This window comes from Centruroides vittatus, unplaced genomic scaffold, assembly GCF_030686945.1.
Source record: "Centruroides vittatus isolate TY-2023 unplaced genomic scaffold, ASM3068694v2 contig_577, whole genome shotgun sequence".
Taxonomy (NCBI): domain Eukaryota; kingdom Metazoa; phylum Arthropoda; class Arachnida; order Scorpiones; family Buthidae; genus Centruroides; species Centruroides vittatus.
This window is the reverse complement of record NW_027122345.1, coordinates 1-236,475: the sequence shown is the minus strand read 5'-3', so window position 1 is coordinate 236,475 and position 236,475 is coordinate 1. Positions and strand designations below refer to the sequence as shown.

General features: G+C 28.4%; 2 protein-coding genes across 5 annotated transcripts; both read right to left on the bottom strand.

Moving 5' to 3' along the window:
* Positions 1–15,335: 15,335 nt before the first annotated feature.
* LOC136979073 (trichohyalin-like) lies at positions 15,336–207,527 on the bottom strand. Of its 3 annotated transcripts, XM_067274974.1 has the most exons (18): positions 206,370–207,525; positions 102,684–102,836; positions 95,782–95,878; positions 94,697–94,821; positions 88,596–88,676; positions 83,355–83,504; positions 74,145–74,312; positions 73,856–74,023; positions 63,700–68,178; positions 62,493–62,666; positions 49,288–49,520; positions 48,120–48,255; positions 41,685–41,816; positions 40,897–41,057; positions 32,879–33,026; positions 27,943–28,038; positions 26,851–26,907; positions 15,336–18,617 (listed from the first exon to the last, which is right to left on the bottom strand). In XM_067274974.1, the coding sequence occupies exons 1-17, from the start codon at positions 207,273–207,275 to the stop codon at positions 26,881–26,883; spliced, it is 7,434 nt and encodes a 2,477-aa protein (XP_067131075.1). In that variant the 5' UTR covers positions 207,276–207,525; the 3' UTR covers positions 15,336–18,617; positions 26,851–26,880. The 3 variants fall into 3 exon arrangements, with proteins under 3 accessions (XP_067131075.1, XP_067131076.1, XP_067131077.1); XM_067274975.1 differs by lacking the exons at positions 83,355–83,504; positions 88,596–88,676; XM_067274976.1 differs by lacking the exons at positions 15,336–18,617; positions 26,851–26,907; positions 27,943–28,038; ... (1 more) ...; positions 40,897–41,057; positions 41,685–41,816 and adding an exon at positions 41,871–42,203 and having other exon boundaries at positions 206,370–207,527.
* A 4,835-nt stretch (positions 207,528–212,362) lies between these two features.
* Prosalpha5 (proteasome alpha5 subunit) lies at positions 212,363–228,932 on the bottom strand (the record flags this gene model as incomplete). 2 transcript variants are annotated; one of them, XM_067274967.1, is given in 7 exon segments in its annotated part: positions 212,363–212,495; positions 214,971–215,073; positions 216,189–216,275; positions 220,382–220,484; positions 224,890–224,948; positions 228,674–228,781; positions 228,865–228,932. In XM_067274967.1, coding segments are annotated over 6 exon segments (509 nt in total), but the record flags the coding sequence as incomplete, so codon positions are not given.
* Between the last annotated feature and the right edge of the window lie 7,543 nt (positions 228,933–236,475).

Here is a 236,475-nt window from a genome sequence, read left to right as displayed (position 1 = left end):
GTTTGGTTTCCGTCTTTTGAGATTTAGCCCAATAACGCGTCTGTCCCGATTAAACAGAATCGACTGTATTTACAAAAGGCAATATAATATTGTATTGTCTTTTGTATAATGTACTAATGAGGATCGAAAGATCGAAATGCATATACGAGAAAAATAAAGAAAATAAACAATAATGGTTTTAAAGTATTTTTTAGTACCAATTTATTGTTTTTAACATTTCACCTCGGATGAACATCGGGAAAGCAAAAGAGATAAAACTTCAATAAAATCTTAGCTATCAAATTTTATATATTTTTAAATATAATTTTAATAATTAGCAACTTCTAATCAAAGAAAAAAATAAACAATGATAGCAATAATTAGAACGCAACAAAGATAAAGTTTATTTATAAAAATTTAATTGTCGTCGAAGATCTGGCGTTGAAAGCACTAAGAAATGCAAATGAATTCTGAAGATTGTTTTGAACTTTTTATCGACATATTTTATTTCGTTCTCGCTGTGTTATTCTATCAACGGGCAAATGACATAATTCCGATTATATTCAGAAAGAAATGGAAAGAAAGTAAGAGAGAGGAAAAAGGAATTTTAACAAAAGATTCTTTGACAAAAACGAACTCTGAAAACTCATGCGACAACCTCAACACTTCACGACATGGTCCTCACACTAATACAGAATGCCAGTCGAATGAAGTGTTGAAAGAGGAGGCGAATTCATTGGATGAGAAAACCTTCGGCTCTTTTGTACTAACTTTTAATAATAGACGACATTGGAAAAAATACAAAAGGATCTTCAAAAACAAAAAAGTAAATAAGAGAAAAAATGCAAAGTATGTATTTTCAACACCTGTCCATCTAACAATATCAATCTAAAAGTGTGAAGATCAGATGAAGTTTAAAAATATCAAAATTTATGCTATTTATAAATTAGAAGCACTGATAAAGTAAAAATTGAAGTATATAATTCTTTTTAACTTACTCGAGAGACTAAAAAATTAATTTTATAATTATTCAAGAGATTAGGTCAACCAAAATGGTTAATGTTACCTTAGGTGCCAAAATGGCGCCTCGTCTCTGATTCCAGCAAGGAAATTGGGACGCACGTTCTAGCCTAACCTATTCTAATAAATTACCATAATTATTAGCAACCAAATTATTAGAATAGGTAAGGTCAGGTTAGAACGTGCGTCCCAATGTTTCCTTGCTGGAATCAGAAACTAGCCGCCATCTTGGCACCGAAGGTAACATTAACCAATAAAATTTTAAATAGCTTTATCTTCCTTAAGAAGAAGTCTTGGTGTTCTTATTACTTACGGAAACATGAACAGATTTTTCAAATACAATATTTATTATTATTATTATTATTATTAGTTCTAATTGCAAATAAAGACGGCTGGATGGCCAAGACGGTTCAAACCCCTAGCCTACCTCTCTGGAAGATCTGGAATTGAACCCGGAATTCTTCGGAGCGTGGTCGGTTCTGAATATGTCGGGTTTTGTCCCTCACCATCCGGCTGCTCCCATTGTGGACCTGGCCGAACCCGCGACGAGAATGGTTAAAGTAACCTTGTAGTGTCCATAGGTTAGAAAGAGTAAAAGAAACATCACAAATATAATTGTACAACAAAAAAATATAGAGAACTCTTGGAATTATGTCATTATCAGCACTTGTAAATAATCGCGTGAATTTGAGAAGGGGGAACTCGACTTCGTTCGGAATTAACGTACTTAAAGAAAATAACGTTTATCTTGGGGATTTTGTTTAGTTTATAGAGACTACTTCACACGCGTAAACAATAAAAAAATTTAAAACGCAGCTTACCATTCGCAATCTGTCTTTGGAGAGGGAAGCCATTTATCACGTGACTTCTAAAAAAATCGGCTTGTAGCAATTTCGATGAAGTAACAACGAAGAACCGAAATTGCTACAAACCGATTTATTTATCAATAAATGCAGCTTAAACGATTTATCATGAGTAGAGTTACTGCCAGCAGGGAAAGTGGAAATTGTAGATCACGACACTATGTAAATAAGATAGGTCACACTTGTGACGTCGTTATGACGAAATAGAGGCAGCCGAAAATAGCATCGGCCTCCAAAATATAAAATGCATATTTAACCATTGTCTGTATTACAGTCCAAATTCTTTCTCTTCTGGGTATGCTGCTGTTAGAGTTAAAAACTGTCTTTGTTTTCATTTTTATAACACAATATCAATGGCTAAGAAGTGATATCTCGAGGTGAGAACTTCTAACTACTATATTATGTTAAAAAAATTGGAGTCAACAATATATTTTGTCATTGATGATACTCCCTTAAAGGCAGAAAAATAAATAAAATGTTTGTCTATTTTGAGAAAATTTAATTCTTATATGTTTTTTGTCTCTCCTGTAAACTTTCAAGTTTGCATACGAGGTATCAATTCTTAGCCATCGATATACATTTGGAAAGTCAAAAACAAAATCATAAAGCAACTTACATAAAGAGGTTACCACATGATCCTCACACATTTCATTAATAGTGTGTGTGAATAAATCTTGGTATGAACTTTTATTGAGCAAAGGGAGAAAATGCGGTTCTCAAACTTTAAAGAAAAATTCAACAACGAGTTGTTTACCTTTCCCGGTAACATTTAAAACTGTGTGGCGCCATCTGTTATATTTAATTAAAAATCTTCTTCTTATATTATTAATAATTATAAGATGACAAAAAGTTTGATTTCGAGGATGGAGATGAGTTTTATAAAAAACTGTAAATGCTGATAACGAGTAAATGGCCATTAAGTCCGACCCTACTCGAGATATGCCACACGACCCCCCCCTTATCTCCCTATCCCGCGACCTTTAACCACTAAAATTTAATAGCATCAATCCCCCTAATACACAAACCTCCATGCAAAATTTCAGAAATTTTCGACAAATTTCGGGTCTCAATGAGTTAACTTTTTTTTCACCGACAAGTTTTTTCAGGATGATGATAGTCTAGGAACGTGCATTGTTAAAATTATTTCTCCCAAGTGTTTCACCTGTATGCTAGCCTTGTAATGTTTGATTTTCATGGACAAGTAAAAATCTTGATCAAGGGTCTTCAAAATGGTTCATTTTTGATTGAATAAGAACGCAAAAATCGTCGTGAGAAGATCGAATAAAAACTCATTCAACCGTCCATCATCAACTGTCGTCTCAATTTTTGCAAAAGTTTGCATGTGGGCTTTATGCATGGTTCACTTCGAATTTACGGTTGAAAGCAAAAATTTTTGGTAGTTTTTGCTATCGATGTTCTAAAATCACCCAGCTTTTGTACGATGAGCAAGATCATGTAACTTATTGTATCCCTTGCTTCTTCAGTATCATTCTACTTCACCTATTGGTTCATCTGTTTCCAATAATTAATAAAATATTATTTATCTATGTGTTTATGGTAATCAATTGTACGATCTTGGCAGCAAGGAAATTAACCGATATTAAATATATAAGTTAATTTTCTTCCTGCTAAGAGATTTTCGTGGTGATTATTTATGGCCGTTTACTTTTCCGGCTGTTATGTTTACATAAAAAGGAAAAGTATTGGAATCGTGTCAAATTTCACCTTCCGAGTTAATGCAAATCTCCACGTTTTGAAAATTCCTAAAACCAAAAGTAAAAAAAAAGGCAAAAAATTCCGTGGATGTGTGTTGTGTGTATTTCGTTTGATATCTTTGAATGGGTTAATCGTTAAGAAACGAAATTTGGCACGGTAGCTCGTGTATCATGGGCATTTACACTATTAAATTTTTGTGGTTAAAGGACTAGGGAGTGCGGAAATAGAAGGGTTTCATGTGTCATATCTCGACAGGGGTCGGATTTAATAAAGATATTATTCTTTATCAGCATTTATAATTTTTTTTATGAAACTATTCACTATCCTCAAAATTAAGTTTCTAGCCATTTAATAATAATTAAAAATATAAAGATTTTTTGTAACAAAATCTCACAACAGATGGCGCCACACACAATTTTATTTATTATAATTAAAAATATAAAAGTTAGTTTTTAAGTAAAATCTCATTACAGCCGGGAAAGTTACGCAACATGTTGCTGAATTATTTTATGTAACAATTTAGTATGATTTAATATCTGAATTTGTTAATTTAAAAAAAGCAAACTTTAATTAAATTTAATTTTTTAAAACTAATTCATTCATCGAGATGCGAATCAACGATGTCAAAAATATGAATCAGGCACACTACGTCTAGCAGAACGATCTTTGACGAAAGGTTTCGCAAAACTTACTCATTAGTCAGTCAGGATTTTTTAACTTTAGTTTTCTAGAAAACATTTGAGAGACACTTTCTATCTTTTCTCAATAAAGGTTCGTAGAAGGGCTTATTCCCACAAACAGTATAATTGAAATCAACGCATAATCTAACGTGCAAATGTGGTACCTAGGCACTCCACCGAATAATTACCACCCGCTAGAAAAAATTTTCGGTTAATAGCAAATATTTTTTATTTTAATTTTGTTATCTGTAAAAGTAGTCTATGATAGAAATAGTAAATAATTTAAAAATAAAATGAAACCTTAGAGCTCACTTGGAGATTAAGAAAAGGGCAACTCAACGAAAAAGGAGGGCACGTGTCCCAATGTACGGACGCCCCTGATGAACAGTATACGGGCTTATTGTTTCAACAGACTCGAGTTTCATTGCGACCGCTGAAAGCTTTTCGCCTAGTTTTTCAACGAATGCTTCCACGGATAAGAAATTTTCAGCGTAACAACAAGCAATTTGATACGTGACTACCTGATTATTACAGGATGTTCTGGGAATGGTAAGCCAGTTATCTTTTTATATAGATGTACTGTACATTCACAAGACATTTAATGAAAGTCTTGTTTCATTTCCAAAATGAAATCGTTTGCCCAAAAAAATTCTGCTCTAATTACTTCACACGTAATAGGTTAACTTAGTAGGCAAGACAAGTGACATGTCTCAGATTCTGATGCATCAACCAGTATTTGAGCATGCACTTAGCATGGTGCTTGGTCTATTACAAGTAACCAAACTTTTTCATACAAAATGGCGGAGTTCCACACTGCTTAACAATTGTGGAATTTGTCTTTTCTAATTCGTAAACCCTTAACAGCATGCGTTTTCTGGCTCCTGTTAACAAACCAACAAGAATGTCGAGCAGGTACCAGTTTAGCAAATCCGTTATTTTATCTAAAATAATAAAGATTGGGTTGTTTCCTACTATTTCCTGTATTTTTGAAAGATGCTTCGTATTCAGGCTGCACATAGCTTTTCCTTCGTGCTTTTGTAGGGAATTTTGGAATTTACGTTGCTATGAGCAGTTCCTGAATCTATTAAAACTAAAAATTCATTCTTCTTTCTTGGATTGTTCTTTGCGGGATTTCATGATGCCAAAATAAAACTACATCCCTTCTTTTCGCCTTTTTTTCTTTCCCTGTTGGAAGTATATTTTGCATATTTTAATATGCTGCGTAACTCGTGAAGAGAAATGTTTTTCATCCAAATTTATGGTAACATCGCACAGTTCGCAATCGAAATACTATCGTTGGTCGTAATTCCTTCGTCTTTAAAATTATTTACTGACTCCTTCACAGTTTTGACTTTAGTATCTTTGTCATTTTTAAACCGGAAGCTGTCCTTCGTGAACAATAGAATCGTCCTTATTTTACATCAAAGGAAAAAATTTAAGTATCAAAATATAAAAACAAGTATTGACTAAAAATTTAATTTCAGACTTATAAACAGAAATAGAAAAATACGTAAAAAACTCTATTTAAGTGCAAAAAAGGGAAAAAACCATCAAAAAGTATTCAGACTACAGACTAACGACTACAGACTAAATACACCAGCAGGTTCTTTGTAAAGATTTATACAATTATTTGTATAAAAAACAATAAACATACGTTTATTTTAAGTACCACAAGTCACTAACAACACTCGTTTCTGGAGGGCGAAGTTTCCAAAAACATGTTTTACAAAAATTTTCTCAAATCTAATTCTGTTCGAATCCTTCTCCGCTCTTGGATACTGTCTTGTGAAAATGTTCAAGAACTGAACTTGAGTTTTTATCACTACAATAAAAAGATATGACAATTGTTCTTTTTAAAATAAACAAACGAAAAAAAATCCAGTAAAGAGTTGCATAAATTTCCCGGCGAAAAATATTTATGTTTAAGAAACACTAACAAGGAGAGGGTCAGACGTTCGGGTTTATGTTTCGAACTTGATGAGAATGTAGCCCTAAACACAAACAGATCCTTGACCAAATAATAGGATCCACTTCTCAAGCGTTTCCGAAAAACGAGCCTCTGAAAACTGAGTGTTTAGCTCATGTGTTCAGGGCCGATTTACATAAGGGCATTTGGGGCCTGTGCCCAGGGCCCCCACAAAACTAAAAAAAAAATTATGTTTAAACATAATTTTTTTTCTATTACCGCGACAGCCTAGTGTGGCCTAATCATGAGGGCAACAGGCAGAGAAAACCAAACCCGGGAAAAAACCTGGGAAAAAATTTCACATTTTTCAGATATTTTTCAGGTATTTTTCAGTTAAATTAAAATAATTAGTTTTACACAATAAAATATATGTATGTTTACAATAACCTTATTTTTAAATGAAATTTACAACTTCCTAGTTCAAATCTAATTGAAAGTACAGTATTTTGTGTAAATTTTCTAAATCATCAAATTTGCCTACTCTTAAAGGGGGGACCCCACCGAATTTGTGCCCAGGGCCCCTGGATTGGTAAATCCGGCCCTGCATGTGTTTGGAAGTTTCGCCTCTTCTAAAAAGGGCGGTATGGCCAAGTGGATAAGATTATAGGGACTGTACTTGAGCTGTTAGATGTAGGTTCGAATATTTACAATTTTAGTATATTTTCTTTTACGTGTAACATAATTATTTTATTATTTTACCGTATCATTAGTAATATTGCTATTATTATTCCTCACGTTTAAAGCTTATAAAACGAGAGATTAAAAATTGTGATGTCATTTTCTGTTAGCAAAAACAAAGTTTCTGTACATTTAGCTCTTACATCGTTAAATAAAATCTTTATTTCTTTATATTTATTTTCAAATATGTGGTATTATTTAATTTGAAGTGCAGCAAAAATGAACGCAGGAGGAAATACAGAATGATTAATTGCAGATAGAATTTGCGACGGCTTTAAATTTATCTTAAGGATACAAATGTATTGTGACAATTTATTCATTAAAATTTCACCTACTTTACTACTTGAAAAATAATTATAAAAGTCAAGACTCCTATAATTAAGCATTTCTTGGTAATAATAGGTTTTACTTTTAAAATAAGATAATCAAATATAGCTGGATTTTCCAAACGTGACCATTCATGTCATTATTCCACGATTTTATAGTACTAATCAGCAGAAACGACTGTCCATCTGAAAATAAATTAGAAAATACAAGTTTGTAGAAGAAGCTATGCAAAAACCCGAAAATTTTGCATTAGACTTAAATCTATGACGTTCTGTGAATATTTTGGACTACTTTATAAATTAAACGGCCATATAAATATTTCTTGATAGATAATAGCAGCGAATATAGTAAAATTATAGAAGAAAATTTTTCCAATTATTTTCTAGAAACAAAAAATAAAATAGGATTTACGTTTCCTTAAATTTACTTTAAATTTTTATCAGTTTTAAAAAATATACTAAAAGTCCCCCCAAAAATGGCTTACAAGTTAGAATCATAAAATTCTTTTTGTTTTTTAGAAAAATTTCGACGAATTATAAATACAAATTTTTATTTTAAAAATAATTTAAGCAATTTTCTTTAGTCCTTCTATTATAATAAAATAGGATAGACGTCGTCTAAATGAGTTTTGTTAAAAACTTTTGAACTGGATCTGATTTTTTGATAAAACGAATTAAAAAATTGAAAATTATTTTATCTGTTATTAATTTTAAATTAATTTTTCGTATGGAAAAGATTAAAGAATATAAATATTTAATATGAATAAAATATTAAAATAAATTTATCAAAAAATAAGATATAATTCGTTGATTTAATAAACTTTTTTTTTTGATAAATAAGTTAAATTATTATTCTTTGATAAGTTTTAAATTTTTATGATTTTCTTTACAAGATAAAGAAAACAAGTTAAATTGACTAAAAATGTTTTAAAATTAAATGAAAACTACATTTATTCCGTTTCTTATTAATATTTTTATTCTTTTTATTGATGTATTACTAAACCCTATTATCTTAGTAACTGTTAATGTCGATATGTAACCTTAATTTAAACTGATGCGTAAACTTTCTGCTTAAACAGATTTTTTCTGTCAAAAATTTTTAAAAATTATATATTTAAACGCATTATGTTAAACATTGACGATAAAACAAAATTACAATAAAAATCCCCATTTACACTTATGATTTTTATTGTTTGTTTAGTTAAGTTACGACAACGCAACACCTGTGCGATCTGCCTAGGGGGTTACCTTCCGTGAGGTCTTTTTAAGGGTAACTGGCTCCTATTCAGGCGGAGAAAACCCTGAAGACTCCATGTCTGGGAAGGTACGAACCCACGACCGAACTCGCAGTGTTCAGGGAACGGAACCGCTTGACCACTGGTGGGCCCTTATGAGTCTTATTACAATTTTATTGTTTATCGTCAATGTTAAACATTTTAACATAGTGTTTAAATATATAATCTTGAAAAAATTTTGACAGAAAAATCTCTTTAAACAAAAATTTTCATCTACATCTACACTTACCAGTATACCCCATAGGCCAATATAAGTAAAAATAACAGAAAATAAAATTTTTAAGACTTCTTTTTATTAATAAAAAAAACATTCTACGTATTTATTTTGTTCAAAAATTAAAAAAATGTTAAAAGGACTCCACACGAGCTCCTCGACGTCCTCAAACGTTTTATTGTAAGTCAATCTACTGTCATATACTTTAAAGTTTAAATTAGAGAGTAAATGGATATAAATTTCTTCCATTTTTAAACTATAATCTAATTAAATTAAACGAGTCATATTTTCTAGAATCTGATGACGTTCATCAGTTGTTAAATATTCACATTTTCTAGAAACTAATTTCCTTGTTTATATTTTCTTTCATACCGGTTTTGAAGTTTAATTAATCTTTTGGAAAATTTATCAGAACAAATAGCCGACGTCTCCAACAACTCTAAACTTGTATCTGGTTTAGATCATAACTTACTCCCGAGAGAATTATCTCGCTTCGCGGTTGCCTTGTCGTTTTTAATTTAACCTAATCTCTTCTGATTATTGCCATTAGAAGCACCTAATATATTTTAAAAGATTACGATGTCTTTTTTAGCTATGACCATTAAAAGAAGGTGAATATTTCTCACATTTTCACATTTCTTCAAGCTGATGACCTCGTGATGAACACCTAATAATTCAACAATTAGTCATGATTGGTTCCTTTTGTAACTTCTTTGGCAATTGCTAGTACGGTAGAAAACGTAATATTTTTTCTTATTATGGCTATTTATTTATATATGGCAACGCAAGTCGCGGGCGATTTGCCAAGGGGACGCCTCCCGGGAGGACTTTCTGTGGGAAGCTGGTCCCTATTTAGATGCTACAAACGTGAAGAAAACTCAGAAAATGCGAGGTGACACTCCCGTTGGCGAGGCGTGAACCCATGAACAACTACCAATGTTCAGTAGTTTTATCCACTCGGCTATTGATGGGTTTGGCTATTTGTTACTCCGAACTGAAGGGCAGTTATGCCACAAAGTTATGGGGAACAAACGTGCAATTTTCAAATATATACATTTAAACTATGATCGAAATCTTTTAAATATATTAAGGTAAAGGCACGAATAAGTGACACGTTAAGGAAAAAAATATTCTATCTGCTAATAACTTAAATGTTTATTTTGAGACAAAAACAATTTCAAGCGTAATAGCTACATAAACTTTTTGTAGTTAACTTATAATTATTTTTGAAAAAAATATATGTTAATTAAAAAAGAAAATTTTATTCTTGAATCAATGTCCTTGCACTACTAGTTGACACAGCCCATAACAAAAATCACTACAAGTCGATATATTATTGGGCTATCAATAGTCGACATTTAACCGTCAACATCAATTAATGTAGATAATTCATATTTAATCCCATCTCCAGTTACAATCATTTTTTTTGGCATTGGAAGTACGTTTAGTACTTGTGAATAGTAATTGTAATATCGGATTCTATTTGTTCAAAAACAGTCTTTTTGTCATCGCAGCAATTCGTTACATAGTTTCGAGATTGTCTTTTAGCATCTTTTGTACAATACACACACATTCGTAGAATTTTCCCATTATTTATGAGAATAAATAAATGGAATTGATTACCTGATGCGTAATGAAAGTTTTTGCAACTTATAAAGTATTTGAAAGATTTAGAGGAGGTCTTTTACGAAGAGAAAAGCTTGAATATTGGTTGTTAATTAGCGCAAACATTGTAGAGATAGGCCCGGCGACAATTAAGTTTGGTTCGCATTACTATGGACACCTTGGTGACAAGACTACCAGTGGACGAGTGAATAAAACCACTGAGCATTGGTAGTTGGTGGCGGGTTCACGTTTGCCCAACGGACTGGCGCGTGGAGCTTTCTGAGTTTTCTTCACGAGTTTCCCATAGAAAGTCCACCCGGAAGACATTCCCCCTTGGTAGATCGCCCATGCCTTCCTCTTTCGTATCCCATCAAATCCAAATCAATCCAATAGTCAAAGTTTTTCATTATTTATGTATTTTTGTATTACTAGATAATGATTTATTTCTTACATAAATATCTTGTGTAATATCATTTATGAAGTTAGCGTTTAAATTCGAGAAGATTTAAAGTTACATTTGCAAAAATATTTTAAACTACTTGAAAACGTAAATAGCGTCCACGAGGATGTTGGAATTAAATCGCGCTTCCGAGCACACTCCTTTTGTTTCGGGAGTGATTTTGTTATAATTTTAGCTGGAAACTTTATTTAGGACAAGACTAAACTTTCCATCACTCTGAATAATTAATTATTTCATCATAAAATAGCCTTAAAAATTTCGAAAATAAACCTTCAATGCAGGATATATCAGATTTGACAAGAAAAAACTTTGGTAATACTGTATTTTTTGTTAAAGTTATTCTTTTTAAATTTTGATTTGTTCCAGCTTTTATTTCTTGCATTGAAAATTTATGTAGTTTCTTATACTTTTCTACTTAAAATGAATAATTTTGTTTTCTCAATTTCTCGCTTATTTGCAGCATTCAAGAGAAAATGTCCTTAAATTGTTTAATATTTGCTACTCTCATTAATTATATCCTTTCTCATTTGTCTGCTTCCATCGTAGAATACGCAGATGACATTAGAACAATTAGTTGCAATCCTATTATTTTACATGTGGACGTTAATTTTATATTTTCTTTAGCATATAATTATTCCCATAATTTATAAATAAATCTTAATACATTTGTTATGAATTTTTCTTTTCAAACTTTGTCAATGCTTAGTTTTTACACAATTAGTTATAAATGAAAAGTTTAATTTGTTAAAGATATCAATGTCATTTTTGATTATAAATTAACTTTTAATGCTGAAATTACGGAGATTAGGTATTATGCGGATGCACTGCTGTCTCATCTTATTTATCCTCGTGCTTTATTTTTGTCATTTTTCAATTTTTGATCGACTTTTGTCCTGTCTGGCCATTAGCAACTTCTTATTTACTTGATAAAATAATTATCTTTATGAATAAAATTAACGTTTTATTCTAAAAATCCTCTCGTCTTCTCACATACAACATGCCGAAGTTGTAAGTGAACGTCTGTGTTTTCTGATTTTCTTATTTTTTAAAAGACAAAATACGATTAAAATAGTTATTTACACTACATGTTACGCGAATATCTTCAGTCGATATTCGAAAGCCCAGATTGACCTTCGAATCTTAATGAAAAAATTACCCTTAATTTATAGTTTTTTCCCAACATTAAATTATAATATTGATTTAAATACTGTATTTCACATACTCTTCTACTTTCGTGCAGTTTTCAAACTCGAAAACAGACTATCTGTATTTGCTTAAATTTAAATTTTTACCTAAACATAATTCATACTTTATAATATTTATTGTTAAATTGTTTACTATTTATATTTTTTATCCAAACAATTTGTTTATAATCATTCAATAGTGTCTGTTTTATCATCTAGATAAATAATGATCGTGTGTCGTCATGTCACCATCATATAAAATAAATAGCTTTCACGAAAAACTTTGTAACAACTTCAATAATCTATTTATATGAAGTTAAATTAAATTATGTTTTACGAATGTGGTTTGCTTCACTTTCATTTTTAGTCATTTAAAAGAAGCATTGACATTACTTAAAATTGATTGAGATGATGGGCTATGGCAACATAACACGTGTTCTATCTGCCAGGAGATGCCTACCAGGTGGATTTCGTGTGGGAAACTGCCCCTATTTACCTGTTAGATACGTGAAAAAAACGTAAAAATCTAATAACTCCGTGCGACTAGCCCATTGGTTACGGGCGAACTATCAGTATTCAGTGATTTTATCCACCTCGGCCATTATTAAGCATCAACACTTTCCGACATACATTAGTCTATTCTGGCAGTAACTGAAGTTACATGGCTTTAAACTATAATCATAAACAGATACAATCGAAACACAGACAAATCATAAGCCTGCCTAGCAATGAAGACTGGAAACACAAATACAATTAGGCAGGCTGACACAGCATACTAAAAAGAACATAATAGTAAACTTAATTTTTCTAAGTATTTCTGTAATCTCTCATTAATTCGTGCGCACAACACGAACAACACAATATTCACGTACAGGAACACATTGACATTCTCAAACAAAAACTAACAACTCCAATAATACAAAACTTTTACAATAAGCTAAAAATAAAATAAATTATTCAATTGAAACACTTGTTTATAGACAACTACATACCGAACCACGACACATCACAGCACAATGGCATACCAACAGAAAAAACAACTCACAGACTATTGGGTGTGCTTTTTGGTCGAATCTAGCCACATACAAATATGAAGTAAACTGCATCAAAGAAAAACTGACAAAACTGCATCAAACATCTGGCTGGCTTGGGGATCTCTTTGCAGAGACAGAAGGGTTGCCATTCCGTAGAAAACCAGATCATGAATACAAAAGAGAGCAGGAAGCCATTTTAAAAGACAACACTCATTGACGAGACTTTTAGAAAATGCTATAGCATGCACGAAACTATGCAACACATCATTTCAGGTTGCAAGCTTTTAATAAATTACAAACTGATTATTTACACCGACATAACCAAATAGTAAATATAATACATCAAAAGTTTGCATACAAACAATTACACACCCTGCAACCGTAATACAAACACACACCTATGTCCATAGAAAATAAGTCAAAATATACTATGACTGAATCATAATCACGGAAAAAACAATGCATCGCAACAGATCAGATGTCACATTCATTGAAAAACAAAACAAAGTCACATACATCATAAACATAACTGATAAGCTTGCTTATCCACTTGTATTAAAGCATCTTTACCAGGCAACATGCCCAATGATTTAAAGAAACACCATGCTGCTGAATTTATTTTTAAGTAAAATAAAAATTTCAATAAGAGCGTGCTTTAGCGTTTACTCTAACACCGACCAGAAGTAATTTTCTTGCCAATACGAATATAGAACATACACTCTATTATCTCACGAAGTGGATTTTTCCATATAATTAAGTAATTCCAAAACCATCGGATCTGAGAGTAAGTACTGTACAATCGTTATGAGATGTATCGTCAAAAGATATAATGTTATTGTTATTAAACCTAAGCTTGTACAGTACATATCTAAAATAACAATATACCCCGTATATTTACTGCTATTGGATCAGTAAAAAAACTGACGACCTTAACAAAATTCTTATACTTACAATATTGTTGGGGAGATGAATGGGTTCCGGATCTTTAGAGTTGGTGCCCATGTTTGATACCATCCTTCAGAAGCACTGCAATGACTAAAAATGACATTTATCATAATTAGTACTTGCACAAAAATCAAGCAAATTTACTTTGTCTCGGATAAAAGGGCCACTCGAAGAGACATTCTTTTGTGAATGATCTACAATTTAGATGCTTAAGATTATTTCCATTTTATCGATGGTTGATTTCTGATAATCTTCGTATTTTTTGCACCTTAGGAGGAAGATGATTCTTGATTTCTCTCTTTTCTTAATGTATCTTATGGTAAATTAATTACTACGAAAGCGAAAGCAACTATAGCTGCTGATTCTCCTTTGAATTCAGTGCTAGATCGTTTGCAATAAGCAAACGAATTAGCGCTTTTATCTTAGAGGCTGTCTATAAATGACGTCCGCATTGGGAGGGAGGGGGGGGGGTTTATGACAAATCGGACAAGGGGAAGGGAAGGGGTTGAGTTTCAGTGGACGTCCGTTATTTCATTAAATTTTATACACTTTATGAATTTCATTTCATTTATTTCAAAATTTCTTGTATGTTTCGTTTCTACTTATGGTATCTATAATTCATAAAGTGATAAAGGTTTTAAGAAGGGTTCAGTTTTGTCGGACGTCCAAAGAGGGGAGGGGGTTATGAAACTTGGACAAACTGGGACAAAAGGCGGAGGGAGAGTAAAAATTTCAAGAAAAATGCAGATGTAATTTATGGACAGTTCCTTAGAGGAATATCACTTTGGTTTTTTTGATATATTGTCATTAGTATGTTCTTTAGAGAACATTACTGATTTGTAAGAATAGAAGAAAAACTAACTAAAATCCACACAAAGCAAACCATTAAAAAAAATGCGTAAATGTACTGTACATATTACCAGATAATATCTACTAGCGCGGATAATAAAATTACAGTAAAAAGAATTTAATAGAAAAGCATGAAAAATCATTTGTGTATTTCTACGTTGTTTATTTTGTTAATCATTCCGCGAATAAGCAAATTTTAGCTTCGCGAAAAATGTTTGCAAATGCCGAATCGTGAACAGGCCTATGCCAAATGAGCAAATACTGAACTTAAAACATAAAAGTTTGTTTGTTGTTTGTATCGAGTAATGCAACTCACGGACGATCTGCCGAGGGAATGCCTCCCGAGAGAACTTTCTATGGGAAACTGAAAGAAATCTCGAAAACTCCACGTGGCCAGCCCATTGACGAGGCGCAAACCCATGATCAATACCTGTTGCTCAGTGGTTTTATTCACTCGGCCACTGATGGGCAACTATAAAAATAAATATAAAATACAAGATAATTGACAACTGGAGACAATATGCCAACAGACAATATTTATTCTTCTGATTTATGTTTCATACAACTCCTGAGGGCAGTCACAACAAATTGCTTGTGGAGTTAGCAAGCAATTTTGTTTTGATCAATATTTTCATTCTTAAATTACAAGACAACAAATGATGAAAAAACTCGTTGGAGAATCTCAACATTTTATTTTAGTATTTTTTTTTTAATTTTTTTTATTTTTCAAAATCTTTGGCTTTATATTCATGACTTATAGTTCTGTAACCATACGAATCATCTTAAAAATATACAGTTAAACATAAATAAAAATTATAATAAATAAATTATAATATTGCAGATATAGGTAACATCCCAGTACATAATATATGGCACAAGGAATTGTCGACTAGCTACAAAGTGAGCATTTAACACAATTTGAATAACAAGCATAAAAGTAAAATTTTAATCTCATATAAACTAACTAGATTTGTCCTTTCAAACGTGTATTAAAAGACAGCATACATGGATGACAAACATTCTCAAATTTTCTTGTAAATATGAATTGTGAAACAGTGGATATGGAAGTACCTTAGAATAATATCCATGCAAAGTGTACAACTTATATTCTTTTCAGTAATTAAAATGATTTTTTTCATTCATTTATTGAAATTTCTCATTTATTTCATTAGAACCCCAAATTTTTCAATGACTGGCCCTAATTATGATTTTTTCTGGACATTCATAAGATATTTTTATTATCCAATAAAATAATAAATAATCTCAAATAAAGCATTAAAATTTCTTTTGTTAAATGAAACTCAGTATTGCTCTACGAATGTTCTTTTAAAATTATTGTTATTTACTAATTTGAATTTATTTTTGGCCACATTGATGAATATACAGAATAAATGTGATATCTTATGACTAGTTTTGGAGAATTAATTGTGCATGTTTTCCATCTCAATTTCTAATTCTACAAATTACTGACACAATATCAGTATACACATTGAACACATTTTGAGATTGTGATATTCTGGCTTGACATTATAGCATTCCTTAGTGAGGAAGCCCAAAGAATTTTTATGATAATGGATGGGTGAGCCATTGCATTCTGTATATATGTTTTCCACAACAATCAATTCTAAAGTGTAGACAAATTGTTAAATTTCATCTATCAACACAATAAATATGCTATAACTTTGGCCAAAATTGAATTCTATGGCACAATATAAATTAAATAAAGATAACTAATACATAGATGACATGATAACTTTGGATTTCTGATCATAATTTTACTCATTTAACAATATGTCTTCAATTTTAATTACAGTATTTTACTGATCTTTTTCTTAAACCCATCCAAATATTGGAATAATTGCATAGATGCTTCTATAACAGTTTAATTCTAAATAATGAATTATCAAACACTTTACATATGAAACTATGTGACATGGATACTGTACATAAAATTAAAAACATCAGTTTCATTATAAGAAAATCTGGAATTAAACCTAAACTTTAATTAAATTTTTCAATTGTATAGCATTTATTATTATTATTGTTTAAATATTCTTATCTATCAAATTTTTGTTATTTTTGTTTTTTTTTTTGAAAATGTATCTGCTAATACAAAAGAAAAAATTTTAATATGAGTTATGAAGTTTTTAAACTTAACTACAGAATGAAATGATTCAATGAAAATTTTTTGTATACAGTTATTCTAAAACTACCAAATGATAATTTTAATATTTCTGTAAGTTTAGGCACAGAATGGTACTGTACCAGATTTGAGTCCCTGAAGAGATGCATATTTATATACAGTAGAACTTCAATTTAACATCTTAAATTTTATAATTATTTACTTAGTCTAGAATTTCAGTATTAAAAAGGAGAACATTTTCTTTCATAAAAAATCTTTTTAATAAAACAACCAATATTTATTTTTAGAGTAAAAAGAGTTTAATTTTTTAATAATTTTTGACATTTGTTTCACAAAATATCTGCAAAACAGATGTAAAAAATTGCTTAAAAGTTACATATTCTTCTTCATATAATTCCATATTATTAGATTATATTTCTGAAAGCATATTACATTAAATTGGGATTCTACTGTATATTTTACAATATATATGTATTTACATACATAATATAAATGTTATTAGATATGCATCACTGACTTGTAAAAGGGAAAAATGTGCCCAGATTTCTATTTCTCAAAATTTTAAAATTATATATTTAGTGCATTTTAAGTACTTAAATATTTTTTTTTTTCTTCCAAATTTTGAATGTTATTTCAAATTTTAAAATGTGAAAAATCTTAATAAATTTAGAAACAGATAGATTATAATATAAGTACATATATATATGTACATGTGTATATACATATAATAAGTAAATATACACATACACACTTAGATACATATATATATATATACTTTTTAGAGAAGGAAGAAACAGTTTCCTTTAGAGTATAATAGTATTCAAATCTAATTCATGCATTTTCAGCAAGTTTAAGATATTTGAACAATATTGACAGAACAACACCACACATTAGATGCTTGGATGGCAGTCAACAATTTTATATCACAAGAGTTATTCAATTATTTTAACTCTAACTCTTGGAAAAGTTTGGATTATTTTAATAGGAATGCACAAATAGGTTTCAAAAAGATGAATGCCATCACAGTGAAGCACCAATTGAAAATACATATTATCTCTTGATTCCTTCATAAACTCATCTGCAGCTTAATTGTACATAGTCAACATATTTCCATAAAATACCATCCTCAATATTGATGTTAATGTCACTTTCTTTCAAAGGCACATCTAGGATAATCCTTTCTTCACAGACAAGTTTTCATATATATTTTCACTTAAAAACTGTAATATTATATTCTTTTGTACAATGCTGCTATCTATCTTCCAATTCAGCTACTTTAGTATACATCCCATATACAAAGTTTTTAATAGATAATTTCTTCTATACAAATTGTTCCCTTCAATGCTTTGAGAATAAAATGCATTGGTATAAGTTTAGTTTGCAAGACATCAATTAAATATAATGTTGGAAAGATAGAAGTTCTTCTTAATTTTAAAAGAAAACAATAAAAAAAAAGAAAAGTTGCACAGTATAAACTACTTTGGCCAAAATTTAAACTGATGATGAAATAATTGAATTCCGTTTTATAAAAATCAATTTCTTACTTATCACTCTCCATTTTACAAATATGATCAGACTACAAGAGATGATGAAGCAAAGGGAAGAAGTTTTCCAAAAGATGGTTGAACAATGAAATGAGAGGAAATGTGTCCAACTGTGGCTGAAAAGAAAATTCACAAATTTATTTTACAAAATTCATAAATAAATAACATTTTATCAAACAATTAAAAATATTTATAATTGTAAAAATTTTAATTTATAGATATATTTAATAAAATAAATAAAAACTCAGAAAAAGATTTTATTTCTTTAAAATTATATATTTATCAAGTTTGAGCATTTATTTTATTCATTTATTTTTCAACTACAAACTAATTTTTAATTTTTATATATTTAAAAAATTTCCAGAAAAACAAACAACAATAATATACAGTAAAAATGCCATTATATGGCTTATAATTAATTTATTGTTATTTAATAAAATTCAATAAGTTCCTAGGTATTAGAAAGAAAATAAATTTAGATAACAGAAAGTATATCAATACTAATTGGTATGTTTTCAGGTAATATGTTGATTCTACTCATGATTCATATGAATAAATCATTATATATATTTTTAATATTCTCTTTTAAACTGTTAATTTTTCATTTTTCATCTAAATTTCATAAGATAATAAAATGACTTATTATTATTGACTAATAATGAACTGATGTAAGTTAATGTTTAAAATGTATGCAAAGAAACATTTATTAATGACGTACATTATTCATTTATAGTTTATTATTAATTGAATACATACGTATAAAAATATTTATATTTAAATTTCAAATTTTGCATTAGAATTTAAAATTATGTATTAATTTCTAAACACTAAAATAAAATCAGAAAAATTTTATTGATATCATTTAAAATGGCACTCTAAGTAGTATGAAACGTGTATAAACCAAGAAGATGAAACTCAAGACAAAAGTGCATTTGTTAACACCAAAACACCAAGTTTTGTCTTGAATGACACCTAATATGAAAATTGAGAAATATAAAGATTTATTAAAAATTCAAAGTAATTCATGGATAATTCATGAATTTTGACATTTAATATCTGAAATATGTCTATACTTCATAAATATTTGAGAATTTCAATGAAAATTAACATTTTATTAATTTTAAAGTTTTAATATAATAATAGTAACACAATAAAATTTTAAAAAATCTATACAAATGAACATCCTATCCTCTATACTCAAAAAATTTTTTATAAAACTTCTAAGAGTCACTTCTACTTTTGAAATCTCTCATTCATCAACACCTTCCAAAAATAATAATGCAATCAAACATCTCCTAAAAGAGTTAATATCAACAATTATACTTTTCTATTCAATATAAAAAACTGACAATAATTTTATGCATCTAAAATAGTTAAAATAAGCTAAAATTATAGTCAGTTTTTTGCAACAAATAGAAAAGAATCATAGTCAATATAAACTCAATTAATATATAATAAGCTCAGATTACATTTTTATTATTAAATTATTTTAATCACAAATATAAATGCTTGTGTTTTGAAATTCTGCATTTTAACTGTTGTGAAAAGAAAATGTTTGTTTGTTTTCTTTAATAAGCAATATTATGCTAAATAAATAACCTCCAATGGAGGTAATCTTCATTAGAGGTTATTTATTTAGTGTATGGTTACATATCTAGTTGTAAAAACAACACAAATCACAAATGTAAATCTAAGTCAAGAACATAGTTTAGAGCACTTTCAGTCACAATCAGAAAGTCACTCAGTTTTCCCAGATAGGATGTAGAATGCCCTTGCAGAACGAGGTCTGCAGGGCTAGACAAAAACAACAGACAAGTTGGCTTGACAGATATACTGGCTTTTCATTAATTCCCGTTGACACAATCACGATATGTACATAGAACATGAACTATTACAAAATTGACAAATTTACAATATCCAAGTAATAACAATATAATGCTTCACATGTTTTCGCACTTCTCTCTCCTTCCTCCTCTCCTTTTAGGAGGCTCACAGCACGTGATAAAAGGGAACAACGAAAAATGCATAACAAAAATACAAACTAATATACTCACGACACTCTTTCTACCATGTATAAACACTGGAAGAGAAAAACTAATATGTTCGGATAAATCTCCCACCAATCTTTCTTTTGAATATGTTATATCTCAACGTTAAAGTTCTTTGATTGGATGCAAATGGATTGCTGTCTCTTCGGCCGAATTTCCGTCCTTGGTTCTCTCCTTGATCTCATATATTTCACATGTGGCCAGAACACCGCAAGCAGGAATGAAAAGAAAAGGACCAACTACACATGGGTCATGACCTTTTAATCGTGCTAAGCAGATATCCTCCTCACGTGACCGCCACTGGCCAGTCCGGCTGCCAAAGGTGAACTGGGAAAAGGTGGTACCACGAACAAAAACAAAAGGGTCAAGGGGAAAACCAAAACAAAACAATAGTCATGAAACACTACAAGGATCTTATTGGACAATCTTCCAAAATATGATGTATAGTCTGTCTTTCAGCACCACAATCACACTGTGGGAATGCAACTTTTCCTCTTTTAAAAAAGATTGTTTCTGCATATCCCATGTTTTGTCTGAATTCTATTCAACACACTTCAAAAATTTCTGGATAATTCAAAACCAGGTGGTCGCTTTGTGATACAAGGGAGTTGTTGACTTTCCATTAAAGAGACATTAGCCCATAGCTTTTTCCAAGATTCAATAAGGTCGAAATCGCTGGAATTCAAGGACTTAGCTCTTAAGAGAGGGGAATATCTTGATTTAAGTCAATTTATGTTGAGGTCATCGATATCCTGATGAACTGGAAGTTGTGGATTGCACAATATTTTCCTATATTTGCTGAGCAGAGCGTCATCCCTTCGGAGTATAGACTGGGGATATAACTCAAAATAAGTAACTAATCAATAGGAGTAGATTTAATAGTACCTGTTATGATACATAGAGTATTATTTAATTGGGCATCTAGTTTTTTAATGTGAGTACTGTTCATCCATACCAGTGCACAGTATTCTGCTGCAGAGAAAACTAAGCCAAAAGCAGACATCTGTAAGGTAGACATTGAAGAGCCCATGTAGTTCCACATAACTTTTGGAGGATGTTGTTTCTGGTATTGACCTCGGCAGCAAGATTCATCAGATGTGTTTTAAGACAGAGTCCTGTCTAAAGTGACACCAAGATATTTCGGTTTCTTATTATGTTTCAGTAGATTATTTTCAAAATAAACCTTTAGTTCTTCATTTGCCAATTTGTTATTAAGGTGAAAGCATGTAGTTTCAGTTTTTGTCATACTCAATTGGAGTCTCCACTGGCAAAAATATTGTCCTAAGGTAGATAAATCCTCTGTCAAGATCTTCTCATTTATTGCAAGGTCTTTTCGTCTTGTGGCAATCACCCAATCATCTGCATATCCAAATTTCCTTGCATTTGTTTGAGGCAAGTCAGCCATGTAAAGACTAAAAAGTAGTGGTGCCAGGACAGATCCCTGAAGCAGGCCATTATTTAGTTTTCTTATCTTACTCCTCGAATTTCCCAGGATGACTTGAAAAGATCGGTTATTTAACATCTTATCAATTATTTTAACTATTTTTAAGCAGAATATCACTCGAAGCAATTTATAGATTAGGCCATGCCGCCAGACAGTGACTAAGTAATACAATTTTTGAAAACATTCTGGTAGAGCAGGCTGGTTTTCGACCAAATAGGAGCTGTACAGACCAGGTACTAGCCTTTACAACTTCCATTAGAAGTAATATAGCTTATTAAAGAAAAATTTTTTCTGCTGTTTAAAAATGTGTTATTTGAATTTTTAACTTTTTATAATGGTTTTAAAAAGTTTTTAACTCCTCATAAGTTGGTATCAAAAGACAAGAATTTCTTTAGTATATTACAATACAAACAATTTTAAGATATAAAAATATCCAACTCCATCGTTTTTTTAACCTTTTTTGATATATATATATAAAATACCTTATTCCATAACTTTTGGACTTGTTCCCATTCCACTAGAAGACAAAGAGGATGGTGAAGATCGTACATGACTGTTGAAAATGTTGAATGGATTGATGAAGACATTTCGAGGATATCTCCCTGAATGTGTTCATACAGAAACTGAAGTACCACCTCTTGGCATAGTTTCAATAAAAGAACTCTTAACTAGTGCATGGGAAAAAAAATTTTGAAGCATACTACTTGATATTTACATTGTAAATAAAACTTCTTAAACTGAATTCCACTTTTGATTGTTGTACTTCTTTTTAAAAAAGGAGGGGGTATGACTGTTGTGATATTATTTTAAAGGAGGACTTGAAAAATGTGACATATGACAAGGGAGGGAGAGAGGGTTAAAATTCACCAAAAATAGCTGACATCATTTATGAATGACCCCTATTAAGATTTATCAAATGATAACAAAAACAATTGTTTTGTTCATAATTATGTTTCTTTCACTTAGAAATACTTAAGAAGTTTCCAAAGATAAAATGTTAAACTCAATGTACAACAATCGTAGTCATGTAGGAGGATTTGAATTTAACATAAAAAGTATGCATACACACAATATCAAAAAACTATTAACAAAGTAGTATAATATCCTTGTACTTTCAGATTATATAACATCATCATCAGGGGAACTTTTCGCTAGTTGTAAGAACACAACTAATTTTCAAGAATAGTTTGTGAATTTAAAAATCAGATCATGTTCTTAGAACTAGTGAAGAGTTTCCTTGATGATGAAAGTAATAGTCTACAAGTACTTTGATATTATGCTAACATGTTAATTTTTTGAAATTTGTTTATAGATATATAGCAGATTTACATTATATTAACAGAACACAGATAGCAGGAGAAGAGAGAAAAAATAAGGAAAAAAATGAATAATTTCAAGCAGAAATTATAATGTTTATAATTTTAATTTTATTCAAAAGAAGGATAGTCAAAATTATTGATATAAGTTCTGTTGTGAATTTTGCACCAGTGTATTTAAAGGCTTTCCTGTTTTAGTATAGAGACTTTTAAAATGTTCAAATACTGAGTGTTTTTTCTGGATTTTAGAAAATTAGAGAAAATAATGTGTTGAAATAAAAAGGAATTTTGATATGGATTTCTCACATATCAAGTAATAAAATGGAAAAAACACTATATTTGCATAGTCCCATGCCAACTTCCTTTATAAAGGATTATTTTTTATATAGAAAGGATATTATGGTTCTTTTTAAAGTAATTTTGAGAAACTCTTTATTTTTATTTAACACTTATTTTTAAAAATCATATGCTAAACTTGTGGATTCACTCCATTACAGAAAGAAAGCTATTAAATAGTCATTGAAAGAAAATTTTTTTCTTTTAACGACTGTTTAATATATTTCTTTCTGTAATGGAGTAACTCCATGTGTTCAGCACATTACTTTTATTGGAAATACCATTTTCATTTCAGTAAACAATGCAGTTACAAATAATAAAAGCTATAAACAGCATGCTGTTTATTAAAGTAAATATAATAATTGATTTTATGTCATTAAAATATAAATTTCAAAATATTAAATCCATTTTGTCCTTAAAGATTTTGCATAATGCACTGATACACTGCTGATCAGTCAAGTTTCCTATTTGTCCTATTCTTGTTACAATACTATGTAAATTTATGGATCTTCCGAAAATATGTCAACACTATGTACAGTACATTAATGTCATGTAGGCCTAACGGTTGGCAGAGACAGCGATTTTGACTTTCACTCAGGCAATTCGGTTTTTCCAGAGGGGGTCAGTGTAGCAGGATGTATCACATTGGGATCCCCTCTGAGGAAGACCTGAATGTGAGCTACTAACCCTGCTCCAGATTGGACCGAATGATCCCCTTAAAAGCAAAGGGACAAAGACCCCCTGGACAATTTTTTGAGGTCTCTCGACCAAGTTGGAAGACAGCTTGAATTTCCTTGGAAGGTGTTGTGTGCTTGATTACATCTAGACTTGGACAGCAGCCATTTGATCATTAAGACCAGCATCTGAAGCTTCTGGATTCTACAGACATATCTGCTAAAGTGGCCCATCTCCAAGTAAAGGAAACTGTGCTGAAAGAAAAGCTGTAAGGTGACTTTTGAATGAACCCAGACATATTCTAACTAAAAAGGAAAAAAGGAAAGATTGTTTGATCAGGAACGGATTGAACAATCAACCCTTGTGTATGTCACTAGTAATATTTGCAACACTAGAGTAATGCAAATCAATTATCTATTATCATGAGTCTGACAAATTTATAGTACAAATATTTTCTGTATTTTGGTTTAATAAAGCATTAAAATAGGTACCTAATTATTATTTTTTTACCAACATATTACATATTTTAGTTTAGAATTTATTATTAGTTCGTTTAATTGGGGCAGCCGCTTAATTGGGCCAAAATCAATTAGTCCCAACATGTCCCAATTAAGCAGAATCTACTGTATTTTGATTCCCAGTTAAAAAATAAAAAGTTGTATTTACATTATAAAGATATTGTAAGGCATAATATATATTTAATGCTAATTTATTGATATAAATTAAAACTACATTAACATAATATTGAAAAAAAAACTCATACGAATAAAGTTTCAACTATGACTCATTTATTATACTGTCAATACTTGTACAAAGTGGTTACAATCTGCTTTGACATATAGCAGAGTGAGGTACTGAGCACATAAGATCAATATTGATTTATGTTATAAGTGCTCAATGCTATGTATTGTTACGTAACAGAAAAATATCAATGCTTAGAAATCTTTTCTCTAAAAATATTTTAAAATTAATTTATCAATATAATCTAAGTCAGTGTTTTTTAATCTTTCTAATAGTGGCAACCCCCAATTTAATAATTTTTTTCTTGCAGCACCCTTCTTTATCGGAGTTAATGCACTATTTATACTTTTCATAATACAGGATGGGGCATAATGGAGTCCCACATTTACAAGGTGAATTAAAAATAAATGGTAGAATAATATGGAAAAAACTTTTTATTTATTCAAAGTACATGTAAGAAAGTTTTTTTTGGTTAGGTTTTAAAAATGATGTTGTTAAATCTTTATAGTTGTGCCTCCTAGAGGTATTGTGTGGAGTAGTGACAAAGTCATCTGTCTGGCACAGAGAACAAGCAGAATTTTCGTTGTTAGGCTGTTGGAAACCCCTGAGAACTCCACAACAACCTCTTCACAGACTGAAAGTCACCATTTGGTGTGCTTTGTCCTGGGTAGGCATTGTGAAGCCTTTTTATTTTTTTGAAGAGGATAGCGTCACTGTTACTGTGACTTCAAACCGATACTGTGACATGCTAGAGAATTTTTTGTGCCCCAAAAGGAAAGAATACGATACAAGTGGCTTTTAGTTTCAACAGGATGGAGCCATAACCTATAAAAACTGTCATTCTTGCACCACTTTGACAGAGATGTTTCCCGGTCGACTAATCTCTTTATGAGAAGTTGTTGAATGGCCCCCTCGCTCCTGATTTGACTTTTTCTTAAGGGGTATCTTAAGGCAGAGAACCCTACAAGAACTCAAGATGCCATTCATGAGAAAATCGCCAAAATTCCTCCAGATATGCTGGTGAGAGTTGAAGAAAACTTCAAGGAATGGCTCCAAATGTGCATCGCCCGTGAAGGCCAATATTTGGATGACATCATTTTTAAAACCTAACCAAAAAAACTTTCTTACATGTACTTTGAATAAATAAAAAGTTTTTCCATATTATTGTACTGTGTTTTTTTAATTCACCTCATAAATGTGGGTCTCCATTATGTCTCACCCTGTATACATAAGCGATGTTATGGTGCTTCGCAGTACTGTTTCACAATACCCTGGTTGAAAGACAACTGGACTATATCTTGTGTGTTTTAATATATTTAAGTTTATAGAAGTCTTAATATATTTAACACTTTAGCTGTCATAACTCTACAAAAGTTGGATGGAGTGACATAACTACATTTCCTCAATATATGAGTACAAAAAGTTTTGGATATTGACTTCTATAAGTAATTTTAATTTCACACTTAATCTTTAGGATTGTTCTTATTCAAAATTTTGTATATAAAGAGAAAGTACAATTGTAAATTTACATCTCTTTATTTGCCAATTTTAATAGTCTTAACGAATGACAGCAAATTATATAATATCTTTAAGAAATTGTATGTTTATGTACTTCCATTATTTTACAACAGTTTTAATTTGGAATAATTAAATTTTATTTATAAATAGAAGCATTTAGTAATTTATTATTTTGAACTACTTAATATATATAATAATAATAATTATTATTATTAGAAAATTATTTTATGTTTTAAAATGCAAGAAATAAAATATATAGATTTTATATTACCTAATGAGATAACCCATTATCACAAATATATTAAGACCTCAGTCCATCTTCTGCATCCTAAAAATCAAACAAAATAATAATAAAATAAAATATTTGTAGTACTTAGTTAAAATAAATATACAATATGATAGCGATAATAACTAAATAAATATGAATAATATATTTCTATTATAAAATTATATTTGCATATAAAGTAATATTACATTTAAAATTTAATATTGTTTAGTCAAAATTGAGGAATAATCATATTGATAAAAAGTTATTAAAAAAAAAAAAAACTTATTACACACACACTAGATACATCAATAATTGATTCTAATTTCAAAATAAATTTACGATGACTAATTCAATATGAAAAAAAAAAAACTTAAACTTTTATTCAAAGCAAAATCCTAGTAATAATCTAAAATTATGAGTTTATGTTAAAACTTTATAAGTGATGTAATATTTAAAATGATGTCTTGATTTTCAATATCTCATTTCTTACAACATAATTAATGTATTTTACTTACTTTAAAACCTACTAATAAAATTTACTTTAAATATTGTATAAAATAGTTTAATGAAGTAATTATATTAAAACAAATTTTATTTTACTTTAATGAAATGTTTGTCATTTCATTTTAGTTATAATCTGTAATTATAACATTAATTACAGATTATGGTACTATTAATGAAAATCTCAAAATTGTGTAATTTTTTCCAATTTGTATTAATTATTATAAATACAAAGGTAAAAATTACACTATAATCATTTGTAAAATACTAATACTAATATTAATACTAAAACATAATGTTGATCTTTTCTTAAATAGCATTAAATTTTTATCTTTGATTCAGACTCAAAGAATCAATTTAAAAATGAGAAGAGCATGAAATCTTTTTTACTCTTAACTTACATAAATGTTTATATATTGAACAATAAAATTTTTATATTGCTTTTAACTTTTCATTATCTCTGTTTATCACTTTTTGATATCATCACAGATCAAAGGAAGTAATTAAAGAATATATTGCCTTAAAAATCTTAAGATAATACTCTTTATATAAAATTACTTAGAGATATTTGGAACAAAAAAATTTTCCATTTACCTGCTTTGCTTTATTAATATATGAATCTTCATGTTTTCCATTAGTTTCTGGTAATTTCTCACCCAATTCCAACAAAAGTTTCACCCTATTTTCATTCTAAAAATTATTTTCAAATTAATATTTGATTTTTTAATAACAATATATTTAAATACAATCAAATTTTGTGTGTTTTACTAATAATTAAATTTGTGTCCAAACCCTCAAAATTTAGACAGAAATTTTGGATTGTTTTTGAATTGCAAGGAAATAGAAAAAACTATAAAAATGCATAAAATAATTTCGTTTAAATTTACATGACAAAGGAACTCATTTAAAGAATGTCAATCCTAAGATCAACTATCTCCAGTTGATATTGTAACTTGGCATTGAATTAAATCTCACCCACTTCCTGAGTTGGGCTTGAATTACCTCTGGAAACAGATATGAGACCAAACAGAAAGCATGGCTGGGGAACTGAAAACAATCAGGATGGATGATCAAGGGACCAAGTAGACAAAATCCAGTGTGTGAAAAATACAAGATTCTTCTTCAAAGATCTGTTCTTTTGACACAGTTCTTTTTCAAGGATCTATTCTCCATTTCCTTTCAACAGGTTCTTTTCTAAGTGCATCACGTTTGATCATCCTCTACAGTCTCTTCTTTGAGACATATTGGTGAATGCTCAACTCCAACAATCTGAAGTCACATTGTCACAGATGCGTGGTGTCATACTGTAAATTGAAGTTCAGTGTTGGATATGGATATTCACCCTATCTGGAACTCCAGTGAGGCATTCATCTCTCTTTTTTCACTATCCTCTTCAACCAGCCATGTTACAAACTCTTTTTCCAGGTCCAATCCTTCCTATGGGAACTGAGTTTAAAATAATGACTGTTGTGTGAATTGGAGAAGGCCACAAAAAATCTAAAAATCCATTCCTTTAATAAAGTGATTTCCTGTAGAATCACTCTTCTTGTCTCTGTTACCAAACCACTCCACATATGTTACCAACAACTTGGCATCCTGAGCAGTCAGAATTCTCTAATTAAGAATGTGTTGGCCACATCTTCATGACACAACATTGGACCATGAACAAGGGTCTTCATAAATTTAAGATGTTTTAATTTAATTTAAAATATTTTTCCACTGAATTTTTTAATAAAATTCAATATTTTTATTCCAGTATTTCAAAAATCTGTGATGTTCAAAAGTAGAAGTGTTATAAAATTAATAATTCATTACACATGAAAGCATCACCCATTAATTACAGTTTAAGGGAATCACAAAAAGTATATCATTATAAACAATGGAGGATGAGAAGCCAAGGCATTGTCTACATGGCAGTATCAGTTAGAAAATATTTGCAGAACTTTTCAAGTCATTTCTTCAATGTCACAGGAGTCCATGAATTATTTTACACATAATTAAAGGGAAGGGGGGTTGTGTAAAGTGCACTATTTTATACAACAAAGAAAGATGTCAAAAGTGACTCAAAAACTGTACATACAACTAATGAATGGTCCTGAAATAGGATGGAATTAATTATATATAATTAATTCCATCCTATATATATACAGTATATATATATAGGATATATATCATTTAACATGTTTTATTAAAAAAATATATTTGATAGATATATATATATATATCAAATATATTTTTTAATAAAACATGTTAAATACAGTATTTGAAATAAATATGCAGAGAAAAGAACAAAGTAAAGAAATTAATTATTAATTGCTAGTTTCATAGTTAATTAAAGAACACATGATGTTACACTGCAAAGGACAACATAAATAAAAGACTAACATTGTATTTAAAAGTAAAGTTCTTTTTCAAGTGCAAACATTTTCTTTTTATGCTTCTGTTACTCTGTATGTAATTTAACTTCAGTTAAATATACAACATGTAATAACAATTGACTATTTCATTTCAAAGTAAAGATTAAACAGAGTTCTACAATTTATTAATTTATTCTTAATAGTTGTGTGTTTTAAAAGTATGGAAGTTAAATGGAAGATATAGAGATCATTTATTCAAAAAAGAATATAGACCTACTTATCATATTATGAAAGAATTAATCATAAACAAATAAAAAGGAAGAGGTGTGATGATTCGTGACGAGGTGTAACGGTTTCCGCGAACAGACCGACACAAAATAATAATCAAAACATGTTACTTTTAACAAAGGTACGATTTTATTCTCGCCAGAAAGAACAGAAGCAGGTTCTTTATGGATCCCAACTTTACAAAGAAAGGCTTTTTTTTTACAGTCTAAAAAGCGCGCTCAAAACGGAACCCGACAAATTATACGCGTGCAGATCTTAAAACTAAACTTATCCTACTTATAACTAAAGGGAGGAACAATATATACATGTAGATAAAATAGTCGAAGATTGAAATACTTGGTGGGATACCACTCTTGAGTCCTGTTTGATTATTTTATAGGCTTCCCGTGTCCTCGGTGAATCTCTCACTCCCCCGTCGTATCCTTTCCTTTTTTTCTGCTGCTCACTTATCCGCCTCGGTCGAGAGCTTCCTTTTCACACCTTCACTCTCCACAGTCCAGTCGAAAAGTGATTCACTTTTCATTCCTCGAGACCCACGGCGCCGTCCCTTCTATTGTTCTATACGTTGTCTCTTTCTTAGAAACGATAATCCCACCCAAAGAGTAAAAAGGAGTGGTGGGGAAAGTAAAGGAGGATAGATAATACAAAAGAAACAAAGGAATTGCTAACACTAACTTATATTACATATTAAAAACATGTAAAATACGCGAATAACATGGCCGACGGCCACAGAGAATTCATTCAATCAATATATTGTGGCCATTGGCCATGTTATTGTATATTTGTATATTTTATTTTAAATTAATATTAGTCTTCCTTCCTGTTTCTTTGTTCTAAATTCCTTCTAGAACAGGCCTGGCCATCCTGCAGCCCATCAAATTAAATTGTGTGGACCGCAAAGCGATATTATATATCTATTAAAACTTTTGTTGCCCGTTATGTGTATACCAAAACAATTAAATAAATGAAAATTTGCATGTGCCACTGTTATAATGCACAAGTGCGAGTATAAACTCTTGGTATAACAATAAAATCTTATTCATTTTGTATTTGTTTTACTTTTTTGAAAGCATGTTTGCCTAAATTGTTGCCCACCATAATGTTACGCGTGATCAAAGTGGCCAGCAAAACAATTTGGGTTGGCCAGGCCTGTTCTAGAACCTTCTTTCTTTTCTAACCCTTTTGCCCTTGGGTAAGATTACCAATTCCACAAAAATAAGTAGAACAAAAGAGGGAGTGAGGCCCTGGGGCCAAATGGACAGGAAAAGAGTCAGTGTGGGTGAGGATCCCGAAGAAGTAGGCAGAAAAAAGGCAGTGCTCCAGATCTCGAGAAGAATGATCAGAGGCTGCAAGGTGACGAGGGATCAAAGAGAACAGACTATGGTCAGAAAACTGTTAGGAAAACGACGAAGCCAGAGATAAACGAAAGGTCTACGATAAGAAAAAGGAGTTTAAAAGATTTTGTGTGATGAATTATATTTCCTCCAGTATTTACTAAGAAGTTCATTTGTTATAAGAAAAAGGATCACAAATCAAGGACAGATCTGAAGTGGTATCCTACGTAAGAACATGTCGAAATGAAAACCCCAGGTATTTCTATTCCTTTCCTTATCCTTTCCTATCCCTCCTATTTTCTCCATTTTCTGTAATTATAAGCTAGTTATAAGTTAGTTCAGCCCATGTTTGATTGTTGTGCATATGAAAATTAACCATTTGGAGGACAAGTATTTAACGCCTATGTACTGTACCTGTACATAAAATTCATAAAGTTGTAAAGTTGGGATCTGATGTAAAGAACCTGTTCAGAGAGAATTAAAATACTTTGTGCTATAAATAATATTAAGTGTTTTTGTTGTACCATTTCGCTTGTGGAATAAGTATCTCTCATTACGAACATCACAATATGAAGTAAATCAAAAATTAAAGAAAATTTAATAAAATGAATACTATCAAACAGAAATTACATTTAATAATGATTTTTAATGGTATTTATTTGTATTTAAATAATAGTTTTAGGCATTAGTTAATCTGTTTTAGATTTAAATACACTTAGAGAACAGATTAATTAAGAAAATACAATTCATTAATTTATAACTTAAATAATTAGTTTTATTTTACTTTATGTTAAAAATTATAAGAAACATTTTTAAAATTTAATATATTTGTATTTTTAAAAGAATATATTACTTAAAATACATATAGTTCAAATATTGATTACACTTTGCATATGGTTTGTATTGAATCAGCTCAAACACTCTCAGAAAATGTTTAGAAATGAAAGTTGTTAATTCATTCACATAATTATTTTTTAAGTTTACACTATTATTAAAGAATTAAAAGCACTCAAAAATGAGTTATAGTATTACCAAAATTAATAAAAGCATATTCCTAAACACAAAGTTATTGACTTATTTTATCTATTAATCATTTATTACTAACTATTATTTTCATTAAAGTCAATTGGAACCAGAAGGAAAAGAATTTTAATATATATATAAATTTAATTCAATTCAATTCAATAAAAGCTTTATTGTATTTAGGGAAGCACCTTGTTACAAGGGGCTAATCATTTGGCTAATCAAGGCAAAATCTTTGTCATTATAACAATCAAAGTAACATATAAGTAATTTACTCATATTAATCTCCATTATTTAATATTTAACAATAATTCTCAAAAAAATTATTAAATTTATACATTATAATATATAATATTATAATGTGTATTCACTCCATTTGAGGTGATCAAATACAATATATTATATAATAATTTAATTATATAAAGTATTAAACAAAATGATCAAAATATTATTATTAACATTTTAAAATTTGCTTAAAAATAAGAATAAAGTTTTTAAAATAATCTATAATATACTAATTGTTTTTACCTCTATCTTAATTTTTTCTAAAAGACATCTTCTTTCTGTTTTCAATCTATCTACTTCTTCAGCAGTTTGAGCATTTTTAATACCAGACATCTCTAATAATGCTAAATGAGCATCTTTTTCACTTACAGCAGCTGACAATGCTTCCTGTCTAAATATATTAAAATTTAGTTGTATCAATTTTAAAAAATGCTTATAAAAATTTATGGAAATTAAAAATTACAGAACTAATGAATTTTAATCTTTCCAGAAAATCTGCACAAAATTTTTTCTTGAACAAAACTTTATGGAAAAAAAATAATACCTAAAGTCTTATTTAAGTAAAGTATTTTACTATAAATCTATGCCAATAAGATCAATAATATAAATTTATCTTTATAAGGTTTATCTTTACTAGATTTTGATTACAAAATCTAGTGTATTGGATTTAAATCTCTATGTGAAACCAACAAAACAAAATTTGTTAATAGAGTGTAAGTTATCACATTGATATAAATACATGGAATGAAACATACGATGTAAATGCAGATGTGGACATTTTTAACATTTTAGTGAAAAAGCAAATAAACATTTTCCTAGATATCAATGCAAAGATCCAGAACAGGGCCAGCTCAATGGATGAGGTAAGGCAATTACCTAAAGTGACAAAATAAGGAAGGGGCAAAACAAGCAGTCAAAAATTTTTTCTCCTTTTTAACAAAAATGTTCAAAAAGAGAAAAAATAAATAAATACTAAAAATAATAAAGTATAATAGCTGAATACAATAAAGTCCTTTAAATTACTTAAATGTTTATAAGTAGTTCATATAAGAGTGCCAGAGCTAGAAGTGGTCTCTATTGGCAACTGTTCTGCCTCAGATACAAGCTACCATTAAGCCAGCATTGATCAGAATCCTTACAAATTAATTAATTAATCAATCATATTTACTCAAAAATAAAACCAAAACTAAGACTATGCAAACTGGCAATTTAACTAATTTACAGATAAAATTTAAATTCATAAATTAAGGTTTAAAAGCTATCCGCAAAATTGGAAGTTTGCAGAGGATGTCAATGTTTATGAGAAAAATCATCTATATTACCAAAATGCATTTCAAGTTTCACCCTTGATGAACTTCTCTTCAGTTTACAGATATAAAATTTCTGTAGACTAAAGAACTGTAGACTATACCCTTCTTAAGATATATAAAATTTTAGTAACACAATACTAAAAAACAAAAAAGTTAAATAAAAAAATAAGTGTTAGAATTCGTAGAGGTTATTAAAAGTAAAAATAAAATGAATAATCTTGAATTCAATCTTGACAAATAGTTGTATAAATATCTTACAATATTACTTTGATACAGATATGCCTCTAGTACAAGATAAAAATGAGAAATGAAAAAATTAAAAAAATACAATGTAGACATCAAAGATACTAGCAGCTAACAGAAGAGTTTAAGTTTCATTAGGTCCTAGATAACCTGGAGATATTGTTATGTCACCTAGCAATAGGAGATGTGCCAATAGGTTCTATTCCTAGGATCAGACTGACAAATCAAAATTAAAAGAAAACTAATAACAAATTGGACACTTCTTTTTTGGGAAGTTGAGCGAAAATTCATTCTCTCCTAATGCATATGCATTTCATAGAGTTATCAAAACATAATGTAATGACTCTTATCAAAGACAAAACTGAACTTTACTCAAATTACTCAAAGATCTGTCAACTGAAATTATTGTACTTTCTAAGGTAATTATGGACTAAACAGAGGCATCTTAGGCCTGTAAACATTCTATTGTAGTTATTGTCAAACAGTGTTTCTTGTCAAGAAAGTTTCAGTTTTTATACTTGTAAAAAAAATAAAATTTCATTAAAAAGTTAAATTAAAGACAAAATTTGAAACAGTATTTTCTAATATCCTTCATACTTTTAGGATCATTTTTGAATTGTTAACACCATAACAATCTATTGTAAATTACACAGTGTCATAAGAAGTAATGTAGAGAGAGAGAGAGAGAGAGAGAGAGAGAACTGCTGACAATTAACTTTTTAAACACGAAATCTGCCTTATTGGTGGATGGAAAAGTTGTTTGACAGGTTTTTCTATACAAATTCCCCTTGTAGCCTGAAGGGTAAAAACAATTTAGTCTTTAGGTAAGTGATTACAAAAAGTTTTCAGGACTTAAAAAGTTAATGATTACAATAATATTCTATGAAATTATCATAGGATAGGACACATTGTTGAATCCAGGAAAATTTAAAGAGAATATACATTGCAAAATTATGGCATAACAATGATAAAGATATATATACTGATATATTGTTAAGATTGGCAATTTTGCACCTGCACAACATGATCAATGAAATAAGAATGAAATGGATTGGACAAACAATGTTCTTCAGTGGCGTGCCGTCATTGGAAGCGATGGAAGCGCCGATTCCACCTTCCAATGACCTTCCCTTGTATTTTATAAAATATAAATTTTCATATTTTAACGTACTTTGCATTAATTAAAATTAATTTTTTATTATAACTGCATTATGTATCTTTTACAAATTTCTATACTACATGTGAAAAAAACAATAAGATTGCTATTGTATATTCAAATAATTCAGTGGCAGAAGGAATGTCGAAACCGGGTCAGTTTCCAATCAGCCAGATTATATAGGCATTGTCACATGCGGTTTACAGTGCACCAACGTCACGGTTTAGCTGGTAGAAGCAACACACGCGTAAAGCGTCCAATTTTATATCCCGGATCGGTTGTGGGCTGTTAGCCGCCTGCCTGCTAAATATTTGGCCGCCCTCGCCCGATTATGTGAATCACGAGTAGACTAGATCAACGGCGGGCAACCCCCAGGCACGCGGGCCAGCTACGGCTTGCGAAAAGTTTCTATCCGGCTCGCGAGATCTTTAATAGATTATTAAATTGGAAAGAATAACTAATTAATAGTTATTTTTCCAATTCTTTGTAATTTTCAAAAACGATAAGAGAAATAAATGTAGTAATTAACGTTTTATTTATTTATTTCATATTTGCAGACTAAAAAAATTATAAGTCACAAGAAGGTGTCAATTAACTACTACGGCCCGCGGAAATAACGTAAAATTTATTCTGGTCCGTGTTATAAAAAAGGTTGCCCACCCTAGACTAGATTTATGACTTAACCCAACCGATAGGAATTTACTGGCATGTTTTTATGATAGTTCTGTATAGTTGACAGTTTAAAAAAAATCCATTAAAATATTTGATATATTTATTCCGCGTTTATTCTGCTCTCCCATCTTATATTACTTACAGATTTCAATGTTAAACCGGTGATATTACGATTTAGTATGACGCATCTCTAGGGGGATGCAGAAAAAACGTGTACAATTTTAGCACAGTGTTAAAAAATTAACTGTTACTTTGGCAGCGTCGTTTACAACCAAATTTAATGAACGAGACGTACAATGGTACAAAAAAAGCTCTAGAATTTATTATCTTTAAATTTACGATTTATGTATCGGTTGTCATAAAAATTTCTTACCACTTCTTTCGCAAGACTACAAATATTCAGGTACAAAGTAACTGGTTTCAACTTATTTCTACTTAAGTAGTAGTTAAATAATTAAGCGATTAGGGAATTAGAAACACACATAAAACCCCGACGAAAGAGCCTAAATTTTACTTAAACAGAAGCTTAACTGAACCAGTCTCTTGCCGAGTACAGTGGGGTCTGATCTCTTCATAATATTAGATGTAATAAAGACAGAAATTTTTTTAGTTCAATGAGAGTGACCGAAAAGTTGTAAATTTTGAAAATTTCCGTGAACACTTGGTCCTAAAACCAATTAGTTAGAAAACGAATGACGGACAATCTGTTAAGTTTGACATATTTAGATTTTTACAGCTATGGTGAGAAACGTTTAAAATCTACAACAACCCTGTGGCGTTCTTTGATATATACTAGTGATGAAACAAAAGAGGCATTTGACATTGATCGGTATCAGCACCCTCGGGATTTGGCAGCCCGCGTGCATGCACCTACCAGGACCGTCTCTGATTCCATTCATTAGCCACTCGTAGGGAGCTATTTCACTAACTTGTAAGTGGATTGTTTTAAGATTTAAAAAGTAAAGAATATTTTGTTATTTTTATGTACGTTTCTTCACAAAGTTATATTTAATTATAAGTTTCTTTAAAAGTATATTCATACAATTGAAGAATTTTTTTTACTAAGCATGCATATTCATCACACATTTTGTTTTACTAAGTAAGTTTTTTTTATAATTTTAATTTTAGCCCTTATATCGTGGCTAGTGATTAAAAAAATTATTTTAAAAAGTTTTGGTTTAAGACCATATAATGAAAAAGAAAACATTACTAAAAGAGAAAGACCAATGTCTAAATCAAATATAAATACGTCAACAAAAAAATTTCGACATTTTGACGATAAAATTTATGACGAATGACAATTTTTTCGTAAAATTGAAGCAATTTGGATATCAAAATAAAATAGAATTTAACATTGGTAGACAATATAAAATAAATATTGAAAATTATAACGAGATAATTACGATTAATAAATATATCTAAATTAATAGATGTTATATGTTTTTTCTCAAAGCGAGAATTGGCATTTAGAGGGCGTAGGGAATTTATTGAATCTAATAACGGAGGTAATTATATTGAACTTTCATATTTATTAAGTACGTCAGGTAATCTATTAAAAATACATTTAAAGAAGTATACGGTTTTTACTGGCTTATCAAACGAACGAATACGAACGGGCCCTTACGCGCAATTAATTGATTGCCCCTGTAAGTCGGTTTCTTACAGAAACAGCTTCCCTATCATCAAATGTCACGGCACGCCACTGATGTTCTTATTATTTATGTTTATTAATACTAGTTTGGCTCATGTGTTTAATCAAATAAAGGAAAATTGTAACTAACAATATTATTATTTATTGTATGTTTACAATTTATACAGGTTGCTCTAGTTCTGCATGCATGTTTTGTATAAAATTTAATATTTGTTGTTGTTTTGTTATACAAGTACAGATTGTGATTAGATCCTTTTGTTGTCTGTTCCTTTATTTGTAATAACCAACATAAATAATATAATATATTTTTTTTCTCCTCTAATAATAAAGTATAATTGTTTACTATACATTTCTAGCAATGCTCATGAAAATAATTATGAATAGTTTCATTACTATAAATTCCTTAATGATATAAACAAATATGTTTATGAATAACATTAAGACCATATTTTCTGTTAAAATAAAATGCCTTTAATATTAAATGACATTATTTTTTCAATATTATATTTGAAATTTTTATCTAAGTCAATATATTTTGTACAAAGACACATATTCACACATACAACAAAATTAATAATATATACATATATTATTAATATAGATGGCAATTATAATAAAGTTCTGATTTCACAATGGTCTGAAATAAAAACCACTGGTCAGAATGACTTGACATTTTGTATGAATATCCATAAAACAGTGGAATTTTGTTTGGTGATGAAAAAGTTTAGTTCAAAATCTGTTGCCACTGGAAAACAATTTGTGCTTTATTATGGTGGAAAGCAATACTTTTGTATTGCTTTCCACCATAATAAAGCACAAATTGAATTTACAAGTGACATAATAAATGTTCAATATGCTTCACATTCTGATACAAGCTGAAATTGCAAAATAGGATGTTCAACAACAAATCTGAGTGTTTCGGTAGAGATGATGTGGATATGATGTATGATGCTGGCTTTCAGTTCTGCTAAATTTGTAATGTGTCCATTAAACACAACATTCTTTAGATGTCCCCAAAGCCAAAACTCATGAGTTCAGGTCTAATGAATGTATTGGCCATGTTACAGGAAAATAGCAGCTGATTATTCTGTCATTTCCAAAATGTCTGCAAAGTAGCTGTTTCACTGGTGTTTGTGATATTGCAAATATTTGTGATGTGTGCATGTCATGTATAAATAATTTGCATCTTTTGATACTGCAGTATGCACAGGTCCCTCTAGTGGCAAATTTTTAAACTTTACTTTCACCAAACAAAATTCCATTGCTTCACTAATATTCACACAAAATGTCAAGTCATTCTGACCACTGGTTCTTATTTCAAACAATTATGAAATCGGAACTTTAATTATAATCATTCTGTATATAGTATATACAGGGCCGGATTTACCAATCCAGGGGCCCTGAGCACAAATTCGGTGGGGGTCCCTCTTTAAGAGTAGGCAAATTTGATGATTTAGAAAGTTTACAAAAAATACTGTATTTTCAATTAGATTTGAACTAGGATGTTGTAAATTTCATTTAAAAATAAGGTTATTGTAAACATACATATATTTTATAGCGTAAAACTAATTATTTTAATTTAACTAAAAAATACCTATGTGAAATTTTTTTCCGGGTTTGGTTTTCTCTGCCTGTGGCCCTCATGATTAGGCCACACTAGGCTGTTGCAGTAATAGAAAAAAAATTATGTTTAAACATAATTTTTTTTTAGTTTTGTGGGGGCCCCAATTTGGGGGGCTCTGGACACAGGCCCCAAATGCCCTTATGTAAATCCAGCCCTGAGTATATATATAAACATATTTTGCAAATGATAGGAAGGACATTTCTATATCCTTATATTCTGTATCTATTTCTTCATGACATCTAATGCCTAGCTCTAGGCAAAATTACTTGTAATTTAATTATTAAATAGTAGCCATATTATAACCTGATATAATCTGGCAGATCATTTGGTCTGTATCCTTTTCCTATATCTGTCATTGACAGCAGAATACAAAGTCAGAATATATGAAGATAGCAAATATAAGCATCTTTTTATTCCTCTGTTGCCCAATCTTAGGCCAAATATTTTTGGTTGTAAAGTTGATAAAGTAATGAAGGTACTGAAATAATCCAAGAGTACTTTTCTGATTGAAAATCTGCTATTCATCAAAAAGTCATGTTTATTCTATCAGGAAAACTATAAAATACAGTAATTAACAGCAATATAATAACTTGCAGATTGCCTGAGAAAAAGATAATTGTATTATTGAACAATTAGACAGAAAATATTTTATCAGTTAGTATTATATTTATAAACTTCTTGTTGCTATCTTATGTAGCAAACAATAACAGATCTAGAAACTTTTTGCATTTAAATAAAATTCTATATATGTTTATCATTATTGTACAAAATTATTTTTCTGTTCTATTGTATATTCACTGAAATTACATATGAAAAATTCAAAGATAGATATAAAATATAACAGTGAAATGATAAATGTGAATAGTGTAATAGTGAAGTGAAGTGAAATGAAATGAAATTTTAAAAAATGCTCAAATATCCAAATAATTATTATTACAATAATACATAAACAAACATTACAAAACCCAACTGGATTACATTGGGTTACTTTTCTGAGATTATATTTAATTAATTACTAAATAATTTGTCACTAGAGGGAGGCGTAAGATGCCATCTCTTATTAAATTTAATAATTATAACTAAATTAATATTTATTAAATAATATAGAATATTTTGGAAGAAAAGAATGCGTCTGGAGTGGGACTCGAACCCCCAACTCCTGCTTACTGTGTGGATGCATTGCCAGTTATGCTACCCAAGCCTCCAGACCAATCTCCTCTTCCAGACATATTTAAATATGATGTAACCTTCCTTCATTACATCATATTTAAATATGACTGAAAGATGAGATCAGATTGGAGGCTCAGGTAGCATAACTGGCAATGTATCCACGGCAAGCGGGAGTTGGGGGTTCGAGTCCCACTCCAGACGCATTCTTTTCTTCCAAAATATTCTATATTATTTAATAAATATTAATTTAGTTATAATTATTAAATTTAATAAGAGATGGCACCTTACGCCTCCCTCTAGTGACAAATTATTTAGTAATTAATTAAATATAATCTCAGAAAAGTAACCCAATGTAATCCAGTGGTTGGGCTTTATTACAATTATGTTGAATATATATTACTATTTTCAATAAAGTAATTCAAATAACAAACATACTTCATTTCAAAGAGCTCTTCTAAATGGCTTTTTCTTTCTGCTACTAATTTCTTCAATTTACTATCTAACTCATTCAATTGTACTTTCATTGGTGGACAATTTGTACATCTTGCATTATGAGTATTTTGTAGGGCTCTCAGTTCTGCATGCAAACGAATAATCTATCATGTATAAAAGTAATTATTAAAAATCTTATTGTGTACTTACTTATTTACAACAAAATACATTTACGGTATATATTTATTGTATGACTTAGAAAAGCCTTAAAATAATGTAACAAAAATTAATTTAAATTGTAAACAAATAAATATTTTAAATAATTATTATAATAAAAAATATGAATAAAAATGAGATAACAATCTTATATAAAACTAATTTTAGCAACAAATTTTTAAGAAGAATAAATTAACTTATCTATATATTTTATGAGAAAAGTATTTTGAGTAAAGTAGGTAAACAGGATTCCAAGTAAATTATTAAAATATTATTTTTTAACATAAGTTTGTTAAAACTAAAGAAACTGATAAATTTCAAAATTGAAAACATTATATTGATGTATACAATCAAAAACAAGGCTTATAAACGTTTAATATATGGAAATTAAAGATGCAATTAATTGAATATTAAGTATTATCATAATGAATCCTAAAGTATAATAAATTAAATGATAAAACATTAAACAAGAGGAAAGAATTTTAAGCACTAAAGTCTTTTATAAAATAATTTAAATTGGCAAATTGAATGTAATACTGAATTAATTATTATTTAATCTAGAATTATAAACAAACCTTTTCTTCTGATGCTTTTATCATAATATCTTTTTGTGCCACAGCCACTTCTCTTTCTGCGGTAATGGTCACACTTTCTCTCAATGCTTCTTCCAATTCTTCGATTCTGTCTCTTTGCTGTTGCAATAATTCCTGATGAGAGGTGAAAAAGGGAGGAAGTATGGTGATGGGAAAGAGCATAGCACAGTGACAAACAAAATATAATAAACTAAAAATTATCTAGGATTTGATTATCCAAACATAAAATGAAAAAAAAAAGTATTTATTTAAAGCTTATAAAAGGCACACAGAATTGCGATATGAATATATTTTATTTCAGACTGCATTTCTTCATTCCAACATCTTAAAACTGCATCCTGGTAGATTGACGACATAACTGAAAGCCAAGCAGAACTGCTGCATCAAACTTAACTTTTCATAAAACATTCAACAATCAAAACTAAACAGTCATTAGTAAATATTTAATAAAAAAATAAAATTTCAAAAAAAACTTGAAAAGAAACCTGCAGGACCAGAGGGCTAAAAGGAAAAAGAGAAAATAGATTAGTAAAGAAATTAGAAGAAATGTTAGTTAAAGATTTAAGCATTCAAAATATACTTATTTAATTTAAATATTATCAGTTACAGATTAATTTTTTAAAGATAGTTTTATAAAAAATGTAGATTAGATAAGATAAGTTATATTAGATAAACAAAGATAGTTTTGTTTTTATTGTTTGTACACAGTGTGCCAAATAAGTAATGAGACAATTAGCAGTACATCCAAACTAAGAACTTTATTTTAATTTCGCAGTTACATGGATTCAAAATAATCCCCTTGCACCTCCACACAATGTTTACATCGATCATACAAGTTGTTGAAAGAATGCTGGAAGTCCTGATTGTGTACCTCCTTTAGGGCTGTTTCACACTATGACCGACTGGGCCGACCAGTCCGACTCCTAGTCGTATTGCCATGGCAACAGCAGTCGGTCGACAGACTGGTCGTTCCAGTCGGACAGATTTAAAAAGTTAAATATTTGTAGTCGCGTCGGAGCAGTCGGTGAGCTACAGCCAATGAGAGCTTCGAAGCTATAACCAATCAGAGTTTAGATTTATCCGAAGTTAGAAAATGGCGGAAGGTAAAATTTCTCGGAAGCTTTAATAAATGAAGTTAGAAAATATCCATGGCTTTATGATATTCGGCGAGCCGATTATAAAGGCGACATTGAAAAAAATAATTGGTTAGAGTAAAGTGAAAGGTATCCAGCTAAAAAAATAGTCTTAAACTTCATATTAACGAATAGACGTAGACATATCTAAATGTAATTTGATACGCTGAATCGATTGGTATTAAAAAAATATTACTTACGATCAACCGTTTAAAAGTTACGAACGATTTTTTATTTCCGTCTATTTGCTTCGTTTAAGAACAACTTTATTAAGAAATACGCAGGCACTCATCGATATTAACAAAACGAATTACTTTAATTCACCATAATACATTTCATTTACAAGAGAAAGCGACATTAAAAATGCTAAAATGGTGTCGTTAGCCCGCGAACACACGACAACCTTATAAAGACGGCCATGTTTTCTGTTTAAATTGAAAAAACTTACCACGATTGGCTAGTGTTCTGATCTGTAAGACGCGTTCCGATTGGTCCTTACGAGTCGGCCACCGACATAATCGTACTCAGTGTGAATTCTTTTACTACTAGTCGGCCCGATTATAGGCTCGGGCGAGTCGGACCGGTCGGCCCAGTCGGTCATAGTGTGAAACAGCCCTTAGTCTGTTGGTCACAGTATGTTCGATGTCCTCAAATGTCACTGAAATGTTCCCCATTTAAAACACATTTAATTTTTGGAAACAGAAAAAGTCTGCAGGTGCCAAATCAGGTGAATAGGGTGGGTGTTTGAGCGCACAGATCTGTTTTGATGCTAAAAATTGTTTCACGGGTAGTGTACAGAGAGCCGATGCATTGTCATGCAGATAAACCCAACTATTGCTTTGGAACAGATGCGTTCTGACACAACACATGCAAGCAAAGAGATGGTGTATGACTCCTAAGTAGTACTGTCCAGTCACTGTCAGTACTGATGTACACACAATAACGCGACTTGATCAGTATTAAGTAATACTGATGAAGTCGTGTTATTCATCTTCTAAGGATTCTCTTCTGTTCTTAAATGCAGAAAACCAGCGAAACACTTGTGCACAACTAAGACAATCATCCCCGTAAACAAGTAGCATGTCTTTGTAAAGTTCTGATGCTGTTTTTCCTAATTTACAGTAAAATTTTATCACAGCTCTTTGATCCATGATGCTACATTTGACTGTAGCTACTTGCACAACGTTACTTTCACGGCTGCTGTGCATGCATTGGCTGAGTCATCGATATGATCGAAGCGTCTGCGTGTTCAGCACAATCTAGCCAGTGAAATGGTAACCACATTTGGTGCATTTCTTGAAAGTATTCATGAAAACAAAAATCAGTTTCATTACTTATTTGGCACACTGTGTATGTGTTAATAACAGAGAAGTGGAAAACAAACAGCAGTATCCTTTTGGTGGGAGGTTTAAAACTGGTTTCTGATACAATTTTTGTTAGGCCATATCTTGAAAGCAAAGTGGGTTTTGAAAAACCTTTACAAAGGATTTTAAGCTTATTTTTGACCATAGAATCTATCCCTAAAATATCAGCATCATTTTTTGTATATCTTCTACAGTGAATCATGTTGTTAAATCATAGCTATGAATCATTCTCTCTCTCTCCCCTGAAATTTCTTTTTTCCTCTTTCCTTTTTTTCCCTCTCCTCTCTCATCTCTGACAACCTGAGATCAAGAGACAATCCTAAGGTGCTGGCATAGAATTGGTAATGAAAATTGTTAGGGGTCACAGTATCAAACTATACAAAGAGAAAATTCAAAAAGTTTTTGAGAGAAGAGATACTGGGAGTCTATGCAAGAAACTGAAAGTGTACAGTATGGTACATAGGAAAAGAAAGGACGTGTGGTGTCACAAACAACCAAACACCTTAAGTTGCTGAGAAAAATTTAATAAATAACAAACGTTTTCAGCCAAATCTGTTGGCCATCATCAGGTTAAACAAATTCGAATGCAAACACAAAATGGAACAAAAAATTTAAATACAAATAAATAAAATAACGGATAAAATATACATATAAGAAAGTAAAAATTAAATATAAATAACAAAAATATATAAAAAATATGTATAGGTTAAATAATAAACTACACGAAACTCTAATAAATGCAAGAAGTGCATTTATCAATAAATTATACGAAATTCTGACAAATACAAGATATGCAGTGATAACAAAATCAAGGCATTAAATTAAGAGCTATCAAACCTCTTAATTAAATATTTCCATGCCGAAGGCAACCCTTCGGCATCCCTGGCATTAATGCAGGCATTATGTAATCTGCTCTTAAATATTTCAATTTTTTCGGCGCAAAACGCTAAAGTCGGTGAGTGTACAGGTTTAATGATGTCTGCTTCACCCCACTTGACTACCGAGCCTTCAACCTGTGCCATCTGAGATAGAATTGTGGCGTTAGATCTTTTGCTGATGTTGTATTTGTGCTCCCTCAATCTGATCCCTAAGCTTCTATTAGTAACTCCAATGTAGTTTTTATTAATGCCTAGTTCTTGGTTTTCATAAGGAATTTTGTACACTCCAGCCATTCTTTCTTTATCAATACGGTCTTTGTCGTTCCTTAATAATTTGTACAAGTTGGGAGCCCTCTTGAAAATTAACTTGGTATTTTTGCGAGCTGAGATTTCCTTCATGATAGCTTCTTTCTTTCTGTCATACGTGAACTTTGTGAATTTGCGGAAATCCCTTCCTTGAGCTTTTGTTTTGTTATTCTTGTAGTTTTTGATTAGTGTGGTTATCATATCCGCCCTGTACCCTAGAGTTCTAGCGATATGCGATATCCTGTAGATTTCTTTTTGTCTATCAACCACACTACTGCAGTAGAGAAAAGCCCTGCGAACAAGGGCACGGAAAGCAGCCATTTTGTATTGGTAAGGATCATTCGAACGCGATGGAATGTACAAAGGGCTATGCGTTGGTTTTACGTACACTTTAGTAATCAAATGTCCTTCCTTGAATTCGATGTCAATGTCTAAAAAATGTATCCGTGAGGAACACGTCTGTTCAATCTTTAGCATGAGGCCGTCATCGTTGTTGTTGATTCTATTAATAAATTCCTCGATTTTCCGGTCATTTTTCCATATTACAAGGACATCGTCTACGTATCTTTTAAAATACATAATGTCATTCATGAAGCCACAAATAACACTCTTTTCTAACCTTCTCAATACAAGTTCACACAACAATCCTGACATAGGACTTCCCATTGGGACTCCCCTTTTTTGTTTGTATTGACGGCCATTAAAAGCGAAAAAAGATTCATAGCAGACAAGGTTAGCTAGCTCTATCAAATCATTACTGTAATTTGCCAAACCTGGGCTTTTGCTGTGCATGAAATCCAAAAGCGCTACCTTGCATGACTCAATTTTTATAGAGGGGTATAAGCTCTCGTAGTCCATTACGGTTCCAACCTCATTATCCATTAAAATTAGATCTTGTATCTCATTAACCACATCCCTAGGATCCTTTGCCACATATACGTTATTCTCGAGCTGAGAGGTGAGAAACCTATGTAATCTCTTTTCAAGAAAAAAGGTTGGTCCTCTGCATCTTTCAACTATGGGTCTTACTTCCTTGCCCTCTTTATGGGTTTTGGCAAACGCAAATAATCTCGGCATACCTGGCCTAGGATTCCGACAATTTTTGAGAAAAGGTAATAAATTAGTGATTTTAGCTTTTTCAAGTTTCTTAACTCTTCTGTCGACGCTATCGATAATCTTTTCGTCAACACGCTCGCATTCGGTTTTCTTAATATAATCATCCAAAGCGTCATTATACGTTTGCCTTTTCATGATGACTAATGTTTTGCTCTTGTCCGCTCTAGTAGTAACCAAATCGTTTTCTCTAAGCCAGCATTTAGTAAGTTTGATGTATTTACCGGCATCACATCCTTTCCTCCAAGCCATCCGGTCTTTAATGACAGTTTTCCATCGGAGGTATTCTTTTTCTAAAGGATCTAGCCCAGATATTCCTCTTTCTATTTCTTGAATTGACGCGTCCCAAGAGTTTGAACTTTCAGGGACATAGTTCGGTCCCCACTTTAGAAACTCCATGATCTTCATCGGGACTTCTACCTTGTCCCATAATACGAATGTCGAAGGATTATCCTTAGTTGCTCTTGATGCCTGTTTTTTAAGGATCCATTTCATTTTCTTAATGTACTTATTCGTTAAATTCACATGTACCGCATCCGTTAACTTAACTATTCCTCGGTTGATATTTACCAACATTTCAGGATCCTCATTGTATATAACATTTTCTAGATTGATGAGCTCATGCAGGACACCATATTTCTTATTCCTAGCAATTCTAATGGACTTACGAAGGCACATAAGACAAAACTTAAATTTCAATGAAGCACATTCCTTAGGGATGCTGATCCTATAAATCGACATCGGAAATACCCTGCTTTTCAAACATTCTTTCAAAAACGTAAATTTGCATTCTGCCTTGACAAGTTTTAACGCAATCTTCCTATATTTCTTGTAATAATCCACCGGTGCCGCCATTTTAACATTGAAGTGAACTCACTCAGCAAAATTAAATCACAAACAACCAAACACCTTAAGTTTGGTTGTTTGTGATTTAATTTTGCTGAGTGAGTTCACTTCGACGTGTGGTGTATTAAGACTATTGAACAAACTAATAAAAGAAAGAAACACAATCACACAAAAAAAAAAAAAAAAAAAATAGATGTCTTTAATTTCAATTCAGTTTTCTTTTCACAAGTTAATGTTACCCAAATTTAAGTATTATTACCCTGTTCCATCAAAATTAATAAATATAAGATAAAGGATAAGGGAGAAAGCATGATACCATATGATACAGATCTGCCAGCAAGTTGAAACAATTCTTTAATTGCCCATCTTTTATTCTGTCCATTCCTGTGATCCTTAATTTCCTTTTCCATATATTACATTAAGTGAGATTTATAAGTTAGGTTAAGTTAGAAGTTAAGATAGTTTTGAGAGCTATTGCCCATGGCACAGTTGTAGCATAAATATTGTTGAGAAACATATTAAAGTTTATGTTTTGTTTTCTGCTTTGGTATTGTACACTACAAAATTGTAGAAAAGAAAAAATTGATCCTGAAACATATTAAAGTTTTCTTTGTCTTTACCAAACATATGTTTAGTTACATTAACACTAACAAAAACATTTCCACAAAATATATATATATATATATGATGTGTGTGTGCATGTGCATGTGCATATGCATGCACATTAGATCTGTTTATTTTCTTTAATAAATAATATATCAATATTTTAATGCTTACTTGTTGTTTGGAAGCATCTTTACTCATTTCACCTTCTCTATGTCTTGCTTCCTCTAACATCTGAGCACTGCGAGTTTTTTCAGTCTGCTGATTTCTTTTCATACTGTTTAGTTTTGCTTCTTTTTCTTTCAAAGACCTATATATTTATTTATATATTTGAATTTAAAAAAAATAATTTTAATGAAACTTATTGAATTTAATTAAACTGTGAATGACAATGAAAAATATTTCATCATATTGTATACTTTTAAGTGATAATATCAAAACAACATATAATGGAAATGATATAAAGTTTTTAACTTGTAGTAACTGATCATTTAAATAGAGCAACCTATTATTCAAATGAATTTAATTTATTAATAAAGTCATTCATAACTAAAATTCATTAAACACTTTCATTTTTTAATTAAAAACTAAAATGCCAATAATTATAACATGCAACTAGATTCACTTCAAAGTGAATTTGGATTAGAATTAAATCTCAAATATTCTACACGAAAATTGTAGTTCAAATTCTGTCAAATTCTGTTTAATGATATTTTTTAAGTTCAAGAACTATTAAACTATAAATCTAAACAACTTTTAAATAATTGTTTGATTAGTAAGTCATTCAAATTTATAATAAACAAAATATTTAAATATTTCATTTGATTATTGCTTACTTCTTTTGTTTAATTCATACTTTTAATTAGAATCAAAGTTAATGCTGATAAGTTTTGTTTGTATAGAGGATAAATCAAATAGATTAAAATTTACCAGAAAATATTAAACCTTAAAACTGAGAAAATGATTAAAATCACATATGAAAAAAATTGTACAAACAATAAACAGGCTTAAATTTAGATGTCATAGGATTTTTTCTTTTTTATAATAGTTTCAATATTCCTTTATCCTCTATCTAAATTAACCTAATGTTAGTTTAGATCTTGAAGATTAAGGTAACCTTGAAAGAACTATGTAAAAGTAATTTTTATACCTTTTGAAACTAACTTTGTATGTTTGTAAGTAAAGGAGAAAAATGCTGAAACAATACAAATGCTAAAAACATTATATTCATTAAAATATACACATATAAGACAAGACAGTGATACCATTAATAGATTTTGAAAAGAACCATCAACGTTTTTGATTTTTATTAATTAAAGTAATATATATATAAAATACTTACTCTTGTAATTCTTTAATTTGATTATTTAAGGCAAACTTTTCTTCTTCACTTGTTGTCATAATCTGCAATAAACGTTCCAATTCAGCTTGTGATCGACTAGCATCTTCTTTTGCCTTAGCCACTTCTTTTTCACTATTCAATTTTGCTTTTTCAAGTTCTGCACATTTTTGTTGAAGATTTGTGATCTGTTGAGTTGTATCTCCCTTTGGAACAGATGTAACTTCACTTTGCAACTAGAAAGAAATAAATAATAAATATAAGCCTTCTAAAAAAAAACTGGCTTATCTAAAATAAAATCTAATTTATAATAAAATTATTGCAATTACTAGAGAACTAGAAAATAAAAAGCAATACAAACAAATAGATATACAGTTGAACCTATATATCTCTTTATCTCAAAACTTACCTTTTCTCCTGCATTTTCAGCCTAAATTTAATATATTTTCCATGATTATCTCAAATAATTTTCTCCCAAAACTTCTACATCTCAAATTATGGGCCAAAGTGTAATTACAAATTCAAAATGCAGTGACTATATTTTGATAGCATAATATACAGTTAAGAAACATCTCTTGCAATACAGTACTTAGTTGCAATTAATACTGCCTCTCTCTGGTTAAGAGTTTGGTTTTTTATCTTATTGGTCAAAGAAAGTCAGACATCAGGAACTATTGACAAACTATTTCTGTTAAGGTACATCAAAAATGTATTATTTATACCTAATATAGGTATGTATTGTACTTGCTATTGTATTAGTATCGTACCACCAATAAAACCTATTACTGTTTACTGTGTAGGAACCTCTATATCTTGAAATGTGTTTATCTTGAATTTTTTTCTCAACGTTCAAGTGTATATATTTATTTAATATATTTAGTATTTTAAAAATGTAAATATTATAAATATGATCTTGAATTGTTCAAATAAACTAATTTCTAATGTTTAGAGAAGAAAAACAAATATGTGTTAAAAATATTTTAAAACTAAAAAAAATTATAGTTTTTTTAAATACTGTATTTCTGCACATATAACAAATGTTCTTATATCCAAGTAATCCTCTTATAGATGGAGCAAAATTGGCAATATATTCCATAATGGATCTAAAAAACTCACTATTTTTAAAAACTGTTATAGTGTTGGAAGAATTTATTTTTAATTGAGATGAAGCATTAGTGATGTCTCTTCTATGTGGCTTATAGAATTGCATTTGTTCTCAAAATTTGATTGGGCAATTTTGATTAAACTGTGTCATTTTACATAATATGAGACAAGGAAATTAAAAATTAAAAATCAGAAATCCATTATTTCATTTTTGAGATACAAAATGACTAGAATGAATACATAAAATTTTTTAAAATTCTTTTTTATGTCAGCAGTGGCATCACTGTCATAGTAGTGACAAATGATCATTGTAGATGGCCATGAAACATTATTATTGACTTGATAATGCTTTGATTCAATTCTTAGTTCATGTTCAGACAGAAAACAAACTGTGTCTAGTAATGATTACCACAGAGATGCCACTGAATAACTACTGTATCAGTACATTTACATTTAATTTACATTCATAACTCTTACAAATTAAATTATAACTATTCCTTAGAACTATCTCCACAAAAACCAATAAGCAAAATACGAAAAGATATCGAAAAATCAGTGAAATCTTACTAGTTTGCCTAACCAAACCAAGAAATGTCTATGTCATCACTGGAACTTGAAAACCTTTTGTCAACCTCACTTGATCCTTAGCATCATCTCATTCAATTCTTCATTTCACCTCCTTATAGTGTGGTTGGAGTGACGTTATGACGTTACACGCATATGCCCACTCAACCCTATTTACATACTTAATTGTTAACATTTCATTCATTCTAGTAACCTGCCTTTTTAATTCATGTCATTGCCCTTACAAATATAATTTTATAATTTTTTATTGTGTTTCCAATGACAATTTGGAATGGGAGATCACTCTTAACTTCTTGTGGAAGTCTCCCCCCTGAGATGTTATTTCTGGGTTCGATGATGTCATAGGTCACCAGTAGTCATCATAGTAAGATCAGTTAGTTTTTGAATTTTTGCCTGGGTGAGGTGTGGTAGTCTAGTCTATCTTTAACAAAATAAAATGCCCAAAATAAATAGAATAATGAACTAAAAAAATAATCCCCAAACAAAATAGAATGGATTGGAATTGACTCCTTACCCCTTTCATTATGATGCTTAAACTTTGCTGCTTTTCCTATATGCCTTTAAACAATCTCTCATTTATCTGAAAAAACTATTGCCATACTTCATACAAAATATATTTTTAGTCCTTCATAAGCAGTAGAAGATTTCCCATCAGGCCCACTAGGCCTGGCCTAGAAGTACAAGAGTTTGGGTGTGCAAACATTCAAAATATTGATAAAATAATGAAAATATAATTTTATGTAAAAACAATTCATAAAGGAATTAATGTAAATTTAAAGCTTAAGTATGGACAAAATAAAACATATAAGTTGAATAGTATTAATATATGAATATATTTTGCATGAACAAACTGGAAATAGGTTACTAATGAGAGTTTTCAATAGCAGTGCCCTTTGCTCTTTCGATATTTAAAAATCTGTAAAAATACAATTATTACAGAAGTAAAATTATAAAATAGAATCAGTCAGTGCAAAAAGGGATGCCTGCATATTTGGGGGGTGCCTGCATATTGTAGGCCTAGGACACTATACTTCTAAATGCACTATTGTTCATAATTAAATTCTAGTATATCTGCAATTAGACAATAAGTTAAATTCAACTGATCTTTCATAAATTACAGATTTTTTCATAACTTCACTTTTTCAACACTGGAATGTAATCTATTACATACCTCAAAGCCTGTTACCAGTGTGCAATTAACATCAAAAATGAAAAATTAACTTCTACGAACGTTTTTGAAACCTCTGTAGTGCTACGCAACTATGTATTATTGTTATTATTATTATTATTAATTATTTTCTCGGTTTCCTTTTTGTATGTATCGGGTTTTCTTGGTTTGTACCGTGTCGCGTGGAATTTTCTTATGATGTCACCTTAGGATACGTGAGAAGCTTTCTGATTGGTCCAGAGTGGGACAATAAGTGAAGCGGACTTCCGGAGAGCGGGAAATATAAATTGAGGGACTCTCACGATTGAGGACACTTTTTGGCTGCTTTTGGATTCGTCGAGGAAGGTTGCCGAGGAAGGGTCAGCAAGGACGTCGGAGTTAGACCGGGAGAACAGGAGTCTAGAAAGGGCGACCACTTTCAGTCGGGAAGCACAATCCGTTTCCATCGTAGTGTAATTGAGAAGTATCAACGAGGGACGTACTTCTGGTGACGTAAATTACGTTCAGGTATCGGAAAGAACTATTAGTTTTGTGAATTAACGTAAAGAAAAGGAACGCTTGGAACTCGAGATCGTGTTGCATTTACTTAACATAATACCGTGATTCGTCGAAGGCTAATATATGCAATTATTGTATAGAAGGAAAATGTGTATGTATATATGTATATAGAGTATTGTAAATTTCGTTAGTTTTAAGTCGTGTATCGTGTAAACTTGAGGGTTAGGAAGCATCTCGCGGTTATTGTACTGTTAGAATAAATTACTGTTGTTTCGCCAAATTCGTGCACGTGTAATTGGTCATTACTTGAGTCCTTAACATACATCCTTATTACATCCGTGGACTTAGATCCATCGGATAATCAACATTGGCGTCCGCGACAGGATATTGATCGGGTTGTTTGTTGTAAAAGGACCGACCAAACGTGCATCTTGTATTAACCCCTCATCCTACTGCCGCTTATATCTGTAATTATAGCCATTGGAATTGTAAATTATATTATTGTAAAACCAAAAGGTTTCGGTAAACTATGGATGAACAAATTACCAGCGGATCTTCAGGGGCAGGGGAATTGGGCAATGTGCCTATTGTAACGGGATTTATGGGCATGATCCCATGTTTTTCGAACCTGCCCGGAGATATTTTAGATGTGAGTAGGTTTTTCCAAACCGTCGAGAACGTCGCGTCGTTGGCAAGCTGGGATGAGACTGTGAAGGTCACCGTAGTTCAAGCCCGCCTAAAAGGTGAGCCCTTGTCTTTATTTTTCGATTTAAGGGACCAGGGCGTCATGAGCTATGATGAAATAAGGAGGGCTCTTATAAAGTGCTTTGGTCGTAAAGAAAAAGAACAGGACCCGTTTGATCAGGTATTAAAGATCTCCCAGAGAAGAGGGGAGAGGGTTTGCGAATACGGGATTAGGATTAAGTCGTTGTTTTCACGAGCGGTGACGCGCAATTCTAATTTAGCGACGCTTCGCGACAATGCTGTTAAGGAATGCTTTATAAAAGGACTACTAGCGGAGATTAGGAGGCAGGTGATGCAGAGGCGGCCGGACACCTTGGATGAGGCGATAGTAAAGGCCGAAGAAGAAGAGGAAATCGAATCGGCCTGCAACAAACGAGGTGGGATAAGTGAGGTATGCGCAAATGTTGAGCATGAAAGGGGGTTGGAGAGAAGGGAAGTACAATTGGGTAAGCGTGTAGAGGAGTTGGAGACTCAAATAAGGAGTTTGACCGAGTCCATGGCATCTTTACTCGAGCACATGAAGGGGAACAATAACCGCGAGAGGTGGGGAAAAGAGCGCCGTTGTTACACGTGTGGTGAAATAGGCCATATTTCGAGAAAATGCAACAAGAGAAGAGGTTTAAACTAGTCAGAGGTCATTTGAAAGGTCAGGCGAATGACCGGTTAGTTAAATTAGAACTGACCAGAAAGATCCACTTGTCAGACCGGGGGTTACCGATTGTAAGAGGTGTAATCCTAGGACGTGAAATTGCTGGTCTAGTAGATACAGGTGCAGAAAGGACCGTAATTAAGAATGAATTGACTGAATATATCAGGCGTGAAAATAGGAATTGGGTGGTCCCAAACAATTCATGTATTAGTGGGATGTCGGGAGCACTCATAAACAGTGATGAGGCCGTAGCAATCGAGTGCTGTTTCCACGATGGGAAAAAGGTATGCACGACAACACCAAGTGTTGGGTTTCCTGAAAGGGCAGGTTACGAGATGATCATCGGGATGGACATTATTTGCCAGCACCCTGGGCTGTTGGTGGGGATCGAATCAGTGGTTAAGGCAGATAAGCAAGGTCGTGAAGGGAGATTTTGTATTAATATAAATAGTGAGGTAGGGGTGGCAGAGGTAGAAAGAGAGGTGTGGAGATTGGATCACCTAGATGAACCGGTTAAGAGGAAAATAATAAATATTTTGAGAAAGTATCCGGACGCTATTGCTAGCGAAATTGCCGAGTTATCTGGCACTAGCAGACATATGCACTCTGTTAGCCTGACGTCGGAACGTCCGGTCAACGTTAGACAGTACCGAATTCCGTACAGTTACTTACCTGGCCTTAAGAAGCAAGTTAGTGAGCTGATAAAAGCAGGTATATGTGAGGAGAGCTCATCGGAGTGGAACTCTCCTATACATGTTGTTCCTAAAAGCTCTGGTGAGATTCGTATCACTTTGGACCTGCGAAAAATTAATGATATAACAGAACCCCAAATATTCCCGATGGCTCGAATAGACGACATCTTATCCCAACTTAATGGGAACAGATATTTCTCGGTATTGGACTTAAAAGCAGGGTATTTCCAGATTCCTCTAGATCCCAAGGTAAGACACATATTTGCGTTCTCCACACCATGGGGAAAATACCAACTTTGTAGGATGCCTCAGGGTGGGAAGAATAGTGGGAGGTTTTTTCCAATACATTATGACGAAGATCTTAGCAAAATTTGTCGGAAATAGCTGCTTTGTGTTTCAAGATGATATTGTATTATTTTCACAAAGTTTGGAGGATCATCTTGAGCTTGTCGATCGAGTAATTAGTACATTAAGGGATGAGGGCCTAAAATTAAATCCGAGTAAATGCCAAATATTAGCAAAGGAGGTGAGATATTTAGGACATATTATTAATAGCGAGGGTGTGCGACCTGATCCCAACAATGTTGAGTCGATCAAGAAAGTGGAAACACCTCGTAGTGTAAAAGAGGTCCGCAGTTTTCTCGGTGTGGTTGGATTTTTTCGGAATTTTATCCCGTCGTTTTCCGATATCGCTGCTCCATTAACAGAACTCACCAAGAAAGGGAAGAGATTTTTATGGAGCCCAGAATGTCAGAGAGGTTTTGAAAAGTTAAAAGAGGCAATAGCAAGCCCACCAATTCTAGCTCACCCGGATTTTGATAGACCATTCTATTTGCACACTGACGCATCTGACAACGCGGCAGCTGCGGTGCTCGAACAACGGCACGAAAAGGGACTGGCTCCGATAGGCTATTTTAGTAGGAGATTTCAAGGGGCAGAAATCAATTATTCCACAATTGAGAAAGAATGTCTAGCAATTGTTTTAGCCTTAAGACACTTCAAATTTTTAATTCTAGGCCAAAAAACGATAATACTCTCTGACCATAAACCCCTTGTGTTCCTTAGCAACATTCAAAATGGGAGCAAGCGTCTGACTCGTTGGATAATGGAGATTATGGACTACCATATAGAAGTCCAACATGTGAAAGGCGTTGACAATAAAGTAGCGGACTTCCTTTCGAGGAACGTTAACGGGGTTCATCACTTCGATGTTGAATCTACAAGGGCTGTAATCCCTAATAGATACGAGATTGGTTTATCACAGGATCGCGATGAAACTTTTGGCCCCATAAAAAGGGATTTACTGAGAAGCCCCGGGAATAGAAATATTGGGAGCTATATGCACCAGTATGTAGTAATAAGCGAATGCCTGTATAGAAGAAGCCTCTTGAAGTCCCGTGACAAGTATGTTAGCCAATTATGCGTAGGGGAGGATCTTGCTAGGGAAGTGATTAAGGCTGTTCACGAAAACAATCTGTCGGGGCATTGGGGCGTGCGAAAAACTATAATTAACATTGAGAAACACTATTATATTCGGAATTTGAGGGAGAAGGTCGAAGGTGTCATTAAGACGTGTGAAAGGTGCCAGAGGCATAATGTACACAAAGGAAAGGCTCCTTTCCAAGAAAACGAGACGGCTGAGGCACCTTTCCAAAAGATTGCTGTGGATATAGTAGGACCTATCCGCACATCGAGCAGCGGTAACCGATTCATCCTTGTAATAGTAGATATTTTCACTCGTTTCGTCGAAGCACACCCTTTGAAGGACCAAACTGCATGGTCTGTGAGTAATACAATATTTAATGAAATCGTTTGTAGGTACGGTGCCCCAGAAGTAATTATTTCCGATAGAGGTACCAACTTTCTATCATCTTTATTCTCGGACTGTTGCAAGTGGTTAGGAATTAGGAGGAACATTACTACCGCTTATCGACCTTGTGCGAATGGCACGTGCGAACGGGTGAACAGATCGTTAGTCGAAATGATAACTAAATCCTCTGACGATGGGAGAGTCGAATGGGATGAAATGATACCTTCTGCATGTTTTGCCTATAACAATTCGCACCACACTGCCATAAATGAGTCACCTGCCTTCCTCTTGTATGGTGTTGATCCCCGTACCCCTAATATCGAATACCTGCCTGATGATATGTCTACCGATGAGCGTAGGGCATTCCTGGTCACGAAACTCCGTGCATTACGGGAAAATGCGAGTATCCATGCGCGAAATTACAACAAGAAAGGAAGGGATTATCGAAGCAAAGGGAGAACATTAGTAAGTTTTTCGGAAGGGCAGAGGGTTTGGGTGAGAAAGAAAGGTGTTAAAGGGAATAAGTTTTCTTATAATTATAAAGGACCCTTTCGGATCACCAAGGTGATAAACCCAACTACGTATCGTGTGGAGGGTTGCAATATGAAGGATCAGGAGACTGTCCATGTCGATCGCCTAAAACCTTGCTATGGCTATCCGATTTGTAATAAGAAAAAAAAGAGGGAGGATAGAGGAATTGTACTGGAGGATGATGATGAAGTCCTGGATGATCGGTTGGTGAGGAGACGTGGGGTGGTCACTAACACGCAAGGTGTTGACACAAGTGGTGTGCAGAAGTGCACTGACCTTGAGGTGCGTAAGAAACCTTATAACCTACGTGAACGCAAAATTGATTTCCGTAGTTTGCACTACGGGAAGTGAGTCGCTTGGGGGGGGAGATATGTAGTGCTACGCAACTATGTATTATTGTTATTATTATTATTATTAATTATTTTCTCGGTTTCCTTTTTGTATGTATCGGGTTTTCTTGGTTTGTACCGTGTCGCGTGGAATTTTCTTATGATGTCACCTTAGGATACGTGAGAAGCTTTCTGATTGGTCCAGAGTGGGACAATAAGTGAAGCGGACTTCCGGAGAGCGGGAAATATAAATTGAGGGACTCTCACGATTGAGGAGACTTTTTGGCTGCTTTTGGATTCGTCGAGGAAGGTTGCCGAGGAAGGGTCAGCAAGGACGTCGGAGTTAGACCGGGAGAACAGGAGTCTAGAAAGGGCGACCACTTTCAGTCGGGAAGCACAATCCGTTTCCATCGTAGTGTAATTGAGAAGTATCAACGAGGGACGTACTTCTGGTGACGTAAATTACGTTCAGGTATCGGAAAGAACTATTAGTTTTGTGAATTAACGTAAAGAAAAGGAACGCTTGGAACTCGAGATCGTGTTGCATTTACTTAACATAATACCGTGATTCGTCGAAGGCTAATATATGCAATTATTGTATAGAAGGAAAATGTGTATGTATATATGTATATAGAGTATTGTAAATTTCGTTAGTTTTAAGTCGTGTATCGTGTAAACTTGAGGGTTAGGAAGCATCTCGCGGTTATTGTACTGTTAGAATAAATTACTGTTGTTTCGCCAAATTCGTGCACGTGTAATTGGTCATTACTTGAGTCCTTAACATACATCCTTATTACATCCGTGGACTTAGATCCATCGGATAATCAACACCTCAATGGTTCTTCTTCAGGCAGTGACGAATTTCCGTTAGAATGTCGTTAAATACGAATATTATTCAAAATTCAAATACATGTTACCTGATGAAGTTTTACTAGGCATGAGCACTATATATGTAGCAATCGATGAAAATTTACAGCTCTTTGACCACTAGTGCTTGCCATGCTATGGACAGATTTAATTCCTCTTTGTGGTCGATGCAGGTGTTGCTGAGTTTGTAGATATATAAGGCTTCCAACCACTTTAGATGTTCAGTGTATGGTGTGATGAAGATGATTCTCACCTGGTTAAAATTCAGCTCTATCTCAGGATCACTGGCATAAATGGCCAGAGCTGTGGTGGTCATGGTGTGTTGTATGTCTGTGACGTGCTCTTTTATTCTAATCCCCCAAGGAGCGCTTCATAGAGCCAATGTAAATGAGCTCTCTATCACATCTGTGATCTTTTATTGTGATGTTGTAGATTCCTGGGAGTCTATCCCAGTTAAGAACATCCTTTCTATTGTGAAGGATGTCAAAAACAGTTGGACATCTATATGCGATGTGAATGCGTTGCTTTTTAGCTATCCATGCAAAGAGTGATTGGAGATATGGGATATAAGTGACGGGGATCCTTTCCTCCTCTTCAGGTTGGTCTTCATTGTGTGAGTGGACTTCTTGGGAGTGGACTTCAGTGCTTCTTGGGAGCGGTGGAACTTGGCGATTAATTTACGAGTAAGTTTGGGGTACCCATGGTCTGAGATGATGTGACGAGTATGTCTCAGTTCAACATGCAGAGCTTGCTGTGTGGATGAGTGAGTGTGCACTCTTCTAATTAATGCATTATAGGCTGCAATTTTGTATATGTAATGACATTCTACTGGAAATTCATTGCTGCCTGAAAAAGGACCATTGAAGGTTCGAAAACATTCATAGAAATTAATTTTTCATATTTTATGTTAATTGCACACTGGTAACTGGCTTTGAAGTATGTAATGGCGTTGTAATATATAAATTTTTTCATTATAAGTGATAAAAATGTACCTTTTATAACATTTTTTTGGTCATTTTCTAAGAAGGGCTTTTTCAGGCTTGTATAACTAATTTTTCATTTATATCTAAATATTTTTACAGAATTAGTCTCTAACTAAAATTTTACAAAAGTTCTTAATGGATTAAAAAAACCTCCATAGTATGCAACAAAAACTTTTTCTATACTTCCATACTTTTTAATTTCTAGAATGAAACAATTCTTTATATAGACCTGTATTTAAGGAACATGCAAACTTTTAACTGTAAAATTTCAAGTAGCTGTTTAATTAACTAAAAATTAATGTTCAGTTTAACTAAATTTTTACAATATTAGTCTCTGATGACTAATATAGTAATTAAAGTAAAAACTTAGCTGTAATTTTATGGATATCTTCAAGATAACAAACGAGAACGGCCTTCCAAATTCCATGCTCATATTTTTTATAAATATAATAGAAATTTTCTCTCCTATAAATAAACTGATGATAAATCTTAACTGATAAATCTTGATAAACTGATGATACTTTTCTGTAGAAGATTTATCATCAGTTTATTAATAGGAGAGAAAATTTCTATTATATTTACAAAAAATATGAGCATGGAATTTGGAAGACAGTTCTCGTTTGTTATCTGGAAGATATCCATAAAATTACAACTAAGTTTTTACTATAATTTTTTCAAATAAACTGATTTTAAAGATTTATTAAGTGAAACAGAATAGAAAGTGTTATTTCATATTATGTGATTGTTTTTAAATTATGTGTATCTCGTAGCCATATACAGGTATACCTCGTCTTACGTCGGTAATTGGTTCCAGGAGGTGACGTAAGTCGAAAAACGACGTAAGTCGAATTTACTTGTGTAGTTATGACGTAAGTCGTAGTTTTGATTTACGTCGTAACTAAAACGCCAATAATGAGCACTTAAAGACCGCTAAATAAGACGACAACACAGAAACACAGATGTTTTCATGGTTCGTTCCCTAGGATTTATGATGATTATATTAACATTTACTGTAAATGTACATATTTTAATATGATTTTATGTGCTTTCAACGCTTTTCTAGTGATATTACGACTTCAATGTTTAGGCAAACGGATTTAAAGTCAAATAAACTGACTTAAACTTGATTTTTATTTTTCCATATACTTTTTTGACAAACGACATATAATCGGGAACGACGTAACTCGAGAGCGACATAACTCGAGGTATACTTGTACTGAAATTTCAGCATGTGGCTACAAGACATATATTTGTGCTGTTGCAGATTTTTGGGCTATATACAATAATTTTTATTTTGTGTTGTAGGGGGGTTGGCAACCTGTTAGGAGAGGGGAATGGTATTTAAGGTGATGCAGATTGGCAACAGTACCTTTTTTTTTCTAATATGACAACATCGGCTGCACGCAACAGTGTTCCAGAATGCAAATTTTTCTAAATCAACGGTCAACTTCGACGGGATATTTAAATTTTGTAGAACAGAATTCCGTTACGCCTGAGGAAGAACCAACAAGGTTCGAAAAACGTTTGCGTTTTACAGAGAAAGAGGAGAGAAGCACACCGGTCAAAGGCACTACAGTTGTTGGTTTTAATTTACTTTTTTTTTTCTTGACTGGCTGGTGAGAGGAGGTTGCCAGAGTTAACAAAAAGTGTCTATGTTCTTTTTGTGTGTGTTATGGTGTTCAAAGTGACCGCGTGGGACGGTAGAAGTGATATCTACATGGAATTGTATTATCAGACTTAGAGTGAAAGAAATCTGTTTGCATCAGCTGGAATACTCTCTGGACAAGTGGGACTTTATGTTAAATTTAAGCAATTACTAGTAGTGGACATTTGTAGAGAGGTAGTTTCGAAAGAGACTGAAGTGTGAGTTAAAACAATGAACTTGTACTCAACTCATTGTACAGGTGAACCTGTCTGGTTCTCTAGGTGTCTATACATGTGTTCTAGTGGACAACTCTGTAAATTTTGTATATATATTCTTTTGTACATAAACTTATTGTTAAGCTGACCTTTTCTTTGTCCTCCTCACATGGTAATCATTCACCTGCACAGTGGTTGTAATACTGATTATTGTGCTTTCCACACATTCATTATATAATGAAATTCAGTATATCTCCAAAACTGGATTTGTATAAATACACCATGCACAAAACCAATACCAGCACTATGAAAAGAAAAATTTACAACGTTTTCATCTATATGAAATAGACATCATCAGGTACAAATGATATAGAACAAAATGGCTAACAAAAATTAAATGGTTTTATTCTATATCATTTGTACCTGATGTCTATTTCATATAAATGAAAACGTTAGTAAATTTTTTTTTTCATAGTGCTGGTATTGGTTTTGGTGCATGGTGTATGTAATGAAATTAGGGCAATCATTAAATCAAACACACAATTGTATTGAGTATTACACTTAAGTTAATTAGTTTAGTTTAATATCAATCTCACAGAAAATTCGATAATATAATCTATGTGGGGTTTAGATGAGCAACATTCCTAAACTGTTAAGACAATAAATTTACAAGGGTTGTGGGGAGACGAGGAGAATGAGGGAGAGGGATGAGTAAGGGGAAAGTAAGGGAAGATGACAGTTGGTGATGGCGTGAAAGGAAGAAAGGACAAAAAGACATTATGAAGGCAAGAACATTACCGTTCTATCAAGACGGTTACGAACACTGGAAGATTATTGTCATTTCTAGTTCTCTATTTCAATCTCTATTCCTACATCTATGTTATCACAGTAAACAAAATCTCAATTACACAGAAAACCCTGCAACCTTAAACTTGTTGCTGAATTCACTAAGGTCAATTGTTCAGTCTGTTACAATACATTTATATTAAATTTCCAACAACATACAGTATTATACAATTAAACATAAATAATATAAAAATAGAAATAGAAATTAAGAAAACACCAAATAATATAATATATTAAAGACAGACAAGATTAAAAAGTCTGGTAAGAAATACAACTTTTTTTTCCCTAGAAAAAGAAAAATTCAAATGAATAGAAAGACAATTTATGAAGTTACATTCTTTGTTTAATCATCTAATGAAATAGTAGTATAGTACTGGCTATCCAATAAACAATTACTTTTCTTATACATAATTTTTTCATAAATTATTTTTCTGCTCAATAATAAAAAAAAACTTTTATATAAATTTAACAATAAAAAATTATACTTCATAACAGTTTAATATTAATATTTAAAAATTTCAATAATAATATGAAATTATTACCTGTTTCAATTGATTTTCTAGTTTAGCTAATTTATCTTGTCTATGTTTTAATTTTTTCTCTAAATCTTTTACAACTTGTTCCTTTTCTGATAACTGTTTTCTTAATGTATCTAATTCAGCTGTATCTTGAGGTGCTTTGCCTTGCTGCTGACTTTGTAATTTTTGAATATCTGCCTAAGTATTAAAAATTTAAAGTAAAATGAGAAAATTTTCAACCTATTTTCTGAATATCTAAAATTAAATTAAAATATTTAAACTACAGAAGACTCCTATGTAATATTATATTCATATTAGGTGAGAGGAACTAAATAATAGATTTTTACTATGCTTTATATTTATTATTATTAACTGAAAATTTAATATAATTTTGTTATATAATGTGTAACTGTACCAAAAGATAACAAAAAACTAAATTTATAAATTTTAAGACTTCTATAATTTAAAAAATTTTTTTACAAATATTATATCTTATAGTAATTTAAAATATCTAAATAAATTATAATCTTCAATCAAACATGCAGTTTATTTATTGTAAATTTGAGCCGAGCTAGTATATGTTGTTTATTTGAAATTTTTTAAATAAAACTATCATCTCAACTATTTAAATGTATAAATTGAAATAAATAAAGTAATTTATTTTCAGATTTAAGTAAATAGGTAAATGCAGATAATTCAAACAGGAAATAACAAATGTCACTATTTGTAAAAATAATTATAAATAAGTTACCAAATAATTCAATAAGATGTTTTAAGTAAAATGCTACAAGTTTTATATGTACTGTACAATAATATAGATAATATAATATAATTAATAATATTCTATAAAAATATATAATTAACACTTTAAAATAATTAACATATTTTTATATTTTAAAATCATTTGATAACACGGACATTTATTTAAATCAAATTTAAAATACTTCATGCATTTTAAAAACATAAAAATTAAAATACAAAATATAATTTATAATAATACAAAATACATAAGAATAGAGCTGATTGAAAAAATCCAATCAAATGAAAATACATAAATTATAATCATTCAAAGTACACATCAAATTCATTTAAAACAAAATATATAAATAAGAATCTAATAATCAAATAATATAAAGGGATAACGTATAAAAAAATAAAATAATGACCAATTCAGAATGAGATAACTGAAGAAAAAAACTGAATCCATGGAGCATTTAGTTAGTTCACTGACCTCCCTTTTTTCCAATTCTTGAATTAACATTTCTAATTGTCCTTGGAATCTCTCTCTCTCTATAGAAAAATTCTTGGCTTCTTCCTGAGCCTTTTGTAATTGTTTCTTTACTTGCTGTGCTTCTTTAACCATTTTTTCAGTTTCTAGTTTCTGTTTTTCTAATTCTTTTTGCAATTTCTCAACTTCTTTTTCTAGTTTATCTTTTCCATTTTTATCAGCTGCTTTTGCCTTATGCTGTGCTTTTAATTGTTTATTTTGTTCTTTTACTTTTTGAACTTCTGCCTTTGATTCTTCTAAATGTCGTTGAAGGCTATTAAGTTCTTCCATGGATTTACTCAATTCAGTTCTTAGAACTTCATTTTCAACTTCGGTTTTTTGAAGTTGGTCTTCCATACTCTTTAGAACTTTATTCATTTGCTCTAATTCCTTTTGTGAACGATTTAATTCTTCTTGAGATGTTTCTTGAACTTCGTGTGTTTTTTTAATATTAGTATGCATATTTTCTAATTCTTCCTGATAAATCTGTAATTCTTGTTTTAGTTTATCTCTTTCTTCATTTGTTTTTGATAATTCTTTTTGGCTACTTTCTAATTGTTTCTTTAGCTTTTTAATTTCTCCATTTAATTTTTCTTGGCTAGACTTAGCAGATTTAGTATCCTCTTGACTCTTTGCAATATATGTTTCAGCATCTTCCAAATCTTGTTTCAGTTTTTCAACTTCCATATGTAAGCGACTATTATCAGATAGAGTTCTCTGTAATTCTGCTTCAGATTTACTCAGAAGCTGTTTGACTCTGTCAATTTCTCCTGTTATTCTTTGAACATCATCAGCTGCTTGTTGATTATTTGACTGAATATTATTTAATTGAGAATGAGCTTCTGCAAGTGAAGTTTGCAAATTAGTTACTTCTGCTAATAAAGTTCCTCTTTCCTCCTGTAATTTTTTCAATTCTGCTTGATTTGTTTCTAGTTTTTGTTTCAATTTTTCTAGTTCTTTAGTTGTTCGATCCATTTCTTTTTTATGTTTCTCTTCTACTTTAGCATGCTTCTTTGCTTTTGTTTGGAATGTTTCTAATTCTTTACCAAGAATATCTATTTCTTCTTTTTGTTGATTATTTAATTTATTAAGTTGTTGTAAATCATTTTTAGTAGATTCATATTTTTCTTTAAATGTTTCTAATTCAACATGCAATCTTTCTACTTCTGCAGCATGTTTACGTAACACTTCTATATCTTCTTGTTGCTGCATTTTGCTTTCGAGAATATTCTGTAATTCTAATTTGGTTGATTCATAATGCTCTTTCACACTTGTCAATTCTTTCTTCAATTTATCAGCCTCAGAACTTTTAACTTTTAAATTATCTAATTCAGACTGTTGTTGATGTTTTATTTCCAGTAAATTTTGAAAATCAATTTTAATAGATTGATATTCATTATTTAAATGTTCTAATTCCTTGTGTAATTTACTCACTTCTGATTTATGCTTTTCAACTTCAATTTTATATTTCCTTAAGTTTTCTATTTCAGATTCTTGCTTATCCCTTGTGTCAAGTACATGCTCTAAATCTGATTTAACTGAATTGTACTCTAGTGTTAAATCTGATAATTTTTTCCTGAGTTTTTCCATTTCATCCTTATGTTGCTTAACCTCTGTTTTATTATTCTTCAAACTTTCAATTTCTAATTGTTGCATTTGTTTTAGATCTAATAAACTTTGAAGTTCAGATTGAGTAGTATTATATTTCTCTGTTATACCATTCAATTCAGCTCGTAATTTTTGAATTTCTGATTTATGTTTTTCAACTTCAGTTTTACTTTCTTTTAAGTTTTCTATTTCAGACTGTTGTTGATGTTTAACATCCAGTAAATGTTGAAGATCTTCCTTGGTACTTTTATATTCTTCTGTAATTCTCTGAAGTTCAGCACGTAGTTTTTGTGTTTCTTCTTTATGTTTTTGTATTTCACTTTTGTTCTCTCTAAGAGATTCAAGTTCTGCTTGCTGCCTATGTTTAGATTCAAGTAAATGTTGCAGATCATCTCTGGTAGATTTATATTCTTCTTGAATATGTTTTAATTCATTACGAAGTTTTTCAACTTCATCTTTATGTTTTTTTAAGTCCTCAATCTCAAGTTGTTGTTTTTCTTTAATATCTAAAACATTTTGCAATTCTATCTTGGTGTTTTCATATTTATCTCTTATTTTTTCAATTTCAATATTTAATCTTTCAACTTCAGCTGCATGTCTTTTATGTTCTTCTTGCGTAATTCCTTTTTCAGAATATAGCTTATCTAATTCATTTTGTAAAGAAGCAATTTCAGAGGCCATTTTTTCTTTCAAACCTGTCAATCTTTCTATTTCTAATTGAGATTTATTATACTTATCTTGAATTTTTTCAATATCAATTTTAATCCTATCAATTTCAATTTGTGACTTTTCTTGAAGAGTTTGATATTTGCTTGCTTGAATCTGATATCTTTCCAATTCCGACTGCAGATTTTCTTTCTCAGTTTGAAACCTATCCTTTTCTACTTGTGTCCTGCGTAATTCTGATTGGGATTTATCTAACTTTTCATAAATTTTTTCAAGGTCTGAATGCATTCTAGTTAACTCTTCTTGATTTTTTTCTTCATTCGTACGTGTTTTTCCAATTTGTGCTTGGGTTCTATCCAATTCTATTGATAATCGATCTACTTCTGCTTGAAATCCTTCTCTCTCAGACTGTAGTTTTCTAAGCTCTATTTGAGTCTTCTCATGCCTACTTCTCAAAACTTCAAGTTCCATCTGACAGCGTTCTAACTCAGTTTTTAATTTTTCTTCTGATTCTTTACTTTTAGAAAGTTGTACACTAGTACGTGTATAAAGTTCTTGAATTCCTTCATAATTATCTATAGACTTCCTATGTTCTTCTTTTGTTTTATTTGTTATTAATTGAGATTTTTCTAACTCAACAGTAACACGATCAACTTCTGCTTGTGCTTGATCTAATTTCATTTGTAGCCTTGTAATTTCTGATTGTGATCTATCAATTTTTTCTAATAATTTTTCATGTTCTACCCGAGATAATTCTTTATCTTCTTGTGACTTTAATAACTGACTTTGCAGTTTTTCTTGTTTTTCTTTTAGTAATTTCAACTCTGTTTGAGAGGAATCTCTGTCAGCATGGAACTTATCTAATTGACTCTGTATTTTTTCCCATCTGTCCTTAATAACTTCAAACTCTGCTTGAGCATTTTCTTTTTCTTTTAGTGCTTTATTTAACTGTGCCTGTAGTAAATCAATTCGTTCTTGCATTTTTTCCATATCAGAATGAGAACTATCTTTTTCTTTTTGAATTCTATGAAGTTGTAATTGTATTCTATCATATTTCTCTTGAATTTTATCAACTTCATATTGGGTAGTATCTTTCTCTTTCTGTAATTTTAAAATCTGACTTTGTGCCTGACTAATTTGTGTTTGGAAACTTTCAACATCCCCTTGAGCTCTTTCTCGTTCTGACTGCATTCTTCGAATTTCAGCATTAGCTTTGTCTAGTTTTTCTTGTATTCTATCTGACTCAATCTGAGCATTGTCCAATGATGTTTGAGTTTTCTCCTGCAATGTTTGACTCTTGATTAGAGCTGTCTGAAGACGTTCCACTTCATTTTTAAGCTTTTCAGATTCGGAAATTGCTGAATCTCTCTCAGACTGTGCTCTTGCAGCTGCTGCCTGTACACGATCATATTCTTCTTGAAGACCTTCTTTCTCTGCTTGCGAATTTTCTAATTTTGCTTTCAGTCGATAAATTTCACCTTGAGATCTTTCAACTTTTTCCTGTAATTGTTCTAATTCTCCACGTGAACGATCTTGTTCTGCCTGATTCATGCGTAATTCAGCTTGTGCTCGTCTTAATTCTGACTGTACTCTTTCTAATCTTTCTTGAAGACGTTCTACTTCTTCAGATTGATACAAGTGGCTTTTACCTAAAGAGCTTTGAGACCTATCTAAATCAGATTTTAATCTATCAACTTGTTCTTTTAATCTTTCATTCTCTAAAGATAAACGAGAATTTTCACTTCTGTCCCTTTCCCATTCATTTTGTATTTTATACGTTTCACTTTGTAATTTTTCTAGCTCTGCTCTAACCTGACCTAATTCTGATTGAGAATTTTCTAATTTCACCTCCATTCGATCCTTCTCTCCTGCTGATTTTTCCAATCTCATCTGCAACTTTTCCATTTCACTTTCGAGGGCGTGCATCTTCATCTTGTATTCGGCAATTTCTCTTTCATGCAGATCTCTTTCTTCATTTCGTTCTTGTTCTGCACGATCTCTTTGATCTCTTAATTGGGATATCTGCTTCTCTTTGTCACTGATTGCCTCTTCCAAGCTGGAGAGCGCACCCTCGGAGGATGAGTGATGGGCTTGCATAGCACTCAAGCGAGCTCTTGCCATATCAACTTGATTGTCTTTTTCTTTCAATAAATCTTCCATATTTTCAATCTAAAATCAAAAAAGTTAATTTTAAATTATAATTTATGATAATAAAATTTTATGAAAAGTTTCTTACATTCAATATTTTTTACATTAATAAGCAATTAAAATTAATATTGCTTATTAATGTAAAAATATCATTGAATGTTAAAAGTACATAACCAAATAAGTTTAATATAATAAAAACTAAAGAGCATTAAGAATACATTTATGTTTTTTTTTAAATAAAAATTAATAATTATTAAATGATAAACTATGTGCATTATTAAAAAATGATTAAAACAAACAAGAAACAATCTTCCTTACTTCTTCCCAGCAATAATTTTTATTACAATGTTTTCAGCCTCATTTAGGGATCTGCTTCAGGCTTTAAACTACATCAAACAGAAAACTGAGTGTTCCAAACTGTAATGTTCTATTGTTTAAAATGGTGCTTTTTTTTACAAACAAACAAAAAATTAAACAGAATTCAAAACAAAAATAAAAATTTTACAAGGAAATAAATGAAATTAAGTAAAACATATGTTACAAAACATGACTAAAACAAATAATATTGTGCATTTGATTAATAAAGTATGCATACTTTATTACATCAAATGCTCACTAACACATTGAGCAAGGGCTGTAACAAATCTTTTTTTTTTATTAAATTATAATAGTGTTCTTTTAATCTTTGAGTTAATGATCTATTTGTAAAACCAATATATGTTAATCTTCTGTTAAATCTATTGTCCACCACAGGGCTCTGCTAATGTTTATACAGTCAAACCTGTTTTTATGCAGTCTTTTTTTGTGCGATTTTTTATTTGTGCGGTATAGTTGGCGACTAGTCTCGTGCAATTTGTCATGTCTCACGTTGACTTATTATACCTAAATAAACTTATTATAGCATAAATGCACTTATTATAGTAATATTATTGCATGAATATGCAAAAAATGAAATAATTTATTTTTTAAGTCAACAAAACACCACCTGGACAAAAATATGTAAAACAGACGATAGACGAGACGATGCAGTCAAGTGCTGACATCTGTTGTCAATAAATTCTATTTCGTACGGTTTTGAGTTATTTTCTATGTGAGACTTTTTTTATGCGGTCCCTATTGACCGCATAAAAAAAATATTTTTTAAATTGTGTTGCGAAAACTATTTTTTATAGCCACTCGTGAAGTTTCGTGCGATTTTTTTAATGCGTTTTTTTTATGCGGTCCCTATCCACCACATAAAAACAGGTTTGACTGTATTATCCTTGCTATTTGTCAGTAATCAGGATGTCACCATCGTGAGATGAGGCCAAAATTATAAGAAGGGTATATGATGACCAGAAGTTAAGAACTCTACAAATACTTGAAATTTTCTGTGCTAAAATCAAAAGGGAATTTATTACTAATAAAGAAAATGAGACATTGTCGACATTGTCCCTAGCCTGGCAGTTGCTAATTGACAACCCCCCTTTAGTCAGACAGTATCAACAGTTATACTTAAAGCAGCTGATTGAATAAGTATGCATACTTTATTACATCAAATGCACAATATTATTTGTTTTAGTCATGTTTGGTAGCATATCTGTTTTACTTAATTTCATTTATTTTCGTTTTTGAATTCTGTTTAATTTCTTGTCTGCTTTTTAATATTTAAAAATTAAGCATCATTTTAAACAAAGTCCAATCAACAAAACCTTTAATATCCAATAATGAAAAACTTAATGAATGTTAAAGGTTTTGTTTTTGTGTTTTATAGTTCATTCCAGTTATTGAGAAGAAGGAAATTTGATTAATTTAAATATTAGAACATTACAGTTTGGAACACTCAGTTTTCTGTTTGATGCAGTTTAAAGCCTGAAGTAGGTCTCTAAATAAGGCTGAAAACGTTTGTGTTGTAATAAAAATTATTACTGGAAAGAAGTGAGAAAGATAATATCTTGTTTGTTATAAGGATGTTCCAGCTTCTGAGGAATCTTTACTTAAAAGATTAGCGAGATCAAGGCCAAAGTTTTAAACACGAAAACGTCTATGTTGGACATTCAGTGCTTTCCTGTAAGCCTAGAAGTTTGACAATGGCGTTTGGAATGTCGAGCATGATTCCACTGACTTTCCAAACACTATTGTCAAACTTCTAGGCTTACAGGAAAGCGGCGCTGAATGCCTGACATACACGTTTTCGTGTTTAAAACTTTGGCCTCAACCTCGCTATTATTAATATATAAACTACTAAACACATATTAAACTTTTATTTTGTTTTTTATTTATTGCTATAGTATTTTGAAACATTAAATTTTTTACTTATATATTTGTGAAAATTAAATAGAGTAGAGTCCTGATTATCCAAGATAATGTGGACTAATGGTACTTGAGATGATCAAGAATTTAGATAACAACAAATGATTGGTAAATTATTAAATAAACTGCATTTGGCTGCATTAATAGCATGCAAGATACAGGAATCCCCACTAATAAGTACATTGTTAGTGCAAACTCCTTGTTAGGGTGAACTGATTTTTTGCTCCCTGGCTGGCATTAAGAAACTTTCTTGACACCCCCTTAATTTGAAATCCCTAGTAACTCATAGTGCAAAGTGAAAATTGCAATTACAGCATTCTATTGACCACAATAATATGAAGAATGGAAATAAAAAAATTCACCCAAAAACTTCTTTGGCTCCTTAACTCTCTGTAATGCTGCTTCACAGCCAAGCCTCTTAACACCTGATTTTTCAGTAAGATTGCCCAAGATTACATGCAAAGAGGACAGGGAAAGTGTGTGTCAAGAACTGAAACTGCAAGCATGAAATTGTTCACATATGTGCTAACTATTTGCATTTTAGGCAAAAGTTCATCTTTTCTACCTCTGTTTGCCCTGTAGTCCTTCCTCCATAAATATTTCAAGTGTTTTTAATAATTTCCATGACTGTTTTTCTTTTAATGTTCCTCAGTTTTAAATGAGAACTATACTTCCCATCATACTTAAAAACTACACTATCATCCAGTCAGTGGTATTGACAGGCAGGATGCATGATACTGTGGTGTCATGAAGTGATATGATAAAGGAATATGCTGAACAACAAACTGAGGAGATGGGGGTTGATTTCAAGGTGTCCAACAACTGGCTTTATTGCTTTCAGAATTGAAACATGATAGTTTTGCTAACAATCTATAGGGAAGAAAATGCACTTGACATGGAAAAAGCAAAAACATAGCTAGAACATTTCAAGTCCATTGCCAGAGAATATTCATCAAGCAGTTTCTTTAACTGTGATGAGACAAGACTTTTCTTTAACTGCAAGCCAAACAGAACTTGCCATTTCAAAGGGAAAAACTTGCCACGGAGAAAAGAAATCAAAACAGAGAGTGGCCATTTTGCTGACTTGCAATGCAGATGGAAGTGAAAAGTCAACGCTGCTTGTTTTTGGCAAGTATGATAAACTATGCTGTTTGAATCATGTTTCACACTTCCCCTGCAAGTACATAGCTAGTAAAAACAAGTGGATGACTGCTGTGATCTTTTGTGTGTGGTTGCTGTGCTAGAGAGGAAAATGTGTCAACTGAAGCTAAAGATCTTGGTTTTTCATGGTTGTTGCCCTCATCACGTAGATAAAAGACTGAATTTTGTCAAGGTTGTAGCTGTTGGATTGCAGCACTATTTTGAGTTTCAAGACTGCTAAATACAAGCAACTGGTACTAAAAAGGTGTGAAAAAAATTAAGAAGTGGACTATCTTGGATTGCATAAGTTATGTTGTGGTGGCATGAGATTTGGTAGCACTCCAAGTGATAGCAAAGTGCTTTAAAAAAGTGTTCCTGTTGAAGTGGAAGAAAAAATGCTGCTGAAGAGGAAATGTGCATTGAAGAATCTGAAGAAGCATTCTAAGAATGGAAAAAACTCTGCTCTTGTGAAAACACCTTTGAATAATTCTCCACTTATGTCTGCATTAATCAGTTTGTTGCAAAAAGTGATGATACTGCTGTGGAAGGAGGTGCCAGAGGAACCTGCAATGAATTTGGAAAAGAAGATTCCAATGAAGGAGAAAAGGTGGCTCTCCCTTCATGCTCTCAAGCCATGGCAGCAGTTGGAACACTCAATGCCATTTTTTCTGATGAGAACATGGATTATAATCTCACTAAGTCATTTAATTACATCTGTAATTATGTAAGTGGTAGTTATAAATGTGAGAAGAAACATACTACCATTGATAATTTCTTTACAAAACTGTAGGCCAAACAGAATAAGAATACCATAATGTAATTTTAATTGTTGACTTGGACTGTACATCAGACAATTTATTCTCAGATATTAAACAGAAAAGCCAATCAGTAAAAATGCTCTTAATTTTTATTCTGAATACTATAATATGAGTATAATTAATTTTCTTATTTCAGATCTACAATGGAAAAGGAATGGAGTTTTAAATGCAATACTCTTGTAATGAGAACTTTGTTAATGAAAACTCAGTTTTACTTGTTCTCCTTCTGATTTGCATTAATGGGGGATTCCTGTATATTGAACTCCATTTTTAGGTTAAACTTACTTATTAAACCTAATAACTTTTAAATTATACAATAATACCTTTTAATTTTATTTACAATTGTCATTTATTAAAGCAAATATAAATTTATAATTACAATTAAAATGTCTTTAATCCTTTATAAATTCATATTCTCATAAGAATTTGCTAAGTAAATTACTGTATTATGTTCTCTCATCTTTGTTGACAAAATACACCTGAATAACTCACTTCAGATAATGCAAAATCTCATTTAAACATGTCTTGATTAATTGGGATTCTACTGTATAACATATATCAATCCAAAAATTGACACTTAAAAAAGTAAAAAAAAATCATTCTAACTAAACTTGCATAATGCAAGTTTAATTAAAATTTAGAAATGATTTACTAAAAACTTAAATACAGTATTTACATTATCAATTTATTTATAAACTTTGGTTTGATTACTAAAAGACTACATTGATCATTTTACATACAAGAAACATGACATTAATTTCCTAATTAATTAAAATTCCTAGCTTTATATTTACATTGTAGATTTGCAAATCTATTGATTATTTAGTTTATTATGTTATTTTACATTATATGAAAAGCATAAGTTTCAAATTTCTAAACCATAGACTAGAATTTTTATTTTTCTTAGAATTTCATATACAGTACTCTCTCTCCCACATCTAGCCTGCTCATTTCTGGACTGATCAAAGGCAACAAAAAATTTTTTAAAATATTGCACTTTTTCATACTGGGGTGTACAGTACATTATATTTTTTTATTTTTTTAAATTAAGGTTGCATTGAAGTTTATATAAGAGCATAATGCATCAAACACTGCTGATTTGATAATGAAGAGGCATTGGCATCTGTATCAGCTTGTCAGTGAATTGAGAAGAGCAAAACAAACAACATAATACTTTCAAAATTAATTGTAATTGTCAAAAATAAGCCTTGAAATCAAAATAAAGATTTTTAGACATACATTAGGCACAAATGTTGCAATCTTATTTAAAAATTATCACACTCCCTTTCCGGAATTTTCTTACATCCAGATCACTCTTGCCCACATTAGTTCAGATATGGGAGAGTCTACTGTATTACTAAATTTCATATAAAATTTAGATAAGATTTTATATATATATACTGTATTTGATATATTTTCATAACATAATAAATAATAAAAAATTTAACCTTTCTTTGCAAAACATTAATTTTTCTATCCTTGATATCCATATGGTCTCTCAGTTCCTGTATTTCCTGAGTAAGACGATTTCTATCTTGAGAGGAAGTCATTGTTTGTTGTTGTTTTTTCTCAATTAATTTATTTTTTTCCTCTAATCGTTGTCTCAGTTCTTCCACCTATTTTAACCACAAAAATATTATTATTAATAAATTGGTTTTTATACAAGTTATTTGTTTTATGTGTACAAAGACAATTTAAAAAAAAAATGTATTTGATTAAAATAAAAATAATACTTGCATCAGCTTGTAACATATTATAATGTTCTTCCTTTGCACATAGTGATTCTTTTAATACTGCTATATGCCTCTGATAATCATGATGCTGTTCTTCTAATGTTTTCATCTTTGCTCCCATTGCCAAAATTTCTTGATCTCTTTTATTCAATTCCATTCTTAGTTCATCCATCTGAAAAACTTTTGTGCATTAACTTTCCATAAAATCAATGATATATTTATTAGTCCAAGACAAGTATTTTTCTAATATATATATTTTTTTGTTTAATTTGCAATTATAATTTTAAATTAATGTGTGTATGTATATATATATATATATAATAACTTTATATAAAATTACAAGTTTAAACAATACAATTTTTTAAATTAATTTTTTTAAATGAAAATATGTCAAACTTTTGTCTTTTTAAAAATTTTTTCTTGTCAATTATAAAAACAAATACAATAATCAGAGAGACAGAAGTGTTTATAGAGAAAATAAAAAGACAGTGTGTCTCTAGCACAAAATTCAAGAAAAATATGGCAATTTTAAATTATTTTACAAACAAACATACTACACCTTTAATGTATCCAGTAGGAAGTCTTCATTAGCTTAAAAACGTTTTTGGCTGTGTTAATCAGCCTTTGTCAGTTAAACAAATACCAAAAACGAACAAAATTTAAAACTACAAAAAACGGCGTCTGCGCATTGACAGGTCTAAGCTCCATTTTCCGTGTCAAAACGTAATGTTATTCGACAAATGACTTCCAGGCCGTTGATAGGCCGTCCGCATCTCGGTGGTTGATGCAAAGCGTAGATAAGTGTGCTTTATGTATTTCCATTTTTTCCAAGTATTTGATAGCCTGCCTGGATCAAGTGGCTCTTACGATGGAGGCCTTATCCCAATGCACCGTTATATCTTGTTGTCTAGCAAAGGTCGCTAGGACCGTGCTGTCACTGCCACTGTTTATCGAGTATTTATGCTCTTTTATCCTCTGTTTCAGGTTACGTAATGTGGCACCTACATACACAATGTCGGTGTTAAAACAATGATCTTTTATAGGTATAGAATATACCCCTGTTAACTCACTCGAGCGATCTCTCCTCTTGTCATTTCTCAGTAGTCGGTAAATCGTTGGATTGCGTTTGTAAATTACGCGCAAGCTCTTCTCTCTGGCCACATTTTTGACAACCTTATTAAGAAAGGGCATATAGCTCAACACAACCGCTTTCCGTGAATCCCCATCATTGCACTGCCGACTGTTCTTCTGCAATTTAGTTATTAGGCGATCAACGACACTTCTTTGGTAACCATGCTGTGCAGCCACCCTTCGTATGTAGGCCAACTCCTTTAAAGTGTCTTGAATACTTGAGCAGTGGGTGTAAGCTCGTCTGATCCAGGAACGAAACGCCGCCACTTAATTAGATAGTTGAAAAAACAGAAACCCATGAGTGACCAGAAATGTTAGTAGTATACAAAAGGAGGCAAAACTTAAACTTGTAACTTTAAAATCAATTTGCCAACCCTGTTAAAAAAACAATAGGGATCAATAAAAACCAATAAAAATTTCTGTTGTATATATACATCATGACCCAGGGCTGGTTTTGGACTGTTAACTGCCTGCATGCTTCTGATATTTTACCACCCCTATCAATACTGGTCACAAGTAAATTCATAATCTAACTCAACCCTTGGTAGCCTACTGGTATTTTTATGACAGTTTCATATAGTTGGCAGGGGTAAAAAAATCCATAAAAATATTTGATATATATTTATTTTAAATTCATTCAAATTAAGCTGCCCCGTAGATAACAGGTACTTTTGGTCAAAGTTATATTTTAGCACCATCACAAAATAGAATTTACAAATTAAAATGAAATTAAAGAAATTTTTCTTATTTAGTATATAAATACAATATATATGTATGTGTATATAAAAATTAATTTAATAAATTTAAATATGAATATTTTATAATGTTCATGTGAATCTTTTTAAATTACCTTTTGGTTGCATTAACAATTAAAACAATGGTATAAGTATGGAAATAAAAGCCCATTCACAATGAAAATTAAGCATAAACATGAAACCCTGTACTGTACCTATGTTATTTAATGCAACAATTTGCAATGAGTTACATAAGCATAACCTTAAAAGTTTACAAACTCCAAGTTTTTATGCTTTTTATGTGATTTAAAACAAGAAACAATTGTAGTGGTTATGGAATTCTCACTGACGAATTTTTCTCTGGTTCAATGGGTTCAATGGATGAATCCACCATCATCTGTTGCTTGCACTTTTTAAGTTTTCTGATGCAAAACACATAAATGTATGCTTTGAAGTTATTTATATTCATAAACTGCACAGCTATACCATCAGTTGTCATGCAAACATCAACCTACTTCATCACAGACCACTATATTAAAATTATATCAAATTATATTTGAATTTTATTTTTTAATGTACACTATTGGCCACCTGTGTGCATGCATGGACTGCACACCAATCAGATCTGGCCCTATCACGACATGTAGTGAGAATTGTAAGTTCAAGTTCCACCTCGGGCCAATTCTTTCTTCCAGAACCTTCTACATTAAACCAACAAAATTCATACCTAAATGCTAATTCCAGCAGTAAATGAACAAGTAACATTAATGCTTGAACATTTTCGGCCATCTTTCAGAGGTCTTGTCAGGAAAAATGCACAAAACAGAAAAAACAGCTCTATCTTTTGAAAAGTTTTAGCTTTCGAACATAGCTGTTTTAAAATTTAACCACATTTATTTTACCGCAAACCCACGTACATTCCAACTTCTAATATACACACCATAGGATATCTAGAGAAATTAGAAATCTATAAAGTGCACAAAAAATCATCTTGCATCAACCATAGGGATGCAGACAATTTGTCTACAGCATGGCAATCCATTTATGAAAATTAATTTTATTGGACGATATTTACTCATTTGTTGTTATTTTATTTTTTATTAATATATTTCTGTGAATATTTATTTGATTAATCTCAACTATTTATTTATATATCTATCTTAGATCTCTTATTATCGTTTTTAAAAGTTAAAATTTTTGTATTAGTGTCCTGTTCTATCGTAACTGATGAAGATCAGTAAAACTGACCAAAAACGTTTTTATTTTATTAAATTTGTTAAAGGATGTTTTAAAGGTGTATTTTTTTTATCTATTTTTATGCAGTTTGTGCAAAATATATAGTCATAGTTTTAACTAGATTAAGATGTTAGAACTAAGTAATTTTATTTGCGATTCAGAAGATACAGATTTATGATAATTGTCGTGACTATATCTCTTTGTGTCAGTTCCTTGAATTGTTTATCAAAATTCTTATTTTGTTAATGAAATTCTCTGTAAATGTTCTTGAGAATCTGTGGACTGTACAGGAGTTGGAATCCAAAAGAACCATGTTCAATTGCAAAATAAAGATAATTTCTTTGTACAATATATCTTTGTGTGCCTGCATTTTGCTACAAACATCATAATAGGGACTAAATCTGGAATAATTAAAAACTGGTTCTGTCATTAAGAATTGCAAGAGCCATTGAATGATTATAATGATGAAATACAAGAAAGATTAATATCTCTGCCAGAAGCTGTGACTAACCAATCATTATTTGGTCAAGGATTTCAAAAGTGCTGATGCAAACCTGCAAAAGATCAGTGTCACACTAATAGATTTGTAGGTTTTAAAAAGAAAGTTTGTTGTGGATCTAAATGCCATTCTAGTTTATCTTGCATTATTAAATAATATATCTATTGGATATGTTTAATATTTTGTAACTGTTGAAGAAATTTAATGATTTTAAAGTGTTTTCTCATTTTTATAATTTAATTTTGCACTGTTTAATATGTCAAATTACCTATATTTATTTATATCATAATTTTACAAAAGTAATTCTAAATTATAACAAAGTACCTAAACATTAAGAGTACTTAATAACAATACACATTTTTAAAGATTTTAAATACCTAATGAACAGTTAAGTTTATTAGTTATTATAAATAATTTTATTATTTCCTAAAAGCAAGAAGTAATTAAAATATTGTACTTTTTATTTATAATTTCCAAGTTCATAATAAATAAGTTTGATTATATAATATAATTTTTGCATTTCCTAACATTTTTGTCCTCTAGTGCATAATTCACATTTTAGTAAAGAGGCTGAGATTGCCACTGCTTTACAGTACAGTTAAACATAGCCAGCCACATTGTAAAACATGATGAATGACAATCTGGATGAATGTTAGTTAGCTTTATTATAAAACAGCAACATTTAATCAATTGGCTCAATGCTTTGTAAAGTGACCAAATTAATAAAATTAAATACATAACAGCTGGGAAAGTAAAATGTCAAAAACATTTGTGATTACACAAAATCATCAATTTTTAGAAAAGAATTGCCTTATTCTCTGTTGTTACACATTGAAAACACATGAAAATAGTGATTCTTTTATAATATATGATTTAATAAAAATATTCTTTATAATGTAAAATATCATTAAATATAATCAGCTAATCATTTGGCTTTAATTAAATATAATTCAATAGAAAGAATAATCACAAAAAAAAACAATAATAATAATAATCACAAATAATTTTCTGTAATACATCATTATATAATTAACATATTAACTAAATTCTAAAATATATCATCCTAAATGTTGGCTAATGAGATGAATTTATTAGAGTACATTTTTTATATTAATATCAAATACCGTGTTTTCTTGATTCTAATGCACATTTTTCTTTTGACTTTTCTGGTCTCAAAAACTGAAGTGCACATTAGAATCATACACAAAGTTGACTTATTGTAGCCTTGTTCTTATTGTTTGCTCTTCATTCTGCTTGGCAAATCACATGTTTTATGATGTCTGTATAGACATGGTACATGTCCCTCCCACTACTTTGGTTTTAATTTTGGTTTGTAATGGTTTGGTGGTCTTTTGAATTATAGCAATCATGTGAATGATGTCCTCCTATCTCCTATAAAGCTGTGTTTAAGCAGAGCCTACTATGCTGAAAAATATTTCTACAGCAGGTATGTTAGTGTGATATTATGTATCTTGTAGATTTCATGCTTGTGCATACCCATATGAAATCTTTTTGTTAAAATATTGATTGTATGTTAATTTTGACTGTGATTTTGTATTGGTCTGCAGATCTTTTGTATTGTATAATGGGGTCATAAATGTATATATTTAAAATACATTTGAAAATGTAGACATTATGAAGCTCTGTAAACATGAAAATAAAATTATTTTCAAAAAATGCATTAACTTTTTGCAGCTGTGTTTTCAACATAGGCCATGAATTACATTTGCAAGCTAACTTTTTCAGGTTTTGACATCTCAAAAATTGGGCACTCATTAGAATTAAGAAAACACAGTATATTTTTATGCATTATAGTAAATTAGTTAATTTTTTATTGATTACTTCAGTCCAACATAATAATCATTGTATGAATTTGAATTATATTAATATGAGAACTGTTAAATAACATATATCTTTCAGAGATCGAAATTTCTATCAAAATGATTTAATTAGATTGTAACAACTAAATCTTTTAAATGGATTCATATTCTCTATTACCAATTTTCTTTTAACATGATTTATATTAATATTGTTTAGTTGATATTGCTATAACATAAAAATAATTTCAAAGTTTTTCAAAATATTTGATAATTATATCAAAATTAATTGTCACTATTGAAAATTTAAAAAATTTAATTATTATTTCTTAATTATATAAAACAGTCATACTTTAGAAATTTGCCATAAATTTCATGATTTATTATGAAATGTAAAATAAATCATTATCTTGGGTGTTTTTTTTATTCTCTTTGAGACAGTTTCTGAGAGTTTTAATCAAGTGACTGATATGGGTCAAATGACTACATGAGACACAAGATTGTTCTCAGAAAAAAAAAACTTCTAGACTCACAACAACATGACCACCTTCAAACATGTTGCACCACAGAGGCTGTTATTTCTGCTTCTCAAAAATTTCTCAAGAGATCAGAAATGTCACCATTATCTTCAAGTAAATAAGAAAACAGCACAACAGAGATCTCAGAGATTCAAAAAAGAATTAAAAAATGCTTTTGTTATCTCAGATATCTCAGAAAGATTAAAAATGCACTCCATTACTCATTAATTTCTTAATTAAATTCAAATTTCAAATGCATATAAAAGATATAACAAACTGCTTTTTCTCATAAATAATTAATTAAGAATAAATATTTACATTCCTCATAAGTTACTAAAAGTATCAAATAATTAGGTTTAATAAGACTGTACAGTAGGCAATAGTATAAAATCCCAGTATAAACAATGGTTTTATATATATACTAGCTGACCCGGCCACGCGTTGTTGTGGCTCAAAATGTATCTATTATAAATGTGTAACACTTCCCCCGTGGGGGGAATTTCAAAAAATCCCTTTTTAGTGTATATTCTGTTGACGTCACCTATTAAAACGCAATTAAAAACGCAAAAAACCTCATGTAAAATAGTATAAATAGAAGCCGAGTTCTTCACAGTAAGCCTTAATCCTGTCCCTTTCCCCGCTGGGGAATGTCGAAAAATCCCTTTTTAGTGTATATTCTGTTGACATCACCTATTAAAACGCAATTAAAAACGCAAAAAACCGCATGTAAAATAGTATAAATAGAAGCCGAGTTCTTCACAGTAAGCCTTAATCCTGTCCCTTTCCCCGCTGGGGAATGTCGAAAAATCCCTTTTTAGTGTATATTCTGTTGACGTCACCTATTAAAACGCAATTAAAAACGCAAAAAACCGCATGTAAAATAGTATAAATAGAAGCCGAGTTCTTCACAGTAAGCCTTAATCCTGTCCCTTTCCCCGCTGGGGAATGTCGAAAAATCCCTTTTTAGTGTATATTCTGTTGACGTCACCTATTAAAACGCAATTAAAAACGCAAAAAACCGCATGTAAAATAGTATAAATAGAAGCCGAGTTCTTCACAGTAAGCCTTAATCCTGTCCCTTTCCCCGCTGGGGAATGTCGAAAAATCCCCTTTTAGTGTATATTCTGTTGACGTCACCTATTAAAACGCAAAAAACCGCATGTAAAATAGTATAAATAGAAGCCGAGTTCTTCACGGTAAGCCTTAATCCCGTCCATCTCCCCCCGTAGGGAGAATTTCGACATGTATATTATATAAAAACACGTGCATATTCGAATGCAACGTTGTGTCAAAATTTCAAAGGAATCTGTAGGAACAAACAAACGTTGTATTTTATTTATATAGATAGGTAGAAAATGATCTGCTTAGGTCCATTCTCACAGAAAAGCATAATGCCTCACAGAAAAGCAAACTTAGGTCGTCTGAAGTTAGCGCCATCTGTTGGACATAAAATCCTTAATCCATATATAAATATATTATTGAAAGAGGGGAAATGGAGATCTTCACATATGCCACAAACCTTTGCGGGAATGTATTAAACAACTTCCCAAAGTTTCATGGCAATCGGATAAATGGTGTGGTAATGCATGAAGGACAAACACACACACACACACACACACACACAGACATACATTCGTTTTTATATATATAGATGACTGTTAGAGAGTAAATTTAACCATAAATAGAAAAATAGATGTTAAAAATTAAAAATAGAAAATTTTAATGTAGAGGAATATCTAGGAAATATATAATTTGTCAACAAAATTTTTAAGACCATTTAAATCATAAAAAACTTTTAATATGCAGTCCATTTTATTACATCTTCAAATGCTTTCGGTCAGTTGATTGACCTTCTTCAGGAAAGAATCAAACAATTCCAATTTTTACAAAATGATATCTATTTTGGAACATTTTTAACTTTTAAACTTTATTAATGTCTAGTGCACAAGTCATGTAATAAAATATACTGCATATTAAAAGTTTTTTATGATTTGATTGTTATAAGTGCAGTTAGAGAAGAGTTTAAGACCATTTGTTATTGTATCAGAAATATTTCATAAACACATGTTTCAATTTGCAGAGTTTTAGAGAATGATGCACATTATAGTAGATTTAATAAACTTACAGATTAAATAAGATTTTTCTGTTGTTGTGTAATTACAGGTAGGCCTCCTACAACGTGGTAGATATGTTCTTTGAAAATACCACGTTGTGGGAAATCGCGTTACAGGAGACACCAACTTAATACAAAAACTGGGATTCAGTTTTAAAAAGAGAAAAACTGCCTTTTATGGTGTAACATTTTCATCATTTTTTAAATTTATGTACATAAAAAGCTTAAATAAAATTCAACATCATATAAAAACTAAAAAGATTATGATTTCAAGTCAAAATCAAAAAGAAATACACTCAAACCTGTTTTTGTGCGGTCGATTTTTGTGCGATTTTTTATTTGTGCAGTTTGTTTTGTGTGATTTTTTGTGTGCGGTATATGAATTTCAATCAAATTGGTATACTGCACAAAAATAATTGCACAAAACACATTGCACGTATAAAAAATCGCACAAAAAAGACCGCACAAAAACAGGTTTGAGTGTATAATGTTATGCTCAAATTCAGTCCTCATCGTCACTTATTATAGTTGTTCGAGAATGTTTGACTGGCGTTATTTCAAGATCTGAGCTTGTTCCATCAAGTTTCACTGCACTTATGTGATCCGTTGGGATTTTTCTGTTATGTGAAAGATAATTCATTTCTAAATACCCTAAACCGCGTTGTAAAAGTACCGCGATGTATGAAAATTTCCGCATTTTTCCAACCGCGTTGGAGCGAAAACGCCTTGTAAAGATACCGCGTTGTAGGAGGCCTACCTGTACTTCTTTATCAGCAGAAGAATTATATATTAATAGAAAGTTTCGTGTAGTTTAGGATTAATTAATGTTTTATAAATGTGCTTGCGCTTGTGTTCTGAAGAAAAAATTTGTTATAATCCATAAATAATAAAAAATGACTTAATAAAGATTTCTTTTAATGCACGCATTAATTAATAACAATTCAAATATAAAAAAATCTGCCCATTTACTTGAAAATTTAAATATAAAAAAATTGAAATTTGGTTTCATTAACTATAATTTTTAAATTAAATATAAAAATTCAGATAGCTTCAATTAAATCTTCCAATCAAATTAACTTTATTTGATTCTGTAAAATGTATTTTTGGCAAATATTATATTGATAGTTGATATATAAAATTTTTATGTTGCCAGAAACAGAGCTCACCTGCTTTTTATTTTGCTTATCAATGGATTCCCAAGATTGATTGTGATCTGGTATTAGTGACTGGTTGCTAAATCTTTCATTATTTCTAAAACAGAGAACTTCTTTTTCTAACATATCTATTTCACTTTCTAGAGTTGATATTCTGGCATCCTAATTTTTATTATATAAATATGTATGTAAAGATAAATTAAAACACAACAAAACAAAATTAAAATAATTATGATAAGGAAGTCGATTAAATTAATTAACTAAATATACTTAATAAAAATTCATCAAATAAATAGCATATTTCAGATAATTTATAGTTAGGGCTGTGCTAAACCAAAATTTCGATACTGATAGTAAGATTCCTTTGATATATTGGTTTTCAACACAGCACTATTTATAGTATGTGAACTATAATAATTTAATGTTTATATGTTATGTTTAATTTATACAATTTATATTTGATTTAATCTTAATATATTTTGTTTTAAAAACATCTTAAATAGCAATCATAATATTTTATAGGATGACTTTCCATTATATAAAATTCAATTTCATAAAAAACTAAGACAGTTTTGATAAAAATACTGAGAATATAAAAATAGTAGCATTAAGTAGAAAAAGAATGAAATTATAGAAGCAAAACTGTTGGATTTTCTAATTCAATATTAGATATCTTATAACTGTATAGAATACAGATTTAAGTTTTGTGTCAAAATGAATACTTTTCATTAAAAGTCAATTAAATTATTAAATATTAGAATACATATAATGCCAAATCATGGCAGAATTTATATGGGCATTGTTCAATATCTTTTATTGATTTATAGTCATTATTTTAGTTTTTAATTTATTTTAATTTCAAATGTATATAATTAAATGCTAAACTTTCAAATGCTTTTGTAATATCCAGTTTGATTCCAAAATCTGTAAAATCTAATGATGAAATAATTATAATGACAATAAATGATCATTAAAGTTGCATTACAGCAATCTTCTTAAGCCTATTTTTTGAACAATAAAATTACTTGTTCTAATTTTTCAAACAATCCAGCAGATTTATAAAATTCTGTAAATTTTAATTAACAAAGAGTAAAAACTTTAACTTTTTATGATTTAACACGAGGAAGAAGCATAGAAATCAATGGAAAACTACTATGCTTTATTACTAACATAACAACCCCCCTAGTAAGAAGAGCACAAGTAGAAATAGAGAAAATAACAACATTAGGGTTGAAACAATTTCCAACTGCAACATCTTGCCCAGTAGGGGAAAGAAGGGGCTCCCCCAGATCCTCAGTCTGCAAACCCCCCACAGAAACTTTTGACAATTGAAATGTGAGGACTTTAAGGAAGGCTGGAAAACTAGAAAATTTGAAGAATGAGATGAAAATAAATAAATTAGACATAGCAGGACTAAGTTATGTGAGATGGGAAGATTCTGGAGAATTAGTGACTGACAATATCAAGCTTTACTTTTCAGGTAGAAGGAAAGCAATGAATAGAGTGGGGATAGCATTGAAAAGAGAATTTGCATCCTGAGTAATTAAAGTTGATTACATAAATGATAATGGTCAGAATCCAAGTGGAATCAAAAGATCTGGTACTCACTCAAGGATATATGCCTATCAGCTCTCACTCAGATGAAGAGATAGAAAAAGTATATGAACAGTTGGAAGAAATTATGGAAAAGGAAGAAAGAAACACCTGCTTATTGTTATTAGGAGTTTGAAACACTGTGGTGGGAAACACAAGAGAGGAAAATATTGTAGAAAGGCATGGATTGGGATGCAGGAACAGGAGAGGAGAAAGGTTGATTGAATTCTGCAAAGAACATAGTATGGTTTCAAATGCACAAGAGAAGATTACATACATGGAAAGATCCTGGGGACAATAACAGATATCAAATAGACTATATACTAATTAAAGAGAGATACAGGAACTCTATTAAGGATGTAAGCACCTATCCAGGTGCAGACAGACTCAGATCACAACCCCTTACTCGCAAAAGTCAAAATAAGGTTCAAGAAGATCACAAAGAGGCGAAAGATAAGTGAGAAATGGGATTTAAAAAATTTGAAAAAAAATAGTGAAATATTTAGATTAGTATCTGAACAAAAATTCAAAGAAATAGATGAAGAGGATGCTGAAGGACCAAATGAATTGTGGATATCAATGAAGGAAAAGATTTGTGCCACAGCAAAGGAACGGGTAGGAAAGAGAAAAAGTCAAAGAACTTGTAAACCTTGGATTATGGAGGAAATGGTGAATAAAATGAATGAAAGAAGAAGGTGGAAGAAGGTGAATGCTAAAGAAGTAAGATGAAAATACAGAGAACTAAACAATAAGCTAAGAAGGGTGATCGAGCAAACCAAAAAAGAGTGGCTTGAAAGAGAATGAGATGAAATTGAAAGTCTGGAGAGGTCAAAAAGATTTGAACTAATGTATGATAAAGTACTCTCTAGTTCAGAAGAGCTAAGAGAGTAATTATTTGTGACAAAAATGGAGAGATTATAACTAAGGATAAGATTTTGCACAGGTGGCACAAATACATAAGTGATCTGTACAGAGCAGAAAATAATGCAGAACTGAATGTAGAAGAAGAAAGTGATGTTGATAAAGATGAAGAAACTCAAATCTTGATGGAAGAGTTATGAGTACAGTAGAAGGATTAAGAAACAGAAAATCAGAAGGTATTGATAACATCCCTATAGAATTCATTAAAAATATTGGCAAAAATGGAATTAATAAAATTGCCAGGTTTTGCAACGTGATCTATGATACAGGCATGTGGCCCAACAACTTTCTCAGGAATATTTTAATTTCCATTCCAAAGAAAGATAAAACAACCAAATATGAAAATTATTAATGCTCCAAATGGGGGAGGTCATGTACCTATTAGACCTCCCCTATTAGGAACTTAAATCCTTTTAGACTCATGCTAAATTTATTGTTTTAAGTATATTTAAGTAAAACTTTTTTATCACATTAATTATATAATAATTCTAGATATTACATTAATATTGTGTATTTTCTTACATAATTGATACAATGTTCTTTAAAAAATTGATTATTATTCTTTGTTTCCAGTAGTGTAACCAGAAGGAGGCCTTAGGCCTTCTGAAAAATGAAATAAGTATAGGAAAAAGATTTGGATGTGACAAATGCATTTATACATGTGTGTTTATACAATATCTAAGAGTTTACTTTTCATTTACAGCACTAGTGGCAACATCTGCAGTGCCAAAGGGATGAAAATAGGTTTGCCACATTCTAATTCAGGCTCCCTAATATTGGTTCTGGTTATGCTATTGTTCTGTATATAATTGGTCTATACAATTATAAAATACCTAAAGATTATAACTGTAGTGTTATCAAAAGTACTTGGGAAGTATACATGTTTTGTTTTTAATGTGTTATTTTTTTTTCTTAGGTAAAAACTATTAACACTTACACTCTGTATTTTAAAATTGTCTTTATCAAAAAGAATGACTTGATTTTAAAACTTTATATTTATTGATGGAAACATACTACAAAACAGAGACAAAATGCAAAATCTTAAAATTTCAGCTGTTATTAAAAATACTCTGTGTCCACCAGTAGCCGCACGGACAATATTTAGACGATAGCTAAATTCTTCATACACTCTACGTAAGATATCTACATCGACAGAAGTCGCAGCAGCTCTTATTCTGTTTTTTAGCTCATCTAGGTCACAAGCTAAAGGGGGGATGAAAATTCTTTCCTTCATGTATCTCCACAAGAAAAAAATTGCAATGGGGTCATGTCTGGAGATCTTGGAGGCCAAGAATGTAGGGCAGTGTCTCAAGGTCCTGTGTGCCCTATCCAGTGTTGAGACAGTGTGTCATTGAGAAATTGTCGTATATTGTGGTATCTAGTGGCAATTCTCTAAAACTCTAGGCCATGCCCATTTGATCAACACACATTTCCTTTCTGGAATGTCCTGTTTCATAATTATAACTCTGTAAAATCAGGTCATTCTTTTTGATATATCCTGTACATCTACTATAGATGTTTAATTTTAAACAAAAAGAAGTAATAATGTACTGCAATAGTTCACATACTATATTGCTATAAATGTAAAATAAAATAAAATAAAATAATTACAAAAAATGAATAAACTAAATTAAAAATGCTTATATTAAATTGTTAAACATTTTCTGCATATTAGGTATACAAGTGATTTAATGAAAGACTTAGAGAGTATAAAGAAGTCAAAATCAAGGGGAAACAAATACAGTATTAACAGAACAGCTGATAATGAATAAAGAGCAGTTTCTAAGAGGAACAGCCCAATATCATTATATTTAACTCAAAATACATTCCTTTAACAACAGAGACAAGCTTTTTGTTGTCACTAATATTAATCAGACTGAATAGAAAATGGGAAGAAAACAAACTACATCTGTGAATTAGTTATTATTGAATTATTGACATAAAAAAAAATCATAGTGATATAAAATTGTGACATTAACATTACATAACACTGACTTAATGTTTTAATTTAATTAATTTTAATTATTTATTGAATTGTTACTTTTGTTTGTTTTTTATATATTATTTTAATTTCATTATTCAACATAGGTGCTCTAATAAATTTTAAAATATATTACCAGGTACAATTATTAATTTTGATAAGAGATGGTGCCTAATGTTTAGAACATCTTCAATTAGGGATGGACTGAATAGGAGTTCTTGGCCAAATACAAATACTAAATAATTATTTGGATATTACTGTTGCTTAATACTGAATATTCTTGCCTTTCTGACATTCAAATATCAAATATTCAGCTGAATATCAGCTAATTTATTTGTATTTAAATTAAATTACATTTGCCAGTATAATTTAAAGGTTTTAGTGGTGTTATTTAATAATAGTCTCCCTGAGAATGGCCATTTAGAACACCCTGTATAAAATATCATACATATGAGGTCTGAAAATTTTAAATTATATATTTCTCTATGTATTTATTTGATTATGATGTAATTTGTTGTAAAAAATGAAAATATCATTGAGGAAGTAAGGTATATATTGAATACAAAATCTTAACAATTTAAAATAAGACTCATAATACATAGTATCCAATAACTCTAATGAATACTTGATTAACAAAATAAAATAAAATGTTATTACTATAATTAAATAAATATAAGTTTTGTTTTATTATTTTTTTTAATGTATATATGCATATGCACTTATTTATTTTATAAACCATTGTTATGTTGTCACAATACCTTGGTTTCTATGATAGCCTCTAAGATTGCATTGGAACTTTGCCTACCAGTTGTCCTTGATAATTCTTGACTTCTTAATTGCTGAATTAATATATGAATATAAAAACATTATATTTCAAAATATTTTTGAACTGAAAATTTTCATTGATAAAAATTTCCAATTGGATTAAACATAATAAATTTACATCAAGTTATTTTATTTTCTTTCTATTTCAATTATTTTATATAAACTTATCTGTAAACACCAAATATTATAAATGAAAATGCATTATCATATGAATTCTTTAAAAAAATTTGATTTTTAAAAACATTAAAAAGTAATCAATAAAAATAAAACATATATTTTATTTTTTGTTTTTTATACAAATAATATTAAACTCCTAAAAATATCTCAAAATAACTCAATGGCTTTATTGCTTTATTTGCAATAAACAATTATAAATGAGCATAATCTTAATATTTTTGTCTAATGACCATTGAAAAAAAAACAAATTATTACTACTATAAAAACAAAACAACAAACTGACTTGGAAAATGTAAGAGAAAAAAATGACAAAAGTTAAACAAATTAATAAATGAAATAAGTGAAATAATATTTAATAAAAATTTAGTTTAAAGTTATTTGTTTTTTAGATCAACATAGCTTGCTTAGAATAAACTTTCTAGAGACAACAATAATTAATGGAAATGAGAAATATGAAACCAGTTTACAAGAAATAATTCTTTGTTCTTATGTATAGATATATTTCAGAAAATTCAAAAGATATTTGAACTATAATTCTTAAAAAACTATACTCTATTCCCTTATTAAAAAATCTCTTTTCACTTTAACTTCTTAAAACACTGGGATGAATATAAAATCAACCTTACTTAAACCAAATAATTGGAGCAAAAATGTTATACTAATGCAAACGTTTCCAATGCCCCTTCTGGGCTCTTCTTCAGGCTTTTACATAAATCCATTGCAAGCTGTTCACTCAATTTTTTGAATTTCATTTAGAAAGCATTCAATTTCTGATTGAAAACATGCACAAATTCCAAGTTATTCAAATATCGGATAACTGTATGAGATTCTAAATGTGCACAAGATTCAATTCAAACCATTAAAAAACAAATACAAAATCAAATGTTATCGTCCATTAGGACTTGCCATGCCATGGAAAGTGACATTTCTTCTTTAAAATTAATGCATGTGGACTTGCAACCCACCTTAAATATTTCCATTGCCTCCAACACTTTGAGGTGATCATGATGTGGGGTGGTGAGGATGATACGTGCTTCGTTAAAGTCAGCTGGGATGTCTGGATCCGTCACATAAGTCAAAAGGGCCATTGTGCATTTATTGTGTAGTATATCTGACTTATGCTCCTTTAATCTTACCACTAATGAATGTTTGGTAGAACCAACATATACCATATCTCTGTCACACTGCCATCTCTTAGCAGGACACCCCGGTAATCTGTCTGGCTTGGGATGGTCTTTTCCATTCCTTAATGTGCTGTAAATGGATAGACACCTCCTGTATGCTATACTGAGCTTACGTTTCTTGGCTATTGTATTATATATTGATTTTAAATGCAGGTTATAAGTGAGGGGGATCCTCTTCCTATCAGCTTCCTTTTCATTGTTTGGTATTTCCATCCTACTAGATGCTACTTCTTGCATATGTTTGTAGTTTTCACATAACCTACATATAAGGTTGGTGTATCCATGTTCAATGGCTATCCCTTCTAATATTTCTTATATCTTGTGTTAACGCCTGCGAGGAGAAAGAGTGTGTGTATGCTCTCCTGACCAATGCTCTGAAGGCTGCTATTTTATAAGAAAATGGATCAGAAAATGGATGATTCTATTGGAATATACATTGAGATAGCAGTTGGTTTTTGATACACAGCAGTGTGTATGTTCAATCCTTCAATCATGATGTCCACATCTAAGAAGTGGACTCTGTTCTGGCTGTGCTGTCTGATCTCAACAAATAATCCATAGGGATTGTTGTTCATTGCTTCTATAAATACAGTCAAACCTGTTTTTATGCGGGGGATAGGGACCACATTAAAAAAAACGCATTAAAAAAAATCTCACGAAACTTCACGAATGGCTGTAAATAATAGTTTTCGCAACACAATTAAAAAAATAATTTTTTTATGCAGTCAACAGGGACCGCATAAAAAAAGTCTCACATAGAAAATAACTCAAAACCGTACGAAATAGAATTTATTGACAACAGATGTCAGCACTTGACTGCATCGTCTTGTCTATCGTCTGTTTTACATATTTTTGTCCAGGTGGTGTTTTGTTGACTTAAAAAGTAAATTATTTCATTTTTCGCATATTCATGCAATAATATTACTATAATAAGTGCATTTATGCTATAATAAGTTTATTTAGCTATAATAAGTCAACGTGAGACATGACGAATCGCACGAGACTAGTCGCCAACTATACCGCACAAATTAAAAATTCGCATTAAAAAAATCGCACAAATAAAAATCGCACATAAAAAGAGCGCATAAAAACAGGTTTGACTGTATATATTAATCTTGAATCAAGTTTAGATTTTAGAATTTTATGAATTTAAATTATTTATTGTTTTCATTATATCTAAGAGTAAATATAAATTAATTAATATAGCAAGATATCAAAGTCTTACTATCTTTTGATATTAATATATAAAACCAACATAATGTTTGTACATTAACATCAAAAGACAGTATCTTCATTTTCAAATCTTAATTAAAGTTTTCATATGATACCATATCCTAGTATCAATTAATAAATAAGTTTATAAACAATTTTTACAAATTTTTTTCAAAAGATGAGCAAATTCAACAGATTTATGGCAAATTCCTAAAACATAACTTAGAATTATTATTATTATTTAAAATTTAGAATCAGTTTATCTGAAAAACTATATGTGAACATTCTATCCTAATGCTGCAAAGAAACTGAATAAATTTGATAGATCATAATTTCATAATTTCTATTTTTATATTTCAAGAAGAGATTGCTGTTTTCTCAAGATTAAGAGATAATATAGACAACATAGACTGTGAAAGAAGTTGATAAACTTATAAATAACTTCAATAACTTATAAATATCTATGTTTTTTATATTTTAAAGAGTGTATAATAATTAATTTTAGCTAAGAAATTAAATTATAATTTTAATCAATATCATATTATACAAAATAACACCAAATATATTTTTATGATAAGCATTCTATCAATACTTAGAAATTCTTACAATCGCTGTCAGTTTTATCTAATATTTTTATTTACACATATATTTTTTATAAACTATTCTTTGACACTGTTATCAACTTTAAAAAATAAATAAGAAATAACCAGATCATCTTTAGCAATTTTTTCAACCTGTTGCTCTTTCATTACCTGTAATAAACTAAAATAGGTTTAAAAAGTAAGTAATTCTTTTCAAACCTTTTTATGCCATTCTTTGTTAAGTTTAATAGTTAAACAATTTATTAAGAAGAAAATTAAAGTCTTCTTTACAAGAGTCTAAATTTAAGATCATATACAATTTTAGATTTAAAAATGTAATTAGGTTCCTGTAAAAGAAGGTGTTCAGTTTGCTTATAACTAGAAAAGAAATCAAGAATTGAGTTTTGTATAGCAAATTAAATAATTTGAAAGAATTAAATTAAATTTTAAAAAAATGAATACAATTTGAATTTGCACTTTTGAAATATGACATTAAGCAATATGCCTAATATCATTATCATTATATCAATATTGCAAATGCTTGCAATTTACAAAGTTCATTTAGTTAATAATAAAACCAGAATATAAAATCCATATTTAGCAATATTCAAGTATATTTATATAACAATAATAAGTATATATTGTTGCTATTTAAAGATACAGTATATAATATTCTATATTCTAAATTTTATGGAAATCAATTATATCATAAATATTTCATGTGTAATAAAAATTACTATCTTATAATAATAATTTTTTAAATTATGATTTAAATTATTTTAAATAAAAACATTAATAATTCAAAAACTATGGATAAAAATGAACAAAATGTATTTTCAAGTAATAATGCTAGCAATAAGCACTGTTTATACATTTCTCAAGGGAGTGAACAAAAAAAGACAGAACTAAAGTCAAGATGTCTTCAAGATGTAAACAAGATGGCAGAATTAAGGTTTTTTTTTTTTTTTTTGACAAACTCATAGCATTACAGCTTTTAACAAATGATTTTAATATTTATCTTTTACAAAAAACTTACACCTTTACAAATCCAGCAACAAATTTAATAAAATAAGAACATTTTTTTGATCAGTTTCACTGACCTTCTTCAGTTACAATGGAATGGAAAATTAAAAAAATGTAAATACAAATTTAAAAACGTAAGTACATAATAAAAAAGTGGCAGGCACTAATAATGTTGCATCAGTATATTGATGCAATCCAACAATCTTCAAAATTCTAAAGAATGATAAAAAAAACCACATAACCGTAATTTGACTGCAAGGATTTACTCTATCCTGATAAATGATCAAGGTTTCAAATCAAAACTGGTCTATGTAGGTGCCACTGGATGTAATTTGCACAACTCAGGAAGCATAAGTATGCAATTGAAAAAAGTTCAATAATACAACACTGGCAGCTTACTCACAACATCAAGACATACATTACATTACATTAGTTGAAAGAAAGGGACTCCTGGTATCACTCAGAGGTATGACCAGGAGCATCAAGACATACAAGTAAAATGGGAGCAAGCAACTATAATCAGACCCACATCTAATATGCACACTATAGGATATCTAGAAAAATTGGAAATTTAAAAGGCTCATAAAAAATCCAGGTGCAGCAACCATAGAGATGTGGACAATCTGCCTAGGGGGCTGCCTTCCAGGAGGACTTTTTATGGGAAACTCCACGCTGCCAGCCCGTCCGAGCATGGCACAAACCCACGACCGTACTCCCAGTGTTCAGGGACTAGTCCACTCGTAGTGCAGAGACAAAGTCCACTCGGCCACTGGTGGGCCCAGTACAGCTTTGTGTTTATTTTTTCATAAATGATTGGTTATCTGAAAAATCAGTTATCCGAACAACCCCAGTCCCAAATTGTTTTGGATAATTGATGCTTTACTGTAATTCTTTTATTAACGGATATTTATTAGTTTATTTTTTGTTTTTCATTTTATTAATTTCAACTGAACTTGATGTTTATTTATTTATTCTTTTAAAATAACATTCTTGTATTCAAATTCTTGTTCTTTTACAATTGTACTTATGTTTTTTTAAATTTGTATTTACATGTGAGTAAAATTTTCATTAAGTCCTACCCCACTTGAGATATGAACATGATCCCAATTTGTCTTTAACCATCAAAATTTAATAGTATCAATTCCCTTATATACACATTACTATGCTAAATTTTGTTTCTTTATCCCATCCTGGGATATTAAAAAAAATAGGTGGGTCAAATGTGACATGATTACAATATTGTTATAATGGCTGGGAAAGTAATCTGTGTTATGTTATAACAACTAGGAAGTAAAAATTTGAGATGATTACAATACTTTCCTGTGTTGTGTTATAACAGGCTATGTGCATGTCTATTAGATAATAATTTGGCATAAAGGAAATAATCTGTGGACAGACAGAAAGAAGGTAATAAGTAGAGATAACATCATTAATAAATTTAAAAAATCCTTCTGGAAATTTTCACACATATTAGTGCAAGATCTTTGGACCACTACTTGAATAGCATTGATGTACAGTACTTATTAATAAATTATCAATAATACTATAATAACTGTGCTAAACATACTGTATGTTTAAAAAATATGTTTACCACAATCAGTACATTCATTACAGTAAAATCACTTTTTAATAGCTACAATACTTTTATGAATTTTAAAACAAATATGAAAAGTTTTGCAAAAAATGTTTTTAAAAGAGAGTGATATTATACTTGAATATTTTTAGATATATAATATGTTAACAAATAAATAGAATAATTAAAAAGAATTTATATTCATGACTCATTAATTTTCATTTAGGAAAAAAAAACAAAAACAGAAAATAGATTAAATAAAATATTACAAGATTTAAACTCACTTTAGTTAACTCTTTTTCTCTCATTTCTAGCATACTTTCTAAATGGCGAGAGTGGCCTTCAGTTTCAATTAGTTTTGTTTTGAGTCGTTCCATTTCAATTCTTTCTTCTTCTAGCATTTTGCTTCCTCCAAAATAAAGTAAACAAAAAATTAATATATAAAATAAAAAATTATGATTTTTTTGTTTTGTTGAAATGTAACTGAAAAATACTTTATACAACCATATGAAGAGAAAAAAGACTAACGATGCTAAAAAACTTTCAAGAATCAATTCTTCATTGAGATTAAACACTTTTAAGAACTTTAATATCCTATCTTCAGATCCGTCAGATAGAACATACAGAGAACACAATGCTCAAATAAAGAATAAATACAAACTTTTAAATAAAGAATCAGTAAATCAGTAAATGAAAGTAATATTAGTAGTAACAGATAATAGATAATTTTAACTTAAAAACTTAATTTGTTTTTAAAAAATTATGTAAATTAATATATTTTTAAGATCAGTTTCCATTATGCTTGCTTTCTTCAATTGTCCTCCTTGTGAAGACCATCTGTTGAAGCATTTTTCTTTTGTCAACATTCATCTTTGAAGTAAATTTTGCCATTGGGTATTACTACTACTCCTTCAATCAAGTAGAATGGTCTGTGAGCATTTATCTTTATTCTCCTGATGTATCCTGTTTCCAGTGAGCTTGAGAGAGCCTGATGGATAATTTACTTCTCCTGTTTTGTGACTTCAGTTTCATATTCTCAAATAACCTTTCTCTACATATTTACAGATCTTTAAATAACATGACAAATTTTAAGATATTTCTGCAAAACACACAATCCTTACAGAATAACTACTTTTTTGCACACTATTATAAATGATGATTATGGCATTTGATGAGATAAGCAGCTCTCAGTGATTATAAAAAATCATTGAGAGTTGGTTATCTCTGAATTGGAAAATTTACTTTTATATTTAAACAATATAAGAATCAATACGTTTTTATGTAATATAATTAATTTTAGTTACTTTAGTTGAATTTTTAGGCCTATATCATTACTACAAAAATAGCTAAAGTGAATTTTGAAACTTACCAATTCCTTTGTTCTGTAACATTTCCATGAGCTTTTTAATACTTTCATCCCGAGCAATAAGAGTTTGCTTTTGTGTTTCAATTCTCATTTCTAATTCCTGAAGAAACAAAGATTTCATACTTAAGTGCATAAAAATTACATATTACATATTATACATAAAGTATATAAAAAATTTTATGAAGTAACTTAACTAGTCACAGCCAAATCAAAATGATAATTAAAATTAAGTTCATTAAATTTTTCTGTAAGAAGCAATAATGAAGTAAAACTATGATTACAGTTTAGTGGTCTGAGAAAAACAAACAGAACAATTGCTCTAAATGATATTCTGTTAATATTTTTAATTTAAAACTTGTATCATATTCATTTGCATATAGATGTGTAGAAGAACAACACAGAAAAATTCTTTCATGTTGAAAATATTCACAAACTTTCTACAGCATACTGCACTCAATTACAATAATGCTTTAAATATTTATTTTTCACTTATATCTAAAACTTTTTTGATACTTTTAATTTCATATTTCAGAATTTCATGTATTTAATATACAGGATACCCAAAAATAAATTAACCAAGATATATTTTAAGATTATTTCAAGAAGTGTTAAAACTAATTTAGCATAGTTGCATGTATCGTGACTCATTTGCTTCATTGGAAGCAACTTAATCATAAAATTACACACAGTTTTTCCAAACCAATCTTTTTCAGTTGACTGACTTTTAGGCTACCATGTATTATATTGACTTTACATTTCATTTCTTCTGCTATCAGATACTCTAAATGCTTTATCAGGTTTGGTCTGGAAAATTTTAAAATATCGCCAACCATTACACCAGTTTTAAATTTTTTCACCACTTCAAATCATTTATTGCCACTAGTTTTATGTACTAATTAATGCAGGTGCTGATAGCCTTATCAGTTTGGTGTCTGGAAAAGCAAAAGTAACATGTTATGCTGTCACTAACAAGGGAAGGGTCAGACGTTTGGTTTTCCAATTCAAACAAAACTTAATGAGAACGTAGCCTTAAACACAATCAACTCCTTTTCCAAATAATAAGATCCACTTGTCAAACATTTCCAAAAAAATGGGCCTCTGAAAATTTAGTATTTAGCTTATATTTAATATAAGTTTCAAAGACCCAATTTTTGAAAACACTTGAGAAGTAAGTCATATTATTTGGACAAGGAGCTGTTTGTGTTTAAGGATACATATTCACCAAGTTTTGTTCGAATCAGAGACCCAAACATCTGGCCCTCACCTTGTTAGTGTAAGGTTTGCCGAACGACTGCATTAGCCAGGATAGTCGCGCGGTCACGACCAACGTGTGGGAGAAAATAAAAAAAAACCCTCATAGACAGACTTTCGTCCTTAACCCGTTTATATAACAAAAGGTGCTTACAACTATGATACACTTTTATCCACGACAGTGTTCAAGTCTTCTGGGCCCCTTTTCGAATGCAAAGGTCCACAAGAAAAGTTCTCCGATGTTTTCGCAGGAGTTTGATGGCCCTGGGGCGCACTGTTCAGTTTCTCGAGGGAAAGTTCCGGAAGCAGAGATGATTCAGATAACAGGTGATAAATCCAGAGGAGCGGGTGACATTCCAAAAGAGATGTAATCCAACTACTGAAGATCACAGAAACACACAGTCGTAAGATCGTGAGACAAAGCTCCAAGAACCAAGAACTGAGAACCAATAACTGAGAGAACGTCACATCCCTTTTTTTTTTTTATCAGTTTTTATAAGTTTTTCTTGAGTCCCAGATCGAACATTCCGATAGGTCGATGCCGACTGACTCCCACTCTCCAATTGGTCCCCCCCTTCGTTACAAATTGTAATGAGATCAGAACCCCGATCGTTGGATGAGCCAATATTGACTGACAATTCGATTCCTATTGAAGATGTTCGATCGCAGTACTCAAATTCATCTATTGTTTCAACCTGAGAAGTCCTCCTTTCTCGGAAATTTCCATAGACATGCCCTTTTATGGACATAAAATATTCATTTTTCGTTTTCTCTATTTTTTTCTCGTTTGACGGTTTCTTTTTACAACATAAAATTATTTTAATTATTATTATTACTAGTTTCTATTTTAAAAATTTTCTTTTTTTTTTTTTTGCACAAATTCTAGACCCATTTCCGAAGCTTCACATTAACAATAGGAATCATTTTTGAATAATATTTTAATGAATAATTCCAAATAAAACATTTGATCACAATGTTTAAGAAGTATTTCACTGGTTCTGTCATGTCAAAATTTTTGTTTTAGTCTACTGAATAAAAGATCAAAATAAAGAAAAAGTCAGCCAAAAATTCCCCAAATTTTCTGTCAGTTGGTAAAAAATCTCCAATCTGCTCAAATGCTGGTTGGCATTGAACAAAATTGCCTTCTGTTCTCAATGCACTTCCTACTTTTCTGCCCAAACTTGTCACATGACATCATGACATCTCTAAGTATATGGTGAATGGGACTCCCATTACACAGAAGCTGGACTTTTTGCTGTTTTTCCTGAAGTGTGCTTTCTGATTCCATTTCATGCTGAATGTTGAAATAAGCAGACTAGGATTTATATCACCACTTCAATGAAAATATCACCAAGTGGCAATTTTGACACTATGCAGTGCAACCCCTGCTTTACTAATTTTATTCACATTTTTATTTCAAAAATAATATATTATTTTTGAAATAAAAATGGTCACCTTACAATGGAGGATGGTTGGTCACCTTACAATGACAGATATTTTCCATTTGCACTTAAAATAGTTTCATTGTAATTAATAATATACTATGTACAGTACATTTTTTAAAATTATGTGGAAAAAAAAATGTTTATATTAGATGTAGCATTCCTTGCACATATTGCAGAAAAGACATCCGCTATAAATATAGCTGAATAAATGCAAGTTAAATATATTATATTTTTGTTTACTTGTTTGCTTTATAAAAAGCAAGCAATGCAATACATCAGTTCAATAGTAAATTGCTCAGTACTATTGATCAATAGTTATAATATATTATCATCTTTTATTTATTGTAACTAAGAATATCATTGTACTGTATATGTTTACATTACTAAACAAAATTAGTTTCAACAAAATACCATTGGCCAACTTGAAATGAACTACAGTCAAACCTGTTTTTATGCGGTGGATAGGGACTGCATAAAAAAAAACGCATAAAAAAAATTGCACGAAACTTTACGAGTGGCTATAAAAAATAGTTTTCGCAACACAATTAAAAAAATATTTTTTTATGCGGCCAATAGGGACCGCATAAAAAAAGTCTTACATAGAAAATAACTCAAAACCATACGAAATAGAATTTATTGACAACAGATGTCAGCACTTGACTGCATAGTCTCATCGATCGTCTGTTTTACATATTTTTGTCCAGGTGGTGTTTTGTTGACTTAAAAAATAAATTATTTCATTTTTCGCGTATTCATGCAATAATATTACTATAATAAGTTTATTTAGCTATAATAAGTCAACGTGAGACATGACAAATTGCACGAGACTAGTCGCCGACTATACCGCACAAATAAAAGATCGCATAAAAAAAATCGCACAAAAAAGACCGCATAAAAACAGGTTTGACTGTATTTGTTTTTTTAGTAATGGATAATGTCACCAGAAGACATTTTAAGCAATTTGCATTATTGCAGAGGCATAATGCAAAAGGTTGTCTCTGTAGACTGTTTGTTGCTGGTGATTGTAAAGATGGATGTTTGAAGACTTTTGTATCTTCTGTATTTTTATATTTTATTTAACCATTTAATTGTTACATATAAAATGGTCTATATACATATAATATAATCTTGAAAAGCTCAAACTCAATTGTGACTTTTTACTAATTTCATAATAATAAATTTCTCTTTTTTTCAGATGCTGTACTGTTATTTTTGGGTAGACTCCAAGAATAAGAGCAAATTAACATTCAACTTCAGATGTTGCCAGATGGAGGACAGAATGCTAAAAAGCTAGATGTCTGGCCATCCTACTTACAATTAAATTACAGACTTGTCTTTGGATATTGATCCAAAGACAAGTCTGTAAGAATTTGCTTTTGTGGAGAAAAATCCATCAGCAGAAGGTGCATTGGTTACAATTTACAAGCATGGACATGATGGGTTACATCTTCAATGAAAACAAAATTGAAAGGTTCCAAACATGAAGAGCTCATGCCTTAATGCTGTAGATCAATCAAGTGAATGCTAAACATGGCACAGTAATAGTGCAATCATTAAACAGCAAGCAAGAGAGTTCAGTGAAAGGATGGAAATCATAGAATTTAAATACCACAATAGTTGGCTGTTGTTTTAAACAAAAGTGTGTGATCTTTCTTAGTATGTTAGGCATAGCAGGTCAGGGTAGTATTTGGCTGTGGACAACAGATGTCCTTAGTTAACATGTTTATCTGTTTGGTTATATGATTGATCTAAACCAGTAGTGTAGAGAGGATGTGGCCATATCCATAGATGCCAACTGACTGAAGACTATTTTTATTTTAAATTATTAAATCAATAATAATTACATATACTTCAGAAAAAATAATGTGAGACTCAATATACATATCATTTTCACACAGAAGTCAAATTTTGTTGCTATGTCAATGATTCTAAATTATATGTCTAAAGCAGTGGTTCCCAACCAGTGTTCCGCAGAACACTTGTGTTCCGTAAGCATCTCCCAAGTGTTCCGCAGATTTAGTCGCAAATTGGAAAGTGTACAATCGTATTCGAGCCGCCGAATATCAAAAAATTAAAATCATAAAATTTTCATAAACTTAAATATATATGTACGACTTGTACTTATGAAGTGTACTACTGTTTCGAATAAGTTAAAGGCAATGATAAAAACTGAATGAAATATGTAAAAAAACATCAGGCACAAGTTTCCCATTAAAGTTATTTAGGTATATTTTTTCCTGTCTTAGAATTGGCATTAATAATATGAGTAGAGATTTTGAATTATAACTGCTCAATTCTAATAAAATAACTGATGACAAGCTTATGTACTTCATATTAACTTAAGTAAGTGTTCCACTAAAGAAAATTGCTCACAAAAATGTTCCGCATCCTAGAAAAGGTTGGGAACCACTGGTCTAAAGACTGGAGTAGGTCAGAGTAATATATAAATAAACAACAACTAACCCGTTATATATAAAGACCAACAACTGCCGAATTATCGGGCTAGCAAATGGCTATAGTAATATTAATAATTTAAGTTAATTTGGTACTAGAGTTAGGCGTTAGGCGCCATCTCTTGCTAAATTTAATAATTAGAATTTTAATTAAATAATTTAAATAAATTTAGGCTTAACTGGAAGAAAAGAATCGGCCCGAAGCGGGATTCGAACCCGCAACTTCTGCTATCCGTGCAGACACGTTACCAGTTACGCTACCCGGACCTTCGGTCCGATCCTCCCCTTCCAGTTGATATAAGATTACCGTACGACCATCGACGGCCAGTTGATATAAGATTACCGTACGACCATCGATAAATAAATTGTTTATTTATATATATATGCCTTGCCGGGATTTGCGATGGCCGGTTGAGTGCCTTTGGGAGGACGTGGGCAATTAATGTGTCCCCAGCCGGCATTGTAATAGCCGTCGATGGTCGTACGGTAATCTTATATCAACTGGAAGGGGAGGATCGGACCAAAGGTCCGGGTAGCGTAACTGGTAACGTGTCTGCACGGATAGCAGAAGTTGCGGGTTCGAATCCCGCTTCGGGCCGATTCTTTTCTTCCAGTTAAGCCTAAATTTATTTAAATTATTTAATTAAAATTCTAATTATTAAATTTAGCAAGAGATGGCACCTAACGCCTAACTCTAGTACCAAATTAACTTAAATTATTAATTTTACTATAGCCATTTGCTAGCCCGATAATTCGGCAGTTGTTGGTCAGAGTAGTATTATGGCCATCGGCCATGTTATTCGCGTATTTTATATGTTTTTAATATGTAATATAAGTTAGTGTTAGCAATTCCTTTGTTTCTTTTGTATTATCTATCCTCCTTTACTTTCCCCACCACTCCTTTTTACCCTTTGGGTGGGATTATCGTTTCTAAGAAAGAGACAACGTATAGAACAATAGAAGGGACGGCGCCGTGGGTCTCGAGGAATGAAAAGTGAATCACTTTTCGACTGGACTGTGGAGAGTGAAGGTGTGAAAAGGAAGCTCTCGACCGAGGCGGATAAGTGAGCAGCAGAAAAAAAGGAAAGGATACGACGGGGGAGTGAGAGATTCACCGAGAACACGGGAAGCCTATAAAATAATCAAACAGGACTCAAGAGTGGTATCCCACCAAGTATTTCAATCTTCGACTATTTTTATCTGCATGTATATATTGTTCCTCCCTTTAGTTATAAGTAGGATAAGTTTAGTTTTAAGATCTGCACGCGTATAATTTGTCGGGTTCCGTTTTGAGCGCGCTTTTTAGACTGTAAAAAAAAAAGCCTTTCTTTGTAAAGTTGGGATCCATAAAGAACCTGCTTCTGTTCTTTCTGGCGAGAATAAAATCGTACCTTTGTTATAAGTAACGTGTTTCGATTATTATTTTGTGTCGGTCTGTTCGTGGAAACCGTTACACCTCGTCACGAATCATCACAGTATAACTGGAAATGATAAGAATTGAGCTTTTCTTCCATAATAAAAATTATTTATTTAATTAAATTTCATTTTTAATTATTAATTTTAATACAAGATTTCTGCTCCCCTTAAGACTGAATTTATTAGTTTAATTATTCTTATAAAATCCAAAAATAACCCAGTTGATTTCAATTTTCAGTGTAATCAAATTAAACTAAATCTTTTTTCTTTTTTTTCTAGTTTTATAAGTTTTATAAAATAAAAATCATCAAGTATTTTACACAAATATTATATAGCTTACTTTAATTGTTTCCCTGAGGAGATAAATTTCTTTAGTCATATGGTCTTTTTCTTGATATAATACTTCTAAATGTTGTTGGACTTCGGCATCAGGGTTTCGCATATGAGAAAGACGTAATTCTTCTTCAAGCTGTCTCATCATTGCTGCTTGTTTCTAAAAATGAAATTAATAAATATATCATTATATTATCTATAAAACTTTTATATTAAAAAAATTAATTTTGTTATAAATGAACTTTTAATTTAAAATTTTCTTGTTAAAAAGTGACCAATGAAGGATAAAATGAAAACAAACTGGCTTATATATTCTTGTCTATGATAATTTTTAAAATAATTTTAAAATACTTTTTAACATTTTGGTTTTATTTAAAATTATATTTAATTTATTATTAATACTTTTAATCACATTTACTCATGAATTTTTTTCTGAAAGATCTACTACAATTACCTAAATATTTTCATTAATTTAAATGAACTACACCTTTATCAATCCAGCAAAATTTAATAAAATAATAACATTTTCAATCATTTTTAATGATCTTCCTTAGTTACAAACAAATAGAACATTAAATATAGAACATAAAATGTGTTCGGAATAAATATAAAAATTAACAGAAAATGCCCAAGCAGACAAAATATAGTTAGATAAACAAAATAAATAGCAAAAAGGAAAAGGAAAAAGAAAAAAATATAAGATATAACAACGAAACCATATATGGTTTCGTTGTTATATCTTATATTTTTTTCCTTTTCAAAACCATATATGTTAGTTATACCACACACACACACACACATATATATATATGGTTAAGACTTACGAAGTACAAGATATAAGTTATGAACTATGAGTTACAAGTTATTTTCAACTTAAGAAAAGAAAATGGAAATATTTTTGAACAATGTACTGTAGCATTGTTAATTATTATATGTCAGAACGATTGACAAAGCACATCAAAGAAAAGTGGTTTTTTGGAAACAAATTCTTTCAAAGAACTTTTATCTTTTTCTTTTAATTTATATTGTATTTAATGTATAATGTAATGTATTTTTAATTTTATGTAATTGTTATTTTTGTTTTACATATATTTGTTAATTTTGGGGTAGATATCAACTATCTTTTTTTATAACAAACACACATATCATTTTTAATCATTTTCATATGTGTGTGTTTGTTACCAATATTTACAAAAAAATAATAAATAAATAAATAATATCTGCCAAATAATATGCTTGCTAACTGTACAAAAAAGTCAAATTGTGCAAGTGCAAATTGTGAATTGCCCAGTTGTTGCATACCCACATTTTTTTAACATATTGCTTCATTCTGTTTTATTTATCAAATAATAACAATTATATAAATGCTAAAATAAACATGAAAAAATTAACTAAAAAATAATTTTAATATCAATAATAGGCTATCCAATGATACAGATTTGAGAGTCAATCATTGCACTCGTATTCACTGTAGAGAACTATACCTTTTTCAAAACAAAACAAATGCTTCCTTATATGGTAAAAATCTGATCAATTGTAACGATCAACTATTTAGATAATGCTATGCAAAGATTCATTTTACTACTTGTTTTCTAACTTGTAAATTATTTAATAATATTTTAAACTATATATAAATGTTACTTTAATTATTATATAAAATGGATTTCTATACTGTACAATTTAAAAAATGAAGCAAATAAAGCAAAATGATAATGACATCATGTTTAGTTTTGATCTCATTAGTGAAATGGTGAAAAGTAATTCTGTTTACATAAACAAGGTAAAATATTGCACAGTTAAGCTAATGTTATCATTTCAAATATACATAATTATTTTAGTCATAAAAATTTACTTTTCAGCAATGAAAAGAGTAAGAATATTACAATTATCAAGTCACATGTATTCAAAATATATTGCCCATTATTTTTAATGATCTTATTAAATTCATTTTACAATTAATTTGATAGATGAAGATATCCTGCATGCTATGTGTATTGTGGATACAGAACCATGTGAGACTAACTCTAAATTTTTCAGTTTTTCAATAACAGAGTATGTATTCCTATTACATTCAACACATTCTATTTGGGACGTTAAGCAGATATGTAAAATTCCAAACAGTTATAAAAACGAGCAAATGTTTGGTTGTCAAAGATTGGGCCAATTTTTAAATCCCATTTTCTGAAAATTACTGTTTTACAATTAGTTGCTTACAGTTATATAAACACAATACAGATAAATACAAATCAATATAAAAATCTTTTGAAAGTTTTAAACTTTCAAAAAATTTTTACATTGATTTGTATTTATCTATGAAATTAATTTGTTTTGAGTTTTCATTTTTGTTTTGCTTTTTAATATTTAGAAATGCTGAGCCACACATCATTTATAATCATAAAATGAAATATTCAAAAATCAGCTTTTAAACTTTCTAAAATTAAATAAAATTTAAATGGAAATATTCTTTTATCTTTTGCAAATATTTTAATGTAAAAATGTGTGTTACAGAATAAGTATTCATATTAAAATTGAGAAAATCAACAATTCTTACTGCATTTATAATAGATAGGATATATCACCATAACAAACATGGTGTAAAAATATTGTCAAATGACAAACTAAAAATTTTTCTTCTAAATTTTATCTTTTTATAGAATTGGACTGTAATATGCTTTATCAATCATAGTTGACATCAAAGTTAGGAAAAATATTTTGTGAAAGAGGAAATAGAGTTCATGCTCCAAATAATCCAAAACTAATCAGTTTCTACATGAAAAATTTAGTGTAGTTACCTGAACTGTTGATACGAATGTTAGGTGCTAAGAAATTTTAATCAGTTTTTGTCAGAAATCAGTTTAATCAGAAATTTTAATTGTTTAAATAATTTTAAACAATTGTCATTTTTTTCTTATTTTAAAATAACAAAAAAATAATTCAATTAGATTTAAAATGCTCAATGTTTAAATCATTTAAATTTTATTTCATATTCTATAGGAAATATAAAAATAAAATTTAAATGAACATTTAAATTTAAATAATATAAATATAAAATATAGGATATAAAATAAAATTAACAAGAACATACAACATAAATACCATTATCGAAAATATGAGGTAATTACACCATAATAAATAAAATTAATTATAAACAAATTGCAATTAATGTAAATTATTATATAAGAAATAATAAAATTTTAAAACTTGAAAAATATAAAGGATATAATAATAAAATGATTACAAATGATTAAAAATTCTTTTACTTAAACTTCTATCTAAAATATTGTTAACAGAATATGTTTAAATGATAAAAATATAATTCAACATTTTGTTATCCCATATAATAATATACATATATAAAAGATAGGTTTGAGAATTTTAATAAAAATTAACAATAATAATAAATTATAAATTTTGTTTGTCAAATTTAAATTTAAATTATTTACTGGAGTGTAAAGGTTTTGTTTGATGTACTTTTATAAATTACATCATCCCAAATTATCATATAAATAGAGAACAATTTCAAACTCAAAGATAAAAAAACTCCATATCATTCACAAAGGAAATTCCTAAGGAGAATGTATCTCAAACAAATGTAGGGAGAATAACTCTTTCAAATAACATTTCTTAAAATTATATAATTTAGTTCTTATAGATTTGCAACATATATTACTCAATTTCCAAATTTCTTTAAATTGTTTCAAATATTGATTTCAGTTTTAATTCTATATCTAATTCCATCTGAAAGTGATTTGTGTTTTGATTGATATTTTATAATTTCATTTAAGAATGTTTTGGAACCAGTTTTTCCAGCCACAAAATAATTTCAATGATTGTTTTGTTATATCTACAAAGTTTAGAAAATAACAGCGACTTCAACCACAATAAAAATGGTTCAGTTCCTGTTTACACATTTTTCTAAAGTTTCTGCTCTGATTTCTGATCCAGTTTGCTTTATTTGATTTGGAAAGAACCAGTAAATGGTTGAACAGGTAGCAGTTCAGTTCAAAGATCAGTTACTATGTTGGTTTATAAAAATTTTGGTCATGAAATTTAAATTTAAAAATAATGACATTATTGTTAACAAGATTCTAACTAAAATAATAGAAATAAAAATTAATATAAATAAATGATCAAAATTATAACATGGAATCTTTTTAAAAAATATTGATGATATAACAACGTAGGTATACTAGACAACTTTAAAAAATGCACTCCACATGTGTGACATTGGTGCCATATCCCTATTGTTAATTGCAGTCCCCTTATTAGTCGTTTTGTAAATTTTGAATATTTCCAAGTATGTAAAATGAAACAGTCATAACATAATGGATTAGATGTGTACTGTCAAGAAAAGACGTCAACATCTTGGTTAGAAGCAAAGGCTGCCGATTGAATATTATTCATATTTTTACTGTTCTGTTTCTTCTAAAATTAAACTATAAGAATTTATACTGATAATCATTAACCAACAATTTTTGAAAGTAATAATCTAACTGTATGAAAAATGTTGCCAGGTTAAGCAATTTACCATAAATTGTGAATTTTGTAATGCCAATTGTAGCTTGAGTCTGCCCTACAATTAATACTAACTTGGGAGAATTTTGAACCAATATACAATGTTCTCATATCTGTAAGTTTCATATCAATAGTTAATCTCACACTTTAAAAAAATTTGGGTTAAATGGTACAGTACAAGCCAGTTCAAAACAACTGATTCAGTTCAATTCCGGTTTCAACAGATACTTATACCACTGATTTGGTCCTAGTTCCAGTTCAGTGAAAATGATGAAAGTTCATTCTAGTTATAATTCTGGTTTTGGTTTGATTTGAATCTCTGGAAAATAATATAAGCACTAATGTTCTTAAATACTAAAATCCATAATAGAGTCTATAATAACATACCAGAACATTGATATGCAATAAGATAGTGAAGTATGTATTATAGTGTTTATTATAATCTATCAAATACATTACAATCAATTAATGCTTCATTATCTTATCATAATTGTGAATAATTCAAATTGTTAATTCAATACATTAAAAACTCCTGTTAGTAAGACTCCTGTTAATAGAGTACCAGATAGTAAAGAAGTCTGTTTAAAGGAGTGCCATGTCAGTGGGATTATTAGAGCAGCAGTCTATATTAAGGAGCACTACTCAAAGAAAGCTTATAAGGGCCTATCTTTAATCTTGCAGTGCATCACTGCATCACCTTTAGGGCAAAATGTGATGGTTCTCTACAGTCTAAACCAGAGGTCAGCAACTTTTCAGCAGTGTTGTGCTGAACCTAAGTTATAGTGTTATTCCAGGTGCTGACATGATTCTACCAATTTTGTTATATATATTATCAAAATTGGTCCAGTTATAATAGACTTCAAAAATATATAATTTTGAAGTTAAGTTGTTAATTGAATTATGTTCTTACATGTGAAGCACATGCACAACACGTAGATGGTGACACAAAGTGTAAATGTATGCACTACACTCAAACCTGTTTTTGTGCGGTCTATTTTTGTGCGATTTCTTTTGTGTGATTTTTTGTGTGCAGTATATGAATTTCAATCAAATTGGTATACTGCACAAAAATAATTGCACAAAACACATTGCATGTATAAAAAATCGCACAAAAAAAGACCGCACAAAAACAGGTTTGAGTGTATAAGATAAATATACAAGCAAGAGATTCATTTTTAATGTACCACAGCATACACTGAACTATGACTTCCATTTAAATGTGTAATTAATAATTAAAATATAATTTTTACTACATTTCTATTCAATCTTAGTGCCACTAAAAATTGTCCCGTGTGCCATAAATTGCCGACTCCTGGTCTAAACTATAGTATTTGTTGAGATTTGGTAAAACCTCCACTGGCCAGTTTTCTGATAAACAGATAGTCAAAATATTTCTTAAAGAATCATCATGAACAGATTTTATTTGACATACATGAGAAGCAATTACATATGGTATTGAAAAATTATCATAAAATATATATAAACATAAAGTATAGATACTATGTATGCCCTCATCTCTGGCAACAAAGCAAGAAGTGATTAGGGACAAGACTTTGGAGGTCAAATGACCTTACTTTAACATAGTACTGTACTTATTTCTTTTAAACTGTACATCCAATTAGAGAACATTCAGAAATTTAGGTGCCAGGATATTCAAATCTTTTCAGCTAGGCCTACTCCTGTATTTCTGAAAAGTGAAAATACTGTGACTGATAAACACTGTATTTACCAATTATTAGACAAAATAAAATTATATCATAATGAATTTTAACATTTCCAAGTGTGTTATAAGAGCTCCTAAGACATGAAACAGTGAAGAGAATCGAATACCATTAACAACCTACTGGGTGACCTTGTTACTTCAGTTAAAGGAACATAACTCAGAGATCTCGAAGTTGCTCTCTTAAGTGGACTCATTATGCAGGATAGACACAGTTTATTAAAATTACCATATTTAAGACATTCAAAATTCAAACTTTTCTAGAAAAGATAATTTTTCAGACTGAAGGAACTTTTCAGATACATTTTGTTGATATTATTTTTATAAAACAATTCAAAAGAAATTTATTTTTAATAAAACTGCTTTGAGTTGTTATTATGTTTATCTTCAGCAACAAATTCAACCAAGACTCACTTTATATCAATTTTAAATTTCTTTAATATTTAAAAATGGATCTGTTTATAAAACCTTTGCATTGTATCCTTCAATGAATTGTACAATTTATTTTTCAAAATGTTTTGATATTTAAATTCAAGGCTGTCTATAATTCTTCAAAAAAGTTTTTATAAAATACTATCTATAAACCAATCAGTTTTCTACCATAAATCACAAAAACTTATTGGTTAAATGTTATTTTGAAGATTTATTAACTTCAGCTTCAGAATCCTGTAAAATATAATTATTTTTATATGATAATGTAATGTTGGTGTATGTTTATTTGTTCATTAATTATCTGTAAATTTATGATTGTGTAGCAATTTTTTTACAAGATTCTAAAAGTAAATAAAATAAATCTCTGAAAATACTAGCCAATAAATTTCTACTGGAAAATCTGGAAGGTTAATGTTTTTTCTTTTTGAAATCAGATATTAGGTAATTTTTCAATGATTTTGCATTGTGTTGTTGTTATTAGATTTCATTATTATTATTTATGATGCTATCAATAAGGATATATAAATATATGTCTAATAATTATGATAACTGTATGGCTTAAAATCTATAGTCAGCTGTTTCTATTGGGTAAAAATATTAAACGATTGCTGCAATAAATTCCATTTAAATTAACTTTAAAAAGATTAAATTTATTTGATCAAAAACTGTTCTATAGTATAGAAATTTATGCAAATAGTTCTTAATAAAAAATTTCTCTTATTGAATTAGAAATTAGATTACTCGATAGATTTCAGTATCAAACAATGCTAAATAATTCTAATTCAAATTAATCATGTACAGTAATTATGACCTCATTAATGCAAATAAAAAAAACAAGAAAACTGGATTGCTCTCTCTCTCTTGCTGAACAAAGTATGTGGCTGTCATAGTTACCTTACACTGCCCAAGTATGTGGTGGGTACAAATCCTCAAAATAAATTAAAAATGTGTTATCTGAATAGAAAACAAAGTCTAGTCTTCTGTCTCTCCTCCTTCCTCTATAGCAGTGGTTCCCAACAGGTGTTCCGCAGAACACTTGTGTTCCGTAAGCATCTCCCAAGTGTTCCCCAGATTTAGTCGCAAATTGGAAAGTGTACAATCATATTCGAGCCGCCGAATATCAAAAAATTAAAATCATAAAATTTTCATAAACTTAAATATATATGTACGACTCGTACTTATGGAGTGTACTACTGTTTCGAATAAGATAAAGGCAATGATAAAAACTGAATGAAATATGTAAAAAACATCAGGCACAAGTTTCCCATTAAAGTTATTTAGGTATATTTTTTTCCTGTCTTAGAATTGGCATTAATAATATGAGTAGAGATTTTGAATTATAACTGCTCAATTCTAATAAAATAACTGATGACAAGCTTATGTATTTCATATTAACTTAAGTAAGTGTTCTGCTAAAGAAAATTGCTCACAAAAGTGTTCCGCATCCTAGAAAAGGTTGGGAACCACTGCTCTATAGTCATACACTTACACATAGAAAGAGGTTGAAAACTCTCATATACATAAAGTACATTTGTCATTTCTCAAAAAAACTGACTGATATTAGTTATCCTGATGTAATACAATAAGCTCATTCAGCTACAGTAAGAATATTAAGCCATACAGTAAGAATATTCAGCCATATTGAAAGACCCTACATTAATATAAAAACTACATTGGGAAAAGGAACTTTGAATGATTTAAAACTAGTGTTGCCACCTTTACAAAATCGCTGACCCAGACTGCAGGTCAGGTTTGTTCGAACAGAAGTTCCTGATGCATGCACAATGTCATTTTACAATGCGAAGAATAACATGCATGCTGGTTCTAAATCAGCTACAGTTAGGGACTAGGGACTTGCGTAGGAGTAATGTATGTAACCTAAATTAAAAAAGAAAGAACAGATAATTTAGCTCCATAGAAGACGTATATGGACGTGCTGTACAAGAAAAAGAAAAAAAAGAGATCAAGAGGCAGGTTGCGCATCACTTGTCGGCGTAAACAGCATAACATGGTGGAACAACAGATGAGTTTCAGTGAGTGAGAGGTCTTTTGTTGTTCAAATGGTGTAAATTTATAAAAATATTTGCAAGAACTTTGTTTCATCGTAATTTCACAATTTCTACTAAATTCCCGGACAAAATTAATAGTTCATCCGGACAGTGAGTCAATTCCCAGACTGTCCGGGTGAAAACCGAACGGGTGGTAACACTATTTGAAACACTAGGCAATCCAAACAGGTTAGGGCCCCAATTACTAATAGTTCAGATAAGTGAGATTCTATTGAATTAGAATAGAATTTATGATATCATAGAGTTAGCTATAATGGTAGAAACATTGATTAATTCAAAATTCATTACCCATAAACTTGGCATTAAAAATGTACAGGAAAGAGGAACTAGATAAATATAAGAAATCCTCATTAATTCCAAAATTAAGGTACAAAATAATCCCAACTTAAAATTATCAAGTTTCAAATTATCTGAGATTTACATATTTCTGTACAATATACCAAATGTCATGTAACTGATATAATTTATTAAGCAAATGAAATACAGCTATGTATACAGAATAATACTTTCATTAATAATTATTAATAATATAAATAAACTGAAGGTGTCCAGTGAGAACCTCACAGGTTGCCAGATAGGTTTTATAAAAAGTAAATCAGAATTATCAAAATATAGCTCAAATTAATGTGACACCTGAAAATGTATTACTGTGAAAGCAAAGCCATGTTGACCACATTAGAGTTGTTTGTGATCTATTATTTTCTTATAGTATGAGGTACATGAACTTTGATCTAAACATATGAGTTAGCATATCACAGTTTGGACAGAATTATCGCTTCAAATTTCAAAGTAGTTGTATTTTGAACTAACTGAATTCCTTAACACATAAATCTCTATATCCCTGGCTAGAAAAAATAATATAGTTACAAACTAATGAGATTTTGAAATATCCAAGTTTAAAATAATAAGGATTTCCTATACTATTGCTAAATAATTATTTAATAAACCAAATTCATTCTTTCAATTTTCACAAACACGTAACTATTTTGCTGTTTAATTCCAAATATTGGAACTTACACTAGTATATATAGAAATTTATAATAAGACTTATTATACTGGTATAGTTTCTAATTAGCAAAGAGAGATCCTAGTCAAAAGTCAAAACAAAATATCTTTATTTTCACCTGAAAGTTATTGACAGGCAAAAATAAATATATTTTGTTTTGACTTTTGACCAAGATCTCCTCTCTTTGCTAATCAGAAACTACTCCAGTATAATAAGTCCTATTAATAAACAAGATCCAAATAGACAGTTTATAAACATAAATGTACAACAACAAGGGCATAGAAGTAAAAAGAATAAATTTATAAATTCTATAACATTTTTTGTATGAGAAGTTTACATTTTTCAGATAAGTATCATTTTTTTTTTAAATTAAAATTGAAAAGTATTTTAATAAAAACATACATATATTAATATTAACATATAAAAAATTTATAATAAAATTTACTTTTAAAAAACAATGAGAGAAAATTAATTAAAAAACTGTATGCTAAATAAGGTAACTAGAACAAGTAATTATTTATTGTGACATTGTCACAATACCAGGCTGCAATTTTTATTCATATTTTTAATTTATCTAATTTAAAATATATCTTCTTAACCTGAAATTAGTAGTACTTGCCCTGTACATTATACTTTTCCTTTATCTACAGAGTCATGCTGGTCATCTTTCTAACACTTTTCAGGAAAAAAGTTTTGAATTAAAATAATGTGACATCTGGTTTGCATCAGAAGTTCTTATATAGTTAATTGGGGACTCCTGCCCTAAGATTTCCATATCTCGTCTTGGATTTCATCTATCTAATTCCATTCTTGAGGTTAAGGAAAGACAGATGGACAGATGGACAACAGTGGGAATTGCAATTTGAAAAAATTGTAGACCTACTGGTATAAGGTCTACAATTTTTTCAAATTGCAGTCCAAATAGCTGTCATATCATTTTTTAAATAATATTGCTATGAAACAAAAAGAACATAATGTAATACCAACAATGTGAATCAAATGTGATACCATTTGATAGAAATTAATTACAGATAAAAATCTTTTAAGTTTTGTTGAAGTACTATATCTAAGGAGCATATACATTGGGGCACTTGGGGCATGTGCCCCTCTTTTTATATATGTGTTGCCCTTATCCTAATCTCCAAGAAGGTCCAAAATGCTGTTATCAACAAACAACAGGAAATTTATGATTTCTAGTCTATTCCATAAATATAAAAGAAACTAATGAACAATATTTGTCCATTGTCCCATGCAAGTGTAATTTATATTTTTCGACATAAGTTATAAATATAGAAATTTTAAATTTTAAAAATAAACATTGAACATATAACACAATATAAAATTACGAAGAGTAAAAATTTTCTAAAAAGCAAAATAAAGTTTCTACTGTGCAAAAATTTCAGTACTTTCCGTTCAGAAATAAACGATTCTTTTCCTTACGCATTACGCTGTCAATTGGAAATTTCACACCTTTATGTGAATTGACGTAATACTCTTAATTCACACAAAGGTGTGAAATTTCGAATCCACAGAAACTCGTAAATGAGGAGACAGTACTTAAAACCAATAAACAACTTTTAATGTCAAAAGGAAACATAAATGATAATTAATCTGTCCACCTGTTTTGCTTATTTAGATCTTAACAAATTTATTGTTTCATCTGGAGTGATAGTTTCAAGGACAATGGTAGGAATAAAATACAGTATTTCGTTGCAAAAAAAAAAAAAAATTCAATGGCAATTGATATTTTAAAATTTATTGACTCAAGTACTTTTAAAATTTGGGGACCCCCCAAAAAACGCGATATAACAAGGGGTTGCTGTACAAATATTGAACATTCATAATACAGGTACTCCTCACTTTACGACCTATCTGCTTAACGACCACTCGCACTTACGGCCAATCGAGTTTCGACCTGCAATTCGGGGAATCCCTTTTCTCAGCTTGAGTGTCGATCAGTGGCGCATGGTGACATGCGCATTAAGCGTACTATAATAGGCTAATAGCGTACTATAATAGTCTTTTTATGAATAAATTTGAAGTTTGTTGCATAATTTGTATAATTTTACAACGATCCTATATTCCCGGCGCAAGCTCCTCGCTTATCGACCAATTCGCTTAACGACGTAGTCGTCGGAACGGAACTCGGTCGTAAAGTGAGGAGTACCTGTATTTATAAGCATATGTATTTTCATACATATAGTAAGCTTTGGTTAATGTTACCTTAGGTAGCCAAGATGACGATTCGTTTCTAATTCCAGCAAGGAAATAGTGGGACGCACGTTCTAACCTAACCTAACTTATTCTAATAATTTGGTTGCTAATAATTATGGTAATTTATTAGAATAGGTTAGGTTAGGTTAGAACGTGCGTCCCACTATTTCCTTGCTGGAATTAGAGACGAGCTGCCATCTTGGCTACCTAAGGTAACATTAACCCAAATGTTTATCGGTCCCACGATTTTACTATACTAGATAATGTTAAAAAACCACTTGTGACGACATAAAACCCTGTTTTAACGTCATATTTGAAGCACTCCCAAATTTTATTTAACAAAAAAAAAAAAAAAAAAAAAAAAAAAAAAAAAAAAAAAAATACTATGTGTTCAGTCCTAGGGTCAGAGTTCATTTTTTCTAAAACGACTGTGGGTGGTGCTCTTTCCACCTGACTTCGGTGAGGTAAAATTCGCCACTTTTAAACGACGTGACGATCGGTTATTACGTGCTCAATTTAAATTACTTTATGCTAAATTGTTAAATATTCTATTATTTTTAATATAACATATTATATCAAATAGTTTATAAAGAAATAATTGAATTATTTTTAATTGGCATACATTAATTTAACCTTTTGTTGCCTTCTGATTCAACATTATTCTCAAAACCGGAAGTTAAGCCATTATTGAAACTTTAGACAAATAGAAATTTCTTATAAAATGTAATTTTTGAAATTTTTAATTACATCGATGTAAATAAAGTTTATTTAAACATGTAGTTTACATTTTTATACATACGATAATAAATTATTACTATCATAATAGATACAGTATACTGTATTACCATTAAGAAATAATTTTACGGTAAAACATATGATGTAAAATTAGAATGGAGTTTATAATATATTCTTAAACACACTTGGTACGTTTTATCGGACTGAAATTATGACCCCGCAGATAACGACACTCTGTTATAACGTCAAAAAATTGCCGGTCCCATGGATGACGTTAGAAACCGGTTAAACTGTATATATATATATATATATAGTCGTAGATCAATAATGGAAAAAAAAGAGGGTTTTGTGAAAACGTATACTCTTACACCCCTCTACATGTTATCTTTAGATTCGAAGATTTCAAATAAGTGCAAAAGAATTTTTTTTATCCTGTTGTTCCTCCACCCACTGCATCACGAACAACACAATTCTGGTTCCCACTCGATATTTTAGTGATTTAAGAAAACAGTAAATGATCTTTTCCTGTGCTGCAATTAATATTGGCACGATTCCAATGTAAGAATAAATACAAGAAATTCTATAAAGCAAGGGTAAAAAGCATCTCTTTTTTTCTATATTATGTTTCTAGACAAATATTTTATTCATTTCTCACATTGTAAATGTTAGTTTTCTGTTATTTAATCTTCGATGTTTAACTTTATATATAATTTCAGTATATTCATAAAAATATTTCATTACTCTGATCAAAAATGAAACAAAAAATTCTAGAAATCTGTATACATCTTTCTAAATTGATAAAGAATGGCAAATATTTAAAAAATGAATTGAATTATTTATATAATTTGTGATACCGAAAAATGTTTCTCTTAAATCAATTACCGATCGAAAATTAAACAAACTTTCCAAATTTAAACGCTTCACATTGTTAAAACCATCCGTCGATAATTATGGATAGAATATTTAAAATTTAAATTCGAATTTTGAATTATATATAAATATATATATATATATATATATATATATATATATAATTATTCCGAGAACAATAAAAATGTGTTCACTTTAATAATTTACCAACACTTTTATCTTAGACGTTAAGAAAGTTTTAAAGTTAAAAACGTTCCATAATCGGTTAATCAAGCGATAGAGTTTTATACTGAACACATTCTTTACGTTATAATTTCGAACTCATTCAATTAAGAGTGATAATGAAATTAATGAATATTTTTTATTTTTGATTCTTCAACCTACGGGCACTAACAATGCCTTTTAATTATACCCATCATCGGTTTGACCAAACTTACAATAGGGACGGCCGGGTGAAAGACGGGGCCCGATACACCCGGGACAGGTCACCCCGAAAATATCCTGGTGTTTTTCGACCCGTCTGTATCAATGTTCCCTCTAAGCTGCGCGGCTGCGCACTGCTCAAATTGTTGCCGCGCACGAGAATTTATGTAGCGCACAGGCAAGCATGCACACTGATTTGAATTGTTGTTTACTTATTTCTCCCTCTGTCTGCAACATGATTATTGCTACGTATATTTCGATTAAATACATTAAATCATTGACAAAAGATAATATTTTGTATGGAAGTATGTTTTAAAATGAATTTTAATCTTTACTTTATAATTAATTATTTTAATTTTTATAGGAAAAAAATAAGATTATATATATATATGCTCAGAAAAATTTTTTGCTCAGAGAAGTACATGTTCCGCTCAGCTACAAAAGAAATTAGAGGGAACATTGGTCTGTATTCGATCCCGAGTCCTCCAGAGCGGTTGTTTGCCAGTTTAACCGCTCGGCAATCTCCGGTCGTTTCACGAACAGAATGGTAGTACTAATGGCGAATTTTCAATAGCGGTCACCTTTGCCTTTTTGTTATCTGTAAAATCTGTAAAAATACGACTATTGTGGAATTAAAATTATAAAATAGAATCATTCAGCGTAAAAGTGGCATTTATTTAATTTGGACTAAGAGTGCCATACTTAGGAGTGCTAAATGCATCGCTGTATATGCATTACGAAAACCAAAGCGTTAACGAAAAACAATTTTAAAATTTTATATAAATAAAATTTTGATGCATAAAAATTCCAGTATCTATTTTTTACTTAAATAATTCAAAATACGTAGTACAATCTATCAATATTTGCAAATGAATGAAAAACAAATTCGTAAATTCAAAGATATTTCAAAAATTTAATAAACTGAAATAACGATGCTAATTCTGAAAAAATAAGGAATAATAAAGTTTAGATTCTATAGCTAGGTTTTTCAAACTAATAATGAATTTATAAATATGATAGTTAATTGTTGTATTAATAATAGCTAATATATATTAACAGTACATTGAATATAAGTAAACTATATATTAATAGTTTAAAATTTAAAGATAACACAAAGTCCTATTTGTTTTTAATCTAAGATATAAATATCTTTATAAATCTGAAAACAAATTTGAAGTTTTGAAATTTGAAATTTTCGAACAACAAGTGAGGAGCAAATAAGGATTAGTCATAGTTTGGACTTGTTCAACTTCCCTGTAAAATTGAAAAATGAGACAAATATCCGTTTAAAATCAAAACATATATCAATAAATTCATCTCCGGCTTACAATCTAAAAACAGAAAGTAAATTTAAGGTATTTGCAATGAATGCTGGATTAACTTGTCTATCCGCATCGAGAGTTATGGCTAAAGTTTCAGAAGTGCTATTGATTTAAAATGCCGTACTTAGTAAGATTTTTCTATCATTTCCAAATATAAAAGTACATGCTAGTGAAATATTTTTTAAGTAAATATTTTGCACAGTTTTGTCAATAAATAAATAAGTAAATAAATAAAACTAATGTTTCTAAGTTGTTATCATAATTATGCTATTGTACTTTATAATGTATTTTTCTTATAATACTTGCATATACACTGTTTAGATCTTAATTATAATCGTTTGCAATTATAAAGATATGCAATCAGAAATTACTATATTATTTGTTATTAATTTTATTTATATTCTATTAGCTAAATTTCGACTGTTTTAATTTTTGCAACTTCAGAAAAGTTGTTTGACAATGAAATACGTATGGTTAATAATAATTAGTTACTAAAAGATAAGATTGTCATTATAACTAAAATTATTCTCCGAGAACTGAAATTCTGATTTTTGAAAATTTAAGTACTGTATGCACCGTTGGAATCGAAATATGTGATAAAATAAAATAATAATTATAAAGAACTAAAATACAAAATATATTTTACTTTATTGATTAGTCAGTCATTGAAGCATTTCGCAAAAAAATCAAATTCCCTTTTATTAATATGAATAATATTTAAATTATCTTATTTCCGGATTCATAACACTAATTAAGTGACTACTGAAGAAGATTCGATTTCAAATTTTATATTACTGTATTTTAATTAAACCCAAAACACCATTACAATGTAATTCATATCTCTAAAACAATTTTCAAAATTTAAATATTTTAATTAGTAAATATAATCCTATACTGTTTTTCCACATAATTTTGTTTAATAAATTATTCATTATAGTTTTGTAAAAAACATATTCAAATATTTTAAATTTAATATTATGATAATCTGCAAAAAGTCGTTTGAAAGTGCAGTTAAAAAAGATACTTGTGTATGTATAACAACAACAATGAAAAATTGACTTTCTTTAGAAGCTTAATTCGATAAATGTTAAATCATCACGGTTTTTGAGGTAACGAGATTTCTTGAGATAATTTTTCCTTATAATCATATTTATAATGCAAATTTCGAACTTCAGTTAATTTGTTTTTGCTATAAAATAAAAAGAGCAGAATAAGAAAACTAGATAGATAGTGATTTAAATAAATACAGTATATTAAAATAACACATAAGTTATATATATATATATATATTTTTTTTTTTTTTCTGATGGCGTACGTAATTTACAAACACACGTAAAATTTAATTCATCGAAATAATTTACGTTTTATAATTTATGGAATAACTTATTTCTTAATTTCAATAGCATTTAATCATTGAAAAAAGAGTAAAGAAAACGTCATCAAATCTTCAAATCGAATTCAAATTCATTACAAAATTAAACAAAGAATATTTACCAAAAATTAAATTTATCATTTAAAATTTCAAATTATTTCTAGAAAATACTGCAAAATTTCGGTTAATTCTATTACATTTAATATAATATAAATAACGTCAAAAGTTAATTAATCTCCTGTTTTTAAAATATTAATTATTCATAAAACTGCAAACACTTTAATTACCAATGTTGGAATAGTATTATTCACGATTTACAGGTATAAAATCTTACTAAATAGCTATAAATGTTAATATTTGATAGCAAAATTTAAAATACAGTATTTATTTTCTAAAATGCTCATAACGTTAAACGTAATTATAATAAAATCCATTTATTTCAGTTAAAAATTTCAAATCTGTCCATTCTATTTTAAATTTTAATGTAGTTGTTTGACGAAACATAAGATAATTCAAAATACAAAATGAAAGTTTTTAGTATTCAGCTCGGTTTTGTTGGAATATTTATTTATATTAGTTGCTTTATGTTGAAGTAGACTGAATTTTCAAATATACAGTATGAAATCTCATTGGTAAAGCAAAAGAAAAACGTCAACTAAATGGACGAAAGATAGGAACCGCGGTGTTTGGTCATAAATTGAAAGTTTTAAATACAGCAGGTTTCACTTATTGTAATCACGAATAATGTTATCAAAATTAACATACCAAAACATACATATTACAAAAACTTCGCTTATTGTTAACAGAATTCGGTTATCCTTATCATTATCTTCGGGTGAATAGGCCTTTTTATACTTTCATTTCGCGCAACTGATAACATAAAATCGTAAGTTATCATCAACGATTTTAACCTGTGTTTTAAATTAATCATTATTTGCTCACAATACGACAGTTTAAATTGTTGGCATTACGATAATTGTTATTAAAGGTAACAGACAAACTATACTGAAACGAATTACTAATTAACTAATAATACTTATGTCTTCAAATTATATATTTTAAAACTAATTTAACCCTTTGTTAATTTTATTAACGGCAATCAACATCCATTGTAAATACTAGACTTATTATACACAGAATAGGAAATATAGCTCGATTAGGAAAAAGATCATCAATGTTTATTGGTTTATATTAATGATTTAACTTTTTTAATGTAAGAGTCAATAAAACTAGAATTTTCTCTAATTATAATTTTATTTACTTCGCATGTTAAAGGCTAGTTCAACGTAACTGCATTTTGAATTTTGCATATTAGTCATACAATGACTTATATCTCTTTTTAACACTATAATGAGTTTTATTTCTTCTTTTTCTTTTACAGACCTTTTAATTTTACAGTCTTAATTGCATTTTATTATACTCCTTCCTTTTATAATTTGCAGAATATACATCTCTTTAAACCAACTTTTAATTTTTATTGTTTTAATAGAATGATAACATTCTACCATAAAACCAAAAAATATATCACAGAATTCATACTGTATATTCTGTAAGTTTGTTTATCTTTTTATCAATTAAATTTTTCAAAAAGTAAAACAATCAACTTTAGAGAAAATATCTATTTCTTTGTGTTATTCGTTCAAAATCCAAATACAGTAAATTTTGTCCTGCCCTATATGTCATGGTTTGAAAAATCAATAATTGAACATATCTCAATCTTGAGATGTTTAAACTGATTGTTTGTCTCTTCAACAAACAGGTTAAGGAATCCGTTATGAAATTTTATAAATTCTTTGAAAAATGCATAAAGAAATTTTGAATGTCTTTGGTTCTTTGTCCCTCGTTTTCTTGGTAAGCATGTAAGGCCAGAAAGTTAACGAACAAATAGTAAATGCATGAATAGATGTGTTCAAATCAATTATCAATCGAACGATCTTTGTCAATATGCTTTACGACATTATGTTGTACGCTAAACAAGAATAATACGGACGAATTATCATTAAACTCAACTATGTTTGCGTTATAAATTGAATTTAGAATATTTGATTAAAGTTAACAACTAGAAATGTTTATAATTTAATAATTTAATTAATAAAGTCAAGAAAGAATATATCATATGATAATTTTGTTATTGAAGTTCCGAATAATACATAAATTAATTATACGCCTTATTTTCAATTACTGTTCGATCAGATAAACATTTAATTTTGTTTATAACATACATAACATTAAAAATTTCATCAAAGATAATTAAAATTTATTATTTTACATTTAATAACATTTAATTTTCAGAATTAATTTCTTCTCTTTTCAATCATTTATAGTAATGAGTTAAAATTAAAATCAATTTTAAACAAAATATAAAACCAATCAGCAGAACAGTTTCTCTTTCTGTATCTTATATTCAATTTGATAGACTGACTAAAATATGTGTGGATTATTTTCCATAAAATACTTGCATATCCTTTCATATGCTTTTACTAAAAATTTCCAAAAATAATATAAATTCCAGTAAGGCAAAATTATTGTTTTGAAATATTGCAAAAAACAAACTTTTTATAAGATAAAATAAAGATTATGTATCTAAAGACATGCGTATGATTTTAAGAAATAAGAAAAATTTATACGGAACTTATATATGCAGAAAATATAAAAAGTTGAATTGCATGGCAATCAATAAGATAATATTTTTTCAAATAAAGGAATGAAATATAAAGAAGCAACCGTATCCATATTTCTGTCAACTATTACCATTAGCCAAAGGAGCATCTATCCACAAACTTCCTTGGAAACAAAGTTCTTTTGGTTTTGTTTTCTTCCAATTAGTTTTTCCTTCTTTTATTTTCAAAACTTTTTAATTTTTCCCCAAAGTCTTCATCTTAGACTTAATTCCTTTTTCAATTCATTCTTCAACTAAATTCCGTCTTCTAAATCAAGATAAAATTTGTTCGTTCTAAAATCAAAACTTTGAAAATATCATCCAAACTTTCAAAGAATACATAAATTTAGTCAATTTAAAGCCACAAGCGTATAAAAAATACAACTTGTGTACTTTAACTCATATCATCCAAAGATAAGTTTTATTTCAGCTCTTGTAGAATGTCGAAAGTTAAACAAGTCATTATTTTGTAACTGATTTATTTAAGTTATTGTAATTCTTTTTGTCGTCTACTTTTATTTATTATATTTACACATATAAACGTATTTAGGGACTGCCCATAAATTACGTAATGAAGATATGAGTGGGTGGGTATACCGGTAATCGTTACGATGAGTTACAAAGGGTTGGGGATGTTTATAATAACGTTACATATTGGCAGGGTCTCAACCCTTAACAGAATGATTCATTTTTATTTCTGAAGTGTTGCATAGCAAACCGTACTGTTTATGTCCCTACTTTGTACGTTATGCATGTAATTAATAAAATAATGTAAAGTTCGGTATTCCGTATTATTCCTTAGTACAATTAAGGGAGTTAATCGAGGATAAGCGTTACGTACTTTTCGTGGTGGGTATCTGTGACAGCGTTACAGGGAGGTGGGAAGATGAAAAGTATAAAAATAGCGTTACATAATTTATGGACGATCTTCTAGTTATGTATTCTGTTTCAAAATAGTTATTCTGAGAGTTTAATAAACAATTATTATTATACTTTTTCGCCTACTTTTCGAGAATTTACTTTCCTATGGTATTTCTGTACTATTAAATAAAATTAAGCACAAATTAACATATGGGTATTATAAATATATTCTATGTTAATAAAATAGCCAGGCAACAAAAATTAAAAAAAATAAAAATCATAAAAAATTTAAGAAACACTAAATAAACAAAGTGGCTTCATACTTCGTCCTTATTAAACTCCTTTTAAAAAATATATTCTATGTTATTCGAATTTTATAATTTATTCTTTAAGTTAAAATAACAATTTTTAGAATGATAATATAACTTATTGTTGAAATTATGAATATGCATAAATTATTTTAATATTCTGACGAAGTCTACAATGTCTCGTGGACATGACGAAAATATTGTACACCGATGTAATTTATTAAGGGACCGTAATTAACAATGAATTATAGACAATAAAGTAGACCATCATTTTAATTAAATGAAAATCGTGAATCATTAATGAAAAAATTTGAGAAATGATTAAAAATTTCAGACAATTTTTAATATAAATTGATTCACATAATCTGAAAATGTAATATTCTATATTTGAATTCAGGTAGACAAATATAAGATAAAAATTAGAATTTTCCGTTTAATGTATATTTGATCTTATAGTCTATTAAGATCGTGAGGTTAAATACACAAAGATCATATAATTTCTTATAATTATGATCATTAATATTTTACAAAAAATATTTTTAGGTGAGTAGTTTTCACATGTAAAATATGTCATATCACATAAAAATATTTCATTAAAGAGAAAATTTTTTATATATTTCCTTATGAAATTTAATTTTTTTTTATTTGATTCTTTTTTGCAAAGCCAGTTCCTATACTTTAAAAAAGCTTTTATTTTATCAAATTTCAAAAGTTTATGTGACTGCAATTTTCTTTCAAGTGAACAATCTAAAATATATAAAAATATAAAATATTTGACATTAAAGATTTCATCCTGAATCATTTTGTCTTGAACTGTGTGAAAAATACGTTATACAAATTTTCCAAAACATATGAAATTAATTATTAATCTACAGAATAAATCAAATTAAAAAATATATCCAGTCATTTTCGATGTAGTAGCAAATTTGTAGTAACTATGGCATAATTGAGGCGGTGCGTTAGCGAAGCCTCTTCTATATGGCTTATAGAATTGAGTTTGTTCTCAAAATTTAATCAGTTGATTTTGATTAAACTTTGTCATTTTACATAATACGAGACGAGAAAATTAAAAATGTAATAAAAACAGGAGTACGTGATTTCGTTTTCGAGATACACTGGGGTCAAAGTGAGAATATCTAAAACTACCAGCATGAGCCTGCGCATTTTTTAAAATTATTTTTTATTTTATACTCGAGTCAATAATATTGTTTGGAGGGTCCTGAAACAATATTATTAATTTGCTAGCGCTTCGACTCAATTCTTAGTTCGTGTTCGGACAAAAAACGAACTCTGCCTAGTATAATTCTAATAAATTAAAATTATTACAACGTTAGTAGGGAGTTTAGTGCTCTGCTTGCTTCATTCGCTCGCCCTTTATTTCTAATATAGACTATTATAAAAATTTCGTAACGATTCATCGATTATTTTTTTATTTCGTAACAAAAAATTTTCGTGACCATTTTAAGCTAAGTATTATATATATATATATATATAGGCTAGATTTAATTAAAGAAAATTATTTACAGAAGTGAACGAATAGACATACAACAAGAAAAAAATCTAATTTGTTACAAAAGTATTAAAACTCTCAAATATAATATAAACTTAAAAGTCTCATAATAATAAATTTTATAATTTTCTCCATAAAAATATTTCCATTTGACTGACCGGATAGCAGAGGCGGCCCATCTACTCCTCTGGGAATCCAGGATCGAATGCAGACGAGTGAAAAATGCCACAAATCTTTAGGGGTGGTCCATATGAAATATGTGGGGTCCCCCGTCTTTCAACACTCAGTCACCCTCAATGTGAGTCTGGCTGAACCCATAAGCAGTATGATTAAAAGGTTTTCTTAGAGCCCAAGGGCGGAGAGTCAAAAAAGAAAATATATATATATATATATATATTTCACTTTGGATTTTCCTTATATTTTCTTCTTAATATGAAAAATAAAAAAAACCCCGAACAGTTAAAAAATAATAATAAATTAAAGTAATTTTTGATCATCATCCAAAATATTTAAGCGAATGACCTTTTAAACTTGTAAAGTACATTACAAATACATATAAAACTAAAACTTCAAATTTCTTGTCTTTTTACTGAATATAATCTTTTAGTTTAAATGGATCATCAATTTTTATCACAATAAACGCAGCTTTTTGAACGAAAACATCATTAATAATAATAATAATAATAATAATAAAGTACAAAACAAACTTATGGAAAATAACTATTGTATTTGATACTACTGGTATATAAAAACGAAAAACAAATTTTAATCTTTGATAAACTTCAATCATTTAACATTTTCTTATTTGTTTAAAATAAGTAATGGTAATAGCCTACAATGATAACACACAACAATTTGGTTTTCATTAAACTTAGAAGTTACCTTTTAGATTGATGAATTTTGCTTGTTTCGCTTGACGTGCATAGAATTATGATATAACCTTTAACAATTTACGAAATGAACAATAGATTTAATCCATCAAATATTGATATCATTCATCATTTCTTTCGTATCAATTCAGTATCAACATTTCTGAATACTGTGTTATTTAAATTCTCAATAATGGAAGAATAGAGTGCTTCCTTAAAAGGGCCACAACAATGGCTCTCTTGTGAGAGACTAAGTAATAAGCACAAATCACATAACAGATGTTCAAATTCAAATCTATCGAGGATTAAAAAGAATTCATTTAATGCGAAATTTTAATAAAGTATAATTCCCCAGAGTTTAAAAAGATTTTAGAAAGATAAGATAGAATAAGAAAAATATTCTTTTACCATTTGTTTTCATAGTGATGTAATTGTTGTCTTGTATAAATGGAAATGTATTAATATATTTCAATAGAATGGTATTAAAATTAGATTTAATTGAAAATTACATCATATACTTCAGTGAAAAGTAATTATTGATAGAGTTTTTGAGTAAAAACAAATTAAATTATTATTTTTTGTTTCACCAAGAAATTATACGATTATAAGAAACGAATACATTTTTTTATTAGTTTTTTTCTGCAATTTTCAAAATGAATGAACAATGTAATAAACCGAAATATCATTAATCAAACACTTCATTGTTCTTATACCGTTAATATAATGTAAAAACATTAGTTTCATTAAGAATTTATTTTTTTGTCGCTTATAATTTTTATATTGAAAAAGTAAAATAATTTCTTAATATAAATATATATTAAATGAATATATTTTGTAAATTTATTTTCAATAGATTTTCACTTTTATTTAAATAATTTAATAATTTTTGTTAAATACTGAATAATCTAATTAATTTCATAAAGTATGTTTAGCATTATTTAATTTATTTAGAAATTAGTTAAATATTTCTAATTAAACTAAAATTCTTTATATATTTTATAATTTAAAAAATACTGAATAAATATATGCATTTTATTTTAGTACTAAATTAAAAAGGGAAAATATGTATCCAGTTTCTTAATTATAATATATAAAATTATTATTATAGATAAAATAATTTTATCTGTCTACTGCTTAAAATTTGAAATAAACGTACGAATATCCACTTACATTTATTTGTTATAACAATAAATTTAATTTCATTTTATAAAAATCATTTAGTTCTTTTTTCTTTTCAAAAGATAATTATACAATATAAATAAAATTTTCTTTACTATTTAATTTGTTATTACAATTAGACATGCAGCATGATTTTGCAATTAAGAAGCTGACAACGAACAAAATATTGTTCATGTTAGAAGAGAATTAAACTGTAATCGGAATATTGATCAAGCAATCAGACAAATATATCATTTTATTCCTAGAAATGTTATTTAAATACGAGTAGTTGCCATTTACGTCGTTAATTGGTTTTTGTGAGTTTAATTTTCTTCAAAAAATATTCAATTCATATTTGTTTCAGTAAACTATACAATAAATATTCTAATAAATTACAATAAATGCATTTTACAAACTATGAAACGAAATTATTGTAATTTTTATATTTATGCAGTGTTATTTTTCAATTATACTTCAAAATACATACGTGTATACACATACAATATTTAAAAATTATAATAATTAATAATAATTATAATAATTAATAATAATAATTATAATAATTAATAATAATTATAATAATTATAATAAATTAATTATATTTTAAAAAAGAAAATCGTTTCCAAATACTTCGAATTGTTAGAAATATAATTTCGAAACAGCATAATTCCAAGAATATAATCTGGAGTCGATCGGAATGTTTATCCAGTTTATAAGAAAATAAAAATAATTTAAATTACTATAATTAGAAATTCCAATTAATATTAAGTTATTTGAAAAAGGATAAACAATATAAGATGTTTTGAAATACATTTCTCGCATTTTTATTATTTTAAATTCTGTTTTAAAAGAAATGCAAATACAAATATAAAATTTTGATTAAAATAGAATAATTATAAATGTTAAGCTTAAAAATAAATAATAAAAACAATAATTAACCATTGGAACTTATTTAATATAACCCAACTATGATTAGATCTGAACGAAACAGTTAAAACGAAAATATTAAATAAAAATTATTCGAGATGTCTTTGCATCTTAGGGATAAGCACTCCTAATATATTCGATATAACAATGAAAAAAATACAAATCAATGATTTAATTATTTTAATTTTTATCAATTCAAATAAAAATAATTAGAACTTGAAGTATTTCATTTGAAAACATATACGTCGGACGTTCGGCGCCGCCTTCCTGTAAGCCTAGAAGTTTGACAATAGCGTTTGGAACGTCAAGCATGATTCCACTGACGTTCCAAACGCCATTGTCAAACTTCTAGTCTTACAGGAAGGCGGCGCCGAACGTCCGACGAACACATTTTCGCGTTGCAAACTTCGGCCTCAACCTCGCTATTGACTTCTGCATGCGAAAGGTGTTTTAAATTACAATAAACTTGATCATGATTATTTTTCTTATCAAAATATATTCGTGATATAAAAGTTGACTTATGTATACTTTCTTCGTTCGAAACAGTCGGATAAATTAAATTTGCTCATTAAACTTTACAAATTTTCCATAAATATAAATAAATTATTCTATTTTCCTCCTCAATGCAACAATATTAACAACAAATAATAATATAAATTTATAAGAAAACATTCAGATCATATCTATCATCACTAAAATACAGAGAACTAATACTCGAAGGAAAAATATTAAAAAGTGTATTTTATTTTTTCAGAATTTTTTTTTTTTTTTTTGACTTTGCCACGTTGGCATTAAGAGGGCTTTTAATCAGGTTCGTAGTGAATTCGACCAGGAGCACAGCGGAGCAGTCGAGTGGTGAGTGACAAGGCCCGACAGAAAATTCTTGAGATCACTCGCCCAGATTTGATTCTGGGCCCCTAGAGCAGTAAGCTGATGCCTTAACCGCCTCGGCCTGACTCAACTGAATATTAAAGTTACATAAAATAAACGATTTAAAAATACTGTATATAGATTAAACACTAAAGTACTGTACATCAGTTTGGTATTATTGTTAAAACATTACAAAAATGATTTTCTAGTTTTAATCGATTAAAATCTTAAATTTTTTTCATAAAAAATATTTTATGAAAAAAATTTAAGAAAAATTTCAATTATGAACCAGAAAGGTGAATTTTTATAATCCATATTAATTAAGCTACCTTTCTCTGAAATAAAAAGAACAGCAGTTTAACATAGACTTAAAACTGTATATTTTTAATGCAATATATAATAATTGATATTAATTTTTTTTAATTAAATTCTTTCTAAATAAACTGTACTCGATCTGAAATTTTTCTATTTCGAAAAAGCTGCATTTTAATTTTTCACGTATAATTATATTTTATTAAATTTTTGACAACTTTTAGAAATAATTTACAAATTAATGCTAGAATAAGATGAAAAATATCTCAATTCTTTATTTTTTATTGCAACAGCCGTACAAATTAATATACAGGACTATTATAAAATTTCAATTTAAATAACGTAAAACATAGTTTTAATTTTTATTTGTTCATTGTCTATTATAAGATATTCCTTTTGCACTGTATGCCATAATAACCAGTTTGAAACAAAATATCCTAATAAGTCTCAATATTTCAAATATGTAACTAAATGCTGATATTTACAACAATCTTTCGTGCATTCTAATTTTAAAGATGAAATATATTTTGACTAGTTATTATTTATAGAATCTAAATAAACATGTTTCTAATATTTGGAATATGAAAAAAGTTTGTTTTCCAGTCTAAATTTAGTCTATTAGAAGGGAAAGAAGGGAAGATGCATAAAAATATATGCATATAGACTAAATGTTCTTCTTGTTCGTCTGTCTACAACAAAGATATTAAACAGAAAAAAAGATGAAAAAAACTTAATTTATCTTTATTACGATTGATTGAAATTAATAATAATATTCATATTTTATTTAAACTTGTAATAATAAAAACGAGATCTCATTCTTAAAGGTCACTCCGTAATAAAAATAACTGTTATTCATGACATTAAGTTTTCGTTATTGTATTTTTAAACTTTATTAAAATATAACTGTTTTAACATGATAGAACAGAAACTTCGTCGAATTTATTTAGTCATAAATAATAACGTAATAAATAATGTCAACTATATGTAAATTATGGATTGAAAAATATTCATCTAATATGAGTTTAGGCCTTAATGTATTTTCTACGACTTTATATTTTATTCATTTTTGTAAAGTATTTATTTCTTTAATTTTTTAAAAAATAAAAACAATGTTTACGCGTTAACTGACCGAAGTGTTATTTTATTAATACTGTATACAATACCTAACGTGTAAATTTTAAGCATACAAAATTTACTCCACTTAAAAACGAGAGAGAAAAAAATCAAAATCAGATAGCAACAATATTTTTTTATAGGAATTTTTCGGGAATGGTCCGTCGAATATATCGGGCTCCGTCCCTCATCACCGGCTGTCCCACTGTGGAATCCACAAGGGGCTTTCTAAAAAGATTCTCTTGGTGCCCACCGGGTGGAAAAAGTTGAAAAAAACAGTACAAAATAAATAATTTTTCATTTTTAATATTTCATTATATAATATTGATTAGATATTTGTATATATCATTATAATTATTTAATATGATATTTTATTTTTTATTGTTTATTAGAACTATTTTTTCACTAAATCACAATGCTTTAAAGTAGGAAGTAATTAATGTTTCCTAATTTAACTATAGTAAGTTGTAAGATTTCAAAAGTTACAGATATTAAAACAGCCATACAAAACCGACGATAAACTGTTGATGAACTGCCGAATTAGTTGGAAAAATCGAGTCTAATTAAGGCTAACTCGTATTTTATTAAATGTTGTAAATTTATTATATAAATAGATATTACTTAAACTTTAGTACCACTAATTAATATAAAACTGCATCATAAATTTCAATTATCTGAACAATATAAAGTTTATTGACGACGGTACTGAAATTATAAAACATAGAATTGTATAACTTAGCAAATACTTAATAGTGAGGCAATAATCATTTATAATTTAAATATATGATTAAATTATTACTTTTTAAATATATTTGACTTCTTTTACTTTTTCTGAGTCAATATATAGATTTATTTTTAAAATAAATAAAAGTAATATCTAAAATAAGAAAAATGTCAAGTTATAAGTAATATATATTATTTTTAATCAATAATTTATTTAGAATTTGTTAGTTAAGATGATAATAATTTATTCAATAAATCATTCATCTTCTCAAACGACAAGTAGCTTGAAAGAGTAACTTAAATTATACCATTCCAAGTAGTTCTAATTCTTCATGCCGATTAAAAATATATAATAGGCTACTGTAAATTCTTATAAATAAAATTCTGCATAATAGACTGCTGTAAAATGAAACTTATAATAACAAAATTATTATATATTTTAAATATATATTTCATGACAGATCGTTAGACCGCTAAGTGTGCTTTAAATTAAAACCTGATACATTTTTCTTCACTCGGGAGCTACATATAAAAGTTATGACCAGGTTACAATTTCAAAAACTGTCATTTTATATAAAGGACAAAATATTAGGCGGATTATTACAAAAATATGATACATATAACAAACTGGCAATACAATTTATTAAATATTTGTTTAAGCAAATTATTACAAATGAATAAAATTGCTAATTAATAATATATTATTATTATTACTATTATTATTAATTAGAAATTTTATATAGGCCTATAAATTTTATAATTTGCAATACTGTATATACATATATATTTTTGGAATACATTCAAACGTGATTAGAAATAAAACTTTTCAAATAAAGAAAAAAACATCATTTACAACAGCTTTTTTTCAACTGTCAACCCAAACAAGACATAAAAAACTAGTTCACTGTATATTCTTTATCTTAAATTTTAGTAAGTTTTTCGGAGTGGTCCGTTCTCGTCCTTCACTGAACAAGACCCAGTTTCCTCCCTTTGTTGGGCTAGCCGAGTTCACGATGGGCTTTAATAAAAGACCCACAGGGTAAAAAGAGTTCAAAAAAGCTATGCTTTATACAAGTATTATATTAAGAGCAATAAAAAATATGGGATAATTTCTCATCAAAAATAAACAGTAAAAAAAAAAAAAACAAAAGAAGTTTGTCATTTAGGCTTTCCAGTGATAACGATATTTTGTAATGATATATTGTCTAACGAATAAAGGAAATTGAAGAAACATTACAAAGGAGATTTATAATAAAACAAATTGTAAAATATATTCGCTAATGGAACGTTTGCGTTTTAAACGCTTAAAGTTACAATTACCATAATTATTATTATTGATATATATATATATATATATATATAATTTGTTATGTTATACGTTCTTCCGTTCTTACATGTATATATAGACTATACACACACACACACACGGAAGAACAGAGATACAGAGATATTTTCAGAGAAATCAGAGAATGAGTAGCGCCCTCTGTTGGTAGCATTGGTCATTATTTTAGAGTTTAATGTTTCCGTCTAAAATAATATAAATTTTACAACAAAGTTTTTACAGTGATAAAACTGTTGCAGTGATTGAGCATCTTTCATTTTTTCCTATTTTATTCATTTTCAAACTGTTTATTACGTTTACGATTTTCAATATATTTTTTCTACCCCTTTTACCTAACTGGCAAAAAGATCGTAACAGTACTTTAGTTTTTATTTCTCATCAGGGAGTGCTCAAACGGAAATATCTCTTTATATTTTATTCTTATCTCTTGAAGCGGAATCATTCTGTTTCGACTTATACTAACTACATTATTATTATAGGGAAGAATTGTTTAATCATTAAATTGATAGATCATATAAGTGGAAAGTTTAGAAGAATCAACACTTCGAAAGATTTTATATTTTAATCCCTGTGCAAGAACATAACGGAAAAAAAAGCACAGTACAGTAGAATTTGGTTAAGAAGTTTTTCAAGAGACCAATTTAAAAGAAAAAACTTCTTAAGCGCGAAACGTCTTAAGCAGAAAAGTAAATAATATAGCTTTTCTTTCAATAATTCATATTTATTTAACAATGTTCCGTTACATGACAGTGACTTAAGAGTATCTATTTATTTAGATATTTGTCTATATAGCTATTTTATCCACCTTATGTTAAAAAATTTCATGATTCCCACAAAAAAACTTCGGATCTACAAATACCAACTAAAATTCTTTGAAGGCTTACAGTATCGCTCACGTATTGATAAGACCACTGAACACTGGTGGAGGTCGAGGGTTCGTACTGTACCTCTCCAACGGGCTGGCTAGGTGAAGTTTACTGGGCTTTTTAGATGTTAGACAAGTGAATTGTCTAACTTCTGAAAATAGGAGTTAGCTTCCCATAGAAAGTCCTGAGAGATCTCCCATGAGTTGCGTTGCTGTTTCTCATCAAACCAAACCAAACCAAACCAAACGCAACCCATTAATTAACAGCGTTTTTCAGAACTTACTGCCTGATAAACGTGTAAGAAAACTGTAAACTGGTCCAAAGTTGCGCGCGAAATAACTCACAAAATTCTGTGAATTTCCTAATGTAACTTTTTTTCCATTTGCAATTAAATGTACAAAATCTTTGATAGGATACAGTTGAAAAACTTCTTAAGCGAGTCCATTTTCCGGCCGTGAACAAGGATTTCCATCTACTTAAGCGGAAAATTTTCTTAAACGGGAACGTTTTACATGGAAAAAATTTACACATCTTTTAAGAGAAAAAAATTGGACTTTTGAAATTAGGCTCCTTAACAGAATTCTATTGTAGGCCATATAACTAATTTGCTTTATTTTCAAAAGAAAGACATCATATTCATTTGTATTGTACATCCCAGTTAAGTAATGTATGTCAACTGAAAAAGCTAATAAACATCTTTAAGTAGCGCTTGAAGACTAATTAAAAATTATGCGGAGAAATGATACGTATAACATAATAAACCACTATGTAAGAAATATTTCAGCCTTTAAATTTATGAATATCTCAAAAAGTAAACAGGATTTTCAACTAGATAATGAAAATAGACTTTTGCATTACTTTCATTAAAAGACCACAACTTACATACTGTATAACGATTAATTAACACCATTGATTTGACACCTAATACGCGCTTAACGTATCTGCAAACAACTTTGCAATCTAGATAAATTCTTGCAGAAATAGCTCACAAATTCCATGCGAGTTAACAATAATTTATAAATATAAATATTTTACAACAGCAAAATTTTCGTGCGCCAATTTCATAATTTTATCCTATTTTTATTTACTTTTATGTGAACTCAATTTAAAATTGAGTTTAAATGCTGAATTGAAAAAACTATTTTCTACATTATTTAGTATTATAAACCCGTATAAATTTTAATTGTTTTTCTGATACAGCTGTCGTAATCGTAAATATAAATTTTGATTAAATCCTTTAAAGATAATATTTACGTAGTTGTTAAATAATAATTAAATGATATGGGTTTTTTAATTTAAAAATATCATCATAATAAAATCTATATAAATCCACATATACGTTTCTAATTTATATGAAAACTTTTCTAAAATGTTCATTATAATAATAAGAGAATTGCACAAAATTCACAAACTATCGCTATTATAGACAAAGAAATTAATACAGTAAGATATTTTAATTAAATGAATATTTACAAAGTTTGAGAAATAAAGACAATTTAAAAGTTTTTATAATCATAATAAATATTTTATTAATAAAAATATCAAAAAACGGTTATATTTTGAATATATAATGTTTCATTTCACAAAATGAAAATATTTTTATCCGAACAAAGTTTTATTCCGATTGAGAACTTTAAAATTAAAATACAGTCAGTCTCTGACTATTGGACAAATGCGTCCTTAAGAACGAATTACGTTTATTAATAGTTGAGTTATATAAGGGGTACAGTACGTACAGTACCATTCACAGACAGGTAAAAAGAAAAATTCTAAAATATCATATTAGGATAGGAAAGTTTTACTTCTTAACGTTAAAATCGTAGAGTAAAAAGAAAAGAAACGATAAAAATTTATTTTCGCAAACAATTTTAATGTTACCGAAACTAAAACTGGCAGAAAGCATTACAGCACATTAACTCGAAGTTTTTGTTTGTCTGCTGAAAATCACAAAAGTACAAATTTGCAATATCAAACACAATTTAGGAGTATTAAAGTATCGTGTAAGAAAGATCAGGGGTCCGAAAGTCGAAGTCTAATTAATATATGAAATTATAGGTATAACTGACAACTTTTTTCATTTTTATACTGTACACCTTTGTAATTTTCTTAATATATTTGATATCAATAATTTGACATTTACAATTTCTAAATGTTTTGCTTTGCTGTAGCAAAACTTTTCATAATCATTCTAAGTTCTTCAGTTTATACAATGCTTAAATTCGTTACGAAAATATCAGGACAATGGAAAATTTATTCTATTCTCATTTCTATTCATGAAAATTTCTAAAAAATATTTTCTATTTTCGAATATATATATTATGATCGAATAATATTCACTCCTGGCTTACCACTGGGAAAAATATGAAATCGATTCACGATCGGTCTTCATTCTTCTTACCTTTTTAGTAGAAGAATGGAAGAGCCTCTTTTAAGGTAGCAAGCAGGTCAAGATGAGTTTAACAAAAGAAAACGATCTAAAATATTTTAGAAATTTTGTTAAAATTTAAAATGCATATTATTCATTTTTATAACGTGTATTCTTATAAATTTAAATAATTAAATAGCGTAATTATTACAATCTAATTACATATTGAAATAAATAACATATTTCTTAAACGAATAATTCAAATAAATGAAATTCGAATTTCAAATTACAAAATAGCGAATCAGATATGACAAAAGAATTATGGAGAAAGAGAATTATAAACCAATTAGTCATACTTATAAGCTGAAGAATTGAAAAGTATTGATCCTTTCGAATATCTTTAACTACGCTTGGTTTATTATTTGCCATTCTGTTATTTATTTGACTTCACGTGTGATTAATTATTTATCATTTTATATAACAATTTATTTCTCGTGTCGAAACAATTATTCTTAGAATTTAGTAAATTAATCTTATTATGTACAGTACAGACTAATATTGGAAAAACAATTAATAATTCAGATATAGATCACATCATGCATGACGTAATATGATCGACACTATTTATATAGGCTATTAATGGTTTGAATATAAGATATCATTACTAAGTTATCTTCAGAAATATCTCTATGGTCTACTTCAATTAATATTCTAACAGTATTTATAGTAAGGAAACTACAAAAATGATTAGTAAGTTAAGATCTGATCGTTTAAAGATATTAAATTTGTCATTTGCATGACATTTTTACAAAATTAAAATATGTTATTAGAATTGTAAATTAGCATGTAATGTATTTTCTATAAATATTTGAATGGTTATAAAAATAGGTTTCTGTAAAGACTCTTTACATATAATATAAATATATATATATAATTATATGTACAAAAAAATGTTATATTTTTAATTGTGTCACCTGTGGACATTTTAGACTGTTCTACATATTTGTACAGAGTTGTAGCCTACAAAGAAAGGTCATTTCTGCAGTGAAGAATGGTTGTTTCGGGCGATTGGATATGGCGAACAAGCAAGATACGACTAGTATTTGTAATGCAATTTTTGCTTTATTAAATTATATGTACTGTTTGTTATATATTAAATAATAAAATGAAATGACTAAAATATATTTAATATAACTACTGTATTTAAAATATTCATAAATAATAAGACGAGAAACACTTAAATGCCAAATGCCGTTTATAAGGGAAGCAAATTATAGTTTTAATCAAGTTTATCATCATTAAACAAGAAACATTTTTATATTGCTTTATTATGCATTTTTAATTAACTTTTTCTTTTGAATTAGCATAGTATATAGGCGCTATATAACTATTAGCTATTAGTAGCAATTTTGTTTATTAGACAATTTTTAAGAGAGAACCTTAACAAAACATTTATTGATATAGATATTCAGGATATGGCAGATATGAAGAAAAGTTATGCAAATTTTCTTATATTCAAAATACTAAATTTAAAAGATTTTTCTTTACTTAAAAGTCATTCTGCTCGTTAGTTATTAATTTTAGATCATGCAATATCAATTATTCACGGCAATCTTCAAATTAAAGAGGGGAAAAAATAGAATAAGAAATTTTAAAATTCAATATAAAACAAATACTAGAAACTTCACATATTAAATAAATTTTTATAATTATTTGAACCGAAATATTTGAATTATATTTCGGCTTAAAATTTTTAACGATTTAATCGATTTAAGGAATTTTCATTTTTATATTCCTTCTTTACATAAAAATATTCAAATAACACATTGTATTGAAAGATAACACACCAGATAATAAATGATAATGAATAGCAGCGAGTATTAAGTAATTCGTTTTACGACTTTTACTCGCAGTTACATGCTCGACTTTTATTTTATTATAGATTAGTTTTGCATTTTATAGACATTTTTACCAACTTTTCACATTCTCTTATAAAGAATTTAATGCAATTTAAATATTTTATACATTGAAGAGAATAATGGTCAAAATTCGAACTCTTGTCTTCTTAATTTGAATTTTATTGGAACCGCCATTGAGATACGTAACGCCATTATCAACATCTGTTGAACGTCGTGTCGTTCAGGTTTACCGACGAACAGGAAAAATATTTATATAAATTTTCTCATTCTTGAATAAATTATATCTTTTATCTTAAATCTTTTTGTAAAGAAACTTAGCCGATCATAGAACTGTTTCATTTTTTTTAATTAAAACTGTTACAAAAAGTAAATAGACCTAATTAATTTAGTCGTATGCAACTATAACATTAGTAATATATTTCACTCAAAATTATTTAGTTAACGTTATCTTAATTTCTTAAAATAATTGTCAACAAATTACAGTTAATGGAATAAAATTGCAGTTATTGGTTTTCGGTCGACATATAAATGGGATGGGTCCCCACAGAATATAGAACAAACTGACATGTTGCTTTAATTATGTTAATTCGATGTAAACGACTGCAATAAACACAATAATTACAGTCGTTGTTTAGTTTACGAGATAGAAATTTGACGTATGTTCCGAAAACACTCCTTGTTCCTTGATTAATAGATTATTCAGGTAAAAACATAACTAATGTAAGTACTAATTTGTGATGAAACTTCTTTCAATCTACATTTAAAACTTCTCTTTTCTTAAAGCATAATTTATAAAATAATAATTAATTTTTAAAAGAGGTTATTATAATATATATATATCTTCAGATATATTTCATCGGGCAAAAGAATCCACAAGTATTCTATACATTGTGAATAAATTTAAATTTTCAAATTTCGTGAAAATCGTACAAGTTGTTAAGAAACTTTAAAACTTTTATAAACAAATATGTCCAAGTACAGGCCCGTGTTAATTAAATTATTGCATGCCATTTAATTCACAAAATACAGAAAAATATTCCACTGTTTTAATACCTTTATGTATTAGTCAATAAAGTTTCTTGAGATAAAAATCTACTTCGCATTTCTCAAGTAAATTAAACAATAACTCTTTTGAATAGTTTATTTTAATTTTACTTTTAAGAATTATATTTCTGTTTAAATTAATTATTTCCGGTTATGATTGTTTTTCAGTTTAAAATGCCAAAAGGATAAGATAAAATAAATACAGTAATTTTAATCGCATTAGTTTAATATACATTTATATTCGAACTTTTTTAAGCAAAGAAATTACTACTAAATTAAAGAAAAACTAATCGAAACAATCTTTCTTGCAAGACAAGTTTCATTATGTGAATAAATACCTGTAGGCCTATTTCTTACCTATAATCAACAGATAAAACCAATATTAGAGAACATAATCCTCTGTTTATATAATATCTATTTTTTTCTCTGGAAAATTTTATTTTCTCAAAATACTGTTTTATTCTCAGTTAAAACAAACGAAAATAGAGGCGTTTACTTAAGAAGTTTAGGATGATATTTATAGGAATTTCTTTCGTCATTATTGCAACAAGTTTTATTTTATGCCCTTAACGTCGTTTGCATTGTATAGTTTCTGTTTTAAGTGCTTCAAGAACTTCAAAAGTTTTCAACGTTTACATTGTAATTTTAATAACTACAAAAGAGAAAAATAGAAGACATTTTTTGGCTTTTATAAACCTTAATGTTAATTTTCCAACTGTTTTAGCAACTTCGGAATGTATTATTGTTCAACTCCAATCTACTTTATGAGGTTGAGCTTATATTAGTCTAACAGATGTTGACTTTCATTATTTGAGGGTAATGGCAGTGAGGAAATATTTTACTTCCTGACATAAAACTTCATGTTGGTGCTGTTATACTACTTCTGTCGAAAAGAGTGTTGTTAAACGTTTCTGGAAATAATTTTGTGGTTTCAACCTAAATTACTCGAAGAGTATCTCATAAAGTAATATCATTTATTATCACTATAAAGTAAATAATTGCGCTTTTGTTTTTCCGTCATTTGAACTACTAATAAAAATATAAGAATACCTTTGTCGAAAAACAGTTTTTATAAATAATAATAATAGCATGTTCAGATATCGAGTTCTTATAACGTAATTAATTAATTTTATTAGTCTCGCTACTGTTTATAAGTTAAATATATTTTAATATATCGATATTATTTATACGTTAAATAAATTAAAAGTTTAATCAGTCAGATCAATCACAGTTATGTTGTATATAGACTTATTAATTTCTATTGACAGATCGTGAGTGGTCAGACTCGTCTAGACATCTGTAAAATAAATCGATTATCCGAGGCAATTTCGTAAAAAAATAATAAAATATTAAAATTAATTATGATTTATATTAATTTCTAAATATTAAAATTTAAATAAAACTAAAATACTTCGAAGTTTTTCCTTTAAATTTTCTGAATCATGAAGACTAATCAAATAATACATCCTAAAAATTAAATTATCGTAACTAAATTTCATCTTATTACAATAAATTTTAATATGATGTACTCTGAAATTTCGATAATTAAATATTTAATAAATCAAATTTTTACAAAAGCATTAGCCTGTAAAATAGTAAAGAAGCCAATTCTATCTTATGAACAGGTTAGGCCAATAAAGATACATTGAATAACTCGTTACTTTTGTTCTAATTATAAGAACGAATATTTTAATGAAATTAAACTATATGCAGTAACTTGAACTAAGGATTATATTAGTTTATTTCATATAATATTCTTGCAGATCTGGAAAAGAGAATGATTACAGACATACAAAAAGTTTTTAAACTGGTATTCGTTCTGTAGGAGGGAGAAGTATCAATATTGATCGAATGTGAAAAATATTGATATAAATGTGAGTTCTGTACAGATTTAACCTATCACAATGTCAAACAAACTGAAAAATGATTGTACAAATTTTTATAAAAAAGACAAACAGCCTTTTACTAAAACATAAAAGTTAGTTTTTTCGAGTTCAATCTCCTTTTAACTTTTATAAAAGAGTATGTGCTTATGTTTTGTTAAAAATATTACTTATTTATTATTAAAATAGGGCATACATTTTTGAGTTTTTTTTAATTTCTTAAATCAAATCCCAGATAAACGTAAAATAAATTAATTTTAAGTTTATCTAAGTTTAAGTCAATTTTAAACTAAAAATAAAAAGAACTAACAGATTTCTAATAATACACAACAACATCACTTTTTCATTAAATTTTGTCAAAAGAAGTTTTAAGTAAAGAAAGCCATTTACATAACTCACTTATTTGCATTAAATGATCCATTAAGTTTTGCAATTTTAAAATTTTTCCTTTATTTTCTTACTGAAAGTCCAAAAACAAAAAAAATGAAAGCAATAAGGCATTTCGTTTTGTTTCTATGTCAAACAAACTTAACTTTATAAGCCATATTTTAATACAGAATGGAAAATAAAAGTACAAAACTTTCATTTTCTAATTTGATTAAAATGTAGGCCTAATTGATTGTGGAAAAACTTTTGAAAGTAATGCATTTTATTAACCACTTTCTAACAGAAATTGAAATTCTGTAAAATATCAAATTTCAAAAATAATAAATTCTGATATTTCCAAGATTTGATATTTTTCCATAAGAAAATTTATCTTAAATATTCAAAAATTCTTTAATTTTTATATTGTCACACTTTAAATTAACAGAAATATAATTTCTTATTATTATAGAATATATTAAAATTAATGAATAACTTACCATGATAATCTGAAATTTTTGCAATAAAAATATTTGAAAATGGAGTATGATAGAATACGTTAGGTTACATTGAGTTACGATATAATAAAGTTAAATTTAAAAACGCCATTCGTCAAGATTTACAGTTTCTTAGAGTTTTTATAAATTCACTATTTGGATCAAATTTCACTTTTCTAACTTTATATGCCCATTACGACTAGATAGAAGAGAATAATGGCAGAAAAGTTAGTTGTGAGGTAAGTGATGACAAAGTAAAAAATTTATTAAAATTTAATGATTAAAACCAATGTACAGATTTGAAGCAAATGTATCAAATCTGTCACAATAATTTAAAACTGTTTTCTTCTCTATGCATTGATAATAATGGCTTAACATTCGCTAGACATTCATTTATCATGCTGTGTCACATCCAACTTAACGTTCAAATCGATCAGTGACCGAAATATAGAACCAAGAAGATCAACAACGAAGGAGAAATGTGCTTATTTACATACGAAGAATCTGTATTAAAGTTTAAAATTTTCATTGAGCAGTTTACAATAAGAAAATATATGGAAGCAAAATCAGAATAAATTTAATAAATTACAAAAATATTTTAAATAATACTTTATATAAAAAACTAATAAATAAAACTTTAATTTGTTTATTTATATTATAAACAGTATAAGTATAAATTGTGCTGTATCTAAACTGTATTTAGTTTAATTTATTTAAGTTTATAATGAAATAAATATAGTCTATGAGATGTAAACTTATATCCTGAAACATCAGCTTTTATTTTAAGATAAACATCAGCTAACTAATGAAAATTAGTTAAAATAATAACGAATAAAATGAAAATATTTAGTTAAACGTTTTATTTTGGTAATAATTTCTATATTTCATAATAATAATAGAAAAAAATTCCAATAAATGATTAATTCAGACAATAAAAAATTATTAAAGCGGATAATCAGCCGTGATGAATCTGAATTTTATTTGGATTCTTAAAATTTTTTACGATGAATTTTTTTTAGAGCATAGTTGTTATTCATTCCTTAGCCATGCAGACCGACATCATTATATGTCAGTGCGCACTCTATGGAAAAACTGAAAGCAGCCATATAGCGCAATATTGGCTGGTGCGGCATATACAAACAGAAAATCATTTCTATGAAAATAATTTTAATGCATCATTTAAAATAATTCCACGAGTATTATAAAAAAATCATAGATTCTAATGTGAAAGAAAAGATTAAAGTTTTTAAGATAGCGACGATCAATAGCGTAATTATATGACATGATAAAATTTATGTTAAATTTATTGTTTGGGTAATATATTAACCATAATGAATTAAGTCTTAGAAAGTAAATACATGTCACAGAAAAAAGTTTTTTTTTTCTGTTTATTTCGTTTATCTCAAGTACTTATACGTATTATATTCCCACATATTCGATTTTTCTAAACAAATAAGTTTTAAAAATCTCTGAAAATATTTTACTTTTTACAAAAATGTATTCCCTCTCTTAACAGTAATGTTTTTATATTCTTTTCTATCTTACTATTAAAACATTAAAGTGATCAAATTATATTAGAAGGAAGCATATTCAGCATATACGAGTATGATTCAATGGAGAAAATTTAAAAATAAGTAAGAAATCTTCCGATTTTCACATATAATCATTAATATTTTCTAAGTATTAAGATTTAAAAGAAATGGAATCATCACTTAAGAAATAACTATATTTGGTAAATTAACATAAAGTTAAATTGATAAGAAAGCTGTAGAGTTATAGCATAGATTAGCACTTGAACATTTAATAATTTTCAAGAATTACAACAAAAAAGGAAAAAAATATAGAAAAGAAAATTAAATATAAAAATCATTATAAATTTATGAAAAATAGAAAAACAAATGAAAAATTTAAAGTAATATTGGCTGAAACAAAAATCGCCGTTAGAAATTAAATAGAGAACGTAGTAGTTGTGTCTCTGCCTATAACATAGACCCATCTGTCGTAAAAACTTTTGGAAACACAATTAAATAAATAATGATACAGTCAATATTATATTTACAAAATCTTTCAGTTAAAATAATTTAATTTTAGTTATATTTTCTAATCAAACAAATTTCTGGAATAAAAAAAACGTTTCTGTAAACATGAATATGCACCTATTGCGACATATACTTTGTATGTATCGCAGATGACACTTTCACAGGAATATTTTTGTCTTTTCTCTCCCATTTTACAAAGTTGCTATATTTCTCTCATATGACACACGTTCAGTTTTTTTATATTAGATATAAAATTCTTCAGATTCGTTTCATTTAAAGTTTATATTTTGTAGTGAAATTTGAAAAAATCGTAGATCTATAAATTCCTACTGTCCTCCGCCCGCCCGCATGTCTTTCCTTAATCTAGAGAACGGAGTTAGATAGATGAAAAATAAAATCAGATATGGAAACCTTAGGGATACGAGGTCCCTGATTAACTATATAAAAACTTCCGATGCAAACCGAAAGTCACGTTATTTCAATTCAAAAATTTTCCCCTGAAAGGTGTTAGACCGGCACTACTCTATTGCTAAAGAAAAAGTACGGTGGACAGGGGCAAGTCACTACTAATTTGAAATGGAAAGCATATATTTTCAGTTAAATAAATTAAAAATTGTAGCCGGCATTGTGACGGTGTCACAATAAATAATTGCTCGTTATGAATTAGGAATGTTCACAAAATACACGTTTGTTTAATTTAGAAAATTGTGGTTTATTACTGTTTATTAGCTGATTAGTTTTTAGAGTATGTGTGTAAAACGGATTTATAAAATGGTAAAAGCGTACACCCACACATTCTCAATATATTTAAGATTACTCAAAAAAATCAATGAACTTTCTTTGTTTAATACATCTTTTTTTTATTCTTTTCGCTCAAGAGAATTTTATTCACGCCCATCACAAATTTGGTTAGGTCCTCTCAGTCGGACGGCCAAGATACATTGATCATTCATAGGAAAGATTCATTGTCTTCAACCTTAAAATCCTCGTATAATATTTGTTATCTTCTCAATAATCGGATTTATATGAATTTTAAAAATCGTTAGTGCAAATAAATCAATAAATACAACTTTCTCATTTTAAAAATTTATTTCCTTACAAAATTTCTGATTTTAAATTTCGAATTTTTCTTCTTTACATCTATCTTGAATTAAAATTCTAGAAAAATTACGAAGAATAGTTGCTTATATAACATAAATATAGGTTAATATTCGGCGTAAAATGAGAATAAAAAAGTATACGTTTATTTCTGACTGACGTAAATTACAAATTATATATTTACAGAAGGTTCAAATTTTGCGTAAGAATTATTAATATATGTATAATATTTTCACGAAAAAATGTATATTTTCCGTCTATAAAATTAATTTTTCTATAAACAAATGACTTAATCCACTTATTTAAACATTTACAAAAGGAATCTAAAAAATATATCTTCTATTCATATATTAATACTAATGATATACGCTTTCGTAATACAGTATTTCATTTTGAGAACAGAATCGGTCATATGTTATATCGGTCTGCTATCATTTTTATTATTATAGATGCGGTAGTGTGGCAGAAGTAGTGATGACGTACTTAGGTCTCACTTGATCACTTACTCTTCCATTTATTAACTGTAAAGTCATGATATTTTCTGATAAAATATCAGAAAATATCTAAAGAAGCATAAAAGATTCACTGTTTTCGTGTTATATTCAAAATCTTTTCAAAGGTACAAAAATATCTGAAAGAATTTATTAATTTTTCAAAGGATGAAAAAAAAAATCTTGTTAATTCAGATAACTATACATTAAGTGCGAAATATTTTATATACCGTGCATCATTTTTGCAGTTAACTTCATAATCAATTATACTCAAAGAAAATTTATTATAATTATACAGGAATCCAATACGAATATTCTGTAGTACTTGTAATTAAAAATTTCCATCAGTTACAATGAGTTATTATTTAATTAAAAAGTGTTTGAGTCCTTAATCAGTTTGTGTCCAATGACTGAAACATCATTAAAAATGGCTGAAATGAATGTAAATAAATAAATTTGCACAAAAATTTCGTGCAAATTTTCTTTCATTAACAAGACTTTCAATTAATATTGCTGAAGGAATCTATAGATAGACGCGAAAATCATTTTCTTTTATATTGACTAGCAATCTAAAAATATAGAAAATAATAACAATATTTCTTGATTATTATTTTTTATAAACTGGATGTTTCAAATAACTTCTGTTAATGTTTTATTAAGATGAATTCAGTTATAAAATTCAATTTTTAATGATATTTTGAAGTTTAAAAGAAAGCCTAATCGCATACACTTTTTAAATAAAAAGAACTTGTCTTCCGTCCGTTATTTAATCTAAAACCGATAATCAAATATCCGAAAATAACTGTTTATGTTAATTATACAAATACTGTTTTTCGAACTTTGCATGTATTGTGGTTTCGCATAGACATGTTCTTATGCGAATTCAACCACAAAGTACAGTTTCGCTTCCCGTGGGCAAAAGGGCAGTTGCCTGGGCCACAACCAACAGCCCCAAACAAATATTTCATAAGAAAATATTTCCCAAAAATTTTCCCCGAAGAAAAATGTCTGAAGTCAATACTGTACATGGGTCCCCCTAATTAAAATTTTCCTGGGACTCATGAAGTTATAACGCGCCACTGATAATGTGAATGAATACTTTTTGAGAGAAAAGAATTATGAGATGAACATAATTCGTTCCGGATGATTTATATTCGTTGATTTATATCCGAATGATTTATATAAAGTTCTTCCCTTCCTTTCTCTGTTTTTAAATAAAACAGAGAAAGGAAGGGAAGAACTTTCAGGTTACAAACAACAATTTTGGTGAAAAAGTAACCTTGAATGTCATTAATAATTTCATTTGAAGTTCATCCGAACAAACTACTAAAAATATCATTTACTTTTATACATTAGTATACTTCAAATATGTCAGTAATACATAGTGTCTTATATTTTTATTAAATAAATAATAATATATGTATATTTAAGAAAAGATATCAAATACAATTAAAATTTTAAAAACTCACAGGGTATCGAAAGAATATTGTCATATGTTTTTATTATCTGATCCTGACAGATTTAATTAATTGGAATCATCTGGATGGCATATGCAATTAGTAGATGACTAATTTATCACATTATGCCAGCCAAGTAATTCTAATTATTTAAATTTATTAAGATAAGATATTTTACGTAAACTATACTTATATAGTTTGGCACTCATTGGATTTTTTTTTTATTCCTATAAGAATTTTGTTTCTATTTGGTATCTATTTGTACTGACAATTTTATCTTTTGAGAGATATCAATAATTTTATTTAAAAAATTCATTTTAACTGAATCAACTGAATTGAATAAAGTTAAGGTGAAGATTGCCAAGTGTTCGTGTGTTTGCACTATATAGTGTTTAAGAGACCAAAAAAATTCATGTTGTAAGCTTTATATATAGTATTAAGTCCTCACGTAACGTTGCTTCATTATAAGGTTGATAAGAAAAAATATAAGTACTGTACATTCGTCATATATAATTGGGCTACAATTTGAAAAAAATTGTAGACCTATGAATTCCTACTGTCGTCCGCCGTCAGTTCGTCTGTCTTTCCTTAATCTCGAGAATGGAGTTAGATAGATGAAAAAAGAGACCAGATATGGAAACCTTATGGGCGCCCCGAGTAACTATATAAGAACTTACAATGCAAACCGGAAGTCACGTTATTTCAATTCAAAACTTCCCCTGAAAGGTGTTAGATAGATAACTGGCATGACTTTATTGTTAAAGGAAAAGTATGATGTACAGGGGCAAGCCACTAATAGTTTGAGGTGGAGAGCATATATTTTAAATGAAATAAATTATAAAAAAATACAATTAAAAATTTCAGCCCGGCATCGTGACGATGCCACAATAAATAATTGCTCGTTATTGTTGTTAAATTTCTTTATAAGCAGTAAAACTGATTCTATGAGGTGGGAATTAAATACTGGAGGTTACATTAACAGAATTCTTTTCTTTAAATTTGATTACTATAATTTGCGTTCATTACACTTTCACCTTTTTTTCAAATAATGTGAATCTGTATCTACATTAACAACACGCAACACATCATTTAATGTCAATGTAAATTGTAAACAAACTTGCCCTGCTGCATTTTCCATTTTAAATTTATACAGCTCCTCTATAGTTCGTTGGAATCGCCAATTAATTTGTTTTTAAACTGCATTGTGGTAGGAGGTTCTTAGGTTTTGCTTTGCAAACATTCTTTATTACTCATCTTTACCCATCACCAGTGAAGATTTAGCTTCCCTCTCTACACCATCCACAACCACTATGATCACATTCACCCACCAATTCACCAAAAACTGAGTAAATAATTATTTCATTTGTTTTCATTAATCTTTCTTAAACGTACACATACCACACATTTATTTCAAATTTTAATATTAGAAGCGTTTGGGATCTTTATTTAGAAGTTTGGTGTTTTTGTGACCAGAAAAATGTCGTAGGAATTTAACTCTTGTTTACATCAATTAGTCTATGGTAAAATTGAGTTTCATTATAGGTCGTTTCACTTAAAGTCACATTCTTCAAGAACCTATCTATGATGTTAAGTGATATATATATCACTTAACATCATAGATAGTAGATAGATTGCAATTATAATTGATATATATATATATATATCAATTATAATTACACGCGACAGAATATGCTGTTGTTATCGTTAAATTATTTTGATTATTTAACAGTTAAATCATTTTAATAAATACGGAAAGTCGGATATATATGGTTGTTCTATCAAATTCAGATTTTGTAATACGATTGAATAGACGAATTACAAAATGAAAACTGCTTTGGTTTAATATCAAATTTCCAATCCATCTTGACATGAAAAATAGTAGCAAAAACAAATAGTTTTTGAACAATTCGTTTTAGAGAAATAAAGATACCTAAGTGAAGGCGAACTTATACATTTGAACGGAAGCAATAACTCATCTAGAGAATTTCAAAAATCTTGTAAAGTTAGCCATTCGGTAATAGAAATCTTTATTTTCAAATTATAATCGAAATTTTAGCATTTCGATTATAATTATTCACTCGTCTAAATTCGGCAAGGATGTTAAAGTTAATTTTCATAAACGAAATATGCTTTGTACAATAGTAAATTTTTATTTATTTTGTTTGTATCAAACTATCAATTAACTAACTATTGTTATTAGTGTATAATTGTCGACATTCGGCGGTTTACTTGGCTACGAGAAAGCAAAAATTACAAAAAGAAAATTTCCCAATTTCTATTAAAAAATATAGCATTAGAATTTTAACATCATGAGGACTTATCAGTTATTATGTGTAGGGTAGACAATGATAACTTGTACAAAGCTCCTTAAGTTACATATGATACTTAATTTCCGTATATAATAGTTGTTTTCACTTTCACGTCACCTTTATATTTAATTTTATAACAATTTCTACTAATTTATAACAAACTGACTTGCAAAACAATGGCGTTTTTAGCAATAAGAAGTTCGAAATGCAACGTTTTAGGTAATATGACTCTTTACTTGATACATTATTCCAGTTATATAGTTATTTTAGATAACGGTCTAAATGGAATATTAAATAAAAATTAAACATTCCGACATAATTTTACCCTTCTCCCTCTATGGCAACAAATTTTAAATGGCTTCTTAAACCAAAGGTAAATAATAAACTCTAGTATTCAGTATGTTTAATCTATCTATAAAATTGTTACCTGCTCTTTAAATTAACTATTAACTTCTATAAGATCATGCGCATTGGCTGACAAAATCTTTGTGATCGACAAAAATATCTACTTATTTTATGCAATCGAATTTATCTTTATTGGGAAAATTTGAAGCCAATATTGTATTTCTCAATCGTGCATTCTAAATATGAATTCTTCTCTATGTATTGCTCTAATACTTTGATCTTACGTATGTAGATTTTAATGATTATTTACTGTTCTAATTTATGATAATAAGTATATCATTATTTAATTTAATCAGGTTCTCATTAAATTGCATTTAATAATTCGATTTCTTTTACTTTTAGGCTATCTTTAATTATTCAGGAAATCATAGATCATTGACTAAGTAGTTGAATTATCGAAGATTGAATAAACCACCTAGAAAACTCGATTTCCCAAAAGGAGATCAGTCATTCAACTGACACTTAATGTAGATCTATAATGGTCTAAGGCTGACAATTAAATCCTGATTGCATTCATCTTCTTTTTGAGGAAGGGGAAAAAACGAAATTCTTATTAAAAAGGGTATAAATTTTAATAAAAATGTATTTCAAGATTCTAAAATTAAATAAATGAAAAATCGAAAATCGAAGTCTTAAAAATTCTCAATTCTGATTTTAGAGACTTGAAGAAAATTGATTATTTCGGTTTAAAAATTTGATCCGCATCACATTCTGCAAAACTGAAAATAATTATAAAATAATTAATAATGATCATTATATGTTTACTTTGTTCATGTAATTTTAAACTAATGAAACTATTACCATACAAAATTATTTACATAACTGTAATGTACTACACGCTAAATCTTCAAAATGTTAATTTAGTTTGCACAAAGAAAAAACAACGGAGGAAAGGCGAAATTGTTGGTTAAGTAATAATTAATTCTTTCATAATATCAATTTTTCAATTTTTATTCGTTATTAAAACTGTTCTTAATTATATTTTGAATTGTTTTTCTATATTGTTTTCCTTTCAAAATCATATATGCCAAAAGATTCATACAGTCACAACGTATTTAAATAATTATTTAAATATTATGTAGGATATTTACTATTGTATATAATAAATTGAATGTTGAGATCGGGAAACCATTCAAAACTAAAATAAATCGAGAAAAACTATTCCAAATTTGCTTTTTGACCGGAATATTAATTATCAAAACAGCTACTTGGCAGAAGATAACACGTACAACTTAAATTCGTGATTAATAACCGAAATCATGCTACAGCATTGAAAAAGAATACAAGTGGAAAGACGTTTTATATTTGAAAACATGTTAATAAATGTGCAATGTTTATGCAATCGAACTCTAATTAAGAGCATCTCTAAATAGCGGTCATTTCACTAGAAACGTTTATTTTTGAACAAAAATGCTTAAAAAATAATCTCCAAACAACGGTCAAGACCCCAAAATTCCTATTTTTAATCTTTCAACAACGGCCACTACTCTCAAAATGACGCGAAGAAAATAATAACGCACCGAATAAAATTAGTCATTATCGATAAGATCGCTAGTTTGGTTACTGACTTTTTACGTGGTTAATAAACTTGTAAAAAATAAATTTTTCCTTAAAAAACACGAAGGACTAACTTTTAACATAGTAGACAAACGCAGAAGACAATTTTTATACAAAAGGTCTTCTCCAACATGCCGAGATTCCTAAACACAAATGTGAATCGACTTTTTACTACAGGCTACGAGTTACATTAAAATATGTAAAAAAAAAATAGGGTTTCTGCCGGCAGTGATATTTAAAAAATTCAACACTAAGGACTAACTACGTTTTTGGTGATTTTTTTAAGAATTTAAAGAAATCTTTTAATTATCACCGCCGGCACAGGACATTGTTCCCCACTTTTTGTTTGTTTTTTTTAAACATATTTTAACGTAGATCGTATAACTTATTAATTGGATGATTATTAATATGAATTAATACGTACTGTACATTTATCAGTAGATACAATATTAAATATCTAGAAAGTAAACTTTTACTTTTTCCCAAATAAAATCATAAGGTACTATAATTATGTTGCTTATTCGCAAATTCAGTTTTCACAACTAAATAAATTTATCCCATACAATAATAGAAAAAATATAAAATCAAACAACAATCTCTTATTTTTTCCTTATCTCTTATCTATATTTGACGTAGAAAAATTCTACACAGAAAACTTTTTTATTGGAAAATATATTTTAAAATAGAAATTATCTTATATATATAAAGCTACATTGTCCTCACTTATTGATACGAAATGTTTGAGTGGAAGCAGACTTCTTTACTGAAAAAGTAAATGGACCTGTAGAAAGAAAAAAAATCTAATACGTTACAAGAAAAATCCGAAATCTCAAAAAAGCCAACATTTTATAGTAGGCATTATATTTTAACGCTGGGAACCTACAGAAGAAGGCGTGCCAATGGCCCATTTTAAACGTTATTTGCATATTTTTTAAAAAGTAATCTACTCACTATTTTGTACCATCTTTCATTAATTGTTTTGCATTATTTTAAATTACTTTTTATTAAAATATTTTGATATATAGATTAGCTAAGTGTAAATAATACACAAAACTAATATTTCTTACAAAGAATGCTTATAAATTACAAAATATGCGGAAAATGACGCGAAGCGACGCAAAACACTGAGATTGATCTATCAAAAATGGTCAAAAATAGGATCCCTATAAATAGCACAACAGTATTTTTAAATTATTCATTTATATTTTAAAAATGAAATTAAACTTATGAGTAAAAAATTTTTAAATTTAAATAAAGGGCTATGTGTTTGTTTCTTTAGTACATGTGCATAACCCTATAACTTACTTTTCGTTAATTTCAATACTTTTAAATTTTAGTCGAATCCATACTATCTAATAATTAATTAAAGAAAATAACGAATTAATTAATTATTAATTTAAAAAAATCTAAGATTACAAAAGAGATAACGCTTAGCTTATTTCATAAAACTTTTTTTTTTCAAAATGAGCTTAATAACTTCTACTATAAACAAAACTATACATGAAAGAAAAATTTACAAATCCATTATAATTGTAATACCAAGAGTATTTTAAAGTCAAGATCGCTAATCTTTTACTTAGAACAATTGAAGTATTTTCATTTAAATTTAAAATTCGTAAGAATCGGATCCATTAGAGTGATCAAAAAGCTATCTATAATGGTTTTGTGAAATGGGAAATAATAAAATATTCATATCTCCAGTACTATCCAAAATTTTTTTCATTGTCTTTTGGGGATGGAAGTAAGAGAATCTGACCTAAGTGAATCCGAGTTCTTGATGGAAGTGTTGTACGTTTCAATGCCGCTTTGGAAATGAAGAATTGATACATCAAACAGTATGACAACCTATCTACTGTTCAATCTATCAATTCCTCATTTTAATAAGTGCCAAATATCGAAAAGAGAAACTTCAGTTTAGCATAATATTATTATATATTACTAAATTTATGTTTTTTCATATTTATTAGCTGTATAACATTAATTATATTACCAATAACAAACATACAAATATATTTATACGAGTACTGTACATTGATCTGGTCAAGATCAATGTACATCTGGTCAAGATTTTGAAAGATGATATACGCATCCTTCAAACTTCGAAGTGGTGAAAATCGAACAATGATTAGGATGTGGGATATTGCTCCATAACCTACAAGTATAAGCTGTTCGAGAAAACGTAACAAAATTTAATAAAATTACATCTAAAGTGCTCTATGTTTATTGCAAATCGCTAGGTTAAAAATGATCAAAACATGATCAAGATCAATTTCTCAAATATAGTATTTACTTTTGAGCATCCAAAAATGATAAGCATTAAATTCTCTTTTAATGACTGTCTCTCGACTTTGAGAAGAAAAAGTTAGAGCTTCCTCTAGATTTTGCATTCTTTACTCTAGTTAAACATTAAAACATTTCTATACTATTGATTCGGCCAAATGGACTTCAAATCCTAGCAACAAAGTCTAATTTGGACGCTTTGTGATTTTTCATTTTGTAGTTACGATCATTTCATTCCACATTCTTCATTAATTCTGAAAAGAATTCATTGCAAATTAAGCTATCTACATTGACAGAACTTGGAAATAATGAGCTAACAATACAGCAAAATAATGAGCTGAAAATCTCACGAAAATATCTAATCTAATCCATAATAACAAGCCTTTGCCTTCAATTACAGAAATCGGTCTGAACCTCACAACATTTAGCATAATATATTCCCCAAATGCCATAATATGAATTATAATCCGATTTTAATCATTGAAGTTTTTCAAGAGTCATAATTAGGGAAAAATCAAAATCAAGAGTTCAAATATCCATAATAAATGATGCGATTAAGCGTTAGATCCATTTGTAATGGACCAATCTGAAACCTGATCACAATAAAACTACAGTATGTAATGTTGATCGTTTTTGGTGCAGAAATAGATCAGGAATGTGGCTATGAACATCTCCTGCTCGATTCTTTCTATATATATTCAAGCAGGGGCGAATCCTGATCAAAATTTTTGGGCATGCTGAAAGTTATAATAAGAATAATAGGCCTATCTCTAGCACTAAACAATAGGCAGAAACATTATTTGGTGTGAATAAAAAAGTATGGACTATTATAAAGCCCGTTATATCTACACACGAAATATATTATAAAGAAAAAGCATTAAAAATTTATGATAATAATTCAATTTTTGTAAGCCCTTGACACTGGAGGCCCAGGGCTCTAGCCTATTGGTCTCTGTTTAGATCCGCCCCTGTACACAATACACGTATGCTGACTGGGTACCGAAAGCCTTCGATACAATCTGACCGTGTTAAATGCTTTGAATGACATCATGCGCGCGCGTCGCACTAACTTAAAACGGCTAGCCGCTAGCTGTCAATGTAAAAGGAAACACAAATGATAAAAGAGTTTACAAGTTAGAATAAATTATTATTGGCATATTTATTCTCATGTAAAATATATATTGACAGTCAAAACTTTTTCTTGAGCATGTAACGCATGCTAAGTAATCCCAGAGAATTCGCCCCTGTATTCAAGGTTCACAACGATGTCAATTGCTAAGTACACTTGAAAGTATACTATATATAAATTTTCATTAAATTAATTTTATAAATTTATATATGTAATAAATTCAATGAAAATTTTCCTAATTATATATATATATATATTAAATATTTATGATATAGCATGCATAGTAATAGTAGATTAGTAGATTAATATCGTTATTACACTGCTTATAAATTATATTATTAGTATCATTATGTAAGATTAAATATTAAATTCATTAATATTATAAATTGTAATATATATATATATATATATATATTGTAGCATATATGTATATATATGCTACAAAACTATAACATGTAGGCTATATAGGCCTATATATATGTAAAAACATACTGTATAATATATTTTATTATATTATAGCTGTAGACGGAAGGATACTTATTAATATTATTATGAATAGTTATATTCAATTACTGATCAATGAGAGATTCAATAAACTAAAATATCAATCGTATTTCATCTTCCATCAATCTTATCACTGTTGTTTGTTCTCTTTCAAAGACGAGCGAACGAATATCGACATTTTAAGAGTCTCTTATAAAATATTATATGTACAAAAGTTTTCACAAACGTCGCAACCGAAAAATTCTACAAGTAAAAATCTATTCAAAGAAGCAAAAAGAGGTGGAGAGGAAACTCAATAAATTCAAAAATATCATTAGGACAAACATCACTCGCCTATTACAGATCTTAATGGTTATATGCTCTATAATTATTAGTTAAGGCATTAATAGTAATTAGTAAACGTGAGTGGGTTTATTAAGTTAGCTTAACTGCGGTTAGGAATTCCGTTAGAGTTCACTTAATATACTGTAACTGCATTTTAGAAACACAATTCGAGGCGTCAAATCTCGGAAATCCAATAATTGTACTCAGTTAATGTTATAGCAATAGCAGGAATAAAAACAAAGAATTATAAATACGTTAGAGAAAAAAGGTGTATTATTTTATGATATAGCCATATTTGGGCTGCAATTTGAAAAATTATAGACCTATAAATTCCCACTGTCGTCCGTTGTCTGTCGGTTCTTTCTTAATCTCGAGAATGGTGTTATGTATATAAAAGTCGAGACCAGATATAGAAAGCTTAGGAGCAGGAGACTGCGATTAACTACATACGAACTTCCGGTCTAGACTGAAAGTTACTTGATTCAATTCAAAAATTTTCCCCAGAACGGAATTACATAGATGACTGGCATGACTTGTTATCAGAAAAAGCCTGGTGTACAGAGGCAAGAAACTACTAATAATCGAAAGAATATATTTTACATTAAATAAATTAAACATATGATTAAAAATTGAAGCTCGCATTAAAAATATGATTAGAAATTGCTCATTTACATTAAGAGATTAATTATGCAACGAATAGACTTATCAATCATAGAAACATATTTATTCCATTCAACCTACGGTAACGTTTTACCATTGCATTAGTTTAAAATTGTATGTTAAAAATTTTTCTTGTGATTAAGAAATAATGACTTTTAACTAAAATTTTATTTATGAATTGATCGCCTTGAACTGATCTTTTTTTTTTTAAATAATTTTATTATAAACATTTGAACTACTGTAGTCATGCAATCTGGTTGATTATTCAAATTCGTTCAATTATTGGCATATTTATAAACAAAATAATTAAGAACATTTAATCACTTTACTGTTTCTTAAATTTTATAATAATTAACTTATATTTTCACTTTTAAAATATGTTAACTAATATTGTAAAAGTGAAAATATTCTAAGTGTTCTTTCAATTAATACGTAGGTGTGTAATTTATACACAAATTCCTTAATCTTACATAAATTTATGTAAACAAATATCTGATCTAAATAAATTAATTTCTTTATACTTAATACTTCATGATAAGTAATAACCATAGATTGAGCCTATGACAATATATCGAACACAAATAATTTACTACGTTCTTTTAACAAGAAAATACACCTCAGCATTGTAGTTAAACGCTATTAAATTAATGAAACGATTGTGTATTAGATTTAAAATTCCTTACTTTTCAAAATATATAATTGAAAATTTAATTGTTTATTACCACCAAACTAAAAATGCCATTCCAAATTCGAGTATACAGTACTTCCAATGAATCACGATTCGTTCGATAATCCAATATTAGTCTGAACTTCGTTCCCAAGTTAAACTATTTTAAATTTATTCTTTAGATTCAGATTTTCACTTAAACTCTTTTGGATTTCGTTTTACTTATTTATTGTCTAATGCAATAGAAAACATTGCATTAGACAATCTAAAATTTTTAAACGTAAAAGATTGCATAAAATAATCAGCATCGAAATATAAAAACAAATTTAATATTAATTGTAGCAAAATTTAAATAAAAAAGCAGAACTAAACGAATACGGATTCATAATTTCATTCATTTTGATTTTTTAAAATCACTGCATATAAAAGCTTTCTATAATTGAAATATTTCTTTAATATTCTATCATACCAGCACAAATTATCATGACAGTCATTAAAACATAACTAATCATTTAAAAAAATCATCAATATTATTGCTAACATAATTAATTGTTTTAAACAGTAACTCTTTAATAGTTAATTAAAATGATTAATTGCTTGAAAGTATAAATTGATTTAATAATTTTATCATGAAATTCCGATTGAGAAATTTGAATAAGATTGTAATCTAGATGCTTGATGTACTGTATATCCTACTGAAAAATATTACTGAAAAACATAAAATGCTGTACAGATACAGACAGTACCAACTTATGTACAGTACAATAATATATCTGCAGAAATAATATCTAGAAGTTAATAGACAAAAAAAAAAAAATGTATATACTGAATTTTTTCCGTTTAGGCAGGTTTCCGGTTTATTCAGGTTCCGTTTTAGACTAGTTTTACAATATATATATATATATTTATTTATTGTAAAACTATTATAATATATATATAAATTTTGCTACGATATATATATATCAATACCTACTATATATGTTATAGAAACTAAGTTTCATGTGTGACCTTCGAAATTATCTCGTTCGGAAAAGCAGAATTTAAATTCAAAATAATAATTTTAAAATTATGTTTATTATAAGAATAATATTGTTTAAACTCTTTTATTGTACTTTTATACTTCAAATTTTGCCGACTCATATCGACCGTAAACTATTATAAAATAGTTTCGAAATATCGAATATTCAATTTTCAGTAACTTTAAAATTAATTTATCATCATATTTTGAATTTTATTGTGTATTTTTTTAAGAAAAATAACAATGAAATGTTGTAAGAGTATGTTTTCATTCTAAATTTTAAACATTTATTCAGAAAATATGTGTTTTCACAGAGATACACACCACATTTCATTCATAACTACTTTCTTTTATCACTAATGCTGGTTTATAGTCTATAAAAATATTCTTTATGTTCGATAACAATAATTATAATTATAACATTACTAAGAATATTAAGAAAAATAAAAAATATAAATATATACTAATATTCTTAGTATTATATAATTATAATTGCAGAAAAATTTTTTGAAATAACGCTAGTTTGAAGAATTCTAATAAACTGACTTTAAAATTTTTATATCAGAAAAACAAATTTTAAAAGTCTCTTTTTGAAAACAGAAACTTAGAAACATGATAACAAAAATAGGCTAATCATAATCATTACGTTGCCTTACTTGATAGTTATCATGTAGATCGTTAGTATCTACTTGGTAAGTAACCTCACAAATAAACAAGAACTTTTATTTTTCCATTAATCACTGCTCGTTTGCTATCGGTAATGTCAATATGATGTCATACGTCAGCATTACCGAGCAGGTTTCAGTCTGACGATAACTATGAACAGGAGATTTCAATGTCTTGGAATGATATGGAAGCGAATACTAATTAACAGAGAAATATAAATGAAACAACTTTGTTAGTTAGTCTACGAGATAATTTCCCGAATAGATTTTCTATGGTCAACATAATAAGCGTTACGATGGGTCTATGATATTATTAACAGAGTTTTTAATGAAGTTGTCATTAAAATAATGATTACGACCAAAATTAAAGTGTTCATTACGACCAAAAACAATAAAATTGGTTGAATAATAATACATATTGTCTAAGAGAAATGATTAATTTTTTATAACAATTCCTAATCATTTCATAACAATTTAATTTAATTATGTAAATTTTATAAACCTTACACATTTGAGATGATTATAGATTTTTCAATTTATTTCAAAAATACAGTAGACCCTCGATTTAACCGACTAATTGGAATAAGGGGTGTCGGCTATTGCTGAAAATCCGTTAAATCGAATGTACAGTACAGTACTTATAACGTGCAAGATGTGTTAAAATGTTATTATATGTAAGTATAAATAAAATAATGTTATAAGGTACATTACATAATTCATACTGACTGATCCATTGATCCAATCTTTTAGCATGTTCTATTCTCAAATAAAAAAGGTTTTAAATTTTTCCTGTAGGACGGAAATTTATTACGTTAAATACGAATTTCATTAAATCAAAGATCTATTGTAAAGAATTATATCACAACTTTTAATGTTACAAATCATAAATTCATTAATAATAATTTGAAATGACTGAATAACAAGAAAAGACAATATATTAATAAACAATGTTTTACTGATGTGCGAAAAAGAAACAAAAAGAATTACTTTCTTAAAATAGGCCTTATAGTATAATAAAATGACTATGAAAAATAAGAATTAATACGACTTCCATAAATATAATGTAAATATTTATCATCCAATCATTCATTTTGATAACAAAGAATTATATATATATATATATATCTATTCACGATGAAAAATTACTTGACAATAAATATTTCATAAAATCCACTAAGACCCCGTTATCATTTTAAAAATAGCTAGAGTGAAGCTCCAAAGAAATTTAGTTTACATTAAAGGATATGGATCCGAATTTTATTACAACTTCAATCTTATGTCCGTACGACCGAAAAAATTCCGATTTTTATTTGACAAATCCGAAATCAATAACAAGATTCTCATTATTTGATTTTTCTAGTTAATCTATATATAGTACTTTATATATAAAGAAATAAGCATCGAAAAATGTCACGCATAGCCAATCAAAATCAGAGTTTTGTTTATGACACGTGATCTATATTCTACCAATCATGAAAGTTTGTCGTAAGCTGCATGTATTTTAATAGTAGTTATATATTTATTAAATACTTTTTTGCGTTTTAAGTTTGAGATAAAAATAATTCGAATTCTGAACCGTAATGGCGGTGCTTTCGGTTCCGTTACAATGACGTTATGTTTTACTTTTTAATATTTTATTTCTTAATTTCTTAAAGTAATTATTTAAATTTAAAAATTTTACATAAGTTTTTTTATCCTAAAAATTCGTCTCGCGTATAGCCAATCAATGTAATCAATTTAAAATAATTCTTTGTTTTATTAACATATACTGATCCTTAAATATCCTTATAAATATTTAACTCTAATGAAAACAAATACAATCCACATTGCAACATAAAAGAAATTTAATACAGACAAATCATGTAATGTACAATATATTAGCAGCGAGCACTTGATGTATCAAAGATATTATGATAAAAGCATAGGGTGTCCTATTGTAATCAGTAACAAAAGTTTTCTTAAATAGCTTACTATTAAATTCATTCACATGAAAATATTAATTTAAAAAATATATATTTCTAATCTGTAAAATATTAATTATACAGTAAATTTGTGAAGGAATGCGTATTTTAAACATTTTCTAAATGGCATTTTTCAGAATTCACTACACAACGCCCATACAAACTGCCAGATGGGTGGAACTAAAATACTCCGTTACTTTATTGAACAATTTTCACAATTTATATATGTATATAACGAGTGTATATACAAATATTAATTATTATATAAAAATCTCGCAAGTTTTAAAAGCAAAATTCCTAATTGTAGTATATTATTAGAATATTGCAAAAAAAATACATATCTCGAAAAAAATTAATAACAGAAAATTCACAATGTAAAAAATAAGAACCAACTTTAAAAACATTAAATGAAACAAAATAAAAAGTTAACTGTAAAAACGAAGTAAATTGTTTAATGAATTAGGAAAAATATATCAAATAACTACTTAATCCAGTCTAAAATACAGCAAATTTACGTTTTTCTACTCGTATTATTAACCTTTTTTAGTGCCTTTTGATCCTAAGATAGAAATAACGCTTAGAAGAAAGCTTCTTATTTCATACTTTTTCCTTTTGATCTTATTCATTTATAGAAAATATTTGTTTATTATTTCCGTCTTATACAAACTCTTAAAATAAAACACAAAATTTGAAAATGGAACATCATCCAAGTTTTGTATGTTGCCACTTTTCCAAGAGTTCCAAGGGAATTTATCAATATATTTTAACTTAATCTCTTAATGATATATTCAATTATTTCCGGCTTTATAGAAAATTAAATTTCCGCTTAGGAGTGCTTATGATAATTATAGTTACAGAAAGATTATACTGATACACTTTTTTACAAACATTAAATTAAAATATAAACACAATTATTTTAATATTTACAAAGTTTGATCGTATATATTTTAATTATTACAGTAAACATTTTAACACTTATAAAAACTTCATATACAAATTTATAAAAATCATTAATTTACCATCAACGAAGGAATTTAGGTCGCTCTTGTGACAACATTGAAAACGATGCAGGCATCTATATATTAGAAACGTTAGAAGCAGAAATTCCTTTCTTTATTTTGCGTTGCCCTCTTAATACCTTAGGGCAGAAGAACGTTAACTGAACAAAAAGGGAACTAAGAAAAGAAAATGTTCGAGATGAAATCGTTTTGATTCACTACTTACTTTTTAAAGTTAATTTCTGTAATCCTTTTTACAAGTTTTAGATAATACTTTGCAAAGACAAATGGACTGCTTAAAAAAATAAAGTAGTACAAAAATTATGATGTTCGAGAATTAAACTCCGTAAACTAATAAATAGTTTATAAAATCAGAATAATTTAATCTAATTACTCGATGGACTTTACGAATGTTCAATTGTAATTAAATTAAGCGGAAAATATTTTCATTTTTCATTTCAACAAGGATTTTATTTGAATATTTTGTTTCAGTTCATTCAAACTATAAGAGAAATTGTATTTTAAATCCAAATAATGTTTTCTCATCATAAGCTTATATACCCCAATCTTATTTCCCACCTAAACTAATTGTTTTTTACCTTTGCTCTTAAAAACTAATTTTCTTCTTATATATAGGTCACACTATTCCGTAATTTGAATTGCAAAACTTTTTTTATTTAAAAAGAAATTATTTGTATACAAAGTAGATTTATACCTTGTATTTAACTCGTTAACGTTTGAATTTATTTAAAATACAATAAAAATTTATTGTGTTCAAGATTAAAATCAGTTTTAAACTTATGTCTTTTGTTTTCATAAACTGGTTTTTAGTTAAAATTTCGTAAAATGTAACAAACTGAATAAAGAGTAGGCTACATAATTGACTGCCACTTGACACAAACCTCTGTTGACCTTTCTTTTGTAGGCTTCTAGAGGGGTGACATAGCCGCCTCGCCGGATATGCACATTTCTACTTTAACGATTTTTTAAAATATATAAAAAAAATTTGTATAATCGCTGGTGGTAAATTCAATAATTAAGATTTCGTAAAATGTAACAAACTAAATAGAGTTACATAATTGACGACCACTTGACACAAGCGAAGCACAAACCTCTTCCGGCCTTTGTAGACTTCTAGAAGGGTCGGAAGAGATTCGTGCTTCGCTTGTGTCAAGTGGTCGTCAATTATGTAACTCTATTTAGTTTGTTACATTTTACGAAATCTTAATTATTAGATTTACAATCAGCGATTTTACAGAATTTTCGTAGTTTTACAAATGATTTTAAATGTTTCTTATGGCGGCGATATAGATTTAAAACAGAATTGAATAGTGGTACTATAAATTATATCAAAGAACTTAAAATATTTATTTAAAATGTGTCAAAATAAAATATTTAATATATAATTGATAAATAAATTATAGAAAACCATGTAAAATTCAAGACTATGAATTAAATTCAATAAATAATTATTTAATAATTGTCTTTCCATTCTATTTCCTCATAAATTATACATCCAAAACAAAACGTTGTATTAATAAACATGCTTACTATCAAAAATAAAGATAATCTGAAGATATATTTACTCTTACAGAATTATATTTAATTTTCTGTCACACAAATAATAATGAAATTCGTTATCAATATTAAATGGTTGCAAATATACAATTCGAATTAACGTAACATATAATACTGATATTGTATAACGTGTTTATTTCAACTTCTTTAGTCTTGTTGATAACAATTAAATCTCAATGTAAACGTAATGAATTTTGCATTAATCAAAAATTAATTAAAATATTATAAAAATATGTTTTATTTCTTTTAAAGTTATCATTTGCACTAAATAGTAAATGATAGATCGGATTAATAAGATATAATCTAACATAAAAACATTTTTGTGCTAAAAAATTTCTATATTTAACACTATGAGAAATCTGAATAAAACGGTACTTTACAAATTCAAAATAATTATTAACAACAAAATATATTAAATTTTAATTGAAAGTATAATAAATTTAAATCTAAAATGGACGAATTAAAATTATATATTGATACTACACGTTATTCAAATGAACCAACTTTTACAACTTCAATCCTTTCCTTGCTTATTTTATTGCACAGGAAAAATATTATTATTCACTATATTATAATTCCCTTATAAATCACAGATGATTCATTCTAACAGTAATAGAACTTGTAAAAATATATTATTAAAATATAAACTGTAAGCTAATATAAATCTCTCAAAAATAAAATAATAATTTTAAAGCTATTAAAGCTAGAAAAGTTATATAGCGACATAATAAACGGGAACATAATAGTAAAAGCTTTTGTTTAATTGCATACACTGTTTGTATTCTTAATTCCAAGATTTGTGTATACAGTACTTAAAAATGTTTTATACACGCAAATATTCTATTTTAAAGATATTTTTTAAAATTCTCTATAATACTACGTATTTAAATACATTTTGTTCGAATTTTCGAAAATTTCTTTGAGTAATCCTAAAGATAATCGTCTAAAGTCGAAAGTATTTGAGATTAAAATATTTTTTCTGGTTTGAATGTATCTATTGTAATAATAATTTATTCTCTACTTTTAAAATATATATCATTCAATAATTATGTACTGTTAATATATATAGTATTGAGTTTAAAACAATTTCATAAATGCAAGGAATTTAGTAATTTTATTTTTAAAAATTATTTTAAAATAAAATTACTAAATTCCTTGCATTTATCATCCTTGCATTATTGAACAGTTATCGAGTACACGATTCTCAATTGATTATGTTTATCAGAGTTGAAAAAAAAATAAAATTTGTATATTTATATACTATTTAATTGTTTCTGTTCAATTTCTGATGTGAAGATAATAATAAAAATAAACAGAATTTATTTTTAATTATTATGAATATCATCTTCAGGCAATTAAGTTTGTCTTGATTACAAATAAAAAGATATAAAATATTTCTGTCCAATGTATTTATTTCTAATCAAAACAAACAAAGGCATATTTGCTCGTCTATTTGTTTCATACGATTCACTTACGACAAAATAAATTTACACAAAAGACATTAATAAAATGATATAGGTATAGAAAATTATATACGTTTGTTCGTTTAAGTTATACAGAATAAAAACTTCATAAAATTTAACCTAGCTGACAATATTAATTGCATTTAGAAAACACCACAAAATGATTTCTTATTTTAATCTTGGGATATTCAATCATTTCTTCTCGCATTAATTTACCTAGACCAAGAGTGGCCAATCTACGGCACGAGTGCCCAAAGTGGCACGTCGGAGAAATCATTTGACACGTAATGTAACATATGATTTCGGTTTATCACCCGATCATTCTTTTTCAATCAGCTTCTTAACATTTATTCTAATTAAAGCGTATTCATTTCATTTCTTTGAATATCGTTATTCGAAGTCTAAAACTTTGGTACGTATAAATATTTTTAAAGATAAGTACGCTTACTATATGGCACGTGGACTCAAAAAGGTTCGCTATCCCTGATTTATACCAGCGCTGCATAACATCTACACATTGCAGAAATAATTTTTTCCTAGTAAACAAATGAAAAGCCATAAAATATTACTAAGTTAAAAAAATTCTTTACGAATAATTGTAGATAATCATAAAATAAAAAAATGATTAAGAAATGTATTTAATATGAAATTTAAGTGTAAACATTGTTGACAATATCTTTGCTTTTTGACTTGATATTTTTGAAACTATTAATGCATTCATATTAATAGTATCGAAATAAAGGTTAATAACCTTCGTAGGCAACTGAAAACCGTTATCACTGACGATATTGAAAAATTGGAAATAATGGTCCAATATAGAAAATATATGAGAAAAACGAAGTAAAATCTTGAAATTTTACAAAAATTGCTTTGTACGATAGCAACTTTCCTTAATAATACAGTATATATACCCTTTCATTGTAATATTTTACTATGAATGGTGATTAACTTGTAAAAATTATAATAAAAACTACATTTTACTTTTATTTTTTATATGTATATTTTTTGAACTTTTGTTGTAGGTTACTGAAATTGTTGAATTTTCCATGTTATCAACTAAACGATAATTATTGGGCTGCAATTTGAAAAACTGTACACCTATAAATTTCCACCGTCGTCCATGTGTCCGTCCGTCTTTCCTTAATATTCGAGAACGGTGTTAGATAAATGTAATTCAAAAGCAGATATGGAAAGCTTAGGGGCAGGAGGCCCCGATTAACTATATATCCGACGCACACCGAAAGTCACGTTATTTCAACTCAAAAATTTTCCCCTGAAAAGAGTTGGATAGATGACCAGCACGACTCTATTGCTAACGGAAAAGTATGATGTACAGGGGCAAGAGACTTCATTTGAGGTGGAGAATATATATTTTAAACTAAATTAATTAATTAAAAATATGATTAAAAATTACAGCTCGGCACTGTGACGTTTAAATAGGGTGTTTGTTTGACTTATACAATATTACACATTAACAATTTCTGAGAACTTTGATATTCATTTCTTGCATATAGTAATAATAACAAATAATAAACTAAATGTAAAATATATACAAGTAATATTACAGTCCATGTGAAAAAGTAACTTGAAAATGCATATTTTAATTTATAAAACGACTTTAATATTTTTCTATTATTACCAAAAAGTCTTGATTCATTAATTCTTGAATAATTGAAGCGAAATTTACTTTCTTAAAATAAATTCTGCTTCAATTATTGAAAAGAAAGGAAACATAATAATGCAATATACTTTCATCATAAAACAAATAAAATATGAAATGCTTCAATAGAATCAAATCATTAAGATATGTCATCAGCAACTAGACATCTATCTGAAGTTAATCCAAATTCACCAAATGACATTTTCTCTGTTCTTGATAAGTAAGACTTAGTTCCGATTCTCTGCATGAACCATTTATCCTTTTCATTATTATATTTTGAAACTGATCTTTTTTTCTAAACGGACAGGAAAGTTCTACAACAGACATTTAACATTTATGAAATTGATATGTAATATTTTTAAATAATAAAAATTTAATATTTATTTATTTAAAAATAATAAGAAAATGAAATAAAAATTAACTCGCATATCTAATCTTTAAATTTTTCCGCCGAATTTTATTTTTTCCCCATTTCACTTAAGTTCAGGAAACGACGAAATCCATTTAGAAAAAACTTTCAAGAAAATATAAACATGATATAATTTCAGAATATTTAAAATAGGATTAAAAATTTGATGTAGATTATTAACGCTTCTGAAAATATTACATTAAGTTCAGTTTTTTTTTTTAATAAAAGAAAAAAGGCTTTTTGCATATTTGGCCGATGAAAATGGCCGCTACTTGACCACTTACATTATAGACGTACTGGTAAAGATTATTTTCTATAATATTAATTTGATTTATAGCTTAATCTAGGTGCAAATTTAGCAATTTTGTCTTTGTTTTTTTCAAACTTCATCTCGTGTTTGATAACTATAAGTTAAAAAAATAAAAACAATGTTAGAGCTTAACAATAACACTAATTTCAAGAGATTTTCGATTATTGAAATGCAAGATGTAGAGAATGTTTACAGATATTGTACAATTTGATCTAATAATTACTGCATTCAACACTATTAGTGTAATTATTAATTTGAATTCAAGCTTTGATTAATTCACCTACGTTCACATTCTGTTTACTTTTACTATTTGAGTGTATTTTATCTAAAAATTTCTAAAACTAAAATCATAAGTAACTAAATAAAAATTTATATTTTTATCAAAAACTGAAATTTTATTTATTACAGTTCCGTTCTATTTTTGAAGTCTAGATATTGAGAAGGAAATAATCGAAACTTCGGCAGTAAGATGTTTAATAAAAAACATTTTCAAATATAATCGATCAGAGAAAAACTTATTCCTAAACTTTCGAATCGAATATCAGATGTTAAAATTATTATAATATTCTTTATTTAAATACAATCGCCAAATAATGACGCAAAGAATTTCATTTAAATAATGTTGGTATTTATGATACAAAATGTTCCAACTAGGTCAAAATAATTTTAAAAAACAAATTATAGAATTTTAAAACAGTAAAAATAATAATTTCTTATTTTAACTGTATATTTTTAGCGATTTTTTCAACAGCACACATTAGTAATTCCTGGTCTTAAGTCTATAGGTTATGAGTTCGATGAATATCTCGATAATTAATTGAGATAAAATCTTGGATTTTTCAGAAAAATTTTAGATCTAAACACATATTTTGCTAATAACTTTAATCGGGATCAAATTAAGAGTTTCGAATTTTCAAAGACAGTTTTAATTCCACCAAATTTTAAATAATTATTTATTCAAACCATTAAAATATTGAAAATATTTACGATAAATAAATTTATATTTATTTCGTAGAAAAATAAACATACGTGGAACATTTGCTAGTTATAAGAAAGATATATATACTATTAATTTTTTTATACTAGTACAATAGAAAACGTCTTGTATAAATTACAAGAGCTACTTTGAAAGAAAATTAATTTTGAAAAATATTCGGTAGAATAGTTTTTAAATCAAGTAATGCTGATAGATGACAAATTTGAATTAAAACCAATCTCGTCATAATTTTCTGAAAATAGAAATTTAAATTATATTAACTACAGTAAAATAATAAAAAAAACAAATCTAAACGGCAATTTCAATTAATCCAAATTATAAATATTTTAAATAACAGAAATTTAAAAAGTAGTTATTTTTTATATTATTTGTAAAAAATAGCATATTTAAATGATTTAACATTAAAATATATAGTAAATTATACTTTGCATTTGGCGTCATTTAGGTCACGAAGTGTCGTTTATTAAAAATTCCTCCTTTCATTCAAACAGTCCCCTAATTTAATTACCAGCCATTAACCCAACTGGTCTGAAGTTAATGATTTTCCAATGTCGAGAAACCACCAAACCAAAGTTTGTACAAGCTTGATGTTATTTAGAATTAGAAATGATGCCATAGATGAGTGAATAAAATGCTACTTTCATAGACGACAGTCCTAAGAGAATTATTTTTATCTAACTGAAAAATATAGTCCGAGTATGTATCGAATGGGATTTCTTAGTGGATTTCGTTTATTTTTATTTCTAACAATGTACTAAAATCAAATAATGAAAAACAGCAATGTGATCTAAAACATTTTTTTTCTTTCCTGGTATGAAATACAATTCAACGTAACGTTTTCTCGATAAGCAATAAGTATGACATTGAGATAAATATTCATCTAATTTAAACGGTGAACAATATAAACGGATTTCCTACATTATTCTTAAATTACAGCAAAGAGTTTTGGATGAAATTTATCAAAATTTTTAATATAAATCAATACTTACTAATGCTATAGTGAAAAATAAACTTGATAACTATACATTTAATATATACATATATATTTGTTTGTAGAATTTCAGAGCTAATGTGCTAAACTTAAATAGGGCGATGTAATTGTATGTATCCGATATATATAATAAAATCTGTCCAAAATGGAAACCTGTCTAAACGAAAAAAATATTTAGGAACATGGTGATTTTTTGTGTTAAAAAACTGTTTAAAACGGAAACCTACCAAACTGGAAAAAAATATTCGGTACCGTACGAGTCCGGTTTACACAGGTTTTACTGTAATTATTATATTTCCGAACATGCTAGCAAATGTGGATTATCGAATAAATTTCTCGTGTAAACTGTTCGCCATCAGAAATATATTTCGATCTTAATAAGAAATATTCTTTTGTGTTTAGAGAGATTGTTTTTGTCTTCAGTTGGATTTCTGAAATCAATCGTTTAAAGATAAAGTATTCGGCAAATAATATAGATCTATGGCGCGGATTATTCGATGCAATAAATATTTCTGACCAAATGGCTCAGTAATCAGTCAAAAGATCAATTAACGATGAATAGAGTAGTTGGGGGTGAAATAGGTCAAGGGATGAAATGGTTCATATTAGTTTCAGCTCTGGAGTTAGGAAATTAGTTATACTGATTCTAGAAACTTCCACAGAGAAGTACCGCTCGCCGGCAAATTTTATAAGTACTGATTAATTTCCCAGCTGCAGAGTTTTAAACTAATGTGAAACATTTTACCCTTTGACCCATTTCAATCCCAAATACCCTATTTGTTTGTTGATAATTTGCTACATACAGCAATAATTCACAGTAAAGTAGTAATATGAAATTAAATTAAATTTAAAATAAGATTTCAGAAAGAGCATTCCAAATGCTTCAAACAATTAAAAAGATACAGTAATATGTAAATCAATATGGAGAAACGAATACAGTCTCGATATAACGGAGCGTACGGGGGAGGAATGGCATGATAATGGCGAATGTCTCTTACATCAACGGATCTGATAATATATCTGGTGCTAATGTAACAGAAAAGTAACTGCAAATAAATACCTGTTATAACCGTCTTAATTATAATAGTATTTTAGTATAAATCGGGAGAATATATGATGAACGTTTACTCATCAATACAAACAAATTAGATGTTCTTTTCTTAAAATCACTCTACGAGTAAATAAAATACTGCATTTAAAACAATTGGTATGAATTACAGTATTTATTATTTTTTTAAAGAAATAAAGGTTGGCTTAAAACTTTATATATATAATGCTTTTAGAAAGGTTTTCATATATGAATATCTCCATTTGGTCCTGTCTGATATATCGAATATCATTATATCGAGGATAAACTCCATTTGAATAAATCATTAAGCAATTATGTATCATTACATTATTAATATTTAATAATATAATAGTAATAAATTTTGAATATAAAGTACTACTATCATTCATTTTAAACATATTTAAAAGTTTGAATTATATTTATTGAAATTCATATTCTTTAAATTCGAAAAATAATAATTATCAATACAAAATTCTACTTTCAACATTAATTATATACAGAGATGGACTTTTACTTGTGACTCTAAGCTAAAATATTATTCCAACAGACCCTTCCCACCACCAAATAAGAATGTATTTAAAATGTGTAGCCTTAAGCTATAGACTCATCACCAAGGCCCTAAGCTTGCAAATTCAGCCATTATTACGTATCTAATGCTTGAAGCTCTATAGATATATGACCTTTAAGTGATTTGAGTATCCGATACAGGATTCATAATATATCAAATCAAAACTTGTTTGAAAAGAATTTAAATAATTATAAAAGCGTTTTAAATTTATTTATTTATATTATTTTTATATGCATTAGCATTATCCGAAGGCATACAATAACAATCACCCAAATAATATAGTATTTATAAATGATGGAAATACATAATTTATTATTTAAAAAACAAAGTATATCTCACATTATATTTTAATTATCAAAAATATTACAAATATTACGAAAATTTCAAACACCAGGATAGTTTTTCGAATTAATTAAATGTAATTAACATTATTCCTTTTTAATCTTAAACTCGAATTCTCATTTCTAGAGTATTAGTTTAACAATTTCATAATAATGTATATATTAGTATACAATAGTTTATCTTTTAAGTAACATGATCGTGTATATAGTATTCCCCCTAATAATTGCCTAAAACTTCATAGAAAATTCAATCGTTTCAAGGGTTAGGTGAAATGTCATTATAAATATGTCATCATTTCATCACGTTGACGTCTTCATTACGTCGTTACATGCCATTACGTCATCGCTGAATGGGGTTTGCTCTATAAGAACGTCATTACGTGGAAATATGCAACGTATTCTTAAGAAGTAAAACTTTATAAATATTAAACCAACTTTTTATTTAATACAAAGTTTCGTAGTTATATTTAAATCAATATTTCTGACTACAATTAAACTTTTAATAACATATTATATATAAGCATAAATACATGCTTATATATATGTTTGCATGTATTTGCACATCATTTGCATGTATGTGGCTATATATTCAATTTTTTCTATATATGTAGCAATGTATAATTATTTATGTAAATATCTTGACATATTTTTAAGAAAAATAAAAATTATAATTAAATATAAAAATATTTGATCCAATTATATTTGATTAATTTAAATTTTATTTTAATACAAAAATCCTACAAATATAAATTTTCAATAAAAACATGAAATACGTAAGAAATTTTAAAAATTTCACAAAATTAAAATTACATTTTTTTTTGTGAAAAAATTGTTATTCTCAATGGTTTAAACCTAACTAAAACCAATTAGAAATTCAATGAAATTATTTTCATTACATTAAAATAATTATAGTTTTCACACGATTAACAAAATGTAACATGTTACTTAGCTCAGGAGTGTAATAAACAAGAAGAAAAACACTTTTGACAGTACTTTGAAAATAATATCAGAAATATTAAATTTTATAAATTAAAAAATTTTTTCCATTTTATAGCACATTTTTACAATACATTATGGTAAATCGTATATTTAACGAACACACTAAAATACTGTAAATTTCGTATAATAGACTTATACTTTCATTATTTATTAATAAAGCTAAAAATTTTCATTTATATATTAATAATATTTGTTCAGCATTTTAATTGAATATTCCAATCTAATATTTAAACAGACTGTTCATAGTTAAAACTGGTCAAAAAAGCATTTCAATTATACAAATCCTACGAATGATCATGTGTGCTATTGATAATTTCTTTGTTATATAGTTTATTTTGAATAATTCTCTAACAGAATGTAAATTATGACCATTTTTGCAAAACTTGCTACATATATTTTGCATATGGTAAGATAACCAGAAATCTACAGTATAGCTGTTATCGAATAGACTTCACGTGTCAAGAATTTTTAGAAAAAATAATAATAAAAAATAAGTGAGAAAGATTTTAAATTCCATTGTAAAAAATAATGACTAAAGAATAAATGAAAAAAACAACCAAAATATCGTAATTTCCTTATTCCTTTACTTCCGATTTCGTACACGCACATAAACATAATTACATCTAATGTTCAAAACCTATTTCTGATACTCATCAATGTCGAGCTTACAAACGTCATGTGAACGTCATCTACGTTCTTACAAGAGAGACGGAATAAAAATGATCTTTATCTTTTTGCATCAACAACAGAAATACCTTATGCACCGAAAAATTCTAAGGAATATCTGAAAAAACAGGCAAATCTTTTCAATCTATTCATTTTCTTAATAAAAAGTTTCCGACAAAAAATTTTCGCCAGTCAGTCGAGAGACTACAGTTATAATTCCCATTCCCAACGTTGCTAAAGAGCGAAATAACTAAGCAACTGAGAACTCTAAGCAAGGAACTCTAAAAGCAGTAAGACCACAGTTCTTTGGATGCAAGATGATTTTCCTGATTTTAAAGAATGTTCTGAGAGACAAAGAAATATCATTGGCACCAACACTTTACAGAAAATAGTTGGGCATTTTTAATAAGTATCAAAGTATAATATGTTCTCAAGTTTTTTCTTATAATAATAAATAGAGAAACTTACGTAAAATCCCATTCAGTAGATATTATATTTAAAGTTTCTTGCTAAAACGTCCTCCATTTGTATTTTTAAATTAAAATGACACTGAAATTAGAATTCTGAGATAGAAGTTATAGACTATTTTATTTACTAACGAAAAATTTGACATCTGTTATTTAATACTTTTCACTATTAATGATTTTTTCACATATTTTGTAGTGAAGCTCATTATTGATGATATGCACGCTACATTCTATTAATATTAATGAAGCTAGATTTATTATAAAATAAAAGAACATATTTGTGAAGATGCAATATTTATATGATGACAGATGACGCCACCAAAATTTTAAATATTGCCGGGAAAGTTGAGCAACTCGTTGCTGGTTTATTTAAATTTTAAATAAAATGCTTCCTTTGTGAATGATTTCCAAAATATATTCGTAGTAAAAATATTATGATTTATTTGTTCTCTTTTTCTTTAACTTTATTTAAGTTTGAATTTTTAAAGTTACTTCTGAGAATCCAGAAATCCGAACCATTCCACTTCTCGAGCAGTCCGGATTTTTGGGCCTCTACTATAATATGTTTTAATTCATTGTAGGTTTTGGGTTATTATCCGGCTTGTATAACAATCTATTAGTTGCAGTAATCTTTTGTTTAATACGATTAATTTTCATATATACATATCAATAATATCAGATTAACAGTGAAGGTTATTCAATCAGTAATGTTTCTAAGAAAGTAGAATGAGGGTGATAGAAAAAGAACCAGACTGCGGTAATATAATCTGTAAACTAAATTTATTTTTCGGTATTAATTTTACTTTAAAATTTTAAATTCTAGATATTTAGAATTTAATTAGAATTAGTTAAAGTTTTAACAACTAGCTAATATTTTAAAGGCAGAGAAAAATATTAAAATTGTGAAGTTTTAATTAAAATTCGTACTGTATTATTAATAGGCTGCAAAAAGCAAAATTTCAGAATAATGGGCTGTTAAAGATTCTTTTGATTCTGTTGAAAAAAAAAACAAAAATAATGATAACTGATACAAATCAGAAGTGAAACGTATTTCATCGAGTTGGAAAGATAAATTAAACTATCCCTGAAAGGTGACAGCGCTGTCTCGACAATCTCCTTGACATAGGAAATTGAACATTCATGTTTACTTCTTGAAGATATACAGAGGGTTGTTAAGATTGCAATTATTTTTTGAAAGAATGCCAATACAAAACTTTGCTTTTCAGTTATGAACTATAAGTTATGATCTATAAGTTATGATCAAGTTAAGATGATCAATTAATTTTAGATAAACTTTTAAATGTTTAATTACATTATTTTTATATTAAAATATACACAAAATTATTTTCACTAAATTAAATGGCACGTTAAACAAATTGAATCGATCTTTAAGAAATAAGATATAGAAAAATTTGAACTATACGTTTAATTTTTAAAATTTATCATGTATAACTTAAAATATATTGAATTTATAAAAATTCTATACAGTACAGTAGAGCGTCGAAAAGTGGAACGTCGGTAATTGAAATGGCCGGAAACTGGAACGATTTTCAGTCGGACTGTGTCGTGCTGGATCGTTTTTGATACTAAATTTACTTCTAAAGTATAATTTTCATGTTTTTTATATTCTTCAATATATTTATTTTGTTTGTACAAAATAAAGAAATAATTTTTAACGATACGATAGCCTCGATTATTATTATAAAAATTTTCGTTAGGCTTAAAATCAACGAAAATTCAACACGAAGCGACACGCAACAGAGAAAAATTTGAACATCGGACAGGTTAATATATTTTTTCGTACATAATCGGAAATTGGAAAAAATCACTACTTGGAACGACCCCAGTCCCCAATTGGTTCCACTTTTCGACGCTCTACTGTATATACATGTAGGTTATGGTGTATTATAGGAACGATGGGTTTAACCATTAATTAATGGTCTAAATACTGAAGAATATTGAAAGAACTCAGTTTTTCAAAACATTTCAACGTTAGGTACTTAAAATTATTATTATTTTTAATTGTGGTAATGTTTTTCTCGGTTTCTGTTTGCGAAGTTATCGTGCTGTAAATAAAATTATCATATTAAATTTTAAAATCAAACTGATCTTAATTTAACATTTAAATATCAAATTAAATAATTGAGAACATTAATAAATAGTTATTTATTTGAATATTTTAAAAAATGAAGTATAGAATTAAAATTCGTGTTTACTGATTCCCCACAGAAAACATGTATTGAAATACTATCATAATCGGTAAAAACAAGGAAATTAGAATTAGGGAAAAGAAAATTGTTATAGAAATAGCGTAAAACTGGCATTTTATTTACAGAATCGGTATACGAATTTTAGAATTTAGGCATTATACAAGAAATATTAGCCGTTCGAGTCAGTTCTGAAGAGGATGATGTTTTAAGTCTTCCTCATTATTTGTGGCTGCAGATTAATAGTACTGATACACTAAATGACGCTTGTCTGCAAATTTACCAAAATATCGCTATTATCACGATAAACAATAATAAGCTTGCACATATTGTAATGATTCAAATCAAGCTATTACAATAGCTCTGTCAACAAAACATCAATTTAAATCGTTTTGCGAAATTCCTAAGAATTTCATAAAGGGCTGCTATTTATAAATAATATCAGTTGTAAAAACTTGTAAAGTTATTATTTTACAATTTGCCTACGCATTACACGTAATTTATTACCCAGAAGTAGTATATTTAAAGAAAGTACTGTAGCACTAAGACAGTTTAATATTGATTAGCTTTAATCGTCAAAAACGTATTAAAACAATAATATAACTACAATAACTTGGGAATTACTAGGAAAATAATTATAAACAAATTTTATTTTAAAACTTTTTATATTTTTAACTATTATAAAATGGAAAAAAGCTTAATTTTGAGGGTAGGGACGAGTTATATGTATATAAATGTAAATGCTAATAACAAGTAAAATCGTCATTAAATCCGACCCTACTGGAAATACACACCACTTTCCTTTATCTCCCCTCCCCCTCGAACTTTAACCATCAAAATTTAATAGCCTCAATCCCACTAATAAACGAACCTCCCTGCAAATTTTCAGAAATTTTCGACAAAAAGCACAGGAGTTATTGAGCTTCAAAGTGAATGAATAAAATCGTGCCCCCCACACACACTAACATCCATACATACAGAAATTACTCCCGAATTTTTTTTGATTTCTCGACGTTTCAATGTGTCCTGAGTCCAAAAATGTAAAAATCTTGGCGGTCATTTTTTGACCGATTGCCATACTTTCCCTCTGTTATATATAACAGCCAGGAAACTAAAAACTATTTCCTTATTTTGACAACTTCATGTGCATCTGGTGCATGAACCATTTGTTCTATCGGTAAACATTTCTACAGCTTTCTAAGGAACTTTATGATGTCGCTTCGTTTCTGAGATTGTAATTTTTTGTAATAAAATTGTTTTCTTCCTGCCACGAGAACATGCATAACATCTTAAAGACTGAAGCAGTGATATGTTCCACAAATTTTATAGTTATTTATAGTTTTATATTGCACTCTTGTTTATTTCCATTTTATTAATTAAACAATTTACCACAACGCGTCGCTATTGTCGCTGCGTCTCTCTAATACGTGGAAAAATAATAAACTACAAAATTCACACAAGTTTACTATTTTAAAAAAGTCTGGATTTTTTGCAGTCCGAATTCCAGAATTTTACTGTATAATATATAATAATATGTTTACGTAAATGATGAAGAATCAATTTAAGACTTCCAAAAAATAAAAGGGAATAAAACAGAATGAAACAACATGTAACTTTTTTTAATACAAGAAACTTGATACTACAAATTACTTATATTGTAAAAATGATTTTTCAATAATTTTTATAATAAATAATACTTCTAACAGTTTATCATTTAATCTCCTGTTATCAATTAATATAAAATATGTTTCATATAATTTTGAAAAAATGAAAATAATACTAGTAACTATTAAAAAATGCGCAAAATCGAAAGGAAGCTAGAGATAAAACAAATGCAGTGAAGGTAATTTTGAAATTTTGCCAAAAGTTCCCTAGGTAAGTATTACTGCTAGCAGAAGGCTCGTTCTCTTTCTACCACTTGCATTTTTCAAAAGAAAAGTTCAAGTAGAATAGTTAATAGCTCTCCTTGGATCATACTATCTATCTTGAGAGATAAATTCTGAATAAATTTGATATTTTTATTCAAACATTCCCATGTTTTTTACGTTAGAAATTTTTTATTAAGTTAATTAAATCTATAAAGAAATTATTCTCATCAATAACGGAATGTTTTCATTTAACAACAAATAACATTTTAAGCAAATATTTTCCGTCATTATTTGAAATGCAGACATAATTCTGTGAATCTCTAAGTATTTTTATCTGTAATTGCAAGATTAAATTTTTAGCATTTTCATATTTCTGTAAAATGTTCACGAATGTCAGAATAAACGTTTTAATAGATTCACAAAGCTTAGAAATGAAAACAATTCGTACAATACTATTATTATTATTATTATTATTAATAACAAAAAACTTTGTAATGTTATAATATGTCGAATTTATATATAACGGGTAAGAAAACTTTAAAATAATTATTAAAAATATAATAGTAGTAAAAATTTACTTATGAAATATTCATTTTCGAATTATACAGACCCTATATATAATTATATGTGGAACGTATATATACACATACATAGCCTATATAAAATATTATACGTTAATAAATTACAATGAACAAAATTAAAATATCGACATAACAGTACTCTCGAGTAATTAAACCCACTTTAAAACATACTTTTAAACAGTCAAATATTTTTAATAATGTATATTTTTATCACAGATTGCAAAGATTAAGGAAGAAACGAACAACTCTTAACATAAAAATCATAAACTTTCTTTCCCATAGTTCTAAAAGTTAAAATACATTCCACCAAGACTGAAAAATAAAATTAAAAACTAAGTTAATTAAAAGCAAAAGTAGTATGTATCAATGAAATCCTAATCGAATAGGTAAAGAAGAAAGTTTGTTAGTTTGTTCTTTATACATTTCGACATGGTTTGAGCAAATGCAATGAAACTTTTCAGGGACCATCCTCTCACTTAGGAGGAGGTCAACGACTATCTTTGATCGAATTAACTTCAACTCTCTGCCCACAACAGACATCCCTTTCTATCTGACTAGCGAGAGGGTGGCCACGAACAGGAAAATTTTCTTAATACAGTACAAAGTTACCAGCGAGCACAAAATGTTTTTATGGGTTTTACATATTTTATGGGAACCAAAGTTTAAATATTTTGTCCATTTCACGCGAAATTTGATTGGTTAGCCGATTACCATTTAATATGACTGTGAATGGTACTGCATTCTATATTAGATTTAACATTAGAAAAAATTTGTCTCGAATTATCTTTTCGTACAGGTGTAATTCAACAACAATTTTCTGTTGAAAAACATCAATTCCTGTCCAAGAAATTGTGCCATTCTTTATCATCCGATTATCACGATAAACATGCCAATGGCAGGCTAAAATATCAATAACCAAACTCTTAATATGTTTTTTTTTTAAATTCTTTTATAGCTACGCATTTTTTGGCTATTAATCTAGACTTATCATATCACGATGAACTAGAAGCTTTACGAATAAAGATAAATCTTAATATGGTTTTCATTTTAATGTTTGTTGTTCTTTTTGCCTGGGCAACACCGGACATATCTGCTAGTTGCATATAAAATTGTCCGAGCAATTATTTACGATAAACAGTAGAAACGAATTTAAACATCATAATTTAGTATCATGCAATTATGTTCTTATTTATAATTCAAAAATGTAAATTACAAAAACAATCCATTGTCAGGATTTTATTTCTAATTGTTATTATTTAGTGAACTTCAATGTTAAACATTTAAATTTATCAAAACTCGTACACTGAAATAAACATTTCCTTTAAGAAGCATATATATATATATATATATATTTAAAGTTAAGATAAAATTCACTTAAAGATACGAAAAGTCTTTAAAATTCGGCCATTCTCACGTCACAAGAATAACAATTTTCTTTCATGAAGTCGGCCTTTTTATGAAGGATCTCTCCCACCTCAATATTCTAAAAACTATAAATCTCCCTCTGACTGAGGCTACGGTTTCAAAATTTTTGATTAATTAAAACTTGGACGATGAATTCATTTAAATTTTATGTGAACTTTCAAACGAATTCGTTGTTCAAGTTTTAATTAATTAATTAATCAAGTATATTTTAGTCACTTACTAACTAAAACCCTTTTTAAAAACAAATATAAATACATTATGCATCAGTTCATATAATTTTATTAGTTTTTCTGAATTGATATTCATCAATATACATGTATATATAATGTATATTAATAAAAAAATATTGCAACTAACAATACCAGCTATAAAATATAAAAAAAATCTTTTAAATATGAGTAAAATTAAACGAATAATTCATTTAATATGCCAGATTTTCCTTTAAAACATTTGCTTTGAATCCGAAACTGTTTACGGTGAATTTTCTTGCGTGCTGTAATAACATGATACAAACTAAAATAACAATAAAACTCGCATTCTCTTCGCTTATGATTTTATTTACCTTACCAACAGCGTCAAATCACCATATTCTCTATTAATATAAACTGCATTTTCTCCTTCCCTCCTGTTTTTTTTATGAAACCAAGAATTAAAACAGAATTTTTCAGTAATTCATTAACTGTTTAGTTACACTTAAAACTATTTTATTCTTAATTTTTAAAACTCGTAATTATTAAGAATAGTGAAATAAAAATTTATTTTAATCATGAAAAAGTTTTACTTTTATGAAGAATTAAACTGTATTTAACAATTTAATTGATGATGATGATGACTTGATAGATTTTTATGTCTTTAGGCAAATCAATTATGAATTATTCAGAACCTATCTTTTACGATTTTTTATGTACGTGCAGAAAGTTGCTTTACCTGTTGGTATACGTTTGTCATTAGAAATAAGACATAACGTCGAGGATAATGGAGATGGTTAAAGGTTAGAGGAATTAATTTTAGCTTTACGAGGATATCAACCAAAATGACCTTTTACGAGACGAAAATCGCCCAAAAAGGGCTCAAAGATATAACTAGGAATATTTTCGCTTTTTTTTTATTGACACTTGACTCGTTTCGCCGTTATTACCTGTCACAATGAAAGTTTTATAACTGAGGTGTGAAGGTGTATATTTTGCTTTCATGGAAAAAAATAAGGATTAATATATCCAAAAATGGTCCAAAAACATATTAAAGAAGAAATTAAAAGAACTTAAAAATCATTAAAAGTTAATTTTCTTCGTAGAAAATAAATAAAAATCTGTAATGTATATTATGAACTGATTATTTTCTATTTTTGAAATTTAGCTTTATAAATATTTTAAATTTATAAATGCATTTTCTAGATTTTCACGCGAATATCTATATTTTTTAAGTAAAACATCACGATATTTAAAAAGCTAATATTCGTTTTTAATAGCTTCAAAGATTTAAAAAACGATTAAAACATTATTATTACATTTTAAAATTAACATTTCAAATCTAATCATTTGTATGAGGTTAAAAATTAATTTTAAAAATTATTCAATATATATAGGGCTACATATAATGGAGCAAATTTGTATTTGTTCGTTTTTTGTGTCTCGTTTCGTCGATATTTGTTATAATTTCATGATGAAACGGTAATACCATATTAATTCACTTGAATGCGCGTATAATATATTTTTTTTTAAACTGTATTGATATTTATTAAAAATTAATTATATATTTATTCTAGAGACTTTGCTCCGCTCGCTTCGCTCACTTGTTCAAAAGTTTCGTGACTATCCATCGATTTCCGGTACCGCCATTTTTATTTTTTTTCGTGACGGATAAACGTTCGTACGTTCGTGATGATTTTAAGCTAAGTATTTTATTTTATATAGGCCTAAATACAATAGAAATGGTCGAAAAAAGTATTTTAAGTATTTTAAAGCAAACATTAAAATAATAACTACGGAACAAAAGTCTGATATTTAGTTTTTTTATTATGATTATATAATTTACACATTTCTTTTACATACTAAGAACTAGTTAAATCTGAACGATAAATTAAAGGTACTATAATTTTTGAGATAAAGTATACAATAACTACTATGGCAGTAGTTTGCCAGCATTTTTAGTCAGGCACACCTTCATAAGTTAAGAAAAATAGCATGCACCCGCATACAACAGGAATCATCCAAAACTTTCTGAGCTACATTTAAAATTAAGTTAATACGTACTGTACGGTACACACTCAAATATAATTTTAGAAAGGATTATTCATTTATTACTACTTTATCATTATGAAGCGACTTTATTGCAATTATAGGCCCTATTCAAAATGAAGTTGAGATTAGACGCATGAACGGATCTAAACATTAGAAAGGCTTATTAAATCATCCTATTTATTATTATTTCATTATGAACTTATACTTACAAATAATATCGACCAATTGCTACGCATCCTCTAAGGATGCTCACACTCCTTTTATAAATGTAAATTGTTATACAAAGTGTTGTAATATATTGAACCAAGTGTTTCTTCTCGTAATTTTTTGTTAAAAACTTTTTTAAATATTATTCACCATTGAATAACTAGATTTAGGATATGATTTTTAAAAAAATAGATTATGCTATTATGACTTCTAATTTTTAAAAATTTTGCTATTAAAAGTGCTTCTTTCAATTACAAAATACTCCTTATCATATATTTTATTAGGAGGGACAATTTCATTGAAGATTTACAGCGTAACGTTGTCATACATCCAAATTCGTAACTCATTAATCCTACTCGATACTTATCATGCATAAGGTGAATGTGAGGAAATTTTCTCGGGCACTAATAAACGTATTCACTTTGTAGCTAATATCTGTTCACAACTAAAGCATACCATAATGCTACAATAATCAATTACAATACGCAACTATTGGCGATAAACAGCTAACTAACGTATTTATCAACCAGTGAACACTTCCAAAGTAAACACTTTAAGCCTAGTATCAAGCCAATGTTCTTCGAACTGTAATTCCGTTAAAGATAAAATTTTTAATGAAATTGTTCATGCTTTTACATTAAACAAATGACAAGAAATAATTTCTGATTAAAAAATATTACTTATAAGAAAATTTAAGTTAGCGATAGTAACATAATAACACTTGGATTCAACCCGTTTTTTCACCGTATTATAAATCTACAAATGATAAATAATGTAAAATTATTTGTCATTTGTATATTTAATGATCAATGGAAATTTTTCAAAATTTCTTAAAAATCATAAATTACGAACCAAAATATATTCTGTTAAAATATCTCATAACAGTCTATATAGACTAATCATTAAATAGGAGACTCAGATATATAGTAAATCTTTTAATATTCTTCTTCGTTTGTTTTATCAAAAAATAAATAAATACATATTTACGTAAAACAATGGAATTTCTTAATTTTCAATAAATGCTAAAAGAACAAATTTTATAGCTTTAAATATATTTTATACATTATTAGAATTTTTGCATTTTTAATGGAAAATGTATTGTTTATTTTTAAAAAAGTCTTTCAAAAAATTGATGATAAACCAATTAAAAACAGAGATTTTCAATGGTACGGATATAAAAATTCGAGTTAAAAATTCAGTTATAAAACATAAGACTAGTGAAAAACCTCATGTCTTTTTCTTCCAATATACGTATTAAATATTATTATTTAATACGGATATTGGAATATTATTTGTAACTATCATTTGTAGGCCTATATATATTATTATATATTGTATTATTTGTAACTAATATATCAAATAACTTTGTTAATGCAATTTTGTGAATTTATAGCCTGAAGAGGGATTAAGAAAAATTTTAATCCGAAATGCATTGCTTATAAAGAAAAAATAAAAGTAGCTGTTTTTAAAGTCTTGGTCTCTGATTTAATACGGTATTGGAAGAAAAAAGACGTTAGGCTTTTCACTAGTCTTATGTTTTATAAGTGAATTTTTAACTTGAAAAATGTATTATATATATATATTATATAATTTTCAATTTAAATTTATATATATATATATATATATATATATATAAATTTAAATTGAAAATTTCATATTTAATATTTTAGAAATTTTTTAAGAAACTATATTTAAATGTAGCGTAAAAAGTTTAGTTAATGATAGTTTGTAATCAGTCAAGGCATATTTGATATAATTACAAATTGTTCGATAAAACTGCGGTTAATCCAAACTCGATGATTTGAACGTAATTTTTTGGTTCATTTGTATTGCATTCAGACAGAAACAAGAAAGAAAATCAGTAATGGAACCTGACTGCACTAGAAAATAAGTTCATGTTGCGTTCTAAAATAAGAGAAAAGTCCGGAAACAGTGCAGAGCTGTTCTCATTTGAAAATAAATCCCACATGAACCGTTCACCGGAATATAAAATCGATCAGACATGTAGGTGGTCGTTCGAAGTCAAATTGAGCAGATAACGCCCGTTTGACAATCTAGAAACAAATGAAAATGTGCAGAATCGATCGAATTGATATATTATGATAAGTAATTTTATACAAGTCGTATTTTGTAATCGAAGTGTTCAGTAGATAAGTTTTAGTAGCATGCAATCTTTGATATCAACTCTTTCGCATATTTGATTCTAACAGTAGTTTTAATGATAACAAAAGTCGGCAGTTAAAAGAAACTAAAAACAAGAAAAAGAATTGATGATCTTGGATCAAGCAATGAACAGAAAACAAGAAAGGAGGAGTAAAGAATGTTAGTTTGTTGGTTCGATCGGATTGATAACTACACTCGTAAATGTTTATTAATCATGTCCTAAAGCACCCGAATTACAAGAACTGTCTCTTAAATTACACATTACAGTAGATCCTTTAATTCTCACACAATAACACTGAATTTGTAAAGTACATAATGCACATTTTTATATTCACTACAATATACCGATGAACCATAAATAATTTTAACAGCATCTTTGTTTTTTTTAAATCTACTTTAGGACTATTACTATTAAGATATTTATTTAAATCCAACAATAAAATGCATATAAATTTTCAAAAATATAATTTTACAATTAAAGAATTTCTTATAAATTATAATTGCATGATTTTAAAAATTAATAGAACTAATTATTTATAATTTGAAACAGTATGGCTCTACTATTAAAAAAGCTTGCTTAGTTTAAAGTCTAAAAATTAATACAAATTCTAATTAATTATTCTGTATCACAAAAAGTACTAATATCAATTATATGTATTATTAAAATTTTTTATTTATCTCTTAAAATTCACAATTAATTTTATTTTTATCAGGAAAAAAATATATTACGAAAGTTCGAATTATAATTTTCGATATTACGAGTTATTTTCCATAAAAACCTAAAGCCATAGAACAGATTAGATAATATCTCGTATTTTGTGAATAATAACTATTTGTCCAATCAACAAATAGCTCCGTTAGTCTCTAAAAGAATAAACTGCACAATGCTTTTATGTAACCAGGCTATATCTGAAAGCAAAACATACACTACATGTTCGTGAAAAAATACCATTATGATCAGACATGTATATTCGAATCTACAACTGTTGTATCTGTCATTCAATTTCTATTAGAACATTGAACTAAAATATATCTGAATAATCTATGTAATGTCTTTTATTTAAAAAAATCTAAGCGTACAAAGATGGATGTAACTCAATATTCATAAATAATCGTAAACAAATACAAAGACGCAAACAATATTTAAGAGAAATTTACTAATTTGATAACGGTAGTTAAAACGTAATAATAGATCTTAATTCATTCGAATGTGTTCATTAAAAGTCAAGTATACAAGTTAACAGAATAAAAATAACACAGACTTCTTTTTGTTGTGGTAAAACAATATTGAAAGTATAAGAGCAAAGAATAATAAACTTGTATTTATTCACTCTCCTCTGAACTTACTCCATGGAATACTTATTTCAATATAAATTATACATTCATGCCACAATTTTTCCCAATCTGTCGTTCAACATCTAGATGAAAAACTGTTTGAAAACAAGATGTCTAACAGAGCAAATGCGAACTTGACGTGACTGAATTCTGCTAAATATAGCTGCACCTGGGTCCACGCATCAAGGTAATGAAACACTCGGGAATTGTCCCAAATGATATCATTTAACAACTAGGAATAGCCAACACGAAAGCATCACGAAACTTTTTAGTAAATAAATTGAACGTTTATAGATTTTACAAATTTTTCAATTCAACAATCAAAATTTATAGATAAAGTAAAACGAAAGAAAACCGATTCAGCAACACGTATTTTCAATACGTTCAATGATAATGACAACTGAAAATAAATAACACAACTAACAAATTTGTTTTCGTGTTGTGATAATTTAAATTTGTAATTACCGTTCAGATAATCCTTTTAAAGCCGAAAAACAATTATCAGTTTAATTAATTAAATTAATTAAAATAAAAAATTCAGAGCAATAATCTGATATTAGATTAAATGTCTTAACAGAAATTTAATTATTTTAAGATGAAATTATTAAGTTTTCCTTTCACTTGTTATCAGTTATTATTATATCACTAAACTATAATTTTATATTTACAATTTAAATAATTTTTATAATTATTATCTTTTATTGAATTTCCAATAATAAAGTATATTTTTCAATTACATATTTTACTACTGGAAATTCAATTACTGAAAAATATAATTTGCATTTTCTAAATATTTTTCCACTTTATCTAGATTATCTATTTTATAGATATTATTTAAGATATATAGACTTGTAGAAAAACAATATCATTCTAAATAATCTAATACTTAAAATTGTTTTACATATTTTATAAAAAAATTGCCATAACAAAGTTTATTAAATTAATAATAATTTATAATACACAAAAAAACCTGTCATGTTAATTTGCGATTTTTTAAAAATAACGTAATATTCTGAAAATCCCGATATCTGACAGTGCTCAATTTAGTGCGACAGGCTTTTATTTTCCTGCTTGACTTAATCTCTTAAGGTATTAAATCAGACCTAGTTCTAACCCCTCTTTGCTTTGAGACATTCATTATCTGATAATCGAGTCGTAAAGAGAAAAGAATTTTATCCAATCTAACTGTCATCGTTGAATCCCATTTTCTCTCACAAACATAATTGGAAAAACTAAGAGTGTATACTGATTAAACAGATTTAGAGAGAAAAAACTAAGAAATTAAGTTTAACAACTCGTGTACAGAAAAATGTAATAATCAAATTTCTCTTCAAAATTCAAATTTTTCAAATATTTCTACTTTATAAATTGCTTTCGAACTATATATAAAGGTATTACTTTATTAAGTAATCACAACATGAAAATTAATTCTGAAAATATTAACGTATAAGAAAAAAATAGAAACAAATGACGATAATGAAATTTTCAAAATAGCTACATGTCCAAATATAGGTCAGAATCATAACATCAATAATCTATTTTTAACACTATTTACTATCGATGCTATATATATTATTTGAGCCTTACAGCTCGGTTTCTATCACTTTTGTACAATTAATCATATTAAGTAAAAGACAATCTGACTTAAAATTTACTCGTCGACAGATCTAATTGATTGGTTTACCTTAAAATAGACTGAAAACATTTAATCAATAAAGGTCGAATTGTCCGATCGATCATTCTGTAAAAGCTCACACTAGATAAGTCAGATCTAATTTTACAAATCCCTCTTAGACAGATAAAATTATCCGTCCACTAATTTGTGTTGAATTTCTAGCAAGCTATTAAGTACTGTATCAATCGCGCATTACACAAAAATTGCCATCGAAAGATTTACGCTAAAATCAAATAAATTGCGAATAGAAAATGATCAAACAAAAATTGAAAATTAATGATTTCACTAATGAATTGTTTCAAAAATAATGATGAAGGCCTCCACAATTAAAAATTCGTCTTAAATGTAAAGCTATAATTTTATTCGAGTTTGCTTTATTTTGTATAAATACAGTATAACAGAAAGAACTCGATAATCGGAACTTATCATATCAAGTATCAATCCAAAAGTTACATTTAATTACCGTCATGAGGATGATGAAAATTAGCCAGAGGCAATAAAACCGTGACGTCACGCTTTTCAATAGGTTCCGGTGCAATAACAGGAAATAAATATCCGACATCCTTTGGCATTAATTTATTTTAGGAAATTTATGAATTTGGTAAAATCAATACTTCGTTAACTTTCTATTGTGGTTGTCATATTTACGATTACAGCAAAATTAATAAATTGTTTTAAATAAAAATTTATATTAACAAGTAAAAATATGGTAGCATTAACTTAAGCAATCAACAATAAAATTATAAAATACGATGCAGAAATTAATTACTAATATAATTTCAAATATGAATTTTATAGAAATAAAAACTTTTCATTTCTTTAATCATTATTTCACTATTAATAACTGAAAACAAATTATTTCCTAAAAATATTTATAATATTTAAATAATTAAAGACACAGAGATACTAAATATAAATCATAATATCTATATTTAATCATAGATAATACGTGAAATCAATAGTTACAAAATTTTATGTAATTCCACCTACAGTATTGATTGGTTAGCTATTAAACGATTTCCCAATACTCTAAAGTATCCTAACCAAATGGAAAATGAAATTGGGGAATATCCTTTTTCCCCCCTTTTAAAAAAGAAAAAAGTTCTAATAAAAAAAATGAGAGGAGAGTTTTATTAAAGTAGATGCGGTACAAAAATTACAGTTGAGAACAAACCATTAAAGATGGAAGGCAGATAAAGCGATTCGGTCATTACAGAAGGTTAATGTAGTGGTGAAAACAGTAAGTTGGACAGAAGATATTGTTAGTGCCACCACATTTGTTTGGATCAGACTTAACGTAACAGGTACCATCAAAGTGAATTATGTGGCATAGAAGAAAATGAATTCCAAGCTTAGAGTGTAGTATCGATTTCCGTGTTTCCATCCATCCAACCTATTTCTAAATATTAGGTTCTGTAGTATAAGTTATCGAAACCTAATCGTATAAAAAGCGAGCGAATAAAGTGTTTTCGATGATCCGAATCATAAAATAAATCAAAAGATCAACATTCAAAAATAAAATCTCAAAATATATGAGATAATATAAATTTTTAAGTATACTTTTAGTGTATTTGAGATAATATAAATCATTTTTTAAGTAAATTTTTATATATCTTAAAAATCTGAAATTATTATCTTTTTATTTCTGTAGAGAGCTATATCAAATATTAACAAAATTCATTTGAAATTTATATTTAAAATCTGTTATCTTGATCATTAATACTTAGATGATTACCTTTAACGTGTATTAATGATAAAATAAAATTAAACGAAACTTGGTTCATCGATTAAAAACTTTATTTAAGAATCGTCGTTTTCCAATCAGTGAAATGCGATCCCCAGGCTATCACGAGCCATATTAGTAGCTATTATCGTTATTACTCGATACACTAGAAGAAAATCACCAATTAAAAAGCTGAGAAACAATGATCTAATGAGACATGACTGTCCAACTGACGGCCTGAAAATTTTCGTGGTTCATTAATACAATTACCATTATCGATAATATAATATATTCGTAGTTTCAAGAATATTTAATTAAAGCGCACGGAAATGTTTACACTTAATTGTCACATTAGATACATTTATAATAAATTCCATATTTTCATGATTACTCATAAAAGGATCTTATCATTTACGGGTAAAAGTCAGGTAATATTTTTATTTATCTGTCTTTCAATCTACTTATTTTTAAAAATGATCTTTTTATACGTAATTGCTGGATGATGCCGTTCAATGCTCAAGCAATAATTTGCTGCTTACGGTTAATAATCAAAAGTAAAATAATGATCTTAATAACTAATCTTGTCATAATTTTGAATAAGTCAATCAATCTCTATCCACTCTTCTAACGTGTTTTGGGTCAGGCGAGTCAGATATCTCCATTTCTTTTAATCGTTCCATACTTCGTTTGCCTCGATGTCTTTAAATAAATCATAATAGGAAATTATTTTCATGAATAAAATATCACTATAAAAATAGCAGTTTAGTGACCTTTTATATTTATATAAATATAGTGAATATTTACATAGTGACTGTCATCATAACAGCTAATTTTAAATATATTTCGAAAGACCTTTATATTTTAAATTTCTATGTTAAAATATCATCATACTTTCAAAAACTGTAACCAAATCAATTTCAAAGTTTAAAATATAAATGGTCATTTAATAGCAATCTCGATATCACGATCTATTCTTTCCCCTAATGTGTCACCATCGTAATGCATTGAAATCAGAAGTTTTACTTTAAAATGTTACAGTACTCCTAGAGAAAGTGTCGGTTGAAGATGTAGGCTGAGAGGCTCTTCAAGTATAATAAGATAATTGAAGAAAATTTTAATGCACTCACAAACGGAAGAAATGACTAAAGTGTTAAAATGTTCGCAGTTCGCATAAAATATAATTATGATGAAATAACATTCAGATCAACTACAGCTGAAAATGATGAGCTTTTACAAAGAAAAAATAATAACAAAGCATCATCATTTAATGCAGTAAAGGAAATTTTTTTCTAGAAATACTAAACACAGGTTTAAACTATAAGAAAAGAGAAAATTTAATTCAATATTACATAAAACTGATAAAACTGAAAAACATATTTATACTTTAATTATATATATATCAATGGATACCAGAATATGGAATAAATAGCTATCAAGAAACGAAATTATTAATACAAAAATTTGAGAACTTTCTTCACTATAATGATAAAATTGTTAAGATTCTGTCCTCTATCTACAAATATATAATAAACATGACAGGAAAAAATATGTATAAAATATAAATTTGGCGAAATAAATATGAAATTATTTTAGAAGTATAATGATTTTAAAAACGTGATATAAAATTAAAAATAAATATCCAGTATACTTAATCTTTTAATCATTATTTAACTTTTACGTATTTTAATAGTGTGAACTGTATATTTATAATAAATGTGTTTTATTAAGAAAATCACTAATTGCTTGCAATTGAGTGCATGTAGCCTACGTTAGTAATATAAATAATATCAACATCAAATTTAATTATAAATTGTTTTTATTCTTAAGGTAATTAGTATTGTGTAAACAATTTTCCTCTGGTAATTGTCTATGATTAGCAATCACAATAATAGATTAAATCACGTAGGTTGATTGATCAGGACCGTCGAACGCTAATACGGGGTCCGAGATAGAGAGGACCCCTTTAGCCTTTTTTCTTTTTTTTGAGCAAATAACTGTTAATAAAAATAACATTGATTTTATTGGAGTAGAAACTATTACGGGCTTCTAAATTTTCTCCGGTCAAGGAAAAAATCCTCAGCTCCCTCCTTCTCGACAGTCCTGCGAAAATTTCTTATTGAGAGAAATCCGTGTTCTAACACAATTCAAAACTTCAAGATTTTTTATGATAGTTCGGACTAAAGATATCCTCCCTATTCTTCAGTTACGCTTGCCGGTACAATCTTAACTATTACAAAGTATAACGGAGGCCTTTGTATAGCTTACAATGTGTTGATAACCACGTTAAAATCGAATCCAATCCAACAGACTCAATCGAAAGTAAATAATTCCCATCTTGTTCTAACGAGAATTTCGATTTTTTTAAAAAATATATAAAAACGTATTTAGTTTTTATATTTTAATTAAATACAGCGAAATATTAATCAAATACATAAGCAAAGTTACTAAAAAAATATTGTATATAAAATATATAGAATTGTATTTTCTTCTATCCAGAAAAAATTCTGAAAATCTTTTTTTCAGATTCCTTCCTATTTACGGAAGTTTTTTTATTTTTGATTTTAAATTATCATATAATATCCAGTGATATTTTGAGTGCCAAGTCAGATCCAACATATAATTTAATCCATTAATAAAAAGAAAATTTTAAACAGTAAAAAAAAAAAGGAACATAAAACATGAATTATTGCGGATACATTATCGACATTTGTAACTAAACTCGTCGATTTTATACTTATTCTTTACTGATAAAACACGCACATTTACCATTTTTACTTCATTTTTTTCCGTTTTTCTTTTCAATCGAAGCCTTGTTCGATAAAACATCGTTCTTGGAAAATAAATTTCGCTTGTATGTTACGCTTGCTCAAAATAAAATTACACTAATTAAATATTAAAACCTTTAAAATTAAATAAGTGCAACAAAATACGTTTATATAAAATCTGCATATTTAATGTTTTTTTTATAAACTATAGAAAGCATAAAACAATAAAAAATTTTAAAATATTGATATTTATGCCGCTATTATAGATTCAAATCTCTACTAAATGTATACTTAAATACATTATTTAAATTAAACATTAACCAAACTTTTAAAAATTTACAGAAAATTTTTAAAAATTATGGATAATTTAAACTACAATTTTAATTCAATTTCTCGGCAAGTTAAATGTTTGTTCAGTAAATATTCATTTATTATAAATATTAATCGTTTCAGCTTACAAACAGCTGTTCGAAGAATAATCATTTGCTAAGTATAAAACTAATATTTTCTTTAATTTTTGAGGATAAAAATTAAGGTAAAATTATAAAAAGAAAAAAAAAATTATATATTTTCAAATGCGTTAATAATGTCGTTCTCTTAAAAATAAGTGTCATTAATTATTTTAAAAAATACATTTAAATTAAACTTATTTTAAAGAAAGCTATTAAACTGAAAATTATAAATTAAAACGTATATATTTTTTAATGTAATTTTTAATTAATTCACGAAATTGCTTTGAAAATTCCAAGCAAAAACAAAAAAAGGAAATATATTAAGTTGAAAAGTAAAAAAATAACTTCACCAAATAGTGTTTCGTACCTTTTAATTCAGTCTCAAGTAAATTTGTTTATATCTTTTCATCAATGATTGATGATATTTTAATAACCAGCGTCAATCGCCTCTTCTGGAAATCAAACAGATGAAAGGAAATGTCTTTGCAGCAACCACCTTTTCACTTTGTTGCATCCACTCTCTAATTTAAATAATTGTAATACTATAATCTTATTCGAATGAAATTCTTGATGTAAATTATCATTTCCAATGATATAGATGCCCCGAAGAAGAGACCAGTGATTAAAATATCCAAAGTCAATTTAATATGTGACAAATGTATTACGGTATGACAGAGATTTAATAATGAATATAAATTAGCGAGTTTAATTTTGTATTAAAATTCGTTCATTTCCTTGTCCTTATCGCACTTTGCAATAGTTTGGTTCTTTAAAGTACTCGCAAGAGATAAACTTCTGCTTTTATTAGTCTGATAGGGAACATATCGGCACATTTAGTTTCTTCATAAAAAATGTTTTTATAAATTATTTCTAAAAAAAAAAAAAGGATGAACATTATCACAAAATTACGACTTTACCCAAACGTAACGAAATATATAGATCTCAATTAGCTTTTCCGAAAGTAATTTCTAACTCGGCAAAACAAGAAAAATGTTTAAAAATCATTAAACAGCAGAAAAACAAAAAATTTTCAATTAATAATCTTTAAATGCTTTTTTGTTTTTAAGAATATTACTTGATGGTAATGCAATTTAATTTGTTCAATAATGGACAAAAATAGCTTTTAAAAATATTTTCAAAAATTTTTCACTGAAAGCACCAACTGGAATTATGATATAAGGATCAAGATTTTCTTTATGAAATAAAAGAAAACTTTCGAAGACAAGATTGCACTAAAAAAATTGGAATAGCAATTTCCCTTTTTCTGTCACTCATCACATGGCATCTTCTGTTGTTATGGTAACGGATTATTGTCATCCATCAACCGAATTGCCATCGGCCTCAAGTTATTTCGACATCTTAATATATTTTTCTGCCCCATTCAAAATTCAAATTAATTCATACTTTACAAAATTTATATTTAGCAATTCAAATGCAAATTATACTAGGTTAGTGTTTCGAAATCTTTTTTTACTTAAAACTTACTTTTCGCATTTTTAAAGACTGTGACATCATCGAAAAATATAGTTTCCACTTCACTTAAAAGGAATCATAGCGTTAAATAGTACAACTGAAGTATAATTATTATAAGAAATAAATCAATAATCTTCAATCATAAAATAAATTTTCAAAAATTAGAATTAATTAACTTTAGAAGTTTGAAGTAAAACTAATCAAGGATACAAAAATATGAAAACTTGCTTCTTAATATACATAATTTCACTATTTATAACATCAATTCTTTACTTATAGACAGTTTTTTTTCTTCCTAAAATAATCATGTATTGATAATCGGAATTTTATGCATTGCAGATTGAATAAACTCGGAATTTTAATAACGTCATTAAAAAGGATAAGAACGATGAATGAAAAAAGATGGCGCCCGCTTGACAATTGATATGACATATAAGAGGCATTTAGCACTTCAAATTACTTCAAAACTTTTTAAAATTTTTGGTTTTCATTCCATTCATGATATTAATAATATAAATTTAGTTTGGGAGTTTAATTTGTCTTCACTAATTAACTCGGAGACTGGTGGTACGTTGTCACGTATATCAATAATTTCCATCAAAACTTTGTAGATGAAATTATTGAGTTGTCTATGTTCGAATTATGTTTAAACATATTAAAATTTATTATTAATTAAAATTAAAATTATTTAGAAATCATTAAAATCAAATCAAAATTAACATAAACGAAAATTATAACAGAAACTGATTAATTCAATAATTTAAGAATCGATTATAAATATAAATACATAAATAATTTAATAGGAATTAACCTATTTTATTCATAATTGGTCATTTTATTCTATTTTTATTTAGAACATTTTCTCTTTGGCTATGATAAAGCTGATAGCAAAATTTTTCAAAAACTAAAGAGACTAGATTATTAAAACTAATAGATGGTATGAGAGAAGTAATTTTCATAACAACAAATCATATTCTGGTACTTGTATGTACTGTACAGTACATATAATCATAAAATATAAAGATATCAAAAATTTTTACTTATGTAACATATGGGGTAACTACTGTATATAGGAGGTGTAATTAGAGTTGATGAAGATTAGGGCAAATCAAAAAACGGAGACACTAGAAACCAATGTTCTTTAAAATTTTGGCTGAATTCTCGTACAAGATCATGTTTTCACTATTAAAAAAAGTCATCGAAATGTTGAAGAAGTATTTTTCGATTTTTTCTTTTTAATTATAAAGTAGCGCCTCAAATGTGGTGCCTAAGACAAGAGCTCTACCTGCTCCACCTTAGTTACGCCAGTGATCTATAATGAAAATTTATTATAATTTAAAAATATCGTCCAGACTGATTTGCTGATTTTTCTACATATTATAATTAAGGGCGAAATTATTCAGTTTTACACTAACGGCTTCTATAGAGACAACATCGATCAGTTTATGTTTAACTTTTCTTAAATTCTTTATTTCTTCACATTCTTGTAAACACTGGCCAATTACGCGGTTGGATGCCAAATAACGCTTTTTATACAACACCGCTTCGGGATATTTACTAGAAATTGGCATGCTCGAATAATAACTCAGAAATAAATTCAAATAAATTCAAACAATCGACAAAATCTGGAAATTCAAAACAACGGAATAATAATTCATGATTTTCACAATGCACGATAACAGAAGTGAAACGAAAATATTAATCTTTATACACTAAAAATTAATATTAAAAAGCTAATAACACTACCATATAATTATATTAATTATAACCGATTTAGATTAATGTTAAAACAATAATATAAATTGAATTTATAAAATAATTAATTTTATATGTTTCTTGATTAGAATTAACATTATATGAAAGTCTGTGTTTTTTCTCATGCACTCTATTCAGTTAAATAATTTTATTAAGGAAATAACTAATAATTACATAAATTAAAGCAAACTGATAGAAAGCAATAAGAAAATCTCTTAATAATTTTTATATAAAAATAATTAATTACTTGACATTAGTATGACTTTCTATCTTCAATTATCAAAATTAACAGAAACGAAAATTATAACAGAAACTGATTAATTCAATAATTTAAGAATCGATTATAAATATAAATACATAAATAATTTAATAGGAATTAACCTATTTTATTCATAATTGGTCATTTTATTCTATTTTTATTTAGAACATTTTCTCTTTGGCTATGATAAAGCTGATAGCAAAATTAAAATATTTTGTTACATTTCTCGCCTTACTAATTTCTTTATTTTAACATTTATACCGTTAAATTGAAAATAAATAAAGAGTTTATAAACTGACAGCATTTTTCTTATAATTATTTTATGCAAATAAAAATATGTTTTGGCACACGCCTGATATTTGTCCATATTGTGTCACATTGGCTATTATATAGGATTAGGATTTCATTTAACTAAAACTAACACTTTTCACACACTTGAATATTCTCTAACGATATCCCAATAAGCTTAAATTCGATCGCATAATGCTAACGGAGATTTCTCATTAACCAATGATTATAAGCATACAATATGATCAGTTTGAAGAGCTTTACAAAGTACATATATAACTATTTGAACATTTAATAAAATACCTATAAAAGCCTGCAATTAATAAAAGCGAAAGTCAATAAAATCAAAACAGTAAAATTCTTGTGATAAAATCAAAAATGAGAATTAAAATAACTAGTGGTAATTTTAAAACTATTTTTATCTCTAGTTTTTCATTTAAAACCATTAAAAATCGAAACTTTTAATTAACATGTTTTTTTACAAATTGTATTGTCATACAGAATATACATTGTATATTTGTTTCACATATAAAGTAAGTTGATCGACTATTTTAATCTCTTCGACGTGTTGCTTATAATTCTTTCATGACGATTTTTTTAACTGTTAAAACATACCCCTTTTCTATTGTAAAAAATTTTTTTAAATTACTTATTTACGATTTTTAATCGAATAAATTAATTTTTAATCTTTTTCCTATTTTGTTTTTTTTTTTATTAAATTTGAACTTAATGTTATTACAATAATTATAAGGATGATGATAAAACTGTTAGAATATTAATTAATTAACCTTGAAATTCTCGTATTTTTATTTATTTTCCAAACTATTTTTGTATAAAATTTAAGCATCAACATTAAAATATTAGCAATGATCCTTTTATCCATTTGCTTATTTTTAAATTTCGAGTTTTACATAAACAAATAAATCTATGCTTTAAAAACATTTTTAAATGTAATTTTTAAAAGTATACTACGTTTTACAGTTAAATCAAAATTAATACGGTGATAAACTGCGGTTTATCAACGTTGATAAACAATAATATTAACTCTAGATGAAAGTCTAATCTAAATTATCTTTCAGATATAATTGAGAGTTTAATGTCCTAAACATTGTTGACCTTATATTTATATATATAACTTATATTTAATCTGGTAAATAAATCGAGAGAATATCATAAAAAAATACTGATAAGTGTTTAACAGATACGGCATTCGTTGATAATAGCTGCCAATCTGGCAGACGAAAGTGTTAACGCGTTGTTTCTACTTCGCTAAATCGCGGATTCCAATCCTGCTTTCAGCATGGATGTTGTGTTTGTCCGACTTTAATGGGAAGTGGGGTTGAGAGTGCTTTAAAGTCACCAAAATAAGTGGCATTATACGTGATAATTAAAATTAAAAAACAAAATATGTATGGCTTACTGATGCATAATAATAGCTGTAATTATATAACAGCAATATCAGAAAAAAAAAGTTTTAAGAAAAATTGTGAATAATCGCGAATTGTTAATCCTTGATTCCAATAATTTCACAATTCATTCGTCATTTTGTAACTTAAAATAAAAACAAAAAAGTTCATCTTTCAGAATAAGTTATGCCAAAGGAAAAGTGGTCACCTTTCCCAAATAAGAATAAAAAATTCCACAAGTTAAAATCGCAATATAATAATAAGTAAATAAATAAAAACTAATTTAAAAAATAGTAAAAAGCTTTAAAAAATATTTTGAAAAATTGTAATATTCAAACAGGTTCATGAATCATTTGTCAGAAATAAGTTATTAAAAGGTTTTATATTTTGTAAATATACATATCTAGTATAGAATTTAGGCTACAACATATTATTTTATAAGTCTGTTATAGATTAGATCGTTTGTTTAATTTGATTACAAAACTTAAGATAACAAAAAAAAAAAAAAAAAAAAAAAAAAAACTGAGCTGCTTGATTAAAATTTCAACGTTAATCTGAATATATTGTAAATCAACTCATTATTTAAAATATCGAAATGTATAATAAATGTAGGTAAATTGAGAGATTAGTTTATAAAAATCATAAACTTTCTTAATAATTATATTACACTAATGCAAAAAAAATGACATTTAATGGATCTTCATAAATGTGTTACTCTGTTCAGCACAAGAAAATACGCCATATATGATAAAATATAAGGCAAACAAAACCTTAGAAGAAAACAAAAGAAAAAAGCAAACCTCCAAAATTCGAATTTACTCAATTTAATTGCTTTACAAAAACATTTAATGTCCATTGAAAGAGAAAATAAAATTATACAGTTTATTTATAATTTACGAATTTCGGGAATAACATGATCTTAATAATTTTCCAATTACACATTTTCGATTACTTTTAGTAAGTATTCAATGTTTCAACGCAGATAAAAAATTAATATGAAACTTTTTTAAAAACAATTTCTATATTTATATTAAACAAGTTTTAAATTGTATCTTGCTTAATTTGTAATTTACATAATGCAAAATAGCATTTTATATAATTAAATCTTAATTATTTTTCTTTATTTCATATATAACAATTTGTTTTCTTCCCTAATTTTATAAAATAATTAATTAAAATTTAAAAAAATAATTAATTTATATAATGAGTGATTAAATAAATTATTAATGATAATTTTCAAAAAAATTAAGAAATAAAAGTTATACCAATCAATATGAGAAAAAAATAAAATTTAGTAAGTCACAAATATCAAATAACAAAATTCAGTGTAATATTAAAAATAAAAGCGAAGATAAGACAAAAAAAATGCCAATTAGAAACTTTAGATGATGTAGAAATTAGTAAAAGTCGCTGAGCTTCTAATTGTTTATTTTTGAGGCGTTAAAGAATGACGAAAAAATGCAATGAAGAACAAGAACGGTTTCAATTTACATAGACATTTACGTAACTTAAAAATTCTGTTTTACAAATGTATATTTTTGTAAACTCTTCTCTTTCTTCTCCTGCATTTTTGCTTTGATTCACATTCGTTACATCTAATAAGAGTCATAACATTAGTCTATCTACTGACTAGTGACAGTCTACTTAAAATGGACAGTCTAATATATTTTATTGCGAGAGTTTCCCTACAATTTATATAACTTCCCCTCTCTTTCAAAATTATTTTATTTTATTTAATTAGATAATCATCAAAATTCTACTTTCAATACCGAAAACTTTCTTTGATATGTCTTTCTTCATGCTAACTTAAATTTACTGATAAGTAAATTTGTCATAATGGCAGATAGGTTGCATTAATAATTAATATTAATTTAAATCTGCATAATGTTAGCTTTAGTTAGTTGTAGTAAACAAAACACAGTTACAGTAAAATTTTCATATTTTTATATTTAAATGTAATATATAAGAAGAAAACCTTATTGTTTATTGTTTTTTAATCATTAATTCAATTATTTTGTAAGTCTACAACATTTAGAATCAATTAAATATGGTTTTAATAGTCTTCATTTATAGATAAGTTAATTCTTGATAATCCTCAGTAATGGAAGGGAATGATCTATTTCATTATCACGAATGGATGACAACAGATAATCTAGAATTCATTTAAAATAGTAACTGAAATGTAATTTTGTAACGCTACTTACTTGTTAACACAACAGATGTCATTATGATCAGCAAAATTTATCACAGCGAAAACGATTTCTACCATAAATGGCAGTCTAAATAGCATGCTGTAAATAATAGCTGTGTTTACTCGTGATCAAATGATTATAAATTGGCCATTTTCAGATCTGTTCGATACACTGATTTGCTATACTGGTATGTAACTTTTTCCTACTATGAATATAACAATTTGAAATAAAATAAATTATCTTTAAATAATACAGAATAATTCTGATTACTTTTCGAAATAATAATTTCAAAAATCGGATAATCGAGTGTGGTAAACTAAAACAAAATAAATTATTCGTAGAGAAAGATCGGGGATTAATGTTTCGACTAAATAACTTTGTTAAAAAAACATTTCAGTTTGTTCTGTTTTTTGGGATAATCTCGATGTTATTTATTTAAAATCTATCAATAATAAATATTAGGTTCTAAACTTTGTTTTAATAGCTTATGCCCAGCATTTTGATGTTAAGAACTTTAAGAAAAAAAAATTATAGTTTTAAAAACATTGCAAATTTAACTTTTTAAAAAGACAAATCTATCATTTTGAAAGTTGTAGTAATTGTTATGATGTGTTAAGGATTACATAATATCTTGTATATAAAAATTACTATTTATTCTTTTAAATTGCAAATACAGGATATCCTCTGCAGATTAATAGGAATAAAGCCTGAATGTTTGCAACACACTGATTGAATATTGTTCAATATACATATACACAGCACAATAAAAGAAATTAACAAATCCTTGAATTATTCGGTATACAGGAACTGCTAGTTAAAAATTTGTTACCCTGTCATAGCTTTTGCGCATAGTACTTGTAGTAACAAGAGAAATATTTCAAAAATTATAAACTGCAATCTAAATATCATATTACTGTAGTCAGATGATGCCGTCGGCGACAGGACAAATAGACTTCTCTGTCAAACTGTCAAGATTTCTTTCTTGGTAACCCCAAACCAGACAAGCGATACATAACAACGAAACAGACATTGTCAGAAGCGATACTGGAATTTATGTAACCATTTTCGTTTACAAAACATCTGTTTCCAGTTAAATAATAAATGAAAATTTTATCATTCTCGCATTTTAACTCTAATGCAATTGCCTGTTAAATTCAGTTGTATATAAAATTTTTATTTCTTAAATATACCATACTGAACATATATATGAAAAGTTTACTTTTAAATGTATTATTCCTCTGTTAAGTGTGGGCACGGTGGGCTGATGGTTATAACGCAAACACTTAATGATAACTCTATCCTGGTATCAAGGCCACTGGCGTCAGCCAATCTCTACTTTTAACTTCATCTCTTAAATTTCTCATGTACTCTATTTATAATAAATTATTTTAGAACATTTTTTTAATATTATAGTAATTATTTAATAAAATTTATACTTAGAGGTCTTTGTTATAAAATTCTATTTTAAATTCTAGTTTAATGTTTCATAATTATGGTAATATTTAAATCTAAATATTTTTAATCTTTACATTAATTCAATCCTAAATTTAAAGAATTCGTATCCATAGATCATGGTAGATAACACTTTATTTTTATGCGAACTTTATTATCTTTATAATAAATCTCTTTTTAATCTGAAAAAAACATTAAGCAAAGTTATTCTTTTAATATTTTCGATATCTGATCTAATTTATAAACGATAGAAACTTGAGGATTTGAGAAGGAGGGAAAAAAGTAATGCTTCGTGATGTCGTCGGAATTGCTAATTCAGTTCAGCAGGTGGTGCAACGTCTACTAAAGGAATGGCGACTAAAAAGGGGAACCTCTCGATTATTCGTTACGTCAAACAGCGCTTCACAAATCGCTGCACCTCTTCGCATCGATTGGCATGACAACGCATAGAGATCAAATCGTATCCCCGTTAGGTGAGAATGAAAAAACATTCTTCACGTATGTTTATATTAGGATTAAGAGAAACTAGTAAGAAATGGTTTCTCGCCGACACTATACATTTCCTTTTGCTTACTCTTCAGAATTTGAAAAGATTTTTGAATCCGCAGTTAGAAGATTTTCTTTCTTAGTTTTCGAACTTCAGAGGAAAAAATAGAATTTTTATACAGGGCTAAAGTTAAAAGTAGTCTATAAAATCGAATAAAGATTGATTTATCTGAAAAAGAATGGCATATCTAGCCAATAAATAAAATACAAATAAAAAAAAATACACATTTATTAGATTGAGAACAGTTCAGTACAAATAGCAAAGTGTAAAGTCTTATCGTGTATATTTTATCGGTAAATAATTTTGTGTAGAAAGATAAACATTGACGTCTTCGAACTGAAATCTCTGTTTACGCTGAATCAAATACTGTATTACAGATTAAAATATTTTTAAAAAAAATAACTTAGTGACCAGAAATGAATAATGTTTATTTAAATAATTGACATCTTTCAGACTAGCTAAATATTAATAAGTTACTACTATAAATTCATATATTAATTTATTCTCCTACAAAACTTGGGAGTCATTAGTTTAAACAAAATTGATTTAATTTTCAAGAATATGAACTTTTACAAAAATAAAATTGAACGATTTCTATATTTAAAAATTAGATTACACAAAAAAAGTAAATGATATTAAGAATTTGTATTCTTAAAAAAACAAAACATAAAAATTAGATTTTTCAAGTCCAGAGTCGTTTGAATTTTAGTCTGGAATCGTAATCCTTCGATCAGTAAAAATTTGCAGAGTTTAGTAATTTAATCAAAACCATTTTCAACCTTTGTATTTTAACATACAAAACTTTCCAGAATCAGATAATATGATAGAATCTCTTAAACACGAACAATATTGGAGTCATTTTTTGGAACATGGAAGATTTTTAAGAGGTGATAGAATATGAAGTACACTCTTCAGTCTAGCATGCTATTACATAATTCATAAACTTTTCCTATACAGTTCTTTCATTGAATGTAAAATTATTGATTTGAATATCTTTGTTACGAATCGTTTTTCCTCTTTTTTTATCGATTGGGAATCATATATTATCGATCAAATTTTAAGATTTTAACATTAACCTATTCAAAATTTAAGAAATAAACTTCTTATATATCACTGTATTTCTATTATTTAAACAAATATAAAGATATTTTAATGTGATATGAAGCTTTAGAATATTATTTAATATTCTTTTAATTAGTCATTTATTAATTTATGTTTAAATTTAATGAATAAATCAAATCATTGTAAGAATAGTCTAACCGTTATAAAAAGTCTCTAACCGTTATAAATCATAAATAATAATAGTTTATAAATTCAGTTATTTTTTTAAACTGAAACTCAAAATAAACAGCTACAACAATCTGTATAATACTAAAAAATCAACTAATAGAAATGACAACATTTTACAATTTCTGTATTCAATTATACTCGTAGTTACGAATCTGGATTGCAAAGGAAAGCAGCTTAACTTGAAGGTATTTTAAACTATTATTTTAGCTTTAAAGTTTTTCAAATAGCTTACTGGCTAGCAGTTATCATTGTGTAATGAATAAAACCACGTTACGAGACTCCATTTAATGTTAACTGGTATACCGATGTTTTTAAGAGAGTACAACCAATAATCATATATTTCGTATTTAGAAATACAATGCCTAAGGGAAAAAAAGGATGTAGTAAACCGTTCTTAGCGTGACCCCGTTATCGACCCTTTGGAACCATCTACCTTTTCTACATTCTTTCGACGCAATTCCGCGATTTCTTTCGTTTTGTTGCCTGATCTAAGGGGAGAAATGTTTTCCGAGTAATCAACGAACAGTAGAAAAAAGTCAATTTGTTGAATTTCTACAGAAGATCGCCGAAATCGAGATAAACAATCTTACAAAATTTTTAAAACTGAATAGATAAATCAACTTTCTGTAAAATTCTCTAACCGTAATTTATTTATAGGACAACCGACAGTACCTTCTACTCAATTAAAGAACGAACGCTTTGAAAAGATAAAAATAACTTGATGTACAGAAACATTTCTTTTCTCAAGAGTGCTCGTTAAATGATGTAATTATTATTATTTTTTCCCTATTAAAAATTCAAACTTAACAAAATTAATAATTTGATAATTCTTATTCTTTTTTCTTTGTTCTTTTAAATTATTATTTATTCGTTGAGGAAGTGCAATTCGTTAACCAAGAGCCTACCAAATATGTAAATTTTTATCAACACTACACTTAAATAAGAATCATAAGAGACGTAAGTGGTTTCGAGCTTTCACATTGGTGGTTTGCAAATAATCACAAAGTATTGTTTATTTATTGAATTTTAAGTCTTTTACATTATTTAAATATTCTGAATTTTAAAAAATATTAAAAAATAAAAAAGCATAAGTTAATTATATTATAAATAATACAAATATTAATTTATACTAAATTAGCTTTTTATAACTACATTTTAAATGTTTTATAACTAAATTATCATTCTTCACCATCAATAAAATTATGATAAAGAATAACTCTTTAAATAATTATATTCCAGATGTTATCATCGTAACTTTCGTAATAGTCAATCTCTCATAAACCATCAAATATGCTTAATTCATTAATCTTTATAACGTAAGACAAATCGTGTATTATATTCAAGCAATTTATCTTGCATTTTTTGCAGTCTTTCACAATTTATCCTTACTTCTTCTATTTAACGCTATTTGTCATAAATTTAACATCCATTAGGCATACTTTACAAGCATAAAAGTTTTTATATATTAAAAACATTTTTTTAAAAATGCAAATTTTCACCCTTTTTACCATACAAACTCGAATTATGATAGGAAAAATAGTACTAGTACATACAAATATTATGCTGTTTACTCTATGTGACAACACTTCCAATAAAAAATCATATTTTTTCTGATGTAAGGAAGATATTTATATAATGATAAGTTACACGAGAGATAAATTGTTTTACAAATAAAGTTTTCATATAAAAAGTATGATTTAAATATTTTAATATCCTAATTATTAAGTGAATGACTCCACAGTATTAAATTTACGAGTTATTTATTGCATTTAATGTCAATTAATCAATAAAATAACTCAACTAATCTAATAAAAATATGATTAATATGATTAAAATTTGATTTAAAAAATAAAAAAGCACGAACGACTCGGTTTTAAAATAATAGAATATACTCATTATTAAATTCCATATTTTAAAACCGGATTTATTTAAAGAACGTTGATTTATATTAAAATCAAATTATTCTTCTAATTAACTTATCGGATCGATTTGAATCGTTTCGGCAATTGCATCCACTTAAGAAAACAGAAAAAATTAAGTGTAAATTTAATTATAAAACATAAACATTTAATTAATATACAAAATATGGGCTTAAGTTAATTAATACGTCAACAAAGTAAAAACGATGAATAAAATAAATCCTATCGATTATTCTTGTTTCTCATCTTTGTAGAATATAAAAGACTAAAAATTAAATGAGAATTACTTCGACTATCAAAAGTTTTTGGCTAATAAATCCAATAAAGGCTATTAAATTGTCACCTTTAATACTTCTGAGACATGATCTATAAAGGGAAAATGTAACAATGTATCAAGGGCAATAACAATCTTTTTTCTATCCCCTTAATCAAACTTAGAAGTTGTGAATCAAAAATTAAGAAATCCCGTTAACGACATAACGACCTCCGACAGAAATCAGTCAAGCGAAGATTTCTACGGTTTTATAAAAAAAAAAAAATAATAATAATAATAATTGCCGTAGGCACATACCATATCAGGATGAGGTGTCGGTTTTATTTATGACCAATATATATCTCTATCTGAAAGCTAATTTTATTGATAATTTATTATTCCATAATTCTACTATTCCTGTTTTTCTCCCTCTTTTCCCCCACACTCTCAATTTAAATATACCTTGATGCTTCTGTAAATATTGAAATATCCATTTGAGCTGCGTACTAAAATAATTACTTTGGTTAAAGAATTAAAAAAAAAAAAGTTCAAAAGAATCTTATTAGGATATCAGTTTTTCTTCATTACTACCGGTTACTCCTCACCAACCAGTTTCTTTCATGTAATCATAAAGAAATTCAACAAAAAATGGACTTGGTTAAAGTTTTAATATATATTTTTTTATATAATAATTATTTTAAAAGTTATTCTCCTTTTTTAAACATAAAGTAACCTAAATAAGGATGTAAAATTCTTTGAAAGAGAGGGAGAGAGGGAGGGAGGGAAGAAGAGAGTGGGAGAGATGCTTAAAAAATACAGCATTAGAATTCTGAATCCATCTCACAAAAAATAACAGTAATTGTAATTCAACACAAAACATCTAAAAATTTGTTAAAACTAGATTACGTTTAAAAAAAACGATATTTGTTTTTATTTATTTTAAAAATCTTCGCAGGATTATTTTTAACACTAACATCTTTATTATTTTTTTAATGCTAATTTCTGAAATTGGATTAGAATTAAAAATAAATTTTATTTAAATTAAAGTCAATTCGATGCAAAAAGTGTAAAGTCAAAAACTGAGTTTTTTTGTTCTCGACAATGTCGTCATTTTCCATATTTTTTAATATATTATTTTGTAAAATTAAAAATAATAAATCCCGCTTAGAGACATTTCTGAATAAATTAAAAATAAAAACTTAAAAAAACTTATTTAAATTAGTTTGGATTAAAATTATCAACTGTAATGCTATGATGCAATTAACGTTTTTTTTTTGGGTTTTTTTAAATCATGGCTCTAATGGCTTCAAGAAATCATAATTATTAATGTTAGCTTACTAGTTAATTTTTATTTATTTATGGAAACATATTAGAGTCTCTTAAATTTATTTCTAAATTAACTTATTATGATTTTTTTTCAATTAAATGTTCAGAGATTGAAAATTATCTATAAAACTAACATAACCCTTATAAAACACGCTAAAACATGAAAAAAATAAAACTAATCGATGTACAACACTATTAAATAACAGTAGCGGAATAAAAAAATTATAAAACATGTTCAAAAATTTATACAGAATACATTTTTTTTCTTTCTTTTTGTTCAAGTCAATTGATAGCACAAATTCGTAATGTTTCTATCCGCATCGAATGAAAAAGTGATAATATCTTTGAAATAATCCCTATGGTAAAGTCTAACGGTATATAATCTAATCATTTAGTGAGCTATCTACTACTGTAATTGCTGTATAAAAAATAACTAGCTTCACTGCAACATTTTCTAAAACAATGCAGTGAAGTTCGTTCATTATCTTCGTTTTTTAGCAATTAGAAAATTGTTGGCGGCATTATATATAGTATATTACAGGTCTATAATTATGTATTCGTTTGATCTACTCGATACAAAAATCTTTAAATGTTTTTATAAAAATATATTTTTTTTAGTTCGTTTGTTAGCTTTATCAAACTGACAAATTTAATAATAGGTACAATTTTCCGAATCTTTATGTTACAGAGATTTTCCAATATTGTTTATATTCAATCATTCTAATTGGACCTAACAAATTATTGGTCTTCATTATACTAATGAATATACGAAGGATCGCATAAACCATAAATAGTAAAAATTCTAATTAATTTAATTTTATGTAAAGTACATTTTGCATAAATATATGCTGAATAACCAGGTCAAGCATTAAGAAGACCGTTACAGTCGGAACAACAAAGCCTGCGCATTTTCCACCCAAACGGACGGGTGTTAACATCTGCCTAACAAAACCAAAATTTGATCACTTTTCTTTGTAAATTTCGGCTCGATTTTTGTGTTTATATTGGAGAATAAATAACACCAATTTATTTATCGTCGTCGTTTCGCGTTCTCCCTTTCAGAATTTGATATTAAAAATGATTAAAGATGGACTTGTTCATATCCGACCAAAGTAGACTCTCCCGTCTTTCTGGCAAACTGCCAACTAGCTATTAAGTTCGATTTGGTTCGGTAGAGAATTCTGTTATTATATGGACGAACACCAAAATTTAATTCTGGTCAAAAATCGGGTGTTTCTTATTCGGTACGGTACCATCTGCGCTTTACTTTTCTACGACAGATGGCCTATTCACACAAAGACGTTCGGGCCGACTTTCCCTTCACTTGTTGATGCATAAGTTTACTACGGAAAGGTCAACGCTCACAAACAGTTGTAACACAGTTAATTATAGAAACAAACAACCTTCGCCGTTATATATGCCGTCTTCTCTCTCCGTCTAATTCTCTTTAAAGCTACATAATCCCGTAATATCACGTTTCGTCGTTTCTCGGAATGAAAGTCAATCTCGTTTTTTTTCCTTTATATTTAAAACAACGACACTTACCTGGTTTTCCGAACGCAGAACCTTAAGTTGGTCATTAATTAGGGAATATTTGGCCGCTTCTTCCTTCCTTAAAGCTCGCTCTTTCTTCAGTTCTGGACTCCAAAATGTTTTAATACTATGCATACTGGATCCTAGTTTTTGTGTGGTTGCATCAAGTTCCCTTTTAACACTACCGTACTGACTTTGTATCTCCGCTAACCGAGATTGCAGTTCCATGACAAAACCATCCCTACTGTAATTACCACCGTGGCGACTGTCCGTGTTATAAGCCGCTGTTGAACTGTGACCTCTTCTCGATACGTGACCTCCTTCGCGATAAGGATCACTTTCCATGACTGGATCGACGTCTCTATAGCCCATGTGGTCTCTGTCGTCCCTCTCTCGATATCCTCGATCCAACGAACGTTCGCGAGTTCTCGAATGTCTTGTGCTGACATCTGCACGGTCCAGGGAACGTTCCCTCGGTTCGCGAATTGGAATGAATTCTCTATCCTGGTCTCTTTCCAACGAGTGATAGCTTCTCATAGTGCCTCGAGTAGCGGACCTACTGCGGTGGGTGCCACCACCTCCCGTACCGCCACTCCTGCTATCCATTACTGGACTACCTGCTTCGTCGCCGTAGTAGCTATGCCCAACGTTGAATGCGCTGCTGCTGATAGAGTGAGGAACGTGAGGTTCCGCTGGTAGGGTCAGTGGGCTGGTATTACTCGATCGACTAGCACCGTAATGGCGGCTTTTGCGCGTCTGCGAGGGTGACGAAGTGGTTCTAAACGCGCTCGTTCCCTGACTACCACGCACACTTGCGGACTGGGAGCCTGTACTGTACTGTTTAGAACCTCCACTGGTTTCCGATCTTCTCGCCGGTTTCGGCGATCGTTGTTCCTGATTGTACATTTCCCGCGGCATCTTCTAGCGTTGTATTTGGCATGTAGAACACCTTAGGTATAAAAACGACTAAATCACACATCAAACCGAACATGAAACGTCCCGCGATGGCTAAGATGTTCTTCCGACGATTACTGGAGAAATCAGTGAAACGTTTACATGCCAACTGCTTCGTTCTTCCCACCCCATTCGTACAGACCCACCAGCCGAACATGGGAGCTACAGCCAGACGCTACAGTCAATGGATGCTAGGGAGATGCGATGCGTCAACGGAATAAATAAACCACTTTTTTAAAATTCGTTCCATTCTAACAAAATAACCTTTCGTTATCGTATAAAAATTATATCCGGCATTATTACGTCGAAAATGATTTATTTGCAAACGTTTTATAAAATGCTTTATCCTACACATAAGGAGAGTTGTATCTCATTTTCTCTCCTAAGCCCTTTTATTTCATTGGTTGATTGAGCACTACAGCACAGCACCTCCTTTAAAGCTGTAGATATCGAGTAGAATACCATATTATTCGATGCGTCCTTCGAAAAAACTATTTCTTTTTTAAAATACATAAAAAGTATATTTAAAAACGATATATTTATAATTAAAACAGTAAATATTTAAAATATTATTTCGATTCAAGCTTCTCGTTCTAAGTGACATGTGTCATACAGATGTTGACAGATTGAATTTATAATACGGCGATTTAATTTATTCGCCGATTATAATTCCTTTCTTTCCTATTTGTCTACTTTTTTTCTCGGTTCTCTTTATATAAACTTCACATTTAAGCGAATTGACGTAGGCTCATCTGATTGTAAACACCGTTTTCTAACCACCGGTGCGTGTGATTTATCATCTAAAGACGAAATAAAAAATTTATTTTTCCTAAAATATGTTTAGAAAGCAGCACCAAAAACTTCTAATGTCTTAATCGAAAACACACGAAAGTTTGAACTAACATTTTGAGGAAAAACAAAGTTGTTTACCAATTATCTCCAATAAAACACTGTCGACAAATTAGCTTCTTTATTAAGCATGTAAACGAGTAACTTAATTTTACAAAAAAAGGCTTTGTCTCATTGTGTAACAAATATTAAATTTTACATAGTAAACTTTATAAATTCTCGGGGAAAAGCAAATGGGAGAATGTTTCATATCTTTGCAGATAGTGAAAACCGTTAGGAATGTCCAAAAACAAATTTTCTGCAACAGTTGAGAAAGGAATTTGCGCGATAAAAACTATTTCTAATTGCATTTTTTAGTAGTTTTCGTATATTTAAAACATATATAAAATGTAATTTCAAAAAGAATTTTCTAAATTTAACAATTGCACGTATGTATTTTCAATTAGAGTATTTAGAAATACATAAGATGCTGCCATCTGTAGAATTTCTATAGAAATACATTCTATAAAAAGTTAAATTATGCGTTTTATTTTGTAAATTAAAAATGGCATACTAACTTTTTCTAATAATTTATTGAAATAGTTTACTGTTATCGCCAAGAAAATCAAAATAAAAATAAATTTTCTTTATTATTCTGGTCACATTTTACACATTACTAATCGCAATATCGGATTTCTTCTTTCGCTTCACTATTTTATAGGTGTACTCACCTTCGAGTAATTCAAAATTAATTAAACTATCGATTGTTTATATATAAAGTTCTAAATTTAACATCGATTAATAATTAAAAATTACTTGATATTTTTCAAAATACGTGGTTAGGTGTTGATGTTATATCAAGAAAATAAGAGTCCGTAAATAAATAAGTTCGAAAAATATTTTATTTTCCAAATGCCTGAGGATGTTCTTCGATTTTCTTTTACCAATATTAAATCATGTAGACGTATACATAATATAATGTATATCGGGGGCACAAATCATAGCATATGAAGCACACCAAACTTTTGTCTGCATATTTATTAAAATATAATTGCGATTTATTTAAGCCGAAATAATGTAAAAAATTTCAAAATAAATTTTTTAAGTTTTAAAGTGTAAGATCATATATGATAGATTCAATAAAAGCGTGAACCAGATAAGATAAATATAAAATAATTAATTTTAAATTGAAGTTGATATAAAATGTTGCCATCGGGAGTTATGCGGGTGACCGAATCTTGTTAATATTTATATATATCATGATTGAAAATTGCCAGAGAATATAAAGACGTTGTACATCACAAAACGGTCTTCGAAACAGGCAGAATTTTCCAAATAAAAAATGTCGTTGTCAAAATTTGAATTTTACGTATGCAATGCGGGATATTCAGTCAAAATTCAAATAGAATTTTTCATTTATATGCGTTTCTTTTTTTAAAAAAAAACTACAATAGAGTACTGTAAAAAATTTTAAACGATTGAACATATAGGCCTAACAATAGTAACAGAAAATACTTTAAGTAAAAATCTAACTCGAGCCATATTTTACGTGCTTGAAGAGACAATATGTAAACTACTTAAAACGAATGGAAGAATATTTATTTGCCTTTTTTCTAATTTATAAATTGTTTTTTTAAACTTACATTTTAAAAATTGGTACATTAAAATGTAACAAGTTAAAACTAGAATTTAAGGCGATTCATTAAAGGAATTTTTACTTTAAACTTTTCTTATTAAAGTATTAAAATCTAAAGCTAATTTATTGTACACTTCAAATTATACGAATTTAAAGAATTTGTTCCAAAGATTATAGAAGTAAATAGAATTGCTATATCGATTACATTGCACACAATTTCTTAATATAATTCATTATACTGTTAATTCTCCTGTATCAATGTTTTGCATTCCTGGAAAATTCACTCCATGTAAAAAAAAAATTCCATCACAAATGGAAAGAACAATTTATTTTCAATAAATAATTTGTTCTTCCATTAATTTACTTAGTGTTTATGTAATTTTGCATCTAATCCACTATTTTTAACCAAATTTCTCACTCAAAACGTGATTAAGTTTTTTTATAGAAAAAATTATATATATATATATATATATATTTTAATTAATTAAATTTATTTATTTAAGAACTGAATATGTATATGCAGGGTATTATGATTTTGTATTGTACTAATATATGTGATTTTTAATTACATGTACTGTTCAAATATTTTTTTAAAAATTTTGAAAATCTTATTTAATGCTTAAAGAAAATTTTAAATTGATTTGGCAAAGTTTTATATCCCAAAATAACAATGACAAATGAGACAAACATTTGTTAATATAAGCATTAAAAAGTTGATTAGATCACAAACATGACAATTTTATTTCTTTCTCCTCTACCAAATATTGTAAGCTTCAAAATACTCAGATATTAGAAAATTGAAATGATGCTTCACGTCCATCTATTTTTTGTTTACATAATATTTTGATATGTTTTTAATAATTATTAGATATTATCATCATCATAACAGTTTAAATCCCTCGACAAACTAATGAATAAATATAGGAATAGTTACCTAAATTTTTATATCTACATTAAAAGTGCAGTAATAAAATTGTTGCTTCAGAATTATTCTCAAAGAAATTAATATTTACAACTGAAACAAACTGTTTAAATTTCTACATATCAAATTCTGAAAATAACTATGATAATCCTTTTTACTGTAAATTTTAAATTTTATTATTTTACTCCATACCAAAATAAACAAACTGGCAGGTATGAGATTGGATAAACATTATAATGTATTTCACCAAATTCACACATTATTAATTAACTTTCTAATTTTGTTGTAAAAAAATAATGCAAGTGGAAATAGAACTAATTATATGATACTAACTTTATATTTTATTTTGTAAAGTAGATATAGTTATAAATGCGGTAAACAAAAATTCAACTACAATTTTGTAAATTACATTGTAAATAAAAAAAGTCAGTTTATTTTTCTCCTTGTTCAAGAACAGAATTAAAAAGTTTCTTTCATTTTAAATAAATGCAGATTTTTTGATGATATTCATAATACTTTGTAAGTCTTTTAAGAAAATTATGGATCAATAAAACCTCTTATCTAGTCACATTTCACCGTTCATTAAAATGAAAAATATGGGTGTCAAAATACCATTTCAGCTATCCAGTTTTATGACATTCATTTTCTTCTGCAGTTTCTCAATAAAACTGAAAGCTTCAATATACAGTACTTTCATCCATAAGGCAGATAACTTAATGTGACCTAACTTATATAATGCATTTTGATTTGGAAAACAAGACTTAACATAACAAAATATTGTATTTAACTTTTGTTACAATTAGGTAGTAATTGTTTACTAAAGTATATTTAACATTTCCTAAGACTTTTTTATAGCAGCAACTCTACAAAAAAAACTTGTAATGCTTTATAATTCTTTCAATATAAATGAAGTTCTACAAAGTTTTTAAAATGTTTAAATATGTTAAACAAATTTACAAAATCAGAATGTTTTATAATTCTGTAATAAATCCCAAATTCTCATTGAATTAGAAATTATATCAGCAAATTTTATAATTATAATTTAATTTATTGTAATAAAATTCTGTTTCTCTACATGTAATAAAATCCTTTATATTTTTTATATACATATACATCATCTCTTTGAATACATTATCTCAACAAATTATTCCAATAATAAAAATAACGAAATTATTGTTGTCATTCTCATTACCATCACCATCACACAAAGTGTTTTAAATATAAAAATTTTATTCTAAATAGGTAGAAAATATAAAGTATAAAATTGTTTCTTTATGAAAACATTAACAACAACAAAAATGTGTAGAAATGAGATCATTCTGCTAAAAATTTTACACTTTTATAATTTATTTTGTTCCCTCTAAAAATTCATTAGAATAACACAATTACAAAGTATTGAAAAAATTTTATAGGCAAATTTGGTATGTGTATAAATGCATATTAGTAGAAATAAAGCTTTATTTTTTTTTTTGCTTATAATTATGAAATTTTTATTCAATTTTTTTCATAATACAGGAATTTAAAATATTCAAAATGGGTTAATATAGAGTAGTTCGTAAAAATACTAATAGTTTCCGAAATATTTCAAATTTTTTTTTATTTTTATTCATATTAAAATATTAATTAAAAAAATGTATATGTATTAAAAACAAGAATACTACTTCATTTTAGTCTGCTTTTTTAAAATTTGATTATTTGCTATTTTATTGTAGAAATACAAAAACTTCTAATTACATTAATTAATATATGGAATCCACAAAGTTTATCTTCCTTCACACAAGAGACAGAAACATTTGACCTATAGGAATAAGTGTGCAGGATTAGGATTTTTTTTTTAAATTATATATTGAATGTAATTACATACAATTTAAATATTTCTAAAATACTTAACATCAAAAAATTAAAATTAAGCTATCCATGAATAAATATTAATTATAACAACTGAATTAAAACAAAAACACTTAAAAACTGTGAAAATACTGTTATAACAACTTCTTGAGTTGTGTTAATTAGTGTGTTTATTAGGATTGTTTGGTGATTTATTATAATGTTAATTATATTGCAATTCATTGTATCAACTTTGATAATTAAATCAATATTTAAAACATGTATTTTCTAAATTCAAGTTCAAAACTTTTAAGGTTTTTCAAACAAGACCTTTTTTCATTATGTCTACTCTAAAATATTAAGATAGGCTCTTCTTTTCGTAATCTTATTATTTTCTCAATCTATTTTTCAATCTTAAATTTTGACTGAAATTAGATTATTTCATATTCACAATTTATTTTTGTGTAATTTTTCATTTATACACTATTATAAATTCATCAATGGAATATAAGTTTAAAAAAACAGTTCATCAATTTCATCATCATTGAATTTTAATCTTTAATGTTTATTAGCAACCATATTAAATTTATTCTTAAAGTATTAATCAATTATTATTTAAAATTATTAATTATAAATCAATTTCAGTAGTTAGAAAATAATGTCTTTCCCCCCCTCTGAAATTTTGTAAAGAATTGTATTGAATATTAAATTTTGTTAAATCTGAATATCTCTCTTCTAAATATTTTGATTAAAAAAAAGTGCAATAGCAATTTATTTATTATTAGTTTTATGTAATAATTTTAATGGTACCTGACAATATAAAAACTAAAGCAAATATTAATAAATTATCTGTAGTTGTCCTAAACAGGACATAGGCTAATCTACTAAATAGGAAGACTGGTAAATAAATTTTCTGTAGTCTTCCTATTTAGTAGAAGTTATTCAGAAATATGAACAAGCACTGTCAATTTTAAAAATAATGTCTATATTACAGCTTTAAACAGTTTTTGAAATTAAAGGCTGTTTTAAAATAATTTTGTATATCACTAATTGTAAATTATTAATTTTGTTTATCACATCAATTGTTTACTAAATAAATCATTATATTTAAATGCTTACTACATCATGTACTGTAGTTATTAAATAATTAAAGTAATTAAGTTAATGTATATTGACATTGATACTTTTCTCAACAATTCAAGTAGTTAACTTAATTCTAATAAATTGTCTTAAGAATTTTACATCATCATTAATAATTAAAATTAATAATTTCATATTTATACATTATATTATATAATTATAATAAATTAATATAAAAAGAAGTGCATTATTAAAAATATGAGTAAACACATTCTTAAAATCATTCTTATTGTTTCAATATTTTTAAAATAATATATACAGTAGAGCATTGGTTATCCAACTTAATTGGGGACTGGGGTTGGTCGGATAACTGAAAAGTCGGATAACCGAAAAGTATGAAAAAATACATTATTAGTATAGTGTATTAGGCCTGGTTTAAATACTAGCATCCCTTTCATGGTCGAGCCAGTGCTGCCAACTAAAACATGCAAAAATTTAACAAAAATAATATTAAAGTAGCCAAGACATAGCCAAATATTGTAGCGCCACATCACTAGCGGACAATTGAATTTGCTGACTAGAACGCAATTGGTTAACCGATAAGTCGGTTAATCGATGCTCTACTGTATTTTAAAAGCTAAATTATCATCGGTAGAGAGAGTATACTATTAAAGTAAGAGAAAATATCAAAATAAGGTCACTTTTTGTTTTAGAAATTTTAAAACATCACAAATCACAATCACATTTTAAACAATTCTATATGTACAGATTAACAAGAGTTTCAAAAATGAAACCCAAAATAAATTTATGAATAAAGTAAATCTTCCATTCCTCAATCTTGTTTAGTGTGAGTTTCCTACAAACAAGTAGCAGCATTTTATTTAGAATAATTGGTAATAATAGAAGATAATCATCTGTAAAACGAAACTTTCTTCACCCTCTATAAAATATGTTCATTATAATGACAAGGTTGCACTACAAGGTTGTTCTTTCTTAATCAAGGAAGAAAAGAACATAAATAATACAGACACTATCTTTTGAGAGAAAAACAAACTCAATTTTTGATTCAGTATTATGTATACTTTCTTTATTGTTATTTTTTTTAATCATTTCTGAAAATATAATATTCATTTTTCCAAAAATAGTTCTTGGAAAAATTGGTTTTAGATGTAAAATTATTTGAAAAACAGCCAGGACATATTAGCAATACAGAAATTTTTTAAGTGAGAAAATTAAGTATTGCAAATTTCTTGTAAAAAGTGAAAATCCTTGCAAATAATTATTTAATCACAAACTCATTAAAAAAATTATCATTTATTACTGAAATTTTTAAAACACATTACATCAGAACTGCAACAAATTCTACCTGTACACATATGACTAAGTTATCTCTCAAGATTTTTAATCACTTCCTCAACTTCTTCTTTAGTGAACATGTGATAACCTTCTCCTGGTGTTACAGTAGCCACCTAAAATAATAATTTAAGATTTCAATAGTTAAAATAATACAGAGAGAATGCTATTGATATTTTTATCTTCTAATAATTCAAAAATAAAAAAACATATATGAAATAGGATACATTTTTCAATTTATGAGAATCAAGTTAAGATAATAATTAATAAAATAACAACTTAGTTATATACAACTATAAATAAAAAAATTTCAAATTCAAATCAATATACTGTAATACCCTGCTAAGTACTACATCACAGAATGATGTTTTGTTACAATGTTCTTGCATCTGGAACAATATTTTTATTAAAAAAAAATTTAAAACTACTAAAAAAATTCATAAATCCAAATCTTTATATAAGCAGTCAAGAGAACAATTTTGTTTATATTCATTTAGTGAATCAGAGTATTTTATACTTATACACTCACATGCAACAATCCTTTACTTTGTTAGCTGAAGCACTTGTTACAAAGCTCTACACACATTCCTGTTGTTACACCAATCCTAACTAGGAACACACCAGATAGACAGAAAAGTTTTCTCAAAATAATTTCCTGCTATCTTTTTTTATCATTTTAACTCTTTCCACTCTGTGGATGCTAAGAGGACTTTTTCTATACCTATCATGGGTTCAACCAGATCCACAATGGCTAATGATTATAATTTTATTGTCTTTTTGTCTCTCATATTATTCTTAAAGCTTTAGATAAAATAATGCAGCCAATGGGATTATCAAAATTAACTAATATTTTACTGCAAAAGATTGCAATTATAAAAATAACATCTAATTTGTAAACTATTTCATTGCTGCATAAGTAAGCTTGAAAATACTGATTATTATTTAGCTCTTATCAATAGAATTCTTATTAAATCTGTCCTAGATGATTTTCTCACTACTATTACTATCATTAATATAATGAAATTAAATAATTATCTTCATCTAATCCCATTTCAATAAAAAGAAATAAAAAATATATATATATATATTTTTTTAAAGAATTACTTTCCATCTTCTATAATGGCAATTTCCATTATGTCACAATTTAAATATTTATTTAAAAATTTACATTTGAATAAGGATATAACAAAATAATCTAGTAATAAAATTATTTTAATAAATATATTCATACCTCTACATTTGTTGAATTTAATTTTTCTTCCATAATTTGTTTCAAAATCTTTAGAGCTAGTTTCAAAGCTTCTTGAAGTGTTATTGACTAGCACAAAAATATAATAAATATTAAAAATTTATTCAAACAGAAATTATACACAAATATAATCCAAATCTAAATACAACCATTCATTATAACCATTACTAGTATATAACATAATATGTATTAAAATTATTAAAATAATTTGCTTATACATAACTAAATTTATTATTATGTTTGTTTATTAGCAGGTTAATAACTCTTATAGTCTTATTCATTTTCAAAGCAAGGAAGCTTCATCACCATAAGCAAATTTGAACAGTGTGTGTGTGTGTGTGTGTGTGTGTGTACACTGTATACAGTCTTATTTTATAAACTTCCAAAAAGAATAAGTAAAATATAAATTTAGATAAGTTTCTATTAATAAACTTTAAAGTTAGCATCTTATTAATAGAATATTATAAATTTATGAAGAATCTTCACTTATTTCCATTATTCAATGCATATATATGAGGAGTATACCATATTGATTTACACTATTTTTTCTCCCAACATAAACAAATAACAACTTCGTAGGTAAATCCATCTTCAATACAAATTAGTCTTCCTTCAGTTGTATGTACTTGTGGTGGCCTTTCCACACCCTCCTTGAACCACTTTTTGATTCAAGCAAGGTGTGCATAAATGATTTTTTCAACATACCCATGCCTGTATAGCGGCTTCTAGTTCTTTGAAGTCTGAAATGATATCCGTGCAGGGTTTCAAGGCTCCAAACAGGTGATAGTCAGAAAGGGTCAAATTCAGAAGTACAAAGGATGTGGCAGTAACTGGAACCTCCTACTCAGAAATGAGAGCAGTCATTTTCCAACTATCATGCTGCAGCAGCACACCTTTTGCCCATTTCATATGTTCTCCACACACTGCTACCAATGCACGTGAATCTCTGCTGTGGTCACATCCTCTTTTCAGAGAAACCAAGCATCCACTGTTGTCCTTGATGATCACTCTCCATGATGTCAGCTCATGCACTGACAGCAGCTGAATAAATATGCTATGGTGTTCACAGATTTCACCCCTGTGTCCAGTGCTACCACCTTGTAGCATACCAATGTCCTAGCTAATGATGACTGTCATAACAAGCCAAATGGCAGACAATGGTACAGAAAATTCAAAAGTGTAATTCAATATAGTATGTCCCTTGTACTGTATATCTATATACATACCACACAACATTAAACAAAATGTTTTTATTTAATAATATAAAAATGGAATTCTATATTATTAATTTTAATAAATGGAATTTCATACCACAAAACAGTGTTAGAATTAAAATCTTACTAATGCATTCCATTTTAGAATACCATTTGGCATATTAGCATGCACTAGCTAATATTTGTATCACATTAATATACTATAATTTTATTTAATAATATTCTACACAAAATTCTTCAAATTTAATTGTGATAGTATTGTTATTAAATGTGAAAATATTTTCTTTCATAACTATCAATTTTTCTTTATACTGTAATCACTTTTATATGGGGTGCAAACATTGCATTAGCCTACATTTCATTTTTCCTAAATAATAATTGAATGCAGTTGTACTGAAATATAGGTAATTATTTATTAATTTGGATGTTGTGTACCACAAACCCCCTTCTCATGAGAGCAAATCCTATCTTGAATTTATGAAAGGTATGGAATAGTTTAAATTAGTCATAGAGCATCTCAAGATCAGTACAAAATGTTTTTTGTCCAGTTAAAATATTCGAAAAGAAAGAAATTGGACACCAATGAAAAATTTAATGGGTTTTACCATGATACTTCTCTGCATGGCTTTGAGCACTTGTATGGTTCCTAATCATCTGACAAAGTGGATTTCCTCTTGTAATTAACAACATTCTAAAACCAACTGATCAAAGTGTAACTACAATCATGGCACACATGATGAGATAAATCATAAAAAGAACTGATGATGATGTTATTAAAACCAGACCTGTATCTTCAATATTTACTTTTAAAATAAATATTGAAGTATTTACCTTAATAATTATTTTATACAATTTCTTCCTGAAATTTCAGAAACTATTAGTCATTGTAAAAAAATAAAATTTTGTTTATAAAAATGATTTTGAATTCTAAATATATTCAAATCAAAACTACACTAAAGGATATTTAATAGCATGTAATTTTACTCAAACACACACACAATACTCAATGAAAAGAGAATGTCCTTGTGGATGATAAAAAGCACAACTGGATAGAAAAATGGTAAAACTTAGAAGCCTACTGTCAAAATCTTTGAAACAACCAAATATCTTTTAATAGTCACTAAAATTGACAAAATTTCTGTAAACAGTCATAAGATGACCATTCAGGCTGTATTCTAATTGAAAATAAGCATTTACATTTCATAACTTAATTGATTTTTGCTTTAAAATAAAAAATAATCAGTCAATAATGAAATTTTAGACTATTTCCTGACTTTTCCTGGCAATGAAAATTCCAAGCCTGATTTTGCTGTTGATGTAAATACTTTATAATAATACAGAGTATAAAACAATATTAAGTTTATGTCAGTATTATTTTTGTGTCTATCAATCCTGTAAGTAATTTTAACATTTCTTAAGAATGATGATGATATTAATGTTAATCATTTCAAGGAATACAATATTAAAAACAACATAATGGACTTATATGTACGTGAATTTTTACAAAAAATCATTGAATGTTCCACTAAGGTCTAGTGAAACATTCAATGATTTTTTGCCTGGATGAGACATTCTTTATGCAGGATGGAGCACCACCACATATTGGTCTCATGGTGTAGAATGTGTTGCGCCAGCACTTCACTGAAGAAAGGGTCATCAGTCGCTTTTTTCCACTTGCATGGCTGCCTTGCTCCCCAGATCTAACCCCATGTGACTTTTACAAGTGGGGTTACTGTGTCCAAGTGGGGTTACTTAAAGTCCAAGGTCTATCTTGGTGGTGTCCCGAACTTGATGACCTTGAAGGACATTTCTCAAACTGTGATGAACATTCCTGCGGACATGTTACATTCAGCTGTAGAGAACATGTTGTCCAGCAGGACGGTGGTCACATTGAACAAGGGAGAAGGTTATTTGCTGATTAATTAAACTTTCGTTATTGCACTGAAACCTCTGTCTGATTATTCATTCGTGTGTTTGTTAATTGCAGCTGGGTTTTATGCAAATTCTTAGCTGTTTCGCTACAACAGCACCAAATCCACCCCTACCAGCAAATTTGAGTACTACTTTTTTTCTTTGCAGAATCTCTTTCCCTTGTCGTCCTTAGTCACACTCCCAAATTTGGCGATAATCCGGCTGTTAGATTGTTCTACAGATGTCTCAGAGTACCGTCAGTTTAAAAAAAACACCATATTTTGATTGTTATTAAAGTATATGCAATTTTTTTTTGATGAGGGGACTCAGCATTAAGAAAATTATAGAAGGGGTACACAGATGTCGAAAGTTTGGGAAACACTGCACTAGGCCATGAAGTACTTTAAGTTTTGTTTATAGTTTCAATTCATATTTTAGTTCATAGCAAAATGCAGTTTAAAATAAAGTTTTTTTAAAAAAAATAAATTCCATGTTCTTTCCCAATACAAGTCTGAAAATAAACTGATATGTTCTGAAAACATCTATTGTTCAATAAATTTGACTACTTTTTATTTAAATTTTCTTAAATGTTTAAACATTATGCAATTAAACATTGAGTTTGGAAAGAAAAATTTTACTTCTTTCAGAAATATATTTATTTTTTTCTAGATAAAAAAAGAATATATATTTATGGTAACACAACAAAACAAATTAATAAATAAAGCTTATTTTGAATATATTTACAATATATTGTTTAAAAATATAAAATGCTTTATTCATTTCATTAATTAAAGAAATATTCGAATAGAACTTTATGTAAACTAGTTTCAAATTATTACCATCAACAGAGCATTTCAGTATAATTTATTATATATTGCTTATTGTATACAATTTACTATGTATTTTCTTTATCAAAATTCTTATATTCTTGAAAAAATCTAAGCACAAAGTTTGATAAAGAAAACAATTATTTACATGTTAACATTTTAAAGAACTAACCAATTGTTCCATTTAATTTAGTTTATTATTATATTTAAATATAATACTAACTTTATGATATGATTCCTGTAAAGCCTGTTGAGCACCTTCTGATCCTGAACCAATAGCTTTGGCATTATATCTAACATATGTTCCTGAAGGATCCATGTGGTATCTATTTGTAATAAAAATATTTTTTATTGAATTATATTTGTAACTAATAAATATTATATTGTCCATTGATTTTTGTTATAACCTATTATTTAAATTTTAGGGCTTATCACACCAGTGAATATGATATAAAATAAAATAAATTTTTGTAATATCTAAATTTACAATAGAATGAAAGTTTTTACGACGACTGAATCTAAAGTATAAAATACATCCAAAATGCATTTCAGACTCTTGTGGAGACCCTCTTCAGTTGGTGTTTTTTTTTTTTTATAAAGATTAAAAAAAAACAAAATATATATGAAAGGTTACATTAAAAAAGTGTAAATAACCACAAAGAAATCCTGCAATCTGCAAAGTACTTTTAAACAATACTATTAAAGAAATTTATAAAAACATATTTATTGAAAATGAAATACATATAAGTGTAGTGTGGACCATAGATGTGATAAATCAACAAGTTAGCTTACATCAATCACTGATTGGTGATCACATAAGGATTCATGCTGCTACTTGCATACAGAATTGAACTTGCTTTCAAGCACCTTTTAGCATTGCCAGATATTTTTAGCTTTTCTAGCCAAAAATTTAAAAATAGCCCAAAAGTAGCCAAATCAGAAAACATTCTTTTTTTTTATAAAAAACCTGAGAATTGAGGATAAAATCAAAAAGACACCTTATGAATGGGTAAAAATGTAAAAATTCAAGGTAAAAGCCTTGCATTTACAATATAACATTAATATAGATGATGTATATAACAAGATAGCTAAAGTTAAAGAAAAAATAACAAATGTAATAATGGAAAACTTAAGTGTTCCATAAAAATGGGCAAAAATTTTGAATTGTAGTAAACCACTGCCAAACTTAGTCAAATTATTGTCATTTTGCCTGAGAATTTCAGCTATCAATGCTTTTCTAGAAAGCGCTTTTTCTCTTACGAACATGTCTGGACAAAAACCAAAATAGGTGTTTTTTTTGGCAAAGTGGCCAGGAAGGTGGTCACTTTGTCTATCCCACCACCTTCCTAGCCACTTTGCCAGAAAAACTATATTACATTATTTTATCAATAAAACTAATAAATCAATGCCATACAGTAATTTAAGATATAATAAAGATTATATCTTATTTAATCTAAAGCCTAAGAATTTAAGATTACTAAAGGTTACCTACGGAAAATTAATTACATTTTACAGGTACATGACACAATGCCATCCAATTACAGACAAAAAACAAACCAGCAGGGCTGGGATTCTCATGCCATGCAGCAGGCCATTAATATTGTACAAAATGATGGAATTCCATATGCTACAGCGATCACTGGCCTCTTTATCCGACTAGGGTGGGTAAAGCGGCCATTTTTGTATAAAAATTTGTAAAAATTTATAAAAATTAAAAAAACATATTTTTTTTTTTGCTTTTACACTATATGTAGTTTATATAGAACTATTTTAATTGTTTTTCTGAATTAGAAAATATGAGTAAAAAATCATTTTAGCTTAGAGTGGCACTTTATCCTGCTCGCCCATAATGAAAACAAAAGAAAATGAATCATACCATTAAATTATATTTTTTCATTTTTATTATAATGCATCTGTCAGCTGGATGGCCAAGGCATAAAAGTGTCAACCTGCCATTCTGGGGTTCTTTGCCTGGGTCAAATCCAGGCAAGAAAACCCTAGGAAGTCTTCATATGTGATAATCTGATTATGCAAGATCTGGAGATTATGAACTTGTAGGAGGCACTCAAACCATTCATTCCTTTATTTTCAGTATCAACTGTTTGGACACTTAGCAGATTATTTTCTATATTGCTATACATCATTAATGATGTGGTGTGCTGAACCAACACTCAAAATCTAAAATTCAGCCAGTTCTTTCAGTCTCAGTTGGAACTGGCCTCAGGACTTACATGTGCTGTTACAAGACAACAACCTTTTTCAGGCTTTCAGGGACTTTGTCACCTCTTACTTCAGAAGGAGTACAGTTAATTAAGTATGGTGCTGCAAAGACAGCTTCCATTGCCAAGTGACAGTGGTGTTGTGTCTTGAAGATATTTTTAATTTAGATTACTAATTGTATGCATTGAATTGTTGTCATTACCCCTGTATGTTATTTTGCTGTGAGTAATCATCCCTGTTAAGACATCACTGTCAGCTTTGATTATGTTGTCAATGTTACTATAGTTTCATTGTGCTGTATATTTGTACATTTATTTTCTGTTTATATTTTGTGATAAGACATCACTGTAGGACATGTTGGTGCTGTGATTGTTGCTGTAAATGTTATTTGCTGTATAAACTATACATTATAATACTTTTGCACATCGATAAAACATCAATGTATAAGTTGTTTATGCAGTGCACTCAACTGTGGCTTCCCCACTGATGTATATCTGTACATAATTACTTCTTTATCATCGTTGATAAGACATCAATGTAACTAGTGTAATACTTTCTGTTTTCCACCCCAGTAATGCCTAGCGGTACTGGGGCTTTTAAATAAAGAGTTTTACAAAGTGAAGTGAAGTTAAAAAGTCTCACTCATTCAATTCAGTGTACATCTGTCTTCATAAATTCATGCACTTATAGTTAATTGGATTGTAACATCATTTTGCAATTGGCCTGAACATAGAGTAAGCAATACTTGTCTTACCATTCTTGAACTTGTAGCTCCATTCACAAGAGGAATAAGCAGACATTGCCATATTGTGCCTGAATTCAATGACATTATGTCTAAATACAGTAGAATCTGCTTATTACAATCATTTTAGGACTTGCATATATTGATAATGATTAACTAACTAACAGAATTAAGTAGTTGTGAGTCAGTATGACTAGAATTAGTGGAAATTTTATTTTTATATTAACTCCGATATTAAAAGCACGTTAAATTAAAAAATATAAGTTGTAGATTTATTATTATTATTATTAACCTAATAGCAATTTATCCAGTATAAAATTGAAGTAACAATGCGAATAAAAATTAAAACACTATAAATCCCAACCACACACTGGGATCAATATAAAATTAGACTAACTTGAACCTTTAACCAGTGTGTATTATGATTAAATCTTGTAAATTGAATGTTTTCTTAAGAAAACGTTCGATTTACAAGATTTAATCATAATACACACTGGCTAAAGGTTCAAGTTAGACTAATTTTAAATTAAAACAATGTTTACAGCACTGATAAAACTGATAGCTGATAATGATTTCATATTATATTGAAGCCAATAGTGCAAAGATAGCTTAAAAATTGCTTATTTATTTGTAGATAATGATAGCTATAACCAAATTCGGATTAAAATAAGTAAAATTTGTATAGTGTACAGGGATGTATCCACACTGGGTGGCAAGGGATGGCATTTCCCACACTAATGATCTTCTGCCTCTCACTGCTGGCCCCATTAGTTTAAAAGTAAACAGCATTCAAAAAAGTCACAAGCAGTTGATCACTGAATGAAACAAAAAATACACACAACAGACTCAAATGACTTACTAGGCTAAACAAACAACCATGAGGTAATAAAGAATAAAAATTTAATACTTGTCCTTTTTTAGCATTTTTTTTTTATTGAGCATTGTCATGTGTATCACTTGTTTGCATATGAAATACAAAGAGCTGCCATACTGACAAGGCAACTCCTTGCACAATAATGTGTTGCTAGTTATCTTCAGCCATTGAATTTTTATGGTAGCCTTCCTACCTATGCTAAGTCTATGTAAGTCATCAGTGATGTAAATGACCAACACTCAAATTTCTGATTATACCCCTGAGAGTATTTTAACTTATATGTTTCGGGACATGCTAATTTTGATAATTGTCAATTATCAAAATTATATATACAGTAGAATTTACTTGTAATTATGGAGATAGTTATCAGATCACTGATAACTATATTCATGATTACAAGTAGATTCTACTGTATATATAAAAATGTTTTACATTTATATTTTTTAAATAATGTTTTTATACAAGAATTAATTATTTCTATTTTTATGCATCATATAAAAATTTGTCATATAATGTCATCATAAGCATTTTAGCTAAAGTGAAACTAAAAGAAATTTGTCAAATCAGAATAAATTATAATTACTTTTAAATCTAATGGAATTATTTATACAGAACATTATACAGAAAAAATCTCCTAAAATAGAAAAACTGAACAAAAGTAAAGTAAAAGTGTAATAGTCATAATTCAAGAATGTTAATAATTTAACACACATTTAACTTACTTTCCACATAATTCAATAAACAATATTATCTAAAAATGATATAGTTACTTGTAGAAAATGGCCTGATGATTTTCAGAATTTATTAAATTAATGGGTTGACAATTTTAAAATGAATACAATTGGTAATTTTTAGTTTGTAAATTCTTATTTAGTTTTTTAAAAATTATACTTACAACTGTGGTCCACATTTGTCTATCCCAGCAAAAAGAATAGCAACACCAAATGGTCGACTCTGAAATGTACAGAAGTAGTTGTTAGTTACACATTTTAATTTTAAATTTATAAAAATTTAATAACTACATAAATTTGATACATCATATTTCTTTAATTGTTAAAAATTCTGCTTTTATTAAAGTCAACATTTCATGACCAAACATTAATTTTCATAATCCCAACTTACATTCGAAAAAAGCTCCTGCTCCTGTGTAATAAAATATCTTATCTTTTTCTATACCAGATTTTTTAATTAACAGTTTAAAAAGCATAATCTATAAAACAAGTTATCTATAGTTGCTACTGTTGAAGATTGATCAAAGAAATAGAATGAGAAAAGTTAGTTTTTCACACAAGTGTTAAATGATCACAATTGGAAGATCTCAAACACTGACTGAAATCAAATCTGATCAAAAATCAACAAAACATTTAAAATTTACTTCTCTTGCAAATTAAATTTAGATGCTTAATTTTTTAAAACCTTTATTTCTAGAAAAAAATCAGTTAACATTTTCTGAAAAGACATTACATCCAATGCTAGGCAACAGACAAAATAAGAAAGTTGCTGTGTTTAAATTTTGCTCTACAAATAATATAAGGTGTGTAAACAAGATATGAACAAAAACCAAATGTTTTTATTTTTATATCATCATTATCCAAGAACACAAAATCGGCAAAATCAGTTTTTTCTGTCTCTAAATTATGAAATCTGATCTTTTCTGATTTTAATCTTAATGCCACACAAAAGTGCTCTGAATTAAATTGGCAGACTTTGGACTCTACGTGCTATTTCAATTTTGCTTCATTTTTGGTTGACCATCCATTTTTGTGCACCTCCCACTTCAGCTGGTATCAGAATCATTCAATTGGTTGCAGCTGAGGAACATTTGCAAAGTTGTTCTCATTGCTGATGTAATGGGTGCCCATATTCCTCTAGCACAAACTATATTTGTTGTGCAGTGTGTAGGTGGAGGTCCAGCAAGAAGAAATACAGGCCATCTGAGAAATGTGTTTCTTGAGGACTGAGATCTGCCTCTTCTTAATATATCCCTTTATATATAGTACACTTCTTTGTTGATGCAGAGACAAGAGAGTGCTATAAATACTTCAGATCTTCCTTTTGGACTAATTGCTAACCAAACCAACACTATGAGGAAAAGTTGGACAGTCACTAAGAAAACTTGGAAGAATGTTCAAGATATCTTGTCAGTATGTTAAAAAAAACATACTAGTTGAGCAAAATGTCCTTTGGAAGTGAAAGTTAGTCCCAAAATATAGGGGGGGGGAAACAACTGGAATTGAAAAAAGCTTCTGCTGCAGAGAATGTGGAAGGGCATTTAAATTTTGCATAGTGTTTAAATTTTATCTGTGGATCAACCTTAACTCCATCCTTACAATAGTATGTGTTGTTTCCAACACAGTCACTTCCATCAAAAGTAAAATATGACTCATCCATACATCCAGTCCATTTGAAGCTTTGAAATCGCCCTTCCACATTCTCTGCAGCAGAAGCCTTTGCAATTCCAGTTGTTTTTTTTTTCTATATTTTGGGACTGACTTTCACTTCCAAAGGACATTTTGCTCAACTAGTATTTTGCTTGACAAGATATCTTGAACTTTCTTCCAAGTTTTCTTAGTGACTGTCCAACTTTTCCAACTGCCTCTCTCTTTTGCTATCTGTCATTTTAATTCTCTTTTGTCCATTCCTCGACATCTAGAAACAGTCTTGCCACTTTCCAGTCTTTCTATGATGCTATAAATTGTCATTGACATTCCCATATCTGCAAAATGTTTATCTGTAAAGCTTTTTTCCCTTTCCTCATGTTGTTTGTAAAATTTGCCAACTACAATTCTTCTTTGCTATTCATTAAGCTGCTCCATTTTGTTTATGTTTGGAATATTATTGCCATAACAACATGAATTTAAATCTAGAGTCTAAGCAACAATCTATGCTAGCATGTTATCAACTTTATTTTAAAAAAACCAAACGCACCTCCCAAAATTGTGCACGTTTAGTTCATATATCCATACTTTCAAAATTACTGTATATTTTTATAACTGATTTAATTCTTTTTGAAATTTTTATTTTCAGTAAACAAATGTGCAAAGCAAGGATCAAATACAATTCACTATTATCAGCCACCATACTGTTTTCCTTTGCCTGGATATGACTTGTTGCTTATTTCATTATTCTCATTTTATAAAACAGAAGTATGAATCCAATTCAGTAAGTGAAGATAACCTTTTTTTTGTATTTGCTTTCATTAGTAAGTTTATATTTTGCACAAATTTTTCATTTTCAACGTAAATAATTTACACAATTTAACAATTTTTATAATTTAATTTAGCCTATTCTAATACACTAAAATTCCCACCGGAATTTTATTGAATATATCTGAATTATAAGATATTTGTAGATATCTGATTTCCAAGTGATACAGTTTTGTATCCAATATCTGGGTACAAAACAGATACCCAAGTATTAGGATTCTGCATTAATTACCAGCAGAATTAAATTATTTTAATTTATAAAATCTATTCTGTTTTCAAACAAACTGTGAAGCACTATGTAAAATTCTATCAAAGAGTGTATCAAGAGAGTGAAATGGGAGAGTTCAAAACAGAATGAAGAAATAAGCCCAATGGTAGAATAACATAATTGGTTATTCTTGTTTATTTTGCCCTCTAAATTGCAAGACAGATAATCCTCAAATTATAATCTCTATAGGGTGAAAAAAGAACTTTGGAAAGTCAGCTGATGGAAGTTCTGGAGCATCTGAAAATTATTGACCTAGGCATAATACATAGTAGTTAGAATAAAAGTCAACATTTACAACTTAATGACAAAACAATACTTGTCAAGCAAAGTACTATTTGTTCCAAAACAATGTTAAATTCTTGATTTTCTCTCCAAGATCATCATTTATTTATTGTATTTTCATGCAAATAACCTGTAAGTTATCTGTAATTAAAAAGGATGAGTTAAATACCAATTTTAAATTACAGTCATGTCAGTGTCAACCACAAACTCATGTCTGTGGAACAATAGTTAGTCCCATAGGGATATACTGTATAATGGGATGGCTTATGCAAAGATGGTTTTTGTTCTAGCAATTTTCTGAGATATTAATGTACAAAAATACAGTAATCCTATATAGAGATACATTGAAAATTTGACATAATTTGTAGAATAAAGTGTTTTGTTTGTTATTTTTATACAATTAATTTGTATGAATTCAGAAAAACTTGTGATGTTCTTCAGAGCCATAAAACAGAGGTTAATCAAAAGAATATAATAGTAACTCTTACATTATTAGTTATTAATTAGGTATATCAGTATATAATGATTATTTTTCAGAAAATGTAAACTTGTTTTTCTAGCAATTATTAATAAAAAAATTCATAGCCTTTTTTTTAAATAAATTTTCATGACTTTCAAGACTAGTAGACCACTCGGCATAAGAATACTGTATAAACAAAACATTCATTTTGCCTATATTGTTAAATATAGAATAATCATTCAAGTTTCATTTTACAGCAACAATAATCAAAAATAATAAGAAAAGCATGTAAAATGTGCTGTTAAAACTCATTAAAATGAAAAAGCTTGTTAAAAATATATAACTTTTCTATAACTTTTGCATAACTAGAAGCTGCATATTATTCCTATATTTATAAAACTTTTAAAAAAGTTAGAATTTATATTTCATATTTCACTACACATAAAAGTTGATTTATATTTACCATTGCATTTCCATCATCATCACTATCTCCAAACTGAATAGCTAAATTAGAAACTGCTTGAGCTACACTTTCAACCAGCATCTTTTGATCATACAGAAATTGATGGCTCTAAAAAAATACAATTTATTCATTTATAATATCAAAGTTTATTAAATTTCATAAAATTTTGGTGAAGTAATAAAATTTTATACTTGTGCTTCTACTCTAGCTCTATCAATCATTGTTCTTGAATCAGCCATTAGTCCACTTACAGCACAACCTACAAATTGAGAATTTAAATTAATGAAACATTAAGAATTGAGAATACATGCAAGTTAAATTTCATAAATTCATTTTTTATGCTATAGAAAAAATATCACAATACTCTCATGCACATATAAATGTCATTCTCCAAAAGTTATTAATCAAGATTAATTTTTTAAAATCTTGGTTAATTTTCTAGTAACCTAATTTTGTAGTAAAAAAAACTTTTTTTAACTACAAAATTGTTTTAAAAAATGAGGATTTTTTAAAAGCAATTTTAATTAATTTAATTTCATTGTACACCCTGGTTTCTGTATGAGAAACAATTTTGAAAAATGTTCTTTACAGTTTATATACTATCAAATGTACTTGCGTAAATAAACCTTTTCCATAATGTTGATAGACAGTTGTGTTGTTAATTTTTGTAATTCTTATCTATGTTCACATTTAAAAAGAACATTTAATGTACTGTATTTTCCTATATTTTGTAAATTTAATAATGACATATATATAACAAATCAAAATTTATCAAAAATCAGTATCCATTTCAACATTCCAATTTTTTGTGTCTGATAGCTTCAAATGATAAACTAGGTATAAAAATTGCTACTATTGTAAGAAGTTATCAATTCTAGAAAACTATGAGAACAAAAAGTTAAGACTTCTGGCTCAATTTCATTTCTCACTTTTTCTTAATTTTGAGTACACAGACTAATATTTTATACTGGACCTTATAATTTAATGTGTCTTTTTAGAATTTTTTCCAAGTTCTATTCTTTACAATGATACATAACAATACATAAAAATTTCAGAAATATTTAATCATTTTACTTTAATTCTTTGAAATGCTGCTAGATTTGGTTTTTGACTTCCTATTTCATGGAGAAAGTAGATAAACATTGACCAATTAAATTTTTTATATATATATTCTTAATATCAATAGAAATAGTATACTGCAACATGCATTATACTATTTCTATCAGTAAAATATTAAAAATTAACTAAATGCATAAACAAGCCATTTAAAATTTTTGTATTATCTTATTAAATAGTCCAAGGATCATTATGAAATTATGTTATAGCTATAGTCTTTTCTAAAATCACAACAATAATGTTATGTATAGTGTAATCCTGGAGTTATTGACATCACAAAACAATTTTGAATGTATAACAGAATAAATAAAATTCGGGTGTCATAAAGTAATATTAACATATTTTAAGCAACTATAATTATATCTTTTGTATTAGTAAATTTAAATAAACAATTTAATACATAAGATAATTATTAAATTCCTAATTTATATAAAATCACAACTGAGAACTTTGTGATTTATCACAAAAACGATATTTTCCTCCTAAATTTAGTTTGAAAAATAAACTTTTAACACTGACTAGAAAAAATTTCATCATCTGAATTTATCCATTCAACTTTTATTAAAGTTATTTTATAATTATAGAGTGAAAAAGACTATAGAATTACAACTTATTAAAAACAGAGAAAGAAGAAAATTTACAGCTTAACCAAATGCCAAAACAAAGAAATGAAAGAAATAAAAGATATTAGTCAGATAAAACACAAATCAGAGTAACAGATGGTGTAATAGTATAAAGACAAGAGAAATTATACATACCAGATGAAAGACACAAGAAAGATAGTAAACAAAAAAAAACTTAAAAATAAAACTTAAAGAAAATACATTTAAATGTGAAGAAATACCAAATGAATGAAGGAATATAAAGAATGATTACACCAATTTACAAAGGAAAGGAAAATACACAGGAATGCAGAAATTATAGATGTATAAAGCTGATATATATGGGTGGATCAAATGAAAATGGAACAGTGGTCATAATTTGGTGTATGTGAGTGTAACAAAACTGTGTGTAGATGTAGAGTGGGAGGTGAAAGAGGAGAAACCCTAATGAGGAATGGACTCACCCTTGGTGAGCATGCGCAACCACGTGATATGAGTTGGCGGTTGGCCAGGAGTGTCGTCTGTGTCATGTTTGCGACAAAAGAAGAGCAACATGGTACCCTGGAACATTTGTGTGCAGATATCAAAGCCAAGAGACCAAGAATGTTGTTTTCTGGAGTGCTTTTTCTCCATGACAATGCACGGCCACATACAGCCACTCGCACACTGAGCATGCTTGCAAAGTTTCGGTGGAGTGTGTTGAACACCCACCATACAGCCCCGACCTTTCTCCATGTGACTTTCACATCTTTGGTCCACTAAAAAAAGCATTGCAGGGTCAACATTTTCAATCGGACAGCGAATTCAGACACTGTTCGAAACTGGTTTCAATCTCAGCCAAACTCTTTACAAACGAGGTATTAACCACCAGTGCCGTAACTAGGGCAGTGCCAGCGGTGCCCAGGCACAGGGCACAGACCCTAGTGGGGGCACAGAAATGACCTGGACCAAGTTTTGGGTCATAGTTTTGGGGTGTAGTTACAGAAGCTTGCACCGGGTGCATAAAAGGCTAGTTACGGCGCTGTTCACTGCTTGGTGCAACAGTGGGACAAGTGCTTGTGTAATTTTGGTGATTACATTTGAAAATAAATAATGGCTACTGTTGTAGCCACTACCCATTATTGTGACTGGCTACTGTTCTGTTTCATTTGATCCACCCTTATACCATATAATGAAAATGCTAAAAAGGATTTGAGAGAGAAGAGTGAAAGAAAAAAATCAATATCAAGCAAAGTTGGCTTACCAGGCAAATCAACTACTGACATAATATTTAGTCTTTGATAGATCATGTAAAAGTTTAGAAAAAGATTATAAAAAAATTATATCTAAGGTGTGTTGCAAAAGTTTAGGTCCATTCTATTCAGTTAAGCAAACATAACACAAATGCATCTAAAGAAACCAACACATACATTTATTTGTGTAGGTAGCAGAAACATGTAAAAATAATATGACATCATTAAACTAGCATATTGTTTGATGACTGTAAATGCATAAACACACAAAGTGAGATAATCCATATGTTGCAAAAGCTTAGTTCCATCACATCCCCTGGAGAAATAATGATATGAACCTGCAAGTTAAACGTTACAAACTATTTCATAATACCTGTTAAGAGTGAAATTGTCATACTGCTGCAACTTTGAGTTGTGTGATTTGCTTGATATAACGTTTATGGAAACATGGGTTGTGGCAAGGTGTTATCTGCCTATGAGAGAGGCAAGATTGATGCATTAAAGCAGCAAGGGCTGTTCAACAGGGCTATAGCAAAATGATTAATCGGTCACATAATGCAGTGAACAATTATTTATGTAACCAAGAGGATTACAACCAAAAACCCTGTTCAGGACATCCACGAGCACTCAGTGATCATCATCTTCGACAGGTCGTAAACATCCTAAAACAATCAGGATCATCATTCAGATAGTTGGCATGTTAGTGGCATGGCAATGGTTAATATTCATGTCAACCCTATCAAGATCTGTAAGGCTCAACAGACAACTGCTGTACAACAAGAAACATCAGCCCAGATTAACATCAGACCATAAGATAGCACAGGTAAAATGGGCTAGAGAACATTCAAATTGAAATACAGAATGGAGATTAGTATTCAGCAACAAAAAAAATTTAATTTAGATGGTCCTGATGGCTGGTGCTACTACTAGCATGACATCAGAGACAAGAAGATTTTTTCCAAACACGAAATGGGAGTTAGATCAGTAATGGTCTGGGATGAATTCAGATACAACGGAAAGACTAACATCGCATTTCTGAGTGGCATATGAAGTCCAGAGACTATCAGGAACTGTTGGATGTGCACCTTATGGTATTTGGAAAGAGGGGTGGAGGACCATTCTGGACATTCTAACAGGACAACATACTAATCCATGTAGCACACACTACATGGGAGTGATTCTTAGACAATAATGTACATGTAATGGAGTGGCCTGCTAATTCCCTTGACCCCATGGAGAACCTCTGGGGAATCCTCGCTAGAAAGGTGCACATCAATGAACATCAGTTTTCAACTGTTGCAGAAGTGCAGACAGCCATTACCTCTGTATGGGATGAGATAAGTCAAGATGTGCTCCGGCGACTTTTAGACAGCATGCCTCATTGTGTTTTTTACAGTGGAAGGAAATGAGATAATTTGGTTTTGAACATAGAAGTTATCAAAAGAATTATCATTTCAGATACCTTGGCTCAATTATGAATGAAGAAGAAGCAGAGAGATGTTACTAGTTGAATTCAATATGCTTGGGAGAATTGAAAACAAATACAGTAATACCCTGGTTTTCATTGACTTTGATTACCGTCGGTTTTGGCTTTCATCAATTTTTTTGCGAAAAATTTGTCTCGGTTTTCGTCGATTGCCTTGGATTTCATCGGCGTGCTCAAGTGACCTTGCTTCTAATTTTGCAAAAACAATGCATTTTCTGGCGCAGTGTGGCGTTATTTCTTGTTGTGTAAACATCACTCCACGACGGCCCACCATTGGCCAACGGTTCCATTCCCTGAACACTGGGAGTTTGGTCGTGGGTTCACGCTTTGCCAGGGCAGGCTGGCCATGTGAAGTTTTCCCAATTTTCTCCACGTCTGTAATGCCTGAATAGAGGCCAGTTACTCTTAAACGGATTTCCCAGAAGGTATTATTCCCATCATAAACACATACAACTACTATTACGTGACAATTACGTCACACTTTACCACAGGGCGATATAGGCTAGAAGCTCATGTCCAAGTAGCTTCTACAAGACAAGACATTACCCCGCGTGTCTAGCTGAACAATTCCATTGCTTTCATCTTAATGCTAATTAGTCTTTTATATTAATTTCTTATTGCTTTTAGTATTTAGTGCTATATTAAGTCTCTATAAAATGTGTTTTTGATATGTATTTTGAAGTGTCTAGAACAAATTAATTGGATTTACATTGATTCATATGGAAATAATTGCCTCAATTTTCGTTGGTTTCAGATTTTGCCGATTGTTTTCAGACGGATTATTGACGAAAACCGAGGTATCACTGTATCAGACATTCTATGTGACAAGAGGACTTTGATAGAGCTGAAAGCACAAATTTCTGAGACCAACAATCATGTATAGCACAGAAAACTTACATTTGAAAAGAACTAAACAACAATAGGGCAGAGTTACAGAAATGAGAAATTATAAATAAGTAAATGGTTTATCTTTCTGTTTAAATTTTGGAATTTATACAATTAATTTTTCATGAAATTAATCATATACATTTCAAATTCATTAAATTAATAAAAGATTTTACAGAAAAAACATTATTTCATTCAAATTTATTAAGATTAAAAACGACAAAAATGAAATTAATGTTTATGATAAAAACAGTCTAATCTACTTATTGTTCATTGCTTTTTGCCCTTAATTACATTAAATTTTTGTGATAACCAAACCAGTTATTTAACTGATATCTGATAAGTCCTAAAATTTAAATAATTGGTTTGGTTATCACAAAAATTTAGACTAATATATCACTATACAAAACATTATTTAGTACTCTTCAGTTAATGGGACACCAGTCAATTGATGAAATCTGATTTGCATTTACATCTTAATATTTGCTTTACTTTAAATTTAATTGTATGTAAAGATTATTTGAATGCAAACTTACCCTTTCCTTTAAGTTTGTATAAAAGTTATAAAAGTCGATTATAAATTTAAACGATGATTGTTAATACATGTTTGATATCCAAAACGATTAGCATATTTTTTTGTTTGTACAATTGCAAAAGTTAAATTTAAGTTAAAGTTAAGTAAGTAAAGTTAGAACCAAATAACATAAAATTACAAGTTATACATAAAATATAACTTGTAATTTTATGTTACTTGGTTCTAAATTCGAAATTAGAATAATATTAAAAGTTAAAATTACATTTTAAAATTTATTTTCAACCTATTTTGCATAGTACTGCGTCTCATAGTTATGTCATTATCATCATGAGGTTATGTAAATTACGTCTCGTAGGAGTGAAGAACCTAAAGGTAGAAACTGTAATGTTGTTTTCAGAGTTTGCAGTACTTGTTCTTTTTGATTTGTGTGTTCTTCTTCAAGTTAAACTGCACTTTACAATTTGACAATTGCCAAATGATGAAGAAAGTGCAATTCGAATTTTCAAAGAAAATGGAATTTTACATAGTGAGCTATTGTGTGCAAGAAATTATAAAGAGATTGTATTTTTGCTCCTCTGAAGCATCAAAAAGCAGATGCAATATCTAGCCTTGCCATGAAAAAAAAAAGGGTTTGAGAAGTCAAAACTAGTTCAAAGCTTCCTGTGTTTCTTTTTTTGACTGCTGTACATTTTATATATTTCTGGTGTTTGGAATTAACCTCTGGAGAATTTTGTCAATTGCAGTTAGGAATTAGTCCCAGCACAACTGTAGACTAGAATAATTACATGCATGAGGTATGTGCAAACTTTTCAATTTCTCAATCCAATGTAAAAATCAGTAGTGCAAACAAAGTCAAGGTAGACGAAAGCCTATTTACATGTAGAAAATATAATGTCGGACATGTTATTCTGCAGCAGTAGGTATTCATTGGCATTTGTTGAGAGTCAAAAGAGTGTTTTTTAGTCACCATGCATGATCATTCAGCTAAAACACTGATAGAAGCAATACAAAATAATGTGAAAGAAGGAAGCATAATATTTTCTGACTGTTGGAAACCATACAAAAAAAACAAGTTAGAAGTCAGATATAAACATTTACAAGTAAATCACAAGTATAATTTTGCAGATCCAGCAACAGGATGTCATACTCAAAACATAGAAGGACTGTGGAGGAGTGCCAAATGGAGTAATAAAGTTCATCGAGACACATCATGTCACCATTTAGATTCATATCTTATAGAATTTAAGTGGTGTAGACTACACTCAAAATACGAAATGTTTACAGCAATACTAAATGACATCTGCCAGTTTATGTCTCCCGTTTGATACAGTGAATGTTTGTAGTAAGTTTCTTTGTAAATGTTTAATTTTTCAATATTAATTTAAAATTGTATGTATTATGAAATAAAATATAGATTTTGCTAAAAATAGTAGTAAAAATGACTGGTGTCCCATTAACCAAAGAGTGCCCATTATTTTTATAGATTCACATATATCATTTACTAATTAATTTCTAATTAAAGATCAGTAGCAACTCTGACTGAGATTCAAAGTTAGTTGACATTGGCAGTTGAGGTATTAGGATATTTGATTGAATCCTTGTTTTCTGATTGGTATCAAATGCCAGCTGTAATGTGTAAATTTTTGTGATTGACAAAGATTGCAGGTTGAATGAAGAAGAAATAATGCATTGAACATGATGAAGAAAGAAAAGATTGGAAACTGTATAGCTGTAACTAAGTTTATTAAAGAACAAAATATGACCGCAATTTATGCAGTACTAAGAAAGTGCTCTTTTTACAGAGGATTGAAAAAAAAAGTATGGCATCTGTAAGAAGGGGCATAGAGATCTACCCAATAATTACAGAGCTATTTTGATATCAACAATTTCTAAAGTTTTTTGTAAAATTTCATGTAGGCATCTGGTAACATGGTTGAATAAGAATG

What these genes read in the sequence shown, in the direction of transcription:
- LOC136979073 (XM_067274974.1), bottom strand. Translation starts at nt 207,275, where the DNA reads ATGCCGCGGGAAATGTACAATCAGGAACAACGATCGCCGAAACCGGCG. An exon ending in TCCTCAGGGAAACAATTAAA is followed by an intron (nt 95,879 to 102,683) that starts GTAAGCTATATA and finishes TTGTTTCTTCAG; the next exon opens with GAATTAGAAATGAGAATTGA. An exon ending in TAAAAGCATCAGAAGAAAAG is followed by an intron (nt 41,058 to 41,684) that starts GTTTGTTTATAA and finishes TATACATGATAG; the next exon opens with ATTATTCGTTTGCATGCAGA.